The sequence below is a fragment of the Struthio camelus genome, chromosome 2 (genome assembly GCF_040807025.1).
Source record: "Struthio camelus isolate bStrCam1 chromosome 2, bStrCam1.hap1, whole genome shotgun sequence".
Classification (NCBI taxonomy): domain Eukaryota; kingdom Metazoa; phylum Chordata; class Aves; order Struthioniformes; family Struthionidae; genus Struthio; species Struthio camelus.
This window is the reverse complement of record NC_090943.1, coordinates 143050407-143328695: the sequence shown is the minus strand read 5'-3', so window position 1 is coordinate 143328695 and position 278289 is coordinate 143050407. Positions and strand designations below refer to the sequence as shown.

The 278289-nt window shown below is 37.7% G+C and overlaps 1 protein-coding gene and 2 long non-coding RNA genes across 4 annotated transcripts; 2 read left to right on the top strand and 1 right to left on the bottom strand.

The window, feature by feature from the left end:
- Positions 1-34723: 34723 nt before the first annotated feature.
- On the bottom strand, positions 34724-204116 carry ANGPT1 (angiopoietin 1). 2 transcript variants are annotated; one of them, XM_009683048.2, is made up of 9 exons: positions 203209-204116; positions 128197-128352; positions 121890-122011; positions 113504-113736; positions 95666-95793; positions 90292-90393; positions 74628-74794; positions 47757-47887; positions 34724-37124 (listed from the first exon to the last, which is right to left on the bottom strand). In XM_009683048.2, the coding sequence occupies exons 1-9, from the start codon at positions 203503-203505 to the stop codon at positions 36964-36966; spliced, it is 1497 nt and encodes a 498-aa protein (XP_009681343.1). In that variant the 5' UTR covers positions 203506-204116; the 3' UTR covers positions 34724-36963. The 2 variants fall into 2 exon arrangements, with proteins under 2 accessions (XP_009681343.1, XP_068788914.1); XM_068932813.1 differs by lacking the exon at positions 203209-204116 and adding an exon at positions 151969-152018 and having other exon boundaries at positions 34731-37124.
- Positions 190286-193079, top strand: LOC138066057 (uncharacterized). Its single transcript, XR_011139250.1, has 3 exons — positions 190286-190390; positions 191517-191568; positions 192691-193079. It is a non-coding gene; the product is annotated as an uncharacterized lncRNA (long non-coding RNA).
- On the top strand, positions 200516-203332 carry LOC104149442 (uncharacterized). The gene is made up of 3 exons (XR_695332.2): positions 200516-200685; positions 202319-202432; positions 203260-203332. It is a non-coding gene; the product is annotated as an uncharacterized lncRNA (long non-coding RNA).
- Positions 204117-278289: the final 74173 nt, after the last annotated feature.

Here is a 278289-nt window from a genome sequence, read left to right as displayed (position 1 = left end):
ACCCTTTTCTGCATAATTCATTCCTCCTTAATAATAATGATTACTGGAAAAGACACTATTGAAGAGAAAGTGAATTTTTGAAGGTTTGCATACTTGTTATAGTTTGAAAAAGAAAAAAATAGGAATTGATAGAGCAGCTGCAGTTTGTTGTAAAGGAAGAATCAGTTCTCCGTTGAAGAATACGTAAGAAAAAGATGTTTGTTATTTACAATTCATTCAATAGTCTGTTGCTTATTTAATAACTTAATACCTTTAGCATGCAATAAGTAACTTTTTTTTTTGCCTGAGTTGCTTACTATGAGCAGCAGTTTGGAAGAACAAAACTTTGAAAAGATAAACTTAAAAATATGGTGACGGGCTACAAAGACATGCATAACAAAATAATTGTAAAATGTCACCTTCGTGAATGAAGTAAAACTGGCAGCAACATATAGTCATTTTATTTTCTTTCTCCTGCCCACACAAAGTGTGGTCTAGCTGATATTTGCTATTTGGAAGGAAATTTGAATATATCATGTGAGATGACCCTGAAACAAGCTTCTGACTTATAGAATCAGAGATGGACTATAGTTGCCATGCTTCTTCTAATACAAGATTTTTCTTATTCATTTATTTTTAGTCTTTTATCTACATTGATTTTCAGGACTTTATGCAATAGTGCTTCTGTTGCTAAATCTCATGTCATATGTTTTTCTTGATTTTATTTTTTTTTTATTTTTATATCCAGCCCCTCTTTTGTGCAAATCTCAGTATTTTCTCCTCCCTCAAAGTTAACACCTGCAAATAGTTACACACAGCAGTGCATATCTATCCTGCTTAGCATGTGCTCTAGATGACCATAATCTGATGGACTTCTGACATCCTGTAAACCAGTGAAAAAGTTCATATCAACTTCGGAAGGACCAAGCATTAGTTAATGTGTAGCGTTTCTACATGAAACTGTATTCAGCAAGCTAAAGGCCTGCTTCGTGGCTGCCTATCCTATAAAGCTGAAGGGTCTTAAGAAGGATATGTTAGGTGTTCAGAGACCTGGATTGCTCTTATCTAAATCAAAAGACTTAGGAATATGGATCTGGTAATAGAACCCTTGTTAGTGTCACTTAATTTAATATAACACATACCAGTGATAAGATGTTGTGACTTTATATTTTAATCTACTGTAAATTCTGGAAACCACACTTGTTCAGTTAACATCTAGTTAACTGTGGGAACAAGCAGGCACCCATCTGGGATCCAAGTGATCAGGGGTCAGCTACAGGATATGCCACAAACTACCTCTTCGATATTGAGTAGTTTAATATTTATATGGCTCAGTTCTCTGTCTGTCATTAATACGAGCAATAAAGATATTTCCATCTATTTTCTGTGCTGCCTATTTACTCTGGAAGGTTTTTTGGGGGGAAACAAAAATCTGTCCTTCATTTTACTTAGGTACTTTGTCAAGAATAATGTAGCACAGCTGTAGACTCAGGCCTCTGTATACTATCATAGTCCATAATACTAATAAGAGTAAGAATATGTTGTTAGGACTCTTTCGGCATGCTATTACTGGGACTAACTGCAATTTAAAGATCCTCACCCTGAAGTCAATAAACAAACAACTGTGGCCAAAAAGAAAGACAAAGAAATAGGAAAGTCTTGGCATCTGTCTTTTAAAGAAACCAGGAGGGTAACATTTTTGCCAAAAGAGTCACAAGCTGGTTTTATTCTTCATTTAGAAGAACAGACAGGTGAAAATATGCATTCCCATTTCACAAGAATCTCACAAACAGTATTTTTCACATATGAGCAAAGGAATTCTGCTCAGCGGTCTCCCAGGTTTTACGTACATAAAATATCTGAAATGAAATGTATATTAAAGCACATTGGTTGAAGTTTTCTATCCTGTGTATCTGAATTGACTTCTGCAGAAGCAATGAGAAATTCTGCAAATTGAGTCCTGTTGATTTAAATGCTGGACGTCTTTGAAAATTTCAGATGCAGTTCATAGAAGATATGCAGTAAGACATGAAAAATGGGAGAAAGGCATGAAAAGCTTTGTGATGGAAATTCTGGATCCTTAACAAAATATCTCCTAGTGACCATCTTCAGATGAAAACAAGATAGCCCAGAGGATCAGTAATTTTCTTATAGAATTTGCTGTTTGCCAGTGTCTATAATTCCCTAGAGTCTATTTAAACTTGGAAACAGGGATCTAGTAACTGTTCATGCTTTGAATAAAGACGTTACTGGGTAGTAAAATCCTTATAAACATGACTTAATCCTCCATAAAATATACCAATGACATAATGTTATAATTTTATATTTTAAATTACAATATTTGACAAAGCATGATTTTTTAGTTAACATATGTTTAGCCTGGGTGGGCAGGTGATGTCCAAACTTAAGCCAAAAATACTATACCTTTGGGTTTACTCAATAGCAAGTGAAGTATGGCAGAGTATTAAAGGACTGATTAATGAAGGTAGCTGACACTAACTTACGTATATTAACTACTGATACCTTGGGAATATGCAAAGGGATAATATAAAAGTAGCGTTTCTGTTTGTTTTTTCCTGTGAATTGAGAGCAAAAGGGGTGTGCTGGCTCTGTATTGGCTATCTACACATGGGTGAATTTCATGATACATAACAGATACAACTCTGCTAGGACCATTGTCCCTTAGTTCCATATTTCATTTAATGAAAGAATATAAATGGGTAACACTGGGGAGTAGTTTGTTTCTCAATGGCTGAATCACCTCTCTAGAGGTGTTCCTCTTACCTCCCTTCCTCTTTTCACTGTCCATGGGAAAAGGTTCTTGCCTCTAACTTCTGTTCCTCAGCTACCAAAAGTTAAATGAACCAAGTCCAGGCAATAGTGACTAGAATGCCACATACGAATTGAAAAAAGGAAATCACTTGCAACAATATTTCTGTTTTAGTTCAGATTGAACTATTTAACTACATCGTATTAAAGCCAGTTTCTTGTCACTTATAAGCCAAATTCTCGTCTCATTTAAAGTGATACAAGGCTGGAGAGGGAAAGACATGAATGACATGAATAAGTCCTTGTTGGCAACACGGACACCTTTTTTCAGATACAATCTGTCATTGTAATTAGATAGAAAAAGAGGCAGCCACCTCTTTGCAGACAAATAACATATTACCAATGCTTCCCTTCAGCTCTGACGCCTGTCAGATTTCCCTCTTTCCCCACAGAAAGAAGATAAAATTATCTCCTATCTCTTTTCTTTTAAAAAAGTGAGCAATAAGGAAAAGATTTGTTTCCTAAATCTCAGAAGACCACCTGTAATACCGACTGAAGACAGAGGCAAGTTAACGTGCTGTTCATCTTTTCAGAATTCTGACTCTGAAAGAAAGGACACAAACACAATCCTCAGTTAGATGAGGAATTTCCCAAACATCAAATAATGTGTTGAGTATGCAAGATCTGTTTAAGAACTTAAATTTCCCTTGCATATAAAATTTTTCATAACGAAAACAAATGCTTTAGCACGGGATGCCTGGACCTTAAAATTTTGGTTCCAGAAAAATTGAAACTGAATTTTTCAAAAGTATCTCATTTGAGCTTCATAAGCTCTCCAGCTGCCAGCCAGCAAGGCTCCAACAGAATAAGGCAGGTTCGGCAATCTTCATACCTTCACCCTGCTGAAACCCATCTAAAATCCCTCAAAATATTTTTCGAGGGAAGTATTTGAATGTGTGGCAATAGACAGTTCCTGCTGACCAGGTTTTCATGTTCCGGTGGAACTAGCATAATCCTTTCTAATATACTTTTTCTGACAGGAATGTCTTCTACTGGAAATTTTCGTAGAATTTAGAGGAAGTCGAGTACACTTCAGATGGTCGTCTCCTCCACAGTCAGAAAGACATGGCCCCAGTATTTAGAGCTGTTAAAATATGATTTTACAAATAAATTCTCTTACTTCGATATCAATCTTTCTCTGCTGTTTTTTATTCACCAAAAATGTGAATGATGTCATTAATCTATCTCCTATTTGTTTTAAATGAAAATTATCCATTCTCAGTTTAGTTTCAGTCACAAAAACACAGTCTTTTATGACCTATCACACTTACTAGTTACAACAGCTGCATTTTTATGATAGAATTCAGGGTATATAAAAAGCAGAGGTTTATTGTGAAATCTTGGCGCAATCTTGACGCTTTTTTTTTTAATACTTAATACTAAATGCACTTAAGCCTTTGCATGACAGTAGCATCTGGAGAGTTTTTCTGTTTGTTAAGTAGCTAGGATGACTGGTTTTCCACTTCTGGAAAATGTTACATTCAGGGAGGTAAAAGATTTACAATAAGTTAAAAAAAAAAAAGCCAAGAATTACAGTATTATGAGTGTGACATCTCTGAGAGTTCTAACTGCCAGGACATAGAAATGCTGGCTTACACATCAGTTGAAAATGAATTAGACGCTATCATTAAATATATATTGGAACCCTTATCTTTCTCTACAATGCTGTTTTTTTCTACCAATCTGACTGTGCAAAGGTCTCATGGAATGCAAGCAGTAATTGCCAGACTAGGAACAGGTGGCCTTAAATTAATTGGAAGAACAAGAATTCAACCCTCTAACTAAAACTTCATGAATTTAATAAATGCTAAGGGGAAGAAGAAATGATTCAAAGGAAAATGCTGTAAAAAATTTGTCTGCCAACTGTTTAGTGTCTGGCCCCAAGTCCACTGAGACATGCCCTCTGCAGGCTGGGGCACTCAACAGTAAGGTTGTTATCTCTGCTTTCTGGAATGTTTCTGGATTTTATCTAATAATTATTTAATACCAAATTTGTAAAAAATCCAGGAAATCTTAAGCCAGTCATGTCTGAACAATTTATTTTTTCATTACAATATACAGTGTCTAGCTCTAGGCAAACGGAAAGATAAACGTTTGAATGAAAATCAATGCTCTGTACTTCAGCAGTATGAGACACTGTGTACCAGACATTTCAATTCTACTGTACAAAATTCCACGGTAGCTGCTTGGGGATTCAAGAGAAACAAACAAATATTATAGTAAAAGCAAATGCTGGAATTGCTTTGGGGGCCTAGATTTAACAAAATATCGAGTGGTAAGAGGAAGGCAATAGTGTAAATTTCCCCACAGCACTGCAAAACCAAGGTCCACTTGCTGCTGCAGACATCCTCTGTTAGAGCAATGTAGAAGTCTTCAAAGAAATAAAATACTGAAATAAATCCTCTCTCTCTCCTCCTCCAAGATTGAAAGAGTTTCTTTGCTCATTTAGGCCTCATATCAATTGCTTAGGATGTTATTCATACATAACTGACACGTATGAAAGGATCTAAGAGAAACTCTCACCCTTCTGAGATGGAAGCTACCTAAGATACCTAGGACATCTCAAATGTCATTCAGCACCTCTGTTTAGGGAACTGAACTCAGCCTTTATGCAGGGAAACAAATCCAGATTCAGAACCTAAACTTGGGTACCTATTTTTGGGTAGCTATGTATCTGCTGTGTAACTAAGCATTAAAGACCATGGCAGTCAATGGAAGTCTAGTCAATGCAGTCTATGGTGCCTAGAGAGCTACTCCCCTGGTCAGCCAGTGGCTTTCTGGTTTGAAGTGCACTGAATTCCACTGGATCAATGGACTCTGCTCGCTCAGCTGCTGTTGACTATAGTAGTCATCTGATTCTCATACAGATTCTCAAATGTAAACATCTAAAGAGAAAGTCTCTTGATCTTGAACAGCGTCCCCTTATTCTTAGACCCTGTTGGATTTCTCTATTCTTGTCTCTCATACATATTTCAAGGAGGAGTGGGTAGTCCAGTAGCTAGCAAAATCCTTGGCTGTTTGCCGCTGTTACCTTCTACACGTATCAAGAGAATGAGGACACTGGTAACAGTTTTGAAGGCAGAAGGACTTACTTGATTAATGGTATGACTTTTGTACTATATACACTCCAAGGACCCTACTGCCATCATGCTTCAGACAATGGGTTAGATGAGGTTGCCTTTGATAGCAAAGGGCTGGCTCTCATCACCTAGAGCATCCGTTCCTACAAGTTTCCACCGTACCTGCATGTAGCTAGCCACAAGTCACAAATAGAGTCTTGAGTTTAATAGTATACTAGCAAAATCTGATAGATCACTTTCACTCAGTGTCATACACACCTCCTCTTCCTGGACCCTGGATTCCAAAGGCTGAAGCCATCCTTCAAAAATGCTAATTAAAGGTGGAGTATCGGTTCTAAATATGAGACTAAAGTTGATATGGATACTTTGAATCACTTGCTTATGGACCAGTTAATAACTTTCACATACATTTCATTGACAGCAGCCATACTGAGACTGCACAGGTGGGTTCAGTAATTCCACTGTCATGAGTGCAATTATAAAATAAACACAAGGGACTAAATGAGAGAGTGAGAAGATGAATTTGCCAGCTGGAAGCTTTAGAAAAATGATATTCCATGACCTTAGGAACCATTCAGCACAACTGAACCTTGTCTATCCTTGGCAATATATTCATAATAAATATAGTAGACTGCTCCTCTGTGAACTTTGGGACTATATGGAACTGATCTTCTCTATGAAGATAAGCTGTTCAGTAATATCTTTGCTTATGTGAGGTCTTGATTACCCTATGGCTAGTGTGTAGGCTGCAATATGGTTTAGAGATATTTTACATATTTGTTATCAAGATTTGAGCTGGTATGGCTATTGTGGTGACATATGCTCTCTTTTTTGTTGCTGTTTTTTTTTTTTTCCCTCTCGTGTTCACACCCAAGGTTGTTCTCCTTCCAATTCGATTTTTGTGTGCATATACCTATCAATGCACGTGGATCTCTTGTGCTTTTTGTATTTTTGAGCTTTTAAAACAAATTCAGCGTTAAAATTACTACAGTGTTTGAAAGCACTCCAATGTTACATGGATGTTCTTTGTTATCGGTAGCCATTTCAAAGTGCAGTCCACTTGTAAACGCAGAGAAGGGTTCTTTTTTCAGCTTTCTTGGATTTAGGCACTTTCAAATCAGAAACTAGATGAGAGACAGAAGCAACAAGAGAATAAAAGCTTTCAGCATATAACTTTCTTCCAACCATTGCTCCCAGATCACACTGTCGTATATGAACTAGAAAACATTATCAGTAGATTTTCTTCAAGATTGCAGTCATGAGGCAGATGATACATTTGGGGTTTTAAGGTACCTCTAGACACTATAGATTGCAGTTCCCAGGGTTCACAGTGCCATAATCAATGCACTGCAGACAATTAAGCTATAGTACACAATACAGCATAGTATTGAAAACTGAGAGGGTGTGATTTTAAAATAAAGAATATATGAGCTATATGGAATCATTCATGTAGGTAAGGGAGCCAGAAGACACAAACAGTTATCATAGCAGAACTGTCCCAGAAAGATTCACTTCATATGGGCACTTTAACAAAATGTAGTTAATGTAAACACACCGGGAATAAAAATCAAAGGGTGTAAACCCAAAAGTGGAGGCGCTTAAGAAGTTCAAATTTTCAGTAATGTTAATCACTTCCAAATTCATTAATACCATTTGCAATCCTGTGTGTTTGTTATGCTATGTTTTTTGCATAAATATCTAAAAATGTTAACTGCTCCCTGATACACAGCCATGAATACTGAGATAGATATATATTTGTATGTTTATGCACACCTTCATATAGTCTCCCTCCTTTGTATTACAAATAAATATGTGAAAAATTCTGTTTATTACTGAAGGGTTTTGATTAAGTCCCTATCAAGTTTGACATTTAGATGCAATTTCCATGTAAAACATACCTCAAAGGCTTGACAGCAATTCAGAAAACCATCAGAATTAGCAAAGAAGTATGTTATGGTAAGTTTTGTATGATACATTAAAGACAGTTGTTTGTCTATTCAGATAAGTCACCAAATTCAATGTTTGCAATATGGCTCTATACCCAGGGACTCCCTCCCTCCCACAGGAATTGACATAGATTTTACTACAACCCACTTGCATGCAAAAAACATTTCTTTTACCTTGGCTTCCCAAAGAGTAACATGACTTTTAATATGGTAACTTACTATCCAAAGAATAAAGCAAAGGAAGGGGCTAAAGCATGCTTTCTATGCAGGAAAATGAGATAGAAATCCCGGTCACAGTTAGGCGTGAATTCGTCCCACCAAGTTTATGGGCTTAATTCAGTGTCCCAGGCAGGTATCACAAAGACAAAGCAAGGGGTTTTGTGACTGGTAGGTCTGAGCAGGTGAACTGCTCCTGCATCTGCATCATCCCAACTTTCTCAGGGATGATGCTTTCAATCTTAAGTAAATTGCACTGCTGTAACCAAAATGGGACATGCTGAAGGAATGAGTTATCATTGCTGGCTTTGAATCAGAGAAGACAGGATGCAATCTTCAAGTCAGTGGGAGATAGTAGCAAGCACTTCTTGCAAATCCTGAAAAATAAGAACATTATTACTTTCATAAATCGTCTACAATATTTCTCAGTACTTTGTCAGCTAAATATCTACAAAGTAGGTCACATAAAAGCAAAGAAAACTTAGAATCATCAACTATCTAGCTAGCATCCCATTGATTTGTTTCTAAAACTTGTTCCTAAGAGTTTATTGAATTTAAAATGTTTATATCTAACTATTTTGGATTTAATAAAATAATTTCCTAGAACTTTCAACTTCCATCTCTGTCATGTTAAAATTGCTTTCTTTATCCCAAGTTATTTTCAACTTTATCTGAAAATAAAGTATTAGTGCTAGGATGAATTACTGCTTTCATTTCAGAGCTGGAGATATTCACAGAATATGTCAGTTTTGCAGAGCTTTTCTATTCTCCGATGCTCTATTATTAATGGAAATATCTGTATTTGGACCCATTTCAGCTGCCTCATTGTAGGTACTAAGTCCCGTAGGCCATGTGGCTGCCAGCTGCAGATCCAGAACCATCTTCTGTAAGTTCCAGCACCATCTTATCCAGAGCGAGTCTCCTGTACGGCCTGTGTCCTATCTGCCAGTCCCGTGATGTCTCAGATGCCTTAGGACACCTCAAAGCATGGCTGCAGCCTGTGTTTAAGGAACAGAACAGAGTTCTTTCTATTACAGTAACAGTGGACCAGGGAGGGGAAATAAGAAATGTTCTATGTTTAAGAATCTTTTTCGAGGGCTTGATATAAAAGTGTCTCCTGAGAATCAGTCTTTTTTACTTAGTGCTAGTTTTTCCAATGGTGAAGTGTCCTCTTACACTGAAGGTCAAGAAGCCTTTGAGAACTGCAGCCTTTTTAGAAGGTTGGTTTCCTAACAATGTAGCAACAGGTGGACAAATGCTGTTATTATCACTGAATTAATAGTGACCTGATTTGCAAGTCACTGAGTATTTGTTTGATTTTTTAGAAATTTTTTTGTCTTAAACTTACTACCATATCATTTCTTTAAAAATGGCAGATCAAGATACATGTTGCGCACAGTGATCTGCATGCAATTATACATAACATAGCTATTGAAACATATTGGTATTGGGACTAACTCCAGTTGTTGTCATATCCTTTGGGAGAATGTAAACTCTTTAAGCAAATCTATTTTTCACGTTATGCCAGATCCCAAATGTAAGCTGTGCTTCCAAATGAGTGTAACTGTAGTGACATCAGCGGAGCTGCCCCAGCTTAAACATCTGAGCCGGCTTCCACCAGATGAGGTTCTTGGTGATTGCCTCTACACTCCAGGTTCTTTCAGGCTACAGCAATATATCTGATTTCTAAACACATTCCTTTTTATTTTGGGGCTTTTAAAAATTCAAATACTTTTATGAATCTTTTAAAAACCTTCCATCTGGATAGATTTTCAGAATAGTTGAGCATCCTGCTTAATCAGTACCAGTCCTTTGCTTGTTAGATTGAACATGGCAGGTAACGTTCTGGTTCACTGTTTTCTCCAGAACAGCTTTCTGATGGAATGAAATCAGTACATGAAGAATCTGGAGATGATATTATAGCATAATACAATAATTATGTGATAATACAATTTAATTAAAAATATATGTGAACTTTTCCAGCGACGCTTTGAATTGTTCTTGTTATATTCTCTTTACGTTCTTGGTAAAGGTACAAGTTGGTTCTTTTTAATTTATTCATGCTGCTTCGTCAGTCTGTACTTGAGTGTCCAAAAATTATTTGACTTTTATGTCAGCTGAACATCTTAGTCCTAAAGATGAGGGTATTCTCAAGACATTTCAACTCTCCCAGCTGATGTCAGCCAAGATGCATGTAGGTCAGCCAGAAAGCTGTTTAAGGATGTACACAGAAAAAGTAACAACTAGAAAAAGAGATGCAAAGAACGTCATGGGCCATATATTTTCCAGTTAAGGGACAAATCCCCGATTGGGGGTGGGGGGGGGGAAGAAGTTTGTAAACATGAAAATAATGATACTATCCTTTTTTGAGTTGACTTTCTTATCAACAAATAAACAAAGATGTGTTATGACATTGGATTAAAAAATCTGTCACCAAAATAATGGTAGCCTAACCAGTTCAGGCAATTATCCTGGTTTATCCAGTGGGTCTGTGGCAAGAAAAAGATCATTTAAAACACTTCTCTTCCCAAACGGCCTGCAACTCTTGTGGCTTCAATATTGAGAGAGATTTAAAGGAAATGAAAACCAAAAGAGGCCTTCTTCAGTGTGATGGCTATTGTCTTGCCAGATCAGCCGTCTGCGTATAGAGGCAGTTTCTGTATCACTTGTGGCCTTTCCCTGGCTTCCTCTCAGAGAGCTTAGGAACTGTTTGTTGTTTAACAGAGCCCTCAGAGATTATTCTTGGAGAGCGTTATTTCTGTGAACCATAATACGTTGATTGAAAATTCTTTATACTAAACCTTGAAATAAGAGTAATAGAATATGCTCTTTCCCAACTAAATATTCACTGGAAAACAGCAAGACAAATTTGAGCTCTACACCCCCAAACTTTGTTTGTCATTCAGCAATATACTTCACGTAGGGAGGCTGCCTAATGTTTATGCGAAGACGTATCAAGTGGATTGATGCTGTCATCACAACAGGAAGGTTCCTCACGCTCTTGCAGAATTAGGCTAAAGATAAGGAGTAAATTTTCATTTCAAAAATAGTAGCACTGGCAACATAACAGGAATTCATATTTGACTCACTGTATGGACATACATATAAACATGAATGTTTACAATTCTATATATTTGGCTGAGAGTCATGCATTAGAAATTTTGATGAAAAAAAAGGTTAAATCCTGAAGTGTATTGTGGAGAATGCAAAATGTTTTGTTGGAGCTCAAAATAGATGCATTAAGTAAATTATCTTTGAAAAAAGTAAATTTTAAATAACTGTTAGCTATTTTCTAAAAGCAAATGTTTGAAAATGAAAAATTGAAATGTTATCAAAATATCAGTATGAAGATTTCTGCATATTCAGATTTTTCAAGTTCTTTGATTGAAATTATTTTCCAAAATTAACCCAAAATTAAGGAATCCTTTGCCTCTTTCCAACTGCATCTTTATGACAATGAGCTATTCACTGAAGAAAAAAGAAACACCAGCTTAGTAGTTAGTGTCCACTAAATCAATAGTAGAGTCCTTTCAGAGTCCTTATCACGTCCTCAAAAAATAAATGCAGGTAATCTGTTAAGATTACTTTAATATTTATGTCATTAGTTTAATTATTGAATTCTGAGTAGCACTTAGTACTTTAGTGAGCTGACACCTAAAGAACGAGCCATATCTACAGCAGAACATAGCTACAAAACTGGCTTTGAGTGAGCCAGCTTGAGTGTTGGGACCAGTAGAGCGGTATTAAGTACCTAACTATGCTAACCTAGCAGACTCTGGTCTGTGTGGTACTACTCTGTGTATAAAGATACACTGTAAGTCCAAAATAGAGAGTCTTAAAACGCTTCTCACGTTGCTTCGCACGGTGAAGATAACAGCAGGATGGATACGAGTAAAGCTCTGCAGTTCTGAGACTTTTTCCCTTTGCAGGTTCATCACGTTAGGATGTCTTTGAAGGAGATTATGCTTTAAGGTCTATCTACCTTCTAAGCCATGCCGATTGTCAGAATGAGCCCAGGGCAAGCCATGGAGGGGAGGCTGCCAAGAGTAAAATGATCAATATTTGATGTAAGGAGCTGGACCAGAGAACTTTTTGGTGTTCTTGCTATTTTCCTCTTGGAAAATAATGGAATTGCACATGGAATAAAACATAATTTAGCAGAAGTACTGGTAACAGAGTCAAAACCTTTAAATTTAGTTAAAATTATGAATCAAAAAAGATTACAGTAGATCAGATTTATCCTCTGTCTGAACCCACAGACAAGGAAATACAGTATTATTTAGATAGCATTGTGTATTTTTTATAATTCTGATAGAAAGAAAATACTGGTACAATCAATATTACATATGCTTATTGGTGCAGTTCACAAGCTTATATTCAGCTGCATTTGTGGTCCATTGATCTTTAATTGAATATTGTTCCAGGTAACGCATTCAAACAATCAAATTCTACAATTTTGAAAGTAGATCCACTAAATATGTCTTAACGAGGTTGGGTTTTAGCATCTTCTCATTCTCAGACACTCATGTGATCATTGTCCAAAACACACTTTGGTTCAGCCCTGTCTTGTGAATGTAAATCCAAGTGATACTGTCTGGCATTTAAATGACTGTTCAGGAGTGTTACTTGATTCTTGGTTTTATTTAAAATGCTTAAAGAAGTAATAATATTAATATGCTATATAATTCTGCAATTTTTGCAGAATTGTTGCTACATTCTATTTCATTTTCTAAAATATACTGCAGGAAATAGTAACTTTATTATTTTGACCCAGAAAAAATTTGTCCTGAGTCCTGGAAAATGTTAAACTGAAGCTACTAGAATGCTTTAGAACACTTTAGAAAAAGAAAACTTCTTTCTCCATAAATGTCAGTAAAGGGATTTCAGAATAACGAAATAAACATGATTTAAGTATTCTGAGAGCTTATGTGGTCATAAGAGCTCAAAAGAGTCCTCAATTGCTCTGTCTGTTTGTGAACAATAATCGCAAAAAATACAATGAAAACACTGGTGAAAATAGGCGTAAATGCTGCAGAGTGTGTAGAATAGATTGAGAGATCCTGATTAAAAGGAATCTAAATAGTTTCTTTCAATTTCTCACAATCTGAGGCTCTCTGAGTTTCGAGAGGGTGTATATCTTTTGGACAGAGCATTGATTACTCTGATATGCTGCTTGCCCTTAGAGGTGGGGGACCTCCAGAATGGGTTCTGGTCCATTTTCTTTAATAGTTTACACGTAGCCATAAAAGGTAGCATTTGATTTCAAGGTAGTGGGGACTGGATCTGACATGAGCTGGGAAACTGAATAGTGATGAAGCGTGAGGAAGCTAAGCGCCCAAGGACACCGCAGTTACAAGGCCAGTAGATCAGCTCCTGGAGGCACAGAAACATGAAGCTGCTTATGAGAGGAGAACAAACCCTGAGTATTTACAGAGTGAGGGGCTCCTCTCCACTCTCTCTCTCTCTCATTGCATTTGGTGTCCTCTTTGGGGAAGATGGTACTAAAGTAGGACCAGAACCCTTGGGTGAGCTGAGGAAAATATAAATTGAGTTATGGATTATTTGGCCAGCAATCCCATTCCACGTTCAAGCCCGAATCACTGAAAGCTCACGTATGATAACTACAACTTGAAATCTGTCGCGAAAAGCCATCCCTGTGCCCCTCGTCCTGCTCATTGCTACCTATCACAGAGTCTAGCTGGAGAAACGTTGAGAACACAGTAGTCCTACTGGTGGCAAACACTGAATAAACACAATCCTCTGCCAATGTAATTGTTCCCAGCTTTGTTGCTTTGGGGGCCTCACCTCCTTTCACCACCAGCAGTTCCCTCTGCCTCACTGGCTCAACCTGGCTGCCTTGCGCCATCTCGGGCTCATTTTCCTAGGCACCTCTTAGGTGGGACTCCCAGCAGAGATGAAATCAATGCTTTGTTCACATAGATGGCAACATAAACCCTAAATGTTCTCTGTCTCTGGGACTTCAGTGCAGTACAAATATATTCTAATGATTTATCACATATTTGCTTTTCCATTTCACATAAATAAAGCAGAACACTTGCTAAGCACACTCTGTTACTGTTAATATAAAAAACAGATGTCATTTTTGTCAGCCTATTGCCATATGCTGGATGGCTTAATATTCTAATTTGCTGCTGATTGATGAGTTAAAGGAACAAATGCTACATACATGTGCAGGAGATTGTATGCCGCACTACAGCTGCTGTGGTTAGTTCCCCCAGCTCAGGATATATGCAGGTGAATTATTTCAAATCTCAAGAATAAAAAATAACCAGCTGTTTGTGTTGGTATTTCACAGAATGGTGAACATACCAACTTCAGATATGCATATAGGTAGCCGTACATAAGTATGTTAGTGTTATTCCTTAAACAGCCACCTGGGAATTTAATTCTTTGTCTCACTGCTGCCATGAAATAAACAAGTGTAGTCTCCACAACCCTTGCCTTTCCTGCAGCCATCTCCAGGCTTTGCAGCAACTCGTTCTCAAGAATGAAGAACTGCTCTCAAGGGTGCTGCCTGCACAGTATCTACCAAGGCCCACACCAGTAAGTAGCACTTCTCTACTAAACTGATCATGCCAACTATGCTGACTTAAAATGGACTTTACAGGGCAGTTGCGTAAGTTGGCTGCTGTACTAACTTCTGGTCTTACCACAGAAGTATGACTCTGACACAAAGCATGGTAAGTAAAAGCTGGGTAGTGTAGTCAGATATTCCTCCATTCTTAAGCGTAAGTGGTGCTGGAGGAACTTGATTCTGGTCTTGGAGACAAAAATTTTTTAGCAGTATATCATAGGAGGAAAACTATGCAGTACCTTATATCTTAAGATATACTGTTAATGCACGGCCGAGTTCTGATCTTAGATATTTGTGGAAAAAATCATACTGTATCAACTGAATTAGTCAAAACTAATTGCTAGAAATGACAGTAGGCCTTACCATATAGGGTCCAAATAGATTTACATGTATATGTCTGAATCTGCCAAAGTAAAAGGGGCCAAATCGAAAGATTCCCCCCTTTTTGTTCTTGGCTTTATATCACACTATGAAGAAATTTAGGGATGGAAATGCATATTAGAAATGACTGCTTGAGGGAAAATATACTGATTGTTCTGAAAAGATTTTTTAAAGTAATTAGCAATTATTTGCTTTTGTCGTGTAAGAAATGTTGGTAAAAGAATTTTGCCAAAGTACCACATAGCTCCAAAGCTATATAAGGTCCAATAAAGCTAGTACTGTTACTCTGGATTTAAATCAGTATTAATGAGTGCAGATTATGCCCTGAAAGGGTTACTCACTTTGGTAAAAGCAGCAGGATTTGGCTCTTTTCTTTAGAAGCTGAATTGAAACTCTGCTTCTAGAAAGAGAGTAACTTTCTACGAAAATATTCTAGAATTCATCTGAAATAACTTACAAAAGCAAAATATAAGAAGCTTAGAAATGTTTTGCATCAAGACGTTTTTCCAGCTTTAATAACTTGCATTTCAAATTCTGATTAACAGCATTTTAAAAGCTTTCTCTCCAGTTGGACCTACTAGTTTTTTAGTTCATATATATTTGAGTATGGAAGAGAGCTCATTTTTCACATTATAGCAGCTTAGAGCTCACCTTGTAATTTAATCAGCTCTTTATTTAACAGTAGTCAGAAAAGTAAATCAAATGTTGCAAAGCAACAGAAAACAGAAAGAAAAAATTCTACCACCATATAACGCTGTTTTTTTATCTTGAATTTTGTCTGCATTTAAATGGCTGCCTCCTTCTCAAAGAGAATATAGTAGCAGAAGAATTAGGCAGAAGAATTAGAAGAATTCTTAATTAGAAGAATTAGTTTCCATACAAGGAAAAAAGAAGGAACCTCCACTATGAGGCAAGAAATAAATGAAAGAATATATATCATACATTAAACTCATACTTTAGTGATTAAATTAGTAGCACAGAGCAGGTGATGAGGGAATGATTGTTTAGTCTTTTACTCTCTTTCATAAAGTGAAGTTAAAATAAGAACCTCTTTAGCTTGAAGCACTGGAGATTTTACAAGTTCAAACACTTTGAAAACCATGACTGGACGGAATAATGGAAGAAAACTTTATAAGATGTTATTAAGCAAAAGACATTGCCTCTGAATGAAGAAGCTCCTGAGCTGTGAGCTGGTGGAATCTATGAGAATATTCAGGTAAAGCAACCCTACATTCTAAACCTATTTTAACCTTTTTTCTTGGGCTTCAACAGCTGACCATTATAGAAGAACAGAATATAAGGTGAATTTGGTTTGACGTGATACAACCTTTCCTATGTTCTCATTTGGAAATGGCCACGTGATAGAAGTCTTGGCCTGGAAATATTAGCTGTCAAAGGGAGGGAGAAAGGTTGCATTATTCATAGGAAATGACATATACTATTAGGCCACCATTACAAAGTCAGTTTGGATTAAAAGGAAGAGTTAAAATATCATAGGAAAGATTATGATAAAATACTACAGAGGATTTGATAAGATAGACTTAGAATTCTTTATTTTAAAATGATATTTTAAAAGAGTAAAGCTTTATCAATTTACTCCTCATTTATCAGTCTCTGCAATGGGATTGAACCGTGCATGTGGGATTATTAATGTACTTTGGACAGGAGGAGTTGTATGAGGTTTGATTTCACTCATAATTCACCAAGCAAGAGTGCAATATTCCAAGTTTGCAGCCCTTGCCCATCTCAAGAAAGACTACGTATAGTAAAGATTGCCTGTGCAATGTTTTGGCTAGTGTGGTTGGAGGCCTCCTTCTGTGCTGAGGGCACACAAACCACAAGCGTGGTAACATTTGTGATATACAACTACTATTAAACCTCAAGTATAGGATATCTTTGATTCTGCTCTCAGTGTGCTAAGATAACTGCCAACGCTTGAGTGGAAATTCATATGGGATTTAAATGGTTGCGTGTTTCCAGCTCTGAGTTTCCTTTTCCCAGCAGAGGCTGCAACTCTCTGTCCCTTGCTGGCACGATTTTCAGAGGCATGGAGTCTGTCTCAGTTCCTGCAGGAACATACAAAATTGACCTGTGCCTCATCTGGGGCTGCGTGTGTGAAGGAGGCATCAGCTCAAAACAGAACGGCTGCCAGCCTGTAAGATTTGTCCCGTATTTGGTATCTGGTTACCTATGTACCTCATCAAATAACTTTGAGAAGCATTAAGTGAGTTGCAATTGCAAAAGCAATAGTTACGTAGCTATGACCATAGCTGAAAAGTACCACATTCAAAGTACTGCATCAGAGAACACAAATTTATAGTATGATTTTGAGACTCTGAAGAATTGAGCCATTTTTATGCCAGAGAGCTAACATTTTCATTATATATTATTCCTCAAGGTTTCCAAATACAGGTGAAGAAGTTGTGTCAGATTCCAGGGTAACAGTACTAGTTTCAATATGATAACCAACTAACTGAAACTCTTCTCTCAAATTAAATTAAAAATCAGTGTTTAGCAAACTTCTCTCATCCCATCATTGGGATCTCTCATCCCAGCATAAATTCAGCCTTTTGACTCCAATTAGAGGTTTGAGATTTCTTGGAAATAGATGACTTATATATAACTCAATATGCTCATCTCATCCATCTGTTCTCTGTTGGCAGGTTGTAAATTGTTAGGGCCCATGCTGCCTTGTCTGTATCTTTATATATGCCTGACAGAACAGGGTGGGAACGGTTTTCTGCTCTAATTGGTATTTAGGTTCTTCCATTGTGTGAACGCTAAGTAATAATAATCCATGGGTGGCTTTTTGCCCTTCTCTAAACACATTTATTTCTGCCCTCATTGGAGCTCACCTCATCAGAAAAGACTCATAGTAAAAAGACAACAGCACATTTGCAGACTAGAGCAATGTCAGGCATAAAATGTTAGACTCTTTGAAAACTGGTGGATTTCAAAACTAGCCATTGGTAAAAATGAGTGAAAGTACAGAATCTGAAACGTCATGAAATATACATATATATGCCAATGATATTCTCGGGTAAGTGATTTAGGGGAAAAAGACATTGTTAAACTTGTACAGATAATCCCAAACACAGATTCAGTCCTGATAGGAATAGCCCTGAAGCCAAAAAATGTGTCTTTTCCATCAAATTAAAATTTATTTTACAGTGTAAAATATGACACTTTAGACTGCTGTAGTTCATGCAAACCTATTGCTAGAATCAATTTTCTGAGAGAATTCTTTATTTATAAAGTTTCTTTTGCAAACTGTAGTTATGTTGAAAGTGTAGACTGGCTTTGGAGATGCAGACAATCTGAAGTTTAAAAGCTAACCTGAGGGCATAGCAGAGGTGTAGAATGATTGTGCTGTAAATGCTGCTCTAACTGCAAAGACTGAGAAAACTAAAATAGAGATTCAAGTTTTATGGAATCCAAGAAAAAAAAAAAAGGACTGTACTAACAACCCTAGCAAAGTTTATTAAGGAGTCAGGGGATGATATACATGACAAGGCATAAAGCCAAACAATATATGTCCAAAGCTGATAAGGAGAGAGGGGTTAGAAACTGGAGAAGCTTTAGCAGATTTTTTTTATGATTACACTTAGTACAAGCAAGGACTCCAAGGACTGAGCCATAGTTAGTAAAATGCCATTATTAAAAAATGAGTTACTTAGAAATTATATATCAATTCATTTAGCCTCATATGGGACAAAAATTTTGCAAATGTTTTAGGAGATCAAATAGAGATACACTTGAAAGAATCGACAGCCTGAGAACAGCCACATGTTCTCAGGAAGTGGAGATCATGCTTTAGCTGATTGGAATTCCTGGCGGATATTATTACCGCAGAGGTGCAGGGTGATTTGCTGGAGTAGCAGACAAAAAATATAGAATTTACACTGTGGTTATTCAGATATTCTGATCATAATAAACATATAAACATCTTGGAACTTTGATCTGATATGGATGAGCATTCTTTGCTTTAAAGATGAGGAAAGCTGATTTATGAAAGTTAAGGTGTTTGTTAAATTCTTTTGACTTAGAATTTTTAAGTCATTATCAGACTTAGATGAGGCAGGACTTAAACTTTGTGCTTAGGATTCCCAGTATCCTGCGGGATTGGACCCAAAACTAAAAATAAAAGCATTTGCAAATACTCCTATTTCTGCACTATTAAAACCAAGGAAAGCTCAAAAGGAGAAGGAGGCAAAAGGTTCTTTAAAACATCTTAAGACTTTCTCTGAACTATATTCTGGTATCAGCAGAGTATCAGAGGGATAGTATAGTACACACTTTAGCTGGAGGAACCTAAGTATAGTTTGCTTAGTTTGTGAACACAAGAGCAATGCTCTTCTGTAAGTATATTTAAGACTCAGTTACCTCAAGGTTAATCGATTTTGGTTTTCTCTTACCACAGCCGGCCTACTGGGACAAGCTGATTTCTTTGCTAGTTGCTGGTGATGAAATATGTATTTCACACATAACTTTTCTCAGAAAAATAGGACATTGGTCTAGAAAAGCACACAGAAAGTAGCCGGGTTCAATGAATGCTGAAGTTTGGGCTCCAAGACCTTTTTCAGGAACAGTAAACTTTGCGAGTTAGATGACTTATGAGGGTTTTTTTATCATGGAAAAGTTCCCAGATTGCATGGATACGACAGCAAAATGAGCAACTGTCAAGGGAAAGCTTTTCAATAGACCTTAAGGAAAGAGCTTTAACCATCAAATCAGATTAAGAGTAAACCATTTTATGAATGACATGGGATTAAAATACCTCAAGTAATAACTGGATTCTCAAAATAAATGTATTCTGAGTTGTTCTAAAAAGTTCAAGGATTCTCTAGGTGGGGAAAATATTAGAGATTGTCACCCTAGAAGTGACAAATAGACATTTTAGGAAGATTTTAACCTGTAAATCCTAAATGATTTGGGTTATGAAATGAAAAAAAAAGTAAAAAGGTAATTCATAAAAAGTAAAGAAAATGAAAAAGAAAATGTTTTTATTCATTATTTATTCTATGGTCCTGTAATGAGACCTTTACTCTCAAATGGAAACTGAGGTTGCTGCTCTTAGTTAAAGGAAATTGACTAAAAGACTAGGAAATCTCCCTTTCCTTTTAAGTACAAAAAAACTAAATCTGTATTATAACATGCAAGGGAAGGGAAGATTTAAGAGGAGGAATATTTTCTCCTCTTCTCTAACTGCTACCAAGATATTTTCAGCAAATAACCCCACCTCCCTGACTCATAATAATTTTAAGTCTCTTCACACGAAATATCTTCCACATATCTCTTGTTCAGATGACTGCTATTAAACTGGGGAAAATAAGGGACTATGAAAACTTTTCAGAGGCAAGGAGCATGTTCTGCTCTTTTCTTGTTGCATACCGGGTTCATCGTATGCCAGTCATGGCAAATGGGAGCAGCACTATTTCTAAAGGTTTGGAGGAACTTAGCTGTGAAAACGTTTCTACTCATCTGGACTAATTACAGTCATTGTGAAATCTGCGTGAGGTGCACTGTCCCTTGAGAAGCCAGAAAGGCTAAGGATACACTCTTATGTTCAAGTAGCTATTTTGGTAAGTTTTCAGATGAACCACTGAAGAGAGCTGAAATTGTGACTGCTAATGGTTCTCATTTTTGGTTGAGTCACTGAAATGTTCCCCAGATTTTTTATTTAGCACCAGACCTGTTTTTTTGGCCTTGGATATGTTGAAACAGTTAAGCTTGTTAGAAGTAGATGTTAGTCCAGACGGAATTGAAAACACATTTCTGAGGTAAGGAATCTAAAGTAACAAATTATTGACACATTTCAATACTTCCACTGCAGTCTAAAATATTGGACAAACAAGTAATATAAATTCACAGCTCAGATAGTTTTTGGAACAAAGAGAGTCCATGAATTCTTTATGGTCGAACATGATATCTAATCAGTCAAGTAACACTGCTCTGCTTAAGACTGCAGATGTCATTTTTGGATTAGATTTTATATTAGTTCTTTTTTGATGAGCAAAATTTGGATGATTTATTTTGTCATATAAATTATTCTGTGTTACGATCTGAGATCTATTGTTGGGTGGAAATCTGCAGAAAACTTGGCTTCAGTTATACTGCTTTAATGGCTTAATTGTTATTTAGAACAGAAAATGGCAATGTGGACAGATCAAAGTCTTCTCAGAAATAAAATGAATTCCGTAAATCCTCCAGAGATTTGTATCCACATTGAATCATATTATCTACAATTCTTAGAATAATTTTATGCTTGTCTATAAACACAGAGCAGATGCAGGTCCCCCGTTTTGTTAATACCCTTATATATCCAGCATCAGAAATGGGTGGCTTAGCATGCAGTCAGTTTGCATAACCTTCTGTGTCCAGCAGACTTCATACTGCTTTATTAACCCATTCAAGAGCAGGTCTTATTTTTGAAGAAAATTAGTGAGAAATTCAGTGCGTTGCCTAAACAATACAGAACACCACAACTTCGTTTACTGGAATGGATCTCTTGTTTTCATTGAACAAAGGGGCAGTTTCAGGAGGACGAGATGAGATTTTTGCTTTCCCAATTATGACAAATTTCATTTACATCTGGGCTGCTTGACTGAAGGTGTGTCTGGAATCAGGCCAGGGGCAGAAGCAAAAGAGGGGATACAGCAAGAAAGACTTGGTGCAGCCAGACATGGAGGAGGATTCCCACTACTTTCCGTAGCTCTCTGTGTCACTTAACTGAAACCTTCAGGATGCAAAGTAGGAAGTTAATTGCATCTTAATGGCTTGCACAAATTTTAATTTTTCTCAAGTCATGCATTATTTTTGTAGGGACAAGAGGAAAGCAATGTTCTTCTTCTGGGTGTTAATGAAAAGGGCAAAAAATAGCAAAAAATATTCTATTTTTGCATGAAACGCTGCACTAGACACTACAGCATGGAAGACTCCCTCTGCTCAGTTCACCATTACTAATTTTGTGTAATTATAACCCTGGTGGAGCTGGATTAGTTTTAATGCTTAAAAACTACAAAGGAACTAAGTAAGGTATGACTACACTTTCAAAAATACATACAGTCGTGCCCTTACCATAACTAACATACAGGGCCGAGTATTAGGAAATGCATTTTTCCTACTGTTTTTTTCAGAAGGTTAACAAATGCTATCTCTTAATTTTATTTAACTGCTTATGTCCTTAATGGAACTGGGGTGCAAAGGGAGGAGTCAAATAAAATGCAGAATACTTTAAACACAACATCAAAATATGTGATCTTGTGATTGGAAACCCAGACACCTCATTCCAGGGTTTTCAGTGAAAACACAAATATTTCTAAAAAGTAATCCCCTTGCCATGAATATTTCTATTTAGTGACATATGTACCGTGGAAATCCATGTTTAGTAGAAATAGATATTTTTTGGTTGTTGTTGAAAGAACTTTCAGTTCCAATTTTTTAAAGCAGCTCTACTAATGACATAATTCACTGTTTTTTAGACCTGAAAATTTTATGAGAAAAATCTAGAACAAGTGCTCGATACATAAATGATATATAAGTAATATACTTAATGATATCGTAGAAGTTTTATATACATTTGTTCAAGCCCTGTAAAGTTTGAAAATAAAAATCATTCCAAATGAAATAGTTTGGAGAAAGGTAATGAATGTAGACTATTAACATTCTAAGTGCCAAACATCAACCAAACTAAACAATAGTTTAGGTACCATAAAACTGAATAAAGGACAGAAAATTCGAGTCTATCTAAGTGTAGAGTCACTTTAGGACTAACAAATACGTGTGGATGCTGCAGTCATTTCGTACTCTCTTTGCAGAAGTTGATTGCAACAGAGGTAAGTTACTACAAACGGAAAAGATGGCATACAAGCTTCAGTTTCAGGGTATGAATCCGCTTCCATTTTATGTCCTGCTTTATTTATGTATGCTGAGTATTACCAAACCAACAATCAGGTCTGAAAACTTTGATCCCCTTTCTTTAAAGTGCCCAGAAAAATAAGATGAATAACAAAATGTAGTCTGAGAAAATGAGACAGAATTCTGATTATATGAGTTCTGCCATTCAGAAATTAAAGAAAAATAATTTTTATTGTTTCATTTTATTTTATTTGAAAGGAAATGATATTTGAAGATTCAAAACAAAAACTATGTTTATTTGTCTAAGGGATGAAGTAGCTAAACAATTACTGCAGCTAGAATCAATTTGCACTGCCTCCTGAGAGATACTTTGACTATACTGTCACATACATTTTCAATACACAGAGACGTGCCTGGGAAACTTATTTGCATGCAGGATGCCATTCCCCTAATACGGTATTACTTATTGTAGGCCACCCACAATAACGCCACGTCGAAGTAAGTCTTCACCACCGGTAATGATTCAGTTAACCTTTGATTAAACGTAGGAATTTAAACTATGAAAGGTCTGAAATCTGACACAGTCCTTTGACACCACAGTGTCTGCCATTAAAGATAATCCTGCATTAGGTATTGATTTCTGAAAACAGAATTAAACTGCGTTGGTTTTCGATCCTAACCCTTCCATATTACGAACTGAACCCTGCTGTGTTAGGAGACTTCCTGAATTACTGCTTCACCTTTCAAGTCTGTGTTTTGTAAAGGAGGGGCTTTGGAGGGGAGCACAGGGGCTAATGAACACAAGCCAGGCAACCTGGTCACCAGCAAATGAAGTGCCAGTCTAGGTTGTAGTGATCACTGGACGGCAGAAGAAACAGGACTTCAAACTCTGATCATGTCCCATCCTTCCTTCTCCTTTTGTCACCTTGCATAGCATGAGACAGCCAGTCAAGCCATCAGACAGACAGACAGACAACATCTTGCTTGCTTTTTTGTCTTTTCTCTGTCAGGATATCATCAATGCCATGTTGCTGTCTACTTTTAACTCCATCTCTGTGGAGATTGTGCTCAGTATGTTGTTGCAGCTTCTGGTAGGTAGGGCAATCTCAGATATACTTTTACTACATTTAAATTGTGTTCCCATCTTCCTCAACATGTTTCATCCAAGTTATAAAGACAGTAGGAATCTCCTGATATTTCCTGAACCCACTGTCCTCTTCCCTGAGCTTTGAATTAAACACTGGCAAGAAATGACACAGTTTCCTTTTGCAATGGTTATGTCTCACCTGAATATGCAAAAGAAAATGAAGACGTCATAAGACCACAACTCACCAGCAAGTTTCCACTGCAATAAAAATGTGTGAAGATCCATAATTCTCAGCATATGAAAAAGTCTTTGAATTTATACTGTATTTGAGAAATTGCCAGCCAGTTTTTCAGGTAGGTCATGTACTGCAGCTAGGTTGGGATAAGCGGGATCATGGATGATTGTTTGGGAGCATCCCAGGCACTGACTGTCCTGCAAAGGCAGTGCTCACACCCCTAATCACGAGCAACACCACTATGGCATGAGGACATCACTCCAGGAGGGGATTGCTCTTGATAATACAGCAGTACTTCAACCTGAGCAGAGTAAACTCCAGCCCACAGCAGACGTCTCATGAAGCTGAATATGAACACTAACCAGACTCCATAAGTGACAGCATTCTTTCCAGCCCACCCCAAACCATCCAGACGCCCTTGTTCTGTAGATCTTTGAGTGTCCATCAGCCTTTCTAAGCCACTGGCAAATGACTCCATGACTTTTGGAGAGGCAATATACCTTTTTCCCAGCAGAAGCTCATCAGTCTGTCTTGTCATCCTGCACCCTTGTGACAATTCACATCACAGGAGGTTCCTATGCCCTAGCTACTCATAGCTCAGGAAACTGAAAAAGGGAAAAAGAAAATTTATGTGATTTTCTTCTAGCTCCAGGATGTATGATGAACAGATGAGGAGTTTAGTCCCTGACAACTCTTCAAGTGGCACCTGCTTAACTTTGTAACAAGTGGCTGTAGCGGAGCTGCTGTTTCCTTAGATTAAATCCAATTTTGTATGTCTATCTCTAGCTAAAATTCTGGTTTCTCTTTGCAGGTGCCATGTGAAGAAATAGTCAGAAATTTGTGAAACTTATTAGTTGCAAGAGGGTTGTTGAAAGCTCCAGCGTGATTGGACCTGTTTTAGGATTATGCCCACACTAACATTTTTAAGGCATTTCCATTCTTACCTTCTAGGGAAAAAAAAGAAAGAAAGAAAGAAAGAAAGAGAAAAGCCCAAGAAAGCTTCAATTTAAAGTTAATAAATGTAAACAAGAAAAGATGGCACGGATTGAAATGATTCCCTCAGGGATGTGGCCTTTTTGGAAGGAGGAAGGTGAAATTTTACTCCTGTCAGTGAAGATCATTTCACAGTACCAAAAAGGACATTGCATTTGGGCAAGGTCTGGCTAACCGAGTATTAGTGTTGTTTATTATGCAATCATTGTTTCTGATAACAATGTACAGAGCACTTACTGGAGATAAATACTTTGGGATGCTTAGAGTAACATAATATTTCCTGGTGGAATACCAAGTTTATCCCTCTGTGACACTAATCTCATAATTCACTGGCTGAGTACTAAAGATTTCTTTTACAAATTAGATCTGTTTGATAATCCATTCAGTGTTTTGACATACTTTATACATTACCATTTGCATTCTTTCCTGGACAATAGTTTAATTTGGTGGTTTGCAGATTCCAGCCGGAGAGCCAGAAAAATACAGGCAAAAACTGAGATTTTCCATGTGTCCATTCAGGATGCAGGAACTCAGTGGACTTCAGAATCCGCATTTTCCTTGCCTTGCTATTTTGTATAGGAGTCTTGCTGAATGTTGTTGTTGACAAACAGAATCCGTAAGGAAATGACGCAAATTAGCCTTTCCCAGCTACATTTTTGTGAAGAAGGAAGATGATAGATTTTCTTTTTTATTATTATCATTATGTTCCAGATTAAAGGCCACAGACAGAGTCAGGATCCATTCTAATAGACACTGCACTGCCCAAAAGCTCTAAAAGCTAAAGCCATCGAGGCACACAGTGTTAAAATCTGCAAAAGATAATTCAGTCCCTATCGAAGTCAGCTTGACTGTGCAATCACCAGGAAGTGTTTGTCATTTTAAAAAGGTTTATATTAATTTTATTATCAGGTTTCCCTTGTTCTTAGTAGGAGCTTAGACATCCACCTCGCAGTTATAGACCTACACGACTGGTTTAGTGGGTGAAGGGAGATCAGTGCCTGTTGTTCACTTTAACTTTATGTTTTGACACTGTCTTCCATACATCCTTATGGACAAGCTGATGAAGCGCAGGCTAGGTAAGTGGTCAGTAATGTGGACCAAAAACTATCTCAGATTCAGAGAGCTGTGATCAGTGGCACGATGTCCAGCTGGAGGCCGGGCACCAGTGATGTCCCCCAGCGGTCAATGCTAGGGCGAATACTGTTTGGCATCTTCATTAATAACCTGTGTGATGAGATGACGTGCACCCTCAGCAAGTCCGCAGATGACACAAAACTGGGAGAAGTGGCTGATACACCAGATGGTTGTACTGCCATTCAGAAGAACCTCAACAGGCTGGAGAAATGGTCAGAGAGAAGATCATGAAGTTCAACAAAGAGAAATACAAAGTCCTGCATCTGGGGAGGAATAACGCTTTGTACCAGCACATGATGGGGGCCAGTGAGCTGGATAGCAGCTTTATAGAGAAGGGCCTAGGATCCTAGTGGACAAGTTGAACACGAGCCAAAAATGCACCCTCATGGTAAAGAAGTTCAACAGTATCCTGGGCTACATTAAGCAGAGTGTTACCAGCAGGCTGAGGGAGGTGATCCTTCACCTCTATAAAGGTCAGGTCACACCTGGAGTGCAGAATCTAGGTTTGGGCTCTCCAGTACAAGAAAGACATGGATTTACTGGAGTAAGTCCAGCAAACAGCCATGAAGGTGATTAAGGAACTGGAGCACCTCTCATAGAAGGAGAGGCTCAAGAGAGCTGAGACTGTTCAGCCTGGAGAAGAGATGGCTCAGGAGGGATCCCATGAATGTGTTTAAAAGTCTGAAGAGAGAGTGTCAAGAGGATAATGCCAAACTCTTCTCATTGGCACCTGTCAACAGTATGAGAGGCAGTGGGCACAAAATGCAACACACAAAATTCCACTTGAATACAAGCAAACACTGTGAAGGTGGTTGAACGTTGAAAAACAGGTTGCCACAGAGGCTGTGGAGTCTCCATCCTTGGAGATATTCAAAAATCAACTGGACATGGTCCTGGGCAACCTGCTTGGCCAGGAGGGATTGGACCAGTTAATCTCCTGAAGTCCCTTCCAACCTCAACTATTCTCTGATTCTATGATTCTGTGATTTAACCTCTGGCTGGATTGCACCCCAGGTTTCAATATTCCATGTGTGGACCAGACAGCAGGGCTGTTGAGCATGAGGCATTCATTTTTCTCTTATCCACTAGTTGTGACACGCTCTGAAAGTACTGGTTACTCCCTCTAAAGGGAGATAGGTGGAAAATACCTATTTCAAGAGATCTGTAGCATTAGGTGCAGCACTGGGCTCTCCACAACGAGGTGGCACTAGGATTTTTTTATAAGTCAACAGACTGACACGCAGAACCACATCCTAAGTATAGTTAGAGTGAAATTTTCTGAATAGATATAAGCATGTAAAAGCAATGCTGATTTGTGCCCCTGCAGATACATTGGAGATGCTGAAAAGGCTTTTTGAGCTACCATTGGACTTGGTCCCTAAGCTCCTTTATGAAGAGAGTTTCATCTGAGCAGATTAAAAAAGACAAGAATAGGAAGGAAAGACATTAGTCCCTATTTCTACCCAGGGGCCCTGAGCTCCCAGGTGCCAAGCAAAGCTGATGAGAACGGAACTGAAGCCCCAGGGCACAGGTGCCACGAGAAACAGCCTTTTTGTCAAGTCATTGAACCTCAATTCAAAACAATATTTCTTGTGACCTCTGCACAAGCCTACTTTTCTTTATAGGTGAATTGCTCATCCTGAAAACTTAGCTGCATGTGTTAACGTAGCACCAGGTCTTCCCTGCTGTACAAGAAACACTGTCTAAACCTGGATGTGGAGTCAGAGCACCCACAGGGCAGTAACGAGCAAAACGGTGTTAGTCCGTCACATTTATGGCCTGCGAGTAACTGAATCACTTCTGATTTTGTTTCATCTGTGTTCATTTTTGTATGCTCAGAGCTGTTAAGTTCGTGGCTTTTGAAACTATAAGTGGACAAAAGGGCACAAACAACTGAGTTTCTCCAGCTTTCTAAATATTGATTCACTTCTGGTTTCTGTAAGAAAATGACATGGAGTCCTACTAATATCTAAGGTTATCTGTGGCCTTGTGACCTGGGAACCGTAACCTCAGTGCGACTCTGGTTCGAACACTGGGAAGTGAAAGGTCAGAGAAATGAGATAGCCTGCGTATGGCAACAGGATTAGCAGTTCTGGCTGCTCTGAAGTTATTAATTTGAACCAGGGCCTTATCTTACAGAAAATATCATTCAGGTGTACTTAAGAGAAAAAAAGGAATTATTGAGCTTCGGAAAAGGCACAATATTTTTTGTATTGCTAAATATGGTTCCAAAGTAAATAAGGGCACTAAAATGAGCTGATTGGTTGGAGCACTAAAAATATAAAATTGCAATGATATATTTTCATTTCCCAATGAATTATGCCTCATAAGTCAAAAACCTTATTGCACTGTGATTCTTGGACCATGCAATAAAACCACTGTGTGAAAGAGTAATTAAAGACTTACTTTCAGAATAGTGCATTATGCTGGATAAACTGAAGCTAGAAGAGCAAACTGAATGATTATGTTTACAACTGTGGAGTGTTTGTCTTTAAAACTTTTTTTCTTAGATATGATTTAATTCACTCTCCAAGTATGGCTTGCTTTTCTTTTGCAACTTCCTTGGGCTTCCCGGTATGTGGTCCCTCTGGTGTAGGCAAAGTTTACTAAACGCAACATGACCTTTTAAAATGGTTTGTACGATTTATCCTTTTCCATCACCTGTGTTTTATAGAACAATATTATATTCTGTAAATATCGTTATTTCCATTAGGGAAAGTCCACACTGCTGTAAAAAAAAATGTATTTTTAATCCATTGAGCTAAACTGGAATCAGTGGGACTTCAGTCCTTTTAAAATTGAAAGCATATACCTAAATATAGACTCAACTTTGATCATTCGTGCTGGAAGTCCTAGTCATTTTTGTTAGTCTGCTTGGTTTCTTTTTTTCTTTTTTTCTTTTTAGATCTTTCATTGTATGTTTACCTGCTTAGGGCAATGAATTTAACTTTGGAAAACCTTCAATTTGAACCATAGGTGGCAGCAGATAGCAGAAACTTTAGAAATACAGACTCCACTTCATCCCAGGATGAACTGTGATGGCAGGACAGTTTGCTTTGTCACAGCATGGATTCTCTATCTCTTTCTCCCCGCATTCACACATATTTAAAGTATCTTTTATATATGTAGTTTTGTGATTGAAAATAGAAGGAATATTGTTCTTTTTCTCTGAGTAATTACTCAGAGAAAGTAAAATGTTAACCCAAACAGGTTATAACTCTCCTTTGATTTCCTACATCATGCATTACATTCCAGGAGTATCATTCAGTCTCTATTTCGTTATAACAAATTCAGGTAGGTTTGCTGATCTGGTCTTTGGGCTGCCGGGTAGTTCACAATACCTTGAAAGGAAATACAGGAGATGTTAATGTAATCTGAATTTGCACAAGTCTCACAATGGAAAAAGAGACAGGAGCTGCTGGATCCTGACTAAGTCTCTGAAAATAAACTTATAGCCGTAGTTATAGAGGTAATTCTTCTGTCTCTTCATTCTGCATAGTTGGGAACTGAGAAAAGCTCTTACTTATAAATTTATTTTTGCTTAAAGTCAACTATATTAATTATTGTTTTTTCCAAAATCCTTGACAACTTAGAATGAATTCAGGAGTTTTTGTAACACCGTTCAGGCAAGTGAATGCCTTTTCTTTCTGTGAGTGAAAATAGTTTTGCCACCCCCTAAGTGTTCAGGAAACTGTCTTTCCCCTCCTGTGGTAAATTTAGCATTAGTTTCTTAATCCAGCAAACAGAATAATACAGTGGAATATTCTTTGGCTAATGAGGCTGTACCTATTAAAAATAAGTGATATGTATTTGTATCACCTTTGGCTTGTGATCAGGTAGTCTTAAAGCCAACATCTTATTTCCACAGTGGTTGCCTTATTTCGAGCATGACCTCAAAGCGTGCAGAGGCATCACTTTGTGAGAAAGCACCATGACATGAACTCCTTGGCCATGCTTGTCCCCACTCTTGGTACAGGGAGCTTTTCTGGGAGAAGAGGGTAGCAGGCAACAGACGTGGGCCTGAGGCTCTCCCTGTTGCCTGGACCAGGGTGCTTGTAGCTTTTGGCCAGAAAAAGCTGGGCAGCTGCCAGGCATTGGGCAGGGGTGAGCCAGCCTGCAAGGCTGCAAGCTTATGGGACCCTAGATCTGGACCAAAGTTGTGCCAAAGAGTTAATTTTTCCCACTGGAGAGATTCCCTGGAAGGGATTAAAGGAACTCTTCAAAAAGGATGGTAGCAGTGAATGGCAGGGGTGCTCACTCTGCAGTGGGAGGTTTGTGCACGAAGGGAGAGCAGAAGGCTAGAGTCAAGAACCACTGTGCGAGTCCAGGAGAAGAATTCGCCTAAAGGTTTAACAGAACAAATAGCACTGAGTGAAGTTTTCTAAGAGGAATTAAATAGTTATCTGTGGTGGATGAAAGATGAACTCCAAAGCAGAAGCCTTTAAATGAAAAAAAAAAAAATAGAATTCAGTGAAAGGTTTGTCTCAAAAGAACAAAAGTAAAATGGATATCCTGGAGTTCTGCTTCATTACTCAAAAGAAAATAAACCAGTGTTTCAACAATGCAGCTGAATGAGATCAGGTCTGAGATTTGTAGTTTCCTTGAGAGCAGACAATGATTCTAAATATAAGCATGAGAGGGCTGCAAAAGGATGGAGATCCACATCTTTTAGTGGAAGAATAAATATTATCCAAAGCTGATTTATCTACTGATGGATTCTTGTCTCATGCTAAAAGCATGAACAACAGTTCTCAGGGAGCATGTTACCAAAAATTCCTCCAAGAAGGGACAGCTTTTTAAGTTTTGCTTTATATTTTACCAGAGGTCAATATATATCCATTGCATTGTAAAAATTAAATAAAATCAGAAAATAAAATGTCCATACTGTTCCTTTTAGGCTTTGGAGAATTAATTGGATTACTTTTCCTCTAGTATGATTAATTCCTCTAAATTTATTTTCCTCTAATAAATATAGAAAAATGATTACATACATTTGAAAGAAAGATTTAATCCCAGAGGCAGGTAAAGACACCCTACAGCTTTGTAAGGTCTGTCCTCTGTATAGTAATTATTTTTCATGTTTCTCAAACAGAAGTCTCAACCAGTATCTCACACTGCTTCCTAAACATAGTTGACAGCAGTCTTACTTATTTGAACTCTGAGGGAAATTAGTTTGCATATAAATATATGTTTTTCCCATCACACATACTACTGCAATTTTTTTAGTCTTATTGTACTGTTCAATATTATAATCCAAATGACAAAGGGTATCTATTTCTGTGTTTTTCTTTCCGTTTCCTTTTCTTTTTTCTCCATTTCTGTATCCTGTAATATCTTTCCATCCCTCTTCCTTCTTTTTCTGAGCTATCTAGAATTAAATATTCTGCCTCTTTTCTCCTCTGTTTTATTTCAGGTTTATTTGACATTCATTTTCCTATAGACTCCTCTGACTAATTTTTCTTCATTTTTCTTCCTTTTCTGATGCTTTCATCTTTGTCATTTCTCCATATTCTTTTTGTCAGTGACTTCCTCCTTTTGCTGACTTTGCCTGCAGCTCCCTAGTCTTACCCTTTTACATTCTCAGCTGTATTATTTTATAACAGTCGTTTTCTCAGTCTTCCCTAATTCTTTCTTACCCCTAGCAGTGTATCAAGAATCTATCAATCTTCTTTTGCCATGCTTTAGAATTTTTTCCTCCATTTCCTACTGGCCTAAAAATGGTGCCTATAAGTGACTTTCTCTTCACGCTCTTGTTAGTGTCTATACTAGAGGACAATCCTGGAAAAGCATTGGTTTTTTATTTGTACAGAAAGTGTAATGGGATTCTGTGCATGCATATGTATGTTTTTGCCATCACATCCTTGCAGAGGAAATGAGTGTTAAGAAAAGATTCCTTCCCAGAGGTTTGAAAGGGCCTGACCTTGCCCTCCCCCTAAGTGATGTTGCACTGTTGTGAAAGCAAATGTCTGCAGTCCTTTCGTTTTCAGTTGTCTGTGGCGCTTACCTTCCTGCAAATACTTGTAGACAGAAGGAGGCAAGTATTGCAAACAGTTTAAAAGGAGGCACAGGGGACACTGTTAAAGTAAGGGTAAGGTGAGGGGCTTAATAAGAGAAAGAAAATACATGCTAACACTTTGAAGGTCGTGACTTTCTCTACCCAAGCACAGGGATGGTGCCTCTGTCTTCATATACTTTTCTACACAAGCACTCTTTTCCCCCTACCCCCATATTTACGGTATGCATCTATTTCTTCACTGAGCTCACTGGTTCAGAAAACTCTACGGCCTGTCGCTGTGGAGAATAAGGTCTGGTCCCCACAGAACAGAAATTTTAGCCAGTGGAAGAATAAGGGCTTTAATTTCACAGGATTTATATGGACATGACTGTTACTTCATTACTAGTCCTTAAATTTCACAACAGAAAACATCATTTTTCTAAATGAACCTTTCGTTTTCTGAAGGCTTTGTTATGGAACTATCTTGACATAAACATGAGCAGTATGTCTTCTCAGAAATCCTTACTGGACTGCTCCCTGAAGCTTCTGACTTAAAAGTGTGCAAGAATTAAAAATAAAACACAACCGAAAAGCATACCAAATAAACAACACCCATAGATCCCTGCTCATATTGGGATCCAGGAAAAGAGGGGTTCAGACAGTCCTGTGGGAGAAGGTAGCTCCTACACTGCATCATGGACATGGCACAGCGAAATATGGAGCTGCTATGGCTCATCATTAATCCCCTCACCTTGACCTCTATCAATCTGTCTTTCCCCTCTCTTCATCACAGGCTCCATATCACTGTGTTTTCTTCTTTCCTGCTCTTTCGCTACTCTAGCCCTTAATCTTACTCTTCCTGCAGGCACTTGCATGTGTTATTTATTTCATTCTTGGCACCTTCTGGATTTTTATTGTAGTGTGATTACGATTCCTCTAAATAAAATAAATAAAAAAATGGCAGATTGTGGTAAGTGTTCTTCAGGTATAGACACGTGTGCGCGTGTGTTTATGCGTGTGTATGTGAGTGCACACATGTGTATGTGTATGAACACCACGGTCAGATTCAGGCAGCATCAGCTGAATTCAGTGGTTACTGCCTGTCTCCTTGAGCTATCCAGCTCATGTAAAAACTGATAGGTGGGAACGCCTTCTGGCACAACATTTGGTAGCACAACCTGGCTGTAAATTAGGCTTGATCCTAAGCAGAGAGTTGAGCTCTTGTTGCATGTGTTGCTGTTTCATTTTCGTTCTTCCCGCAGGAGAAGCGAGCGCAGTGCCAATCTCAGACAAGATTGAGGCATGGTCAGAGCTGTGGTTTGAGCTCCAGCTCTGCAGATAAAAGGTTGTTATTATAGCTGGAAGGATTTTTTAAGGAACTAAATCTTGGGAGCCTGTTGAACAGATGATTATAAATGTAGATGACTTGCCTACTTAATAGATGAGTACTGGATGCTAAAGTACTTAGAAAAGTGTGTTTTTAAGGCACATCTCCAGAAATGCATGAAGAAAAGCCTTAGAAAATATCAATCTGTGATAGAAAACACATCTCCTGAATTGTCAAATTTCTATGCATTCACATTTAGCAAAAGAAAAAATTTATCTGTGAAGGGTAAACAGTGAAATTACTATTACCATTGACAGATTGAAGGAGGTTTTGGTTTTTTAAAGTGTTTCTTTTTTTACTAACTTTCAAAGAAGACATAACTTTTATGTAAAACAAATCCAGAACAAATTATAACTCTTCAGTTCACATAGTACACACCACATGATCAATTTAAAGAGCAAAACAAGCTTTTATGGCTATATTTCCTCATAGCTTTTGTACTATTCTAAAAAGCCAGGTTGATCTGAATGAATGCCATGAATAAGTCAAATTAAGCAAAAGTTTCTAAGAAAATGAGGATAAAATGACTACAAAGAGAAGTCAAAACCAATCCCCGTAGTGTTAAAAGCCAGACAAATGGAGCAAGAAGCATTTCTGGCTAAAAGAAGGGAGCTCAATGGACATTTGCCGCTGCTGGACAGCATAGTTGAAGGGATCATCAAAGAACAACCAGTCATGATGGCAAGAGAAGCAGGCATCACACTCCAGTTTGTATCTTTGCCAGTGGAATTTGAGAAAGTTTTTTTAAAAGATTGAAAGTGATTTGTATCATTTGGACTTAAAATGAGAAATATAGTTTCATGATTTTAATCAAGAAAATTGAATCAAAAAAAGACTGAAATGTGGATTTGAAAGATTATCATACTGATTTCTAGAAAACTCTAGCTAGATTCCTTTCCTAGGAATTGTCCAAATTTCTTAGAGAGAGAGGTGTTGGCTTTTTTATGATGTTAGCCTGCCACTGAAAGACATGCTCACAGTAAAGTAAACCACGGAGTCTGCATTTTTTAAAAAAGTTTTATTATAAAGGAGAGGAAACCAAGTCCACATTTTTTTCAAACCCAGATAAATAAACAGTAAATATCACGTGTTGATTTTTAATGTGTTTTGCCTTTTGCAATAGGAGCTGCAAAAATGGCATTCCTAATTCAGAGACCTGCAAAAAATATATCTTTTGAGAATACAAACCACAATTTTTACATGTAAATGAAGATCATTTCAAAAAACTGCTGGAAACTGAGACAACACAGCTCTGTGAAGCAACTGCTGAGCATGGAATACTTTTGTAATTTATTCAGCAGAAAACAACAAATTAACCCTTAGGCAGGATTATTTCAAATATATATATAAATATATACAAATATATAAAACCAAGGATCTTCCCACTTAAAAACAAACAAACATCAAGTCATAACAAGAACAGAGAACCCTGTGGTGCTTTGCGATTGTTAAGAAGGGATGTTTAAAAAAGATACAAGCTTTTTTTTTTCTCTTTAATGGAAACAAACTGATAAAGAAAAAAACAGTTATTTTAATACTGTCATTCTTTAAAATAGAATCAGATCTTTACTGTGCCTAATTTCAAGAACAGATTAATGAATGAAACAAATCAACAAACAGACAAGCAAAAAAAGTCACCACATTCAGATTTTGTGTGTGATCTTGGTCCCATTTTAATCAATGAGAATGTTACTTTTGATTTCACTGGGAGTAGGGTCAAGCTTTTCCTTTTTTCCTAAAGCAGAAGCTGAATGAGTGTAAGCTACTTTCCCAGAGGGACTTTGCTCATTTGATTAAATCATGAGAGACTGTAAATGGAGAGAGAACCTCATGGGCCACCCAACTATTTTGCTGCTTGTTATTATAGGCACTTTAACCTTTCTAATAACTGAATTTTGCATCTTATCCCACACATATGCAATATTTTTAATATAACAGTTATATGACAGTAGAAATCTGTAAGTACTCTTCTAGAGCTCGTTTGGTATTTATATCCTTTATATCCTATGAGATTTTGCATTTATTTGTATTCAGTAGGGTCAGGACTGCATGTACAAATTAAATGATCATTATAGGAGATATAAACACGCTATTTACAGTTCATAATTTTTTATTTTCTATACAGTTGTGTTGAGTGCCTTTATAGTTGCAGCCTAAGCACTGTGTAGAACTGGCATGCGTCTGATATTCACAGAAATGAAATAATATAGTGGAGAAATGAAGATTTAGTTAAAAAGTAATATAATTAATGATAAATTGCACACATGCAAAGATATTGTGAAATGAATCCATCAACTTAAAATATGCATTTATGCCATTTCTATATACCCTAGCAGTTTGATTTCCTGAAAAGGAGAATTGATGTACTTTTGATGGAAATATTCCATGCAAAATCCTATATTTTCTTTAGGATAATATTTCACATTCTTTAAACCTTCCATCCATTTTTCTATGTGACATTCAGACTGCCTTTAATGAAAGAAGGGGAAAAAAAATTCCCAAAACACAGCTAATTTTGTTATCACACTATAAATCATAGCTCAGGGATTATGCCAATTATCTAATTTACCTATATAGAGCAACTGAAGAATCTCAGTTTATTGCCCTTATCATTGTTCATACATTTGACTCAATTTTTTATGAGAAACATATTTTTAAAGGCTTTAATGAAAAATAAGATTACCATAGATTATTTGATTCTAGGATTAAAATAAATCCACCCACTCATTCAAATTCAGATCATTTAAAGAATATAATGGTTGGAGGGGTCACATTCAGTATTTTAAGATGAGCTTTAATACAGGGGTCTTTGTAATCCTGCTTTGTGAGTATAATGCCATTTCATTGTTGAAAAACTATTCTCGTCAATAGACTGTGGTTGATGTGTTTCTGTTCTTCAAATTCTCATGTTGTTGCTGAATAATCTGGTATATTTTTGCATCTTTTACAAAAAAAGGAAAGACATCCACTAGATTCAGTCAGAATAACCAGATCACAAAGATCTCCCGTTGTCCTTCTCTGGAAAATCGTTGCAGCCCTCTTCCTTTAGACCAAGCCTCCCATTGTCACCAAGACACGGGGGGACTAGTGGGGAGCTTTTGCAGGCTATGAAGTGATACGAAGCAACTTTACGTCCATCCTACTTATTGCTTTCAAGGAGCACGTCACCTTTTGCCTTCAGAATAATATAGAAGTTCTTCAGAGGGCAGCCGCGTTGTGTTTTGCTCTTATAGCCGCTGCTGAATGCATCTAAAAGTCTAACGGCCGAATCATCATGGTTGTGGACCGCAAGGAATAACTAGGGCCTTTGAAGTAGTGCCACTTGATGCCGTTCAGCTTTCCGTGGTTCTGCCCGGCCGTGTAGAACATCCCATTCAGGTTGGAGGGGCCACAGGCATCAAACCACCAGCCTGAAACAATTAAGAGCAAACAATTAAATTGCAAGCAAACTAGGCATTTTCATTTTGCTTTGCAGGTTTAGCTGATTAGCAGCTTAATGGTATTCACAGGCTCATAAATACTCCTGATGTGGCATGGGTTTGTTTTCATATTTTCCTTTTTTTCTGTTTTGTGCCATTCTGTGGCTAGCTGTGCTGGAGAATATGCAGATGCATTTCCAGATTCGGAAAAGTATTTAAGTCCTAACTCCTACTGTTTGTATACCCCGTATGTGAAGCAAGAAAAGGAACAATAAAGACAAATATGCTACTTTGCATGTTTAGACAGCATTTTACAGTTCACCCAGCTCATGTAAACATATCACAAAAAGATTATCATTCACAGTTCACTTGTATAATTTCACTTATTCATTTTTTTTCAAGCATAAGCATGATTTAAAGTTATCTGCTGGCATTTTTCTGTTGCTTTAACTGGCATTGTTCAATTGCTTAGAGTGTTTCTGCTCTCAAACTAGATATTCTTAGCAAGCATAGGTTATGAATGTGGTTGTGCTGAGCTGCTATAGTAATTACAGTATTAGATTAGTATAGTATTAAGAATGATGTACAAGGAAATAGACAGTCTCTGTCTTTAAGATTTCCAATAAATTTATGAGCAAGATTCAGTAAACGGACTGAAGTGGAGTCCTTCAAGGACAAGGACAGCACTGCAGGACACTGCTGGTTAGTTACAACAGCTACACGTGCAGCTAGATGGTTTAGACAGGTGCCTATCTGTGCAAGTGTTGATACAACAGTGTTGCCAGCTTCATCCAAGGACCAGAGGATATACTTGTTGCATGCACAGTTTGGCCCAGGATATTAGCATTCAGTCCTTAATCTTCTTAGCATCTTCAGTGTGAAAGCCTATGTTCAATCTTGAGTCTCCTAGTCTAGGTTTTGAAACGGGCCAAACACCTCGGAGCCGTGTGAGATTTGTTCACTTCTCTGCAAGGCATATGTGCAAGTTCTCACCTGCCATTTAGAGAATTGGCAAATGCTCACTCAAGGTTTAAAAAGATTAAGTGTTGATATGCAAGTTGTTTACATTTCAAAAGGCAGCAGAAAATTACTAGTAATGCTTTTATCATGGGCTATGAAAATGTAAAAATTAATTTAAAAAAAAGAAAAAAAAATAAAATTTTTACTGACTGATATTGAAGGTAGGGTTAAAAAGTTGGTAACTGTCTTTTCTGCCCCCTCACCTTGCCCACTCTTTCCCGGCAAGAGGCATCTACCTATTCATCAGTCCTTTGGGCTCCGGGGGCAGTCCCACATAACCTTCATTCTATTGGAAAGAAAGAGCAAGAAACTTCTTCCTCAGCTGTTTGTGTTTCTAGTTCACTTCTCTCCCAGCTGCATTATAAGACTGTTCTGAAAAGTGAGGTTACACAGATTAAGGAAAAAAAGTTTCTTTCTGAGGGCAAACCAGCAATCTGGTTTACAGCATGGCTACATGAACAGTTGTGTTGGCATAACTGAAGGATCAGTAACCTGAGAAGTTAGGATAAAGAGAAATGCAACAACACAGGAACTTTTCAATCTGAGTTTTCTGCCAAAGAAAATGCAGGTAGGGTCATACCCTCACCTTTTGTGAGTGTTCTGTTAATATAGCACTGAAAATAAACCGAAACATTTATCAAGTACCTGTGGATATTACCAAAAATGATAGATATTTTGCTACCACTTGTATGATTGAATGAAGACAATTCAGATTTGACATAGGCACAGCCGCAGTGGTGAAAAAACAATGTGGTTTCTCAGAACTATTTTGGACAGCTGCTTTAGGATGAGATTGGTCAATAAACTCTCTTGATTGCATCCCCAAGGTCTCCAACAATAAAAGGACCCTTAAGCAGTTAACTATGCTGTAGGCTTTATGTACGCTCAGCAATTCCCGCTCAAACTACTTGTTATGGTCAGAATGGCAGAGTCCTGGACTCTGTTTGGGTCACCTTTGTAGTATGAATATACTCTCAGGCCTTCTGAAGTCATGAAGCTATTGGGAAAAAAAAAAGAAAGAAAAGGCTTAAAATGTTTTCTTAAGGTGAATTTTACATATTCATGAGAAAAATTCCATATAACATGAAATTTGGCAACACTGAGATTACAGAACGTAAACTGACAAAGATAAACTAGGTGACGTGCTGGCTCCACTAAAGTTAGTGGGAGTTTTGCTGTATATCATGATGGGAATACAATTTTACTCTGCAAGACCTTGCAGGATATCTACGTAATGTAACAGAAACTGCTTTAATGCAGACTGAGGAAGGTGGAGCAAAACCCCAGACTGAAAAATGCTAATATTTCCCAGTGCCAAAAATATATGAACCTTGGTGGCTAGATGTTCAATTTGTCAGAAAGATTTCTGCAGTTTTTTCTTCCTTGTAAGAGGTATAGGTTTTGTGAACTTTTAGTGCAGGTCTTATGAATCTTTCTGCATAATAGAGCTGTACTGAACACTTTCTCAATGCTTTCATAACTAAAGTTATAAAGATCAGATGGTGGCTTTTTCTCTTTGTGGTTAAATCCCACTTTCTTTAAAAGAGTGATTTCAGACTGCATGTCACAGCATCATAACCTGCACAGGATCTCCTGCAAACCTTTTTCAAGCACCACAACAAATAACAATCCTACAGTGAGTGGCTACTGAACAACATAGGCTTCAGTGGATTGAAATGAAGAATTTTAGTTTTCAGTGTATTTCCCAGGCTAACCTATAGAAATGGAATTAAACCGTGAGACGCTTCTCTTAGATAGCGTGCACTGCCCTGATGAACCCTCCAATTTCATCAGATTCAGTGGTCAACTTCATATTTATCTATAATAAATCCATACTGTGAGAGTATTTTAAACTTCTTGATCTGCCTTTGACAGTGATTAGCATATAGATACAGTGCTTACTCTGTCCTTTCTATTCAGACCTATGTAATTTATGATTTTTGTCTTGTAAAGTAATTTCTTAGATTTTGCATAATACTTAGTGGGCTTTTTTCAGAAGTAACACTTCATAATGAAATCTTGAGGGAAGGATTTATGCCAGATAAATTTTGGCAAACTTCTATTTTGATACAATTGACCTCTCTTTGATTGCAGTGTTATACCTAAGGGGGTAATAACCAAAGAAAGAGAAAGCTGTACAGCTGATGTTTTACTGTAACCAGAGTATAATCTTGTAGAAACTTAAGACAAAGTTAAACAGAGAAAATCTAATCCTCATTTTTCAAAGCTGGAACAGAGATGCAGCTGGGTTCTGTTTATGGTGTTGGGATGAAGACATGGCAAGCTGCACTAGTTACCATTTCATCTTAAAGGCGCAGCAATAGACATGTAATGGGGCTTTATGGGGAGAATGTTTTCAGCAGTGCCCTATAAAGTCTATGTTAAAAGTCGAGTAAGTCAAGAAACTACAATTTTTTTTAGTCTCATCAAAGATTCCTTCTTTTAAAATATATTTTATTGAGCATCTTTTAACATACTATATATTTCTTGCTAGCAAGAACATACGATTTTTTAAAGATGCTTTCTAGTATTACATTACTATGTTGGGTTTACTTTCCTTTTTTTTTTTTTCAAATGTGATGGTTTCTCTCCATCTTTTCCTGCAATCCTCTAAAAGCTCTTCACTCACCCAAAGGGCCTCAGAGTGTCACAAGATTACCTGGTACATCCTCAACACCAAAGTCAACATCTTTGAATGGATGCAAAGGAAATGTTTTTCCACAAACAGAATGTTTTGTTTGAGGAAAAGAGGACTAGAAAGAGTGGCTTTCTGGGTAGCTGTGAGGAAACAGGGAAACATAGGGCCAAGGTCTCCCGCAGTGGAGGATACCTGCAATAGATGCCAGCACCTATTACTGCCAGCAGTCAAATTTCTGACAATTCAACACCAGATAAAGAAACTCCAGAGCTATGGGATGGTTTGATCAGAGGAAGGGCTCCCAGTAGCTGGATATGGGCTTATTCCTTGGAGCTCATGTGATTTTCTTCCCTTGAAGAATCTTACTTGTTTTTTACGACAAGATAATGTCTTTCCCACATAAGCTTCAAATTCTCTCTGAATAACAGTAAGCTTTTAGCTGCAGTCATAACTTTTGGCAACAATTTCCATGAGATCTTTGAATCTTGCATGTGAATCATGACGACTAGGTATTAGAAGAAATAACAGTAGAAGCAAGATTTGAACATGGCTGGTGAGGCAATAAAGAGGAGGCTTTCGTGAGAAGGTTAAGAGAGTTTTTACTCAGAAACACAGGTAGCTTCTTTAAATTTCCGTGACCATCAAGTTGTTAGTTGGTTATTTGAACTTCCAATCTTTTGAGGTTAGTGCCACCTCTAATAATTTGTTTGTGTACTACAGGCATTGCTACCATTTCTGTTTGTAATAAAAATCCTTCAGCCATAAAGCTTACTGTCCAAACAAATAATAATTTAGATAATACCCTGTTAAGTTGTTTGAAAATTTCAGCTATACAAATAAACATGAATCCCCACTGTAGACAGCTGGTCTTCTGAAGCCATTAAAGCACACTCATGCTTTGTGGACTCCTATGTTTTGCTCTTCAGTTACTGTTGCTATTACCCCTGAAAAGCTATTAAATTTGATGTTAGCTCTTTTCATAAATAAATATATTTTGAATACCTCAGTTACTTTCAGCCACCTATAACCAGATAGTTTATCTCCATAGAACTGCTTTTTATGTCTTTGGCTGAATATGAATGTGGAGTGAGATCATTTCTACAAATTCTTACAAAAAAAGGAGTAATGCTATTGCAAGAAAAAGAATGGCTATCTTTTATAATATTTTTCTAGAGTCAGAAGTATAATTTTTATATGGTAGATTCTTCATTGTTAAAAGCAACAACATAACCTTTCATTTTTTGTATGTTATATAAATTCAGGGCTAGTGTATATATATAGGCAAATATTTAAATGTCATTTCAAACTATAGGTAAATTTTTCTGTTAGTAACCTGGTGCTCATCAATGCAAATCTAGAGTGCATTGGGGGTTTAACTCACCTGGCTCTGACGAGAGGCCTTTCACATACCAAGGGAAAAGCTGTCTAAACTATGCGCAGTTGGTGACACACCCGTTCTTTACACATCTGTCTCTCTTCTGCCTCCTGAGTTCTCTGATTGTCTCCAGATACAATAAGATCAATATGATCTGCTCAACAGGATCTAAAGTATGTTTGAGCAGTAGATTTGTGCAGTTTTATGGGCTAAATAGATCCTATACAAAGCCAGTATCTATTTCTAGCCCTCTGGTTTTGTTCATAAAGTTTAATGTATTTGGCAGCAAAGCAGTTAAATTTCTGACAATTCAACAATTTCTGACACAAAAATATTGAAATGGTCTTCTCATTATTTGAAAGACAGTTGTAGCAATTTCTTTTATGAAAGATATGAACATTTCTGACACTACGTACTTTAAAGAAGTTAGATGGTAATACTTAGGCTCTACTTGGCTTTGCATTAACAACTTCACAGCTAGAAGGCTGGGTCTGGTTTTGATGGTACCTCAAGCAATATGTGGAGCAACTGGACAGAGTCCAAAAGAGAAAAAGCAGGATGAAAGATTTAGGGTTGCTTAGTCCACAAATCAAAAGATAGACTGGGTCATGCCAGTAGTCTCAAATTCTTATAAAGCTGCTGAAAAGAGCAGATTTTCAAAGGAATTCAGTGAATGGTCTATTCTTGCCAATAACGGAGGATAGGACAAGACAGAACAAATTTAAACCGTGGTAGATTTAGTTTAGATATCAAAGCAAGCTTTCTTATATTAAGTGTAGCTACCCTCAGTAATAGTAGATTATATTAAGCGACCGAACGTCTATCACTAGAAATTTTTAACATTAACAGAAAGATAGGAATGAATAGGTATAGGAGAACCTATACTGGAGAGGGACTAAATTACCTCTGCAGGTCTTTTCCAGGCCTATTTTCTATAACTTATTAGAATATTGGATTGACCAGACTATCACTTAGCAGTTTCTATTCTGAAGATTAAATTGGAATTTAGCTGTCAGGATATAAAATGAGAAGGCATTAGCTTTCCATATCAACTGGAGAACAGTCTTTTTTGTAAAAATAATAAATTATATGGTAAAAATAACATGGAACTTGCACACTAGTGACCATGCTCTGGCTCTTCTAAATGTGTTAATAGACTTTTTGTCGAAGCAGTCATTGCTTCGTGTTATCCTAATATTTTATTACTATTGCCCATACGTAAGCCTTATAAATGTGACTTAATCATACAATCATCACAGTGATGATTTTGTTAAAATGCTTAGTAATCATATATCTAATGAAATATTTCTAATATTTCCATGATAAATCTAATCCTATACCAATTACTTCTTGTCTACATTTTTCTATCTACAAAATGATGGGCAATATAAATGATACTCCATGAATGGTGGTTTATATGTAAGATCTTTATGGAAGCAACAAAATGCATAAAACCTAAAAATTGGTACTTCTATGCACAAGCAGTCACGTATCCAGGGATTCAGGTTAGTTTCTCTTAAGAGTTCTGAGATTGCTACTTTAAAATTTTTTGTTTAAAATAAGATATAAGAGGAATTATCTTTTTTTTTTTTCTGATTGGATAACGTATGGGCAGACTTCTGTACTCAGCCAAGGCAAGAGTACAGCCTTCCCTCCAGCTCTGGGCAAGAATCCTCTAAATTGCTATTCACAGAGATTCATAAAATTCACCACTTCGAGAAAGAAGCGGTGAAACAGCAGGCAACGTGTGCTCCACTGCTTAGTATTGTCATTGAGAAGTCTCTAATGCAATAGAAGAGAAATTCTTTGAGGATTACTAAATATATGGAAACCTTCCCTGGCTCAGGAAGCTTGTGAGATGCAAATGATTGAGCCAGGGGGTATCTTCCGGGAATGTCATAATTTTGCATAGTTCTTACACCTGTCCATAGGCATCTGCTGTTGACCACAGTCAGAGACAGGAAACTGCAGCTGGATGGACCTCTGCTGTGACCCAATATGGCTGCTTGAATCAAATTAAAAAAACTTATTTCAATAACTCTATACTGTTCCAACCCTAGCTAGACATCTAGGAAGTCTCCTTGTCACTGTGTTGAGCTATTTCAGCGGTCACAAATTCAGATTCACAGATTCACAAAGTTCCCACATATCACCTAAGGCAAGGTAACTGCCCACATAAACATCCTAGCCTATGGCAAATACAAGATAAAGCGAATTACCTTCAGACTCTTTCACTATGGCCAAGTTACAAGGAATCACTCTGCAGTGACTGTAGATGATTGCACAAACAACTACTGGGGCTCAGCTGACAGGTGGTATCTTGGCAGTGTGCTCTAACTTGGTGTTGTGCCCAAGGATCTGCTCCAGAGACTTGAAGTGTTCTTCTATTGGAAAGCTGTATGAAGAGCTTTGAATATCTCCTACTTGGTGCTTCTCTCTGATGACAATTTGATACATTTTCTGTACTATCTTGCAAACAATTGTGTTTGTAGTTCACTGGAGGACTCTTCTAGAATAATACTTGAAATGATATGGGGTTACAACCTTTGTTCAGCTGACTTGCCTGAGATATTGCATCAGTCTCTGATAGCTATTTTCACATTATAAAAAATGATTCTATTTTGACAAATGTTAAGTTTAGATGAAGAAATGATTTGGATAAATGTGCTTTGTCTTCCTTTGAAGTAAAGTAAGGTCACTGAAATGAAATTTTCCACGGCACAAAAAGCTGTTAAAACATTCAACTATCATATAAAGTTCATAGGGGCTAAGAACCCAGCTCATGCACGTACTTTTGAAAGCCATTCACTCAAATCAATGTTTAGATAGAATCAAGTAACATTGCGTAGCTTGTGAAAGAACAAGAATCATGAAAAAACTGTTCTATTGATGCTACTATAAATATTCACACACAGAATAAAATATATATCTAGCTATATTTTATATAGAAAGATAGATATATAAGAGGGGAAGAGGGAGGAGAGAAAGGAGGGTTGAGAGAATATTAGTTTTGATACAGAGCAAATAAAACTGACAGCTAATAAGATCATGGAGGGAAATATGTTGTTTTCCTTACATTTTTATTTTCAGCCTTGACTATAACCATATCACAGTCTTAAGATTCAGCTTATCTCAGCCTTTATTCCTGACATAAATATATTCAGTTCACCTCATAGAGATAACAGGATCACCCAAACTGTCAAGATAGCTAGAAACCTGTATGTAGATTTCATATCATTCTTCATTAAAGTGCTGTCTGTGATGTTGCCAAAACTAACACAGAGTCTGATGATAGTCTGTACAGCTATGTATATATCTTTTGGAAAAGAAGAGGGGCTTTCCAAAACCTGTTATCACTGCCACTTTTCTTAATCAGTCTTCTTCTGTGACACAAAACTGAAATTTGCTTACTGAATAAATATTTTGACATTTAATTAAATTTCTGATACTTCTCAAGGAATGAAAAAGTCTGTTTCAAGGTGCAAAGTATAATGGAGCGTTGGAGAAGAACTCTAGCAGGGAGAACTATCTGCATTTTTTAAGGAACTGTGTGATTAAAGTCTTTCTCTTTTTGAAGAACGACAAATTACTCAGGGTTGTATAGCTGCTTCAGTCACCTATCCCCAAAGACTATTTTTATCTCCTTTTACTTTAGTGTGATCTGTTCTATTCATAATATCCTCATCCTTTGGTAATTCACCCTCTTCCTCCTTACTCTCTTTGTCTGTTAACAGTACATTCCAAAATGTGATTTTCCTGTTGATTTACAGGGCTGCTGCAGTAAAATATATGTGAACTTTGTGGAATGGCTGTTCAACAGCAGGCTGACCTTCGCAGGGCAATTGACCTGCCATGCAAGTCAGGACAGGCAAATAAACAAAACTCTCCAGCTCCCAGAATTAGCAGTCTGGGAGCAGAGGTGTTTCCAGGCAGCTCATGAATGGTTCTGCATGTCAACACAGAGGCGATTCACATTTAGAGGTTTCTCTTGCTAGACTCTGACCTGCCCTGAAAGTGACACATATTAATTTAGCATGGCCCCTAATGGGAAAAGTCTCTAGTTTTAGTTCAAATCAGCTCATACTTCTGATCAATTATCTGATCCAGAACTACCTAGTTTGCTTCTTTCGTTACAGAAATAGGAAGATATTTTCTGATCACCTATCTGCTGGAAGAAGTTTCCCATATTGACTTTTAACAAGATATCACTTAGAGGAGGTAAGGACAGTTTGAGAAATTGGCTCCTTAAACACCTTTCCCAATTGGGTAATTTTCAATCAGCAAAAGGAGACTGAGAATATAGGTTGAGCATTTGATATAAATTCTTAGGGATGGGAACCCATCTCCTGTCAGCAGATGATAGCCTTAGAGGCTCGTATATGCCTGAATGTGGCCTGAGCTGGATTCAGCCAGAGTGCCAATAACCACAAGTAATATCAGTTTAACAATCTGATCCAAGATACTGAATAATTTATATGCTGTAGGATTTTTTCCAGGAAAGTTAGAAATCACTGAGGGAGATTCTAAGAAGATCAGATGAGAAGAAAAGGGTCTTTCTTGCTCATTCAGTCTGTGAACCGAAGAGTTACAGTGCAAGTTTTTTTGGTTTAATGGGTCGTGCTGCAGAGATAAAAATGAAGTTGCCCAGTTGGGAACTCAATGTAAGCACTATTTCTAGGAGAAGAGTTAGAGGTTTAGGTGTCTGTGTGGGAAGATGCTCTTGAATATTCCTCCTCCGCAGTGGAGGGAACAAATATCGGTCACATACACTTTACTTGCTTCACATACACTTTACTTGCTGGCAATCAGCTTGGTTTTGTGCTTTAAATTTTCCAAGTATTATTTCTCTGTTCTCCATCTCTCCTGACTCCTCTCTCTTTCCTTCTGCAATTCATCTCTGCTAAGTAAGGACACAGCTTTAAATGTGCCAGAATAGCTATGCCACAATTTGAATAAGGGGTTTGCCACTCTGTTCCTTCACAGGTGAGGGAATTAGCTATTACATTAGCTTATTTTATAAGTTCATGCTTGTAGAAGACAGATAGCTACATCATTGTAATTATTTCAGTTACAGCATAATACTCCTAGGTGAAATAGATAATACAGTACAAAATCAGATTCTTATAGGCCTCGAAATTTTGATATTGCTTTTAATCTTCACCTTCTATTATCTATTCCTCTGCCTTTCCTTCTTCTTCTTCCAGCTGACTTCTCTCTCACTTCCAATAAGGTTCTTTTCCCCTCCTTAATCTCTTAGTTTCTTCTCTCTTCTTTGCCTTTCTTGCTTCAGCAATAACACTGACTTGTTCTTTCCCTCTTCATATTGTCAGTTGGTTTGAAATTGAATTGCAACAGCTTCAGTGCGGAACTATACTGACTGCATCTATGAATAATCCCTTTCCTGCTGATAGGAATCTTGGAGTACTGGCATTACCACAATATACATTAAAAAAAAAAGAGTAGCAGCAATAATAATGAGGGACTTTCACACAGTACTTGCACATCATGAGTGCAACTTCATCCATAGCTGCTTTAGGAAAACAGAATAGATTCCTACCAATGTGCCACGTATTTTCAGAGTCGTACTCACCTCCAGTTAGCATGAGTGCACATTTACACATGCAGTTGTCATTGTCAGCATCTTTAGTACTGAATTCAGCACCATGTAAAATCAGGCTACTCTGTTTTCCAGCAGTTCCACTGTGACCTTTTAAATAAAGCCTGAAACAGCAAGAGAAAACAATCAGTGTCACCAAAAGGAACAATAAAAGATCCAGGTCTCTTTCTACATGAGATTTGCTTTCTGTGGTGTACACGCAGAAACCTCAGAAATGTCTTGGGTTTTGGCTCAACCTCCTTGTTGTTTCAGGTGTAGGATGAGGAAATTCAGGATGTTTCAACATATCTACATTAGGACATTGTCCCTGCCCCATAACAAAACCGAGTACAAGGAGTTTACTCTGGAAAATGCGAGAAAGTGGAGGGAGTCAGAGACGGAAAAGAGAACAAGGAGAGGTGCACAAAGTTCTGGAAAACACTGATAGAACAATTGAGTATTAGAGTAGCTGATCTCTTTATTGTGGCACGAAAACATCAATCCCAGTTAATGGCAGCTGTGTTAATAATCCCTGGCCCCTAAAGAGTATTTCAGTTTCAGAATTTTTAATTCCACCAGTTACAGCCCAAGCCAGCAACCCAGTTCAGTTCCTTCCTCTGCCAAAGCTGTCCCTGAATGATGAATGGAGAATAACTTAGAGCTCAAGCCACAAAAGTCTTCACAATTTGCAATGCTAAATATCCTTTTGCTTAAAGAGCCTTGTCAAATAGCTGGAACCACAACCATGAGCTAAAAAGCTGAGCCCAGATCCAACACATAACACAGGCTATGTGATGCTCAGCGTGGCAATGCCCCAGGCTAAGCACGCAAGATGCAAGGATGCTGCACGAGGCACCTCTGCTCCACCAGGGAACAATGGAGAAGTTCTGACCTGAGTTCACGATAACAGGCACAGGAGAGTGCTGAAGAGAACGTTGCAAATGAAGTCTGAGTCTGCTCTCTGTGTGAGAAACAGACATCACTGGGAGACTAATAGACAGCCAAAAATTACTTCCTGCTCATCGCTACCTAAATTAGATGTCTGAGCATGCTTATTCCTATTTTTTATTAAAGCATTACTGGAAGTGTAAGATATCTATTGCAATAATAGCTCATATACAGGAAGGATGAGACAGGATCCCGGTCTACCTGAGGGAGATGAAATCATAATGATCATGGCCCAGGAGGAAGCCCGAACCACTGGGGCAGGAAAGAGGGGAAGTAGCATCCACCACCTGTCTCACTGAAGCTCTGCAGGAAGGAATACAAGAGCCATAGGACCGACAACCAAGAACATGATTCAGTGTCTAGTAGGATAGCCTACTCCACTGAAAAGAAGAAACATCAGTTCTACTTCTGCTAGGGTTACTGGAGAGGGGCTAATATATCTCTTAAATATCTAAAGCAAAATTCGTAAGGAACAGAAGTAGAGCTTAAGTGTGCAAGACAGGAGAGGTGTCTCTCTGGGGTTAACATCTGGGAGTTCTCTCCTAGAAAAAGTGCTCCCAGGCTTTTCCCACAAACAGCGGACAAGGCGAGAGGTTATGAGTCATTACTTGTGGTTCCTGCCTCTTAGATAGCTGTTGTATTTCATCCAATGACTTAGGACGAATAAAAAAGCAAATTACTTTACCAGAATACCAGTCTTCCATCTGTTTCCTTAGAAACTTTGCTGCAAAGTGGTCACAGTGTCCACTGTGGAGCATCCCTAACTCAGTTTAGTCTACACATTAGCAGTTAGGATGCACACTTTACTTTGAGATGAGGAGGAGAGTCTGTTCCCCAGACTGAGATTTCAATAAAACCCACTTCTCCGACAGAACTCTTGGTCTGAAGTGCTCCTTGAGAGAAGAGAAGCGATATACAGCCACCATATGGCATCTTTCCCTAATCAAGTTCATGGCTACTGATTCTGTAGTCTTGCACACATTTTTTGGTGGATGTAAAGCTCCAAATGAAACCAATCTGATCAAAGTTGTCATGGAACCTAGTTACAGAAAAGCCTATCCTGAGAATTCCAGTGAGGTTTAGTAGGAGAAGGATGTTGAGTTACAGAGCCATATCAAGAAGGAAAGGTGCAGAAAGAGCGCTTGTACCACTAGAGGGTCTGAGAATCACACTTGTAAACTGACTTAAACTTCACCTGACTTTCAATTAATTTCTCTCTCTTTAAAAAGAAGACAATAGCTGATAAGCAAGGAGGTACTAAAAATAAAGGCTTATTAAGAATTTGAAGAGAACTGTCAAGGCTATCTTTCCAAAGTAGTTACACCACATTCCTTCATTTGGTTTTAATGTTGCTTGTCACCTGATCTAAGCCTGATGATTGAATACCTCTTAATTTAATCCTTAGAGCAAATTTGATATGTAAACAAGCAGATACACAAACACACACATACACACATATAAAAATCCTTGGATTAAATATAAATACTGGGAACAGTCAAATACCTTTGGATAGCACAGAAATAGATAAGATAAAATGTAAGCCATGTAATAAAAGTTCATCAAGATTCTTGAATACTTAACAAGGAAAAACCTAGGAACAGAAATTGTGAATGTCCATGTCTTATGTTTTTGTCGAATTACAGGCCAATTAGCCCATAATCATCATGTTACTCTATCAAAGGATGCTTATGTTTTGCACAAGTTTACTCTAAGAACTGGTTTTGCTCATGTACATTTCTTTGTTCCATAAAAAGGAAAGGCTGGAATTAATCCCATCTTCATTCATTGGACTTTTGCCTTGTTTTGCAAGCTGTGCCTAATTTTTTGCAGAACAAAATAAACTTTCCTGAGGTTGTGTTGATAGAAAAATTACTTTGTCACATGATAACTGAAATCTGATTTTACGCTGCCATACATCCTCACCATATCAGCGACACCAAAGCTCACAGAAGTCTCATAAAGTCAGTATAAAAAGCAAGTACTGTTTACTTAAATCAGGAAAGACAATGCTGGCCAGATCATTTTATTAACAATCAACACTATAAAACCCACTTAGTCCAGTAAAAAATATTCAGATACTGTAAGAAAACAATAAAGAAATGAGCAATACTTGGTTTGCAATATTTTCCCCAAAGGAGTAGGGCATTGGGATTATTTACAAGCTTATACGCTTTCACTGATATTTTATGAACATTCCACTCAACACAGATTTAGATCTTGCCAGTTATGTTTGAGTTTCCCTCAACACCAATTGTGTGATAGGTCTCCAGTGACTTCACAAGGATAAAGCTTAGCTTAGTTCTAAATGTGTAGCAAGCAGCTCTGGTAGGCTCATCATCCTGCAGCAGCATACATACGAGCCATTGGATCAAGGCCCCCTTGCTGTGGGCCTTCCTCACTGAACCAACCTTGCCAGCGGAGAGTTAGGGAAAAAATGATACTGCAGAGCTGGCACTACAACATCAAAACTGGGCCTGAAGGTGTTAATTCTGCTCTTTCTGAGCAGTCCTTGAAGTCATGTGGGTCAGAACTAACCTGGCTTGAGGAAGCAAGTCTGCATAGCGCTGTCCGGCCCTCTGTGGACTTAAATTCCTTCTGGCTCCCAGTTAGCAGCAAATAGCTTACCATTTAGGCACTCCTTTAAATAAATTCACACAACCTATTGTCACAAGTCACTTCAGTACCCTGTATTTGTCTTTTCCTTCTCTAAATCTGGAAAAATGGCATACAAACACAGCTCAGTAAATTTCTTTGATATCCTCAAATTCAAATTGGTCGGACTGAACCTTTAAACTAAACTCTGAATAACTAGGAAGACATAACTGCCATATCTTAGAAAAGATAGTGACTCAGGATACAGTTCCTCTTGATTGTTCTGGAAGAAGACAAAGGAAAGGTAATTAAAATATCAAATGTGGCTCATTCCAGTCAAAAGCCAAGAACAGTTTCTGGACTACATCGCCAGCCTTCCCACTTGCTCTCAGAAGGAAAGTTTTGATGATCAAGGACAACAGTGGAAACAATACTTAAATTTCCAGTTTAAGAGGGATGAGTAAATCCACACTTGAATAAAGAAGAACGAGTCTACTTTAGCTACATACAATGAAATTAAAATAGCAACAAATACAGCGTTAGAAAATGAATCAAGAGTAAACAGGAGTAAGAGAATATATTGCTGGTGTAATATACTGATTTCTGAGAATATACGATGAATACATTCTTATGAAATTTATGAAATTCTTATGAAATTCTAAGACCGCTATGAGGAACACAGCAGACTAATAGCATTCATTTAGCAAATAGCAGCTTTCCATGTACCTAAGGAGCAATAGCACATTAAAAAAATTTGCAACCGTTACCTCTTATCTAGCATGAGTGTTAGAAATTCCCTCAGCATTTTTTCCGTATGATATTGTAGCACTGGCAGCTTGGGATCTATATAAACAGATGGTGAGGAAGAACTCTCTTAAGCTTGTTTTGCTTTTCACCATTCCTACCGTGTGACACAACTTGAATATCTGCAGTCCCTTGAAACTAAAACAAAGCACATTGTGTGGGAGGCATAGCTCTAAAAAATGTTACATAAAGATCTGTGGAGCAGCCTAAAAAAAATTTCAAATTTACATCAGAAATTTTTCTTTTTGAAGAGAGTAGAGAGTAGAGAGTTCTTCTTTCAAACATATACTGCTTAGCTGCGTTCACACAATGTTTGATGAATTTTACAGATGATCCTGAGACAATTCCAAATATATTCTAAAACAGTCATATATTACCGGAACATAGAGTTATAAAGATTGCAACATGGAGAATGAGACATTAAAAGAGCTAAGAAATTAAAATAATCGTTAATCTATGTAAAAGAGTTAAATTGCTAAATATTATTAAAAGTTAAGGAAATGGCTTTTGCTTCAGTGTTTGCTTATAGACCACTTGACCTCAGAAATACCAAAAAAAAAGATTTTTTTTTTAATAGCACTAATAACAGGTTAGCAGGACTCCAGAATTTAAGTTTTAGCTATTTCTTCCTCTGAAATTTTTCTATTAGAGTGTTTAGAAATCACTTATTCCTTCACGTAATGCAATGAAATAGCTAAGACATCTACAATACATACCCAGATTTGTAGGTGAAACAGTTTGTGCGTAAATCAAAAGTTTTATTAGCTGAGAGCAAATATTAACAGCCATCATAAGAGATGTAGAGTATCATCTCAAATACCTTGATGTGCATGATCTTAAGTATTTTAATGTGTTAAGATCCCACTTCATCATTGCAATTTCCAGTGTCACTGTACTAAAGATTTGGGCATAAATCTCCAGGACCTGGAATTCATAAACATGAGTAAAGGCCTAAGCTTCTTTACCACTAAATTGAGAGAAAGAGGAGTCTCGGAATAGGATTTAAAAGATTTGACATGATGAATGGAGAGGGACACATCAAAGCTTGCCTTTGGAAAATACTGAAGAGGGATGCCTCTGAATTCCCACCTCACTTTTGTCTCTCTGTAGGCTAAAATGTCTCTCTCTGCAGTCCTGTTTATTCCACTTGGCTGGCAGAAAGGAATCCGGAATTCTGATCCTTCCTCAAGGGAACGATTCTTAATTTTGACTGAAGGGGTCATCGAATAAAATGGATGAACAGGGATCAGAATCCTAAACCCAGGATTTCCTATTCTGAGTCCTTTCTTCAGTGGGTTTCCATTTTTCTGAGCTTCAAACAGGAGTGGAGTGCGCCTACCTCTGAGCCTTGCCTTTAGCCTGCTCCTGCATTGTGGGAATACGTGCACGCAGACAAGGGCAGACGGATATAAACTCATGCTGTCCGTTGTCTATGTTAGCCGTGTGAAAGGCACCTCTGTTTTTACAGTCCATTAGTTTCCCGTTATCCTGTCCTCTCGGCTTGAAACACCTGAGTTTGAGCAGGGAATTTAACTAACATTTCCCACTTACTGGGCCCTGAGACCTTTAATCTGTGGTTCACATCTGCTTAGGTTTCAAAAAAGGTAACTAAGAAGGAAATGCAATGTTAGCTGCCTTAGTTTGCTATGCTAGCCAGATGATTTTGGTGCTGATAACTCATACTGCAAAGTAGAAGTCCCAGATAGGTGTCCAATATAGCACAAAATTATCTTCTAGAGGTGCTTATCTTTCTCCAATGATTACAAAGGTAAGCTAAAATGATCAATGTGAAGTAGACACCTAAATCTGAAATAGCTTCAATGTGGTGAAATGAATCCCACCCCTAAACATGCTGGATTTCCTAAACAGTTGGATAGATGTTTTATGAATTGTGTTAGTCACCTCAGTTCCATTTACAATGATATTTAGTTGACTAAGTCCCTTTGTGAATCAAAGCCAACTGGGCTGGTTATTTAAGAAGACTCAGTAGGAGGTTATGCTCAGGTTATTTTTCTAACTCCAGTCATTAAATGTAGCAATAGAAAGGAAAAAACAAACAAACAAACAAACAAAAACTCCCCCAATACCCATATAGAAGCTTTCTTCTAAGTTCAGATTTTTGTTCAAAAATGTTTGGATTAATTACTAAGGGATCACAAACCCTTTATTTATCAGTGACTAAAACATATGCAGTAATATGCATCTACCAAAGTAATATTAAATGTCATTGACTCCTTGTAAAGTTTCCCAATGTACTTTTTCCTCAGCATGCTACAAAACTGCATGGAGTCTCCCAACAGTAACAGTTGTCTCTAAATAGCAAAAGCATCTCTATAATAAAGACATCTTCCAAATATTTAATGATAGATACTGTGTTGTAAACAGGAGATAAAATCTAAATAACTGCTCCAGAGTAAATCTGCTGTCACTGAAGCTGGAGCTAAAAAGATTGCCAAAATCTGTTAAATGTGCAACTAAATATAATGTGGTAACTATGCAGAAAGCGTAACCCTTGTATTCAACCTTTCTAGCATACGATACTCCTATTAAATCGTGAAGAGAAACACCCTTGTGTGTGCTAATTTTTAAATGCAATGAAAACAGTTTCCTAGCTAGAGATACAGCATCACCCACCTGTGCGTTCCCTGGGAGTTTGAAATCTTCTGGGTTGCAGAGTACATGGCAATGTAGTTGGTACTGTTACCCTTAAGATTATGGTTAGACTGCCTGGGCACCTGTTTGCATCCTTTTCTTCTATATTAGGAGAAAAAGTTTCTGCCTAAACATTACCTACTTTTCTGAGGAAAAGTCTTTAACTTAGGTCTTAGAGTAGTGGGTACTCTCCTATTGAAAATAAAATAAAACCAAAACGCTAATAGTTTTGTCATAAATCAGAACTGGGTAACTACCAGGAATGTAATAGAAGATGAGATAACAAGCAATCATTAGAAGCAAATTAAAAGCTACTCTCAAAGAAAGGGGAAGATTCTGGAGAAATAAAAGAAACTACATAAACATGACAAAAAAATTCTTAAATCTCCTCACAACATCTACAGGTTTACTGACTCCTCTGTTAGCTCTGAGTTGCAAGAACAGTTCACCGCTTTTATTCCTGCCACTTCTAGAATGACTGACCTAAAAGTAGTAACTACATGAAGCAAGGAATGTCACAGCTGGTTTCTGACTTCAGAAAAACAGCAACACTATCCAAAAAACCCTAAAAACCATACTAATATTTTTCCATTCCTAATTTTAGTCCAAACTCAAGCAGCAACGTACATGGTAAATTCATGGACTCCTTATTTAATTTTATTGTGTTCCTAATAGAATTGGAACTCTGCAAACAGTAGGCATGATGGTTCTGTAAACTGTCAGAAACCTGAATAGCGAAATAAGTCATTCTGACAACTCAAACAGATTTTTAATTTGTCTCTGAACTTTCTTGCTTCCGGCACATGAAAATAATTTCCTTCCACAGAAAAGCGTTAGCCTAGATGACCTCCGTATTTCTCCTGTGCTGTGCTGTAGTGATGGCTCGCTGCTACAGTTATTAAATTTGTCGTTACTGCAACTCTTTGCCCATTCTCCTGTTCAGACAAGTGAAATATGCCAGCCACTAATAAAATCACATAGTATTATTTTACTACATCTAGAGGAAGAGTATGCATCTACCTATTTTAATGATAGAATGACAATATAACATATAACAATAAGTCAATATAAACACCTTTCATTTAGAATTACTTCAGTACGGCTTGTCTACTGGACATCAAACACTATGTGGCATTATAGATAGATCCTTCCATGGGACTGTACACTGCTAATGTAAAATTTTGTTTTCTCTCTGAAGAGCTCTGTGTCTGTGCTAATTTTAGAGCTACTCACACCTGCCAGGTCACAGGAAAGAAACTTGACAGAAAAGGAGGTTTTAATTATGCAGGCTGAGGTGTGGCTGTCAGTTCAGGTCAGTTCATACATCATCAATACGTATTGTACATATAAGAAACACTGGCACACGTAACGGCAAGCTGCACAATAGGCTAGTGGGCCTTGCTGTTGTACCACATTAGTGTTTACGGAAATAATGCAACAGATTTGACTTTTCCTATTTTAAATTTCTTCTCCTGCAATTGACTCAGGTGCTGTACTCCTTGAGAAGAGCTTTAATGAGCAAGAATAGTTAAAAGACATCCAGCTCTACTGTCAGACAATTTTTTTCTACTGTGAGGCAAACAGCCTGTCATATTGCTATATGCAGAAAAATGGTACTTTTTCACAATTTACAATAAATGTTTAAAAATATGTTATTTTGGGCAGTGAACAAGCAAACATATGCTTCTACTGGTTGAAATACATGCTACAGAAGCCACAGAAACATTCACTACAGCAGCGTGAACGCTGGTCTTGGAGCTGATGTCAGTAACATAGTGGTGATGGAAAGGAAACATAAGGCTATGCTGGTTTTTTACTGCTAACAGGAACAGGAACTTATTTAAAGTCTACCATGACATTGATGTGTTGAACAGAACTAATTCCCTCTACTCTAATCTCTCAGCAAACAAAGCCCAGAAGAAAGACATTCATCTGATACTACCATTTTCTGTTAAAACTGTTTTTCAACACAGTACCTATTTAAATAAAATCATCAATGTATTTTTTAATAGAAATATGAAAATAAAACTTTTGGTTTTCAGATTCATTACTTTTTTATTAATGAAAATATAAAATCTTCATATGGAAAAAAACCAAAAAACCTCTCACTATCCAACCGGCTCAGCCAATTTACATGAAAGATGTCCTAAGATTTCCTGTTCCTACAGGAACTACTTTCATAGCTAAATAACAAATACTGTCTTCATTTAGGAACTGAAGGAACTGTATTAATTTCAGACTTAAAATAATTAGAGATGATCAATGTTTTAGATAGAGATATAAACTCTGAACATACACTAAGATGATAATGTAATTTGTTTTGATAGTGTTGAAGATGGATGAACTTCTTAAAAAATAAAATAAAAATTCGGAATTTATCTGAACGTTTGCCCAGGACTCAGGCAAAGCCAAGTTTAGAGAAATTTGGTTAATTTAAAATGAAAAAATATTTTTCTCCCTAAACAACTGCACTTCCTGTGTTTGGCTGAAGGCAAAATCAGAAATGCTAAAACTGATTCTCATGGGGTTTTCAGCACAGAAATATAGGGACCCTCCAGAGAAACTCTTGTTTGAAAAGTTTCTAAGGTTTGTATACGCAATCAGACATTCTGATGCTTGTCTTTACTGAACTGCTGAACCTTGTGACGTTTGGGTACTGCTGTTCAAGGGATCTGCTTTCCACCCATTGAAACTAGCAGGAAAACTTCCTTAGAGCTCAGTGGACACTGGTTTGAAATTTTATTTAGTTGTAAAACAACTAATTCTACTGATTAATCCCATAGCAAGACCTGCACAAATTCAGTAAAATTTAATTTTAACAATTCTTCTAAAAAATGCTCGGAGTTCTAAACGTCTCACAAATATAGTTTGTTGAAATATGTGTAGGTAGATCTTTAAAAGTGGATTTCATAAAATCTATGCCTTAGTGGTACTGAGGGTGAAGCTAATTACCTTCTGCCATCCACACAGGTTGTACATTATCCTAATTAACTGTGTTAGATAAAGTAGAAATGGTGCACTTCATATATCAGCATGCTGTTAGCGCTAACTTTTACTCTGATGACTACTGTAGAGACTTTAGCTTCTTGTTACCCTGCAGCATTATTGAAAAACATTTAATTGTAGTTACATATCACTGTAAAATATTTATCAGTTTTCTTAATTGAAAATCATTAATTATAAGTAACTGTAAAAATTTCAAATTTCATAGACATACCTATGCCAAAAATGTATGTAAATCTTTTACCGTGATATGTTAGTGTTTACTAATTAATGTATTTAAACAATGCATACTCAATATATGGTGTTCTACTTTGCAGAGAGGGTCTGTAAAGATATGATTGAAATTACCTAGAGTTTTTTTATAAGAAGGAAATATACCACACGTCTATGCAATAGTCATGCTAATTAAAACTTTGCTGTATTACATGCTTTTGTTTGCAATTAAGAAAGGAAAACTCTGAAGAAACCATATAAATGTGTCATTTATTCCGCACATACGGAGGTGCAAAAGAAAACATAGCTGATTGCAGACTCCTTGTTACTAATCCATATATATCCTCTTAAAATATCAGGAATTTTTACAAAATTAAGAAAGCCTGAAATCTTAACTATTTAAAAAAAAAAAAAGCATTACCTATGCACTAAACAATTATACATTCTCACTATTTTCAGATTCACTGGCATTATAAACTACTGTACTTATTAGTAGAAAATTCAGTAGTTAATTCAGCCCTAAGCTTTTTCTCATTAGAAAGTCACTGTTACTGAACTGCATGAACTTTGTTCAATATTTCTCATTCTTGGTGTTTCACAGAAAAAATATATTTTTTTAGTTAATAAATGGTTAAAAATAAGTCCCTAAATGGAGATAATTTTTAATTTTACCTGGATAGTGAACCATCACTTTTTTTTTTTTTTAATTTGGAAGATTCAATCAAATGTTTGCACAGCATAGCAGAAAAGTGCCGTCCACCTGAAAAAAGCCACTCTCCTAAGACTTTGGAATACCTTTCAGAGAATAAATTGATGTGATATTTTAATTGATGTTGGCCTCTTCCTTAGTATTAGGCTATTTCCCTGAAGCTTCATGGTCATGATAACATCTCAGGTCACAAATCAGAAAGTGAGATAACTAATCCTTCAGTAGGCTTGTTCTGCAGAAATGATGGAGACCAAGAGTTCTGTAGAGCGCCACAAATTATTCAGTTTGCTAAAAGAGCAAGCGGTAAGAATCAGATAAGGGAGAAACAGAAAAATAAGAGCAAAAGAAAGGAGGAAACAGGCACTTAGAAGATATTTTAAGATTCCAAAGACTCAAATAAAATAAAGTGGGAAAATGTCCTCAAAAAAAACTTCCAAAAAGTTGCAGAGGCTGAACCATCTCCCGTGAATGTCCCTTGTGATTCACCTTATGAAACAGTTACACTTCCACACAATGAAAAGAAAATGCTATCATTCTGATCAGGAAAATGTTATGCCCTCTCTCCATGGGTGTATATTGCTTGAAGTGGTATTTAAGGGCAAAGGCTGTTGGCTAAAAAGGCAATGAGAGGCACGCTCGCTCGCAGAATTCATGACCTGAAATACAAGTATTGAACTTGCTTTATTTTTCACAAATCAAATGTTGAATGAGGTGTGATCTGTAATCACCATTAACAAATTATTCAAGTACTAAATCTGACATATCATCTAGATTGAACCACCTCTTCAGCAAGTTTCCACTGGCACATTAGCTAATTGAAACTATATCTAAGGAATATTTAAAACATTTCTGTTTGTTTTTTTCCTATGTATAGCTTGAATGTAAAGAAATGAATCAGTAATGATAGAAGTGGAAATGATCTATAATCAATATTTCATTAATTTTGTTTGGATTGTTTATACTTTGAAATTATTCTGTGCTAGCAGTGCAATCATGTTTAACAATTGTGATCCTCTGGGCATTTGCAGATTCTGTTTTTGAATTTTTTCCAGTGTTAATGACCTAATGACCCTCTCAAATCATACTACAGCATTGCTATAATGTGGCTGGAATGGAATGAGTTTGCAGCTGCCAACAAACTACGATTTAAAGAAATAACTTAATGAATAACACATTAAAATAAATATTTTGGGTTCTGCATGAGATTTTCAAGATTTATGATGGGATTCGTGTCAAGAGATGTGTGCTTCCCGCCGGGTGAATCCCAAAGGAAAATACAGAGTTGTTTTTTGGTATATTATTTTCAAAGTTAAATGTTTATCAGGATTTTCATTCACGTACTAAGTATGAACCTGTTTAATCCGACGAAGAAGCCAGTTCACAGTTTATGAATTTATACTAATTAGACTAGTGAGCTTATTTGGGTGACTGTGCACTCAGATTCATGACATCAACAAGCATTAAGAGACGCTGAAGAATTACTTTTTGGAGATGACAGGAAATTCAATCATTTCCTCACATGGGAAGAGTATAATGTTGTATTAAGGACAAGGTAATTGTCATGATCTCATTCTGAACATAATCTTTGTTTTTTTATTTTGATGTCAGCTTAGAGAGTGTGCAATGGTAATGAAGCAAGAATGACTTGACCTTCAGTGAGAGCTCTGGTGGCCCTGACTCAGCAACGTACTTAGTATCTGCTTTAAATAAAAATTGTTCCTAAGTGCATTGCTGAATCAGGGCCTAAGTACACTCTGATAACATTAAAAAAAAGGGAGAGGAGGAGAAGGAGAAGGGCAAGAATAAATATATGGGGAAGAGAAAGAAAGGCTTTTCTTATTCATGTAAGATCATTCAAAATGGCAGTATGACAATTATTTTTTGATTAAAAGCTTATGATATGGAAAACAGGATGTAGAGTGAAAATGTTTTTATACCCAAACATGTCCCACCCTCAGCGTGGATCATTTTCAACAGCTGTGGCCTGGGGCTACAGACAGCCTTTAGTAGCTCTACCCTGCAACATACTACATTATCCTCTGGTCTTTATCTCCATGAACATATAAAGGACAGGCTTTCATTCCAATGGCAAGTACCTTGGAAAAGGTAACAGAAATTGTAAAAGTGACAGATACACAAAGAGTTTCTGTGAAATGTTTATAGTCATTTGAAAAATAAATATTAGCTTCACTGTTTGCTTGGTTTTCTGAATGCAAAATCTCATTTAAAAAATGCCAAAATGAGTTATGTGGCACGAAGACCTCCGTAGAAAAATATAAACAGACTGTTAAAACATATTTCAACTCCCTTGGCGTCATTTGTGGCTGATAAACAGTCATATATGAGTGAAAGGTTCACTGACTGTCACCCATTTATGATCCAAGTTCTTTGCTGGTGCCACACTGACCAGGCTCACAAGGATCATAATGTCTTATACGCTTTTTTCCCCATAAAACCCAGGTCATGACCTCACAGGAGCTGTGATTGAGAATGATGACTTCTCTGGTTCAAATGGCATTGAGATAGGTACAAAGAGGTTTTATTTCAGTGCAACCAAATTATAATGCTAAATAACAGTAAGTAACACAGAAATGGTGAGCGTGTATTTGGCTCAAGTGTGGTAAGCTGTTCCTGCACTGATTGAAAATTGAAAATACATCAGCCTCTATTATCTGATGAAACAATCTGCTCTTCTACTGAAGATTGGATTCTCGGTGGCACCAGGCACTCATTTGTCTTTTTTTTCTAGTTAGGCTTTCAATGTTATTGAGTACCTCCTTCTTCCATGATAATACAGAAGGTTTGTTTTAACATGGTAGGCCAACCAGATAGAAAAAGTACGTAGCATCAGATAACACAATACTTCTGCACTCTGAAGTCTAAAGGCATTGAACCTATGTGTAGGTTATCTGTAGTAGCTCTTTAGGCATGGTGTGTATGCCTCTGCTTTGTGCTCTAATTCAGCAACTGCGTTGCTTCTGTGGAATAGACAGTGAATAATATCATTTTTTACTACCATTAACTTAGAGAGAGATACAGCAAGCTCAAGTATATTACCATTTCACAGAAACAACAGCAGCCTCTTTGAGACTGATGCTCTTTGAGATTGATGGAAATACCACCAATTCTGGGAACAGCTGGGATGATCCTTTTCCCAGATTCTCTCCAAGCCTCATTGGTACACTTGGCTTGTTGACTTATAAAAGAGTTGAACTCATAGAAAATACCACACTTTGCTTATTGTCCTGAAAATATAGTGAATCAGTGCAGCAAGTGTTCTCAGAATCAGGCTCCAGATACAGTTGCCAGTAGAGCTGTTAATGATAAAAGGAAAAAGGCTGGAGTAGGTTAGCTAGGCAGTGGGTAACAGACTTCAGAGACTTTAACCACTAACATACTAGATTAAATAAGGGTCACTCTAAGAATTCCTACACGGCTTTTTGCAGGCAGATGAAAGCTTGCTCTATTGGGTCTCTAAGCAGACATGAGCTCATTCTGCCCACACTCCATCCTGGCTGGAAGCTGTACTGTCACAATACACATGACACTGAGCCTACTCACAGGCAGGATATATTAGCTTGGGCTCGGTGCCACATCAACAGGTCTACCCAGCCTCTGTTTAGCTCAGAGTGTTGGCAGAGAAAGCCAGCACCTATGTGGGCACAGACAGTGCACATGTCTTTATCAGAAACTGCACAGAGGGGACCTCCAGCCCCTATCTTTCTTTGCCTCTGCATGCTGGAGAATTTAAGTTGGGACATTCAGATAATGATGAAAAATGAAGGCAATTCAAAAAACTTTCCAAACAACATTATTTTTTTATCTGGAGATTCTGTCACTGATGCTAAGTGAATTCTTCATGATCTTGTCAACACTTAGTGATCAAGGTTCCTCTTATGGAAAGCTTGGTCACCCATAGGAAGGATAGCTTACCTAAGAGAAATCACAGATGCGTCTCACTCTTTGTATCCAAATTTCAACCTTCCCTGCCTGACGTTTGGAAGTGTCATTTTCACCAGGTTTGATCTAGGTTATGACAAGAATCATGTCCAGGTTAAACATTTTGAGCTGGACCAGCATTTATTTCCTGAAAATGTGCTCCATATCCAAAAACTCACAGGTAATAGTAAGGAGAATGATACAATCAAGAAATCTGCATTAAAGACACTTCTAGCTATTCAAATACAGAGATGTTTTGAGTTCTTGAATTTGATTGAGATATTTTTCTAAATATGCATTTTACTTCTGAATTAATCTCTCACAGTCATATAACATTTATGGCCTTAGCTCTAAGATTCGTTATGTTCAATGTCTTATAAGATTAAATTTTCAATGCATCAGTGATTAGCAAACAGTAACGGAAGTTTAAATGTTCACACTGTGATACCATACTCATCTGTAACCTTTAACATGTCCTTGCACATACCTATTACACTTTGTATACAATTTTTCACTATGCTAATCTACATTAACTGGGGCGTTCTGATGATCAGTGTAAGCTGCAGGGGGTTTCAATATTTAAGGCATTATATAAGAGCTAGGTGAATTCTAAAGAGTGGAAAAGTAACAATGAGAATTCTCAATGGCTGTTACAGAAAACCATTGTAACATTTAAAATTCGTTATTATGTTATTTAGTTTATAATAGAAATAGGGCCAAATAGCAAACAGCACTTATGTACCTATAATAGCTAGATTGAATTTAAATGCCATCTAATCATGGAATTTTCTAGATATCCTATACACCACAGTTTTGGTATAAAAAATTCCTGCTGGGCTGCAAATATGCAGAAGTGTCTCAGTTTCACAAGTTTCTTTTATTCAGGAACTGTTTCATGTCAAAGACCAGCTGAGACAAAGAAATTAGATGTTCTCTGTTTCTACAGTGCACTAATTTCTACGCTAATATAAACGTCACTAGGTTTAAGCTCTTTGTAAAATGATTTGACAGAAGAAAATTAAAGAAATGCATAGCTCTTGTTGGTGTTATTACTGGGGAAAGTGGGAGCTCTTACCCTGAGGATAGCAGAGTCCATCCACACCGGGATTTTATAAACCTTGCTAAAGTATTTCTTTGACATTGTCTTATTACAAACATGTGGAGGTGGCATAAAGCAACAGAGGTTTAAATGAGCAACATTCTGCAAAAACAGCAATGTAGGTTACTCATTATCAAGATAAAATTAACAAGATGACAGCAGTTGTTTTACATGGGAGAAGAGAAGATAACGGACATTACCTTAGAAAAGCCCTCGCGACTTTCTGCTACATACTCCTGTTTCAGTTCATGCACAGCTGCCATATGCCTGTCTCCAAAAGCCGGGGGAAAGACAGTGAAATTCCCCCTGCTAACAAGTTAGTGCACTCTCAAGTTTGCATAACATGTAACATGCATTACAGGGTTCTCAAGGATTTGTGTGCCTGTGCAGAAGCCTTCAGCAGAGATTTCACTATACTATTCAGTGGTGGTGTCACTATCCTGTTCCCACTTTGCATGAAATTGTTCTCACACACAATTTTACTGAAACAGTTTATGCTGAGGTCCTCACCAGGTAGGTAGAAGTAGAGCTGCCCGTTGTTGTTACTCACTACTTTTCATACAACAGCTTACTGATCTGAGTGGTTACCCATCATGTAGGAGATGTGGTTTTATCTGCTCGGGCAGAGAAGGGTTTAAAACCACAAAGCTTCCCCCACAGCCGTGCCATAACTAACAGCATGTGTCCTACTGAAATTGTGCCACTATGCAAAAAAGTCTTTCCAGACTCATTGAGCCCCAGAGTGCATACAGTAGTGTAAGTCTAGAGACTACAGCACAGTTATTAGCATAGCCTTCAGTGTTCAGGGACAGTCCTCACTGCTTCGCAGTATGTTTGTATCATTTAATCAAAGGCTCTTTAATTCAAAACGCAGATATAATCCATGAAGCAGGGCACAAAATTGGCGAATTCTCTCTCCCTCCTCCTTGACAAGCCATAATCTAACCCTGTGTCTTCTCGTCCACTGAACCAATAATTCTTTCCTGTGTGCTATCAGAGCTTCACCAGGATGAGAAGAAACTGTTCCTTTGCAGCATAGACGGCTGCATCCTCTGGAGAAGTAATAATTGTGGTCTGGATCCCCTCCGGCAAATGAAAGTGTTAATGGGGTCTTTCATTTCTTTCCTAAGAAGAGAGGACATTGTCTCCTATCTTCAGTCTGAGGGCTGTGAACTGTCAATGGATATAAATGGATGTCTCACTATTTTCAGAATTTCCTAGCGGTTAACTCTACGCAGCTCTCTGCTCTGCATGTTGCCTGATCTGGCTTCCAGTCTAAGGAGCTTATCACCCCCTAGGCATGCACAGAGAATGAAGTGTCCCAGTCAGAGTCCTGCACTCTGTTCCTAAGGCCCAGGAGCTTAAATGTTAGCACTGCAACTCTTTATCTCACCTACCTGTAAGAAACCATGTCTGATTTGTGAATATGTACTTAAATTCACTAAATCCAAGATAATGTTTAAGTCTAGTAAATTGTTAAGAAACAGGGTTTTTTCTTGCCTCAAGTAATCAGTAGTTTGAATTGATGTGTTTATTTTATTGTAGATAAGCTTTTGGGGAAAATAAGATACTTTTGTTCTTACTCATATATTTTCCTTTTCTTAAAAATTAATCTAGGAGCCTGGAGGAGGAGATAATGACATGCCCACTGTGTCTCATAGAGATAGCTCTGGTGAAATATATTGGAAAACAAGCTTCTCTCCAGCTCTGTGTTTGAAGTACCCTGAAATACTGACAGAAAGAAAATTTTCTAAAAACATAAAAGAACAATTAAACTTAATTTTTGGAAGATTCTTACCAATAGGCTACCAAAAACCCTGGGAAGGTGAATTCTGCAGGTACACAAAAATGAATATATGGAGAAGAACTTTTCAATTTTGCTTGAAAAAGAAATATGTTAGCCTAGAGAAAGTAATTGAAAATTAACCAGTTGTGGTAAAATTGGGAAAGAGAAAAACAAGACTGAAGAGAGTAACTGTTTAGATGTGGCTTGAAGGATCTAATAAAGAAAACAGATTAAGTCATATCTTCCTTACAGTGATGGATAAGTAAATATGCAGAAATGGTTAGATCACTATTGTATTAAATATATTCTGAGTAACTCATATTGCCTCCAATATGAGGAGTTTTGTTTCAGTAAAGCAAGACTGCTGTACAACCAACAGTATATACCTTGCAAAGCAACTCTGGTACTTTCCTGATGTCTCAAGAAAAGAATTTCCCAGAGTTTATGGGACACCTCTGCTGGTTGTCCCGTATACTACATGTTGCTGCACTAAGAAGTTCTGTTGTGATTTGTGACCAAAGAAAAGCATGAAAAGAAATGTTGGGGAGGAGAGGAGGATAATAATACCTTTTAATAGATTCTGTCTGTTAAATTCTCATATTCCAAGGCTGACATTACATATATGGATTGACATTTTGCTTTCCTGGAAGATGGAGGTTTTCATATAGACTGAAAATATAAAGGCAATATTTTGATTGATTGATATGGAAAGGTGAGGAGACTTGGGCTCTTCAAAGTATAAGACTTTAATTTAGTATATAAGTTCTATACTTTTTATCAACAGGGCATAAGGACTAATAGAAGTATTCATTTGACATGGCATTGTTTAAGGTTAAATAATACTAAAGAGGAAAACTGCATATGTCTAACACTTTAAGAAGAAATAATGTATCTTCTGTGCATAAAAGTATTTTTCACGTGATATCTATAATGCACCACATTACTTAATACAATTCCAAATTAAAATTTTAGATCTTCTCTCTTTTAAAGATAATTAAGCTATAAACTAGAGAAAAGTAATCATCAATGTCTTTTTGTCATCGGAGTGACGCATGGTTTAGTGGACTAGGTTAGTACAAGACCTCATTGGTAGTTCATAACAATTTATATGTCTTGGAAAATCAATTACTCTACTTTATATGGACAGAAATATTTGATATCAAACATCTGTTAATAATATTAGGATCTGAGTCATAGCTTCATGGCTACAGCCTATCCTATTTCTTCACTCAGACATGGCAGACAGTCACTAGGTTTTTTAGAGTTGCCTGTTATGCAAAGATGCACCACCATGAAGGATCTATTTTGCTAAAGTGACTCAGTTTACTTGCTTCTTCAAAGGACTACATTTGACAAATCCTTTGATGCCAGCAGTTGCCCCTGCCCCCTGCCCCACTTCTCACCCGAAAAGTGACACATGGTGGAGGGGGAAGGGCTTCCCTACTCCCTAATCCTGTGTCCTACTGAGCAGTTTCCCCATCCCTTCAGGAGGCGTCATCCCTGTTATCCCTCTTTCATCCTTTCCCAACCTTCTCTCTCACTATTCACTTCCCCTTCATTACTCAGTCAGTCCTTTAGAGTATTCAGTAAATACACATTCTCATTACATTCTTCCTTAATACAGAGAAAGAAAACATGTCTCTATTTATCCTCTTGCTTTCGCATAGTTAGGGCAATTATATAGTGAACTACATATAAGCTTTATAAAGTTAGAGGTGGGAAATGGTCAGCTGTGGATGGATTACGTATACAAGGATTTATGTGGATTAAGTTAAACTTTAGTATTCATACACTCAAGCATATTTGCATCAACTTTCAGTTAGTCAAAGAAAATGCTATATTTCATTTCTGCTTACACTTGGAGATAGTGCATGGACTGACAGTGAGCTTTAGCCACTGATATAATACAGCATGTTGGCTTGGTTAACCATTAACCAGAAAGACCACTAGTTAATGGGCATCAGATTGAATCACTGCACTTCCAAGGTTTAGACTTCATGGAATATTGTTGGACTCACAGTGTTCTTAAATAGAACAAACTTATTTCAGTCAGATACATACACAGAGACATTAAATCTTTGTTCCATATTATCTATTTTATACCACTGTTTGGTGAAAAAATAATAAATATATTTTCAAAGTATGGAATGTATGCATTGAACAGACATCATTCTGTTTGTTAACAGGATTTTGCATGGATATTTCCTCTGAAGTAAACTTGCAAACTGAATTTCAACCTTCCAAAGAAAAGTGTATTACTGTGGGTTCGAATTCGTGCATCATGTATATTTTTTGAGTTATTCCGTAGTTCTCATATTTGTAAAGAAGATTACCAGGGTCTGGACACAGGACTGGGTCTCAGGGGATCTATGTTTACTTCCTTGCCTTGCTACAGATTTCATATGTGTCCTCCAACGCACTTTTTCTTTCCCATCTGAGAATGGGGCCTTTGAAGGCTCTGATACAAATAACAACACAGAAGAAGCTGAACAGACAGCTCAGAAAGACTTTCAAGTCAAATTGGTTCCCTGTTTTACTAAAATTGCTAAGTGACACAAGAAAAACATATGTTGCTTATGGCAAATGCCTCACTGAAAAGCAATAATAGCAAGAAGCATATGAGTATTTAAAATGAAATTTTAGTACATGGAGGAGAGTGACAATGGCCTGTTTTTGTCCTGTTTGTAAGACAGCAACAGTCTGTAGAAAATATTTTTAAATTAAAAATATGTAAAGCCAGAGGTGCCCATAAAAATCGCACTCTCGAATGATAACACTTGCTTTCACCTATTACGGCATTTTCACTGGCTGAATTTAAAATATGGTGCAAAAATATTATTTTCTCCACTTTACAGAAAGAAAAGTGAGAAATTTTTGTAATAAATTCAAGCATTAGTTCAACAATGGTGATTAAATAAATCAGTAGGCTCCACCTTAAACAAAATCAAAGATTAACATTACATCAAGGCCTCTGGCTCCAGCCTACCTATCTAGGTTGCCTAAGAAAACAGACAAATATTATACTATTGCCGGAAATAAATATACAAACTCTTAAGCAAACAAGAGATGCAAAATCCAACACTCTACTCAGTCCACTAAAAACGTCCCACTACCAGCTCCCATGAAGTCTAAGAACTGTTAGTTTATATTAACAATTGATCTATTTTGCCAAAGCAAAGCCTAGGGAGAGACAGTATTTTGGAGAGCGAGGAACTGTGCTACCTAGGTTTTTATAAATCACAAGACCATGTTAGTGTCTAATTCGGATCACTGCAACGGCTCATCATCCTCTTGGCAGCAAATTCAGTTAACTTTTTGCCACTGAGGACCTGTACAATCTGATATTTTATTATCTTCTTGTCACTTGCTCATTCTGCTAATACCGTTAGCAAACATTCTGTTCCATTTTCTCATGAGATTTCCTAATTTCTTTCACATGCAGGTTCCTATATAAATACTGTTCTCCTTACTTTTAAGTATCAAAGGTCAGCCTTCACCCTAAGTCCGTGACTTGCTCGCAGAAGTTAGGGTGCTATCTATTTGTCCATCCTCAGTTTTCAGCTATACCTACAGCAATCCCAAAGTCCTGCCCATCTAAGCACAGCCTAATCATTTCATTGTATTCCTGCACAGATTGCACGAGGCGTAGTGAGTCATCGCATGGAAAGTTTTTCTAAATACAAGAATGGCTAAACACAGGAATAGGTTATCATAGGGAAGTGAGGGTATTTTCAATCTCTGTAAGAGTTCTGAGGCACAAGTAGCTCTGGCAATTTAAAATTTTACTTCTACCATTCTCCACCCTATGCCTTGCTGGGAGTGCTGCTCCTGTATCATGCACAGCAAAAACAGATGTGTGTGCAGGCTGAAGTTGCTGCTGCTTAACATCCAGCATCAGCATAAATCTACTTTCGTTAGACAGGATGCTGGATTACGAATTGCAATGCCTGAAATGCCAACACATGGTTACTTTTTGTAGTTATTTCTGGAGGGTCGAAGGACACAGTTCAGAGTGCTATTGTGTGTCATAACTGCACAGCTCCTGAGAACAGCATAGCAAGCAGTATCAACAGCATATCAAGAATGGGTTAGGAAGAGTTAGGAAAAGAGGATAGCCTATGTGGCTTCTGGAAGTCTCTTCCATTCTAAACTTTTATAACTCTATTATAATACTTCAATTATGAAACACTGCACTAAATGCAGGCTTATTAAGATCTAACTGCTCTTACTCTGTGGACATTCGCCACAGTGCAAGACTTCCAAGGGGACTGGCAGAGGTAGCTTTCATGCTATTTACAGATAGATCTATCTTTAATCATTTTGTGTAGATAAGAAGTGAATTGATGTATGAAAGGAAATTAATCACTTAGGAACTTTAAGGTTATTGAAGCTTTCATGTAAGGTGCAACACTGATTATTCTGTGTCCTTTATCATTTATTATCATATATTTGCTGCTTCATTTTTCACGTTCTCATCTCAACTTTCTTCCTTGGGGTCATCTGGGATAAATAGATTTTATTTTGCATTCCCAGAAACCCTTTTGGAGCTGTCTCATTTTGAAAGAGAGACAAGAATATTTTTAACATACATATGTTTGGCATTACCCTTTTTAATCATGGATTCTTTAGGCTAATAAAAAGTAGTAAAGAGAATACAAACAGCCCAGAGAAAAAACAGAACCCTTCTGAAATCACCAATTGGGAGTTATCCAGAGTGAATCGAACTTTGTATAATGTTGAGACTGGATTTTGGAAAAACAGCATGAAAATGACTTTCCATATTTTCTCAGACACATTTTATCACTTTGCAATATTTGTATTCCTTTTTAAATTTACTATATTCAAATGTTAGACCTGGAACCTTAATTTTTTTTTAGTATCCTCAAAATATACAAGGTACTGTCATAATATAAATGAAAGATGTTCCACTTCTATAGCTTTTCCTTCCATTTCATTGCACTTTCTCTATTTTAGCTCTCCTTGATCTACTGCCTAGACCTGCTTGGAAGCTTGTGTCTTTACTGGTTATTATTTCTACAAGTTCTTAGTGAACTTGTATTATTTGAAACTAACACAGAGTACAGCCAGCCTATGGTCACTTGCTTTTGCAAACAGTGATGAAGAGGCAGCTTTTAACGGGGGTCAGTAGCAGGAATTCCGAACGGCTTCCAAAATAAGAGAGCATCTAATTTGTTTGGCAGAATGTTTTCACATAAAGAGTAACCGAAGTTTTGAAAAGGTATGCTGCTCCGTGCTTGATCTGTTGAGAGAAAACACGGCAAACGCCTGAACACTGCGGAGGAAAGGAACTGTGCGCGAGGTTGAGAACCGTGCTTTTCAGCTTTAGAGGCATCATTTAAATTCAGAACGACACGATCCTCAGATAAAGAGAAAACAGCATTGTGTGAAGAGTGGCCAGCTGTTTAGGGCTCAGTAATCAGGCTTTTATTTGGCCTGCCTTCTGGAGTTGTTTCTATCACAGATAGTGAGGCTGGCAAGCAAAATAAAGAGCTTTTACATGAGAAGATGCATTCTTGTAGTAACTTTTCAAAGAGTTCAGCGTAATTTTTGTTTGTAAAATGTCTGTGGATATATATCTGTAGGGACTAGGCACTAGTGCATTTGTCAAGCATGAGTAACAATTTAGATTTGCATGTGGCTTACACTTCATTATTTCTAGAGCTGTCAGCCTCTTACTCGTTTGTTTTCGTTAAATATGCAGACATGTTTCAGGAAAAATGAATGAGAAATTCATTTGAAACCCTAAGGATCAACAGAGAGGGACAGAGCCTCTTCACCTCTTTATGTTTCCCTCTGTTTATTCCAGAATAATGGCAATAGAGTTAATTCCCTGTTTCCTGGACAGAGAAAATTCAGTTGTACCTGAGGGAGGCCACACGGACCACTTGAGCCGAGCACATTCTGATCTTTAATTGGATTATGGAGTAAGAGAGGAACCAAAATTTCAATCTTTCCTTATTCTCTAAGCAAATCCCTGCTGACATTTGTGGAAATGTGGCTTGAATACGGACAGCAGAATTCAGCCCTGTTACCTATTTTTTTTACTTTTTGAGGCCTGAACGCCATTTCTGTTCAAATTTCTACACTTTTCAAATATATCCCTGCTGTTTTTCTTGTTCAGCAAGAAGAATGTTCATGGATCAGTTTTCACAACTCTTTCCATGTTCAGAAAATATGGTTTATACTGCCAAAAGATCTCCCTTTCTTCTGATGAAAGAAGGTTTACTTTCCTTTCCCAAATATTTCCCTGTTCCTATAGATTTTCTGGAGACCTAAACTCATTTACGATGATTTTCCAGGGCTTCGTCACTGTCCATCAGCATATTAAACCTATCTATTTAAGACACCTTCAAGTGCCTGTTTCATCAGCCAAGGGCAAAAATTTGATGCCAAGTCCCTTAAAGGCCCTTTCTTTGAGATGAAGTTTATTACAGATGACAAAAGACATATCAAAATACGATAGAGAGGTTACATCTTGATCTAGGGCTTGTTCTTTGGCCTTGAAAGTAAGTCCATTACAGTATGCCTAGACCTTCTTTCCCAACAAAATAACATGGACTTGTTCGTAGTCTGTATTGGGAAAAGTCCTGGATCCCTGTGGTACCCCCTAGTCGTGTTCAGGAATATGCTGGCAAAGTACTAGCTAGATCAGGTTAAAACCACGTCATGAAAAAGGCAAGTAATTAAATATATAGGCAACTGCATGTCATTTCTTAAGCCCATGTCCTTGTTCTGGTAACTAGTGAGCATCAGAGGCAGTATCAGGTCATAATCCCCAACACAGGCTCTCAATAGTAGGACACATTAGCCTTAAAAACAACATAGCCTTTCCCCAAAACTGTTTGCATCTTCCTTTACTCCATGCACTTGACACAGACTTATGGTTGACAGAAATCTCTTAGGCATTTCTAGGTTGCTCTGCTATGTTATCAGAAATATAGCAAGCTAAAACAAAATAAGAAATTCTATCACTGTTTTGCCATGAATGAACCCAGATGAGTCCTGAAAAGAAGAAATTCTTCTTTATAAGCTTTAATATAAGTTAAGTTTTCACCTTTCTTTCTAACCCCTCAACGGTACTTGCTGCCTCCATTTAGTCCAGAAAAAACGTGAGCAATAATGACATTACTTTTGTTAGCAAATTTAGCTGCTGTAACTCACTCTCAGAATACTCCTGGCACCTTCTATGCTCCTTGCCTTGTTTCCTCACCTCAAAAGAATTTGTTCTACCCTTTTCTCATGCTTTTGAACATTTTTGTCTTCTTTTTCTAGTGTCGTTTGTAAAGCCCCACATAATGATCCACTTTTACACTTGTTTTTTTATGATTGATATAAAAATTTCAAGCCTCTCCTTGGAGAAATTCTCTTTATTTGCTTGTTTTTACTCCTAGTCTAAGGGCTCCTCAGAATGGGTTCTCCTGAATCACGGGAAATCACATGTCATCGGCAGGACCGTGCATGACAGTGACAACTGACTACAGCGGGCTGTGCACCTTCATTGCTGCCAGAGTTCTTCAGAGGATCTCAGACACTGAGAAGAGCACCCTTGGAGTTCATAGTGGGCCACACTGTACACATTCACCCATAAACGTCCACATCTAGACTTCCTTTACAGTCAATGGAGAGAACAGGAAGTTGATGGAATATGTCTCATTCTGAAGGACCCAAAAATATCTAAAATAAGCCAGACGAATCATATCCTTGCCATTCCTGTTTCTCACCACTGATTATAAGATCCAAGGTGATTAGATCAGCTGTAATTCTGCTTAAATAGTTTTTAAGCAGCTGCCTGTGATGCACCTCTAACTGAACTACTTTTCTTAGATACTTCACTTGAATTGTGCTGAGGCTCAGACCTGCAGTTCACATGCAACACTTCTACTGGACATGATACAAACACTGATCTGAGTATTTTTATTTCTACTCCCTCAGAAAGAAATCTAACATGGCCCAATACAGTTTCTTTTCAGAGCATCAGAGACTACATTACATAGTCTTCATGACAACCCTGAGTCTTGAATTGCAGAACTCTAATTACAGAGCTGACCTTTCTGATGATGTCCTTCGACTACGTAGGAGCTCAATTCATACAGGTAACCTCTAAATGTAGCATCTACTCTTCTATACCACGCAGTAATGTCCTCTGACAAATCCAAGAGGTCAAGGGCAATGTTTTGTATTCCACTTGGATATAGTCCTGTCAGCAGAAAGAGCAAATTGCTCTCACTTCCGTTTCTCTAGGGGGTCTGTGAGGCCAGCATTTCTAGGTGCCAAGTTGCTAGGCTTTAAAAATCTGAACATCAACCTTGTTTCACACGCTACTACTTGAAAGTTTGGTTTTATAGTATATTTGTTTCCATCCTAATCTTTTACCAGCTAGATGTGCTGCAACAAATAATTTAGGATATTTCTTTCATGTCATTTTCTTTCTCCAAGGTTGTACTGTCTGTTCAAAGGAAATAATGATTTAGAAAAGGAAGAAAAAAAATTATACCATTTAGGTCATCCAGATCACCTTTTCCGCCAAGATTTTTTTAAAGTTAGCAGGTTTTAAGGTTTCTATATATTTTTTTCCTTTCTTTACTTTAAAAATATCTAGGAAAAAAGGATAATAAGAAAAATTTTTAACTTCCTATGCCTTTTTCAAGCTATAATAATTGGCATTTTGGTGATGATGAATCAAGGCTGTCCAGTGATGGTCATTTTGTCATGCATTTTGTTTCTTCACAATAAGATCCAGCATTCTGTCCATCAGAATAAATGTTCCAAGTCTTAATGAGAAATACATTTTTGTTTCCTACTCAAGCAGTTTTGAGTTCAGATGTACTGATACGTACTTACATGTACTAACAGTTATTATAAATTTTGAACAGGTCTACGAGGCAGTAAAATCAATAGATCATCCCTTCTTCTCAGATGTGTTAGTTTCATTCTAACCTTTCATCGCGGAGAAATTAGTTTTCTATTTTATTTTAACCCTCTTTATTCACTTTAGATAAAAATCAGTATCATATTATTATCCTTTCTCATATTTAACAAGCAAACAAAGAACAATATTTACTACTCAGTATAACCAAAAGAATTTGAGTAGATTCTTACCTGTAATTCTGCTTTTCATTTCCTATGTGAAATCTGTCATACAGTGAATATGCCCGGTTTCCTTCCCAGTCCATTAATTCAATTCTCAGAGAATATTGTCTCTGACTTGTTATTGCAAAGATAAATTCATTCCCCAGCCAATGTTCACCTGATGGGCTACCAAAACCCTAGAAAAAAGTTGACAAAATAACTAGTTGTAATTACTGTAATTGGTAGAATATTTATACAATAATAAAACAATCATTACATTTTACCTACATATTCCTATAGCTAGTCACTTAGCTTTCTGTGCCTTAGTTTAGCTATCTCTAAAATGAATCTATTAATACCTACCATGTCGAATTGTTGTGCAGTTCAGCTGATATTTGTAAGGGTAGTTGAGGCTGTAAATTGAAAATCACTGTCCAATTGTATTTATAGTATGATGCTGTATTTGTACAACCTTTAATGGCAATACTGGACATAGTCATCTACCATAAAATATTTCATATGAAGCTAAATGTATTTAGCACTGAGACTGAACATAATTCTGCCATAAACTATAAAAGGTTATAAAAGGATTAAATTAATCTAGATTATACACTGAATTCCAGTTAACTGCAGACTATGGTTCTTGCTTTAATATCTAACAGGGAATAGATCATTTCCTCTCCTGTTGAGTATCTGCCACAACTGAAAGAGGTTTTTGGTTTAAAATCCTCTTCTAATAAGACCTGCTGGACAGGACACTGTCTGTGAGTGATCCTCAGTTGTAATACTCATTTACCTTATTCATGGTCCACTAAGGCCCATAGTTTGGCTACTACAAAGCTCATCTTTTTCTCACCCTGCTGAAGTGGGGATAAGGTACCTGTATATATGTCATATTACTTTGGAACGTTTAACTTAAGGAGTAAGGAATACTGCTATAGACTATCCAAAGAAGAGGAGAGACTATTGTAATATTACCTTCTAAGAATGAAAAATAAACAATAGTTTAAAGTTTAAGGTAACTAACTCTCTCACATTTTGTATATTCAGATAATCTTATTTCCAAACTACATCATTTTCAAATACAGAAGAATAATAATAAAAGTAAAATTAGTTTTCCAAAAGCATTCCTAGACCTGTATTTTTCTGTAACTTCTAATTTTTAATGTTGTTCAGGTTTTAGTGAATATTTTACTATATTAAATTTAAAACTTTTTACAACGTAATAAATTTGTTGTACATTTAAACGTCTTTTCATTATAAACTATCAGTTCATATCTGAGAACTTAGTTTCATTATTTTCCAATTAAACAACAAAACTTATTTAGACCTGTAATCTTTACTTCAACTTTTGAAGAGATATTTCAATATGATTCTTTCATGCTTATCCATACTTCTTGAGCTTAGAAAAATGGAAAGTGAAAATCTGTGGATTTGCTTATAGTGATGTGCCAGGAGCGTTTCTAAAAGACCCTTATGAAGATTTCCTGAACAAACTGAATCAAGGATTGTATGATTTTCTTGCCTTTGATAAAAATTCACCCCTAAAAACTAAGTTATGACGGCCAGATATTAGCAAGGAGCAACAGAAAGGAATAATACAGCAGTTCTCTTTTTGGAATAGGCTAGATTGCATCCAACATCAAATATTTTCTTTACTTATTAATCATAGGAAGTTGCTATCCCTTTCGCAGTACTCACTACAGCATTTAACAGATCTAATTTCCTCTTTGTTTCAAGTGGTGAATTAAACTATATGATCTGCTATTGACTGATTCAGCATAATTTTCAGGAATAATGTGAACATCTGTCTCAAAGCAGGAAATATGAAGAGACTTTCTTGGTACTAGAAGTTATTAATATGTGTTTGTGAGAGTTTTTACTACAACATTGGCCAGAGCGCCGTGTCATCTGTACGGTGTTTCAGTCGCTCCTCCTAATGTGAGATGGAAAGACTGAAAAGCCCTTTCAGCCCTTTCTCTCCTTCATTTTCTATTGCACTGCCTTGTCGCAGCCCTGACCAGGCTGGGCAGGCGGGGATGAAATCCTGGCTCCCCAGAGGTGCCCGTGCAGCGTCACTCAGCCGCAGCATGGCTAAGACTTCATTCAGGCAATGCATAGATATCCCACCTACAAACTGCTGAAAAAACTTAATTTGAAGGTTGTAGAAACTTAAAAGTTTACAGGTGGAGCTTAAAATATTTAAAGGAGGCATTGACTGCTGTTCCCAAAGGGGAACACAGGGTAATCACCTGTTAGCAGTAGAAAGCACTTTAACCAAGAGCCATGTGCTTATAACGTTAGCTGATCTGAGCAGGCATTAGGATGTGCCAGGCTCAGCTCTGCTCAGTACACTGGTTTATCTTTCAAGCAAACATGTCTGCCTTTTGGCTCAGAAAGCATCAAATGGTACCTGTGGAGAAAGTGTTTAGTCTGCAAGAAGTGCAATTCGGTAGTCTGTGGTAAGTCTCACAGAAGACTGGAATTGAAATATAGGATACTATTGTTTGGCTTTTCTCTTCCTCCGTGTTATTTCATCACGGCCTGCTTCTCAAGTGGGTAATTTCCCACATAACTCCTTGCAAATATTGGTTGTATCTAATACTGGTGCTATCTTGCCATGCCTACATTAACCTGCCAGCGTGATCTCCTCCTCCCCAAGACTTCCTCTGACAAAGCTTTTATCTCTCTCACCTTCAGTTTTCTCATGCATGTTTGGCCTCATATGTATTTGACTTAAAGGCTTGCTCCTCACCTCAGCAGTTATGTCCCTGCCTACAGCTGACATATCCTCCTGAGGTTTTCACAGTTTTCTGTCTATCTGCCCCTTTGTTGCTTTTTTCCTCCTTCTTTTGGCTCTCACATGCAGATGAGCAGCACAGTCAGTCGCTTCGGCTCAAGGCACTTGGGAAGTGCTGCACCGGAACAGCCAGAGGTTTGCCTTTGACGTCCTCTGTCACCAGTGGCCACGGCCACGTGTCTCAGAGGAAGGTGAAGCATACCCTGCAGTGACCATCCAACAGTCAGTGTCTATCCCTAAAATCAGAAGTCAGAGGTCTATTCATCATTGGAGAATAGGTGTTTATGGGCCAGCCAAAATATGCTGCTTTGCTATCTGTATGGTTTCTTGCTCACAGAAGATCTACTATTATTCTCATCAGGTCTGGCTCTTTAAAAGATTTCCAGGAAATTCCTTCTCCCATTTTCCCAGGGCTGGCAAGCAAAGCGGACTCCCCTTTGAACTGTAGTTCTATTGAATTATATTTGTTTTATCTTATTTAGATTACATCCTATTCAAGATGCAGTACATGTAGCTTTTTTAACATTACGTGTTCCCGTATGTATTCTATATAAACTGCAGACACCATATATAATTATTCTGAAACGATAATCATTTTTCTTCTTCATGTTCACACCTCCTTCTCCTTTTTCACACGTGCTATTATGCTCGGATGGAAATCTGTCACTAAGTGGTTTGCTCTCCTGACCGGAGGAAATGAAGTTTCAATGAAAAGGAAGAGAAGGAATACAAAAAGGAAGAATATAGAAAAAGTTATGAGGAAAACTACCACATTAGTTTTGAAAAACTGAATAATTTTAGAAAGAGCTACAGCATTACTGAAACTCAGATTAAAAATGGCTAGATTAAGAATGATCCACATGTCGTTTGTACTTCTGAATCTCACTGGAGTCATGTTTTTGTTTTATTGAAGAATGAAATTCTTGAAACTAATTTTCATTTTCAGTGCAATCACTTTTTCATTAGTATATGTTATATAATCTTTTGAGGTTGTATGGCTTAGCCTGATTTTAAAAAAATTGTTTTTATGTTTGTATGTTTTTCAGTGGCAACTTATTTTCAATCAAAGTCTTTGCTGTTATGAAACAAAACCAAGGCATTAAATAGAATATAAAAAGTACCTTCTGAAGCAAGGAATGTTTACAAGGGGAACTAGAGTGTTTTGTTAAACAGCTAATAAGGCTGGAAAAACAAACAAGCTTTCAGGCTTTCCGAGCTTTCTTAGATCTAAACCAGACAGGAGCAGTACAGTTCTGTTAAGTATAGGGTTGGGAACAATTGCTCAAAGTATAATTTCATTAAGCCAAACTCATTTGTTTCTAAACTTACTTATTTAGTTTGCAGTTTACTGCCTCTGTTTCAGACCTGAATAAATACTTATACGCTTGTTGTTTTTCCCAGATACTTCGGTTGACTTAATAACTGTACAGCTTTCCTTATGTACATTTTACTTAGAGTGTTCCCATTGTAAGAGCACTACTACTTTGACGACATATGTAAGTTTTCATGTGCGGAGGAGAATGACATATTTTTATCACAAAGGACTGAAAAATGTGAATCAACTTTGCGTCGGGCTCTTTTAATTGGCCTTCCAGATCTTGAGGCTTCAGAGTACATTTCAGATTTTTATCTTCAAACACAAAATCATTATTTTTTTCAGCTAGAAAAATTAAGGAAGCCAGCTTGGTCAGTTTTGTGCCCACTTGTCTGCTATTTTCATGCAATACTTTTTAAACAGTTTTGGCAACGGGATAGGTGTATCCCAAACATTGAGGTCACAAAGGTCTCAGGAGCATTAGTGCCTGGGAAGAGCTGCCCCTGAGAGAGAGGCTGAAGCAGAAGCTCATCATTGGCCTATCAGCACACACCCACCAGCCAGCCAAGTGCAGATGCTCAGCACATACTGCCTCTCACGGCCTTTGGACGTCTGAGACAGATTTGAGGGACATAAAGGGGGAACTGAAATTATCGCCACAGAGGATTTTAGAGAATAATAGGGATTTAGGGAGATTATTAGCAATAATCTGGCAAGAATAGCATATTAGCAAGAATGGGATTTTGTACAGGGGTATGGGACAAAACTCCGCAGAACAGCAGACCTCATTAATTGCACTGTTCATGAAGCAACTCAGTAACTGTTTAAAGAAATGGAAGCGTTTCACTTAACTGCACAGTTATGTCTATACCACTCTAACTATGAGGGGTTGATCCCAGGTGGTTAGATGCCTGCAGCCTCACCTAAGACCATGCTTGTCCTCTTCTACGGACAAGACTTTTGGGCTTGGGAATGCCGAAGGGCATACTGGTGAATCTCAGGAGTTAAAATTAGGAGTCACCTATTCCAAACCCATAGTTGTCCTCAAATATGCTTGTTTTCCATATTGTCTCTGTCAACATACTCATCTTTTTCGGTATTTATATTCCTACAACAAACACATCTAGAATTGTTCATGTTAAAATGTTTTGTACTTAAACTCAAGGAAGTACATAAGGTAATCCAAGTCATCTTCAACTATTCGTCTACTAACAAAAGAAAAATCTGTATTTCATGAATAGATGAATTTATAGTTAGCTATTTTTAAGTCCCTCTGAAGTCCAGCGGGTTGTAAGCAGCATTCCAAATTCAGATTTTAAATGACTAAAGAGACACTATTTTATCACTAGCTTTTTACATTTCATTCATTATACGTGTTCCCAAGTAGAGGGATTAATGCCTTAAACTTCTGCATTTCATTCCAAAAAAATCATTTTGCTTTTCCCTTGAAATTTGCATAATGTTTTAGGATGAGTGGCAAATCAGAGGCTTTCAATTCCTAAGGGAGTGGTTTTCAGAAAGGTCGCATAAGGTCAGAAGTTTCCAAAAATGTGATCTGAAATATATTAGTTCAGAAGACTTAAAAGTGTGGGCCAGTTAGTAAAGCACTTACTAATTATGCTTCATCAAGGAATAATTACATGATACTTTGTACTAGGTTTAGAATTGTTATTAGATTGCTGTACACAGGATAATATGATTGATTTTCAGAGAATAGAAATGACACAATATAAAAACATATTGCTAGTTTTAATCCTATTTACGTACTAGGATAGAGCAAAGGATTTTTCTGATTCTTTATGCCTATTTCTATACAATAAATTCTGTAAATTCTGACATGGTCCCCAATCATGTTAAAAAAAACAATAATACTAATTTTCTGTTGTTCTAAACACATTAAAGCACTTAGAACCAGGAATCATAGATAATTGTATCATATTTTATACGCTTTACATGAATTAACATCCACGCTCTACATCACTTAATTTCCAAATGTAAGGTAATTAACAGTCAAAAATTCTAACATAGTCATGAGTAGAAAGAAACTGAATTCAATACTAGTTTTAAAAATGACCTGAAGAATCTACAAAGTTGATACTTATTCAAAAATAATAAGTATGGTGCAAAAGAGTTTTATTAGCTTTGGCAAAATCTGTGAGGGTATTCTACTTGAATCATGTTACTCCAAGTTCATTAAACAATTATCTCTCTTACTTTATTTATTTTGTCTGATAATGTTCGTAGGAAGCTTTGACTTTTTATAGACAAAACAAAATTGAATCCAGACACAGTCAGTATATCCTATGGGTTCATCTCCTGTCAGACTATTCACTGAAGAAAGTAGATAATAACTCAATGTTTTACAGCAGCAGTGTCTTCTCAGAAGCCATAAAGAATAATCAGCTCCTTTTGCCTTAGCTGAGAATGTGGCATGGACTTTGTTTAAGAAGATAATTTCTAACAAAGGTCAAGTATACGTCTCCATTTCCACCACATCGGATTAATCATTATATTTTTATTTACAACACAGTTGTGGCCTATAGACATGACTTTAATTTTCTTCAAAGAATAAGAGTGTTAGGTAATTTTAAAATAAAGAATGTAGTAAAATACTACTAAATATTTGGATTTATTTCTATGAAATATCAGCAAATACCTGGTGGAAAGTTTTATAAATATGTTTATGTGGAAGCCAGAGGTATCTTCTCCAAAGACAAAAAGAAAATTGAAGTTACTGTTGATCTCATACAGAAGTGCAATACAGGACTGTACTTGTTATTCCAAGTTTGAAAAGTGTGTCTTGAAATCTTCTTGATCTCCTGCAGCAATTCAGATTGCTGTTCTTCTCTCTAATCCAAATATGTTTGTAGACATACAGAAACTGGGTTCACTTATTCTTTTTCCCTTCCCAAATATACGCAGAGTCGACGGCAACATACTTTCTGATAAGGAAGAATCACAGCAATGGACTCCAAGTTTGGGGCACAAATCTTACACAAGTACTACTTCCACCAAGGCAAGAGGTCCCTAACAGCTCAGTGTCTTACAGTCATCCATATGCAACAGGAGGAGCCAATGCCTCTTCCATGGCGCACCTGGATTTAATTCTAACTTCCTCATAATTTAATTAAAAACAACAGAGAACTTCCAATAAAGGTATGTTAGGCTGAGAACTTCTCTCCGAGACTGTCTTCTTCATTCTAATACAAATAGATCCTGGGAACACAGAAATCCTTAGTAAGTGCATCCAAGGCAGAATGAATATGTTTTAAGGAAAAAAAAAATTACATTTTTTCATTCTAAGAAATAAAAATTAGGAGTTTAAGAGAATTGTCTATTTTTTTCTTTAGAAATAAATAAGTTTTACTGCATAGAGCTAAAAATTCTAAATTAAAAAAAAAATCAGAAGTACTTCTGTTTTACTTTAGGCCAAAAAAAAAAAAGAGGTAGGACTTCTCTCTTATCTCTGTCACAAAAGACACAGATTCATCCAAAATAGCAGAGATGTTCATGACTATAAACATATGTGTTATAGAAAAGACCAACATTCAAGTCATCTACATGTGAATTTGAGCAGGGACTTGAATCTGAGTCCCCCCATCTGAACGCCCCAGGAATCCGACTTGCAGGTTGCTCTTCTTTCTCTTCTCAGGGCCCTACTGGAACACGAAATAATCGAATGAGAAGACAAATGCCAGAGTCAATAGTTATAGCACTAATTTGACACATGAGATCCAAACTGGCAAACTGCTCCAATGAGTCCCACATGGAAAAGATTAGACAGGAGACGCTCATCCCTGAGAAGCCAGAGGTGTCGTGATGGATGTGGGAAGACAGCAGAGCCTCTGAGGGCCTCCCCTATAGCTCTACTGAAGGTTCAAATCACTAATTAAAAAAAAAGTCAAAATCTCACCTGGCTCTTGTAAAATAGCATTTCCATCTGCTGATTAGAATGCTTCTACAATACACGTTAGTCTTACCCATGGTGCTCTACTAAAGGTTTTTAGCATAATTAAGCTGAATGTGATGTCATTAAATACAATTTATTAAAAGTCTGCCATCTCAGGAATGTCTTATCTCACATAGCTTTTGGTAGGCCAAAATAGTCTTACTAACACATACATTAATGTGTTGGTTAAATTGAAGCACTAAAGGCAGGATAGACAAATGAACATGTAGTTATATGTCAATACGACTCTTGAAGCTTCTGTTATCCAGTAAGATCTACATAGGGAAGACTATAACACAATAATATAAAACAATTAATACAAAATTGTGTTCCAGCACAAGATTGTTTTTAGTTTTATATCCAGAAATACTCCAAAAAGTAAAGATGATTTCCTGTGCAGTACCATATCCTTTGTGACTACATTAGAGAGATCTAAAGCCTTCTGAAACAAACATTGTTTCTTCCTTACTCCTCTAGATCATGCTATAGAAATGCACACTATGGCCTAAGCCTTGATTAGGACCAGAATAGTATCATGAGCATGTTTTCATAAAACTGAATACAGTCTCTCACTACTTTGATATCATGTCTGTCTCCACTCGACTTTCCGGATTTTGTTCTCGGTAGAAGTAAAGAACATGCTATCTCTTTCTTAATGCTGATGGAAGTGACAATTATGTAAGTAATTGCTTCAGTCAGAAATCAGTTTTTAATAAAGTGGCATGGCATGTGATTCTTTATCAAAGAGGGGTGGGTCTCCATGAAAGGCATTACTCAGAAAGTATCTTAAAACACATTCCAGTCACTGAAAAACATTTCCTTATATCCAAGCTACTTAGGAAATGTTTGAAAGAAGCAAATTACGTCTGTCTTCTATTCGAGTCACCTGAAGTAAACGACTTTTTTAGATGTGACTAGCTGATTAACTCATGAATCTGAAATATACTATCATGAGAAATGTACGCGTGCATACACATTACAAAAACATTCAAGTCTGAAGTGCACTTTTTCAATCCCATTATACTCAAAACTCACTTTCATAAGTTTATCCATTTAACATAATAATTCAAAAAAGAAAAAAAATTGTCTTTTTTGTTTGGAGTACAGAAGCCTTCTCTCTTTTCCAAGGACATGAATTCCCTAATTCCTTCCTTTTTCCCAGTTCTCCACCCTGTCACCAAATCGTTCATTTGCAGGATGGACCATGATGATGTTCCAGCGCACTTTATATAATTCTTCTCTCTGCTGGCAAGAAATGAATGCAAAGCTGGAACTATGGGGTATGCCTGCAGCAAGACAGATGTGGCACAGCGTCCTGAAATCTTTTCTCCTTCCCTTTGTTAATCCCAAACCACCCTCAAAACACTTCCCCATGTACTTCAAAACAACAATCCTCTCCCTTCAGTAACACTCTTCTGCAACCTTTCATCCATCCAGCCTGTTCCACTAAGCCACAGAGGGAAGGAGAAGCTGTACTGAAGAGGGCTCTGAGCAGCTTCTGCTGCTCTGCAAATCTGAAGCACAGATTTGCAGAAAGTAACACAGAAAAATCTATATGCTAACACCTAAACTTTCTCATCTCCCAGAACACAGTAGCCTCATGCAGACTGCCATCTGGGAATGGTCTAATACCTTATCTGCTTGTATATTATTTGGGGAACTCTAGCTGAGTCAGACCAAAGCTGCACTAAAAAAATTAATGATGTCTTTAATCTTACATCACAACACAGTGCTCATGTCTGGGCCATGTCCCTGTTCAGGGTCTTCATATAGATATGGCCTAAGAGTTGAAAAAGAAGGAGCTGGGTACAACATGAGCTCTTACTCATGCCCTAACTTCTGGATCGCTTCTATGCAAAAGAGGGAAACACAGAAGCTCTTGTTAGCAGGAAGACACAGGTTACTATTATAAGAAACCATAAGCTAGTTCTCAGAAGCAGCTATAAAAATTGTCCCTTAGGGTGATCATAGCCATACAATTTTGAGGTAGTAACAGTGGAGATGAAAATGTCTTGTCCATACGACATCAATCAACAACCACAGTTTTAAGGATTATAAATCTGAATATATTTACGTAAGTGTACTGTTCTGGCATTTGGCTCACACTTCCTTGAGTTACTGCTTGCAAAGAACAGCAACAACAACAAAATCATGGCTTAAATGTAGCTCAAGCTAAATTGAATGGAGAAAACCTGTTATTGTCCTAAAACCACAGGCATCTTGGTAGCTAGGGATCTCTAACTCTTATGTGCATCTATGTTTTCCACATGAAGATAAAGGTTTCCTAATTTTAAATTCCTGTCAAAACTACAAATCTTAACTGGAAAGTTGATAAGTGTTTTTAATTCCTATCAACATCAGTAGCATCTATCTTCAGCTCCCTAATAGGAATTAATTGAATTAGGCAAAGTTGGTCTCAATGACCATCTCGGTACTTGACATCTTGATAACCCAGTGAACTACATGCTTTAAAACTTTAGCAGGAATGAAGAGCCAAGAAATGAACTTTTGACAAATCAAGGTAACATGAAATAGTCACAGAGTAGTGTTAACATCTTTAGAAATGTTATTTGATAGCATTTGACTTTTCTTTTAAAGAATACAGATACATGGCAAAAGGATCAGTAATATCAGACTACTGTAAATGCAGAAAGTGTGGTGATTTCATGGCCATATCAATGCTTTACATAGCTTAATTACTTATAATCCATAAGAGGACACAAAACTAATTCAGAATAGCTAGCTTTAACATAACTGAGAGTTATGAAAAATATTGTTTCCATAATATGAGCATTTAAATTGTATGCAATTTTTTTTCAGTCAAGAACATTCTACTCAGGCAAGCCATATGGCTTATGTAATTTTTGTTTTAAAAATAAACCCATTTGAGGTTATTTTCCACTAAAATAGCGGAGCAGGAATCATGAAGCATACACAAACAATTTTGAAATACACCTTGTGCATTGCTTTTTATGCAGTCAGCCTCTCATTTGAAAAAGAAAGTGGTGAACGTAATCTAATGTGATCAGAAGGGACAGGAGCCCTGTTTGTAGCTGTTTGATTCTTCATGCTTGGGGAAAAGAAGAATGCGTGCATTCTTTGTAAATGGACAAAACTGCATCAGAGAAATATCTATCATCAATCACAGCTCCAAAAGGGAATCGTTCAACAGCTTGAATTTTTGCCTCTTTGTTCAGGTCAAGCACAATGTTAATTGTGGTGAGGACCTTTTTCCAAGAAGAAAAAAAAGTATGAGTTAGTTTTGCTACTGAAGCAATGTGGAATAAATAATAGCAGAGCTTAGAGATAGGAAAGGTGGAGAGAAAGAACTCTAAGGAAGTTGAAAATTGGAACTGAAACTTTCACAAAAGGAATTAAAACAAGAGCTAAAGCAGCTGGAGACCACAAAAGGAATCAGGAGATGAATGCCGGACACTTTTGCAAATAAGAATTAAATTTAAGTAACATCTGGAAGCTTTCGGAATGGACTGAGAGATGGCAGTTAGAAATAAGTCTTGGTTGGAGCAGTAGCTTTTGCTATGCCTTGTTCAGGCAGACCAAGAAGCCCAAATACACAGCTTGCACTCCTTAAGACTTGCAAGGACTGTCAAGATGAACACATGAGATGACCAGCAACCTGACTGTCGTGAAGTGGAAGGTGCTGCAGGAAATGGCTGAGACCTTTACTCAAGCTAGAGCTTCCTCATAAGGATAAGCTGCAGCATGAATATAAAAACAGTAAAAAAAAAAATACATGCCTAGAAGGAAATCAAAGGCTTACAGGCCACAGAGGAATTCAGTTGTTTTTTTAGGTAAGCAGAAGACACAGATCACAAGACTTGTTATCCCAGTTATAATTCACTGAGGCTCAGAGAAGGTCACATTATTCCAGTTAATGTAATGAAAATGCCTACTAGAACTGCACGCAAAAATGTTTTCTGAGAAAATTCTAATAACCACTTCTGTGGTTCAGCTCTCAGGGCATTGCAGAATTTAGGCTGTGGAAGAATCTAAATTGTACAGCTCTGGTATCATCTCAACTAGGCATCATGGAGCTAGCCATCACATAGAGCTATCCAACAGCTTTATAGCTGTTAGTTAAAAGAAGAGAAAAGGAAGAAATCCCAACTGAAATGGAAGTGATTTTGCAGACATGCTTCTCAGGCACACACAGTTGCTGGTGATGACTTTAAAATAAGTTGATGGTAGACTTGCTTTAAGCATTAAGCTGGTACTGGACTCTCAGATCATTATCAGTAATGTGAAAGTAAGTGGTGTGTAATTTACCACTGAACTTCAGTCTTGCCTCAAAGAACCAAAAGAAAACCCTGCTGCTGGTTAGGAAGATAGGAGGCGGTTGCCATAAAGCTTAGAAATACAGCTATGGATCTAACATATACAAGAGATCTTAATCTAGCTCATGACATTAGGAAAGATTAAAAAGGTGATAGCTTTCTTTTGTAAGAGAAAGGAAAATAGCAATACTGTGGCAACTGAGGTATGTAGTAAAATTAAATACTGACACGCAGGAAAAAAATTGGCTAGAGAAAGGATTGTGGTAGGCTAGCCAAGGCACATAATTTCAAATACCTATTGAGAGTCTCCCTCCAATGATAGAAAGCAAGAAAAAATGTTAAAGGTCTGAGGAAGCCCTCAGTAGACCTGCCCCCTAGTAAGCACCACCTAGGAAACTGATAGTGAATGTTTGGCTTTTGTGTGTGGAATAACTTCTGTGAAATTCATAGGAATTATTAAACTAGACATGCTAAAAGGCTGGGGAACAGCGAATCCAATACTCAATCACCTAACTGAATAACGGATGTTAGGAGCGTGTGACCCAGCACCTTCAGCAGCGCAAAAAAAGGCTTCTTCTGACTTGACCCATCTGAGTTACAAACCCCTTTTCGCACTGCGTGCCCTTCTGGGAGAATAAAAGTAATGGCACCAGAACAACAACTATTTGAGCAACATATCACAATAGTGTTTAAAGGTATGTCTACATGGTATGATCCACAATCACGTCCTTCTAATCACGGGAAAAGTGAACCCAGAGAGTATTTGTAGGAACAGTTACTGCAGATCGGCTGATAACTTGTGCAGGAAATCAGTGGCGTGTTTCAGTCCTTAGCTGAAGCTAAGCTGAAAAGAACTCTTTCCTGGAGGTAATGCAGCTATAATGTAGAAAAGCCATGGAGAAAATATGCAATGGCTTCCTAAAACTGGAACAGTCAAAAGCTTGTGGGGGCTACAGAAGTATTTTTATATATATGTAAACATATATATATATGTAAATATATGTGTTATAAGTTAACATATGTGTATATATAACATATATGTGTTATCTATATATGCAAACATACATATAACTCAGGTTAGTAGCCTGAGTTCCCACCTAGCTCAGAAACTGGCAAACGGTGCTTACTTTTAACTCTGATCAGCTTAACATTTATGCAGATTCTTGTCCAATAAGTAAATATATTGAAAGTGGTGGAAGGTCTAGTGACTTATGGTTATTAAATTGCTATGATTTTTTATTATTACTATTTTTATTAGATTTGGGGCCCCAGCGAGATATAAACACAACGAGAATGCCTTGGCAAATCTGAAAAGCTGTATCTGAACTACGAGTTGAGAGACCACATTTTAAGTTCAACCACTCTAAGCGAGTCCATGCATCTCTGTGTCCCCCTGCTGCACTACCCTGTTTCCATTGGAAGAAACCCTGGATAGACATGCCAGGAAGGAGTGGTGAAACAATCCAATAGAGCCTGGCTGAACAGTGAGGGATTACAGCAGGGGTGCTCCCGCCTTGAAGCTCAGACACAATTCCATATTCCAGTAAGCTGCAGAGCTTGCACCAGTCCTGATCATCCACTGTTTGATGATATGTGTGATCATAGCCGGGGGCTTCAGCTAGCTACCTTGGTGAAACGGTTCAAACGAGCAGACACAAGCCTATATCCCTTCCTTCTTCATGAAGTGAAAGTACAAAATATATCCTTCTCATTCAGTGGAAGTAACAGATAAGACTATGACTTCCCTAAAGAGAAACAAAATTAATTTGGACTGCTGAAGCTACACAAAATCCCATAAACCAATACTGAAAAGGTTCACACTCTTTCAAAGAAAAATTTGAGGAAAACCTGTAACTACGTGAAGGGATATCTATGACGTTTTCCCACATGGGAAAACCTTAAAAAGAAGGGCTGTTCTTATTAAACTGTCTAAGATAAAGCCTAGGACAACTAAACAGAGCAAACTTCAATAGTTCATGTAGTATTCATAAATTAAAACAGCATATATAGGTAGAAAATGAGTTAGGTTGCATATACAAATTCCAATTTACTCATAAACAGAATTGGCAGAATCTTCAAATTTCTAATTCCCCCAAAATAAACTGATGTTTCATATTTATTTCACTTTATTTCACCAAAATCAAGTTAAACAGTTTTGAAATTTCCTGCCGAATTAGAACTGCAAAAGGAACCTGATTTTTTATCTTTACAAATTCAAAAAAATCCATTCAAAAATATCTATTTGTCCTTCTAATCTTACTTTACTTTACATATTTTGTAAAACAGATTACATTATCTGGCTACGCATAATAGCATGGATCTGATCACAAGGACCCAAATGTTTAGTTTTACTCTTATCATACATTTTATCAAGTAGCGTAGCAAAGTTAGAAGGAAAGCACGTATAAATTCCAAAATGACATTTCACTTTAATAAACTGATCTCCACTTTTTTTCCTGAAATGAAAAGTTCTGTAACAGAACTTTTCCCCATGGAAATTTTTACTGGACTGAACTTTCCTTTTTCTTAACCGTTTTAAATGCTCTTTTATATGGTGCTTTTTAAGAAAATCTTTTTCACAACAGTTTTTATCTCTGACTGATAACACAATTTTAGAAACTGCACTAGGAATGCCACTACAGAATTCACAGAAATGAAAGCTATTCCTCAGGGACTCATAGAAGGAAGCTCCCTTGGGAAGTTTGAAAGGAATCAGGCAGGCAAGAAAAAACTCAAAAGTTGTTTAGATTGGAGTAATTTTTTTTTTTTACTTGGAAAGTGAAAATAGCCTGCTAAAATCACATCATCTGTAATTTTGTAAGTTATTTATTTTCTTTTGATCATATTTGAAGTATCACCATTTCCCGTACATTGAATTGATTGGCAGAGGCATTGTGTGGCTTGGGATAAACCCCAGGAAAACTTCTCATTCCTATCTGAGATGTTCCAAGTTTCAGAGGAGTTCCCTTTAGTTGAAAACATCCATGCATGAGGAACATCATCGCATACCTATTAGCCCTTAACATCGCAGGAAGTCAAAACTTCCGAGGCACAGAGAGCAATAATCTTCACTGCTTATGCCTGGGCACGGTCTGGATGTAATTTCAGTAACCAGTTTGAAAGCAACTCTAAGTCATGCAGAAAAGTACACAACTAAGTACAAAGAGTACAATTATTTAAAATAATACCAATAATGACAAAAGGTAGTTTATTAGAGAGTGTAGGACTACATCATACCATTACAGGCAGAGCTATCTGCTGAAGAATATGGGAAGTACTATATGAAATATAATACTCCTATGAACTATAATGCTATTCCACGTTTTTTACCTTACCATTTTGTATTCTTTCCAGCCTTTTTGGAAATCCAGACTTCCATCTTCTCGGTGTTGTATAACTGTCCATCCTCCTCCTGCAATTTCCATATTGCAAAAGACCTATGTAGCAATAAAAAAAAGTAGATACTGGCATTAGAATTCTGTCACCTTGGGTGGGGGGGAAAGCCATTTGTGAGTAATGGAATTCAAGAACTTTATTTTCTTATGGATTCACCCCTGTGTCCCCCAGTCCCTTCCTCAGAATAACCTGAGCTCTCCCTATGTCCACTGAAATTCTCCCAGTAATGTCTCCCATACTTCCAGTACATTAATCAAACACAATCCTCTATCATCCTCCTCAGCACCCTCAGCTTTCAGTATTATTAATTAATAATTAATATTACTTTCAGTAATATTTTGTAGTGCTTGTAGCAGAGTATCATTCTGTCTAAGAAAGAATCCTTAAGAATTCTTGCAGAAAATAGCAATTCATGGAATCCAAATTGTAGCACAAATGTAATTATTCAATTATTGTTTGGCTCTATATTGTAATATTGCCTACTGTATGTCAGGTAGTACTGAAAACATGGGTACCCTATCTCAGTTTAATCTGCCTTAGGGCTGACAAAGAACATGGATAAGAGCAGGTTTAAGAACAGAGCTTTCCCAAACAAACTCAGAAGTTAAGACCAGTACTGAACCTGTAAGATCATATACTACAGCTATTCCACTAATAAAATTCTAAATTAGATACTGACGTTCTATATATTAAGGACAATTTATGCTCCTAACAATTTTACTGAAGCTCGATGTAAGAATATTATGTCAACTGAAATTTATTACCAATCTTAAATAATCCATATAACAATTAAAATGGATATTTCATTTTCACTTATTTTTCACTGTTCTTCTATGATCCTTTTCCAATTACAAAAGATAAATTATAAAAGCCTGTGAAATACTGTTTATTCATTCTGGTTTTTTGGTACATGGCAAGGGATAGTACTCATTAGTGCTCCTATTTTTGTATGACACTTGATTTTACAACCTAAGTTTCTCAGAGTTACTCCCTGAAGCAAATTTTCTTAATTTTCATTCTCATGTACTCATCTGTCCCATACTGGCACTGCAACTACCCCAAATTTCATTTAAGTGTGCCCTTGAATAGTCACATCCCCCTTCTAAAGTAAGATGCCAACTTATAAGAAGGTTGAAGAGGTGCCACCAATACGCTTAGCCTTTGACATTCACATCAACAAGTGCAGAGTAAGTTCATTCAACAATGGCCAATAATTTAACGCTTCCAGTTGCTTCACCAAATTGAAGATCATCAATTCAGTTAAATAAAGATTCCTCCCACACTTGACTAGAGAACCACTTTTCACCCTCAGGCAAAACAGTTCCAAATCTTTCCTACTCATACACATTGTCAGAGTAATCCTGTGCAAGTATTTTTGTTTTAATTTGCTCCAGATATGCTGAGTAAAGTCCCTGCATAGGTACAAGAAGGAAATAGAATACTGAATAGTGCAAATACGTGAACTTGATTTCGGATAACCACAAGAAAACCCACAATTTGCTAGACAAGCATTTTGGCCCTCTTACTCCTTCAGGGAAGACACTGTGGGTCAAAATATTTATCTACAGGATTTATTTTCTTTATTCTCATTTACAGTGAGAATTTCTAAATGATGAATTCAGTTATAAGTCCTCTCAAGCTTCGAAACTACTGTCAATTTTTAATGCATTAAATCCTCAACTGTATTAAGAGCACTAATATTAAAGATTCAAAAAATGTCTTTTTTGTGCTAAAATATAATAAAATACCTATAAAAATACTTTGATGCTTTCTGAATGATATAGCAGATTACAAGATAAAACCTCACAGTGACAGAAAGATTTACAGTACCACATTCTTCACAGATCATCATTGTGAGGTCTGGCACTCTGTGTAATGGTAGACACAAACACCTGCCGTATTAACAGCATTGCCAAGCTGATTATAGATGTTAGCTGTGCATGATTCTAGCCAACACATGTCCTGGACTGGCTTCTGTCCCAGACAAGGTCAAGGCACTGAGCCATTAAACACCTTTTAACATATTCTGATATTTAATACTCTACCAACAGCTAAAAGTATGAAGAAAAGTGACTTTGAATTTTTATACATCTCTAGATTCTGAGTCCATGATCAGTAAAAGGTCCTCATTTAAAGGAACTCCAAAGCATTGAACATTTACCCTTCCTTGACTGCACAGGAAAAAAAAAGCTACTAAATAACATATATGGGGCCATTTATACATATTTTAACTGTATGGATTAAATTATTACAAGCTTTATAATAGCCATTTAGAATTCAGCACAGTTTTAAAACAAATAGAAAGACAAGGATTACTAGGCATTACATTTTAAGTGCTTGCTCATTAAGAATTAGCACATCTAATTGTTCACCTGGAGAAATAGGCTCAAGATCAGCCATTTAAGATATGAGGATGTGCCTGTGCTGTGCAGACACCAATTCTGGTGCCGACCATGTCGAGAGCACAAGCTCCACTGTATATGCATACATTTAATGAGTTAAACCTCTGGCAGAAACACACATGGTGACGACCACGGGGAGATATGGAGGCATTGCCGGCACTAGGACAAGTCCCCCTCCGGCATCTTTTCGGCTCCCGAAATGGCAATGACCCCTCTACTGCAGCCCATCTCCTGCCCCATGTCTGGGATGCTTTCTTCTGCAGACGACCCCCCTCCACAGTTTAACTCAGAAGACTCTTCCTCTCCCTTTTGCTCCCACTATGGCTTGGGCACCATCATTCGTCAGCATGGGCAGGCAAGGCATACACACACAAAAGCACTCTCAGTAACACCAGAATAAACTGTTCTAATTAGCTCAAGAGCTTTAGCCTGTCTTTTTCTCTCCCATCTCAAAAACACAGAATATTTTTAAGGTCCTTTTAAACAGAAATGAATCACTAACTTTTGGTGGAAGTTTGGAAGACTCTTCAAGCTAACGAACTGTTGAAGCTAGCAGCATGAAGGAAAGATGTCAATCTAACTTTATAAGAGGAGAGTAAATGGGAGGATAGTTTAAAACATGCAAATAAGTAAGCATAGGCAGATGAGGCATATAAATGGCATGGAGTTGTAAGCATGGAGGATAATCCTCTATGAATATATGAAGGCATAAATGCCAAAAAGCTAGGAGAACTGACAGTAACTTTTGTACAGATGATCAAGGGATATTTTCTATTGAATCTGTGGATTCTAGGAAGTATCCCTTAGGAAATACAACATGAAATGAAAATATTTTTGTGACCTAAAGTATAAAATTACTATAAATGAGAAAGTTGCCAGAGGCTGCAAGTATTACAGAAGGTAACACTCTATTAGTCCACTTAAGACTTGTTGGCATGGTGCATTGCATCATGGTATTCCACATAACTAAGCTGGATTTAAACAAGCGGGTATGTCTCCCTGGGATACCCATCAAGGTACAGCACAGGTCCCAGACGCAATCTCACTATGTCAGTGCGGTGCTATCTCTGGGCTAATTAGTTTTGGCACAGCGCTGCGCTGATGTGATTTTGAAGCTAGCTCAGCTGGAGTTAGTTTAGCTATCTCTGCACAGCACTACCTTGAAGGCTGTTAATGCAACCTTAATGTCTGAAAAACCATCTGTTGAAGCGATCAGAATCCTCACTTGACTAGCGTGAGTGTGCACAGGAGCAGCTCTTACAGTATTATCGCTAGGGCAAGGTAGATACAGGTACTAGCAGAAATACCCTCCAGCACACTTATACAAATTCTTTCACTTTCTTACTAGAACAGGAAGCAAAAAAAAATGGATTCTGTTGGAAAAAATAGTGCAATGCTATCAGCTTAGCTGAGCTGCCTTTATTGATTGACAACAGTGTCTGCAAATAAGGATATATCAGAAACATCATGCAGCTTCCATAGTGTCATTGTCGTTATACTCCCGGTGAAGTGGATTGAAGCTAAATGCACCAGGAGCAGCAGTTGTACAGTGCTTTCAGGTAATCATCTTTTTTCATTGCAACAAAGCTTGTAGGGATGGTATATGAACTTTAATAAGTCCGAGATAACTCACTGCCAATTTGCATATGCAATCCAGACTTTAAAGGTGCACCTGTGTTCTGAACTGAGCAACCTCTACAGCACTACTTCTAGTCCTCTTGTCTTGCTCAATAAGCTTAAGGGGTGTCTGTATTTTACTATAGTCATGTCAATTATTTGTCCATTCACTTTCATCAGAGTTGCATTGATCTTTGTCTACAACATTCTCCCACTCCAATTCTACTCCAGGTTTATTGAACTCTAATTTCTTAGTAAACTATAACGTCTTGACATTTATAGGCTTCCAAAGGCCTGTAATAAAACCAAATTCACTTTAGAAACAAATTTTACATATATTAGTATTTCACCATAGAATAGCTACAGAAAATAAAATTTATAGTATTTATTATTGCCTCTTTCTGTTTGCAGGGTCATCATTTACTGCCATAAGAATAAATTCATCAGAAAGATATTGCTCCCTCTCTGCTATTTGGCCGATTTGCTGGGTACCACTGCAGTTTCCTCCCCCAGGCAGCAAGCCATTAGCCTCATTTAGCAGCTACTGCCAATAGTGCTCTGTTGAGAGAGAGCCAGCACTCCTTCATATACTAATTAGGCTGAGATTACTCTTTCACATCCCTAGCTACAACTGGCTCAGCCACCCTGGTCCCAAAAGCCTTCCAAAACCATTCCTCTCTACAGACTAATGCTTCATTTTCATTAAAAAACCTCTCAGGGATGTTTCATCTTTGTAGAGAAGCATAGATAAGTATATGTTTCATCATCTCAAGCTCTGCTAATTTTTAGCGTGTTGTGTTCTCCGTAAACCAAAAAGTCTCCTTCCTGCTCCCCATAAAAAATGCAGGCCTTTCCTAAATCTTCTGTAGCTTTAAAATCTACTCATTCTGCTACTTCCTTCTCTGTGCTAACAGACCATCTCCCCATCAGCCTCCCTTTCAGCATTTTACTAATTCTTTTCTAAACTTTACCCTAAACCTATTTATGGCCATTGCCTGATTCAGCTGAACTTGCAGAGCAGGAGGAATTGAGTCAACTATTGACTGAGCGTCTGCTGGAATTTAAGAAGGATTCCCTGTCAATGAGAAAGAAGGATGGCTGGAGTTATACTCTGCACATAATTTATCATTTACTTCACTCTATTGTATTTTTTTAAATTGAATGTAGCCCAGGTTATTTGTACCAGGACAACAGTTTGCTGAATTAAAACTTCCATAATGATTCCAAGTGCTCCCTTAAGGCCAAGGTAACATCAACTTCAACAAACAAGAGCAAACACCACTTAACGTTTTACCTTTTTAGGATCTGACACGTTGTTAATATAAATAGTGTAGACCCCGCTTTTGTTGAAACCAGATTGGTATACATCTGCACAGTCTCTGAATGGCTTTTCTTCCTCCTTTTTTGCATTCTTTAGTAAAACTGCAAAACAGAAAAATATAATAATGCAAGTTACAACAGCAACCTCAGGTAATACTATACCAAGCAGGTACACTTTTGCACAAGTTTTTCCTTTGAAATATGCATAGTAATAACTGTACTTTGGTCCATACACAGCTAGTGCATTCGGCATAGTTTTAACCATTAAAGAATTAATATGAACCTTTCAGTCAAATAAATAGCAGAGGAGGCACTAGCAGAAGTCATGACGCAAATGGCTAAATAGAGCATCCTGTCTTGTGTTGCAGCCTATGACAAAGCAAACAGAGCAGATTACTTCCCAGTCCTGGACAGTTGCAGGAGTCCTGCCTGTCTAAAAGGGTGTCTAGTAGATAGCCAAGCATCCTTACCCCCCGTGATGGCATCTTGGAGCGGACAAGGTTGTCAATGCTGTGATCTGAGCCAGAGACTCAAGAGACAGGAATACAGAAACCTGCAAGGAGAGAGCTTGTGCCCGTTCTCTAGGAGGTGCTGCCTTTTAAACGGCCTAGGGGCTGTTTTCTTAATTTGGGGAGGAGGGAGGGTAAAGGGGGTAGAGAATTATTTTATGATCTTCCTGTCTACATACAGTTGCTGCACACTACCGGTGGAAAAAAAGAAGCAGCACTGACTTCAGAGCTACTGAAGTCAGTTGTTTAGAGGTATGTTTTAGTCCCTGGATTTATTTTTTTAAGATACAGAATAGGAAAACAGTTAATGTTAGAACACCAGCACAGATCTTGAACCTGTATATCACAGACACACCATGTACGTTGAGCCTGGGCTGAGAAATCAAGAAGGCAAGAAGTCTGAGGATCCCAGTCTTGAACAGTCAGGAGATTCCCTGAAGTAGTAAAATGTGAGAGAGTTTCTTTGCTTTTACAAACAAAAGCAGCCTGATCCCACACGATACCGAAGGATATGACTTCATTCCAACAACACATACTTTAAGCACATCAGTATTCCCATGGAAATCCATCAGTCTACTCTGATTCTTAAAGCTAAACATGTCCTTAAGTGCTGTGCAAAGCCTGGGTCAGCACTTCATTAATCCCTACAATAAGGAAACAACATTTAAGTCCTCCAGACACAGTCATCGTCTGGTGACAGCCACATCTTTTTCATTTTTGGCTTGAAAATGTAGGCTATAGGTACACCTTTTTCACTCTCAAGGAAGTGGCCTACGCTGCAAATCAGGTGCTTAATGATGATGGTGTGCAAAAGAGCAACAGTCTTGCACAGCGTGTGGGACTACTCAGGCCATAAGATGATGTGCAATACCAAGGCTTTGCAGGTTGATATACTATCTCCTATATGAGTACTTCAAAATAATATTTTAGCATGATAAATTCCTGCAAGATGAAGTGGCATTAATACCGCAGGTAGTATTCACAGGTGGGGAAGTTGAGAAAGAGAAATGTTAAATGATTTGTCTCAGTAATTTCATGAAAGGCCAAAAATAGAACCAGTGAGAAATCCAGTCTTGAACTGCAAGACTATCCTGCTCCCTAGATAAGCATTTTACACAGACTGTCATAAAGCTGTTTTTTACCTTTTATGTCTTTTATTTTGTTCTTTTAAAATTGGACTTTAACAAAAAAAGTCTTTTTTTTCCTTTTCCATTTATGTGCTGTATGTTTATTATTTTTGTCCAATAACATCAATAAAAATAAACCCTGCTTCACATACTTGTATGTGAATTCCAGCTGGAAAATCAACTGCTTTGAAACTTGGCCATATTTGGAAAAGAAAGGTAGTGCTGGCAACACAGTAGGTGATACACTTCCCTTTGCAATAGGACTGAATGGGTTCCTCAGCAAGACATGCAGGAACAATGAACTCTCAAAGGTGCCATTTTTTAGATAACACAGAACTCAGGCCTTAGTGATTTGTATTAATTAAAGATTTTGTGGTATTATTTTGTAAGCAGATGGTGTTAGCATCAGTGGCCAAAGTCCAGCCTGAATAATTACTTGGGGCTGAAGCCAAAGCCTAGAGGAATTAAACGAAAGCCTCTCATTGACTTCAGGGGGCTTTAGATTAGATCCATTCTTCCTGGCCTGAACTTCTCTAAGACTGTTGTGTCAACTGCAAACATCAGTCTCTCTTGTCTAAAAATGTATTTAGTCTTGCAGAGGCAGTGTCTTCATTTCCTTGAGTCTTAAAGTACTTATATTCTAATATCTATAATATATGTAGAAAGATCATCTTACCTCTATTTAGACATTATATACACTTTGCAAAATACTTGGAAATAACTACATTAGATTTGCTCAAGGATACTGAGAACTGAATTTCGTTCATTTTTAACAGAAAGTTAGGCAAAAATTTCATGAATAACTCCTTAAATTACTATTCCCTAACTTTTAAGAGATCATGTTATCATAACATAAAGATCTTGATTTATCCACATGCTGTACTTTCCTATTGTTTATTTTAAAAGTATAAATAGGGGAAAAAATGGATTATTTGTTTATACCCTTAAAATCATAACTGTAGACTGCAACATTGTAAATAGGTAGCTCAATAGATAGTTACACAGTACTTTGCAAGTGAAACAATATCAATCCACTCAATAGCACCTGTTCAGAATGCCAAGGAATATTCGGTTTGATATTTAATGGCATTTATATATGTTCCAATTGCATGAGAGGCGAAAATAAAAGAAATATAATTCATTTGCTTAGAAAAATAAAATTCTAATTTAAGTAAGATTTTTTATCTCAGATGAATTAGAGTCAGATTTGAAAGAACTCTCTAAGGAGATGGATCTGTAGGAAGCATACTTAGGTTGGTTAGAAAGAAAAATTCCCTTGGGCTTAGAGACTAGAAAAAGCATAACTGGACGATGGTGATGTCACAGATGAAGATGACAAAGAAAGATAAACGCCATATCTATGCCCAGTTCCTTCTGTCTTTTCAATATCAGCCAGCTGAAATACCTGAAATCACAGACAGCAGAAGCGGCCCTGTGATTTCCACTAGTCCAAGCAACCCAATGCCCTTCTTTTGCAGTGGTGGATTTTATTCAGTGGACTACTGTAGCCAAAAGAAGAAGGCTTTCCTTGCATGCCAGTCATCCCTCACTCAGGAGTCTGTACTCCCACTGAAGGAAAAGCTCAGTTACTTGTGAAGCTCCTGCTGAACTGCTACAGATTATAGCCCAGTTTATTTAGCATGACCAGCCCAAAGTTCAGTTTCCCTTAATGTATAAGACTGTAACTTGCAAGAACAGCTCAAAGTTATCAGAAAATTAATATTCAGGAATGTTACTGGTGATGTTCTTTTTTGGTTAAATATTTTTTTCTAAGGTTTTACTGTTTTTTTTAACTTAGCATTCCATAGAGTTTCTAGACCACTTCTACCTACTACAGCTCCAGATTCATTGTTTTTCCTAGAGCACTACATAAACCTTGAATCCTTTTTATATCAAGTGGCATTCCTGAATGATACATTGGCTGACATAAGGTAGATATGTACATAGTAATAATAAAAAAGTAATAGGGCCCAAAGAAAAGAGTTATAAAATGAAACATGCAGTCATTAAAATTCTTTGTACAGCTTAAAGATTTTAATTGACTTTACACAGTTTCCTTATGTTAGCTTGGCTATTTTCAAATGCAATGCTCATAACAAAATTGTATATACCTAAAGAAAAATATAAAGCCTATGTCAAGCAAAATAAAGTTACCATTTTTAAACCTGAATGGTTAGCCAAAACTCGGAGCCCAGAAGGGCTTTTTTTATTTGCTTTTTCTGGATGAATAAATTGGTGATGAAGTCTGGTTCCCTTTAAGTAATGTTGCATATGTGCAAAGTCTGATTTCCTGAACACAGGAACTGAACAAAAGAAAGCATCTTTCATTGCATTTCTAAATGTCTTTTGGATAAATTTTAGCCCAGTAACTTTACCCCTGGGCTATGCTACCTGTGTTTCCCTATCTGGTGAATCTTTTCTTTTCTGCTCCTCAGCTGCACGGTTCCCTGTCAGGCCAAAGAACAGAAACCCAAATCAGCGAAGTTTCCGCTAACCCGGGGCTGTGAACTGCAGCAGCTGAGCGCTTGTTCACTGCCCTTGCTACCAGGACATTCACCTTCATTAGAAAGCTAGGTCGACAGCTGAGGTTGTAGCCTCTTTAGTTTTCTTAGAAAGAGTTATCAGAGCTTGCAAGTAAGAGAGCTCAGATACACCGTGACTTTTTCAAAACAACAGGCAGTGAAAACCCTTAGCGGATGGTTAGCTGTGTGTGCCTCTCTTTAGGGGAAGGAGATTATTCTTCTGCTATCTTACTCACAGCCATGAAAACAAGCTAAGGGTAAATGAATTCCTAACAGCTATCTCAAATGAAGGATGTCCATTTTTCTCCCCAATTTTTAAGAAATGTGAATTAACTCATAAGAGTAAATGATACCTGAAATATTTAGTAATCTAAAATTCCCTTCTATGAACAGGAAATCTAAAATAAACAATATCTAGATTTTTCCTAATTGTATGAAAATTATCCAGCCTCTATTTGGAAAAAAAAATATTTCAAATTAATATATGTAATATTTTTCTGAGATTTCTGACTATGTTTTGGAGAAAATTAAATGGGTATCACACTGGTTTTCAAGTCTCCATTAGATATTGCTGTTGTATTAATTTGAAATCACTCCCCTTAACTATACCCTGATATTTGTTTTTGCTTACAGGCAAACTGCTGTTCATTACATTGACTGAATCAGTACAATCCCATTCACGTCCACTAAATTTAGATCTGAACTGTCATATTTGTGAAACCAGTGAAGACTGAGTTAATCACTAGAGTCTTAGAAGCTCTAGTGATACTACCGGTAAATGAAAGGCAGCTGTAAGTTTTTTGCATGGGGATAACTTGTTAGACAGAAATTCGGAGATTTGTGTAGTGCCTTAGTGAACTGCTATATTTTCATAGCTTGAATGTTTTATTTGCATGCATCTAATTTTCTTTTTGTGCTCAATAGTCACTATACACTAAAAGACACTTATAAAAGAATCTTCATGCTTTCAAAGCCTAGAAGAAAAAGTCTCTCTCAATATCTTATCAGCAAATATATTTGACCCAAATTTTAGCTGCTCTATCAAAAGCATCTGAGATGGAAATTTCTATCCCCAGGTCCAAAGTCTCCGAGAAATCAGAAAGGGAAAGCTTGTAAACTGATGTCTCTTTACCTGCAGCAGTAGCATTCTAGGACAGGGTTGTCTGAGGACTGCCAAGTGGCAAACTGTGTTTGGATCCAGACTGCAAACAGATTTTGCCCCCATCTTGTCATGGTTCCAGACACATGGGGAATCCTACATCTCAGTAAGAGTTCCCGTGTCTCTCACATCTTTCTCTGCCATCTGGGCACAGCTGCCATGCACCACCACATTTCCGGTCACGATGGCAAGTAGGTCCCAGCTCACTCGAAAGAATCAAATCATAAACATTTTACTAATGCTATCGACAGTATCCAGTCCAGTATCTCCAGTGTGGAGGCCTGGGACATGGCCCACACGTGTATATACGTTCCCAGACTTAGCAGCAGGAATCAGAAACAGACCTGATAAAGAAACAGCGAAGATTATTTTTGTTTTGAGGAGGAAAAATATGCAAAGGGTTATAGCCACTCATTTTCTGCTGACTTACAGACAGAGGTATAGTCTGATATGTCAGTGGCCTCATATTGCATATACCAACCTCTACCGAGAACAAACATCAGCCTGCAGCTAAGAGCTGGCTGTGACGTCCAACTACTCCCTGAAGCAGACAATCCTGCAACAACATAATTGTGCTGTAAGTGGTATGTGCATACCACAGGGCAAGGCACAAAGCTGGAGCCCCCCTTCGACTGAGATGTATTCCCTATATAATTACACTGTTGCTGACAAACTAAAATGATAAAAAAGTAAGAGTATTTTTGTTCCCCACTCTGTTGAACAGGAATTGAAAAGTGTATTTTCTGGGTTCTAATCTGATCAAGTATATTTTGTGTAAATATATATATATATTTATGCATATATGTATGTATATATGCGTGTGTGTGTGTGTATATATATATAAAATTATATATATATAATTTACATATGTACATAAAATTATGTTGTTTTCCTCTCTGAAAAGTATTTTTAGAGCATTAAAGCCACTTTTGCTTAATGTAGACAAAGTGGAAAAGATTTAGGAAACGTACTGCATATCAAGAGTTGTTTCAGCTCTATGAAATTAAAATTATTTCAACTCTTTATTATTGATAAAATATCAGCAGCTTAGGTTTCTCTTTAGGTATCTAGTTATCTAAGTAATGATTTTAAATGTGAACTTACATACATGTAGCACTCAATTCTGCATCAGTACAGAGAAAGATAAATTACCCCAGCCTGATTTAAAACCTTCTGCAAGGTCAACTTTATTTGGTCCTGCGTTAATATACTCTTCTATTTTCTTCTCCACGAAGTCTGAACATCACTTTTCAACAGCAATATGAAAGTTCCTTCTGGATGTCTTGAGTCTGGCAGACTTCTCAGATAAGGCATTGCATGTGCATGTTTATATGCTTAGGTTTGCTTACTGTAGACATGGTAGAAAGTTCAGGACTGGAGCTTGGATATATATTTTTCTTCTAGTAAAGTATTTATTCACCAAAATGCTTTTCAAAGTAATATTTCTTTGTGGGATTGCTCTGAATCTGCCAAAGGGAAACTATAAAAAAAAACCACTTCTTCATCTTGACATATAGGAATAAAGTATTTCTGTTTTGGGAACTAGGCTTTGCAGATTTTTATGAATAAGAGCAGAAGGAATCACAGTTTGCTGCTTGATTTTTGGAGGGGCTTTTACTATAAAGCTATAGCTGCACAATCAAATTTATAGATTAGAAATTTATGGATTATAGTTTACAAAATTTTACTGCTAAGGCTCCCATTCATGCCAAATGAAGTCATGAGAGTCACTGCACCAAGTCACACTGCAGCTCCAGCTAGTCCAATAACCTGTTTCCAAAGTCAGTGACCCTACAAGTGATGGGAATTCCTCCTCAGCCTCTGAGCCAGACGGGTCAGTAACGCTGCCAGGAGAAGATAACTTGATGGGAGTAGGGCTGTAGGGCTTGTATCCATTCTCCCTTGCCTTCAGGCAGGGCACCACCAAGCGACGCCACCTAGCTCTTGTGTATCCTTGGGACCTGTGGATTTGGCTGGGGTAATCTGCTTGGTGCTTCATTCAAGTTTGCTTTCTGTACATTTTTAATCCTTTAACTTTCCCTTTTCTTCTCTGGCCCCCATAATTATTGTTCTCCTTCTTCTCTTATTCTTTTAGCCTTTTCCCTCCCCTGGAGGGCTTTAAGGTTTTATAAAGGCTAGGCTAACACCTGGTCCCAGAAGGAGACTTCGGCTGTCCAAAGCAGACAAAGGAGGAAGAGGATAAGAATAGGCAAGTATTGCCAGTATTTATAGCACAGGCACTTCCTGTGCCAGATATAATATATTTATATTTAATAGGCTTTGAATGAATTTTCTTCCATGAATTTCTCCAGTTACTTTTTGCAAACATGTGAGCTTTAATCAATCAGTGACCCACACCAAGAAATCCCATATACACATTATATGAAGGACAATCTCATGCTGTTAGCTTTTAACTTGTTTGTTTCAGCTGGTGCTCCTTCATTTTTCACTGGAAGAGGGATTCACTAGCTCTGTATCCATGCTCTACAAGCCACTAACAATTTCTACCATGTTCCCGTTCAATTAGCCTTTTCACAGCCTAAAGTGCTCCTAATGCATTCTTCTATGGATGCTATTCTGCACCTTAGATGACTTTCTCTGCTCCTTTCTCAGTTTTTTTTTTGAGATGTGGGATTTAAAAATTTGCACAATATTTGAGTACATCATGAATTATACTGCAGTACATTTTTTGATTTCCTCTCTGTTCCTTTTATAATAATTCATAATATAGTATTTTAATTGTGACCATTAATGGGCAAGCAACACTTCTCCTGTCTTTTGTGTAAGATTTACTTGAGTTTACCTTGAACTGACATGGCTATTTTAGAAGTTGGGAGAGAAAAGAACTCTAGGATGATTTGGTGAGGGGGGGATTCTTCCTCAGGTAAAATTATCAGCTGAATGATTAAAATGGAAAATGCTGGCTTTAATTTAATTATTCAGAGTTTATGGGATTATGAAGTTTTAGGGGTTTTTCAATATCTAAGGGTCCATATAGTCTTAATGTGAGACCTAGTGTAACTGTATGGTGTTGCCTGAAATGGCTGTACTGCTCTTCCCACTGCTGTTGGTTGTAGACCTCCATAGCTACAGAGTGAATCAGCTAACAGAACGTCAGGCAGAGGGTTAGTTTTCGATTGGAAGAGCTCACTGAACTGATTCATCCTGTGACCCTATAGTCACTGGACAGAGAAGTGGTAGGGGTTTGTTTCCCGAGAGCAATGATGAAAACAAAACAGCCCTTTCACCATCAACCCATAGCCCTTCATGGCTGCATGCATCCTGCTTACTGCATGTGGGAGGCCTTGAATGCATGTGTGAACCTTTTAGTACAAACCAGCATAATTACCAAGCCTTCATGAACTGCAGTTAATAGGGCTGTATTGACTCTACCAGCCTAGGGACCAGTCCAGTGTTAGATTCTTTGGGAATATTGAAGTTCACTACATATAAGAGTTTCAGATCTGTGTTTTTAAAGTTAGGAAGAAAGAGGAAAGGTGTAGCTGATTAGATACCTCACATTAACATTTACAGAAAAATTTTAGCAGATAATAGAATATTGCATTTCTCACTTATTTCTCTAAGATTTTGAAGCAAGAAAAGCAAACAATGGCATAACAAGAACACTCGAGCTATCCAACTACTTACTAAATAAATCATTTATAACAGAATTCCCCTCCTTTCGTGATGCAGGAATTAACTAGGTCTTGGAAAATGATGTTAACATGGTGAGCTTTCATCCTCTCAGGGGCACAATTATTTACTACCTAATAAATCAACAACAGTTATCAAGTTTGTTTCTCAATAAATCTAGCCTTAGTGACTGGTAACAACAATAATACTTCAATTCACTGTGCATTTGAAAGACGTCACTGAGGAATACCATAAAGTGGTCCTCATTAGTGAGCTGAAACAGAATGCCTTATGGCCCATTTACAAAGAGATAAAGACACTTAATTATCCAGCTGCAATATAGTTCCTTAATAGTTTCTGCTTGAGACAGCAATTTTGTGAGTAACCAGCCATTCACTGAGAGATGAGAACTAAAGAAGTCTTTCACAAACTGCTTCAAGAGAGAGATTAAGCCACTGGCTTTGTTTAATATCTCTAGTGTCCATATTTCTTTAATTGATTTGTATTTTTCCACATAGACACCCTAATGTGCATTTGCTGTTGCCAGCTGAACCATGGTATGCCCAAAAAGAAATTTTTCGGTAACAAGACATTAGGGTGACACCAGCAGTGTAGTTAGTTAGTTTAAACATCCTGATATCCTCTGTAATATCTTTGTTGTGAGAGAGTAATACCGTTTTTGCAAAGCAGAGTGAAGAAGGATTTTGCACTGACATAGTCCATAAGAAGCAGGGTGGGTGATTGATTTCAGTATTAGCAATCAAGAATTCAAAAGGAAAAAAAAATATATAGTTAAGTTATTCATTCTTCAGCACTAATAACTATTGACCTCTTGCTGTCATGACCAGTAAGTTAACAGGGACAAAAATAGGTGGATCCCAGCTGGTCTTTTGAAGAGTTTAAATATCTTCCCACTGACAGAAGTTTTAAAAAAAGTACATTTCAGCTGACTTATTGCAATACTGTATCTTTATTAGACCACAGACTGATTTGTTTTTAACTAGTATACTTGGATGCATTTTATTATATGTCATAACTTAGAAATTAAGTTATCCTTGCCTGAGAAAGGTATGAAAATGTTTTTATTTTAAGTCATTAGGATTTTGAATTAATAATGTTATTTCTTTAGTCCTAGAAAACAAGAACAAGAACATCTGTCCTAATATAGATGCTGACCGTATAAACTTCAGCACTAACAGTATCACCTTTTATAGATGATAGAGGGGGGAAAAAAAGCACTTTCAGATACAAATCATCTCATCCTAAAATGACTCACTTGACAAAGTGCCTTTGTTGACTCTGTAGGTAGTCTAGGTCGCACCTATACATTTGCACTGTAAGTGGAAGGTGAGTCAGCTGAGACTAAACTCCCCAAATTTCTGAGCACCGCTGAAAAATACATATGAGCACAGTAAGTCTCCAAAGGAAATTGAAATCTATAGCCTCTGAACAGAATAACCAACCAGCACAAAATAAAATCAGCGCTGAGGGAAATAAAACCAGGCTGAGCTACTCAGCCACAGAGAGAGAACCTGCCTCCCGCACTGCCCTTTCCACCCAGAGAGGCCACTGCCTGCACAGGATTCCCCTTCACAAGACAAAGGGGACCCGTCTTCAGTGACACTAAATCCAAAATTAACATTCAGGTTTTTCCCAGCTTTCAGAATACAGATACGGGCAGATCAAAAAGTGGAATGCGTCATTTTTAATATTGACAAATGCTTTGTGAACTGTGGATGGAAAAATCCTTACAGTGTTTTTTTGATAGTAATCTTCTATTTTGTTTTTAAACTAAAGGTATTTCTTTTATTGCTTTAAGATGGCTTTTTTCTATATAACAAAATGTAATTACTTGCCCACAGAATCTTTAAAGCAGAAAGAAGTAGAGAAAAACTGAGCAGATGGATGTTTTCTGTATCCTCAGACATACGTATTGTCAACCTCAGCTGAAGCAATTAGCTTTGACATTTTGGAGGAATTAATGTTGGGCATAATAACAGAATAAGGTAAATGTGGAATGTAATTACACCTTCAGTGCATTAAGTTCTGTTCAAAACGCTGGTGCAGTCACTGCAACTTTGCCAAGTCCATTTAATTCTGTATTTTTAATCTATTCTTAATTAGGATTATGAAAAATAACTTTTATAAGAAGTTTGGAAATTCGTAGAGGAAAAGGGTCATGTTTTCTTACCACACTGCAGCATGTCATAAAATAACAGTAATAAAAATGGAATTAAAGTTATAAGACAGAAAATATCTGTCAGCTTGTTCAGGCATTCTTCTCCTATGACCACGTTTCACCACACTTCTGATTCACCTCAGACCTAGAGTTTGAAGCCAAAGTTGGTCAGAAGCCTCTGTGCATCTAGCAAAACTCTTATTTTGCTTGCTTCTATGTGTCAGCAGAAAAATAATGAAGTGACTGTCATGTTGTACTCTAGGTTCCTATCTCACTCCTGTCTCATCACGCTGAAAAAAACCTTAGCACTGTTAAGGAAGAAGTAGAAAGTAGAGGCAATGACTTAAGGAAAGAATAGAGATTATTAGGGAAATGGTGCCAAACAGAAAAAAAGCTGTCATCTCAAAATATATCTTAGATGAATGCAAATATTCTTCTCTCTGTACAGAATAATGACCCAGAACCATATCATACACACTGACTCTTATTCTACACTGATGTCTGAAATGTATTAAATGTCCTAGTTACTGTACTCAAGTATATGCCAAATCAATATAATATGGAAAATTTGTCTTGCTGAACAAGTTTAAATACTAAGATTTCACCTTTCAGAACACCTGAATGATCTTCTGTCCTGTGACTGTTTTTTTTTTTCCTTCTCTTTTTTTTTTTTTTTAAAAACAGTGCTGACTTGTATTATCTAATCCACCTTTGAAGTCTTTCTAATCAAGCAGGTCAGCATCTCTGCTGCGGTAATTCCACAAACGTCAATGGATTTGCCCCTGTGTCTGCAACCTGCAGGTCACATCTTTGAAGTTGTAGTTCTAAACTGAAGTGAAGAGAGTGACAATAAAGCTTAACATCATAACAACTGTGATCTAAGAAACAGAATGGACCATTTCCTGTTTAGTGTCCTGAATAATGAATTGCAATGCCTTTTAAAAACATGTATTCTATTTGCAAAAAAATATTTTTTTCTGGCCTAATTTGTTAAAATATGAAAACTACACATAACCCAGGGGATCAGTAGCTTTTCAGAAACATCAGGCCCACTAACAGTTATTTACTTCATGAACTCAGTAGGCGCTTCCAGGGAGGTAAATTCCTAGCATATATGTGTATTATTTTCAGAATAAAGCCTAGCTTCTTGTCAGCATTCAAGAGGAAGCTAAAGCCTCATTTCTCTCCTACTAGGAGGTCACAAAACCCGATGTTAATGACAAAACTTTCTCTGCTGTTCCATTAGTCCTCTGAAGTGTACAACTTTAGACCAAACATTTCAACAAGCTATATTATTATGCAGTCTGACGAACAACATAAAAAAAAACCCAAAACAGGAAAAATGAATAACCACATCGATAAAGATATATCCCCATTGAATTTTTACATTCCCCTAGTCTGTGGGTAGGAGAACTTGGGCAGCTAACCTAAATTATGTAATCTAATGTTAAAATAGTAGACACTCTAAATCAATTTTCTTCTACAGGACAAAGAAAAGGACAAAACTTCCATCGAAAAGAGCTGGGACTTTTCACTGGGCACATTCTGTGACTTTTATCTTTAAACATTATTTCCCACTGGATCAAAATGATTTCTGAATTATTTGATTTGGACTTGTGTATATTTCTTTGATGATGACATTATCTTTGCTCAATACTATAATGTATTGCAATTTTTTTTGAAGAATATTCTAGATCTTATTTGTATGACCCTGTCCTTATAGCGCATATGCTTTTCATAAATAATATTTCTAATGTGTAAGCTTAAAAAGTCTGTCAATAATATGATCTACTGTGTTGAAGACGTGTAATTTTTTTCTGGTGGTAGCAATGCAGCTAAGTCAACTTAAATTTTGCATTTTTTCATATTTTGGCATAGCCATAATACTTGTAGATATTCAGAAGAGCAGTTTTATTGGAGTTCCTAAAATTTCAGAACTGGACACACATTCCCAAGCATAATATTTGCATCTTGGGAATTTCAGAGTCTTAGAATAGGAACAAAAAGGCTATGGAGAAGCCAAGACTACCTCTGTTTCCACTCATACTCAAGACAAAAAAGTTATTAATCCTCTGTTAAATAATCCTCAATATAGTATGAGAAGCGAGCAATTTTAATAAAAAGATAATCATAAAATCTTTGACAACTTATGCAAAGAACTGCTAGGATTGCTATCCAGCACTTTCTTATCTTCTACAGGTGAAGGACTTTTACAGTCCTAGAGATACTTGTGCAATATCTCTGTTGTGATTAAGTAAGCCTTCACCTCAAAATTTCTATTTCTTTACTCTCCTGTTGTGGAAAAGAAAAGACTCAGATGTTTATTCATAGTTACATTTAGAAATATTTTTTAAAAAGTTATTTTAATTTTCCACAATATTGAACAAACTGTTCAATTGGGAGGCTAGTGTCTGAAAGCCTTGATTTTTTAGAAATTATTATTTTAGAAATTTATTGGCAGCTCCTGCTAAGATTGTTGCACCTGCCTAAACAAATGCATAAACAATGTTACAAATTTATTTAGCCATAGGCACAGGCCAACATGGAGACATGTGGGTCCCTATGGTGTCCTGTGTATATTTGAACTTTATGTACATTTTGCGATCTTGTGAAGCCTCTGTTTTTAGGGAATACATTTAACCGAAAACCTAAAATAGCTCACATGGGGACAGAGAGGTGGGTGGTATTTTGGAAATCAAACTCACAACTAATTCCAAGTTTTACATGTGGCCCCTATCTCAAAACCAGTCTGTACCAAAACCAGATATATTTAAAAACTCCAGGTATTTGAGATTACTGAAACTAAAAGTGGGATCTGGATATTGTATGCAGGTCCATCGATATTTAAAAAAAAAAAAGTATCCTTTGTGTGGCTTTTCCTTTTTTCTTTTCTCCCCGTTTCCCTTTATGTCCTTCAGAAATTCTCTTAACATTATCTAGCCACAGTGGAAGTACCAAAGCAGATTATATTGTAAGCTTGTCATCCAGTAGTAAGCATTATTGTCAGAGTGCAAAGCTAGACTAAAGCAGTTTCTGTTCAACCCTGCATCTCCACACTGCTCAGGCTAAATTCATCACAGACGCCCAGCAGGCAGACTTCCAAAAGTGTCCCAACTTATTTAAGTTAATCTAAAAATAAATCTTCTGATATGATTTGTCATTACTGGAAGAAGTTTATCTCATGTTTTGTAATCAAAGAACAATAGTTTTCAGCAGCTTGATTTCAGATGAAGTCATTCAGCTGTATCATTATTAAAAAATAAATTAAAAAAGTTTTAAAATTACTTCAGTTTCCCTTGGCAAAGTCTGAATCTTATGACCTACGCAAAGGAGAACATCATTTTGCTATCTGCGACTTGTCTTGGGGAAAATGTTCAGGTTTCTTGATTCTAATAATAATTTTTAAAACCTATACATATAAAATATATACACTCATATTTAATTTATGGTTGAAAATTCAATCAAGGTACTTGCAGACATTCTCAAAATGCCATAGAGTTTAGCCATATTTTGTAATCTCGCAGCTCCTGTTTTCGTCCTTGGGCAGTTGCTCATTTTTGACACTCTGACCTTCTCGACACATTGCCTCGCTTAGGCCATGCTTCTTTTCAAAGACGAGTGCCATCAGTCATCAAACTGAAGTTTTTAAGGGGACCCATCTTCTTCCAGCTCTTGGACTTTCTAGCATTTCAAAAATCCTTTTATTATCCATCTCAATATTATCTAGTAACTCTTGTTTATTTAATCAAGTACTATCTTTTATCAGTGGAAAATACCTCTCAATGTTACTGGCTTGTCCTTTTCTTTCTACCACTAGTTAGTTTGTATGCTTCTGTAACGCCATCGTACATACCTTCTTTTTCATCTGAATAGAGAGATATGTTATATTTTTCTTTCCTCATATGAAAGTCATTCCAGGTGTCTAATTGTTTCCACTGTCGTATTCTATTCTAGACCACTTCGACTTCTGCTATATGCCTTATGAAATTAGATGACCAAGATTTAACATAGCATAAGACAGGTGTCGTTGATTTAAGTATCACATTTAATTATCCTCTCTCTCCTGAAAAATACGAATTCTCACAGTATATTTTATGTTTTGAACATAAGCACACACATAAATTCTTGTGCTAGACTACATAAACCATACATTTTTTGTGTTAATTTAGAACATTTTCAGTTGTACTTTCCAGCATGCACACTTCTCTGTCTTCAACACATTATTTGCACAGACTAAAGCTAGTAATAGATTTTGGTAAAACCAAATGCTTTAGTATTCAGCTTTCACTAAGCGGTCCTTTACTACAGGATAATATTACTATTTTAACTTAATCTGTCTGGCCCCTTTTTCAACTGTGAAACTACTTACCAAAAATGTTGGTCATAGAGTCTTAAGTAAGTGGAAGCATTTCTGCAATTATTTATCTTTAAATTTTATGAACTGAAAAGGGATCCAAGGAGAATTCTGAACATGTTAATATGCAAAAGAACTGGAGCCAAAAATCAAGGGTTTGAGTTAGGCTACTAAATTCATATTTAGATATTCAACTGTGCTGAGCATCTTTTGTTTCCACAATTCATTAGAAGTAAAAATAGTGCTGAAAATTCAGGTTTCCAGGCACCTGAATTTGGATCCAGGAGCTCAATTTTAAACTATTGCTTTTGAAAATCTCACTCAAAGCCTTTATAAGAAGCAGCTGATGAATGAAACTAATTTTAGGAAAAATATATGTGTTTGTTTTTTTCTTTGAATCAAATTAAACACAATTATAAAATCTGTTTTTAACCTTAAAAAGAACTTGCAGTATATCTCTATATGAGAATAATATATCTTTCATATTGATATTAATTTTAAAATGCTCCTGAGCGCTATTAGAATACCCTGAACAAAACTTAGCCAGGTTTCTTTGCCAAAAGGTCATAAAACATATTAGAGGATTTGCATTGCTTCACAATGTTTCTCTATTGGTAATGAGAACAGTCTACTATGAAGGATGTTGTTTAATTCAAAATGCTGGGTAGCAGAAGGGAACACTTAGAATGGACATGAGGGAAAAAAAAAAAAGGTGGGCTATCAATGAGGGCCTGAGTATGCAACGCTTCCAAATGAAGAGAAATAATCGTAGTCACTGGAGAAATTCAGATTTAAGCCACACAAGTTGTATGGGAATATACAACAGAGAACAAGCCCACACTGTCGTGAGATGGTTAGTTTGAATGATCTAATATGTCCTTCTGTCTCTTAAACCTAGTTTTGAATAATGGTATAGATGACGAGTTTTCTTTTTTTAATTAAAAAAATAATAATTTAGAGCACTTACAACTCTTGAATTACAATTAGTAAATGTACTGGGCTGTGCCAGTATTAATTGTGTATGGTGATCTTTCATCAGCACTTCCATGCTCACTGAGTAGGTAGTGCAACCTGCACATCTACAGTTTCTCTCTCCGTTTACTCCGTAGTCTTAATCAGAAACATTTTTCACGACACCTTCCCAGATGGATCACACACCTTCCTCAACTTCATTTCTGATTTTCCCCAACAGTATTTTTAACCCTCTACATGCCATACCAAACACAGCTGTTGATCCTGTTTTTCTTAGCTGCAATTTTTAGCATATGCCTTTTTCTTATATTCTCCCTTTCCCCTGCCTCTATGCTGCATGACTTTGACCTCTTTCGTCCTTTCCACTGTCTCATTTCCATGCCTCATAGTAGTCTCCATACACCATTTGTCTCTCTTAGCCAGTCCTGATGAGTAGGATTTCTTTCCGAGATGTTTTGCAGTGTCTTTAGCATTTGAAAGATAAAATTCCATCTGAATTTCTTTCTCAATATCTTCAAGAAACATGTTTACTAACAAAGGTAAACTTCAGGAGAAGGGCTTTTAAAATTGTTTGTATACATATAGAAAACATATTTTCAAAATCCGTTAATGTGCAGACAGCTATGATTCTCTTGACTTTCCTTACACAGTTTATTAATTGTCCTAGATGTTTTGTCTACCCCTTCTTCAAAGAAATATCATTTCTATATTCTCTCCTTGTAATGTTCTAACATACCCTAAAAATAAATAAACAAACAAAATCTAGCAAGATAGGAGAGAGAAAATTGATCTTGTGTTGTAAACAAAAACCCTTTTAAAAGATGAGTCATCTCACTTAATTTTAGATAGCTACAGCACCGTAAATGTCTGCATCTGGACTCATTACTTTATAGCCCACATATACGTAAAAAATGCCAAGTTACTTTTGGTCATTTAGTTTTCTTCATTGATTGTAAAGAAAGTCTAAAGCAACTCAGAGACAGACATTTTTAAAATAAACGTCCACATTTGGTCAGATTGCTCCCAACAGAAGCAGACAGATGCTTAGAGGAATAAATTAGTATTGCTAGTTTGAAGCCAATGGCATTGTAATGACCTACGTCAGCTAAGGTCACGGTACACCTGAATACTATTAAATTCAAAAACTTCAAATATGACTGTTGGTAAAAGAGTGAATTTTAGCACTGTCTGAACCTTGCTTTGATTCCTCAGATCTCAACAGCTCCTCTGTCCTCCATTATAATGTACTTTTCTTTTTTGGAATAGTTTCATCAAATTCTGCCTCTCCAAACATACAGCACTTACGTCAGAAGGAATTTCCAACTCCTTTTAAGGTTTTATAATGCTGCTTTCTTACCTCCTTCCTTGGAACAGAGGCTGATTAGAGTATGAACTGTATCCATCAGTTCAAGCTGCTGTTTCTGCAGGACACTGTTGTTGCTTGTTGCCTTGTTTAATTGCTTCTCTAGTTCCTGGATTATGTAGCTTTGGCGAGTAACCAAGCTTTGCAGGTTCTCTTTTTCCTCTTTCAAAGTGTCTAGCTCCTCTTTATGCCTTTCTTCCATTTCTAGTATTTTGTGCTCAAGTAAACTAAAACAAAGTAAAACAATTAGTGGATATTATTTCATGTCAACGTATTTACTGACACAGAAAACAGAGCTATTTTATTTTTCACCATAGAATTCAGTTCATAAATCATCCGGTCTGAAAATGTCAAAATGTTTATATGTACTACTTCAGTCAATCGATGTACTCCATCAAGTAGCCAAACGTAACTAATCTCTAAGGCTCTATTTTGTGACAGTTGCATGCTGTACTGCTTAAACTGCATGGCAGTGCATCTCTAATTGTGACACTCACCCAAGTGCATGAGCATATGGCTAGCAATGCACCTGCACAAAACAAGTTTATGCAGACAAGCCTAAGGTAGGTAAAGGAGAAGAGCAGGGCACTGAAGAGAACATCATTGGTAGTATGGATGGGTCCATACGATAAGAGACAAAAATCAGAACGTTAAATGAAAGAAGAGTTTGCGAAGGGCCTTCCAACTGAAGGAAAAAGGTAAGCATTAGGAACCATGTAATATCATCAAGGGACCTAGAACCCACAATAACAGTACCATTTTATTTGTGGGAAAATAACTGCACACCAGGTGAACGGTACCTGCTTTTGTACCAAGGATAGTACCGTTTCCCCAAAAGGTGAACCAGAAGTCTGCATTTTTAAGGTAGCATCTATTGCTTTCCTGGAATCTATATAGGTTTTCTCTCCTCCCTTTTCTAGTTCCACAAAAGCCCCTCAGACAAAAAGTTCTTGAACAGCATAGACCTGCTTTCACCAACTGTTATGAATAACTTTACACATACATGCAAACACTTTTTCCTGATTAATATGCTTTTCCTAGCATCATCTCTGCCCTGTGTCGGAAGCATACAATTTACAAAGATCAAAGGCATGTTAGATTATATCTAGATTAGAGGAGTTGTAGACACAAAGGACAACCAATATCTGTCACCACTGAATAAGAAGTTTTTTCAGGCCAGTGCTTTGATGCTGTGGTGGGAGTTTAGCAAAAAGATTTTGTTGTTATTAGATAAAGAAATGAATTAATCCCCTCTGCTACCTTCTGTTCAGTAATTGCACTGTCTACACCAGAAGAGGTGCTTGTCATGCCCATAAACTAACCGGTGGTTACAGACTTGCCAAGAAACCTCTTCTGTCCAAGTCAGTGTTAGATTTTATTTATTTTGACTCTCCCACCACCTTTGTTTTTACTTCTGGATAATAGATCAGTGGCAAAATGCCTGCATAATTTCAGGTCATTTAACCTAACTGAAGAATGTAATAAAATCCATATGGAGTTGTTTCTACTAGATATCAAGGAGACTTAATATGAGCTGTTACAAATGATAACAATGCAAAGATTAAATTCAGGTCCTGGATTTGCTACACAAGCTATAGTAATATACAACTTTTTTTTTTTTTTAGTAGGTAGACCAAACAGCAAATCACTTTTTCTGAAACATTATAAATATGGGAGTTACAGAGACATAGAAGAAAATATACTCTGCAAGATCAACATATCTAATTCTGTGAAAACCAAGAGAATCTAGATAAGGAGGAAAGAAAAAAAGAGAAATGGTGGGAAGGCAAAGCACTTTCTCTTGGGGTTAGTTTCCCTCCCAAACGAAAGGCGGAACATGATATCTTATTCTAAAAGACTCATTAAGTAGTAACAAAGGTATAACAAGTTTCAGTTGACTCGAAACTGATGATAGAAAATTTGAGTTTGAAACAAAATAGAGATTTCATAACTGAGGATAATAAACTAATTAATGCACCTTATCAGACCTGTAGTTGATTTCTTCATCCCTTGAACTCTTTCAATAAACATGATACATTTATGGCCTAGATCCTTGGACTGATTGATTATTTATTTTATTTATTTATTATTATAATCATTATGTGAATGTCTTTGAGCCGCATTATGCAGGAGGTTAGACCAATTAATGTTGACAGGTTGAAAAACATTCTGATGAAGTTATTTTCAGTCATAAAACATTATTCAATAAAATCCAAATGGCCTACGGGAATTTTATCTGTTCTGTCAATTTTTTCATGGAAATTATAGAAATGCTTACTTTGACTCTAGGTTTTAACTTTTCTGAGTTAACTTTTCAATAAGTTATATTAATGCGCTTTGGAAAGGAACAAGGCAGAAGATGTTGGCTGCTAGATCTGGTCACATCTCAGTTCGGATCAGAAATTTTGCATATTGTCAATGTAAGAGAAGGTGCCATTCTTGAAGCCAGAGTAGTGCTTTACTGTGAAATGGTAAGTAAAAACTAAAGAAGTTTCCTATATCTTCATCTACATCACAGTGCAGTACAGAATGCTGCTCTAATTTTACAGCATCCTCTCTACATGTCCACATCTGGATGATTTTATTTAGAGAAGGGGCCTTGGACAGCCCCAATACATACATTGCATTGTTTGTTTCCCACTATACTCTTAAGACCGCAGTAAAAGAATCCATGGTGATGACAGTCTTATTTGTAGTAACACTGGCCATGTCCAGCAAGAAGGAAGAAGCTGACAATGTTTAGAGCTTCCCTGTTTGGCTTCTACAGAGACAGACAGCAAGCAGATGTTTTATGGCTTTAGCCATAATACATCCTAATATTTATGAGTGTTGTGTTAACAACACATGGGGGAAAGATGGGGGTATAACAACACCTGGTTACTTTACAGTTTTCTATGTAGATTAAAAGTCCTGTTATTATAAGCCGCAAAACTAAGCTGTTTTAAGGAATGGATATGCATTTCTGCAATGATCTTTCTGAAATGATCTTTCTCCAAATATACAACCCACAAATCTACGACAGATAAGAATAAGTCCTGAGGACAGGACCACTCCTTGTATTCCTGAAAGAAATCCGTCACAACTGCATTTCATTTTCTTTCACTAAGAATCAATAAGAAACCTTTGCTCAGAGCTGAAACCAAACAAAAGTGAAAACTTCTTCACATATGGTAGCGACTTCTGCACTGGCTTGTTCCCGAAGGGTGATACCCTTAAAGAGCATTAGAGAAGCCACTCATATGACCTTTGAGTCCAATGTGGCCAGGATTTTCATATGTATTGTGCTTATAGTTCATTAAGACAAAGGAAAAAAACTGTTCTCTTTCTTCTCCTCACATCAAACAATTTCTAAGAACCAAGTACCAAGAAACAATTTTGCAGAATGCTTGGTAAAGGTATTTTATCAAATCTTTACAGAGGCACTATCAAGATAGACTTAAAATGAAAATATTTCTACTAGCTTTCATAAATTACCATTGCCAAAATAAGAAGTTATACAAAATAAAAAATGGCTGTCTCCATATTAATTAATCAAGTAATCTATGACTGTTGAGTGAAATTGTCATACAATACAGCTTTATAACAATTTTCAGCAAAAAGGCGTGGTCATAATGTAATAACTGGCTACTTTTGTATTGTAAGTTTACTGTATGATTTTCCCACACATTTGAAAATATTGCTGATCTAGACAGATGGAACAGTCAAGGGAATAACAATTCTCATAATAAAAATAAATCACCATTCACTATAAGCAGCATACATATAAACACACGCGTGTGTGTGTGTGTGTGTGTATGTATATATATATATATATATATATATATATATATATATATATATAAAACTGCAGCCTTCAGTTTGGAGGATTATCAGGCATTCTGAGAGCAGAATGACGGAATAAATGTTATTGTTAACATGCATAAATATTGGTATTATCCATTTGGTAATAATCCTTTGGAGTTCTTGTTTAGAAGACATTCACATAAAACGAACAAACAATCAAACCTTCTTTTTCCTAAACAGTAACCACATCTGCCTGTCTAGCCTACTGACCTTGGTGTGGCCAGGAACTTATTTTCAACCAGACAAATGATGCGTTAGGTTTGTGAAGATGTAAGCCCGAGGGACACCTCAGTGAGAGGCACAAAAAAGCCCTCTGATAACGCGGGAGAGGGGAGAAGGCCAGTACAGAAGTCACAGAGCAACTTCCAGGGAAAGCTGCTGTCATTTTGAAAGGTGATGAAGTAGAACATGTAGAAAGCGCTTTTGTAGCTCTCTGGGGAGGAAGGAAAGTTTGACTTGGACAGTCTCCCCTAAAAGGTACCTAGTTTATTCCCTAATCCGTTCCAGACAGTGGAAGTTTTAGATTTTTTTTTAAACTTTGCTTCCAGAGGCCTCAGTTTAGACTGTTGAGAACAGGATATAGACCAGATCTTAGAGATGGACTTCTTTCACATTAAGAATAATCTTTAAAAAAATCTAGACTTATTAAAAATACAGATTAAATCGATTACTTTGTTGAGATATTCAATAAATAAAGATAAGTAATGTCACACAAGGAAAAAAGTCTTTGGCCATATAGATGTGGTTTTTTATATTATGTATGTATGGGAAGACAAACAGGTAGAGGATTTAAAGGCTTACTTTTGAGTGCAAAGCTGGTATTTTCTCATTGAGACAGCTGCTTTGTAGTTGCTTCTGCAAGAGTGAAACTTTCTCTGTATTGTTAGGTGCTGACTACTCAAACTTAAGTAGGTGGTCTGAACGGTTTAAGGAGGTGTCCTCATATTTCTTAAGGCCAGTAAAGTTCTTAGTCTTAGTTTTCCCATCACTTAACCTCAGTAAGCCTGTTTTTTATACCAGTGACAAGAGTAGTCATAGAAATCAGAAAGATGAAGTGAAAAATCTGGATTTATCTTTTTGCTATATGCAAAATTTGCATATAAAAACTGCCTTCAGATATGCTGTGTTTGCTCACTTTTCACACAGTCAGCAGAAAGTCAAAAGTTGCCCTGAGTCATCTCCTTCGTATGATATAGCAGTTTTGTAGTGACCATATTAGCCCAGTTTGATTTTTATTTTCTGCAAACTCAGGTTGAACGAGAAGTTTAAATTTCACTTCCAATATTTATTGTTGGGACATCCAGAATTCCATGACATTTATCCTCATTTTTTTGATGGAAAAAAAGTTCCTTTCACACTTGCATATTGAAAGAAATGGCACACAATAAGTTAAATGCGGCTGTTACACTCTGAAAAAGGTTCAGAAAGACACTTAAGCAGGGAAATATTTCAATAATAAATTAAAATAGTTTATAAAAAGCTCTTGTGGGAGAAAAAAAAAGCCAATAGAGAAAGCCACCATTTACAATACAGTGGGTGGGAACCCACAAGCCTAAATTATTTATGGCATGAGAGCACTCAGTAGAAACAAGATTCTGGGGCAAATGTGACTCTACTTACATGTCATGGAATATCTTTCACTTCAGTGGGATAAAAAGAAAAAATTTGGCCACTCTTCCCAGCAGAGGCAGGAAATAAAGAGCTTAAGGCCAAGAATAGATATATTTCTAGTCTAAAGAGCATGCATTAGTCCCCTGTTGATATGCAGTGTTCGTTTTCTTTAAGGATAATATACAAGTTACTGTACTACATCAACAATGAGTTATTATTACTATTATATTTTGCATTTCTTTCATCCAAAAACTAGTTCTCTGAAAATGATTGAGATCATGATCATTGTTTTGCATAGAGGAAATTTAAGCCCAGAAATAGAAGGGATCTGGACACAGCACACACTCAATTTTGATTACTTTTTGGATTATAATGGTAATCTCCATTTACACTGTGGTAGACACCTACTGCAAAAGAAAAGCTCTCTTCAGAAGAAGTTTGCAGTCCATGGAGGCAACATAGATAGAAGGAGTTTTCCTTGTTTATTGAACGGAAAATGATATACAGAGTGATGAAGATCTTTTAGCTGAACGTAGCCTAATCAGTAGTCTATAAGTGCCGTTTAAAGTTAAGTAATCTAAAAACATTTGCTTATTCAGAATCCTAATATCTTCTGAGATCATAAAGACCTGCCCTGTAGTGAACTTAACATATGAATAACTGATTTCAGGATCAGGACCTAAAAGGCCAGGATTACGCACTTATTTGTCAGAAGTGGATCATGCTACAGGAATTGACGGTTCATGTTTTAGTGTTACCATAACACTACCCTCTCTCTAGCTTTCTAACTCCCAAGGACAGTCAGTAATCAAACGTGAAAAGTATATGCTGGGTTTTTGCTTCATTACAAAATGAAAATCCTTGTAGCTTTTTTGTTTATCCACATTTAGCTATGCTTCTGAGAAAAACAATATGGTATGAAATGTTACTTTTTAACATACTCCTCCTTTTTTCCTAAAGACCAACCCAGACCGTTTTGTCATGTCACAGACCATTTCATCACAATGTCAGTTAAGTCAAAGGTCAGTCTAAGTCAGATTTACTGACATGCAGGCTCTACACCCTGACACATTACTAAGATAAATAAATAAATAAAGATTATTAAGTATACAAGGCATCACATAAATGACTCAGTCTCTTGAACAGCGTCAATAAATTTTTGTGGGTAATCAGATTGCAGCAGATAAAAATGCAAGCATTTACTTAATCGAAAGAAAAATTAGTATTTAGGTTAATCCTAAATTGAAATAAGTATGTAAAACATGCCGAATTAACAGCCTCCTGGACATGTGTACTCTATCCAACAACTGCAGGGATAGCCTACACATGCAGTTTAGATGAATTGCTTAACTTCTGCATAGCTGAAGTCAGTGTTAATCCCACATTAATCTATCCATATTTCAAATCGGTCGAGGGAAATCTGTGGCAATCAAGAGTTCTTAGTCTCATCCAGCTTCTCCAGAACAGCATTTAGTGGAACTACTGTTTGTAAACACTTGCTAGATTAAATAAACTGTCAGTTCTCATAACCAGTAGCACTAATGGTAAATTATTTGACCAGCTTTGCAGTTGATTAAAAATTAACAAATACATTTCTTTGGAAAGAAATTTACTGACATATTATCTAGTTTTTTGGCCTAATTTTCCCAGTAGATTCTTGCCTATTGTCTTGTTAATCCACTTATATATAATCCAGGCCAAAAATTTGCTGACTCAATTGCTGTTTCTTGTGCAGCAGCAGGTTCGTAGTACACTTTTCAGCAACCCATTGGATGTCAGTTTAAAGAACATACTAAACTCTAAACAGAACACTTCAGTAACTACCTCGCTTTTTAAATTGCACATCCTATTCCGAAAGTGAAATATAGCAAATACAGGAAGTAGAAACCTTAGTTCTAGTCAGGCTTATCTCAAAAGTACTCTTTCTAGGAGAAAGGAGCCAAAGTGAAGGTAGGGAGGTAAGGTGCTCTTTGTCCTCCCTGCTTAAAATGGGCTTTTAGAGGTATGAGATTTAGCACTCTAGAAGGGCAACCAAGAAGGAAGAAGACTTTATCCCACTCTCTGAGATACTGGGTTCCTAAGTCCAGAAGGTGTTTTCAGGTACTGAGCATCACAGAAGCGCCCCTGTCACGGATAGGCTCTCAAACTCACACACAAGACAGGCTCAGACACTCGGTTCACTGTGGCACTGCTTGTTTGGCTGCCTAAAGTGTCCTGTCACTCAGTGCATCGGCTGCTGCAAACCTTGATTTAGGAGCTAAACTCTGCCCCAGTCCCTGTATGTGATAACCGCATGAATGCTGATCCAGGGCATTCATAGGATCGCTAAGGTGCAGTAGCACAGAATGGGACAATGCTGAAACTTGACTCTCACTTCATTACTTGATAAGTTATTTGCTGTTAAATAAGATTTTTTATTCTTCAAATTCAGCATCAAAACCAAATGTACATTATTCTCTTATTCTTTAGATAAATCCTTCTACATGTTAGATCTTCATATTCATTAACGTTAGAAAGATGAACTTCAAAACATTTTCCAATTCTTATATATTTTAAGTTAGCTGATAATCTCTTAATTTGTTATTAATATTTGTCTACTTGAAAATGCTCATACAAGTTATCTTTATGCTTGTCAGTAGCAGAAGCTGGGGAAATGCGACTAAGCTGTCATGAAGCAGATTGATATGTGAACTTACATTGCAAATGAGAAGCGGTTAAAAGAAAAAATCAACTTGCATTTATCACATCGTAGCTAACATAGTGTAAATTCACACCCTAGCTCTTTTACCGGATAGGCAGATATTACCTAGACTTTCCATGTACTATATTTGATTCCTCCGTTTCACTAGTAGACTAAAATAATTTATGCAGAAACACTGTGAGGTGAACAGAAAAAGAGTTTTAAGAGACCACTACCTACTCTTACCTGTTTTTCTCATGAATCTTGAGGATTTCGTGTGTCTGTTGTAGCAACTGTTTTTCTAGCTTGTATGTGGATAGTGAATTTTCCAATAGCTGAATTTCAAGTCTGGATGTTTGATTTAGAACCTTAAGGATAAATTAAAAAAAAAAAAACAATTTTTACAGTATCCTGGTAGTGCTGTTACAGCAACATAAAAATAATGCATCCATTTCACTATGTTCTGATGATTCATTAAAAAAAAAAAAAAGTCCTAATTTCTAAATACTTTTCTAACCTCAGCTGCTCTCCTGTTGCAAATGAACTCAGTCAAGCTGCATTGATATGTACCAGCTGATATTCTGGCACCCTATTTGCTTCAGAATAATATTAGGCCACTAGAAGAAAGAAAGGTGATTGCTAAATAAGTTTTATTGCAATGGGAAGAACAAAGGGCATGCCTCAAACATACGTTCCTACAGAACATACTTAACTGAGAAGAGTGCTAGAGTACTTGCATGGAAGCCAAAGTGTTGCATCCACTATTTTGTAAATAGAGCTTCTACTATAGCTTTCCCAGAGATTCTTCTTTTGCAGAGTTGGCAGAAGCCTGGGGTCTGCTTATGTTATCACTATTGCACTCTCACACAGATTTTTAAGACGATAAAGGCTGTAATCCTTAACGTTGCTGTATGCCGTTATCTTTGCCGTCAGTTGTGCTCTGTATCAATAGCACAAGTCCCTAAGTACAATGAACCAAAATAAGCCTTCCAACTAGATGAAAAACTACAGATTCTAATAGAAGTAGTTCATAAGTGAAAATAATAGTCAATAATGAAAACAATTATGTTAATTAATGATAATTTATTTTGTTGGTATAGCATCTTTTATTACATAGGATCCTGAGGAGTGTGTATAAATAGTTTTTATAGATACTGCTGCACACAAAAGCTGAGATGCAATCACTTCTGGAACTGAGCATGATGTTTCTTTAACAGAACTTGTGAGCTCCTCTTGACAATTATCACTATCATGATAGGATTATATGGTAATATTTTCTTATACATGGCTAATAGTACAGGAGAAAGCAAAATCTATGGCACTCAATCTATGTAACGTCTTTTTTTTTCTTTTTGAAGTTCTTGACATTCATTCAGTGATCTGAGCTGTTCTTTCTCAAGCATACACGGGTCAGAAAAGTTGGAAGTGAACAGTATGTAGCTGTTCTGTTGTTGGAGATGGATACATTTGGAAGAATTGAGAGGCATCAGTAGAATTTCAGAGAGATCTGGGAGAAACTGATGGAGAAATTGATACATGGTTTGCATGAGGTAAGGAGACAGGAAAGCACCAATAATTTTCCAAAGGATGTAGCTATGAAGCAGCCTACAAAAATATCAATAGAGTTTCAAATGGAGAAGAAAAATCTAAAGTGAATCAGTGGGGTTTTGGATGGATAAGGTCTTAGGAGGAGTCAGTGAGATTTTAAGGAGCTGTAGGTTCTATATACGCTGCACTTTTGTCTCCACCTTGCTCTGGTGTGACTCCTCACTGGTATTCCTACTCCTTACTACAGGTATGAGAGCCTGGCCTACTCTTTTCCTCCTTGCATCCCACAGACCTGCATCTCTGCCGTGCAACTAACTTCCTCCATCATCATCAAAAGCAGCCTCTCTTCAGTTTATCGAGCCACCTGCACCTCTGTTTTCTGATTACTAAAAGAGCCAGGAACTACAGGGACTTTCTGCTGAGAGAGGGAAGTCGGGAAATGCTGCCACTGAGCTGGATGGGCTGTTGCAATGAGCTGGAAATCAGAGCAAGGACGGCAGCAGAGAAGAGCTCCCACTTGAGCATCCTTTAAATTCTTCAACAATAGCTATAGAAGGAGGGAACTATCCATTCCCTTGCACAGTTGCCAGCATTGCCTCTATCTTGAACTCATTTCTCAGTGGAAAAAGTGAGACAGAGGTAATGCACATTTTGCCCCTTACTTAATTATGTTAGGGAACAATGAATGATTACATGATACTTTGACATAGGTAGGTCTTTTGAGGTATAAAGGAAAGTTTCTATACCTTCTTTTTCCTTGCTAAGCAGATGATACTATGCTCCAAAGGTCTTCAACTCTTATGTCTGCATTTAAATATTCTGTGGACACTAGGTTAAAAGATATTTCCCAACATTTTCATAAATCAGTATGTCATCTTTCAGAAGCTATGGTCAATTGAGATCACAACTTTTACCAGTGAATGGTAGTCTATTAATCAAAATGTAGAAAATCAAAGGTGCAGGGTATTTGTGTACGATAGTATAGCAACAGCTTTTGTCTGACCTTTCTAGACAGACTTAATTAGAGCATCTCTCTTTCATAATTGCTCTTGTTCCTTAATGTAATGTAATGCAAGTATATAATAATTTGGTAACAATATTGTAAGGCTGAATGAAGATGTTAGAGCAGACAATACAATCTCTCAAGAAGTACATAGTCTACTAGAATAGATCAAATAAATGAAATACATGATTTTATTTTAAATGAACAATGTAGCATCTGGTATGTATACCACATGCTACAAAGATCAAGAGGAAGTCAGCAGTAATAAGTAAAACAAGTTTACATTGTAAACTGATAAAAGAAGTCGAAAGGCAAAAAGCTATACATATCTCTGTGCAATAAAGAATAAGTCCAGTATGAAATTGTACTTAGTGTTATGAGAGTGATACCCTTATCTTCTGAATGATATCAATGATTTCCATGGTAGGGATTGTATGGAGATGGTTCTTTAATTTCATGCGATGTTATACAATTTTGCAATAATAGCAAAAATGCAGTGTTTTATTAAGAACCTGGTGTCTGTCCTGCTCTTTTCGCAGCATAAAGCTGCAGAGGTACACTACTTTTCAAATAGCTGGAAACTTTCTCCAGAAGATAAATAAGCCTTCTTATAATAATAATGAGGCAAACAATGATGTAGATCAAAGGCTCTATTTTATGCTGAAACTCTTTAGCTTGACATTTGTATCATTCATAGTTGGTAGCTGGGATGTTTGTTTGAAATTAAATTCTGGTTTAGTTTCCCAGTCAGTCCAGCCTGCCTTACACACTCAGAGCTAAATCACAGAATCACAGAATCGTTTAGGTTGGAAGGGACCTCTGGAGATCATCTAGTCCAACCTCCCTGCTCAAGCAGGGTCACCTAGAGCATATTGCCCAGGATCACATCCAGACGGGTTTTGAATATCTCCAGCGAAGGAGACTCCACTACCTCTCTGGGCAACCTGGTCCAATGCTCTGTCACCCTCACAGTGAAGAAGTTTTTTCTCAGGTTCAGATGGAACTTGCTGTGGTTCAGTTTCTGCCCATTGCCTCTTGTCCTGTTGCTGGGCACCACGGAGAAGAGGCTGGCCTCATCCTCTTGACACCCCCCCACTTCAGATACTTGTACACGTTGATGAGATCCCCTCTCAGTCTTCTCTTCTCCAGGCTGAACAGGCCCAGCTCTTGCAGTCTTTCTTCATAGGAGAGGTGCTCCAGCTCCAGCCCTCTAATCATCTTGGTAGCCCTCCGCTGGACTCTCTCCAGGAGTGCCATGTCTCTCTTGTACTGGGGAGCCCAGAACTGGACACAGTACTCCAGGTGAGGCCTCACCAGGGCTGAGTAGAGGGGCAGGATCACTTCCCTCGTCCTGCTGGCAACACTCTGCCTCATGCAGCCCAGGAGACCATTGGCCTTCTTGGCCACAAGGGCACACTGCTGCCTCATGTTTAACTTGTTGTCCACCAGCACTCCCAGGTCCTTCTCGGCAGAGCTGCTTCCCAGCAGGTCAGCCCCCAGCCTGTACTGGTGCATGGGATTATTCCTGCCTAGGTGCAGGACCTTGCACTTGCCTTTGTTGAACTTCAGGAGGTTCCTCTCCACCCACCTCTCCAGCCTGTCCAGGTCCCTCTGAAGGGCAGAACAGTCTTCTGGTGTGTCAGCCTCTCCTCCCAGTTTCGTATCATCAGCAAACTTGCTGAGGGTGCACTCTGTCCCTTCCTCCAGGTCATTCATGAATATATTGAACAAGACTGGACCCAGGACTGACCCCTGGGGGACACCACTAGCCACAGGCCTCCAACTAGACTCTGCGCCATTCACCACAACCCTCTGAGCTCGGCCATCCAGCCAGTTCTCAAGCCACCTCACCGTCCACTCATCTAGCCCACACTTCCTGAGCTTACCTAGGAGGATGTGATGGGAGACAGTGTCCAAAGCCTTGCTGAAGTCCAGGGAGACAACATCCACTGCGCTGCCCTCATCTACCCAGCCAGTCATTCCATCATAGAAGGCTATCAGATGGGTCAAGCATGATTTCCCTCTGGTGAATCCATGCTGACTACTCCTGATCACCTTCTTGTCCTCCACATGCTTAGTGAGGACCTCCTGGAAGAGCTGTTCCATCAGCTTTCCCGGGATGGAGGTGAGGCTGACAGGCCTGTAGTTTCCTGGCTCCTCCTTCTTGCCCTTTTGGAAGACTGGCGTGACATTGGCTTTCTTCCAGTCCTCAGGCACCTCTCCTGATCTCCAGGACCTTTCCAAGAGGATGGAGAGTGGCCTAGCAATAACATCCGCCAGCTCCCTCAGCCCTCGTGGGTGCATCCCATCGGGGCCCATGGATTTGTGGATGTCAAGTTTGGACAAAAGATCTCTAACCTGATCCTCCTCAACCAAGGGAGAGTCTTCCTTTCTCCAGCCTTCCTCTCTTGTCCCCAGGGTCTGGAATTCCTCAGGACTGGCCTTAGCAGTGAAGACTGAAACAAAGGCAGCATTCAATAACTCTGCCTTCTCTGTATCCTTTGTCACCAGGGCACCCGCCCCATTCAGCAGCGGGCCCACGTTTTCCCTAGTCTTCCTTTTGCTATTGATGTATTTGAAGAAGCCCTTCTTGTTGTCCTTGACATCCCTTGCCAGATTTAATTCCAACTGGGCCTTAGCCTTCCTTGTCGCATCCCTGCACGCTCTGACAACGTGCCTGTATTCCTCCCAAGTGGCCTGTCCCCTTTTCCACGTTCTGTACACTTCCTTCTTCTGCTGGAGTTTTGCCAGGAGCTCATCCATCCAGGTCTCCTGCCCACTTTGCTGGACTTCTTCCTCAGAGGGATGCACCCATCTTGATCCTGCAGGAAGTGATGCTTGAATATGAACCAGCTTTCTTGGACCCCTCTTCCTTCTAGGGCCCTACCCCAGGAGATTCCCCTAAGTAGGTCCCTGAAGAGGCCAAAGTCAGCTCTCCTGAAGTCCAGCGTTGCAATCCTACTCGTTGCCCTGCTCCCTCCTTGTAGGATCCTGAACTCCACCATCTCATGGTCACTGCAGCCAAGGCTGCCCCCAACCTTCACCTCTCCAACTAGACCTTCTTTGTTCGTTAGTACAAGGTCTAGCATTGCACCTCTCCTCGTTGGCGTCTCCACCACCTGAGTCAAGAAATTATCATCAGTGCTCTGCAGGAACCTCTTTGACTGTTTGTGCCTAGCTGTGCTGTCTTGCCAACAGATGTCAGGGTGGTTGAAGTCTCCCATGAGAACCAGGGCCTGTGATCATGAGGCTACTTCCAGCTGTCTGTAGAATGCCTCATCGATGACTTCCTCCTGGTCAGGTGGCCTGTAGTAGACCCCCACAACAGTGTCACCCATGTTACCCTGCCCTTTAATCCTTACCCATAGGCTCTCAACTTGCTCTTCACCCACCCCGAGGCAGAGCTCCATACGTTCTAGTTGCTCCCTCACATAAAGAGCAACTCCACCACCTCACCTTCCTGGCCTGTCTTTCCTAAAAAGCATGCCAGTCATGTGAACTATCCCACCATGTCTCTGTCACTGCAATGAGATCGTGGCCCTGTGACCGCACACAGATCTCTAACTCTTCCTGTTTATTCCCCATGCTGCGTGCATTGGTGTACAGGCATTTCAGAGAGCCAGTCAAGCACGCAGGCTTCCCAGGAGAGGTGCAAGAGGATCCTCCATAGCCATGTCCCATGCTGTCTCCCCTGGTTGTATGCACCCGCTGGAGGCATCCTGACTTGAGCGGTGTTTTACTGACTCCCCTGCCACTATACCACTCCCCTTCCCCCATCTTGCCTAATTTAAAGCCCTCCGTACCAGGCTGATACACCAACCAAATGAAATGAAAAGAAAAACACATAGCAAGGGTCAATCATCACTGCTGTTGCTACCTATAAACAGAAAATCTGTATGTTTCTTGGAGCCTGGTGCTGAAATGCCCTGTATTAGAAAAGAAAGAGGATGGGGAAAGTTCTCTGCAATTAAAATATGTGAGCACATCCCTCTGGGAGCTTACCTGGGTTTCAACATCGGTGAGTTTTCTTGTCTGTTCTGCTGTCTGGCTGAGGAGGCTGGTTCCTATCTCGAGCATGGTGGCCGTGTGGTTCTGCACAGCGTTCTGCTGCAGCTGGGCCATCTCTGATTTCATGTTTTCCACAATGTAGTTCTCAAGCTGTAAAAGAAAAAAAGGTTTTAACCTTGGCGTTTTAGGGTAAAGCTTAGGCATTCTCATGACATAAGGATGCACATCTGGGAATCTTGCCAGAAGAGGATATTTCAACTCCTCTGGGGGATCCCATGTCTCAGCAGACCTTGTGAAAGTTGGGGAAAGGACTTGACTATCCAGGTGGCCCCTTTCCATCACCAAGTCTAGATGTTTTCCCAGGTATCACAGCCAGATGGCATGAGCTGGAGTGGGCCCTATCTGACCTGATATATGTCAAGGATTCGGTGAATATCTGAAGGTAAGGATATGTGGGTAGCTCGAAAATGGCCCCCAAAAAGGAACAGAGTTCACCACAGGGAAACTTCAGGTTCTACATAAATGTATGAACTTACATATGAGTCCTTCGTGGAAGAGATTCTACCATTTCCTACCTCAGCTGGGTCTCTCAGTAGAATGACTTTTTATTGGGTTAGATCCTCACAAAGTATTTCACAGAATCAGCAATGATTGCAGCTTAGTCTAGCTGCACCCAAAAATTACAGAGGATTGGGAACACTGTCGTGGGAATAACAGAAGGAAATTACTGGTCAGAAACCAATAGAGAAAGTTGCTTTGCTACCTTACTTTTATTGTCTTGATATTGTTTGGCTTGCATTTACAGTTTGTTGAAAAGAATTTGAGTAAGAACCCTCTAAATAAACTGAGAACACCCGTTTCATCATTCATTTTTGTTTTCATCTGTTTTAATTAACACAGGCTAGGTCGTTCCCTTCCAGCTACCTGGACCCTGGCTCTGCCACAAGAGGCAGTGAAACCAGCACTAGTCTAGAATATGACGATATTGTTTCTCACTTATGTGAGCACTGTCATATGAGCACTGTTTCTTGCTTATATGAGCCTCTTGCTTGATGTGCTTTGTAAAATATTTATACAAAGAAAGGCAGCCCAGAACAGGGACTTCCACTGAAACCAACTGGAGCCAAGCCAATTTACACCCAGTGACGATTTGGTCCTCAGTTTTATTTTGTGGCTCATCATATCTTTTACGGGTAGCTGATTCCAGACTTAAGTAACCCCTATTTTACCTAGTGATTCATTTTTAATCAGGTTGGGCCAGCTTCTGCAGCAGTAGCCATGTTTCGTTGTGAAAGGTGAGTTGAACAACTGAAGAAGAACCAGATGGAGTTGATTTAAAGACTGAAGAAAGAAGTAAAAATCAAATATACTATGTGTGATTAATAAGAAAGGCTGCTTTCATCTTATCTATAAACATTCCTGTGCAGATGGGTAACTACTATAGATCATCTAATGAGCCACATCGGCTGAGCTCAGAAAAGATTTGTTACAAATTTGATCATTTATATGCACCTCTGACTAGTTTTTAAAATATTTTTGCAGAACAAAAAGCATTGCCACAATGTTAGATATTTTCTGAATAAGATGGGATGGGGGCAGGGTGAAGGAAGTTGTTTTGTTTTGTTTTGTTTTCCTACTCTTTGGAAATACACTGAATATCCATCCTGACTGAAAATAAGCGGATATCCTACAATTTCAGACCACAAAAATGTTTATCTGAATTGCCAGGTTACCACTCTGGGCTGAATACCTCTAGAGTGGCAAAGACAGTGGTAAAAGAAAGATTAACGTTGAATACTCTGAAAAGTATTAAAATGAGGGTGGTTAACAACTTAAAAAAAGTTTGTGGATAGCAAGATCATGTCTGCATTGAATGTTTCCATTTCCCATATCTTTGCTTAGTTGAAGTTTATTATTGTGAAGTAAATGTTATAAATATTAAGCTAGTTCAAGAAACATTTTACAGGTCCATCACGTTTCTACATCACGCTTTTAGGTTCGGAAGTATTTTGCCTGTATACCTTTTTTCACATCAAACGGTGTATTTTTAGCCACCCTTTGTTCCTTGCTGGCTTGCTAACCAGTACATTTATACCCACAATATCTCTTGGTGGCACATAATCCCTATGAGACAGCTCCAGGAACTGGATTGTTGCTCTTCTCCATACTCTGGTCCAGAGTTTGGGACATCTAAACAAGGAGTTCAAATTCCTCCCTCAGCATTCACCTGCACGTGAAAGGCAGGGCTTTCTGAAATTGCCTGGCTTACTGTATGTGGGCCACGTGGGGCATGTGTGCTGCCTATCTCTGGGCAAACCCATGCAGAAGTGTGGGGGCTATACTCATTAGAAATGAGAGTAGTCTGAAAAGAGTAATTACAGTAGAGAGTTTTGAGCTCTCTGTAAGAAGCTTCTATAATATTATAAATTATAAAACTTTAAAAATCATAGCTCAGGTTAAAAAAAGATCAACAGATTGGCTAAAATCATGATATCAAGAATAATAATTTAAGAAATTTTATTTAGGCCTTGAACCTTTAGAGTTCACTGGGATTATCTTTTAAGCTCTTCTCCACACTGTAGGGGCTGAAATTTTTGATCTTTATACAAAGAAATACAAATTTTCAGCAAATTAATTGTATAGACAGTGAAAAGAGTTATTCTAACACATCAGTGAATAGAAACATGACTAGAAATATAAATATCTAAAGACAAAAATACGTTTATATTTCTGACTAAATGGTTTACCTTTTTTTGCATTCGGATGGCACTTGAAAGGTCTAACAGCCTCTGTGTGGAGCTACAGCAGGTTTTGGCTCACAGGAGCACAAACAGAGATTAAGGCATATTGGATAATTTGTACTCTTACATATCACAGTCTAGCATGCTCCCCATGATATGCAGTCTTGGGTCATTGCCCTCAGTTACTCACCCCTGAAACAGCCTGTGGTTGAATCCGAGACTGACTCATTGCAACAACAGAGCTGATTTTCCTGTTTAAGAATTACTCATTAAATGCTTTTGTAAATATTTGATGTTCAGTGCACTGCAACAATAGCTTTTGTGAGCGCTTCTCAGGAGTATCAGGAGCTATTCACTCTGGCAAGGGAAGGTAGAACAGGACTGAAACAAAGTACGGGTTTTACTGCGTTAACTCTTCTTTCACGCATGCCTTATAGTTTGTCCAGTAGATTTACTGGTTGCAGTCCTGCCCCTGCTAAAATCAATGGCAAAATTCCCATTGACTTCAATAAGCTATGATTTCACCTATTATTTTTATTACAGGAAGCCAAATTTAGTAGGTTCATTATGGCTAAGCACTGAGTTGTATCCAAAGCCTCCCAGTATTTGGAGGCTTTGTATTGAGTTTACTGAGCCTTAGACTGGGCTTTCTTTATAATTAGATAAGAGGGATAGCATTTATTTAACAGGTTATAATAGGGCTGTTGCCTGGTGGCTTCAAAGAAGATAAATGACCCACAGAAACCCATTCGTAGAAGTAAATTTAAGAACAGTTATGGTATTAAGTCTTTTTAAGAACCACTTCAACCTATAACTAGCTTAAATTCAATTTGTCCAGAGATTCTGCTTTAAGCAGTAATAAACAGATAATGAATAAAGGAATACCATCTTTCCATGTGAATTTACTTTATGCATTTGGACTTTCAAATACTTACATTACTTTTTCTTTTTACTTAAGTTACTTCGTACTGCAAAAATGAAACAGAATTCTCTTGCACAGTCTTCACCCCCCACCCTTCCAACTATATGCCTTTCTACAGTGCATTGGTGTCCCTGCTACAAATTCAGCAGCATCTGCTTTCAGTAAGATTCATTACATTGCACAGGAGTTTTCAGTAATGTAGGATTACCGGTGGGATACATAATAACATTATAAAAATCTCAGAAATAAAACTGTCAGAAGGTTCAGTGTTATTGTTTAATAAACATTCCAGAGAACTATGCATTAAAACTATCCAACTTATTCTGGACAATGTTTATTGAATAATCTTCATAGAAACCACCCAAATACTAATAGAACTATTAAAATGGAAACTGCAACTTAGGGGCTAAGTAAATGATAATAGTTTGTGGCAGATGGTATGCAAATAAAACAAGAGCTTTTTCTTTTACTTTGATCAAGTGCTGTTGGTCCCATGTAATTATATTGTAAGGACTGCTATGATATCCAGATGACGTGAGGCTCTCAAGGAGTGCCTTAGCACAAGAATGCAAGTTTAGGTAACATTAGATTGTTCTTTCCCTCCTACCACGAACCATATATTGCACAGCATTTAGATTAACAGGAGGACAATACACCAATCACGTTTATAAGTGCTGCTTTTTCTTGTTTCACTTGTATACCTGAAGATGTATTAGTAAAACTGTACGACAAAGACAATTATTTTCTTCTTTCTCAATTTTTCTGTCTAAGGGAAAGCCATACTTCCCCACACTGAGAAAGTACCTTGGGAGTCAGATTTAAAGGCAATATCTTAAACATTAAAAGCAATATAATATTACAGATATTGTATTTTAAAAATATACAAACAACCTTAGTGGGAATAAAGTGGAAGAAGTTGAAAATGCATAATAACATAGAATTTATTTGCCTTTTGCAGAAGCAGAAGGGGCTAGGCAGGAGTTTTTCATTGAGAAAAGTAATCTTATTTGTGTATAGAAAAGACCTATGCTATATTTATTTTAAAAAGAGTAGATTCCCCTACAAAACATTTGTCCATAAGAAAAGATTCAGAAAGCAATAGATTTACAAGGATGCAACCTTCTTATACTGTAGATAAAAGTGGTAGGGACCAGCCTAAATATAGAATTCATCCTCCCACTCTTTCTCACTGTATGTGCTCATTCACAAAATCAAGGAAACAAACACGGACGGTGCATAAAGGCAATGATTAATCCCCAGCATCTGGTTTAGAGCAGCCTTACCTGGCTCTAAGCATGGTATTAGAAAGTGCAAATCAGCCTGAAAAATACCTACAGATAGTCCTTCAAAAAGACAGCAAAGATGACTAGTCTTCCATATCTAACTTCACTGAACTTAGTAGAGGGGGATATTTTACCAAATGAAAGAAGTGATATGTCAGAGGGAGAACCTTCCTTTGATCCTAGTACAGCTCTCAGCTAACTGTGCCATCAGTAAAGGTAACAGAGGACGCACACTGATAATTACAGTGAATTTATCAAATCTACCTTTGCTGAACTAAAGTGAAAACTTTAATCAAATGGTATACAAAGTGGACGCATAGGAAGGCCTTTTGTCCTTTAGTATGTAGAATACAGAGGATTTACAAAGAAAAACTGCTTAGGACATTTACGTAAATATTTGTGGTTTTCAATTGTAAAATGAACCAGAAAAGTAAGCTAGCAACTCTAAATGTAGTTAAACAAACTGTTTGAGGATCATTGGTTATAGAAACTCTGTTTTGGGGTTTTTTTGTTGTTTTGGGGGTTTGAGGCTTTTTTTTTTTTTTTTTTGGTAATATAATATACCGAGACTTCAAGCCTTCAGGCAACAAAATAAACCTGCTCATTTCTGAGTTGCCCTTTAATGGCAGTAGATTATTTGCACAATACTTATGCAATTCATTACTCTGTACTTGTGTTTCTGCATTTTCATAGATTTCTGTAATACTGTGACTCGTAAATATGATTTCCTTCTTAGGTAACTTTTAGATCTTAACCCTAAATCATAATAATGCGGTTTTCCAAATTCTCTTCATGACAGAGAAACAAACAATAGCTTACAGATTGTGTATACCCTTCTACGCTACCTCCTGCTGAAATGAATATAGGCATTTCTGAACCGAAACACTCATAACATTACTTTTTCCAAACCAAATGTTTGAAACACTTCAAAGATACTTTGCCTTAGTGAAGACTTAATTCTTGGCATTTCACAGGCTTACTTTTTTGCTATATAAGAGAATTAATAGAGAGTTATATTTAAATTGCCCTCAGGCTAAATTAGGATTAATTTATAGCCTATGTAATATTTATATAAATAATCTGTGACAATATCCTCATATGTACAAAGGATCACACATACAGTCAACCACTATTTGCTTCTTTTAGCAAGTGATCAGTGAAACAAACACAGCTGCATTCTCAGCATGCAACGGTCAAACACTGATTCAGCCTCTGCCTGACTGATATGGAAATTTTTAATCCAGGTAGCTTCCAATATACTATTGACACTTGTCTTTGTGGGTGGTGGGACTTGTTTTTATAGCTAGCTTAAGTTAAGTAAAATTTTGTTATGAATGTAGAAGAACCCTCTAGCTAGTAGAAATTCAGGTTTTCCTCTTCAGATAAACAAAAAGGTGACCAGGCAGAAGAAAGAAAGCCAACTGCAGAGCATACGAATAGATGTAAAAAGCTACTCCAAAATATATTAAGTAAAATTCCTGCAGTATCCAGCATCAGTAAGGTGTCTGCAGGAATATTGTCTCCTGTTCTGGATGTTGCATTTCAAGAAATAAGTACGTTGTTTGGAGGGAATGTACAAAAGACAAAGAATGATCGTAACTCTAGAAAATCAAAATAATTAGGAAAGTTTAGCTTAATAAGAAGGCTAACTGGAAAATAGCTGGCTGCAAGGATATAAAACTGCAAAGCAAAAGACAATAATGCATTCTCCAGATCCATGAAGTTGCCGTAAGGGAAATTTGACATAGATATTAGGGAAAAAGTTTTCTAACAGTACAGTAATAAAATACTAATACCAATTTTGTGGGAAAATTGTGAAAACTGTGAAAACTCCATCACTGGGGGTTTTAAAAGAGGTAATTTTACTTTAGGTAAATATCAGACAGATTAGATGATATTTTATGGCTCTTTCGAGTTCTATTTTTTCATTCTTCTTCATTTTTTATTATTTTACTTCGGACCTAAGCTCACAGATTCAACATTTGGAATCAAAATCTCTGTAATAAAATCTCCAAGGGGTTGAGAAGAGTTTTGGAAAACTCACCTCCCAGTAAAACTTTCAGAAGGAACTCAATAAAAAAGACAAGTCTCATGAATTAAAAACACAGCAAATTTAAAATGAAATAAATAATACAATAACTTATCAAAGATAAATAAGATGGGCTGCGCTGCACTGACCACAACAGCCGTAGGAGGCTGAGAGTTACTGAGAGTGTTTCTGAACGCATTTGTTTTCCTCAATAGTGTTGTGGTCTACAGACCACAGAAGAACACAGAAGTGTTGCATGAACCAGCTCAGTAATCAATCATAAAATGTTAATGCTTCATTGCACTCAAGCTATCACTATTATGTGGCTTAGGAAACCTTTCTGTAAATCAGTACACCAATCTGTGTACACGGATCAATCTGAGGATACACCAGCTTGTGTCGGTGATGCCTCGGCATCTCAGTAGCACGTTGTGTTATGTTCAGTTATGCAGTAAAGTACATAAAACACAATATATAATAATAAATTATAGGTATAATAGATTATGGTTGTGAAAGAATACTTTATACTGCGTTGCATCCTACAGAAATTTTGGGAAATTCGAAACGAAACTACTTTTATTAAGCACTGTATTTTAATATGAATTGAAATAGTCCTTGTTGCATGAATCAAGACCTGTTATAGGGAACACAGAGCTCTTTGTTTCAAGACATGAGAAGACCTCCCCAGATAGGTTCACCTCGTAGTATAATATTCTATACATGGATAATTTATGGGAGTGGGAAGGTTGAGTTTCACCTCCTCACAAAGCATCTGGCATATCAAAGAGAGTGTATCGACTTAGGCCAAGTATTGATTGTACTGGCCTGATAATTCAGCCTGAGCTTTTTTTTCAGTTTGTGTTCAAGGTTTTATATCACTCTAAAAGCCTGCTTTCTTTTAGACTAAAACTCCTAAATTGGTATAAATGAAAGTTTCCATTATGAAAGAATTTGTCATTTCAAAATGTGATTAATTAGAGTTATTACTAAAGCACACACAACATTTTAAGGGTCAGTTTCTCTTACTTTTATTGGAATATTATATCTTTCATTTTTTAACCTTAATGCTTAATAAAGTCAATAAGCAGCATAACTGAAAATCATATCAAATGTGATTAAATGGTCCCATAAGGAAGCTACTTATTAGAAGTAAATCAGAACAATGTGTTCTTATTTTCTACTGATTAGGAATATTTCTGATTCAAAGAATTATCCAGTTTAATATTAACCTTTACAACTTTTATTATAGCGTCAGATACATTTTTCTTTCTTGATCTAACTTTCCAAAACACTTAATTCTATAAACTAAACTCATCTACGATTATACAGTTGACTGCGTACATGAGCCATCCTTAACATACACTGAAGGGGAAAGGCATAACTGTAGAGAAGGCAACATATCTACTATCTTACTCAACTAGATGAACTTTTGGGAAGATTTAAAAATGTATATTTTCTATTAAACTACAGAACTAATTAACTTTCTTTGACAAAGATACTTTTGGCACAGAGTACTTTTCCAAATGACAAGTTTGGAACAACTTCTGTGTAGAAAAATATTTAGACACCTTATGGCTCATTCCTGAAGATGGACATATGGCTTATAATCATAATTAGTTTCACTGGAATGTCTCCTCACTACATAACATAAGGCTCTTAAAAAATGTAGTCTTCAACTGTATAATTAGTTTTAGTTGCTGTATTGCACTGCCAGCTTACATCTAAACTTTCAGTGAACCTAGAAAGCTGTAGCACAGTTTGGAATCTATATGTAACTTCTCATTTGTGTTATAGAAGATAGCATCATGTTTTAATGCTGTATTACTTAATTTATTCTTTAATCTGCTTGATTTTGTGGACTCATCCCTATGAAACTGAGTGCATTGCTGATATTCCACGTATGAAAACACTTTTCCAAGAATGGTCATAAGATTAAGACCCTACTACATTATGTTCTAACGCTTGCACAAGTGTCATCTTTCTTTAATGCCTGATACCAGTTTCACAGAAGTTGAATCTCTGATGTCACTGCTGTGAGCCCTGCCTTCAGCTTTGAGATTCTCTATCTTAGGTCCTCTCTGATAAAGAAATTGTGACTGATTTTACTATCACTTGTCTGTCTTTCCTGTGTAGGTTGTATCTTCTTGGCGCTTACCTTCCTTCTGCGCTCCTTCTGCCTTCCTTCAGTGCCTGACACTGAGTCTTAAACTCCGCTGAAGCCCTGAGACATTATCCTATGAGAATGACTACCAATAATCTACAGTCTTAATTTGGGATCTTTACAGAGTTAGAAATAATAAATGAGAAGTTTAGATGCTCTAAAACCACCCTGAAAGAACTGCAATTTCAGTATACAGGGGGCTACAGAAATGCAAGGGGATTCCTGGGCCATCAGATGCCTTCCTCACTGTCCCAGGCAACTACATCTGTTCACTTTTAACCAGAGACATCCACAAAACAACCACTCCCTGCATCCCACAAGTCTTAAAACACTCAGCAGAACTCATGATCTGTGTACTGTATATTCAAGGTCTGCATGTGTGCGTGCTTCTGTTATAAATAACCTAAAGGTGACTTTAAAATTAGTGGTCACACATCATTTGCTGAAGGACAGGAGAAAATTCAACTTTCCTAAAGTTTCAGCACTTCCAGAAAATCAACCTTACTCATATCATTTAGTCAATGGCTGGGAAGACCATGATGTTTCACAAGCACCTAGTAAGGACTGAATCACAGTAGGGCTTTGCTTTGTCCAAAAGCAGATGAAGACCGGAGGATATGATCTCTGTGATTGTGATCAGTATTTGCGCAGCTCACTTTCTCTTAGAACAAAGAGGAAATCCAGAAGCAGTATGTAACCGCAGTTACAGAGTGACTCCTGATCTGCTCCAGGGCAGAACAAACCGCCACCGGCTTGTGGCTCTCAGCAAAGCCTTAGACAACCTAGGGCAGCTGAGTAGTCAAGTCATGGGTAAGTAAATGAGATCCCTTACCTGAGCATGTATAATTTAGTTAATATTATTTAAAAGACTGCCGTCTACTCTACACAGAATCTTTTAATCAAGAGTCCTGTTCTGTTATCCTCATTTCCTCTGTCTAATGATGACAAATACTAATTTATGTTGCCTTTTCTGTTTTGCTCAAAATTAGGCTTCAATGTCATGACTCCAGTTTACACTGAAGAATCACTTCTTGTCTATTTAATAGCCTAATACAGCAAAGGGCAAAGCCTGTATTGTAAAATCCTTTCCTCCGTAGAACCCCAGGAGACAGAGACCTGAAATCTGCTGAACTACTTCAGTCTATCAGCAGTTAAAATCTAGGCAAATGTTTATGTATTCACACGTAGAGTATTTATGTGCATAGATTTACATGAGCGTATACATAATAACTCCCTTAAATTATGGTTTATAAATGTGGGTAGACTGCAATATTCATTTGTGTCCTATAAAGTTTGACTATATTTATGATTTTTAACTTTTATTATAATGATCTGAGCACAAGCAGTTTAAGGATAGATGTCCTACATACCTGATAATGTTTACCTTAGTTTTACTACAGACATTAAGAATGATATTGATCCACCTCTGCTGGAATCACTTAATAATTTTAAGGCACAAACAAATGAAATTTCCAGAAATATCTGTAGCAGTAAACTAAGAATTTCAGTTTCCCACAGCACTATAAAAAAGTTAACTATTAGTACAAGCTGCAACACCTTTTCTTTCCATTCCTGAAATTCTATATATAACCTTTAATCTCTAAGTGCCTCCAGACATACCTATGGTTTTCAGCATTTTAATGAATGTATAACTCTGCATGGTGAGGAGATAATTCTGTCAAAATATGTGCAGCCCCAGAATGTGTTTCTTGCTGTGCTGATGGAACTGATTGCTTGAATACATGGCAAAGAGCAAGTTAAGAAAATCGAATGAAATTTTTGCCAAATATTCCTTTCCAGTAATTATTAGAATGGGAAAATTCAAAAAATCTTAGATCAAAACTAAGCAATCTTCAGTACACATGCACATATATCTACATATCCACATATATGTATGTATATGTAAAATAAAGAACAGTGAACTCCACTAAATAGATTATAAAATCCCTGTTTTACAAGCCATGAAGAAAAGATCTGTAGTTCACTAAACCATACAATGAAATATCAGATACTCAAATGGCCTTGCAGAAAAGACTATGAAACTTGATAAGGTAAAAGCACCTGGGATTCCTTGAAATGGCACAGTTCAAGAGAGAAATCCTTTTATGGCTTTAATAATTGTATAGGAAGATAAGCACTTTTCTATAGGAAATATGAGAGCAGCCAAAGCATGTAGAGACAATTCTGGTCCCTTGTTTCATTAAACTCCTCTGGGGATTTTGGAGAGGAGCAATCACAGGCTTCCTTTACGTAAGTGTGCAATGACCTTCATCTGTAAACACTGGAGTAAGATCCAGCTTACAATGATGAGGATCAAATCCTTGCGCTGAGTTTGCTTCATGAATGCTGTAGTCCTGAGTGAGAAATATAAAACTACATGTTTCCCTAGACATCTCAAGTACTGGGAATAAGTATTATCATTTCTATTAACTCCTGTAGTTAACTCTAGTATAATCATACTAGAGTTGCAATGATTAGGACCAGAATTAGGTTGTTTTATACTTAATACTGAGCACAAACTCAATAGCAGCTAGAAGAAAATTGGGTTGATAGTCTTCTTTTTTTAAATATAAGTCTGTAGCATAAAAAATATGATATGAACATATTTAAATTTATACAAACTTAAATCATTTGGAGATATTCCTGCACAGAAGTCATTGTAAACAGCAGCCAAGTGAAAGGGGAGGGTGGAAGGGTCTCCTGCCTCTGCCTGGCTTTAGGAGCAGCATTTTTTTCGCTTTCTTCCAGTACTTGACAAGAATATTCCCTCATACTTCAGCTTATCATAACCACAGCTCTTCCTGGAAGGCAATGTTATTCAGTGGCATTCCTTTCTAAGTCGTGAAATCATGAGCTAAAGGGAGAAGCTTTCAGCCTTCGGTTTCACATCTGCTAAGTCATCCTCAGTAGTTTCTCTTTCTCTGGCTAATGTGCCATTCCGATTGCCGTTAAGACAGACTAGACCAACTGCTGTTGTTGAAAAAGACTAGACCAATAAATTCACAGATAACCAACAGATTATGTACGTGTATATGCAGACATACACAGAACAACAGATAGACACAGGAAGAAGAACATGTGTTAGAAATAGATAGCTAGACAAACGCACAATTTTTATGAAGCAATTTGAAAATATATCTGGTTTTACAGGGAAAAATAGAAACCATGGACATTTTTTCCCGCATTTTAAGCTGAATAATCACATTAGAAACAAATAGACCCAAAGGAATTAAGATTGATACATGGTCAAGACAGATTCAAAGAATCATATTAAAAGTGAAATGTAATGTTTTTTTAAATTAATATCTTCCCAGGGATCAGGTAACTAAGTTCCCAGGTGTCCTGGCATCAGGAGTTTCTCCAGCATTCTCAGCCAAGCAAAGGGGCTGGCTGTCAAACAGGCTCACTCACTGATTAAGTTGCTACTTTTATTTGTAAATGCCCACCCTATGTCCATATGCTCAAAGTGATAATGATCACAGTTATTTCCTATTTGTAATCCAGGAGCATGTACTGGTCCTTGCTGTGACTGAACTTCACAGTTCACAAATATAAACTGACAGTCCTTTTGACATGATTAATGCAGTGAAAACTCAGAGGAATGAGTCAAAGATGATACACGCCAATTATTTCAAGTCAGTCATTCACTTAAATCCTGTATGAATTCTTAGCGTTTATCATTGGTTTTGCTTTCTTGATCTTCCTCATACAATATTTTTAATTTTGCAATAAATCCCAAGTAGGCCATGTATAATATAAGACTAATGTTTTGTTGCCAAGTAAAACCTCATTCAGAAGGGTGGTTTTGTAATAACTCAGAAGCATTTACAGTGTAATCAAAAATACTTTGAATAAACCAACATATCAGAATAACAGGATCATTAAATAAAAGGGAAACATCCCAGGCCTTTAAAACATGCTGTAAATCTTCAGAATCAGACATGGCCAGGGATAAAAGTCAAATATGCCTAAACTTTCAAGTATTCAGATTTAAGATTTTAATTCAATCTCATTTTCATAACAATACCCATTCTGTACTGTTCTCTCAGGGGTCAATATCTGTTGCATTGACTTTGCAGTTGCAGTACCCAAATGCATTCAGGTCATTAGTTTAACCACATATGTAGAACATGTAGGAATTATGATTACTCGTCTCATGACTGCAGCGGTTTGATCTAAAGAACTGACATCATGTCTATCACACCTAATAACAGAGAACCGAGTGCTCATGAACCTTTAGGAAAGTTTGGCAGCCATTTCAGTGAGTGGGTCAAAAATCACAGGAAAGTGGGTCACAATCACAGCAACAGTTACACATACTGCCTGTTAGCTGGCAATAACATTCATGCCCTCCAGGCAGACACAATACCATGGCAATTTCTTCAGTACTGAAAACAGATGAAAAATCTGGTCAGGCACCAAAAGAATATTGTGATTGTAGCTGTAGTCATATTCGTATCTGCTCCTCCCAGAGGGACCCCAACAAAATGTATATTGGTTAGTGCAAAGCTTATCAGCACCCCCCCCCCACCTGCACATCTGTGTGCCCAGATCACACAAAACCTGAGTGTAAGCCGTGCGAAGATCAGGAATAGATGTTCCAGGATAGATACTCCCTTTTGCAGAGCACAGGTTTTCTATTGCTGGTATTGACACTGATGGAAAAGCACTGACTCCATGCCATGCCTGAGAGCCTGACAGTGTGGGAGACCAGGACCCTAGAGCCAACAGAGCTGGACGGGAGATCTGTGGGGCCAGAAACCCTCTAATTCCCTGCTGCATCCCTGTCTCATCTGGATTCAATTCCTTCCATTCAGGTAAAGCTGTGGTTTCACTTCCATAAGGTTAAACTCTGTGGGGTTAGTACATATGTGGATTGATCTGCTGGAAAAAGCATATGATCCTCTGCTGGGATGAGACAGGAAGGTTAGATAAAGTCTGGAATCCTGACATATTAAAGTCAACAGACATTTTACTGTTAACCTCAATTTGGCCAAGATTTCACCCTTGAGACTTCACTTTCCTTTTTAACTTTCAGTTCCAGAATAGGTCAAAACATCTTCCCAAAGCCATCAGGAATGCCTTTATTTTAATATTAATTAGCTGCCTGCAATTCCAGTCTGCTCTGAAACCATACAATGGGGTTTGTCATCTTACTGTAAATCTATTAACATGTTAACCAGGATTATTTTCTTCTGAAAAGCATGCTGTTAATGTTAGTGCAAACGTGCACACAGGGATTTTTAACCATTATTACCTTTGGACTAAAGTGCTAGCTTTTAGACCTGAGAAAAAAGCTAAAACACAAGTGCTGCTTTTCCACTTGAAATAAATTACGAAGCTGCCACAGGTTCTCAGCAGTAAAAGGGAAGGGGAGAAGTATTTCTGCAGAAGGTGTAGAATGTTTAACGGATTTTTGTGGGACAATAGTGGAAGTAGTCAGACTTTTCTGCCTGTCAGTGCGATGGCAAAGCAGCAGGAAAGCATAACTTTGCTCATTTCTTAGCAAGCAGACCACTAAGCCTATCACAAAGGTGTTTCCTTTAAAAGGAAGAATACAGGCAGGATTAGGTAAAATGAGTAAAAGCTGCAGAGTTCCAGTTGTGAGCTGAACTTCCTGAAAGTTCGGGGTGTTCGGGGGTCGTTTGAAGCTTATCTTTGTCCTCTTTGCAGTTGTGGCAACCGCTCTCTTCCCCAGCTGGGTAGCAGCAGCAGTAGCCCTGCTTTTACCCCGTGCCAAAGTGAGGGCCGCTTTATCCAGAACCGGAGTCCACCGCTATTGCGTAAGAGAAGGTCATGGGTGTGAATGCGGGTTTTTTTCATTACAATCCACAAGCCTGAGGCATGTGTGAATAGAGGAAGAAGTTCAGCTTAAAACTGCAAGAGCTTGGCTGATCAGAACTGGAACGTCTCCTACTTGCCAAAGAAAACTAGATAACAAATCTCAAAATGCTTCACAAAACTGTGCTCAAATGTAAGGCTCCCTCCCCAAACTGCCTGTCGAGTGTTTACAGAACATAATTGTCCCTCATCCGGTCCACATGGGTCGCACTGCCCTGTCAACATCTGTGCTAGCCTGTGTTACCGCAAGGTTCCCTCTAATCTGGAATAGCCAGCGGAGTTTGGCATATATACGTAAAGGAACCAGTCTGCTTTCACCAGCAAAAGCAGAATTTTTCAAGTAGAAAGAAATCCCTCCAGCTATCCTACCAAAATTCCCTATAGATCTCTGCTTAGGCTTCACAAGAGTGTGAGAGAAAAATAGACTAGCTTTTTTCCTTTGGCTCCAGTTCCAGAAACTGAGTTCAGATTAGGGAGTCACCGAGCCCCACTTAAATGCAACCCATTCATAACCCAGGTTCTGCTCCCACTAGGTGGAAGGGATGTAGACTCTGAATCTCCAGTGGTTAGAGCTGTTTATTCTCCAGACTGCTCAATACAGAGGTTTAGTCAGTTCCCACTTCCCTGGTGGTAACAACGTACTGGTGTACGTGATACTAGATTCTGTAATATTTAAAAGGTAGCTTCTGTTCCCATCCTGCCAGGAAAGACTGAGTTCCCCACCTGAATCAGGGGATTTATCAGGTAAAAAGGAAGCTGACAATGATAACTTGTCAGCTACTAAAATTAAGGATGTGAGTTCTTATTTAATGCTGGGTGTTATAAAACATTGAAATATAAGGAGCTGCTTAAAGAACAAGTGACATCTGAACTTTCAGCTTCCTGGCATCCATGAAGTTTCCCCAAGACTATTAGATTGTCTGACAAGAAAGAAGTCTCCGATACACCTGTGAAATAAGAAACTAAAATGTGGGCTGTCTCAGGAACTTTCCTTCACACGACAGCTCTAGTTTCCTTTTGTAAATATAAGGTAAACACTGGCTTTCTGAAGGTAAGTTCTGTGTGGACTATCCAAATCACAAAGCTGGAATAACATGCCACATAAATGCTGGTAGAAAAAGGTTTCCTATTATTTGTTTCTGATCCATACGCTGTTTGGATTGGTTTGTATTATTCGCAAGAACATGAGTAGAACACTTCCAATTGCTGTTTATCATTCAAACATGATGCCAGCCCCATTTGCTCTCCCAATACCAAGATGTATCAGAAAAACAGTTAGTTCAGTTTAAAAAAATGAAGTGACTAGTAACAAATTCAAAGCATGGCTCAGTGTGAGGATGGACGTGTTTCGTTCACGTGTTTAAGAAAAACGGAGGACTTGACTCAGACTACGCTGCAGCTCAGCTGAACCAGCACAAAGACAAATGTTGAATCCTTTACTGCAATGTATCTCCATAATCCCCATCTTTTAACACATGGTTTTCCAAAGTCAGAGTGGTAAGAAGGATTTTTAATATAAACTGACTTTCCAAGTCCTGAAATGTTAAGCAGATAGACTGATATTTCATTTTATTTCTTTTATACTTAAAGCCTTTTCTACTCTTGCATGAACTGTAAAGCTTTTATTGGGAACAGAGTGAGATGAATGTTAAAAAAGAAACGTACAGTGTACAATTAGCTCTACTGGAGTTAATAGCTGGAGGGATATACTATTGGAAATAATCCTGAATTGGCAGGAGAGGAGCTAGATGATCAAACAGTTTTATTCAACCCCTAATTTCTAGGACACTGTGAATAGCTGCCCTTTACCACATCTGCAAAATGATTACCTAATAATAAAAGGGGTGTTGATTTCAGTTTGACTGCTAATGGATGTAAATATCTTTCCAGAACAATTTTATGTAAAATAAGATATGAATATAAACTGACACAGGTTTACTGTTGTTTACTTAGATGATTTAAATTGATATAAAGCAGCTACAAGTTTATTTTTAAAGAAAATATAATGGCTTCTAATACTATACCAAAACCATATGTGAGGGAAACACGTTGGAATTCAAATAGAAAGTCAGTGTTTCTGATAGCAACAGTGTGCTTCTCACTTTAAAAAAGGACATACTACAGAACATCAGATTCCTGGAAAAAAAATGACAAGTATACTTCAATATATTTCTTTTAACTTCTAAAATCAAATTAAATTAGTTATTTAAATTGTCCCCCTAATTTTGTTCAAAATTGCATTTGCTTCTCAAATGTAGTACAACTTTGATACCATTAAAGGAATGGTATCAAAAAAAAGTTAGTTAGCTCATTAAATTAAATTTAAATTCATACAGTTTTTCCAACATAAATAAATATTCCAAATATTTTCATTCAGACAAATCAAATGTGATGTTCAATTAAGGGAAGAGAACATTCTGTAAGATTTGTATCCACAGAGTAACTTGAAATATTTTTACAAGACAATGCCAACTTAAAGTCAACTTTGCATTTGACCCTTTTCCTCTTAGCTGGCACTCTTTCCAAGTAATACCATCAGCAATATGTAAATGAGTGATGATACAAAGATGATCTTTCTGCTAATTTTGTTCCTTTTTCACAGTCAATAACGTTTTGTGTTTTTTCAATTTCTGCTAACTTAGCTCTGTGCAAGAAGGGCCACACATAAAGCTAGGAGGGCAATGTCAGTCTCCACGCAAGCTCAATGCTCGCCATTTCTAGTTCATTTGCAAACACAGATGCAAACTGACATAATTTTTGATGGATACTCGTTGAGGAAGAAGCCAGACTTCTCAGTACCTACCTCTGCAAGCATGCACGCACCAAGATACAGGGAGTACGAGTACGTTTGAACACGAGTTCAGCACTGTGCCTCTGTAATTATGCAATCTCCTCCCATAGAGATCTCAGAACATGATCAGGGCCTATGAACTGAACTGAAGCCAGCAAATTATTTCATTAAAGCCTCCTGAAATCTAGTAAATGAAAATGCCTTTGACCATTATTGACCTGAGCTGAATTTTAACAAGTGAGCTGATTGATTGGATCTCCAGACCATTAATAATCTTCTGAGTCATGCAGTTAAACCACCAGCATCTTTCTTCTTTTTCCTTCTTCATTAATTGCATAAAAGCTCTAACCATGATCTCATTAAAGACAATAAAAAAGACTCAATCAATTTAATCAAGCAGTTCTTTTTTTTTTTTTCTAGTGCTGATCTTCCTTTTTACAAAGTAGTTAATACTTCTTTTTTGATAGTAGGAATCAATACCAATTAACTTTTCAAAGAGACCCTCAACTTACAAGAAATCAGGGCCTCAAAGATTCATCTTTACTTGAAAAGTCATAGCATCTGTTTAGAATGAAGCCTCGTTTTGACTGAATTTTTACTGCTGGATTTTTACTGGATTTGTTTCTGCCACTGCAACTCCCTACTAACTGCGTTAACTCCAGCCACAAAAATGTCGTATTACTGTAGGTCAAGTCAGAATTAAGCACACTGAATACAGCACCATAAAGGGATGAACACTGCACAACATTTTTTAAAAAGCCTCATTTTAAACACGGAGTGTTTCTGTGATCACTGGGATGATTCACAGGCACACACATACATGTACGTAAGCAAATGGATCAGGAGCAGAGTGTTCAAAAGTTTAAGAATCTAACCTCCAGCCTTCATCTCACATGCCCTCTCCTTTATTTCAAAATTGTCCTTACTCTGTAGCTTTCGTTCCTCACATCTTCAGCTTTTTTTTTTCCAGTTTCATTATTCACTTGGAAAACTGAAAGTTAAAGTTTAACTTTCCTTTGATCTGAGACATCGGAACATAAACAACAGATGCAAATACTTCTTTAGTGACCACAAATCTGTCTGTAAATCTCCTGTTGAATCAGAGCTAAAAATAATTGTATTCTGTGTTATTTGGCATAATTCATCTCCTCACTTGTATATTCTGGGAAAACACAGAAAAATATTGATAAATTTAAGCGATCATGATTTTAAGATATGTCATAGCTAGTTCATTATATACGTTGGTGCAATAGGGGCAAAATTCTAATCTTTGCTTTAATGTATCTATAAAGGGTAGAATTTTGTGCTCTATATTTTCTTTTCTCCATCAGAGAAGAGTGTGAGTCACTATGATAAAGTCTGCCAGCATTAGCCCACTCAATCCACCTCTTTTAAAAGAATATTCTTTTAGGTTTGGGGACGCGGATACAGCTTAACTGTTTTGTTTCAGTATTTAACAGACTCACAGAGTCACAGAATGGTTGAGGTTGGAAGGGACCTCTGGAGATCATCTTGTCCTATCCCCTACTCAGGTAGGGTCATCTAGAGTATGTTGCCCAGGATTGCGTTCAGACGGCTTCTGAACATCTCCAGGGATGGAAACTCCACAACCTCTCTGACCAGCCTGTGCCAGCACTCAGTCACCCTCACAGTAAAAATGTTTCTTCTCCTGTTCAGATGGAGCTGTCTGTGTTTCAGTTTGGGCCTGTTGCCTCTCATCCTATCGCTGGGCACCACTGAGAAGAGTCTGGCTCCATCGTCTCGATACTGTCCCTTCAAATATTCGTGCACATTGATCAGCTGCCCCCTCAGTCTGCTCTTCTCCAGGCTGAACAGGCCCAGCTCTCTCAGCCTTTCCTCACATGAGAGATGCTCCAGTCCTTTCATCATTTTTGCGGCCCTTCTCTGGACTTGCTCCAGGAGCGCCATGTCTCTCTTGTACCGGGGAGCCCAGAACTGGACACCGTACTCCAGGTGAGGCCTCCCCAGGGCTGAGTAGAGGGGCAGGATCACCTCCCTCCACCTGCTGCCAAAGCTCTTCCTCATGCAGCCCAGGAGACCATTGGCCTTCTTGGCCGCAAGGGCACACTGCTGGCTCACGGTCAACCTGTTGTCCACAAGGACTGCCAGGGCCTTCTCTGCAGAGCTGTTCTCCAGCAGGTCAGCCCCCAGCCTGTACTGGTGCATGGGATTATTCCTGCCTAGGTGCAGGACCCTGCACCTGCCTTTGTTGAACTTCATGAGGTTCCTCTCCGCCCAGCTCTCCAGCCTGTCCAGGTCCCTCTGAAGGGCAGCACAGCCCTCTGGTGTCTCAGCCACTCCTCCCAGTTCTGGATTATCAGTAAACTTGCTGAAGAGGCACTCTATCCCTTCATCCAAATCACTGATGAATATATTGAACAAGACTGGACCCAGGACTGACCCCTGGGGGATACCGCTAGCTACAAGCCTCCAACTACCCTTGTACCACTAACAAGTCCCAACGGGCAATGGAAAACAGCAGTTATATGATTACTTACTTTAGAGATGACTGTTGAAATCCTAAACTACTAATGCCAGCCTAAAACCAAAAGAATTATTTCTATACAACAGTATCTTATAGCAGTACTGTACCTTATAAAATATGTTGCTAACTACATATGGATTTAACAGTGGTAAAATAAATGGTATATGTATAATGTCTACAAAACATGCAACTTGCCTTTTATCACTTGTATCAGGTAAGTTACAGAATATTCACTACCTTGTCGGCAAAAGATACTCCTCTGCAGTCAGAAGATATGTCACAAGATTTTATTTCTTATATAAATGGAAAAAGCACAGGAGCATTTTAAAAAGTAATCTATTAGGACAAGAATCTTTAAAAAGCTAAAAATTAGAGTTTCAAGGAGAGCTTTCGGTCCTGATTAGAACTTTTAGGTCCAAGGTAAATATTTGAATTCTTTATATGTTGAAAGTGGCTTATTATGCTCTTAAGAATGGATTTCACCATTGCAAACACCATGAGCAGAAGTTTACTCATGGCAGCCAGTGGGAACAGCTGTACCCTTGAAACATTGGTGACATGCTGGATTTAGGCCCACAATGCACAGTTACATATTTCAGCCTGAACTAGCCATCAAAACCAATTGCTTAGGCATAGCCAACTCATTTACCTGCTTTTGATCTTTTAAAATATAATAAAAGTTAAAAGTGTGGCCTCTATTCCCTCCTCAGTCCTCTTTTCTTCCAGGAGAGAGCTCTGCCCGCAGAAATATAAACTACAATGGGACAAATGTATTCTCCAGCCCCTTTGCTGAAGCTGGACCACAGCACCATGAAGAGCACAAGATTCAGAATACTAAAGAGAAAGTGCCCATGTAGGAGTATGACCCTGCAGCCCAGTGCTACAGAGGTTCCCTTCTCCCAGGTGTCCTAAAGATTCATCTCTTTTCCCAAGACTGTCTATGCATTTTGCAAGAAAGAGTCATTGAATAAATATATGGTTCCGCTTCTTCTCCTAGTAATTAATTATAGTGATGATGCTACTGTACTTCATGCTGAATTCTGTATTTTGAATGTGTATTCGGCAGTTTCTGAATACAGTTTTTGAACATGCTAGTGAAAATCTACTAGCCTGAGGGTTTCTCAGAGGCTTGGTGATCCCATATAGATTTGTAAAGTGCTTGAATTTAAGCACCTCTGTTCCACTGAAATTCCACATCTGAGGACTTTTCTGGATCTGTGGTTAAGAGGCGTACTATGTTTCTGTACCTAATTTCCACAGATTTATTAGTTTGGTACAATTCAAAGTGGAGAGAGATTCAGAAAAGTCCTCCACATATTTTCTGCATAGTGATTTGCAAAAATAAACTTCTGACCTGAAATATTGTTCTCACACCCCACATCTGCAAAAACTACATAGCATTCATCTCTGGTAAGCCTATCTTCCAAAGAAATCAGAGTAACCAACTACACACTCAGGCTACACCAAACACCACGACTGGGACCTTTTTCTTAAAAGACAGAGATAGCTATCCTTAAAGATTTAGCAGGATTAATGAGCCTTGGGTTTCTTTGAAATTATCTACTTTTGTGCATAGATGTCCACACAGAAATACAAAAGGTCACCTGAGATCAGAAACACTCACCAGAATCACTCAATCCTGAGTCATGCACATATTCAACTCTAGAAGAGATCCAGCCCCCACTTTAATGAAAACACTTTATCAATACAAAAGAGGCATTGAAAGGGGTAGCAAGATACAGCCAATACAAACAAATTTCAAATGAACTGCTTTTTATCAGTCATCACTTAAATGAAATAGATCTTCTTGCATTCCTTTTTTTCCAAATAATGTGGTTTCTGATGTGGTGTCCACTTGAAAGCAGTATTATCAGCCTCTGATTACCTACATCAGTTATGACTATGGAAATAAAACTGACATTAGAGTCTAGATTTCACATGTAAAAGATTTCATTATGTTTCAGAGAAGCCATTTAGTTCTTTCAAAACTCTGGTGGTCACTCTCTAAGAGGGCTTCTGTGTCCTGTGATTCAGGTAAAGAATATGGGAAATAAAAATATCAAGCTATCAGATTACAAGAATGCAATTAAACCCCTCACCTTCAGCACTGACAACAGGATCACTGCTTGAATATGTTCATCTAACTATGTCTTTCAGACATAGCTGATGTGACTTGCTGGTATAGGGCCAAATCCTCAAGTGATATATTACTGAGCTTTGTGAATTTCCTGTCAAGGATCAGGGACAGAATTGATAAGATGGGGAGATGTAGATTTCAGAAAAATCCATAAATGTATCCTACATCTCCACCTCTTTCTAACAGATACGTTGTTTTCATAGATGAGTTTTGCTAACCTACATGAGGTTTCTGATTTTTGGCTACTATAACAAATGCAGGTCCAAAATCTATGAAGGATCTATCAGTTTAGTGATTGACCAATAATATTTTTTTAGGAATTCACTGCTTGTTTTGGAGCTGCAGTCAGACATGTCCAGATATATCCTATATGCTATAAATGCTCTGAATTAAGGAAAAACAATTTCTAATTTCCAGACTGTCACTTTCAATGCTTGTAGCATGCTCCAAGCTTCAGCACTGCATTTTGCAGCTTGCTGATGGCAAACAGACAGAAATCTGCAGAAACTTCTCCCATTGGAGCATAGACACTATTTTAAGCAAGCACCTTTCCGACAGCCTTTCTATATAATTCAGTTTTCTTTGACTTCGTTTTTTTCTATTTCTGGGTAATTTATAAGTGTCATATGATCACTTGACATCAAAGCAACTGTGGAAATGTCTATTCCTCTTCTGCTTCCCCTTCTCCCTCTTCTTTCCCTTCCCCCTTTTCCTTTCCTCCCCTTTCCTTTCCTTCCCTTCCCTACATAAAACAGGCCTAGACGTGTCTTCCACTTTTTTTTCCTTCTAAATGAAAACACTTCCAAATCACCAGCTTCTTTCAGCTATCAAAGCAGTACATAAACATATTGGTTGGTCTCTTGTAGTATAAACATGATTTGAAAGCAAAACTACTGGCACAATATGCATTTGATTGCAGGAAAAAAAGTTGAAAAATTAGGGCTGGCATGATCTTAAGATCATGATCCTGATCTTGGTCCACAAATCAGACCCCTCAGTCTTACAGCAACTGGAACGCTCCATGAATAACTAATAAATTGGGAATGTGCTGTTCAGTACCCTAGTCTTCAGTGTCAGCATCTTTTATATAACAGTATTATTGACTGGTTTCTTAATCTGTTTTTCATAGTGGAGTTTATAGGATTCATCTTATTAATTTGTTCATTGTATTTCCCTTTTGAAATGTGATCCTGAACACAGTATTTTCCCTCTTCCCTCCTCAAAATTTCAGATTTCCCAGAAGATTTTAAAGATAAGAGATGCTATAGTATGCTGGCATTAACTTTTAGGGGCTTTAGGAACATTTAGAATCCTGTCTGCAGGCATCAGATTGCTGTTAGTGAAAATGGACTTACTCTGTACTTGGTGGTTTCCATCTGCAGCTGATCCTGGAACAGCTCATGTACTTCAGTTAAAGAGGGATTGGCAGAGTTTGGGCTGATGCAGTCTGGTTTAATAGCAGGCATTCAATATATTTTCAATGAATATTTATTTGAAAGAGGGGAAGGACATTGAGAAGCTGACATAGAGGTTGTTTTTCCTCTGCTGTCGACTGCCAAGGACTTTTGTGTTAAGAAGTTATGCTGGCTGAATTCACAGGATAAATGTAGTTGCTGGGATTTACACAAGATATCTCCAGCCTCACTGATTCTGGTGCTATTTTGCAATCTCTCTGATGAAACTAATCCTACATATTTTGCATTCCATTATCTAAAGCATATAGCTTCCTCTCCTAGCACATTTCCTTTTTCTCTTTTTTCCTTCTCACATTCTATTTAAAGCTTGCCCTTACTTTGTGGCTATCTATCCAATTATCTATCCTAGATCTATGTCTAAGCAAAAACTTCTTCCACGATCTTTCAGCACTCCATTATCTCTTTTTACACAGGGAACTCCTGTCCCCACCTTAGTAAAAACACAATTTACTTCCTTCAAAACCAAGTTACTTTAATACTGCAAAAACAAGAGCAGGATTGTATTTAATGGAAGAATAAACTTAGATTGAGAAGCTTTTACTGAAACGTACAGTCATGGAGTATATTGTCTTTACTGTATCTGTCTTCTGGGGGTCATTTGGATTAGGTATTTTCTATTTGAATTAAATACTTAACAAAAGTATTCTCCCGTCTGTACATGGAACTCTATAGTGCAAATCCCATTAGCAACATTTGAAATTACATAGTTAGCATCCTTAACTCACATACAGAATTAGTATTAGTAGGAACACTATAATTGTATGGCCCTTAAATTCTGGAAAAAAGGCAAGGCAAGGCAAGGCAAGGCAAGGCAAGGCAAGGCAAGGCAAGGCAAGGCAAGGCAAGGCAAGGAAAGGAAAGGAAAGGAAAGGAAAGGAAAGGAAAGGAAAGGAAAGGAAAGGAAAGGAAAGGAAAGGGACAGAGAGAAGAACGAAAAAAGAGAGAGAGAGAGAGAGAGAGACCAAAGATTCACTTGCAACAGAAAAAAAAGAAACTACAGGCCTGATTCCGCTTCCACTAAAATGGTTTGGATTTTTATGAATTCCTCCCAGCTTCCTTCAGTAACAGTTAAGCTATCCAGAAACTGCAAGAATAAGAAGAACATTTTTTTTCATGGGGAAAATTCTGATCCTAAAATGTAAGCAGCTGATGAAGAAGTAATTTATAAAATATGTTAGTTCAGTGCTCAGCCTAAACTTTTCCACATGGCATTTTTGTGTGAATCATTACTTTATTTTTCTAAATAATATTTCTGGTATTGTTATTCAAATTTAGGACCTTATTCTCAGCTGTTTGGTTCAACTGAAGACAACAGAGTTGATCTGTGCCAGGTAAGGATCTGCCCTATGACCAATAGTTTGTATCTTATGTTTACAGCCAGTGGGAAACTAGATGACCATTGCCCTGGATAGTCTGTAAAAACAAATCTTAGAAAAATTCCAGGAGATTCCTCCTGGAATGCTGTTACATAATTATACACTACTTCAGTATTTAGCAATCTGTTAGAGTACTTAATTTCTAAACAGTAAAAAAGTATTTCTTCTGATTAAATTATTGCATTGCAACTTGCTTGCTTGTTACATTGTAACAGATACTGGTTCAGCAAGGTTAGAAACAACAGTTAGAATCAAAAAATCCACCATGGAAATCTGAGGATAATTTCACAAAATGGTTTCAACCGACTTTTTGGTAAAATTTCCTTTTTCCTTTTGCATCACTGGCTTGGGAAAAAAGTAGGCCAAAGTAGAAAGCAAATAAGAAAACACACTGGGGAATCACAGTACTGGCAATAAACAAAGTATTTTCTTAAGAAATTAAAAATGATAAAACATGAAGACATAAGAATGGCTATTTTAATGCATGCCAAAAGTTTATCTTGTTCAGAATCCTATTTCTGATAATGGCCAACAGCAGAAGCTGTATAAGAACAGATAGTGGACAAGCTATCTGTCTTTTGGTATATTTTCCCAGCTACCCACAAGTCAGGAACTTCTTAAGGTAAGTTTACATATAGGGAATTGTACTTGATAGCCACTGTTGGACCCAACCCTCATGCATTTATCTAATACCATTTAAAACCTTTATATTTTGGCCTCCACAACATCCTGTGGTAATTAGTCCCTAATTCAATTATGCATTATGAAAAAAAGTACTTCCTTCTGTTTGTTTGTGCCCCAGGGAAACAGGGACAACTGAAAAGGTGCTATATTTTCCCAGTATATTTTCCCAGTAGTGTCGCTGTGGGAGACACTTGTAGAGGTGCGTAAAGGTGGTACTGATTCTCACCACAGCGATGCAGCTAGGAGAGCAAGGGGGCAATCACATCACAGTCTGAAGACTGACCTGAAATTTTGCAATGAAGGGAAACCAGACAAGCTTATACTCATAACATGTCTTACAGCTTCTCCTTTTGTCAATATTCTCTTTTCATTTCTGGATATCTGTGCAACACAAATCAATGCCAGATGTGTATCCATATGTATCCAGTGAAAAATTTAGGCAGCTAAAAAAAGGGCTTTATCTCATGTACATTCCATAGAGGAGCCCCAGCCTGCTATTGAAATACATGAACAGGAAATTATACGGATCCTAAAGGCAGACCAGAATAGAGCCTGTGGAGCAGCAAGTAGCATGTTTTCATACACTGTGGTTTGTCCTTTTTGAAGTGGTCATGTAATGAGCTGAAAACGTCCACATATTTAGATAGTAAACATACACGTAAGGCTGCCTTTACTGAATTTTCACTTTGAAGAGTGTGACTTGCTGGATGGACAGCTGCAGCCTGACACCCACACACCTTCTCGTTCTAAAAACAAAAAGAAAAAAAAAAAGTGCTTCTTCTCAAACTTTTATGCCAGACATTTATTTACCAAATACAAAACAAATGAACTCCATTTATTTTTTCAATGCCCAAATGATTAAATCTTCACACTATAAAAATGCTAACCACAGAATTTGAAAACTGTGGCTGCTTAAATAGAAAGCATTCAAAGTGTATTCAGACAGAAAAACGTATCTTCATATTCAAAGTCTGAGTAATTGAAGCATGGCAGCACTTTGAAATGAAAACTATATTCCATAGGCACTGATTTTTAACAAAAATAATTGGCATTCACCAGCCTCCTAGTATCTCTGTAGGTTAAATTCTGTGGACTTTTCCCAGGCTTGGAAAGGAAGGATAGGGTACGAGGTAACAGGTAGCAAATGCTGATTTTATTGTTTTTGGCTGGATGTAAAGCTTCTGGTAGGTAAGAGCTAAAATATGAGCACTGCAAGTAATTGAGGGAGATAGGGGGACAGAAATACTACTATGAGTTTCCTACCAATGGCTACTGCTCAGATTCATTCTAGGAACCCAGGTGCTTGGAAAGCAGTAAATAATTGCAGCTGAAGATCTCTAGCGTTTGGGAATGTGCATCAGGCAGTTTCACATTGTCACTCTTTTATTTTTTGTGTTACATCCAGTAGTTGAAATCAAATCTGGGCTCCAGTGTCTTAGCTTCTGAAGAAATAAGTATTACCAAACATGCCCTGTACTGACTGGCAGTGTAAAGACGGAAAAAAGGGAAGGACAGGTAACACTGATAGACATGAGTGATTACACGTTTGGTATCACAACTGCCTCTGTTCTTTTCATAAACGAAGGTATAATAATAACAGCAACAATTCATATAAACTACTTGTCAAATCAGAGAGAATTTTTCCATAGTTTTGACAGCAGAACAGAATCCAGTGAAGCTATAGGGAAGAAAACTAAATATAGTTTCATATACTTATACCCCAAAAAACTCAGACATGACAAAAGCTATGGTACTGAATATTCTTACTCTTTATTCTAGCTATATTATCTCTATACAAACAGTATACATTATGCTATGTGCCTACATACAAATATCCCTTTTTGGGGACAACCCTCCCTTAATTAATTATAATGCATGAAAACGAACAAAAATAAGGAGGAATAGTGAAATCAATTCCTTTAGTTAGAAATGGAAGGAAGAAAATGAGGGTGAGAGATGAAAATCTGGACTCTGAGGAAGACTTCAAGAGGATGACGGCTGCAAAAGTGAACATGCATCACCATGCAGTACATGGTAAGTATTCAACGGGCATGCTCCTGCAAGACCTCTCTAATGGAAAGCTCTCAGAGCGTTCCAATAGAGGCCCCCAAACTGTATTGCTCTAGGATATGCCTCCAGAATAAAGACTTACACCCTGACTACCACCTTTTTGGACACTGAGAGCAAGTCTGCTGAGCAAAGGGAGAAAGCCCTGGCTGATATAGCCTTAAACCAAACAAGTTAAGTGTACTTTCTTTTTCATTTCATTTATGCATTTAACAAACCTGTGGTCTCTATTTTGAATACTGTTTATTTAAATTTTATCTTAAGAGGGCTTAAAGTAAGTATTATTTTAAGTATCTGGATAACAGATACCTTTTTAGGAGGTATGAAAAATTTATAAATGAGGGAATTAAGGCACCTTTTAACTGCCTTAACTCCACAATATTTCCTCTTCTATTTCCTGTACTACATTCAAAGAATAATAGAGCGCATCTCAGCTTCTTGAGCCAGTGGCAAGTTCCCACTACAGTCAAGAGAGGCAGAAATACTCTTCAACAAGCAAGGAGGCTTATTAGCATGTTTCAGGATATTGGGGCATATATTTGAGCCCTAAAGGTCAAAAGAAGCATACGACAGACACTTCACAAAGGAGTACAGATCTGGTTATTATTCAGACCATCTATCCTAGGCATCTTACACTCATTTCTTGGTAGGTAGTCTCACAATATAGCTGATTTTGATTGCCCTTTCTCTCTTTACCAACTGTATAAGGCTTCTGCCTTTCTAATAGATCCATAAAGCTCAAGTGCCTGGAGTTGAGTAGTCTAAATAGTATTCTATTGTTTCTCTAAAGTTTCTCTTGCCTGTTCTGGATGTTCAATCAAATATTATCTGAGTCGCAGTAACTACAGCTTGTTTTGCTAGCCCCTTTATCATTTCAAATAGATACTGTCTTTTACTGTCTTCTAATTTTAGCTGCTAGAAAACATGATCATGTGGCATTCCCTTGGGTGGCCTATGTTAATAGCAATCACTGCATCACAGTGTTTGGCACACTGATCCTTGGAGGGACAGAAGAAAACAACTTGTGATTGTCTGAGGCAAACAGGCATGATGGAAACAGTCATTTTACAGTGCCAATCTGAATAGACACAGAACAAATCAGAAACTCCCGTGGTCTAAACCTCACTGCGCCCCTGTCTCTGTTTGGCATTGCCATGCCTTAGCATCATTTCAGAAAAATGAGGATTAACTTGTGTTTATAGTTGAAGAAAATAAATCCTGGCCACCAAGTGTTCCCAATAGGAGCTTATTATTCAACTCTACTATTTGAAACTTTTGTAACAACCAGGGCCAATGAATTGATGAATTAACTATCACAGGGAATGAACTTTTAAAATTACTTGTTACAGAAGAACAACTCTGACTATAGAGGCTCTCAAAATTCAGAAGATCAAGAAAATAAATCAGATTTTTAATGATTAATCAGCCCTTGTAAAGAGCTGAAACTACATCTTGAGGTATTACGCCATTTATAACAATGTTCTAAAACCAGTTAAAGGGTATGTATATGGTATTCCCTTATGTGTTTCATTCAAAAATTAGATTATCCAAAATTACCACCATAGGAAACATGAGTTTAATCCTTTCAATGACTACCAGAGTATTTAGTAAAACATTTAAATGACTGGATTGACTAAGCTGGCCTTGCACTAATTTTTCACTAGCTGAAAATATTAGATAAATACATAACTACTGCACAGAGATGTTGTTATTTTGCATGTGCATAAATCTGTTTGTTTATCACCTACAGTCAGTGTATCTAATAACAGAAATGGACCTAGTTGCCACCGTTGACACTCAGCCTCATATCGCCCACAGTTTAAGGGCCTGATCCACTGACTGCCTGGGTTCTCTGTCACTTCCTTTTGCCAATTTCTGAACGAATGTAAGTGCCCATAGCTGGTATTCTTTATGCTGAACTCCATGCTGCTGGTATGCTCCCAGCATGCTGCTGCATTGGGTCTACATGTATAAGGGCATACCCAGTTTGAACACCCAGATAAACTTATAAGTAGAAACTGAAATACTCTCCTTCTCCAAGGCCATCTAAGCATATGCAGCAGCAGAATCTTGAGCACCTATGTACATTTGAACCATCAAATATTATTACCTCCACGTACGGAAGTAGTCTGAGAAGAGAGGAGGAGCAAAGGATTCTTCATCATTTGCTTGAACTTAGGTGCTTAAATGCCACCTAGGTTGCACTCAAAGTGTCTAAATTCTCCTTTGGGTCTAACTGAAATATTTGAAAATTTAAGTCTAACTCTCCGTGCAGGCAATAATATTCTTATTGGTACAGAACACGATATATAAAGATCAAATAAAGCTATTGCATTTTACTTACAAAATACTTGAAATATGTGAAGTGCCATTGTTTTTGTTTGCCACTCTCATTGCAAAGCAAATACATTTCCAAATACATCAGGACTTCTAAATATCAATGTATTTCATTATACAATTCAACTGAGAGAAGTAAGTTCTATATCCTCTCGAAGAGTAGCTGAACTTCGAAGTGCTTCTTGAATGGATATACAACTTTAAAGATCATTAGTAATTTCAAAATAAGTCTTAAATCTTTCAAATACTGTACTCAAATTCATTTTATAAATGCCTGTTTATTTGACAGATGATTGTAAAACCTTATGCAAACTAGTTAAAAAAACCCAACTTGCTGATTGTATTAAAAATCCACTTACAATATGGATCAATGTCTAAGCCAAAAGACAGTAATTGAAGTCCGAAAATAACCACATCGAGCTTTACCTTTTTGTAATAGCATCATGATTGCTGTTTACTTCCCCCTGTGTTATACATATCACAGAACATCAGCATTTGGAGGAAAGCAATTTAACATGTTCATGTGATCATAAAACTGAAAAGATATTTGCATACGTATAGATGTATAGTATGCATTATATTAAGCCAATTTTCAGTTTTACATTATACATTATACATTATACATTATCATTCATATACATAAAATATATATACACATACACATACCCAAAACTTTTTATGGCTGCTTTGTCTGCAGTGACTCAATGTTTAGTTGCTTGGTTTTTGAGCTTTAAAAGGAAACGTATTTGCATCCTTTTGCTTGCAAAATTGATAAAAGGTATTAAAATAATTATGATCCATTATAACACGTCAATATTCTCTGTGAACTGTACCTGCTCACTAACAGAGGGGTCCAATAAAGTATTTTCAACCAATAATCTGTTCCTTAAAATAATTCCTATCTTCTCAGTTATGTCATTGATAATGACGTATGTTAATGACATCTAAAATGCAGTCCTCATTGTAACACTAAACAATCAGGCAAAACGTAAGCTACTCAGTCAAACTCATAAGAGGAAAATATTTAAACGTTAAATTTCTATTGATTTAAAATATTTATTGAAAAGTATTCCCTGCAACTTGGGCTAGAAGGGATTCACAGATAAAAGAAATTCAATATGGGTAGTGAATTTATTCTCCACTCCAAATCCTAGTGAAAGAAATTCTGTCACCTATAGCCATAGAAAAGCCAGACCAGAAAAGTAGTATCTCATTGCTGGAAAGTACTAAACCCCAAAGTCACAAAAAAAAAATCTAGTGTGCAGGAGCAATACTGAGACCACAAAGGGCTGGATCCCATTCCCATTTTAGATGGAAATTTTCTATTTTATCATAGGGAAAAACCATTAATTTATCGTGCATCTTAATTTTGTTTCTTTGAAGTAGGTATTGTGACTGCCTACCTGACAAAAATTCTCTAAGGGGTCCAGAGGAACTTAGACATTACAGTGCTGAGAGATGTAGAGATTCCTGAGTTAGATACACCTCTACTTTTTGTATCAGAAAATAAGTTTTCTTTCACCTTCTGGAGAGGAGTAATTTGTATCAAAAGTATGGGTGTTAAGTCTTGCAGTCCAGCATTGCAACTCTAATGCTCCCTTAAACATAGCAAAACTACCCACATTCAGAGAGAGTAAAGAGAGACACAATGTTGTACTGCACTGAGCACAACAGCACAGTTCAGAGGCCGGGGCACACTGAGAGCCTACTAAAAGCACAAACACTTAAGATGTGACTTTAATTAAAGAAGACATCAGATCCGCAGTGATGTATCCTGAGGTTTGTTCCTTTCTCTGACATATACTATAAAAGACTTCAGTCCGGATGTGTTTTCCATTCTCATTGCTATGGTAGAAAATCACCCCCAGAACAATATGACAATATCTCATTTAAGCAGTCACTCCCACAGACGGTAGTGTAGAAAACCGTCTTTTAATTTGCAGAGATTCATTTGTTTAAAATTGACCCATTTAACGTTCTTTTTCACAGTTAGCTAACTGAAATAACTCAGCTTCACTGGGAGAAAGGTAGAGGTTTCAGCCACCGAATAGTCTGGGTGCCGAGCCATACTTCACGGATCTACGTTCGATGGGTGAAGGTAGCGTAAAACCCATCTCTGATGCAGGTAAAGCTGGGATTTTAATATAAATCTTTATTCTTTAGCTACGTGGCATCATCTATAAATTATAGGGAAGGCACAATGACTCAGCATTGGTATTAAGGAGAGTGCTTAGCTGTCTTTGCGGATCCAAGCACCCCAAAATCTATGCAGTTCATTTTTGGAAAACTGAAGCAAAAGGAGCTGTTTTCAAAACCTGCTCTTTCACATTTTATTTACCAAACTGTTTGGGTAAAATAAACTGTATTTTTTAAATAAAAGTGTAATCAAACCTCCTGTGGTGTGTTTAGACCTGGGTAGATCTAGAAGGTCTATTCCAGCACCATCAGCTTAGCGTCCATCTATCCCTGGCCCCATTGTTTTGATATGTCACTTTCTTGAATGTATTTATCTATGCAACGCTTTTTGAAAGCAAGAAAATACCACTATCCACATTTTGCAGATGGGAAACCTGAATCACCAAGTTTCAGGTTCTTGAAGAAAGTCAGTTAAATAAAAGTAAGCTGGAACTTTATCTGCTTCATCTTGTGTGGCTAAGGTGGTGTCTAGTCGTTGAGACGGCAGAGGTGATAGCAGTCGGCTAATGATCCTGTCCTGATGAAAGTGAACCAGCAACGTGGTAATCACAGCATGACTTGTGAATGGAAAGCAGGTAATGGAAACACAGCAGCTAACAGAGAAATCTGACCCATGCACTGGATGGAGGAAATGTATTCTTTCACCATGTGTCAGTCCTTTAAATCAATGCAATTGTACAAAATCTAGAAATTTGGATGCATTGTATTATTATGCAAATATGATAATCTAAGGACCAACAAGCGGACTTCAAAATCCCAGATAGCACAGATTTATCTCACATTTTGCCAGAGGAGTCAAACTACTCTGGCAGCTAGAACAAAATGTTGTTAAAATAAAATTGATACTAAAATGTAAAAAAAAAAGACTCAGACACATGCAAAATATTAGCATTAAGGAGTTTCATAGCTTCAGACTATAAATATGTTGTACAGAGCTGGAAAGACAGAAACAAAAAATAGTTTAGCTAAAACAGAAAAACCTAGATATTTCTTATCCCCACATAAGTCCTCTAAGCTTCAGTGAGTTTTATTCCTTGTCTGCACAGTGCATCGGAATTTCTGGAGTGCTGAAACACCATGAAGCAAACAAAGAGAGTGCTTCAATTTAACAAAAACAGTTTATCAAAGAAATTTTAACAGTACTTCTGTAACATATTAGTTGTTATAGCAAGCAAAATACTATGAAAATGATTCACGAAATATCTTTCATTTGAAATCGATATCAGTTTCATTATGCACACTAGTATTTGATAAATATGTATGAAAATTGCATAAATGAATTTATGGGCATATTTTCTCTATTCCATTGGGCTAAAATGGAATAGAGAGAATATGGAATATTCTGGAATATTGAATGGAATAGAGATTTTAAAATTATAAAGCTCAGTAAGCTTTATAATTTAAAAAAATGCTTAATTTGGCCATTTAAAAATGCAAATACTAACCTCTGAAACTAGAAAAAACTGTGATTAACTGTCAAAACCTGATTTTGTTCTTAAAAAATAATTTTTCTGAAGATCAGTAAATGCAGAGACATATATATAGACACATATACATATAGAGAGAAGAATGATCAGCTATATCTATTTCTTCAGTCCCTTAGAAATTTTAAATAGGCCCCAGCAGTACCCTTTCAGTGTGTGAAGGAGACATAGCACTAGCTGCTAATTAGTCTGACAGGACTGGTATTGGCAAGCGGTGCTGCAGATCAGTGGTTTTGGCACCAGAGCTCACACACAGCTTGCTGAGCCTCTCGGTATCTATTCAGACAAAATTTCCTGCTCTGCTGATGGAGCTGTTTCTGAAGAAAGATTGGTACCTAGAAATCTTTGCAAAACGTAGAACTATTAACTGAAAAAAACCTGGCTGAAGTCTAAGATGTCTGCCGAAACGTCCTGCTTTCAGTTGAAGTGCCCTTTGCAGGGTGATGGCACCTGCAGAGTCCAGCAGGAGCACCAGCGAGGCCCGGGGGCTGCCCAGCGCATCGAGGGGGGCCCTCTGCAGCGCCATCCGTCAGCACGCAGCCTGCCATCCTCTCCACTGACAGCCAATCCCATGAGAAAAAACAACCTGGGCCACACTACTGACTCCTCCGCTCTAAATCCAGTGTCCACAGGAGCTTGGGGAGCATAAATATTGCATTTGTGCTGCTGTGCTAGGGAAATGATGAGAAGGGAGAGCCTTCAGGCCCTCTGAATTGCATGCGTACACAGAACTTGCTGAGGTCAAATCTTTAAAAAATTTAAGTCTCACTGGAATGTAAATAAAGACCATCATACGTTCTCTGTCCCACTTCCTCTCCTAGATAACACATCTATAGACACATACGGCAAGGCTACCGCTGGTTTCAAAATGTATATCCCAGCTACTCCAGCTAAGGATTAAGACACTTCAAGAGCACCCAACAGAGTAGAATCGGTACAGCTGCACTTGCAAAAATGGGGGGAAGTTTGAGGCTGGGGGAAAAGTAAGAAATTTTGCTCTCTGTACCTCCTATGAGAAATTAACCTTTAGGATAAACAGCAAAGACTGAAAATATGGATCTAAGCATAATGAAAATCCTCTCACTCCCTCTCTAAGCAATGGGTGAAATATCATCCTGGTGCAGCCATCCTCTGCTGATGCAGCTGAGATTTTCTGCTAAAATATGTCTAACATCCAAACTTGTTGCTGAGGCCGGGCACTGAGGAAACTATTGGCTCTCAGACTGGCAATCCCTTGTTTTTTACTCAGCCAAAATGCCCTTTTCGTTCCACTAGCCATTCTGCCTAGGTAAATACTGTAAGATCAGCCCTGAAAGCAATAAAAAGCTGGGCACTGGAGGCCCTCTGAAGCACTTTGGCATTCCCTCCAGTGCATCCATACGACGCAGCAACCCTCCACAGAGCGGCCTAAGGGTGACCATTTTTAGCTGAAATGCTAACAGCTACCTTAGGGTGATCTTTCCTTGTTTCCACAGCAATATGCCACAGAAGCAAAGGGGGACTGACTAGTAGAACTATGCTAATTATTTACTCTTTCAGGTCATTGATGCCATTTTGCATATTCTTTCATTCAATCCATTAAAAAAATCTCCTGTTGCCTCCGCGCAATCAGTGGGCTATGTGGAAAGGTAAACACTGAAGTCTTTATTCTTCTGGTAGCTGACAGCTCCTCTCATTGAGGAATGAAAAAAATTGTCTTTTTTTTTTTCCTCTTGTCAAGTAACAATAGAGGTTGCATTAGTCACAGCGAACATGGAAACCTGCCAGGAAAAGAAAGTAAGCAATGCCCCTGTAGAAACCTAATAAAATGTCCATTAGGCTTTTGGAAATGACCCTTAACTACCAGCCAAAGCATAATGAAATTGGCAAAGTGAGAAAAGTGAGGCCTCGCTTTGCTTTCAAAAGACCTACAAACCTTGTTAAAATGGATCAGCAGTGGCAAATATAAACTCTGCCAAAGTTCTTTGGCAGCAGGTCCCAAAAAATCTGAAAGAGAGCAGGTTTACACAGAAACAACGAGCTTGCTGGTAAGGTTAGCTTCTGTCAATATCACTCACAGTACAAAGAGAAAATTCTTTTTGACTTGTTTTCTTAATGAGATATCCTGTTGCATTTAATTCATCTGCAGTCCGTGGGATCAGATCCTGCAGTTCTGTACTCAGATAAAATCCAGAAGAAATTGATGGGGACATTGTCTGAGTCCAGAAGAGGACCAGGCTTTCTGAAGCAACTGTTGCATGTCAGATGTGGGAAAAAAAAAAAAAAGGAGAGAGAGAGAGAAAATACTCCTGTACTCCTGTATGATATTTGCTATTTTATTGTAAGAATAAATAATTCATGAATTAATGAATTAATAAACTAGAATTAAGAGCAGGTTCTACCCAGAATTAAACTAATCAAAGAATACTGAAGCCAAGTTCTTCACTCCCTGTTACCTGTTTATATCTGTGAGAAGGTGGAACCAGGATTTCACCTTAGATTTCCTTCTAGGAAATACACTTTGACTCAAGTACAGGTTGTGGGTTTATACTGGAGTTGATTACTTTAGCAGTGGTGGAGTCCTGGTTAACTGTTTCTCTCAGGTCTTAAAATGTGTTGATTTGTGAAAAATTCAATATTTTGATGTTAGGATATGAGCAAAAATATCCTAACCCATTTATTTATGGAACAAATACAAATCATGCAAAATGATCCTTACATGCCCTTTCATATTTTTAATAAAACAAAACAAATCTTTAGCCATGCTGAGGCAATAAGGTGAAGAAGGCATGAACAGATGTTTTATTTAGACTAGTGTGATTTCTTGATGATTCTGCAGAGCTGATTTTTCCTTAGATAATGCTGAGGACTCCATCATGTGATTGAAGTCAGTAGGAATTCTAGTGAAAGTATGGTTTTCAGTCCTGAGTCATCAAGTTATAACAAAGCACTGTGATTTTCCCTGAAACTCTTGTGTTTGTACAGGCCTTTATTCTTTCTGTCTCCTGCTCTGTTTGTGGACCATGTCTGCAGAATTTTAATGAGCTCCATGCAGAGCTCTTTTCAGGGCTGACTTTGCAAAGAGCCATGTCACACTGAGAAATTCCTTGTGTGCCACTGCTTTATTGTTTTGTGCACAAGTCTGTCTTGATCTCCTTGCATACATTTCCCTGATTCTACTGTACAGAGCTGATAAATTGTCCATTACTGAAGAAGTTCAGCTTGGCAGTTATTCTTTCTCACCCCCTCTCTCTATATTCTCTCCATGTTGAGGGAGGTAAAACTCCCTTAGAAGTTTGCTAAGCTACAGAATTCAAATACAGCACTGTATTTTGAGTGTTTCTGTCCTTGAGTTAAAGACTAAAGAAGATCTAAAACACAGAGAAGATCTAGCTATAAAATTCAATCTGAGATCAGCCAGAAACCAATGGAAACTTCTGAATCTGAGTAAACTACAAAATAGACCTGCTAGTCATTGACTGCTCCAGAGATGCCTGAGGGATACTGTAGAGCTTAATAGTTCAACACTTTTTCCATTTCGATATCGTCTGGTAATATATTGCTAAACATGAGGAAGTAAGGCGCTCAAAAATAATTGTTGTGTACAGAGTGCCTTTCTTGCCTCTGCCCTTCATGACTAGTAAAAGCTCTGCTCTTCACCACAACTCTAAAAGAAAGTGGGACTGAGTACATGAGTTCAATAGGGGTATAGAAGAAGGATAAGATTCAATTCACAGTTGAATTATGTGCTCTTTGCTTGAATGTCTGATCTAGCACATCAGGTTGTTCAGAAAGCGACAGTGCCTCCCAAAGCACAGCTTCTCAGGTGTTCCTCCCAGGGCACATAAATGCGCATGATGTTTCCATGGTGTGAAGACCATAAATGCAGAACATATTAGAAATCATAAGCTCTTCTTTCAGAGAAGGGTTTTCTGGCACCCTTAAAATGTGACCAAAACACCAGGATAAAATCATATGCTGGTAAGCATTACATGCCTAATCAAAAAGCTAAAAAGAAGAAGTAATACACTTGATTTCACCTCAGAATCAGCTTTAACTTTGTACAAATATCCTGGTATTATTATAGCTTTCTTGTTCCCCTGAACTTCCCACTCAGACTGAAAATGGAAGGGCCAGACAGATCTTTTCTCCTCTACAGATTTTCAGAGCAATTCTGAAGAAAAGAGCATTCATGTTTTCAAAGCTGGGGCTGACATTCAACTATAAATCAGTGGCATGATCATCCGTAGTTCTTAATAGCGAACTGTACTGGCCAAAATCCATAAGAAGTATCATCAAAGGCAAAAATTTCTTTGTAAGAGATTTTCTGCTTAAGATTTGTATAAGAAATTCCATAAACTTCAATTATCTTCTTTCCTTCTTAACATTTGTTAATAGGAGTGCTTTATTTTATCATTGGTAAACTGAATCGAACTCTAAATGCAATGAATGAGCAAAGGGCAAAAACAGTGCCTCTTGAAAGGCACTTTTACAAAAATATATTTTGATTCTCTTTTACTGTGATATGTTTTTCTCTTTTATAAGCTTAATTGCTGTTTTACCTATGTCTTAGGGATTGGTGAAAGGTATCAAAAAAAGTAAGTTAGCTTCATTTCAGCATACAAAGATCCACATCCTTTGGAAAATACATTGTGATTTGCAAATCCAAAAAATTTAAAATTCCCAGCTAGGAAATTTAAAATTCCCAGCTAGCAGAGGAAGAGAGAATGGACTTATAAAAGTATGCTTAATTATAAAGTTGCTCAGCTCAGCTCATTACCGGTTAGTTAGCTATTAAACACACATCACGTTTACTCTTTAGCTGAGATATTTGGGAAGCAGATGGCTCCTATCAACAGAGTTAAAAATAAATAAAGACCTTCTTTGGAAACATCTGGTGCTGGCATCTGTCAGAAACAGTGCCAAGCTACAACATTCAAATACAGCACTGGAGTTTGAGTGCTTATGTCCCCAGGTTTAAGACAGGGAAGGACAACAGGAAAGATCTAGCTATAAAATTCAATCTGGAATTCTCCAAGGTATTTGCCTGTTTGAGACGTAAGAATTTTTTTTGTCAGAAGTCTCACTACTTTTGTGGGAGATTAAATACTAAAGAAGAGACATATCTGTCATTCCATATTTTTTCTTGTGCATAAAATCAAAAATTGCAATTTGAGGATTTTATACAGTTGCTTTTCAGCAATTGCACTCCAAAAAGGTGTTTAATGTGTGTCTGGTTACAGACCCTGACCTCACTACCTCTTTTCACTCATTTCTCTTATCCAGCTTCATCAAATTTCCCTGATGAGAACTGGAATATTATCATTTGCCTTGTTGATATTTTGATTAGCTTCAAATCAAGAGGAAGAAAAATATATGCTTCAAAAGGCTATTTAAGTTAGTGTCCACTGTTAACCTTTTATTTCAAATCCCAGAGGGATAGTCTATTTTTGCCATAACAATAGGTCAGTCTAACCACCAACCAGATACCGTCATCTCTTTCCAAAGAATAGGTCCAATACAACTATGGAATTTCCTGCTGAATCAGAATCTCCACTTTGGAACTTTATCTTTGAAGAAAATAGAAAGAAGATAGAGGGGATGCCCATCAGGGTCAATCTGGAAAAATTTAATTTCCCCACCAGGAGAATGCTTCTTTGTAAATGTTCTTTCAATAAAACATCACTTAGACAAATGAGTTCCAGCATGATGCTGTATATATAGGACAGGTCTTCCAGGAAACCTGAGCACTATTGAGGAACTCTAGAGCAGATTTTTCCATGCCTCTTACAATTCTTCCCAAAATCCATAATAAGAGTTTGCAACATTGTTGCACCAGGAGATGTTCTCAAAGAAAACTTTTTAGAGATACATACATTTGAGTTATAACATTTATCACACTGTGGCATCTGAAATATTAGAGTATTTTCCAAATTTGGGAGGAGAAAATTTCATGGCACTTGTGATAACAAAGATATTTCAATGATTCCTTCTCTATTATTTGGTAAACTCAGTTATTTACAGATTTACAAATGTTACTGAAATATTGTGAATTCTTATTTTAAAAGGATTGTGAGAATTTAAGAAGAAAGTCAAATTTCAATGATTGGTTTTTATTTTTGTTTGCCTTCTTATTCTCCAGTAAAAGTAGTTTGCATTTACAAACTTTTTTCCAAAAATATGAGAGTGTAGCCAGTTAAATTAGTTTCTACATGAAAAGAAATATTTCTTTCATAATAATGTAATAGCAAGAAATGAGGCTTTCTGTTGAAAAAAAAAACAGATAGCACTGGCAACTCTGCAGTCCTTCACATTCAAATGCTTACCCCTTAAATGGCATAAAATACTGTGAAATAAAAGAACTAGCCTTTAAATCAGAGTTAATTTTTCCTGTTATATTATGAAGAATGAGTTTCCTGTCCATTCATATCAAGCTTTCTGACAGTGGCATTTAAATCACTTGAATTATTTGCAGCATTTCTTAAAAAACAAAAAAAGCAACAAACCCCCAAAATTGTATGCTTATTTTAACCATATCTGACATTCATCCTAACAAAAACAGGTTAGCTGCTGTAATAATTACGAAAATACAACATTAAATTTCACAGATTATAAAGCAGAACATTAATTCCATAACTGGTTAGCAGTAGAGGCTAAGATGTACTAACTTTGCTCTGTAAAAGAAACTTCAGACACAGTGTTCCTGTTTCTCATTCGTTCTCTGCTAATTTAGTGTGTCTGGACAGTTTGTATCTTCTTGTCTCCCTCTTATCCAGAATTAAATGCATTAATCAAGATAACCAGCAATTTGTCTTCTTGCCCAGCTATGCAGTCACGGTGAGAGGGAGTGAGGTGAAGCAGGCAAGCAGCTGCTCTTGGCAAGTTTTGTACTCAGGTGTCCTGTAATGGCCGCGCACATGATTGTTAGAAACCTCAGAAGAGAACAGCAGGTCTCTTCGGTGCTACTCGTTTCACAACGGCATTTCACAACAGCCCAGCAAAAAAAAGTCTTTAAGACTTGCAGAAGCATTTCTTGGTTTTGTTTCCCCTGGTGTGCTCAGTGAATGTCAAGTCCTACTCTAACCGGAGAGGCTTGCAATTAATTTTTTTTTCCCAAATGTTTTTTTACTGACCAAAAAGGCACAGAAATCATATGGATAGTACACCTGAAAGCAGGCACGACAGGTAGTGTTCTCCAGAAAATCCACTGTTTACACCCAGCTCACATGAAAGACTGTCCCCTGTGGAGTCCCTTACAGTATATTCTTCTGAACTTTTGTTTCTACCTTGTCAACCACCATTTGAGGTCCTCTTCAGTTCCTTTTAGGAATAACTGTGGAAAGCATTGGAAATCCTACCAGTTTCAATTTGAAACATTTATTTTGATTTTTTTTTCTGTCAGTGGAGTATGCCCCAGGCCTAAGCTTTGGTGGTCTTGTGGTTAACACTACTGTCTAGAGTTTCATGATATTTGGATTCCATTTTCTGCTTTACCACAGATTTCCTGTATCCTTGAGAAAGCCACTTAATATATTGTTCCCTCAATAGCACACAAAAACCACTGCTGCTCTTGCTGAAAAAGGGTGCAGTGAGGATAGTTCTACACCCATTTAGAGGAGAATTTACAGTGCTGCGGCCATTCAGATAGGCAGAAAAATGGAAAAAGTTTAATTCATTTAAAATGCAACACAAAGTAGGCTGTAAAAGATAGAGATTACCACCTTGTCTAGTCGTAGAGGAGATTAAATGATTATAAAAATTATTTGTATGTGGATATTCCATCTCATTTTTTATGCGAAATTTTAAAACATCTCTGAATATTTCCTCTACAATAGAAGAATTCCTTAATAAAATGTATACTGCAGTTGCATTTGTATTTTTTCAGTTATCTGTGGGAGGTTAAAATAAGTCTATAAGTGCCTATCAGCCAGTGAAATCATGGACTTCAGTTGTGAAGGGACTGTTTACGTAGGGCAACTTTGCCTTACTCTCCTTCAGCATAATCTCCCATGTTTTGTACTTAAAACCTGTCCTGGTACAAGAGGATCTCAGCTTCTTGGTAACACAGTGGTCATGCAACTTCTAGCTCGATCCTTTTGGATGCCACATTCTTCAGTTTCCCCTGTCCCCCTGACTTCTAGCGATTTGATTTAGAAGAAAAATGTGGCCTAATTGGTAGTCAGTCCCTTGATCCTAAAGCATTAGACCTTTGGACTACTTTACTATGGTGCAGAGAGTTTGGACTTTGTTTCAGGAAGAGATGTTGGATTTTAAAAATTAGCAACCAAGATGGCCTAAGTATTTTTTTGGTCAAAAGCAACATCAAATCGAAAGGGATCATTTGTACAGAGCAAAATGGTATCAGTGGCTATTTAAGGCTGCTACTGTGTATCCAGCTGGTTCCTGAAGCTGAATATTTGTGAAGTGTGTAACTCTCAACATTTGGTCATTTAAAATATTTTGGTATTTTAAAATTGCTAGCAGTATGCTACAGATGTTTACATACTAAGCAAGAAACAGAAAATAAAATATATAGTACACAGTTTATAAACCGCTGTAACAAGGCCTCACTCAGTCACTTTGATGACTCCTAATTATCTCTTTTGATTGCCTTTTGTGACGGCATACCGGGCTCTGGGGATTAGCAGATAGCAGTTGGTATCATTTATACTGATTCAGCAAGACTTTCAACCTGGCCTACCACAGCGTCCTTGTAGCCATGCTGGGGAGGAACAGACTGGTTAGCTGGACTAAAAGGCAAGTGCCAAATCAGCTGTCCTGCTTCAGCTAAAGTTTTGCCGCTGGATGGCTGCAAGTGGTGTTCCTCAGCTGTCAATACAGAGGGGCAATCCCAAATAAGATCTTCATTAACAGCCTATAAAAAGAAACATCCTCAGCAGCTTTGCAGATGACATCAAAATGCTGGGAGCAGCTGAGATGCTGGAGGGCAGGGCTGCTGTTCAGAGGGAGCTCAACAGGTCAGAGAAGTGGACTGATAAGAACTTTATAAAGTTCAACACAGGTGAATGCAAAACAGGTCACCCAGGATGGGACAACCCAATGAGCTAGTGCAGGGTGGGGACCACCTAACCATAGAGGAGCCCTGCAGTAGAGGGCCTGGGGGTCCTGGTGGGCAGCACGCTGAGCTCAGGTGCTCTTGCAGTGAGGAAGACCAGCCACACATACCAGCCTTCATCCCTGAACTGCAAAAGGCCTTAAAGTATTTGGCACTCAAAGCATGGAGTACTGTGGCCAATTTGGGGCTCCCCAGTACAAGAAAGACTGACAGACTAGAGCAGCAGTCTTCAAGTAAATCCATGGCAGCGGAGAAGACTGCATTCCCTGTGATTTTAGAAACAAGCAATTAAATCTCTTACACTTACCACCTCTGAATTCAAAGTTCTCAGCTTTTACCAAGGTGCTTTCAATGTAACAATCTTAAATTTTTCTATTTCCCATTTAAGCCACATCCACTAGCTTGGATAAAAAGACTTTATGGTACTATTTCTAATGCATCCCTGGGTGCCTATTTAATGTGTATATATATATATATATATATATATAAACATACAGCACATGCTCACATTTGCAAATGCATGCTGAGGAGAAAGTGGACAGGAGAAAAAAAAGGAAAACAACATAAAGAAAAGCAAACCTACAGAGAGAAAGAAGGAGAGAATATCCTGAAAGCCAGCATTTGGATCCATCTCAGGTAAACATCTAGACTAACAGATTACTTGCTATTTTAATGTGGATAGGACTATCTTTCTTTCTCAATGTAATTGGCTCTCTTAAAAATAGAATGAAACACTTTCAGCACATCCCCATCACACAAAGGAGAGTATTTCCTTCAAAATCTCTCCTCAGAGATTCGTTATATTCATGCTCTTGTTCTTAAAAAATAAATTGTATGTAATAAATATGTTTTTCATTCCATTGTCAAAGTAAATTGATTAACTGAACTGTGAAGTGATGCAAACCTGTTTATTAGTTTCCTTTCTCTGTAACGCTTCAGTTTCTTCCGTTGGGTAATTACCATGGTTGTGCTACGGATTGTTTTGGATAGCTGAATTACCGCGTTGTCTTCAAGCAAATGCACTGTATCATTGCACAGGAAGGAAATTGCAACATTTATTGTCTTTTTTAATTGAAGTGGTCAATTAAAAGACTCACATTTTTTTGTAAAAATGCAGAACTTCCTTTTACTAAAGTAATATAAATGTTAAAGACTGTTTGGAAGTGTTGTGAGAAGATTTCAATCAAATACATAGAAGCTTATGAAGTATAAAAACTGCTTTTCTGACCCAGTTCTTAGCTTTGTGAATCATTATTACATATTTAAGCAAACTTCAAATTTAGTATTTCATGTATGTTAAAGAACATTACCTAATATAGCAATCTTATTGTTTGGAATTCAAAACAAGACCACGGTGCTTGCCAACAGCTTGGTCAAACATGTCAAAGATGTAGTCAGTAGGAATTCTTACAGTAATTTGTATTTTAAGTAGTAGAATTCTCATTCGTTAACAGGCAGCTATTTTGTATTTTCAATTCGCGTTAAAAGCCTGGGAACTTTTCAAGTTTGAAAAAGTTACACAGGATAGAAAGCCTCTAGTGACCATCTAATAATATAGCTATTAATTTTTACTTTTTATCACTTATTAAGCTTATGAACACATTCAAACTTTCACCAGCCAAAAGGACTGGGGTGGCGGGAAAATATCAGGAATATGGCAGGTGGAACAGGCTGCAGACATAAAAAGAAGAACTAGAATTTAAGCTAAACCTAAATTTGTCACAGAGGCACTTTTCTTCCAAAGTTTCTCTTGCTTTCCTCTATTGACAACATATCTAAGCAACCAGTAGAACAAAGATATCCTCACTCTAAACAGTGTAATTGAAATTTAAGTTTTCAGCAGTAATAGAGAAAACAGTATGTGGGAAAATTTTAGGCAAAAAATGGAAAAATTAGGCGTAGATGACAGTTAAATAAGGGAGTATCCTGGCAGATATTCCAGAGGCATGTAGCCATAGCCATTCTACTCATATGCGTGTATTTCCAAAACCAAATTTCCTCAGAGATTAACGATACTCAAACCTGGAGTTTTGGACCTAATGCAACTTAACTAGATACACCGGATGCATAAAATACAATCAAGGTTGTCAAACACACTCCCTGGAAATGTTACACTATCGAGGATGTGATCTGAAGGTCACATTTCAGAGTTCAGATGTGAGATTCAGCAGATCAGCAGCAAATTTCCCTCTGATACCTATAGAGAGGCTCATGCAACAATAGGTAATATAATATGACTCATACTTAAACTTTTGCGGTCAGTGCAGGTCAGTAAGGCTGAGCATCTCTATTCTAAAAATCTGTTCTCTTTAACATTTCTCAATCAATGCAATCAGCATCTAATACAAAAAAACTTAATGGCTTTTCAAAATCTTGGCCAGTTATTCCTTCTTACAGTCAATAATCTCTCAAAAAGGGATCTTTGATTCTTGACACTCTACAAGCTATGCACTTTTTTCCCTTTTTAACATTATATTATCACTTTTCATCATTATGTCCTATCTCCTCATTATGCTGCAGTACTTAATTTTTAACTTCTCTTATAGACATTAGATTGTCTATATTTTGGGCTTGACACTAATTTATTCTAACTTATATCTAATTTCCTCATTTATATCATTTTAGGAAAGAATCTTCTATTTAAAATAAAATTCATATAACTTTTACAATTTATGTAGTTTTCCAGTCTAAGTGTCTTGTTTTGTAAGTAGAGTTGCCTCTAAAACATGAGTTACTCTGCCTAAAGGCTTTTCTTAAATATTCGCATCCCCAAAATATAATAAAGGGTAAAGCTTTTCAGTTGTATATTTTTTGGAAAACCAGGTTGTTACTGTCACTTTTCTTGGGTGCAGGAGGTATCCGACTCCTAATGATAGTAGATTATATCCATCTTGAAATAAAATCATCAAAAAATAAAATCATCAATAAAATCAATAAAATCTGAAATGCTGCCTTTTCCATAAAGTCAGTAGCACTAGGAGTGACAGATGCATCAGATCCTTTCACATTGTACCCTTGAAAATATATTCTATTGGCAGAGAAAATTTATACTCGCACTTGCACTGCTAGTTTGTTGACAAAGCTTTACCCCTGCCCATCTTCAGTTTCACATTCTTGACTCTTTGAAACAAATTCTAGGTATGACATAAACTGGAAAATCAAGTATTTCAAAAACATAAATATCCTACAATACTTAAATAGCTATAGTTTCATGACAATTACAGTAAGTACACAAAGCTAATTTTTTATGGCTATGCTTAGGATATTGTAAAGTGCTAAATGTGCAAGTAATTATGACTTGGCACAGTAGCAGTATTTATTTTAAGCTCTACTTGTGCTGCTTTGGTGGAGGATGTTTACTTAACCAGACTCTATTAAACATGCTGAAGACTTTGTGCTCTAAAACATTTTTAATTGATGAAACACAGAAACAATCAATCATCACGAATAGTAAAGAAAGGCAGACAGGCCCAGGCAAACAGAATGAGATCTGTAGGTGTCTTTTTATCTTGTAAGGGAAAAAAACCTATTTGTGCTGCTGAATTAAGTGTTTGTGAAAAGAGAAGACTTGATAGTGGTGGAGACTGAAGTCTTCTATTTACAAGCAGGGCATGGTGGTGGGAACTCTTGCATGGTCTCTTGCTTTTCCTATTCAACCTCTGACCTAATGGACGTGATGAGCTTATCCTCTCTCCTGACAGCAACAGTCCATGCTGAGCATACAACCTGTGGGTCTAACTTACCCAAATAACACTGAACGGTGATGCTTTTCATGCACCATTTGTAAACATATGAAAGCCATTGCACTGACTTGCATTCCTGCTCCAGGAAGCAAATTCAATATAACATTGAGCATCAGTAGATGGAAAGCCCAGGCATAGATGTGTTTCTCCAACCACCTTACCCTCAAGCTGCAGCTGCTCTGAGCTTCCAGATGTTCATTTCTAAGTAATGTGGTCATAAATGTGGTTTTTAAGTGTAATTTTAAAAACAATAAATTAACAGACTACCATATTGAAACTAGACATAATCTGCTTCTCTTTGAAAATTTAACAAAGGGAATATCTGACAGCTATTTCTTGACAAAATGCTTAAACTTAAAACACTTGCTCAGCTTAAACTCCTGCTGATTTCAGTGGGAATTTTGCCTGAAGGAGAATGTCAGCACTATATCCAAAGCACAAAAAGAAGGTGAAATACTTAACTTAAATCATATGGCTGATAGGGAGGTATTTCAAAGCAGGGTAGACACTTTTGCATCATATAATTGTCAAGTTTAAAAGAAATATATTTATATTGACTATACACATACATATGAGTATATTTATATTGACTATAACAAGTATATCACCTTTTTTTTCCTGCACAGACCCACAAACTGAAACATGAAAGGCATACATATTTATGCACGAATGCATATATACATACATCTATCCAAAACAGGTCCCATATAAACAGGTATTTGGACCCAAAATGTAGGAAATATTAGTGATTCTTCTTTCAACTTAAAAACATATAATGCAATAGCAAAACTGCTTAAAATACATGTAAATCTTGCTATTTTACTGTGCATTTTAGCCTCATATGAATATTTCTTATTGTTTCTTTAATACATGAGTTTCATACTATCTACATAAATTAAAATATACCTTTAAGGCCCTCCTAGAAAATTATAATGCCCTCTGCTGTTAAACACTCTTAATTTAAATCTGCTGATATTTGTGTAGGCAAAGTGATTTAAATGAATATCTTCTGTTCTAAAGCCTGTGATTGCAAATCTTATCACAGGCATATTTGGTATCAAAACTTTATGTCTTTTTCTTATCTGACGACAGAGGTTACTGAAATCATATTTTTGAGGTCTTGGTCAGTGAAAGTGGAGGATACTAACACATTTTGTCTCTATTTCTGTTCAGAGTTTGAAAATAGATTGGAATTTGATTGCAATAAATCTCTTTGCTATCTATAGTATAACCAATCAACACTGTATTTACATACAACCAATATTTGATGTATATGATGGACTTTTTTTCCAGGAAAAATGTATATTCCCTGTGGCTCACTAGTTGAGAATCATAATCTGAATGGTATTGTTTGTTTGTGTTTGAAACAATAAATCAGCAAAAATACATCAGAAATTTTTGAGACTTTCAAAGCGTGACCTACAGCTATGTTTTCAGAACAGCAGATTTTGACATATTGGCCAAAGTTAAGGATGTAAAATAGTAGTCAGCATAAGCAGAGATCAGTGCAGGGATCTGTAACATATTAACACGGAAACAGTTTGTTTTCTTTAACTGATAAAGTGTTTAGCCCCTTACTAAGTAGGTGTCATATACAGGTACAGAAGAAGCTATTAAATCCATATTTCATTAAAATTATTGGAACATGAATCTATATGTTAGACAGCAAAGAGAGAGTTAACACCATATTTGATATTATTAACAAATTGGTTTTTGAGATTAAATAGTAACAGGTCTTAGGTCTCTAATGGTTAATATAAAAGTTTGTGATATCCTTTAGCAGAGAAAAAAAAAAATTGCCCAGTACATAACTTTTACTATTTCTTAACTGAAACGTAAGCATTACTCTCACAAGCTTTGGAGGTTTTGTTATTTTATAACTATCAATTTCTACTTGTTGTCCTAAAATCATGACTTCTTTTTTCTAAATAAACACACACAGGAAGTGTAATCTGACCCAATTCAATTGATGTGTGCAAGAATATCAGATGAAATAAATTAATACTTCATAATTCCTTTATATTTTCCAAACACTTTATAGGAGTGTATTCATTTAATATCCTCTGGGGACGAGTCATATCAGTGTCTGTGACACTGTTACACACATACCCATGCATCTTGACCTTTTAAATCTTTGCCCTCATGACAAAACTATCCTATTCTTCCAGGTTTTCCCCACACGGAGATTGACCAAACATCTTCCAAACACACCATTTGTCATAAATCTTGACAGTACCAAAATAGTAATTCCAGATTAATGAGTGGTCTTCTGTATTAGCAAGCAACGCTTTAATAGTATGCAAATCTATTATAACATTATTTACATTTATTTCCTATTTTGGGAGAAACAAACAAATCAAATCACTTAAGAGCCACTATAATGAATTATTGACTTTTGACTCATTTAGCCTTGCCAAAAAAATCAATTATTTGAACCATTCTATTTCTTAGACTAATTCAACGTCTGTGATCTATTTCTACCAGTTTGCAACAGTATGAGGAACATATTAAAGATACGTGCTGATTGCATGAGCACTGGCCTTAGTCAGGGTCAGACCAAGTAGTACGCTTACTCTCCTGCCTTTCCTCTTAACACATACGAGCGTCCTTCTTTCCATGCCAAAGCTACTCCCATGTGAGTCATGGTGCACTCCAAATGTTTCCTCAAGGGGACCATCAGCAGGAGAGTGGGGCTGTGGGGCGTGCACCCATCTAACCTATCTCACTGCCTAGGCACAGCCAAGACTTGTCTGGACTGTCAGGTGTTATAGAGAATATGTCTGGAGGAGGCAACACTAAAGAGTAAATCTACTCCTTAAGCAAATACACCATGCGCACATGAACACATGCTTCACTGCAAACCCATTCTAATATTTTGAATGTTTTTTTAAAGAGAACATACAATATTCCTCAAAGAGGTTCTTGGATCTGCATAAGCATCTGCAATACAGGTCGATTAGTTTATGAATGTCAAAAAAAGTAAAGAGCAACTTCAAAGATTTATAAGAGAAAATATTTTGACTCCTTAACTGATGGGTCTTGACTAGCACCTTGCATAACTAATCTTAGTCAATCTGTGTGACTGACAATGTTATACTCTTCCATTATATCATTTTGAATGTTTCCTGTGTTTAAATTCTGTAAGAAAGACCAATAAAAATTAAACTCAAAAAGACAGAGGTTTTGTACAAGAACATGCTGTTTATTGTATAAAAATCAGGCACTTAAGGGAAGGGATAGTAATTTAATAGCTATGTTAATAAAGATTCAGCTAGGGTCCAGTCCTCTGTGACAACACATTTCCTCACTGTAACATAAAAGAAGAAGGATCACATTTTATCTATGTCTTTCTAAAAACCAGATACATTTATTACTGTTATTTATTTATATACCATCCCACATCCAGCTTCCTCTAAATTCCCCAAGTTTATTTTCCTTAGCAATCATGTCTGTTCATGGTAACTCATGTCCTTATCTGACTTAGCTGTTTATGTATCATCTATACTAAATAATCTCAATCCCCATTAATACCAGGATGGTATAAAAATAAAAGCTTACATAATTTTTTTTTTAAATTTGGTCAAGAAAAACATCAGATTTAATTACTAGACAAAAGCTTTGGTGACTGAATGAACAACATTTATAAAAGGATCTCCACAAATTAATGTGCTCCTTTTAATGTTTCTTAACATAATTCAGCTGGCTGTTTATTTCAACCGACAGAAAGCAGCATGCAAACTTTATGAACAATGGAAAGAATTCCTAGCCAGGTCCTCTAAAATTTACTTTTCTGTCTTTGCTCTCCAGGCAGTATTTACTATTTTCTTCTCTTCATTCACAAACACATTCTTAATTTGGATTCTTATTAGATAAGACCTTTAGGTATCTGCATGCTAAGCACTGAAGGTGTAATGACATAGCTTTGAGAATAATATCCAAACTGAGAATCCAAGCCTGCGTTCTAGCACTTGCAGCAAGTGTACTTATTAGCTGATAGGAAATACTATGATACAGAAATGTGTTTCACTGCCCTGTGGTGTTTAGATAACTTGAACTATGAGCTGAAAGCATATATCCTTATATACTCGGCCTCAGGAGGCCGAAGATCTTCGTTTTCACCAAAGACATCCAGAAGCATTCTTAAAAAGATCTGAGCAGACTTCATATACTTTCTTATATGCCAAAGCTGTGTTGATATCTTTCTGATCATTATAAATTTGCCTAATGAATAAATACTTTAATAGGAATCATGAGACCTCAATTATCTTCTCAGCAGGCGAGGATTCAATCCTTCATCTTCCATCTCAACCTTACCAGCATAGAGGTTAGACTGGGTGAGGTTCTTAACTAGGTCTTTTCAAAGCGCTATAAAGACTAAAAAGTCTAAAAAGCACTGTAAAGACTGAAAAGACAATAAAGACTAAAAAGTGAGTGGATGTTTTTGAGGGGTAAATTGCTAGAGATAAGAAGTTATCCAAATTTAATTCTTTTTGGAAACACTTGTTGTTTATTAGAAAAATGTAGTTCCCTGTTAAGGAAAAAAACAACCAGAACAATAAGAACCTGTTGAAAAGGAAGAGGACCTTCATACTATCATAGGTCCTTCCATTGACTCCCGTAAGAAATCCTGGATCCACTACAGTCAGAATAGGTTTAGCTGTTGCTTTCAACAGATATGCCCTATATGTTAATCTATAGTTTAAGGTGTCTTATAATCACGCAAGTGATTTTAAAGCTTACAAGTAACATTTATTGGTACTGTTGTAAACGGTTGTAAACAGACGATTTAAGCACAATATATTGAATGCAGTGAGACTTAAACACATTCTTAATATTAAACTTTTACTTAACTATTGCTGGACAGAGTCTTGGCAACGAAAATAGGTAATTAGCATGATACTTTCTGCTTTACCAGAAACACTCCATTTAGCTACTTATAATATTTTTTCCTTTGCAAAAAATATTATTTCTATGTTTCCTTTTCATATCCATCTTAATGATTGCATTCAGCAATGTGTAATTCTGGAGATCTCTACTGAGCAGCAAATACATCTCTGCTCCTGTGAGTCCAAACATGGACTGCATTGCTTGCTTTGACAGCTGAAATGTTTACTATAGAAACTCAGTCACATCACATCTTTTTTTTTAACCTCCTTTTTTTAAGGTCAGATAAGGTCTCTGAATTGGTTTCTGTAGCTCACAACAATTTAACTGCTTTGTCCCCTCACTGATTTTTAACCATAGGTCTGCAAAAATATATTTTTGTTCTGAAGTTTTGTTCTAAAGGCTGTATTTTTCCATAGTACTGTTCTATCCCAAGAAGCATTATTTCAGTTAATAGAGGTCAGCTGCTTGAGTAAAGAGCTTAGCTGAGCCGCAGCCCCATTGGAGCACATGCGTTTAAAACCCGTGCTCCTCTGGTCATACACAGCTCCTTCCAGGAGCTCTTCCCACTTCATAGAAGATGACTTGAGAGACTGAGGCTGCAGCACTGCTCTCAGTTCTGGATTCAGAGAGAGAGCAGGAAAGCAGAGTGAATAACTGCCTTTCTCCTAAATAATGGGTGGCCATGCTAATTTGTGTTAGGAGACCCGCATGTGCTAGAAGTTGGGAACAACTATAGAAACCCGGAGACAGGGAGCTTTATATAGACTGCCACTCTGCCATTCATAGACTGAATGGAAGTCAAGAGAATCCAAATAGACTGGACCAAGCAGGACAGAATCTCAGCTTCTCATTGTTCATATTACATTAGGCACTGGAAGGTTTGGAAAATTGAAGGCCTGGTGAGGCAGCAAGAGTGTCTGAGGGAAGGACTGTTTTCACAAGTTCCCTGACTGCTCAGGTCAAAAGTATGAGAAATCTTGAGGAGAAACTGCTTTTCCCATAGGATTCTTAGCCCAGATTTTGCATAGTAAAGAAGCTGATGCAGTTCATACCCAGTAAGCATCCAAATATTAAGATACAGTAAGCATCTGAATGTTTGGAGGCTAATCCAAATTGAATTTGAACTCTGATCTTGTCACTAAAGTGACTTTGACCTACATAAAACTGTGGCAATCCAAAATTCTAAGGAAGGATAACATTCTTCATCTATAGCCAGAGGCTAAATGTGTATTTTAGTCTTTCAGGGAAAAAAAATAATAAGTATTCACACTACTAGAACCCTAACAACCTTGTCATTTTTATTCTGGAACTCTCCTGCTCTCTTTCATTTTATTTTATGTCTGTAAATTACACAAACCACATTCCAGCTTTAAAAAGCAACGAACCTCATAACCATTACGGAAAGACACAAGAGCAACATGCCAAGAAACTCAGTTTATTTATGAGTGAACATCTAATTTGTTCTAACTGAAATCAGTTGCCAAACTCCAGCTGATTTTATAGGGAGTAGAATTATGGTCATAGTGGAATTCCAACATAAACACATACTATACATACGTGTGCACATACCCTTATGTGAAAATAACCTCAGTGTCATCAAAACTTAAAGACTTATCTTGTTCTCTAGCACAAATCTTGTGCAAGACTTGAAATCAGATTTCTGGCGCCATTGCCAGATGCCTCAAATGCTCTTCCTCTGCACACCAATGTTTCCAATATCAAAATATCCAGAAACATAGCATTGCTCAGGAACTAAATGTTTCCCCTTAAAAGAATTCCAAATTATTGTTGTAAGAAAGTTTCAGGAAGAGAGGTCAAATATGAACTTGCAGTGGAAACCTGCTTCCCAGTCAGGACACTCCACCTCCACTTCCCAGCTCCTCTGTGGCCCAACAGAGCACCAATTCCCAGCTCCCAGTTCTGCAAAGAGCCTCTGAGTGGATTCGCAAGGCCCTGTGACCCACAAAGTCCTGGAATTGCCAGCTGCAAAGATCCAAACTCCCAGGTCCTTCAAGGTTAGCAAGCTCTTGGCTCAATTTCAGCCTGGAGAGACATGAAGCCAGGAGTTCAGAAGCTCCTGGGAGCCATAGCATCCAAGTGCCAAGGTTTCTGGGTCAGCTTTGAATTCTAGGCGCTCTAGTTCCTCAGCAGCCTGGGATCTCAGAGAATTCAAGATGTGAGGGACAAAGCCAGCTCGGCAGACTTGATGTTTCTGAGCCAGGATAGCATTTCCTTTCACAGATAATTAGAAGTAATAACTCCTGATCAAACTGAAATCTAATTTTAAAATATTGTAATCTTCCTTGAAACTATCTGAACAATAGAGTAAGAATTGGAAAGCAGCCTAGAATGAATGATTAAAGAAAAAACGTATTACTACAGAAATAAAACTATGCCTCAGAGGTGCTTGGATAGGTTATCTAATGTCAAGTTATAAAAAAAAAAAACAGAAAAGGGAAAGAAGAAATAAGGCAACTAGGTGGTGAGGGCAAGGGTTGAAAATTAAAGGTATGGCCCTACAGCTGAATAAACTTTTTGCTTCAGTTTTCCATAAAAATTATGACGTAGAAATTGGGGAGCAGATGTTTATTTACCATGAGCTTGTAGAAACTGAACTTTCTGCCACCAAAGCAAACCAAAATTCCAACACTTTAATGATGTCAGGAGGACACAAAAATCACCAATCCGATTCTGAAGCAATTTTTATATGAAGTGAAATTTTAGAAATGTATTTTTTTATATTCATCAGATTAAGAAAGTACCCAAATATCATATTTGGGTTCAAATGGAGACTGGACAAGTACACAGAAGAGAAATCCAGTGTGTTACTCAGTATTTCGAAACCAAATCTGGCTTAGGGTATCTCTGAGATATTTCTGATATCCTCAAGGTGGGAGGTTCAGAGGCTAGGCAAAAAATCATGATTTTTGTACTAGTCCTTAGGCACTTGCTCTTGGAGACAGCATACTGAGCGAGATGGAGCTTTGATACCACTCCATACAGTTGCTATCATGCTTCTTATTGTTAGAGAACAGAAAAAATAGTTCATAAGAGAGAGAAAAAAATTGTCCAAATAACTATTAGTTTGACCTTAGCAGCAACTTGGTTTTTCAATCATTAAAAGAACAAAAATAAATGGAGAGAAGGTATAATATCAATGATGAACAAAGAAACTGTCCTTTTTCATCTGATATCTTTCATAGCTGCCATTTTTACACATAGAAAATGCAATAAAAGTAATTCAGTCTGACTACACTAACTCTGTAATATTTTAGATTATGAGGATAAAAGTAGTGATGGAAGTACAGCCTTAACAATTTGTTAATGAAATGACCACAGACATGAGGCACTGGGTTGAACTGAAAAGGAAGAATAAAATGCTAATGGGGAGTTCTTAGTGGGTTAATGTTGAAATGAACTTTATTTAATAGTGTCACTAATAAGTTTGACATGAAATGAATGACACATAATTAATCTTATTGATGGCTAAGCATTGGGAGGATAAAGTAGCGTATAGGAAGAAGTAAACTGATGATGCTGAAATTAGAACTAAATTGAAAACAATAGAGAAGGATACAAACCTTGAAGTAAATCACAAAATTGATGGTGTCATGTGGCTGCTAAAAAAGGCATATGTCATCTGTATTAACTGAGGTTTTCTAGTACGGAAAGAAAAATGTAGAGACAGATTTAAATTGCACAGTTCTGGTCACCTACATTAACCACAGATTAATTCAAAAGTGCCACTGTGCTAACCAGGATCATGGAGAACTAAACTTAGCCAAAAAATGTATGATTGTTATCTACAAATACTTTTAAGACTCATCCTGGCTATTTTTTAAATCTTTTTTCCAATTCACTATATATCTTCCACATGTTCAGTACCCAGCAGAGAGCTTGAAGCTCAGTGCATGTTCATCACTTGCTGCTATATAACCTCTTGATAGACGTGATGAATAGGAAATTCAAGATTTAAATGAACCTATTAATTTCCCTAAATCTGTTAGTTCCATAGTATGGCACTTAATCACAAGAGAAAACTATGTTGAACTTAAACTGAAAATGCATTCCTAAGACTCACACCTTGTCCCCAGCATAACAGAAGTCAGTATCAGCATCATGGATCATAACATCTGCATTAAACATAACATTCTTACTGCTTATATCAGAATTATTATACGTCTCTGTTTTCACTACAATAAGATGAAAATATATATTCTCTAAAAGGATAGTTAAACAGAAGAGACATTCATATTATTGCTGATGACTTCAACAGTAGTGCCAAGTTTCAATAAGGTCTGCTGGTGCTGAAGAGAGATTCCTTTTCACATTTGTAACAAATTGTTAGCTAAAATTGTTTCCGAAGTTCGTATATGTGAATTCCATGATAGTAAATAAGACAAAAAGTGATTAAAGGATCCTTTCTGAGTATATAGATTGTAACTCAAAACTGAGATGTTTTGAGTCCCATTCAACATCCTTCTCCTACAGCAGTCATGAATTCCGTGATAGGGTATAATCCCTCCTGCATCTTACTCTACAGAACAGTATGAACAGTTGACACGAATCAGCAGGTATTTCTGGATCCTAACTGGTCTGCCATAAAAAGGTCTTCCAAATTCTCTTTGGCACATGTGTTGAAATAAGCGGAAAAGATCATGTTTGTCACTTTTTTCAACCCCTCCATGAAACGGTGGGTATCTGAAGGAAGAGCTGGCCTCACTAGAAATTAGATTACTTTCATATGAAAGCTGCTCTGCAGGAACTCTCAAAATCTATTATGCTAGTAGTGATTGTTAATTCAGATTACATTCACTACCTCTAGTCTCACCTCTCATTACTCTCCCTTGCACCAGACAACTATACTGATTCTGAATATTTTGGATGCCTGGGGTTTGGGTATGGGGTTTCCTACCTTCGCTTAAGTCCCTCTGGGTGTTGCTGAAAGAGCTTTGCAGCTTTGAATCTCTCAGCCAACAATTGCAAAGCATAAAAGCAGAATAAACAAGCATATGTTGAAGTCAGTGACAATTTAAATCAAGAATATACTTGGAAACGTGTTCAAAATTATCTGTGCATATGCAAAAGCAAACACCTTGTAGTTACATTTTCTTGAACTCAGAGGTACTATACTGACCTAGAGGCAACATAAAAGCTAAGTAGAAGCAAAGCCAGTGAATTTTCCAATAAGCATAACAGGAAAGAAAGAATAAATGAGGTCATTGAGAGAAATAAATCAAAATCAAATTAGAAATAATATTGACAACATAAAAGAAGAATATTAAAATACAGATAATCCTACAGGCTCACATAAAAGCTGCTTTTTCTGTTGCAATGAGTATTTGAGATGTTGATGAAAGACCTGATCATTTATCTTTTGAAGTGTCTTCTACAACTTTTCAGATATAACAGCATTGTTCTTTGGGATGTGCTTATCTTTCTCCTTACTACAGCAAATCTGTAAGCAAATGTGTTTTCTACACAACAGTTGGGTAGTCTTTCCTGCTGATGCCCATTATGTCTTTGCTATACCATTGAGGCTTATTTATTTTTAATAGTTCATTTCTTTACGTGGCACGTGACAGTGACAACAATGGCTTGCCCTAACAAGCTAGTTTTTTCTAACTAGAAGATATTGGAAAAAAAATGTAAATCAAACAGAAATTTACTATTACAAATGTTTAAGTGAACATAATTTCTCTAAGAACTACAACTGAAAATACAAAAACATTTAAAGAGTCAGATGAAGTTGTGTGTAGTGTATGGAAAAATGTGCATAATAACTATATACAAAAAGACACTACTTTCTTTTACATGTCTGAAAATTCACACAATATGATTTTAGGCAAATTTGTGGCAACCTCAGATTTACTGAGCAACCAACATACAAAGGTCAGATTTACAGTTTTCTCCTAACGCACTTCAATATTCTGAATTTACAAGATGCTCTTAAAATAGTTCAAAATTTCAAACAGCATATATTAAAAGGAAAACAAAATTAAAAATTGCTTCAAAACTGCCATTAAACTGTGTGATTTTCCTATTGCTGACTGAACAAGAGCCTTACTGTACTTCCTTTAGATCAAATGATAGTGCCTCTATACTTTTTAAGAATCATTTGAATTAGTTTTAAGTGTGACTCATGTGAGGCAAGCAAAGGGTCTATATTTAACCTGTCATTACACTTAACCCCAGTGGACAGTGATTTTGTTGCTAATAAGTTATATATCATATTGTGAAACACTTTCAACACGTTTCAGATTTTAATTTTCATTTTATCAGTTTAGGCATTTATGCTGTTAGATATGTTTCCATACATACTGTGCAGTAATGGGAAGCAATGGGCTGTTATATAACAAGATTTTTTCAGTTCAGGAAAAGCTTTTGATAAATAAGAAGAGGAAATGGTTAAAACACAGAACTAGGTAACAAATGGTTTCGATTTTTCAGGGATAGTGCTGAGGATACACTGCCCCATAGCAGCACTATTCAGTGCCATCCTTTACACATCAGATTGTGTGACCAGGACTGGTGCCTTAAGTCAGCAAAAACATTGGCCACTTTGGAAATTAATTAAAAATTAATTAGTCTGCACATGCACAGGAGCTCTGGCCAGGTTGGTTTTCATTCCAATACACTGGGCAAGTCCATGTAGGCAGATCCTAAGCTCTGCTGTGGCTCCCCATTAATATTTTAAAATTATTCTTAATGGAGGGGAAGCACAACTATTTTTAACCTCAAAAAAGTACGAGATGTTTACATTTAAACACCCAAAGCTTGATTTGATGTCCCAGTTTTCACCTCTTACAGTTTCACTGCTCAAGCAGCAGCATTTCTGAATGAAAGGCCTATTTTCTATGTTTTCTACAACATGGTTTAAATTTTGTTCCAACATTTTTCCTTCCATTTTAAAAGGAAAAATCTCGAAAATGGCACCTCTCGTTTGGCATCCTGGAATACAGGTTTTGAAGACAAATTTTTTTAAGAGAATGACTTCTTGGTGCAAGTATGCAGATACTTACCTGTTTTAAATTGTCACCATTCCACTAATCTAGGTTGAATAGTGTTGATTTACAGCAACTATGAAATTAGCCCATCGTTTTCTGCCACAAAAAATATAATTCCTGGCCTGCAATGAGATGGGTAACCTCAGAGACAAATGAATATTTATCTATTTGGGTATAGGATCATATATTATCATATCTGATTATATGACAATCATATAATTATGATAATAGTAATATGATTATCATATAAACACTATAGCTGCCTCAGGTCTTGATTTTATTGTTGGCTGTGCTAAGATTTCCCAAGTGTCAAAAGATACACCAGCTAGCCTTTATGTACTTTGGATTTTCTACTGGATAATGAGAACAAAATTAATACCATGACCAATCCTTCTGATTTCTATGAAGCTCAGTTCACTGATGTCTGTAAAACGCGCAGAGATCCTGGATACTGAAGGTTATAGAAGTAACAAACAATGGTGACCATATTTAAAAAATAAATGCGAGAAATTAAAGCAAATACAGAAGCTCTGATAATATTAGAGGGAGCTGTAATAGATATATGAGCTGGAAGTATAGCATGAACATCATTCTTTCTTACGAGCATGAACATTTCTTTCTTAATGGCAGAAATTAATCAGAAGGTTTGATACGAGGTCTTGACTTCACGGAAATCAATGAAGTTCTGCCTTTGACGTCTCTATAGCTAGGATTTCAACCTAGATGCTTACTCTTTATCAGAAAATGCAAGTGAACTGCTCTTCATAATTTGAAATATCTTCATTACAACAATTTCTTCTCAGATTTGTCCGTAGCTCTGTAAACTTTGTTTCAAGCTAAAAATCCTCAAAATATGGCTTGCAATCACACTTCACTTGCATTAACAGATATGTTCCTGCTCCACTACACGTTCTGTTTAATATACATTACTCAGTTGTCATGAATTGTGATGGCCAAGTGGTTTGATACTGACCTTTTATCAGCTGTATGAAATTAAAAGACATATGGAAAACTTCTTTTATTACTTGTTTCCAGATAGTAACACCATAGAATAATTTCTAGATTTAATAACTGGGCAAACTAGTTTACCCATACAAAAAGAAGTCTAAAAGTAAGGCATTAATAGTCAATTTTTGATTGGAAAGTGTATCTTTAATAAAAAATCATTTTGCAAAAAAAAATTATATAAAAGAATCACAGACATATGAATTTCGTCGTTTGTTATCAAAGATAACACAAGATGAAAAACAAGAATAGGTTAAAAATTCGGGCAAACAGAGACCATTAATGGAGAGAGATACTCCACACAAGTGCCTCTTCTCATTTTTTATATTTTATCTGGTTATCTTCACAGTGAGCTTTTCTGTCAGCATTTTGCCACGTGGAAAGAGAAAAGTAAACTGTACCTGGGCTTGGTGACTGGAATACAGCATAAAAAGATATCAGAAGAAGATGCCAGAAGGAATACATACACCCCTATTTGCCCAGAATTTTCTCCACTCACTCTATCCTGGAAATTTGCTTTCTGGTTGTGCCCTAAATTAAGCTGGAATAGGTGGGTGCACAGCGCATCCACCAAGGTTAACAGTTTCCTTGAGCTTGTACAGACAACACCAAGCTCAGAAAAAAGAGCCCCTGCCTTTCTGATCAGCTCTGGAACATCCAGATATGCATTTCTAGTACATCAGTAAACAAAACGTTGGAACATTATCATGTGTTCAGCACTGATCTACTTGTTTGCTTCCCAACATAATTGTTGCAGGAGTTTTTTTCTTATTCAGTAGGTGATTTTCTTTTTCCTTTAGCATGAACTAAATAAGCCAGCTATAAAATACTTTTCTTAATTAAACAAAAAACCATGGCAGTGAAAGAAAAGTTACAAATAGTTTTCTCTGAATTCAGACGTCTAGTTCAATGGGGACAGTTTGCATAATCTTTTCTGTATCAACAACATTCCACATGCATATTCTCTCTATCTTCTTCAGAGGGAAACAAGGAGCTGCAGAAGCAACTGTTCCCAGATAAACAGCACAAGACCCATACAGTGCATCCCTTTTTTTTAACATCTCAGCTGCTGCTATACATGGCAATTACTCTTAGGCTTCTCTTTCATATCCCAAGATAATACTGGGACTACATGTTACTTTCACTCGAGCCAACACTAAAGGAGTCACTTTGCAGAAGTCTGCTGATTTTCACTTTATGAGCAGAAACATACTTTCCAGTAACATTTCTTTCAGTTTATGAAAAGCTCCATTTCTGAAAATAAAAGGATGATTAATTTAAATCTTTTTTTTTTTTTTAAGTAGCTTTCTTTACCCAAGAAACATAAACTTTTAGCTGAAAACCACACAACAATTTCATTGTGAAATGTTGCCCTGTGTCACTTGGCTACTTCAGCTGAGGTCTCAAGTCCCAGTTTCTTCTCTGAAACAAAGTGTCTAAGTTTACATCTGTAACACAGCAATTCTGTCACAGAACTATAGTGTTAGCTGTCTCGCATAAAAGTCCAAATAATCTGCAAAAAACTTCAACAAAAATATTTTTCTATTTTAGAACATTTCAGAAAAAGAAGCCAAAACATTTCCTGACTGGCTTAAGCACAAAAAAGCAAAAAACTGAGGTACAGCTCAAATGATCGCTGAAAATACAAGCCAGATAAAATACCAAACTAGCTGTAAATTAAGATGATCTACTTGATCAATTTGGCTGCTTCTATTTCCACAGGCACCTCTGCTCTCCTTTATTTTTTCGAGGAACTGGAAAGAGAATTACTGAAAAAACTCATAGGCAAAGTGTCATTTATGTTATTTTTGATATGAACAAATAAGGAAATAGTGAAAACGTCTTTAAAGATTGTTCTCATGAGACATATATCCCGCTTTCAAGCCTGGGGAGTGTTGGGAGATGCCTGTGCACGTAATAAAAGTTATGCACATGGGCATATCCTCAAACGAACAAAAATCTTAAGTTTGTCTGCTTCTCACAGACTGGGCTTGAGTCTTTCAGCTACAGCAGATTGACATTGGCATCACTCCACTGATGCCACTGAAGTGATTTCTGACTTACACTGTTGTTCCAGGTCTTTCTAAAAGTGGTCTTTCTTGTTTCATAAAGCTGCACATGGAGTTTGCTGCTGTCTTTCTAGGCATGCTGGGGCAAGAATGGGCTGGGGATAGAGAGCATGCTATCATCTCAGTTCTTGATGTGGTACCCCACAAATTTATGCTGACACAATACGGCAATTGTAGAGCGTACTATGAGGAAGCACACCATCTGTTTTCTGGCTCTGCTGTTCTATAAATAACAGACTTCAGTCTCCGCCGGTGCCAGGCTAGCATTTTGCAACATGCCCCTCTGGCCCTTTAAAATTCCTCCTGACCATCTGGGAATTTCCTGTTCTGCCAAAAAGGTTCGTCTGGACAGAACTGAGATCGATGCCGTACTGCTAAGAAATCCCTTTACGGTAAGGCAGGGAAGTTCTGAAGTACTTGAATCCCCAGGGCCAGTGCTGAAAAGAGTAGACCTGGCGCTTCTGCCCACCCTTGCAAGCACTGTGGAAAGAGGGAGCGAGGGGTGAGCTGTGTGGGCCGGAGGTTTTGAAATGCCCTTTCCTGTGCAGGAACTGAGCTCAGACTTTTGCCACTGATTCCCTGCAAGCAGCATCAGGCCAAACTACACAGGAACTCATTAGTATCACGCTCTGGGTGAGATTTGAGAGACGACTTTTTTTAGTTTCTAATCCTCTCGAGGCTATTTAATGATAACGGTTTGATTTTGTGGAATGTGCTGAAAACCTTTTTTGGGTTCATGTTCCTTAGGTAATTACTGTTTTTTTCTGCTCATGCTCATTGTTAGGGGGCTCAGAACCTCATGGTAGCAGCACCTGGAAACATGTGGTAGCAATACCAGAATTGAGCCTGATAGAGGTCAAAACAAAATATCCTTTCTGTTAGAAAAGTCACTAAGCAATTCTGACTTAGGATGTGAATCTGTCTCACAATAGAAAGCTTGTATTACATGGTGAGTAGTTAAATGCTAAAAATAATCTTTCTGCAGCTTGCTTATAGCCGTTCAGAAGAATTTTATTATGGGAGTGAAAACATGACAGCATTTAAAACACTGACACAACTAACATTGAGGACAATCAGCTTGAAAGACGTAAAATGGAAAAAAAAATCTTAAAACACATTCCCAGTGTTCCATAGTGTTAAGTTATAGCTCAGAGAACAAAGATCAAGGCTAATTGTAGTGACAATGGACCAAAGCTTTTTGATCCTGATTTCAAGAGCTCTTCATGATTTTTGGCAGCGAAATAATGAATGAAAATGTTGAAGTACACTTTAAAAATGCAGCAAAAGAAAGAGGATGTCACACTTTGGTTAATATTTTATAAATCAGGGATTCATGTCATATCTTTACACCCATAACAGTGTGACAAAAATATTTTCTGTCTTGCTCAATTCTGCTTCTAGGAAATACCCCAGGGGGTTCAGTGGCCAAATTACTAGATGTTTCCAAGATGTGTAGGAGTGCTAAATGTTTTTCTTTTGAAATCCTGGTTCAGGGAGCTTTTTTTTTTTCACTTCTAGAGATCATAATGCAGGTTTTTGTGGGGAGCAATGGGAAACATTATGGTGGAAGGTAAGAACTTTTTTTGATTTGCTGGTTTAGTATTAAAGGAAAGTAATGAAGCCTTCTAGTTTTAAGAACCTGAATGCCAGACCAATCTTTTTTTTTCTCTCTGTGTTTTAATGTTGGTAATCCACTGTATTTTAAAAGTCAATGTATAAATACATCATATGAATATATAAATATACTTTATTCACTCACTGTATAAATAACAAATTTACTCTGCTAATGTTTTTAGGACATATTGGGGGCCAGTACAGCATGTACCATTATAGTTATCATGCATTGGTAATAAAGCCATCTAAGGTTCAATGATCTCCTATGTGAACTGTGCAAGGAACTAAAATTACACGTTTTTAGCACACAATTATTGTGACATCCCTCTATATAGGAAGACTTCTATAGGAAGCGTCTGAGCTTCGTATTAAGTGTTCCTACAAAAATAATCAAGGAATCGGATCAACTAATACACTCACCCAAAAGTACAGAATAGGTGTGCGCTTGTTCAGTGTAACAGAGCAATTCCCACTCAGTTCTACCTCCTGTCAAAGCTCAGCGAAGGTTAAAACTTGCTAAATACTTGTGATAACACTCTTCAACAGTGAAATGAGAGCAATTTATTGTGTAGAGGTAAATATTGCAAGGTGCTAGATATTTCCTGCAAAGTACCATGAGTTCAGTATAAAACCCATGGCACTTACAGCATTGAGTCCTTAGATCTTGGAAAAGTCCAAAATCTAGAGTTGACATATTCAGACAAAGGTGCTTCTAGTACTTCTGGCCTCTAGTGTGTCACAGACTCTCAGGCTTCATTCTAGTAAATTATTTATTCAGTTGATGATAAAAGGTATGCAGCAAACACAAACACAGAAATTACTTTTGAGGCTGTCGTTAACAGTCCTGAGAGCACTAACAGTAATCTATTTTTTTTCTTTATTGTGCTTACAGACCAAACCCTTACACTGCCTGTCAGTGTTGATGTATGTTCCATTTCATAACAGGAAGAATTTAAAAAGATTAAACTAATATCACCCAAACTTTTGACTTTGTGCAGATAAATCTCTACAGAAGGCTGTTTGAGTCTCTTTATTAAAAGAGAACAAGATTAATATTTCTTGTACCTGTTCTTTACAGACAGTACTCTGCAGCATCTGAAAGCTGGATCACAAGATGGATCTTACAGAGGAAGCACATCAAATTATGAAAACTTATCCTGGATCAATGAATATTGAATTCATTGAGCTATAATCATCTTTCCACTTTAATAATAACCCTTTGGTATCTGACAGTCCCTTCTTGCCTTGCACAGCTCTACAAACAAGATGACAAAGACGTCATGCTTCCCCACTTAAAAGTCAGTACTGTAATAGGTATAAATCTTAAACAAGTGATGCGAAGCCAGAGGCCAAAATGGTTGAGTTGTCTTGATGTTATTGAGGTGAATAACGTTAAAGGCATTTCCAAAAGAATATTTAGTGTATCAGCTGGAATTCGTGGAAAAGCCAAGAGATCAAACTGGATCATTCAAGAAGAATGTGAAGAGAAACAACCTTGGTCATCACCTCCTTAGTTAACAGCTAAAGTGACAAAGAATTTTGTAGTTCGTATCTCCTTTGCACAAAAATAGTAACACAGAAATTTTTTTAGCAGAGCATTGATGGCTTTTCTCATTAACAGAAAAGAAGCGATGCAGGGAAGATAGGTGGCCCTTGACCATTTATCTGTACTACGGGAAGCCACATAGAGAGTGAAATACAAAATCCTAGCCAAGGAACAAAGGGGAATAGTTCATTCAGGAAGAGATTAGGTCATTTATTTGAGCAATTCTTCCTCTAAGCAGATCCTCAAAATTCCAGGCACAGCACCAAACGCATCATGGTTTGGGGGTTGCCCATTACTGTGTTGACTTGCTCATGTGTCCTAGAAGGCCACAGGAATTTCCTGATGAATTAGGATTGTAGAGGGGAAATATTTGACTACAACACAAATAAATATACTTGACATTTAAAAGGTAACGGTAGAGATCCTAAATCCTCACTTTGGTTACTTTTTATCTATGCATAGATGCCCAATTTTCAGCAGCCCTAGCAATTTTCATCAAATCCTTTGGACTTCAGAGAACCAGGATGTATATAGGTGTCTCTGTGACATTTCAGAAATATTAGGCTATTTCTACATAGATTTTTCACTGAAAGTACCAGTTTTTCAGAAGTGCTGGTGATTTGATAGTGATCAGTGAAATGACAATTACCTGAAGGTCCTTGTCATTTTCAGACATGAATACAGGCCTTGGAAGGGAGAATGGCGTGTGAATGACTATCCTATTCACCCTCATCACTACCCACTTACTGAGCTGATAAGAGAATTAAAAAATATGAGGAAAATATTTGAAATAGTTCTTTCCTGCAAAAGGCCTTTGCATGAGAACTGAAACTCCTAGAAGAGAATTATTGCTAAAGCTATTCAAAGCTGAACTTGAGAAAGTGAAAATCAGCACATTTAAGTAGAGACATAGATGGTTTAATCCAATTTGAAAATTCTTCATCCCAAGAAAATCTATTCAATACATTACTTAGAAAAAAAAATGGAATTATCATTTAGCAACAATTACATTATTTTTCCCTAAATCTCCATTGTGTAAGACAGTATGTACGTATGTACAGACAAGATATTCAGAAACAAAGATAAACTTTTATGCACATTGGCTGACAGCTTTACAGCATTTATAAATCTTACCATCCAAAGGTCAGGCAACTCTACCACTACCCTAAAGACAAATGTAAAAGCTTCTCTGGAGATTATGCTAGGAGTTGTTCCTTTGATTTGGTGGTTATTAAAAATATGTTCTGAGGATCTGGAATATATAAAGTGCAAGAATTAAGCTATATCTCAAAACAGTAAATTTATGCACTCACAGTCAGGAAGCAAGAACCCCCCTTTGAAGGCTGGAGAGCCTTTGAAAATGAGTGAAAGCTTGTTGTAACATTTAAAATAATGGACAGGTGCACAGAAATGAGATCAGTGCTTTGCTCTTTAAACCCCTACAAGTTCCCTGTGCAGGTCTAAGCTGCAGTTGATCCAGGAGGAGGAAACTGTAAAAGACTGGCCTGCTAAACAATGTTCTCCATCACAGATTTATTCAACAGAAGTTTCATAACATAGATAGTATCTTTCAAGAAAATCCTTTTGCACACAGGAATCCTTTAAAGGCGGTTTAGTTGTGAAGGAAAGAGGCAGGGTCAGTCTATACATGGCATGTGTATCAGTCTGCAGCAGAAGTAGTTTTTAGATTCAAAATTGATTAGAACCTATAGCTTAATCTACGCTGCAATGATAAAGAAGCTATGTTATCAAGAAGAGACAAATTACCTCCTCTGGTCTTCTGGTCATTCTCTTTCCCGTTGGCTCTGACAGTCCTCCAGTCTTGTTTTAATTTCCTGATAGGGATACTCAGAGCTTATCCTATGTCTAGAGTAGTCTTTCAAGCCTATTCCCCTGCTCGGTCTGCACAGAGGAGGAGGAAAGTCTCAACCCAAAACCTTGGGCAGAACAGAGTCAGAAAACTGTTCTGCTAACAGAACAAGTGGGGTTTTATTCTCCCCATACATTCCTATTGCAGAAGGAATGCCTGCTATATGATTTGCAACAAGACAGTCAAACAAAACATGACAAATTACAAGGATTTACTCCAACAAATAAAAATTCCCAGAAGACCAGAGGAAAAACTAGAACTATGTAGTTATGCCAAGAGCTATGAAAGAAATGGATGCCATGTATGCATTCTGAAGAGCTTTATTTTGTAAAGAAAGCACAAAGCACAAGGTCTGTAGAAATTCAAGTTTGCCTTGTAAAATATGCACATCTCTATACGGACAGCAGTATACATGGCAGGGGGAGTAAAGGGCTTCAATATTTTTTTTTTCCGAATATATTCAGATTCTTGCTTCATATGTTATTTGGAAAGGACTAAGCCAAAGGCATACTTTTAGTTTATAGGTAACACAGAAAGGGGACTAGTAGACACAGAATGAATCATGTACAACACACAAGATTTCACCTTACTAACAACTCATCTAGTGTTTTGGGGCTAACAAATCAATTCTAGAACAACTGACTGACAGTAGGGAGGTCTGTATAAAATATAGAGATGGATCTAAGCCACAAGACTTAAGAACAGATTTTCTTGTCCCTTAACACCAGATATGCCAAATATACAAACACACACGCACATATGTGCATGCGTGTATGTGCACAGACGCTCATGTATGTGCACTGCAGGAGAGGTGCATGTCCTCCAAAGGAAAAGGAAATTCTGGGTATACTTCTTACAGAATTTTGGATCAGCCTGTTTTTATTCATGGAGCTTCAGCCTAGATTTTACAAGTAAGATTACAAGTAAGATTAGATCTGCACATATAAGGGCTCTCTTATAAGACGAGCATGGTAACAGAGAGAGTATAACTGAGCATATGCTGACCATACAACAGGCCTTTAAAGTGCCTTCCAAAACCACACACGTTCCACCATAAACCTAGCACAGTTTTCTAAGAAGTCCCCTTCCCTTCTCTTACTGGACTTTTTTTTTCTTTTTTTTTATTTCTGCTGGTCAGGGACTATAAGAAGCTTATTTCAAGCAATCACATAGCTGCATGGCCTAGAATAGTGATTTGCTATGCAACTCTTCCTCTGGGGGATTAGAATCGAGTTTTGGGTTTTTTTTGGTTTGTTTTGTTTTACTCATGAAAGCAAGCCCTTTTTAAAAATGCACTACGGTGCAACTTGAGCATCTTTCCATCTGACTCCATATCGATCTGGCTTTGACTATCTATTTCTGCCCATATGTTTGTACAATATTTAGCATAGACAACTCTTAGGTCTTGTTTGCACAACGAAGCGGCGCTAGTTTGACTTGCACTGGTCTTAAATAGAGTTAATAAAACTGGTGCAAGCCCTTGAGTAGACTTCTTTTCCCAGTTTAGGAGTGTTTTATATTGTTCTAGATTAACCTGATTAATAACTAAGGTAATAACAAGCAAAGCTTGATCTTTGTGCAGGAACATTAATGAGAATATAGTGCAACTGTGCAATAATTTATGGCATTTCTAAGTTACTCTTTCAATTAACATTGAATATTCACCACCCTGGTGTTTCACAACACTTTCTAAAATATGCACATGTGGTTACAAAAAAATAACCTTGTGTTAAAGTACAACTTGTTTCATAAGAAAGAAACTCCTTCCTATGAAATATGATACCATTTCAGTTTCCTTTTCCTGATCAACACTTAAACCCTATAACAACTGGGGAAAGCCTATGCTACTGGGAAGACATTTACACCACAGCTGCTTATGCGAGACACAGCTTCCTGGTCCTGAAGGTTCATAGCACTGCTAAGGATTCATAGCACTGCTAAAACCATGATATTGGTTCTTAAAGGCCCTCCTTTCCTAGCTTTTTGTTTGCATCTTATTGCAAAAGCAGAGAAGAAAATTGAATTAAGCTGAACTCTAAACTGAGGTGAAAACAAACAAGCCACTAAATATCTTTACCTTTCCAGATATGGCTACAATGAATCACACAAATGAGTCCAGTTTTGATAACGACTAGTTTATTCAAAATTTCTGGAGGCAATAGCCCTGAAAAACTAGCCATTCCTCATTGGTTTTCCTGAGAATCTGTACAAGACTAAGTTACAGTCCTGTTCGTCTTAGGTAAATACAGGAAGGAGCAAGCAAATGCTCCACGGGGCTTAAGAACACTGGAAGAATGAGATCCATTCCCACAGTTAGCAGGACTTATCCATCTTAACTATAATCCACTTACTCAAACTCAACCTGCAAAATATAGTTAGCATTATAGATTCTTATTCACTGTAACTATCTGCTTATAATTTTAAATTATTTTGGTTACACATTTTTACATTACTTTCGTTCCAAAAGAGTTTCTGATTGTACATATTTTTCAGTAAGCATTAAAAATATTATCATACTTAAACTGCACTTAAATAGCACAAAATACCTTCCCCCAGAAAGATTCCAAAAGCAACACACAAAATAACATATTAAGTCTCCCAACAGCCTTGTGAAATTGAGTAGTAGTACTGTATCTGTGTTAGAAAAGAGAAACCAGAATGTTTAAAGTTTACAACTTGCCTATAGTCACAAGGGAAGTCTATGCTACAGTCATGGGCAGAAAGTAAAACCTAAATTCATCCCACTTAACTGAGACATTTAAATTAGGAAACAAACTGCTCAAATTTCCCTGGAGTCACTGAAGACAAATAGGCACTTCCACAGGACGGTTTAGATGGCTGGCTCTCCCTCCGAACTTGCTACTGTCTCTTGACACAGTACTGAGAGATTCCCTACAGTGAAGGAAAACCTATCTCGGATATCTCTGGGTTCTGGCCAGAAGTTTGGGTGGGATGATCCAGGCCTAAAATACCCAGTTCTGTACTTTTCCCATGTGGACTGTCCTTTTTTCCAAGGCACCCATCACTGTGAAGTAGAAACTGCTTCCAAACCACAGAAAAGAATGGGAACGACGAGTTCTCAGCACCCCCAAAATGACACACCATTTACTTTATATCAGTTTCATTTAGAAAAACTCTCAGTGCTCCAAATGAGATCTCCCACAGGGCATGTTGGTTGGACAGTTCTGATGACTAATAAGTGTAATATTTTATTGTTACCAGAAAGTTCCTAATTACAGCTGTCATCACTGAAAATAAACACATTCAGGTTCTACTGCACATTATGATAAAGCCTTCTGTCAAAGCATGGGAAATATTTTTTTAAGTCATTTGCTACCAAAATGTGGCAACATGTGAAACTGGCTTTGAGTCTATTTCTTTGATTCTTCTCCTTCTTAAAAAAAAATTGCCAGATAGATCATCCCCCAGTAATGACAAGCTTTCAGGCACTTCCATGTTTAAAATCATGCCTCTTTCTTGGAGGTACCTCAGAATATCCCAAGGACCTCAGGAACTTGAATAAAACTCTTAAAATGTAGGCAGATTATTAGTCAAAAGATTCTTTGGAGGAAATGGGCAGCTTTATTTTTAGATTCAAATGTGAATTCTCTTAGAACCCATTTGTTTTCATATACTTATTTTTTCTCCTTTAAAGTCAGCTTTTACATGCTTACTCATTGAGTAGTATATACTATACAGCACAAGCCATGCTATAAGCTAATGCTTATTCGAACAAAGGGACAAGGTATTTGGAGGGAAACTGAGGACACCATGGGCATCACCCAAGAAAGGGAAGTAAGGCCACGAGGAGAAGCTGAAGGTATTTATTATGGGAGAAGATATGGTATAGACATGAGGAGTCAATGAGGACACGGTGACAAGACATCAGACGGTAAGAAACCAGGCTTCATTTGTTTCACTGCTTGTCTGTGGGAACCGACCCTTTGAAACTCCGTAGGACAAGGTTCTTCTTAGGATCTGAGAATTCTTCAGCTCCAGAGCAAAAAAGGAGCACCTAGTATCCTAGGTTAACAGAGGCTAACAGCCTCTGGGACTAGGCAAGAAATCCAGGTTCAAGCTGGACCCCTAGTAAAAGCCTGGTGGCCATTCTTGGATGACGCTTTCTCAATGTTTCCTATTAGCTCTGGTCTATCTTGGAAAAGCCTTAGCACAACAGACCTGGAAAGCCCTGTTAGTAATGCTCATATAATCAGAATGGTAGATTCCAAATCTAATGACCTGTTTTTATTTGTGGAAATTAACAGGAGTTCATCACGGACATCTTTTTGTTGCACTTAACACCTAAATATGTGGGCTTTATATCACGCATTACGTTTAAAAGTGCCTAGTGAAACATAACCATAAATACAATGGAGTTATTACTCTTTCTTGTAATATTTTAAATAGGAGATATTGGTTTTTTAATGTGACAAAATATTACGCTGTTCATTATGGCCACCTCTATCCTTACATTAATATAAATACGCATTAGAGGATATCGTGCCAGTTTTTAGACCTTGCCCTCCTTGCGTTAGACACTGTCTCGTTTCAGCTCACAGCTTCAAAGCAAGAGTGACATATAAGGAATTTTCTCAACTTCTTCAGCAACACACATAGAGCCCAAGGCAAAATCCAGCCGCTCCGGGCACATGAGCATATTAGCATTTGATTGTAGTGCTAGGCATTGCTGGTGAAGAAAGGAGCAGACTGTAGATGGAGCCAGATCAGCGAGCAAATGTATACTTGTCTTTTCAAAAGCCACAGTTTGCAGCATTGTCTACTTCTTCCCTTATAAGCTGGTGACAGCACAAACAATTTGAAGTATAAGCAACGAGAGCTGAAGCTCCCTTATTTGGTTTTAAGTAGTGTAACCAATATTTGCAGGGAAAAGCAAAAAAATCTAAGTTTGGATACTGGCTGACCAGAATGATTGTGGTTCACTTTCCAGTCAAGGCTGTATGTCAATGTTAGCAACTTATAACATTATTATCAAGTATTCGCTTTCAGCTTTCGTGGTATTCTGTTTAGGTAAGGATCAGGAAAAAGAGTGAGTAGATCATGCCAAACTCACTTACTTACAACTATTATTAGTATTATTTTGACTGAAGGATAAATACATGAAATAAACGCATCTCTATTGCCATTCTGAATGTATACTGAGACCACCAATATCTTAAGTTCACGCAGCTGACTAACAGAAAGTTCCCGAGCAAGACATGATGATAACATTTCATGTAACTCCTCTTTGGCAACACTTAGACACTGCAATTAAATACCAAACAGTATCACGTGTGCCAGTCGGTTACAGCAAGAAACAAAATGTGATGAACTGTTTGTTTTGAACTATTAGTATAAACATATTGCAGAAATGAAACCCAAGCTTAAACAATGGAGAAAGTTATCCGGTATTAAAATAAACAGTTCTAGGAAAATCACTGAAAATGTTTACCAAGTCATCTTCTTCCAAGCAGTTTCTGAGCAGAGCATTTTGCCGTGTCTGTGGTTTGCCAGCCAATCCCAGCGACGCTGACTATAGATATGCAAATGCTATTGGACAAGGCTGCCACTTAATTGCCTGTAATCAGCTCCCCAAGCAAGCACACTTTTATCTACAATCAAGCTACTAGGTCATCAAAGAAGCACTTTTGTTGCTGAGGGTAAAAGAATTTCCTTTTCTCTTAAGGAATACCTATTTTGCCTCGAGAAATCTACTAATTTAGAAATCAAGGAAAAGCATCTTCTAACTTAAAATATTACACGATTTCTTAAGTATATAATACCTTATACAAACTTTCTTAATAAATACCCTTCCGATACTGCAGGCTGCATTTGCGCTAAGAAAATAAGAGTCTCTGGTAAACATTGCCAATGTACAATTATAATGAGAGTTATATGTATTACATAGACTAATAAGCATATTTCTTCTACGAAGGTTACAATATATCTTGAATTCTGAAATACAAACTTTATTATAACTATTCACTTCTGATTACAGACCTATAGTCATTAAGAATTCTTTGTTTTGTTCACAGCAGGTGCATTGTAAAATTTTGCCTGGTGAAGCAGTATTTATATCCTGTATTAAAAGTCGAGGGGAAAAACAAATGCAGTGTAAAATGAGATGTGAGATGTCTACACAATGTATTCATTACACTAAAGCATTATGCTTCTTATGAAAGGAAATGAGTTATGGCTGAAACGCTTTGTAATGGCAACAGCGACAAAGCAAATTCAGCATTCAGAGATGCTATAATGGAGCTGCATCGGACTCATTTGTTCCCAGGGAGCTGTACTCCCTCACACAGAGAAACGGGTCCTTTCATTCTGAGGAGGACTGACATATGGGCATACGTGCGCAACCCTGGCTTCGTGTAAACCTAGGGCAGCAGAGGGCTGGGGGCTGGGAAGGGCAGCGGGGGAGTGGGGGGGATGGTCCTGCCCATAGCCGGTTTTACAGTCATTGAAGAAGAGAACAGTCCTCGGATATAAAATCCTTTCCTTGGGCTTCCTACCTGTTTAATCACTTCCCTCTGAAGCGTGAGAGGACTAGCCCTAGCTCAGACATTCACACTCTAGAGACTCATTTTTCTTCTTGTTCAGTTCGCGGTGAAACAGTGATCTTAGTTCAGTCTCTAGTGGACAAACATAGAATAAGTAAAGTCTCATAAGCATGATTCAGCAGGCAATTTGCTCAAGTAAAATCATGTGTGCATAAACACAGATAACAATTTTCCTCTTCTCAGTCCTTGCCTTAAACTCCCAAGGTGCAGTAAAATTATTTCTTAAGAAATCCTCTCCCTTACAAGTAAAGACATCCCCTCAGTTCCAGCCTTGTATTCCCCAAAGCAGACCACAATATTAAAAACTGAGGAAAATAGTCTGAAAAAGAAATGCTCAGCTATATTTTGGTTTATAGTCACATGTTTATTAGATACAGTCATCTCTCTCTTTCTAGGACTATATATGCAAAGAGTACAATTAATTTATCGGGAGATCAGGAAATTCTCTGCAAAGGTTTTAATATGGTTAGAAGGGTAGCGGTGGTTGTTTATGCTTTTTAACATATTTCTGTCACAGGAAATGAAAATTGTAAATGAGATAGGTAGCAATAAATATGCTAATATGAAGTTTTAGTAGTCTTTACTAGCATTTTTATTGATATTCATTCTTCATATAATCTTGCATTACAGTTAAATGATGTTTCTCTTGAATAGGTACATACGATGGTTTTCTTGTGCCATCTTACATGATTAATTGCATCATTAATTGCTCAGTTTTCTGTTTCGCCAGGTCATAATGCCAAGGTGAGAACAGGAATATTACAATCATATAAAAAGACCTAATTTTACTTGTCATCTCTCTCAAACCATTCTCAATATCAAACCATGGACAAGATCCAGCAAGGTAAGTAATTTTACTCAAGTGAGTAATCTTATTAACGTAAATGGAAGTGCTGATATGAGTAAAAGTTATTCACATATTTAAGTCTTTCCATGCCCAAGCTTCAGCTCATACATAAAGAACTGAACAGTTCAGTGAAAGTTTACAGCTATAGCACAAATTCTTGAAAAGAATTACTTCTGCTAAGTTACTATAACACTATTTTCAAGTCCAGTGTAATCCACACATTTAAAAAAATTACTGTGATGATTTAAGAATGTGAATGCTTATATACTTTTATCTGTCTTTCCAGTGATTAGCTGGATGGAATAGGATTACAAGATCTATTTATGGAGATAGTAATAATAGTCTCAATATAGTGCCTTTAAATGTTGATTTTTTTACATATACCTTTTTGCTGTCAGAGCAGCAGGTATGCTGCAAGACATCTGATCTGAAGCTCTGAAGCATAAACCAAGTTTACAAGACTAGCTAATAAAGTGTTCCTTCGTTAGAGTCTCTGATGGATTTTTGTATACTCTGGCTCACAAAACATCCGTGGTCTCTTGAGATAAAGCTTTACAAAATTGCATCTTCCAGTAATGTGAAGAAAATTCTGCTCCCAAGAGTAATCTCACTACGAAGGGTGCACTCTGGCTGTAAGATTTCTCACCCTGCAGAGTTATGAACTAGAGAAATCCTTAGTATCTCATTTCTCACAGAAACTCATGAAAACTACAAACAGCATAAGCACCACCAAAAAATATCCATTTGTGAGAAGTGGAAAAAGAAGCACTTACTTTTTGCAGCCACTGAGTGTAATTTTCCATCACATGTTCCAAATGTTGCAGTTTCTGGGAAGAGAAATCCTGTTCCACGTGAGGAGCATCTCTCTGAAGAGCGTTTGTGTTGTACTGGTCTGTCGTGCTTTCACGACAGTTGCCGTCCTGTTCTGGTAGAATGAAAGTATAGGTGCACTGCCCATGCTGAATCCGGTTATATCTTCTCCCACTGGCTTCTGGACCCCGACGTTGATTACTACAGCCCATATGAGCCAGAAGAGCAGCCAAGAAAGCAAAGGAAAGGAAAATTGTCATGTTATTATTACTTTCCTTTACTAATTTTAGAAAAACTTTTTTCTTCCTCTTTCTTTAAATTTGTTCTTAATTTCCTTTAAAGTCTTTGGGGAAAGGACTGGAGAATTGTACTTTAGTAATCAAGCTTGGATAAATTGTTATATTTTTGATTTCAATATTAGGATAGCTTCCTTAGTTAAAATTGGGAATATTTATTGCATAGTAGCTAAGATTTATTGTTTCCTCTCTGTTACAGTCCAGCATGTAGCCTGCTTTAGTCAGCTGCATATGCATATCCCAGTCTCTTTCCCCTACACTATCTGCTGCAGAACTGCTATTTTCTCTCAGACTTCAGTGAGTTTTATTAAGGTTGCACATTCAAGCCAAGCTGGAAGCAAGCAGCCTTTCACAAGATGACTTGACAGGAATGCGTGTATGAGTGCGCCCCTATGCTAAGGATGGCTGATGGCTCGGTACAGAGGGATCATCTTACAAACTGGCTGGATGCATGACCTCAATCATGCATGGCTTTCCAGCCCCTGTTGCACACAACTGCTAAGGGCTTTTGACGAATTCACGCAAGTTTAATAAGTTGGGCAGTCCACCTTAATACACTTCATATGTTCACACTGACCTATTAAAATGTAGATAAAGTGTAGAAGTTTGTTGTAATCCTTCTGTAAATATACAAAGCACTGAAATTAAAAATACTTTCAGTTCTCCACTGCTCAGTGTCTATTAAAGAATTCTAAATCAGAAGAATGACACTTATGAGAAAAAAGTTACATTTAACCCTCACATACTTTTGCTACTTTTCTCAGACATTTGTGTTACTTTAGCAGAGTTTGCAGACAGCTTTTCACAGGATTTAATGAAATGAAGGTTGCCAAATAATAATGAGAAATAGCAGTTCAGAAGGATAATAATATTCTATGTTTGGCTAGTAAAATAAGGTAACTAGTTACAAAACTGTGAGGTATGCTGGTTGAACTACTCCAGATTGTCCTATGGACTGTATAATTATCACATGTGAAACACTTCTACCAATGTGCAAGTCGGGACAGGCTACACAGTCACCCCTTATTATATATGAAAACTTTCTCAGGGGTAACTTCCTCAGAAAAGGATTGTGGTAAATATTTAGGAAACTATCTTAAACAGAAATAATGCCTTTGGTATTTGCTTGAGATCAAACTAGAATGCATAGATTAGAAACAGGATCAGAATAATCCTAAACTTCAGAGAAATTTGGTGCTGAGTTCCTGCTCTAGGATTTGCTATTGTTACACAAATACCAGCCAACTCCTTTGCAGACCACTTTGCACAATTTTGCTCATGAGTGTAGGTAGTCTGGGCAGTCTACCTGCAAGAATACTGAGTGCAAGCACCTCAGTGCTCATGCAATTGTCATTATTATGTATATATATTTTATTATTATAATTTTAGAACTACAATTTCAATCTAAAAGAACTGCCTGGAATTTTCAGCCAGGAGTCTGCCCTGCTCCTGAATAAGCTATTCCTACTCAAAACTGGGTGCTGAGGCTTTCGTCGGGCACCTGAAAAGAAACCATTCCCTTTGAATCATGAACAAATATCCCCTGCAAAAATGTAGAGAAATGAGAGGGTCTTAGCTTGTTTTAAAATGTCTGTTTGTCCAATATATAGTGAAAAAAGGCAAGCAACAAGAAAGCAAAGCAAACAGCGAAACACCAATGCTACCGTTGATTTTAACAAAATCAGAACATCCTTCTACCTCTGAATTGCTCAGCCCACCTTTGCACTCTGGCTTTTCTTTTTCTCCCTCTGAATATCAACTTCATAGAGCTCACTGTATTGCAAGCATTTTTCACATTGCTCCATCGTCAACAGATCTAGCTCTGCTGTGGTTTATTGCACTGTCTCTGCAATTATTGCGAAATGTATTTGCAAGATATTTGCTCATACCATAAGATCAGAAAGCTTTGATCTTTGAGGGAGAAAACTCAGATCGGACGCTGAGCTGAGGGGTGAGCATAAAAACAGTCATTCTGTATAAGGAGAAGTAAAATTGTCGGAGCACAAAAGTGATAACAATCCATGCCTTTTTAAAAGCAAAAAGAGAACTTTATCAAAGGACCTCAAAGCAGCAAAAGGGGGATGGTAAAGGTGAGTGTACAAAAGGCTTCCTAGAAGATTAAATCATATTTTAAAATGCTGCTGTTTACACAAGTCCTGCATTCACTTTCTGATGAGTATTTAAGCTACAGACTTTTACTCCCATGAAAACTTGGGAATGTGAGAGGGTAAACTTACAGGGTTTTTCAGATGAGAAGAGACTTCATGCAGCAGCAGGCGTGCTTTGTTGCTATTGCATGGCTTAAAGCACACTTCTCTACCTTCCCCTCCTGTCCCCTTCTTGCTAAGGGGTAACAGCCATAAGGCCCTTCAAGTAGATGCACAGAATTGGCAAGCCTCTTTGGCATTTCTCACATATCTCCTGCCTAGCTCACTGCCACACCACCTGCCTCCCATAGCAGACTCCTCCCGATCCCAGCCCCAGGGTGATGGGTGACGGGCAGCACATATCGGTGAGATGCCAGAGTGCAAAGACGCAGCAGAGCCACGCAGCAGCCAGAGCGTCACCTGTTAGGACACTGCACTAAAATCTTCCCTACTAGAGAGAATCAAGTCCCCTCGCTCGTTCAGTGAGCTAACAGTGCCATGTCTGTGTTACAGGACGTAGCATGCCTGCGTCGTCTCGTGTGCCTGAACCTGTGGAGTCTCACACAGAGGGGAGGATGAAGGGAGGTTGGGGGAAACACCCAGAGCCATCATGTCACCTCCAGTTTGCAGTCTTTTTAATCACAGGAGAGGTAGATAAGAGCACTCATGAATTGCACTGGGATGCACTTCAGTTTTGGGATACGATGACTCTCAGTGACCACTGACATGGTGGCAGTCCTGCGGGCTACACTGAAGCACAGTGAGCTCTCAGGGCTGCCCTTGCTTATACCAGGCCCTGAGCGTCCCTTACTAGAAGCACAGACACTTGGCCGCTCTTGATCCTGCAACACAGGGGGACCGTCAAGGTCAGCCACTCAACCTGATGTTCCTCCAAATACTTAGCAAGTTCATTTTTACAGGGACTTTGAACCAGTCACTTCAGGTTCAGTTTATATTCTTCCCTAATATATTCATGGTGCCATGCATACCCAGAGGAGAAAAGTGCAAAAGCAAACACAGAAAAGAGCATGTTTCCAGCTCTGCAGGCATTTAATTCCATAATACAATTTCCTAAGAAATTCTGTTCTACCTAAGGAAGATAGAATGCAGAAATGAGAAGACTTGTCATTTTTCCCATTCCTACTGAGACATATGCTGTATTTATTTCTTAAAAGAAATAGAAAATAAAAAAAACTTGACCCACGAGTTTCAATGGTTTGGTGTTTTCTACCTGAACTGAAAAAAATACAGTGTATTAACACAGTCCCACTTGATCTATGTGACCTGTCCCAACATTTTAAGAAGTGAAATTCTCAGTGAAGGGAGAAAAAAAAGTCCTCAAAATTCAGTCAGAGTCAATGTGGATATTTCTGCAGGATGCTACATTACATGGTATAGATGTAACCTAAATGATTTATCCAGAATTGCAGAGAAAAATCAGTTGCAGAGCCAAAAACCATGTAGGGGCATGGATGTATTTAAAAACCTCTTTATTTTCCTAAGACCACTTCCTCCAACACAATGACTAGCTTCATATTCCCTGAACTTTTCCTTCTATGTAAGAGGGAAGGGATGGATCCGGAGGCTTCCTTCCCCGACCATATGAAGTCTCAGCTACATTGTTTATTTAGTACCCACATAAAATTCTATAGTTGACTATGTAATCAGTGCTACAAGGCAAAAGAAATTGGAATTAAATATCTAGATAAAGCTTACATTCATATAATATCATTTCCTATGTATTTAGCAGAAAAATAATGCCTTTTGTCACAGAATCATAAACATGCTTGGAGTTCAAACAAATTCAAGAAAACAAAAATCTATTTCTGTTTCTTTACATTTCTGCTGCAATATGTGCTATTGCTGCAGACGAGTTACATTAAAGTTGCATAATATCACACACTGTAACTGGAGTTACTCCAATTCAACTTCCTCAATGTATAACGAAATTCACTATAGAATGGCTCCTAACAGAGAAAAGAAATAGGCTTTTTGTAGTAGGGGTTATCTCCAGCTAAATCAAAGCTTACAGGAAGGTGCAGTATTTTTCATTCTTAATCACAGAACAGTTGAGACTGGAAGGATCCTCAGGAGATCATCTTGCCCTACCCCTCTGCTTAAGCAGGGTCACCTAGAGCGTAGTGCCCAGGACCCTATCCAGATGGCTTCTGAACATCTCCAGGGATGGAAACTCCACAACCTCTCTGACCAGCCTGTGCCAGCACTCAGTCACCCTCACAGGAAAGCAGTTTTTCCTCATGCTCAGACAGAACTGCCTGTGTTTCAGTTTGGGCCTGTTGCCTCTCATCCTATCGCTGGGCACCACTGAGAAGAGTCTGGCTCCATCGTCTCGATACTGTCCCTTCAGATACACATTGGTCAGATGCCCCTTCGGTCTGCTCTTCTCCAGGCTGAACAGGCCCAGCTCTCTCAGCCTTTCCTCACATGAGAGATGCTCCAGTCTCTTCATCATCTTAGCAGCCCTTCTCTGGACTTGCTCCAGGAGCTCCATGCCTCTCTTGTACTGGGGAGCCCAGAACTGGACACAGTACTCCAGATGTAGCCTCACCAGGGCTGAGTAGAGGGGGAGGATCACCTCCCTCGACTTGTCGGCAACATTCTTTGTAACGCACCCCAGGATACCCTTGGCCTTCTTGGCCACAAGGGCGCATTGCTGCCTCATGATCAACCTGCTGTCCACCAGGGCTCCCAGGGTCTTCTCTGTACTGGTGCCTGGGGTTATTCCTCCCTAGGTGCAACGCCCTGCACTTGCCTTTGTTGAAGTTCATGAGGTTCCTCTGCCCATCTCTCCAGCCTGTCCAGGTCCCTCTAAATGGCAGCACAGCCTTCTGCTGTCTCAGCCACTCCTCCCAGTTTTGGATCATCAGCAAACTTGCTAAGGGTGCACTCTATCCCTTCATCTAAGTCACTGATGAATACATTGAACAAGACTGGACCCAGTACTGACCCCTGAGGGACACCACTAGCTACAGGCCTCCAACGGGACCTTGCCGCACTTATCACAATGCTCTGAGCCCTGCCATTCAGCCAGTTCTCAATCCACCTCACTGTCCACTCATCTAGCCCCTACTTCATCAGCTTTCATGTGAGGATGTGTTGGGAGACAGTGTCAAAAGCCTTGCTGAAGTCCAGGTAGACAACATCCACTGCTCTGCCCTCATCTACCCAGCCAGTTGTCCCACCACAGAAGGCTATCAGATAGGCTAAACATGATTTCCCTTTTATGAGTCCATGCTGACTACTCCTGATCATCTTCTTATGCTTGATGTGCTTGGAGATGGTGTTAAGGATGTTCCATCCCCTTTCCAGGGATCGAAGAGACGTTGACTGACCTGTAGTTTCCTGGCTCCTCCTTCTTGTCCTTTTTGAAGGCTGGAACATTTATTTTCTTCCAGTCCTCAGGCATCTCTCCTGATCACCATGACCTTTCAAAGATGATTGAGAGTGGCCTAGTGATGACATCCGTCAGCTCCTTCAGCAATTATGGGTGTATCCCATTAGGATCCACGGACTTGTGTGTGTCCAGTTTGCCTAAGTGATCCCTAACCCAATCCTTCTCTACCAAGGGAAAGTCTTCCTTTCTCCAAACTTTCTCTCTTGTTTCCATGGTCTGGGATTCCTGAGGGCTGATCTTAGCAGTAAAGACTGAAGCAAACAAAGCATTCAGTATCTCTGCATTTTCTGCATCTTTTGTCACTAGGGCCCCTGCTCCATTCAGCATTCACATCTCGCCTAGTCTTTCTTTATTTACTGATGTTTTTATAGAAACCCTCCTTGTTGTCCTTGACATCCTTTGCCAAATTAAATTCCAGATGAGTCTCAGACTTCCTAGCCCATCCTTGCATACTCTGACAACATCCCTATATTCCTCCCAGGTTACCTGTCCTTGCTTCTACCTTCTGTACACTTTCTCCTTATGTCTGAGTTTTGCTAGGGACTCCTTGTCTATCCATGCAACAGGTCTCCTGCTCCCTTTGCTCAACTTCTTTCTCATTGGGATGGACCATTTTTGACCTTGAAGGAGGTGATCCTTGAATATCAACCAGCTTTCTTAAATCTCTCTTCCTTCTAGGACCTAATCCCATGGGATTCTTCCAAACAGGCCCCTGAAGAGGCCAAAGTCTGATCTCCTGAAGTCCAGGGTTGTGATCCTGCTCTTTGCCCTGCAGCCTCCTCTCAGGATCCTGAAATCCACCATCTCAAGGTCACTACAGCCAAGGTTGTTTCCAACCTTTATATCCCTAATCTGCACTTCCTCATTTGTAAGTATGAGGCCTTGCAGAGCATCTTTCCTCATTGGCTTCTCTGTCTCCTGTATCAGGAAGTTATTACCGATGCCCTCCAGAAACCTCATGGATTACTTGTGCCTTGCTATGTTGTCCCTCCAGCAGGTATAGGGGTGGATGAAGTCCCCAGTAAGGACCAGAGACTGCGAACATGAGGCTTCCAGCAGTCTGTAGAAGGTCTCATCTACTTCTCCCTGATCAGGTGGCCAGTAGCAAGCAACTATAATAGTGTCGCCCATGTTAGTGTGTCACCTAATCCTTACCCATAAGCTCTTGGACAGGCCATTGTTCACCCCCGGGGCAGAGCTCCCAATATTCCCACCGCTCTCTCACATAAAGGCTGACTCCCTCTCCTCTCCTTCCTGGCCTGTCCTTCCTAAAGAGCATGTACTTCCATTCCAGTCATGTGACCTATCCCACTACGTCTCCACAATTGCAATGAGATCACAGCCCTGCAACTGCATGCACATTTCTAATTCCTCCTGTGTATTCCCCATGCAGCATGCATTTGTGTATAGGCACTTCAGAGAGGCATCTGAATGTGCTGATTTCCAAGAAGGGGCGCAAGAGGTTTCCCCATAGTCTTGTCTTGTAGGTACTTCCTTGCCTGCATGCAAATGCTTGAAGTACCCTCAGTTAAGCTGTGTTTTGTTGATTGTCGTCCCTATAACTTTTCCATTCCCCCACTTTTCCTAGTTTAAAGCCCTCCTTACCAGGTTGGCCAGCCTGTTTGCAAAGACGTTTGTGCCTCACTTAGTGAGGTGGATGCCACCTCTACCAAGCAGATGTCAGTCTTCAAATAGGGTCCAACGGTCATAGAAACCAAAACCCTGTTGCCAACACCAGCTGTGCAGCCAATTTTTGACTTGCTGTATCCATCCACTCCTCCTCAGACTCTTCCCTCTCCCTGGCAGGAGTGAAGGGAAGACCACCAGGACCTCCATATCCCTGACCACTGCCCCCAGAGCTTCGTAGTCACATTTGATACTTTCCAAGTTGCCATGAATGTCATATTTTCCAAAGAAGCCCATTTTAAATATATAAATTCAAGTGAATAAAATGAGATCTTAAGTCTCATGAGTCTGACTGGTTATGTACTAGTGTTTCTCCAGTAACTTCAGTAGAGTTGGTCCTGATTTACCCTAGTGTTGAGACCAGAGCCGGGCATATAAGATGCACTTTCCCCCTGTAATGTCTGACTATACAGAATCAAAACTGTATTCGGACCAGCTGATAGGGAAGACTTTGTAATAACACTTTCTCCTACTACCTGTATGTTTTCATTTCTTACTCCCTTAGGGATAGGCTAGTAGTCATTTCAAATAAATTACTGCTCAGGACTGAAGTTTGTATATTTACATGTGCATACTTAAGGCATGATCCTGCGCAGCACAGCCTGCCAGAGCTCTTCTTCAAAGGAATATAGCGATGAGTGCCGAGTCACACGGCAACCCAGCCCAGCTGCTCCAGCATTTGATTTCACACCTGGGAACAAGTAAACAGCTGGGAAGATTAACAGAGTGGCAAAAAGCAGCAGCACTTAAAAGAACACGGTGGTTTACCACAGAAACATCTGAGCTACTGGTTGCGCCATATGACCTGTCTGAATTTCGTCTCACACAGAGGCTGTGAGGCTTGGCAGGGCGGTATCTTTGTCTGACTCATTCCATATCTGCCAGCAGTTAAGAGAGCTAGGTATTTCTGAACATTTATTTTCATGCTGCTAGAAACACAGGAAAAATTAGTTGCTCTTATGTTCATAACAGATCTCCCAGCTTACACGTGTAGAAAAAAGCATGTAGACTGATTCATCTAACTTTGCTCTCCTTCACTGGGGAAGGGGGATAATGTCCCCGGTGTCCTTTAATTATCGCCCTCAGGTAAGTTTTGTTGTTAGTATTCACTCTTTCAGGATACTCATGGCATTTTCAAAGACCAGTTTCCAGTCCTAACAAACAGCAGGGATGCACATTAACTGCAGAGAGTGGACATGAGAAGTGCTATTTAAAAATAGTAAAAAATAAATCTTAATCTAACAGCCTCAGCTAAAATGGCTGTTTAAAGAGCCAACAGCAGTGACCCTACACTGTGAGCGCTAGATAAAAACAAACAATTGTCAGGTTTAGAAGATATTTCATATGGCTACAAACTTTTTAGCCCTATATCTGTGTTTTCACAAACATGCGTGCACTTGTGCCCATGCAACCTGAGAGCAGATCTAAGTGCTTGTGCCACAGCCAGGGAAGTTAGAGATTCAGGCCTTAGTTCTCATCTACAGTTAAACAGCAGGTAGAACACCCAAACAAAAACACTATTGGTGCAAATTACATTGAAAATGACATTGAAAATAGGATTTTGTGGGAATGGTTTATCAACAATATTGTTCGCTGAACAGTTTGTTTACTGCATCGACTACTCCCCAGTCTTATTCCTCACTAGGGAAAATTATTGGAGAGAAACAAAAACCCATTGGTGCATTACCTCCAGATTCTGCATTAATTTAACATTTATCCCCAAGGAAAATCATAATACATCTTTTGCTTTCAGTCCAAAGAAAGATAAAACCCATTCTTCAAGTGTACAAGCTAACAGCTGATTATGTTGGTGAAATACCTAGCTTTTGATGTAGCTCTAAACTTTAAAACATGGGATTAACATCTTGAATAACTGTTCTTATTTGAGCTCACCTCCAAAAACATGCCTTTATTGCTTAGGTGACTGTTTGAAAGGAAAATGTGAAAAGACATTGGTGTTTTTGAAACGTTTTCCATTCTCATTCCACATAACAAATGAACTATAGCCCTAAGACTGGGTGATCTCAATATTGCAGCTTTTTGAATTCTCATGCTTGCTGCATTTTTCACCAATGGACACACTCAACTACATGAATACCCTCAGCTCCAGCTGAGCTTAACTTTTTGGCCAGAGTTTGACTCTAGCAGGAGAAGGAGCTGCCAGCATAAGTCATATTAAACAGCATAAGCAGTGTAGTCTTCCAGCTCTTGGGTTCACTTGCCTGGTACTTATTCTGGAGAGCGTAAATAGGAAGAAAGGAAGCAGAGATGAAATATCTGCTGCTATATTTGACATTGACCAATACTAAAAGTTGTGGAGCAGGCGCTACAACTTTTGATTGTGTAAGGACAACTGCTCATTTTGTTTAAATCAGGGAACTCCACTCATCCCTATAGTGCTATACCACTCACCAGCTAACCATCTGAACCATCATTTAAAGTTGGCCAGATGCCTGTCTTAGGTTGCTATTCAAACCTTTTGCACAATAATAATGCTTATGCACTTATTTTACACATACTCATGTCTCTGTTTTATTATTTTTTCAACCATGCACAGCCTTCCATCGGGAAAGAGGGACTTTTCCAAGCCATTTCTTTTTCCTATTCTGCAAAAACCTAGTCTAGAAGTTACACAATTCTCAACTGAATGGTCACATTTTAGCAAGATGGATGTAAATGGAGTAAAACCAAAAAAAAAAACTGGCTCATTCTTCTAGAACCTCAGAAAAAACAACATGAAGTTGCATTTGAATTCAAACTACAGGAGATGCAAGTTTACTATGACTAAGTGAATATATGATAGGTCTGACAGAGCTCAGATTTGGCCAGAAACTATCTTAAAACTTTTGCTTGTCCTGTCTGAAAGATTATTTTTGAGATTTAAGTACACTAAACATACTAAGTCAGAATTTCAAGTGCTTTATCTAGCAGTTCAGTACTAAATATACTACAGTACTATATATGCATAACTATATATATTTTCAGGAATTAAGTCAAATGCTAATTAGTACCTTGATAGAGAGACTAGCATATCAGACTTGTGTATACCTAATATCTTGCAGCCTCTGGGACAGTGGCAGCTTCCATACCCTCAGTCTATTAACTCATTCTCAGCAGCTAGTAGTTAGGTTCTGGGTCACAGATACAGCAGAGAAAAAAGCAGGAGTCAGCCACCAGAGATCTGAGGTATTAGAGGTAAATAAACAGCACAGCAGACGCTGAAAGTGAGAGGCACAGACAGACAGTCTATAATTAAGGATTACAACTATTTCTTATTTAAGAAAGTGGTTTATAAATAAAGTATCTCTTACATTTGTGTACTGTACTTGACTCTCCACACCTATTATTTATTTTTGCAAACAGCCTCTGGTTACACATTCCATATATAGACACGAGACAGAGGCTTGATTTGATGTGTTCCAGGCTTGCAGAGTGCCCCCATAATACCAAAACTCTTGGTTATCTAATTAAAAAACACAATCAATTGGCCAAAATTATTTTAAGTGGCCAATCAGATTCTTCCCAACTGTATGCATCACTCTTAATTAGGGAATGAAAAGGTCAGACAACACAAATAACTAACAATGAGGCAAGAGGCTAGCTATGGTTTATGAACAGTATCCCTCAGAATCACAACAGCAAGGCATGTGTGGCACTAAATAGCCTTGCTAGATCCACATGTCACACATCTTGGCTTAAGTGGACGCGCTCATCCTATACTTAGACTAGTATACTAGTTCTCATAATTTTGTATGGGAAAAATATTTTTCACAAGTTTGCCCTGGTTAATTGGCCTGCTAGAACCAAATCATTAATAGAGACAGTATTTTCCAGCGTAGGTGGAAAACAGAGTTAAGAATCACTGTCCTATGGACTACTGTATTGCTGCTATATATACTGCTGTAGTGCACTGCTGTGTGGCCTAAACTCTGAGGAGCAAGCAGGGTCTGTACTAGATAGCTATAACTAGCCTGGCAGCTCAGCTGTTTCCATGTTGCACTGCAGTTGCAGTGAATGTATATTACATTTCCTTCAGAAAATGGCACTCTGGCATATTCATACAACCTGCTCTGCCACCTGAGATAGATGCCAAAGTAGGTATAAGATTTAGATCTAACTTCAGTGGAGTTGTGAACATTGCCAGATTCTGGTTCCCTGTAGAGAGCAGGCCTTAGCCACAGTGTTTGAGACAGGCACCTATAGTGGGCAACCAGAATATAGGTCTTCTGCTTCTAATCACATAAAAGGTTTCAAAATGCACAATCACCAAGCAAAATGCAGGTAATTAAGCAAAATGGAGGTAACTGATGTGATGACAAAGGTCTTTGCTTTCCTCTAACGCCAGTGATCATATAGAAACTGTATGGATCAAATCCAAAAAACATATTTACTAAATGCAATAAGTTTTGCTGCTGATTATTTAGCCACTTTTGTGAACACAGCGCAGTGCAGGACCTATGACACCGTGGCAATACTTCTTACAAGCATGGTGCTGTATCCTGTGGGACACGAGTACTGAAATATGAGCACCAGGGCTTGGAATGTGTCCTCTGGAGCATGTGTGCTCAGGCACTGGGTCACTAGAGCACCAGTAGCCTGAGAGCTTCATTTCCGAATGTAAATATAATAGAACATGGTCTGTAGTACAATATTTAAAAATGAACATTTTCTTCTCTGCCAGTTACTGTACATTTCACTTATGTTAACCCATAGTACTCAAATGACCCAGTGCCTCTAATAGTATGTAACTCAGAGATGGACTCCTAATTCACTTTAATCATCATAAACCCATCATCACGTTACTAGGCTTTTAACTACTGTATGCCAATAAAAATGTTGTTTAAACTGTTAACTGCCAGTTTAAAGCAGCAATTAATCCCCGGGATCAACACCTTCAAAATTACTGCCATAGGTCATAGATAAATATTAACCTTGTTAAAGTTAAGGAGGAAAACAGGGGCTCATAACCTGTGAGGGGATCACAATTGGTAGTTTAGGTTTTTATCTCCTAGTCTGCCATTGTCACATGGTATTATTCTTAGGGAAAAACAGTCAAAACATTTCCTGCGTCTGGCATTTTGCATGTTAAAGGCCTAGCTTAAGAAAGTTTGGGCCTGCATTTGGAAAGTGTTCAGCATCCGATGTCAAAGAACTCCAAATGTCTTTGCATGTACTCAGTGCTCCTGGAAAAAAAGAGTCATAACTGGTGACAACTGTGCATACAAAGAAACTAGGTCATCCACACTTCCTGTAAAAAACTTCATCTGTCCTCCATATCTTGCTCCTCTGTTTTAACGCTTACAACTTGCTGATTCTCAGTGCTGCAGCTCCTCTCTCTGAGGAATTACATGACCAAGCACAGCTGAGGGCTCATCAGTGCTCTGTGTTTAGTATCCTCAATGCAGTTTTCTAATTCAGAAAGTGGAGATACCAGTACTTTCCAACTGCAACTTTGTCAGTATTTTTCCTATGCAATAAGTAAAAATCCATCCTTTAGAACATGTGAGGATAATCTTGGCGTAACAATGAAGCTTAGGACATGTCTTGTGAAATGCTCGTTCTTCCTTCTAAGACACATATCAGAGTCTCTCTCCTGCTTGGAGACTGTGCTCAACAGATGCCCATTGCACAGTTACCAGACGTTATTGCCCTGGTCAGTCCCAGAACAAGACAGTAGCTTGTGGCACTGAGTATGCCTGAGCTGTGAATGCTGAATAGAGGAGATAGACAGAGGAAAAATAGAGTTTTAAACTGAAAGCAGGAGACTACACAAGTCTGCATCTAAGTGTTACTGTTAGTAAAGTACTTTACATTTGTTGTATGAGAGGTTCAATATAAAATTCGCGTGTTTATACAGTGTCATGTATCCAGTCAGTGATTTGCAGTCATTTATAAAACACTATTATTGCAATTTATAAAAAGTACCATCTGGCCAATAACATTTTTTATATAGAAAAACATTATTTTAAAACAAGTGGCACAATGAGCATAACTTTAACTAGCAAAATTCTGAGTACAGCTTTGAAGATGAAATCCAGATCCAAGTAGACCATGCTCTGGAGAGTTTTGCTGCATGATATAATCTTATTCCTTAGACTCTGCAGTGTAAAGAAGAAATATGCTCTACTCATCTTTTTCTTGTCACCTAGCTGCACTCACATCCTTATTCAAAGTGCCATAAACTCAGGTTTCCTTCTTTCCTCTCTCTAGATGACACTAAATGTGTGGGACCATACCATGTGGCTGGAAATATCCAGGTTCTATACAGTGACACAAGTTCTCTTACCTAGGTAGCATGTCAGGATTGGGAACCTGAAAACACCAGCAGTACCATGCTGAGACGGTAGTAAGGGAATGGCAGACAACGCTTCAGGGTAGGGGAGCACAGTGACATCTGATGCGGCTCTACTTTCTTTACCCATAGTCAATCTGCTTCTGCAAGTTCTCTGTTGCTCGTTTGATATCTTTAAATAAATGTTTTGCTAAATAGGGAACCACTACTCCAAATACTGCCATAGGCAACAAGCAGGCATAAACTCACAGTTCCTAAAATATGAAGGTTGTTTGCCAAGCAAAGCAAGGGCCTGCATTTGAAGGTGCTCTCTGTTGCAGAAAGCTGGGAGGTTGGCAGCCTTTGTAGAGTACATTAGAAGCACAGAGGTCTACAGGGACTGAGCAATGCTAGTTAAGTTGTAATGTCATTAAGATGTTGCTATCATATTGTTCGCTGCTCACTGCTTTATGAACCAAATTACACTTATGATTTATGTTTTATCAGGACCTGTCAATGTGCGAGGTATGAGCATTTAGAAATAACCAATGCCACTTGTTCCACTCTACGTTGCCCATGATAGAAAAAAATCAGATAGCGGTTGCAAGATTTCAGCAGTACTAGATTTAAAAAAAAAGTCAGTAAAACAAAATTTCCGTAGCAAGCATTACCAACAATTTATATTTTGCAAACTGCTGTGTACCAGGCTGTTTTCACAGTGCCTATGGCAGATGAGCCTTTTCTAAGGCAAAGGAAAACTCCTGAAGATTTGAATGGGAGCATGACCAAGTGTAACATAAAGCAGAAGCTATATTAAATGCCTCTGAACAAGACAATCATTGTATTAATAAAATGTGAAGGAAATAAACATCAGCATAGTTACTGTTTTCCACTAAATTGTTACTTAAGATTATCCCATCTTCTCTGCCTCCTCTCCACTTCTAATCTTTAAACCTTTTTTCTCAGCCTTTCCCAGTGCATCCTTTTACCATACCACTCACTCTTCACTTTGTCTGTAGTGGAGGTTGTGAGTCTTCAGCTGCTAGCCCCAAGTGCAGCCTTGCCCATCCCTCCAACTTTTCTTTTTAGAATATACAATGAGATTCTTGAGTGCATAAAGTCTCTTCTCAATAACTCATCTAATGTAGCATATTCAGAGAGACAGACAAGCTGTAAGAAGATTAGAAGACATAGCTGCCATTAATATTTCTTCTTCTCTTTCTCCATCAGGCATCACTGTTTATAGTGGAAGAATAAGTGTCCAGATGAGCAGTTGTGTCTAGTAAACCAGAGAGAATACTGAGACACACAAAAGCATTTGGAGAATAAAACACTGATATTTAGTTGAACAAACATCAGAAATCCCGAAACACTCTTTTCTCCAGTGCAAAGTGGGGAAAGATTGTGAGAATTGCAAGTAAATTCCTCATAATAAATAAGAGTTTCATTATTATGCGCACAATTGAGATAAAAACGGATCCTTTAAAGCACTCAATAGCAATTACTCGTTTCTTATGGGAATTTTTCGCAAAATAATCAGAGGAGCTCAATTCAAGACTTTTCTCTCTGTCCTGATGAGAGTTTATGCTTACTCACTGTGCTAATAATATCATCATTTCTATCATAGCACAGAAGGAACCATCCACCAGAATTAGGTCCCACTAAATATATTACTGTTCAAACAGTGGAAGAACTCAGAAAGTACATGGAATTTAAAATCTGAAGAAATATAATAATATATTATCACAGTGTTTGTGTTATGGAGCTGGAGTTTGAGAGGCACTGAGAGAACCCAAGTCTTTAGTTTGAGAGGATCCTTCTCTCAACGCTTTTTGTATGCTCAAGTCTACTAAAGAAGACTTGTGTGGGGAATTTGAAAATGCTGCATATTGGGAGAGAACAAAACAGGAACAAAAATGAGTAGCAGCATTAGAAGAATAGGAGAAAATAGCCTCCTTGCTCTTATTAAAGTGTGACATACTCTTCCAGAAAGCTAGGCAATCCAAGAGCCATACTGCTTATGAAGACTGTCTTAGTGAAAACCATCGAGTGAATGTTGTCATCAGTCCACCAGTATTCCCCAGTGTCAGCACATTTGCTCACGCTCTGAACATCTGAACAATGCTTTGACCCATCCCTGTTAGCCAACTCAGGTTCTTGCCAGTTAATGAGAGAGTGAAAATAGCGGCAGTCATGGTATTACCAAAACAGGTAATGAATCATTCAGAGAGACATCCCTATCCTCCTCCAAGTATTCCATAATTTGACTGACATGGTCAAGATGCACATAGGTACATCACTCTTGGGCATAGGTACATCATTGCCCAATATCATAGTTTTTATCCCTAACTAGGCCGTTAGAGAATCTAGACAAAGGAAACTAACTCACCTTGCAAAGTGGGGTGTCCTGTCAGAATCGACACCAAAGTTAGTTCATAAGACTATACCAATGAAGACAGTTGCCATGAGAGTGTAAGAATGTAAAAGTCTCTTCCTATCCTCGTGGGCTTCTCTTTAGCACTAGACAATTATGACCATGCATTATTGATGTCTTACTCGAGAAGTAGTCCCTAATTTCTGAATAATCAGCTCACACAATGTGAGTTATTTGGGAGACAAGAAAGATGGAAAATTCCATCTCCAGTGCAAGGTCTATTCCCTTATAAACTCTTAAAAAGAAGCAATTCTTCCTTTAATGCTTTTTATAATTTGCTTGCAGTTACTACATGATCCATTCAGCCGGCAATACCACGAAAAGACATCACATGGCATCACTATTGCATCAGGGATTAGACAAAACAAAGAATAGCTGATCCTAATATGAAGATGAACCAATACTGATGGGAAGAGGAAAATATCTGAAGAGTTTAGTTTCAAAGAGAGTTATTCTTTGGTTGATAGGTACTCAATTCAGACTGTAATCCACGTGATTCACAGAAAGACAATCATATAGCATCCAGACAGCTAGTGATCTGGTCTTAGTCATTTCTCAGCCTACGCGTAGCAATGCAAGGTATCTGAGAAGGAGCTTTGAAGCTTAGCCTATACAAAATGCTGCAGTATATCTTGGTAACACAGGTGATTGCAAGCAATCTGATGTTCCTTTGCACACTGACAGAACTTCATGCCAAGGTCTTGATCCATATCACCAATGTATTTCATGAACTTCATCTGAAATATGTAATGATCACCTAAACCTCATGGCTGATAAATGTGTTTCAGTGCAAGGGAGCTCAGCAGGATGAAGGTAATCTCTTCAGGGAAAGATGTTGTTCACTTATTTTTCAGTCCAGTCAAAGACTTTTGAAATAAAAGACCTTCACAGATTTACCATTGCAGGTGGAAAGCACACTTCTTTGTGAAGTATTTAAGCAAGGTAAATGCATGCGTATTCTTTTGTTGTTGCTTTGCTTTTAAACCTACCTTCTTGTCAAAAACCCTGTGGGAATGCTGCTTGTGCTTGCCAAAGAGAGGAGATAAGAATATTCCTCAAGATAGACAGCACCCTGATAGCATGGTGATGAGCATCCCATGAGAACGGAGGAAGAGGTAAATAAGAAAAAGCAAACATAACCATATTCTATTTTTGCAAAAAGGATCAAAGAAGTTAGCAGTTATAATCAACTAATATGTTTTCAAAAAACATAATCTGCAGCTCAAATGACTTGAATCTCTTTAAAAATAGTCATTTAAAAAAATCCTCAGATAAGTTGTGCAGGAAAAAAATAGCATCTGAGAGGTGAAACTGGAGGTCAGGAAGCTGCCTGGAAGATGGAGCAAGATGTGGGGGATTTAGAAGTGGAGAAGAGGTTAATCAGAAGTGTGCTTCCCTTGTAGTAGCACACATACGTGCAGATGATTCACATAATGATGCAATTCCAGTGGATGCTGAAACACTTTCACCCTTCTTTTTCAAAAAGATATCACAGATTATTCATACTTTCACATAGAAATCAGAATCATTGTAGACTTGAATCATGAGAAAGGGAAGAAAAGAGCTGAGGAGAATATGATGCCTGAGAGAATACGTCCCTAATATGATATTAGGGACAGCTCTGATTTAACGAGAATGACTTTGCTGTAGCAGTAACAGGAGAAAGAGACAAGAATCACCTAGAGATTTATGGTTATGTTTTCATCTAATATACAGATCATGTTGCTAAATAAAAAATATAGTTTTGTTGCAAAGTGGGTATAGGTAGATAAAGTACTTTTACGCAGATGTAAAATTGAAGCTATTCATGCAAATGTCTGTTTATTCATACTCATGTGGGATTTAACTGACACAGTGGAGGTACATATGTATTTTACTCTGCACAAACAACTCAAAATGAAGTCCCCACTAGAACATGTATGAGAGGGCACTGTAAAAATCATTGTTTGAGAGAATTTCAATTCTCATGCACTTATCACCAAAGGCCTTTCTGAACATGTCTTAAAATTAAAGATATCAATAAGTCATAATTTACTAGTCCTAATCACAGTAATACACCAAGAGCAGATTTCAAGAAGTAAGCTTGATCTTAACAGTCCTGTCATTGATATTATCATTATTTTTGTTATATCTGAATTAGATTTATTTTAAATGAAGAAAAAGTATTTTTCTGGATGTATTTTGGTCCAAAAAGTTGTTTTTGTTCTTTTTTTTTTTAACAGACATTAGAAATACAGTGACAAAATGTTATAATCTGCTTAAAATAGTTGTTTCCTATTGGATACATAGTTTTTACTACCGATTAGCTGCTGGCATACTTTTAGTGACAGTTCTTCTTTCACTACTGTTACCAAGATATCCCCATACGTTTACTTGGCGATGTTACAGGTACTTTAAAAAGCCTTAGTGAAGTAAGGAGAAGAGTCTGATCACCTTCATTACCTGTAAATGGCACATGAGAGAAGTGCTGGGGAGAGTGGTACAGAAAGTAATGTGTGACCACCCTCTGCTGGCTCTTTACAGAGCTGCTTCCAGAGCCCCTGCATTGTAGGCCACTTCCCCATCATTCTCAGTAATAAACATGAGAAATAAATAAAGAAAAAAATCCGTATTTCTCTTTCCAGTTAATGAACTCACACCTGTCTAGATTAGTTGCAAAAATGTAGAAAAATTGCATCACTGAAATCACAGTGTAATTAGATCACTTACATGGTGCGGAAAAATTAATAAAACTATTTTTAGACAAAACTAATCAATTAAAATTAAGTTTGTAGTGATATTCAATACTGAGGAGCTGTTCTGAGATGCCACATGTGATCCATAGGCAGGGTAACCACTTTTTCTGTCTGTAAATGTCCACAATAGCTGCTTTTGGGGTTCAGTTATCACAGCGAAAGAGAGACTATGCGGAACACAAAGCAGCTTGAGCATGGCGGAAGGATGCAGGGTGCCAGGGATGCTATTTTGTGATTATCTCTCCCTCAAATATACACCATAATATATCTTGGGCTGCGTAAGTCCAACTTCTAAGTATCTTCAGGTATTAATAATCACTGGTAAAAATATACCCTTTTTTATTCTGCAGAGTACTTAGGAAATGAATCCTCCTTTTTTCTACATCTTTTCTCTAATTTTCACTGATTCTTAAAACAAAGTTAAACAAGGAATAGAAATGTATATTCAGGCTGGAACCTGCCCATTGGTTTCCAGTTCATGACCATTTCTGCCAATATGTATGTAATTGCCATATAAGAAATACCAGTGCTTGAACTTTAATTACGGAATTCTATGACTAGAAGGATGGAAGGTTTTCTGTTTTGAGATCAGTATTTTCATGCTAATGCATATTTCATTATCAAATGAATTTCAGTTACTCTTCCCTCCGTAACACTTCTAGCAGAAAATTGTCTAAATGTTCAACGCAGTCATTGTACCAGAATTAGATTTCAACATAGGAGGCCCACTTAACAAGCTTAGTGTTCATAAATGAAAATAAAATTAAGCCTTTCATTGAGGCTGGACAGTGTTATATTTCTTTTGAAATTAGTGTATTTGTTTTAAAATGCCCTGTACAAATGATATATTAGCCTGACACTAGGGGTGAAATGTTGGCATCATTAATGTCAATGACAATTTTGCCACAGAACCAGGTTTTTACCGAAAATACTTATGCTATTTTTCCAACAACTCAGCCCTGGTGAGGCTACATCTGGAGTACTGTGTCCAGTTCTGGGCTCCCCAGTACAAGAGAGGCATGGAGCTCCTGGAGCAAGTCCAGAGAAGGGCTGCTAAGATGATGAAGAGACTGGAGCATCTCTCATGTGAGGAAAGGCTGAGAGAGCTGGGCCTGTTCAGCCTGGAGAAGAGCAGACCGAAGGGGCATCTGACCAATGTGTATCTGAAGGGAGGGTGTCCAGAGGATGAGGCCAGACTCTTCTCAGTGGTGCCCAGCGATAGGATGAGAGGCAACAGGCCCAAACTGAAACACAGGCAGTTCTCTCTGAGCATGAGGAAAAACTGCTTTCCTGTGAGGGTGACTGAGCGCTGGCACAGGCTGGTCAGAGAGGTTGTGGAGTTTCCATCCCTGGATATATTCAAAACCTGACTGGACACGATCCTGTGCAACCTGCTATAGTTGACTCTGTTTGAGCAGGGAGGTTGGACCAGATGATCTCCTGAGGTCCCTTCCAACGTCAGCTGTTCTGGGATTTTGGAATTCCAGAAATGGCATTACTGAAGATACTTTTATTCATATTTTTTCAATCAAATGTTAAGGAACCTAGACTGTCCCTCAGTACCAGACGGTAATATTTACAGTACTACTAAAGAAAACAACTGTAAAACTCTCCCTATCCATTTTACTTCTGAAAACATTTTAGGGGTTCTCTAACCTCTTTTCTCCCACTCACTCATCCTCTCAGTTCACAGCAAAATCTAAGGGGTTTCCCTTACTAACAAGAAAGAAGACTAAAATGACTGTCATCATAGCTACAAAGTGATACAGAAGGACACTAGTAATTTCCAAGTTCTAGTAATTTGGAAGAGCAAGTAGACAACAATTTATTTGGGGAAAGGAGAGTCAGAGCTAAGGGGGCTTAAGTCCCTCCTCATCTCTCTGTAGTATGATGTAGTTTAATGTGTAAGGTTTTTGATTAGGTTTGCATCAACCACTGCAAGGCGCAGACATTGGAAACATAATGTTCTGAAAAATCCCAAACTATACCAAGAAGAGATCAGTTTTCCTAAATAGGAATGGACAGTTTAATGAGATGGGAAATTTGCAATAGCAACAAATGTGGAAAGAGTTCAAAGGGCCACTACAGAAGGGTAAAGTGTTACTGAGAGGACGCACTGTAGGATCGCCTGACGCTTGATTCTGTGCATTTACTCAACATCAGTGATCAAGTAACTCAATACAGAGAATCAAAAAGGCAGATATAACAGAAAATTATCATTTAAGTTTCCCTGGTGTGCTTACTCCTGCAGCCTGAAATAACACAGCCCATCATGCTGAGAAAGAAATATGAACAAACATGTTTTAAAAGCTCTAGAAATAACAAAAGTTATTAAAAACCATAAATCCCAAAAGGAAAAAGTAAAAATGAAAATATAATTATTTATAACTTCTTCTCAGTAACACATAATTTTTCATATAGTATCATCAGCCTACAACATCACCACATTTATTTTATGTCAAATAACTCCATTGTACATGACAATACAAGAATGGATTCACCTGAGTTGCAGCATATTTAGAACACAGCAGTCCCAACAAAAGAAATCATGAAAAGCATTTAGATCATCCCATTTGACCTAAAAAAGTCATGATCATTTTAGTTTAAATGCCACTCTCATGTTAAAACCAGGGGTATTTTGTGTAGTGAATGGTTTCATTACTTGAGAAAGATCTTTGATTCTTTGTCTGTTGGTTAGTTTTTTGGCTTCTGTCTTAGGAAGGTGGAAGTGAACATCTTGATCAGCATAAAAATATCTTTACTTGAAGGGAGGGGAAATAATTACCATTTGTGGTTTCAAAAGTCCATACAAATAAACATCAAAATTGCCTTCTCTAATTATACACTTTTAAAAATATTCAATCTGAGAAGTTAGCACTACGTGATCTGATTACATATTCATATTGCTGCTTTGGCTTTGCACAAAGGCATGGGCTGTTCCTTGTAATTTCGGGATGTGCAACCGCCAACTTCAGCTTGGAGGCAGAAGGACTTCACACGCATTTCGAAAGCAGCCTTTGGTGAAGATCAAATCCAGAAGGGTGCTACAGGTGTTCATACCCCGACCCACGAGTCTTCTACTACAATATAGGCGGTGCACCCCAAATGAACTAGCAACTAGTTGTGAGTATATAACTCCTTCATTTTCAAATTTCTAGCACACACTGTTTTCTCTTAATGTAGTTCCTTTAGAACCAAATAATTCAGCATTTTTCTTGCTTACTTTCTTTACAGTGGCCATAGTAAAAGGAGGACATTCCTGGTTTTGGAATTTCAAAACTAACATTTAATACTCTAAGGATAGAAACAATTTCTCCACGTAAAGAGTCATTTCTTTATTTTATTATACTACATTTTTTTAAATAGTTTAAAATATGATGTGTATTTAGTCAAAGAAGACAGAAATTTCTGACTTTCCATTACTAACAGAGCCAGTAGTAAAGTATGGTTTTAAATACTTGTAGCATGCATTATTTAAAATTATTAAACTAAAAACTGAACCTTTACCACTTTATTATCAATATCTTCTTTTACTGAGCAGGACAGTGTATAATAGTTCTTACAATAGGGTTAAGCTATCATGAATACACATAGAAAGCAAATTAAAAATAACACAGTCACTGATAAATACATTCCAGATTAACCAAATTAATTATTTTACACCAAAATAAACACAGAAATTGATGTGTGAATTATATTTAAGATGTGAAATGTAACAGTTAGAAAGTATCTTTTAAAGAGATACTTTTGTAAGAGCTTTGAGTGACAGATCAGTTAGGGAGTTACAGTCTGCCTACAAATACTCTGGGAGTTAAAGGGAGACTGTAGTTGTTGGCCAAGATAACTGCTGCAAATGAGTTAAGCATCCACTGATTAGAAGCTCTTCAAGGTCTACATATAAGTGCTAAGCAAGAGTATTTCTGCTCTGAGTTACATAGCCTTGCTATATTTGTGATAACCCTTTACTACAGAGATTTTCACTTTACTAAACCTAGAGACAAATCAATTGAAAACTTTCAGGGCTTGACATATAGTTTAGAAATACACCAGACCTCTGCCTAATATCTATCTGAAAACATTTTCTTGTGACACACTATTATGATCTTCTGGCCATTCTATAATTAAGGCAGCAATGACAACCCTATGCCTTTTTTCTACCATGGCCTCAAGAAAATAAATGATCAGGAGGCTTTTGGCTCAGATAAAAATGTTCCTTATTAGAAGAAAACTATAAACTCTCAAATAACCAAGTAGCAATATTTATAATGGATATCATTTATGTTTTAAGAAGCAAACTTTATTGTTACTGTGCAGCTAATGTTAGACACAAGCCGTATCAGCAACTTCAGCAAGAGATAATAGCGACACACAATTTGTCTCTCCACCTCAGTGAGTGAGTGGCTCTACTTTGCTTAAAAGCTTTTAGTCTTGGAACAAAGACAGGTCATGATGTTTCTGAAGTTAAAGAAACATAAGTTAAAAACAAGAAATGATATTTGTCTTTAAAAGCGTGACACACATACTGTGTAAGGTAAAAGTCAGTACAGTTGGTACTACCTTGAAACTCTACATATGAGAACCCAAAAAGCTCATGGCACTGAGTATGGAAATTTGTCTGTGCAGCAATTCCAGATGAGAATGAAATAATTCCAGGGTATGGGGTTTTAAGTACCGTACCACAAGGAATGAAGATTAGCCATGTCACATTCTTAGTGTCACAAAATTTGTTTCTTATTGTGAATCTCTGGATAGAAATCCTGCACAGAGAAAGTTTGCACTCTTTAAGGACTTCAGATACTGGTAAGCTAGGAAAGGTAGTCATAAACAATATCTAATGTATAGTTACTTATCTTAGATTATATGACAATAGAGACATAAGAAAAACTACAGTGCAATAACTATCAAAATACACATTATCCTTTTGCAAACTCTTTATATGACACTTACATTCTCATTCCCTACTCACTCTAACGAAGCAGCTTACATAGAGGACTAAACCATCTTGAATCTGTTCTCTTGTATGTAGAGCAGCTGATATTTGGTACGCTGCTATTTTTATATTCTATTTCCTTCCCACCCCCACCCCCAAACCTCTCTAGCTCTTCCTTTAGCCTCTCTCACAGGGAAAGACCAACTATCTCATAGGAGTAAAAAGCACAGTTCTCCACCTCTGTCCTGTAACTCTTCCCAGCCTCTGAAGGATGTCCTAAGAGATCAGATGGACCCAGGACAGAACAGTGAGAGAAGCAGCTCAGCAACACTGTAGTGTGACCTGGTTTTAACCCAATAATGGATACTTTTTCCTCTGGTCGAATTACAAACTGAATCATTTCCAGTTGGTTGTTTCCCTATATATTTAATTCACAAATTCCCTTAGCAGGGAAAAGTTCAGTATCATAAGGCTAAAGCTTACCAGCTTACCCTCTGCCGCCTGTGGCTCTCCTTTCAGTGCTAATATTACCATTTTTGGCATCACACTGTCTTGCGCAACTCTGTCCAACTTTAAATTTAGTTTTTACTTTGCTTTCAAACTGACAGCCCGTTCATATTATGCTTCAAAAGAATACATTTTTTTCAGATTTAAAGGTATGTGGGGTGCAACATCTTCAGAATTTTTTGTAATGTATTTTTACCGCCAGCTTTCTCTGCCTACAGCAGCCCAAAACTATCTAGACCAAGTGCTTCAGAACGAAGCATTTGTTAGAAATAGAGCAACTCTCTACCTCTCTGTTTGCCTACATGAGTACTTTTGCCCCCAGAACAAAGCAGTGTTTTCTCCACTCACCAGCTGCATTTATACAGCTTTTGGACATTTCATTTGGATGAAGCTTTAGTATGAGCTGAAGAGTTCATTTTTCTTAGATCATTAATTGCAATATCAGTTACAGGCCAGTAGATTCTCGAAAGCAAGGAAGCTAATAAATATTTGCTTTAATCAGTGTCAGGATACACAGAAATCTCGAGTATACAATAGAACAACTTGTTCCAACTGTGTTATATCAGAGATTCTTTGATATTTATTTCTTCAGACCTCCTAGGTTCTTCTACAATTTAATTCTTTACTAGGAGAACCACCCCCATGCATCTTTCTAGGGCCTTTCAGAAGAAATTAAAGAAAACAAAAAAAGCCACTGCAGCCTGCCTTCAGATTATTCCAGAAATCTTGCTTTTCTTCCTTAGGCACTGCATTCTGTTACCAAAAATACCAGCCTTCCAGGACTGCTCTTCTGGAGCTTTGGACCAGTGCCAACCATTCAAAAAATGTAATTCTTCTTCTGCCATTTACGCATAAGTACCTTTCCTAGAGAAAAAAAAATGGAAAAAAAAAGAAATTTTAATTAGCTCTTCTTTTCAGAAGAAAGAACTAAAATATCACTTCTTCTCAGATAAGTGAGGTCTTTTTATGCAAAAATTCAGCAGCTTCCACCTGGATTTCAGAGTGAACCAACTGCTCCATGTGCTTCAGGTGCACACAGGTCGGGGTAAGCTTTTACGCTCTCAAGAGTTCTGCATAGCTTCTGCCTATGGGCAACCCTAGATAAGAACTGACACTCATTGTAAGAATTTTTCCTATTATATGTTCTTGCATTAACAGAGGAGAAATGAGGAATCACTTGTTACCGCACAAGACGTTCTCTGAGCCTGCAGAGCCAGGTGTACTGAGACCACAGCCTGACCACAGATTTTTCTCCTCTGCTCAAATAAAGTTCAGGAAGCACGCAGCTGCACCACAAGATTTAGGGAGGTCTGATTCATGGTACTCCCAATTGTGGTTTTTATCTATAATTCTAAAAGCTTAATTTAGTGTGTTTAGATCTCCAGTAAATTCAGATAAACATGGAGGCATGCTGAGACTAAATTTGAGACTAGAATGTATTATCTTATATCATTCCTATTGTGATAATGCAAGGAGATCTCAGCCCTGTTTCAAATTCTGTTCTGATAATGCTGTGTGGGAAATATATACATAAAATAGACCTTTCCTAATGAAAAACATTATTTAATGCCTTTTTTCTACAACAGATGTATAGCTTTCCTTTCCACACAATCCAGGGAAATCTGTTAAGTATATAACATGAGTATTTTCTTAACTCTGATACTAAGTACCATTTATAACTGTCTGTCTGTCTCTGGAGTATGCTTCACTAATAGCATTCTCCGGTCCTCTACATTACTAGTGCACTGTCAGATGTGATAGGGTCTAGGCAATGGGATCCAAAAGAGGCTAGTTACAACCCTGTCATAGTGCCAAATGTAAATATAAATCTCTCTAATTATAAGTGTTTGAAATATAGATGGATCAAATGGCTTTATGGTAATTTAAAGCTTAGAGATTGAAACTGTTTATGTATCATGGTATAATGTATGGCTTTGTGCCTTCACTGTTAGGAAAGTCAAATGAAAAAACAGCAAATTTCCTGGTGGAAAAGTAGGTATTAAGTTGTTAGAATGAACTAATGTTCCATTATTTTGAATAGTATTAGTAAAATGCTAGCAATATTCCTGGAAAAAAACAATGAAATATTTTTAATATATAAATATACTTTTTGCTGAAGACGTACGTAGGGTCTTTATCATGCTTGAGGATATATTTGTGATTCCAGGCAAATTCAAGTATAGAGGGAAACTAAATACAATGAATCATGATTTCATGTATGCATTGTAATTGTTATGAATGTATAAATGTTCATATACGTGTGCACATAGGCATCGTAATACTACTAGTGATATACTACCTGAATTCTGAAAACAAACGCCTGTGTTTCTCCCATATTAGCTCTGTCTACAGAACTCCACTGAAGTCAGTCTAGACCTAAAATTGATATATTGGCAAGTTAGGGTGGAAAATAAGAAATTCTTAATTACTTTGCAGTCACGTGTTTCAGCACTTTTAGGGAAAAACTTTTCTTTTTATCTCAACAGCGTAGCTCTGATTGTTTGTTTGACCTTGGTAAACACCAAGCAAGGTGGGGAACACCAAACAATAAATTTAGCTAGTGGGTTGTTAGCAGATAGGTTCTTTTCCAGAATCAGTAAAGCGTACTGTATTTAAATAATATTATGGGTGGATTTGCAGTTCACCTTCATACCTTAGTAACAGCCAGGTATAGCGATAGCACAAAGCCTATCCCTCATTTTCTTTATAAGAAATATTTCCCGTGACCTGTCCTGTGCATCTTAAGCAAAAAGGATATGCAACCAGAGATGAGGCCATTTTGTAAGTTACAGTAATGGGTGGTGGCCTTCAATAAGCACTGGGTACTACAAGAGTTTTGTTTTCCACTTTTTCTCCCACCATGAAGTCGACTAGGGTGCCATTGGTTTTACCTGGAGGCATCTCAGAGCCCAGAGTTGTTCTGCAGAGTTTTAATTTCACTGTACATTTATAAATGTCTTAAACCCCAACCATGCAGTAGTTATCATATTATCACGAACTTTTTGTAACTGTTTAAGAGGCTAATTGCAGGGGGCAGGAGGCATACAGAGCGCAGCTTAGCCTCTGGTAAGGTCACGAGCAGTGTTCAGGGGTACTAACACAGCAGAGCCTCAGACAGTTTATCCCTCCCATTCTCCCAGCAAATCCACACTGGCTTTTAAATTGTTTGGCTGCAGCAAGCAGACGCTGGCATCCCAGCAGCTGTTAACACTGAGCATCTTTATGTCAGAGAGACATAAAACTTCCTTATCGGTGAAATTCAGACACTGGAAGCCCAAGTATCTGCGTTTTCGGGTAGGGTTCACTGGTATACCGAGCATGCCCTGTCTCTCCATGGTGGAGGCAGCATGCAGCCTCCTTGGCTGCTATTCTGCTGTGGGCCAACAGCCCAACACTGCCCACCAAGGTGGTTCCTGAGGAGATTTTGATCCTCTGCCCGGCTCAGCATCAGCAATGTGCTCCCCACACCCCAGAAACACAGACCCCCCTGGCCCGGCTGTGCGGTTAAATGACGTGGCAAGGCTCTGTAGGACTGCAGAGTCCTACAGACTCACCCAGTGGCCTTCATGTCAATGGGCTTTGCAGCTGTGAATTTAAAGCAGACTAAAACACTGAAACCACACAGTTGCCATCTGCATAATATTGTAAATGTCATGCTGCCTGTCACTTTTATCTGACACTGCAAAGGTTATACATGAGATAAATCGTGTCTGATTTACACTTAGGGAAACAGATAGGAATGTTTGGACCAGCCAATTAGTGTAGACAAAGTCATTTGATACTTGTATCAATAAACACACCAATAACTCAATTAGATTTTGTACTGTTTGTGGGGCAAATTCATCACGAAAATGACTGTATACTCTTGAGGACTGACATCACAATTTAAAGTAATTTTTAAAAGTTTCATCTATTACCTCATGGAGTCCTGCAACAGCAGGTGATTTTCATAGCTGTTTCTATGACAGGAAAAGTAAATATTATTTTTCAAGTGCCTAGTTTCCCCCCTTTAATGTTTTATTTTCATGTAATGAAATCGGAATCAAATGTCTCTAATGAAGTTAATAACTCTTGATTCTTCTTCCTAACCTGAAATATTTTTGTCTTCAAATAACTATTAAAAATCATGTGATATAACTCACATTACGCAATAAGGCCGCTTAGCCTGATATTTTCACACATAATAACGTGAAACTAAACCATGAAAAATGCATCTTTGTAGGCTTATATTTAGCACATAAACCCTCTTAAAGAAAGTACAGAAAAAATATATGTTTCTACAATTGTTTTTTGCAATTACCTAGATCATTTCTCCTTTCTTTCTATATCATACTCTCATCATAGCATATCTGCTATCATACTCCCCATCCTTTATTTTCAGCTTATTTATCAGTCATTTAAATATCTACTCTTAAACAAACTTACATAGTAGGAAAAAAAAGACAGGTTTTCACACAAGCGTTTCTTATGTTTGAGAAAAAGTAGTCTATCTTAAGACTTACCTGCTTTTTCCAACGCTGCCAGTTTGCCTTAGACATTATGTCTCTCTCTAAACCTTGCCTTACTTATCTCTTTAAACCATGACAGCTATAGTACTAATATTTAATATGTCTACATTAGATTATGCAAAATATTGTCATTTAAGATAACATTATATCTTACAAAAAAACCCTACTACTTTAAATAGTCTAAAAACTTAAATTAGTTACCATCTATCAGCTGGATGGATCATTCTGTTATATCAATACTACATAGTCCTCTGTATGATCACACCTTAACTTATTTACAGCCTGATTTTTCAGGCTAAACCCAGAAATAGTCACCTAATTGCTAAGCTAAATGTTGAAGTTGAAACTTTCAATTTTCAGCATGTTTGTTTGATTGCTATTGATTCTTGCAAATTGTTTTATACACCTTTACTCAACCTTTATCACTCCAGTCCTGGAGGTCATGCTACTCTTCCTGCTCCTTGATCGAGTTATTCTGCTCCATGATCATCAACTCTGTACCATGAGCAAACTTCACATTCTGATTTCTGTGTTTCAATTATAATATGTCATATTATGTCACGCAAATATAAATTCTGAACTAATTCTACCACTGCTTGAGTCACTTTCCTAGGAAGTGTAATTTCTAAACAGGTAAGGTTAATCAAAAGGTATGTAAGTCCCAGACTCCTTTTCCATAGTTGCCTTGAAGCAACTGCAAATAGTAACATAGAATTGTTACAATACTATGCTGAAGGTGGTAACAGCATATGATGGCATCATCTGCAACATGGTTTGAGACTATTGCTTATAAGTCCTTTGAAGTCATAAGAGTGCTTTCCAAAGAAATGTGGTAAGGCCATCTTTCTCAGATGATCTGAACGTCTTACGACAGTAAAGCTACTCATAGTGGCATTGTCTAAGGTATGAAGGGAGGGTAGTCAGCACAAAAACACTACGAAGGTCATGAATTTCTCTTTGTTCTCTTTTTACAGAAAAACTGTAATACGATGTGCTTTGTCATCACCTTTCTGTTTTGTTCATCTTACTTAAGTAACAGTAGCATTCACAGTGATGTCCAATCCCACTGAAGCTAGTAATTAGCCACATACATGTATGCTAATTAGCTGTTTATAGTACATATTCTTTCTAAAACACAAAAATTGATGTAAAGGATGCAGTGAAGAAGCTGCAGACACATATCACATTGAAACATGCCAACATGTCACCAAACAGGGAAGGGAAGAGTTCTGCCCTGACTGAAGCACTGACCTACTTATTGCCAGATCGCCTGTAGTCTAACAGTCTAAGAAGGTGAAACAATCCCCTATTTAACAGAGAAGCATGGTCAAACTATCTCCTAGATAAGAAGAGGAACAGAATGGGATGAAAGGCTAGATTTTGTCCAAGTTGCCTCTAAGAATTCAAAAGGAAGTTCAGCTGCAAGATTTAACATATTCCTCACAGCAAAAATGCAGGTACAATCTGAGATCGAAATCTACCAATCTGAAGATAAATCCTGCAGACTGTGCCTGAAGTTAGGAGCTGAGGGGAGGTCCTTTAGAGAAGCTCTCTTTTACAAGTGAGTTCTGTGATGGGAGCTCTAAGTGATGTCCAAGAGGCATCCAAAGGCTGGAACTGGCACCTTCTCAGAAGAGCGGGTCACCTGGATAAGGCAGAGAGACCTTTCTGATATGCTTAGTGTAAGTTAAGCTGTTTTTTCTTTCACTTCTTTGTCTATATCTTTCATAAACACTAGTAACTGCATTATCTCTCTGGGGTATTAGAATATGGAGAATTTATTTTTCTACTTGCCTTTGCCTTGTTTGATTTAAGTGTGAGCTAAGACATCTTAATAACGATATGATATTCCTTACCTAAAGGACAGAATGGATCTATAAACTGAGGAACTGGGCATTTTTACATGCGCTTTGGCTCTCCAGAACATCCTCTGGAGTATTCAGAGGTTATCTGAATGAGTTCCTCTGTCCATTTTCATGGGTCAGGTAGAGAAGAGGCTACCCTGAAGGCAGGTGGGAGACACTTCAGCAAACATCAGCAACAATGAAGTTTCTCTGGCCTGCAGGAGGCTATTGGAGCAAAACATGACCATTAAGGACCACGAGGAGCGTATCACAAGCTCATTCACTGTGTTTTGTGCTTGCCTTTCCTACTATGAAAGCTATATATTTCAACTTCTATTAGCCCAATTATGCATTTATCACAGCATGCTTTTCACTTGAAAGCCATAGGAATCATATATGCTGTATGTAACATCATGCCTGTGTAATCACTTAGTATTTTGCATACTTTTCATTTCTCTGCTCAGCATTTATATTTGCTAGTTTGCTCCCCCATGCTGTAATGACTTCTTTTTTTCCTTAATTTTCATCTCTGGTGCACTTATCCATTTCCTTGTTCAGTTAAAGCTCTCACTGGCTGTGCCTACAGTTTGACTGTAGATTAAATCCAGACTCTGCTGGGATAAGAACACTCCCACTACATGAGGCAGAGTGCTGATACAATTATACTTGAGCCAGCAAAGTAAGTTTATAGTACTCAAAAAATGTTGATGAGTTAACCTTGTGCCAGCTGACTTTATGCTAAGTCAGGACTTTCTGGCCATGCCAGATCTCCCACAGCTAGTGATTTGCCTACAGATAGGCTGTGAGCCTTTTCACAGCCCCTTCTTGCTCCTTTTCTGCCTGCATACCCACAAAGGCATTGTTATTGAAAGCAGCCTTGCATCCTTTATATGCAGACACAGGACACTATACTTCCTTTTCTCCTTGGTTCTCATTTATAGTCATGGACCTACCCATAGACCTGCTGTGTGTCTGTACACTGGCCAGCTGCCTTAGACTTTGCTACTGCCTCACAATTCAATATTAACTATACCAACACAGGACTATCGCTGAGACAGAGCCAGGCCTTAAGCCAGATCAAGGCTATGTATGCATCATTTGCAGCATCCCAGACCTCATTTTGTTCATTGTAACCCAGAAGGACCATGGGTAGATTTAACACAGCTGCTAAAGCTCTAAGGGGAGGTTCTTGTACAGGTCCCTTATTGCCAGCATATACAAAGAGTCTGTTTGCTGCACTATTTTTGTGCATGACGGCAAATAAGTTAATTCTGTCTTCAGAATTAACCCATTCAACCTTCTGCCTTCAGGGCAAGGGAAGAGGTCCTGATTTTGCTTCATTTATTGGTATAGGCACAGCTAAAAGGACCAGCTGCACTCAACTAAAGTGAAGGCTCTGAAGAAGGGTTAATAAAGACTGAGGGTTTTAATGGCTGAACGGATGCTGGGAAGACATCCTTCAAGTATTATGAAGAGCTTGGCAACAGCCTGACTGAGATGTTGACATCATTTCAGAGTATAGTGTACTCCGCAGCATACAGCACACCGTTTCGGCCTCCCCTTTGTTCTTTGAGGAAAAGCGGGAGCATCTGAGGACAAAGTCTAGACCATTGCTGAAGGCCTTCAGGACCTGTGTCTATTTTCTTATCATTTTCTAAGCACACAGTCTGCTCCTAGGCATTTTGCCAATAAAACAATTTAATGTTGCTGGCTATTCTGTCCCTGCAAATCTGTCTCTCCCCATTTGCAGGGCTCTGACTGGGGCCTGGCCGTTCACTACCTGAACCCTTCCCCTGTCAAATTAGCTTTCCAGTCCAGGATTCAGTGTCTCCTACCTGTGGAGGCTTTGACTTCTTGCTACACTTGCTTCACCATGGGAAGTTGTAAATCAAAGCACCATAGCTGTTTCTCTCTGTCTCCTACCTTCCACTAAAAGCTCTTCCTGGCTTATTTTACTGGAGTTTCACAGCAGACCATTTTAAAGATAAAATGTAGATGCACACATACACAAACAAGAAGAATGATGAATTTTCCTACTTAAAAGTGTATTTGGCGAAGTGAAAAGAGATTGGATTGATGTCCCTCCCACTTGGTTATCCTCACTTACTATTCTCATTTCAGCTAATGTGTCAGAAGTTATACAGCTGTACTTCAGCTGGAGATAGGTAGTGAGTATACCCAGATGTTTCTTGGGATGATAGGCTTTTCCACACAGGACACTTTTTCTGCCTACACATTCAGTATTTTTGGAGCATTTTGTAAAAAGAAGAATGGATGCTGTTGTAAAAATATTTCTATAGTCTGGTGATTACGTGCCTAACTGTCATCATCCAGCATAAAGAGTTGCCTGCCAGGGGCAGCAGTGGAACCATCTGCCTCTGACGGTCCCCATGATTCACCATGATGAGTCCATCCAAGTTCTTGTCCTCCATACACTGGATCCAGTGATGGAAGAGGCTGGAGACAGCTTCCTGAATACAGTAATTATGAGATCTTCCCTCCTCCATCCACAATCTCACTGCCTAGTACCAAACAGGCACAGGATCACACAAACAGAACCTACCATCAGCAGAGTTGCCCCAGACAGATGATAAAAGCTGAGAGTCCATGATAGCATAGAGCAAAGTTAGTTATTTAGCAGTGAGATATGTAATGAACTTTTTTATTTTCTATTTAGGGAGTTTGAATATCTGTAGCCAAAGCCAGCCAACTGGCCAAGTGGATGGGTAATCTATGAAATTAGAAGTATGGGAGCAGGGAAGAAAGGACTCAAAGAGGAAAAAAACGCCCTGGCCCAGAGTAGGTATAATGTTCTGTGGTTGTCTTGGGTCAGAGCCAAATGACAACTACAGCTGCACTCAATTACTTGCATACTAGCACAAACCCACAGCAGGATAAGAGTCAGAAGATAGCAGACATAGGTTATGAGAGGGGTAGGTTATTCCTACAGTGTGTAGGAAGGTCTTTACTGATATCTGGGTCTTACTCAGACACTTCAAACCCCTTCAATATTTAAGTCACTGACTTCATGAGCACAGTTTCCCCCATCCATGTCTCATATACCTTCCTAAGCAAGCAGCTCACTTCATTTCCATTAGCTTCCAGAGATCAAATCCCAGTAGAAGAAAAACAGGCTGCAAGCAGTGCCTTCTGGGATCAAGTCCGGTTTTGTGATCCTGGGCGCTAAATATAATCTAAGTTTTGCACAGTTTCTGTTATGTGCTGTTTACAGCACCTATTTTCCAGATTCCTTTGTTTCAAAGTCTTTATGCTCTGTTCCTTGACAAACTCTAAGCTCTATGTTTATTACTATAGTTAGTATCCCAGAGCCTTCAGGGCTGAGATAGAAAATCTAGAATTTAAAAGATGGTAAGAATTATACTGCTAGAACCTGCAGAACCGAAGGGACTGCAGGGAAAAGAAACTGAGATAAAAAATATATGGGAAAAATAAAGTTGTATGATTGTGTCTCATTATTGCCACATACAGCAGACAGCCATCAACAGTTTTCTAGATCTTCCCCTCTCATTTCGCTCTTCTGGTTCTCACAGTGAGTGAATATAGAAGGCTTCAATTACCCTGCTAAGTGCTTCCTCTCTAAAGCGTGATCTTTGACTCCCAGGGGCCAAATGTTGAGAGCAGTTTGAATCAACACTTCTGAAAACTAGGCTCCTCTAAAACATACGTCCATAGTTGGTGCAGAGTCTCTTTGGGGCCTTGTAGCCTTATGACACAATAATTTTTGTTTGTTTGTTTGCTGAAGTTCCAAGAGTCTGAAATAAAGACCATTGTGTTGCACTGTATTGCTTGGCATGACATTAAGCTGCAATATGTGAAAAAGTATGTAGGTATATGCAAAACAAATGTTGCAAAGACGAGGCTGAAAGGGTGTGTAAGGAAGCAAATCTGATGCTTTCTCTTTCATATTGCCTATTGGCAAGGCTTTCTGAAGCGAATTTTCTCCAGAGCCAAACCACGGAGGGCCTAGTTAGTTCATTCTAAAAGAGCATTCCAGCTTGAACTAACGTTTACACAGTGTGAATGATCATCACACATCCAAGAGGATGTACACTGGGAGGATTATGGACAACAAGGCCAGAGGCATGAGTTCAGGAGCTAAAATATTTGACAATTGTCAATAGATTGTCAAATACCTAAGATTTATGGTTTAAAAGTTTTACTCTCCGTTCTTACTATTTTCCTGCTTTTATCTGCAAACACTGCAGAGCACAGCAAGAAAACTATCTTAGTAAAAAAGTAGGAATCAAGTATGAATCTGAGACTAGAGTCTTTCATCTTCATCCTTCAGATGGCCAGCACATTTAATACTATGCTGAGCAATAATTGTAGAATCACTGAAGAGCAACTGAGAGGGACAATAGAGAAGTGACTTGTGAACAGCTTCCCAAACCAGAGCAATAGGTACAAGCACTGTTACCAAGTAACAGGGCTAGTAAGGTGAACCACCGGTCTTTATGAGCCCAGCACAGATGTATGCTACCCTGAACACATAGCATCAGTGAGGCCAGAACTGCAGAAGATGAAGAACACCCTTCATTTTTCTGAGGGTAGTAAAGTGTCTATGATAGTTTAGACCAGCTTGTGGCACAAAACCGCTGAAAATGAAGAAGAGCATCTGGTCAGATGGGAGGGGCAGAAGCAGTGGAAAATAATAGGAATATATGAAAGCAGTAGAGCAGCTGGGAAAATTCATTTGAGCAGAGCCTTTTGTGATCTCCTGTGTGCAACTTATCTGGGTGTAACCCAAACCAAGACCAACTGCACAGTAACACTCGTATTACAGATCAGGTACTATTATTATTAAGGGGTTATTAACCCAGTCTCGAAGTGACAAGGAAGAGTAAAGCAGATGCCAGGAGTTTTGAACTTCCAGATGACCAGGTTCCATTGGCTGACATATCAGCTGAGATACCAGTTACAGGAAACTCAACCCAAATCTCCATGAGCAATACTTTCTCCATCCCTGAGTCCTCTCTTCACTGTGAAACCTTCCACATTTGCAGAATGACCCTCTGCCATCACCTATCACTCTTTTCAGAGGCACTGAAACAGGAACAGACCAAGGATAAGTCAAGAATTTTCTACCCAACCTGCGTTTGTGGCTTGCTGCTGAACGACAGTCACTGTGATGGCACTCCAAACTTGTTAGAGGTTTGGAATACCTTACTTTTTCCTTAATGGGTCCATGCCAAAAATGTGAAAAGGGCTTTGAAACAGAAAAGCAAGCTTTGATTATAACATGCACTAGAATGAATCACAAGTACAATGAATAACAATTAGTTTTTAAATAAAGAAAATTCAGCCTGAGGTAAAATAGAAATAAGTCTCAAGACTGCATCCTGATGGGTTCTTTCCTCCCTACTTGCTCTGAGTATATGAAGTGAGTGACTTCCTAGACCTCAAAAAATTCAGTGTAGTCCACCTCTTTTCCTTCAGAAACTCCTCCTCTCTATCACTGAGATATAAGTATGCATCCATTCCATATTCTTCTTAGCAATCTTCTTTCCTCTGATATCAGATATCACTGAATATCTCACTTACCCATTTGTCCAACCTTGACTGCCAGTAAGACAAGGTTACACTTGAAGAAGGAGTGCTCTCTCCCTCTTTCCATAGGCTTCTACTTGACCCACAGTGCAATGTCAAGTTTCTTTCTGCTACCCAATCACTGCCTTTCTAAAGGAAGATAACATAGGAATGCTGATACAGAGTGAACACTATCACCCATTACATTTATGATTGTGATACCAGCTGCCAGTCTACAGGGAATAATAAAGGCATATATGTCTCTGTGTATAATTATGGTGAGGTAAGAAGTCTTTCCACTGTTTCTGTTGCTGCTTTTTCAGTTGCTTGGGTAGATGGCTAAGACGTTATGTCAGCCTTGCAAGGAGAGGTGAGAATGGCAGCCTGGTTCAGCAGGACTTCTAGTGAGATCATTCCCACAAGTGGTGGCTGATTTTGTAAACAGAAGCTGAGTTGCTTCCCCCAAAGTTGTCCCCCAAAGAGTTGCCCAAGAACCTACTACAGTGCACTGAGGCTGGCATCCCACAATGCATAAAAGTGCAAGTGCATACAGTGCATGCTGTAATCCACAGGCAGCTAAACCTGAGCTCGTAGTGGTACAGAACCACTGTTGTGTGGTCTTGCTACCTGAAATCTGTATTGCTCTGCCTTCAACTGGATCACATCTGTGTAGGTTCAGCACTAATTCTTGCCCAAATGTCTTCTGAAATATGCTGCTATGCATGCAAATCTCATGCATTCAACAACTACGCAATAACCTCATTGAGTGAAATTCCCTACACCAATGTGACCTCACACCTAGCAGGAGGTTCTTTTTTAACACTGAAATACAAAAATTATTTACTTTGATTTTTTATAACTATCTGCAAGATTTCAGACTTAATTCAAATTCTTGTTTTCTGTCACCGCCTCTTCCAAATTGCCTCCTCTGCCTTTCACCTCATTTTGAAGACAATTAGGACAACTCTCTTCATCTGCAAGTTACCCTTTGTCCCCCGCTCATTCTTAGCTACTTGGCTGCTTAAACTTTTATCTAGGTCAACCCTACCCTGTCACAGAGGTTTGGCAATTACCAAACTGTTAACACTGTTGGCAGTGATCAAAAGCAGAAAGACTTTTTCACCCCTCAGCTGCAAGCCGTTCTTCCTACTCAAAACAGACAACCCCAGGCTCTGCAAACAAGAAACTGCAGCCAAACCACAAATTCGACAAACTGCAATCAAACAAACCATTACTCAACAGATAAGCAAACAAATTAATTTACTCCCAGGGAACAAGGACTTTTTCCACACCAACAGCCACACGAACTCATGGTCTTTCACACACCCTGTACTCTCTGACTTCGGTGAGAAGTAGGAGATGTGGATAAAAACCCCTTTCTCAGACTTGCTGTGAAGCTCTAAAGTCACATGCATTTTTTCTGTCCCTGACCCAGTAAGAACTTAATTATTCCTTGAAAAAGAAATAGCTTCAATAGATACTGTCTCTGCTCAGGAATTTCCTGAGCAACAAAATGTTGATGACTGGTAGGGCATTTAGTGAAATGTTCTTATAATTCTTACCTGGATATGTGCTTTTGACTTCTGTCAGATAGCAGGCTAGATGGACCCAGTGTGACTGTGCTGGTGTTCATAAGTTGCAGCATGGCATAAACAGTCCTTCCCTATCCGGTACAGACACTAGCTCTGGAGTAAAGACTCTCTCCCATAGCGCGCGATACGTGGCTTCAAGTTACTTAGGGAGTGAAGGAAACTGTAGCCACATCTCCTGATCCCAGGTAAATACTCTGACACAGGTTGGTTACAACTTCACTACTTCCTCTGTTGAAAGAAATTGTTTTGACTACTACTCAATTTCCTAAACAAAGAGTTTAAAAACCAGGAATGCCTGTGAATCATATATAGAGTGAAATGTCTCCCTGTGGTGAAGGTAAAATGCCTAATCTTGGCAGTGGGTTATGCTAAACATTTCTTGTCAGCTAGCAGAGATTACTACCTGGTCAGAGTGCTGGCACCTACCTCTTTCCACTGCACCCTGTGTGGCCAGCCTATATATCTAATGTATATGTTGTGATCTCCCAAGAGATGGCAGGAGCCTAAAAGCTGTACACTGCAATGCCAGGGAACATGAGCATTGCATGACACAATGCGGTATGTTACAGATTGTCAGCAACGCGATAGCTGCGTTAGCGGGGTGCTCCGCGCAGGCTGATTTGCCCAACTTCTCAGCAGTTGGAGTGCTTGCGGTAGCCAAGCTGCAATGTGCGGTACAGATGTATCCTGATCACAAGGTCACAGTTTTCTGTAAATTTCGCCTAAATGCCTGCAATTTCCACTCAACTGGTATGCTGGCAGCATCTCTGACAGCCAGGTCACATTTTTTAAATGTTTAAATATGAATGTAGACATATGCAGTGTTTTAGCGTCTCATAACAACAATAACAAAAATAATAATAAATCTTTCCTGTGATAAACAATAGTACTAACTCAAGACTGATGAATTCAGATCACTCAGCAAACCAAGGTTTTTCATATCCTCCTTTGCTTTACCGCTTTTTTTTTTGACTGCAGTTAGCACACAGGTATGGTCAGGGACTAACTTACTTGGTATTAGTTGGACTAAAAGAGTGCACTGACAGATAGCAAAGGAAAAATTCAGACTTTGGCATGACTTTCGTGTCATGACCATCACAGAGGTGTTGGATAAAGTATTAGTTATGGAACAGAAAGAAAGCATAAAAAAAAGATTTATATTTCAAATCTACATTTTGACATCTCATCATACCTTGCTTATATAGAAATCTGCAACTGAAAGGCAAGACTTCATTCCAATATTAAAAAAAAAAAAAGATTAATGAGTTCTGAGTGATGCGACCCAGTGCTTTTTGATTTTGTAATATCTGTTTGGAGAGCTTTTGAGTATCTTTCTTATAGGTTTCAATTCAAATTTCAGTAAATAAACCCCTATTTAGATGTAGCAAGATACATAAAGCCCAAAAGATACCATAAGACATCCTACGTCTTGACAGCGAGATACCTGGCAATAAGACTATATTTGTTTTTACCTTTTTAAAAGTATTCGCCATCATTTTAAGTATTTGATTAAAACTGAGCGATATTTCAGGAGTTTTTGGGCTCAGTAGTGGAGCTGCCAGGAGCTTTATGCTCTCTTCCAGGCCTAAAAATTACCTTTTTGTATCTTTTTTATTTTTTTAATCTGGAAACCATTTTTATTATTCCTTTCTATACAGTTCCTCACTCAAAGTAGGTGTTGGTTGTGTAGCAGAAATAATTTATCAATAAATAACAGTTCAATGATTCAGGGAGTACGCTACTATGCAGCCAGTAGTGGCTATTCATTGCTAAGGCTCCTGAAATTTTTTTCTTATTTATATTCAATCTATCTTCAAAAATAGTGTCCAGTTCCTTAAAAAATAAAAATAAAACTTTTCCTACTCTGTTCTTGCTGCTGCTTCTTGCATTTCTTGTTATTTGAAGTGATATGAAGGTGCATTCTCCGGGTAAAAAGCCTACAATTTGGAAAGAAAGATAAAAAGTACAAGTGTAGAGAAGATATTTAAATTAAAGCAGTTTTAGCATTGACTGCATAAAACCATAGGTTAACTGGGTTTTTTTGGTTTCTTGTTTTTTTAATAAGCCACGACCAAGCACAAAACTTGACTGTCCCTGAGTCTTAATCACGCTTTGGAAATGAACACATGTTGACTGGTATGACAATTTGGTGCTGACAGGTGCAACAAAATGCCCGCAGAAGAAAAACGCTTGAACTAAGTACAGGTTACTGAATGAACAATGTCAACTCAGGAGGTGAACATAGGTATTCAGGAGAAACTTGTGCCAATGTGGAGAAGTTGTACATGCAGTTGAAATGCTAAAATGTTAAAAAGACAGCAATGGAGAACACTAACTAAAGTTACTGTAACTTTCAGAAAATGGCTGCTTTAGCTCCCCAGCGCTGTGTGCAGAACAGGTCACACCACCACAGTGCAGAGGGCTGAGAAAGATTGGGGCTGTGAAAAACTTCGGTGTGAAGAGAAACTGAAGATTTTGGAGCTGTTTAGTTTAGAAAAGAGGCAGATAAGATGAGACATGACCAAAACATGAAATGGAATTAATGCAATATATTCTCTCTCAGTCTTTTAACACAAAAACAAATGTACCCCTGGAATATGTCAGCTTTTTGCCAAAACTTAAAACTCAGAAAGCTACTGAATGAAAACAGAAATATCAGGGGTTGGCAGTAACGATTTTAGTTTGGGGGTTTTGGCAAAAAATCGGGTTTTCCGTAGAGAGCAGACATTTTCAGTAGGAAAATGATTCTTAGAAAATTCAATTTTCTGCTAAAAACAAATTTGATAGAAACCATTTGATCATCCCTAATTTGGCTACAAAAAGTAGCCTAGGAGGATATGATGCTGAGACGCTTGCTAATTAAGGTTAGCAAGCTCATACAAGGTACATTTTCCCCGCTGCTCAGGAAAAATTCTGCTGTCAGCATTTTCTCTGGAAAGACCCCTCCTTTTTTTGACTGACTTTTGTCTGAATCATATCTAACTTGATTCTTTTGACCTGCCGGGAACACTGCAAAATCACATCTTCAAAAATTCAGTGTTCTTTTAACAAAATTCGAGTGAAAAAATTGAATCAATTATAATTTTAAGAATAAGTGCTTTATCCAGACAGATTGCTGTTTGTTCTGGCTTTTGTCAAAAAGAGAGCTGCAGAGTTTTCCTGTTTTGTTTTAAAGAAAAGTTTATGATTACTAGATTTTAGCGTTGAAAATGAAGCTAGGTAGCTATATGCATGATTGCATTTAGTTTAGAAGTAGCCAAAAATGCCTACAGCAAAGCATGGGTGCTCTCTTATTTATGTGCACAAATCAAGTAATAATAAATTTGCCTTTAATGCCATTTGTAATGCTATTTGCAGTCAGCCAAGACAACAATCTATTTCTCTGCAAGACAAAGTGGGTCAGTTCTCACATGCTCTTTTTTTCACATGAAAACGCATACTTAGGTAGCAAAATAAGTCTTTTGCACTACATACTCTCTTTTACCAGGAAATAAATACTCCATCGTCTTTTGCAGAATCTTGGCAGGGGAGGGGTATCTACTGCTGCTGTCTCCTTGCTTTCCTGGGCATTGTGAAAAGGTTCCTACAGAGTAACTTTGAATCCAGATGTTTCCTTTCCCTGGTGTGTTGACGGACTAGGCCAGATTCTCATCTTTCTTCTGCTGAGTGGAAATCTGGAGTATTTCTACAGAAGGAACTGAGTATAGTCCTTGTACAGAAATATGCCAGGAGTCCAGCTGAAATTTTTTACACCTTCTAGGAGTTAAAATATTTGTTTAAATAGTCTGACCATGTATGACTGGGAAAAGCACATCCCATCAAAGTTATTCCACCTCTTAGAGCAGCTTCTAGTTTCTGTGCCAGTAACATTTTAATACAGAAGTGAGCACTCCTGCAGGTGGAACATGGGACCAGGGAAGAAGAAAAAGGAGAAGAGCCTTGGTCAGTGTTATCATTGCCTTGTTAACTCTTCACTATTGCAACATTCAACAACATGCCATTTTGCTGCTCAATGTGAGGCGCAGTTCTACCATCCTAATAATACCTCTAGCAGAATTGGAATGAAAGAGGGTAAAATGCCTGCCTCCCCTTTTTTTTATCCACCTGAATAGCAGGTTTGACAGCAAAAGACAGAGATATAGGTAGCAACACTCATGCGTTTGCAAATATTCACAGATGCTGGGCGAGAATATTTGCTAATCAAGGCTAGCAAACTCATACAAGGTACATTTTCCCTAGTGCTCAAGATAAAGTTCTGCTGTCAGCATTTCCTCTGCAAAGACCCCTCCTTTTTTGACTAACTTTTCTCAGAAGTGTATCTAGCCATACCCATACCCGACTCTATTCATTAGTTAATGAACTAGTTCAGATGAAAATCAACAAATATAAAATTTACTTCATTCATGTCTCCCTGCAGTTTACAGCCAGGTGAGGTCTGCTTCATCACGCTTCTTCATATGCAAACTCATGAGAAACACTTTTTAAAATTTGCTTTTTAAACCTGATATATCCTAGAATTCAGCAAATGCCCTTACTCTAGAACCTTATTTTTAATTTATCATCTTATGAATCTCTAGTAAAAACTACTGTGCTGTGTTTGAGCAAAAGAGCTTGTAAACACTTAAGCCAGCTTTGGCAATATGAACAGAAAAGCATCCATATTTTTAACTGCTCTCTGACCAATCTGAAACAACTAACCACTTCTCTGGGTGGTGTTGCTCTCTTATGTCTCTACTCTCTTAATTCAATTTAGTATTCAGTCTTGATACAGACATTGTACTAATCATAGCCCACCAGGCAAATCCAGCCTGTAGGGGCTAAACGTGTGTCAACGTGGCCGCTCTTCTGCATGGGTGATATTCTGCAACAGGAACTGAGTGAGTGTAGAGTCTGAGCAGCCATTTCTCAGCCAGCCAACTCAGACCTGAGCAACGCAGGTCAAAGAAAGTCAGCGGGGGGAGACTTAAGGCTTCACCCTGCCTTCAGGTCCTCATCCCCTCCAGGTTCTCTCCTACCCTTCCTAAAAGCTCCTCTTTCTCTTACTACTTGCTCCACACCTAAGCTCAGGAGAGGATTCTGGGTTCTAGATCCCAAGTGGATGGAGTCTCTAGGCAGGAGCAGAGGTTAGGAGCTGTTAAGTATGTCCTATTGCCTAGCCTTAAGGTTTCCTGTTCCTTGACAGCTAAGTTCCCTAGACGGATGCTATGGATCTTGTATATAAATTCCCTCTAGACATGCTTTTACTTATTTAGACTCATGCAATCTGCAGTCCACCCTTATCCTTATCGCCTTGGAATGGAACAATATCTAAGCTCACAGAAATCAAATGTAAGGAAATAACAAGAGGGATGTACCAATATAAGAGTTTAAATGATGCAAATTAAGCCATCTAATCTTCTTCTAGTTCTGCAGTGTGTTAATTACTCCCATTTACATTCCTCTGGTATAAACAAAGAAAAGCAGCTTCTTAATATATGGCTTTTCTGTTAACAGACCCACACAGAAACTTCAGTGAGTTCTAAAATTATTGTTTCTCTTTTTTTAAGAGCACAATTCCTAATTGGCCAATGCCTTGTTTACCTGAGTGGTGCGTAAGGTCAGCAACCTTATGTCTGTCTTTTCTGACCTTTTCCAGCTAATGAAAGTATGTTCATCAAATAGGTAAATCAAGTTTGGATTGGGTTGGCTAATGTTCTTTATTCCTGTCTTTAGGAAAGATCCTATTTTTCATCTCCCTTCATTTTTGAAACCAAAAGAAATTAGTAAAATCTCCAAAAATTATATGTGACATTGCTTTCTGTTAGAATATAGGAGGAAAGCTATTCCACCTAATACTTGGAAGAAAGCTCTACACATCCATGCCTAGTAGTTTTTAAACCTGTCCTTTTCCTAATAGTATCAAAATATTGAAGACAGAGAATATAATGAAAAAGGAAAAGAGTTTACCCGAAGTATTCCCCAGTCATATAGAGATGAACTAAATAGACAAACCAAGAAATTCACTGAGTTGAAAGCAGGAAGAAGCCAGAAGAATTTTAGAGTAAAGTATTTATGCTTGCCTGTATCTTCTTTCCTCCTGATGTTCACTTATGGGCATTGCTGCAGGCAAAAAGCTGGGCTAGACAGAGCTTTGATCAGAACTAGTATGGTCATTCTTGTGTTCGTAGGGTGTGGTATTTTTAAGGGCTAGTGAAATGAAAATGCAATTCCACCTCCAGCAGATTTTCTACTGTGCTATTTTTCCAGCAGAGAAGTTCTTTAGAGGCTTATAGACCATCACTGATGGCACGCTTGGCCTTCAAAGCATAAGAAATATTTCCACTTAAGAAAAAAGGGAGAATAGGTTTGAAATAAAGAGGTAATGCTCAGAAACTGCAAAAAAGCCTCAAATATTTATAAAACGAAGTAAAAGTCACACCTCTGATATTAAAATATGACATTTATGAATAATAAAATAAAGCAACTACAATAGTTTTTATAACACTGTGTAATACAACATATTTCATAATTTATAACACTGTTTTCATGTGGGTTTCTATAGTCGTTTCACGTACAGTTCTACAAAACCTATTATAGGCTTTTCTATCTTGTATTTTTATGGCCATAGTTCTACTACTCTATGTTTCTGATTAGGGAAGTCATATGTTTTACATTACTTGGCTTGTAAGAATAGTAGTTACTTCCATATTTCCATTAAGCTCTAAAAGATTATCTAATTAATTTATTGACATGGTTTTTTCATTCTATGTCCCTATAAAGAAGTAGAGCTGTTTATCTATTTCTCTTGTAAGGGAGCTCTTTTTCCCATAGAAGGAAAACAAACAGACATTTCAAGCTGGATATTTAAGACAGTTCTAATTATCCCTGCTTGTCACAGTGAAAAGCATTACTGTTAAAATTTAGCAATGTCCTAAACTATAAATGATCCCTACCAAATATGAAGAAGTAATGTGTTTCTCTTTAAAACAAACATGTTATAGCTCTGGAGATGGTTTTCAAATTATTCTGCATATTCTGCCATTTACTTTCTGCAAGCATAATTTGGCATAGCTTCACTGAATTAAAGGGAGCTAAACACATTCTCTTCAACTGATGACTTGCTCCTCCTTACACATAAAGAGGGAAAGTTGCTTTAAAAAAAATAGTAATCGTGAAAGTTTAAATTGCTCCTTTGGCACCAGGAAATTAACAGCCCACATCTAGAAGACAATGTGCTCTCACCAATGTTTGTGACATGTGCCAGGACATAGCAGGCTATTGCATAATAGCAGCACCTTCCATCAAATTGGCAGTAATGAAAAATGGTTTGTCATAGGAAGTGGCTGGCACTGATCAAGAAAACACAGACTTTTTGATCACTGGCTGGCGAAACTTTCCATGTCTAGAGCTGTCCAGATTTTACCAGGCTATGCGTGAACATTGCAGGTATCAAATTATCACAACATATTGATGAACTCTCCTGGTATGGACAGCAAAGGAGCACAGCTGTTTGGGCTGGGGTGCAGAAAAGATGCATCTAGGAGGGATGCCAAACAGGCCTTGCTGGCTGGACTGCTCTGACGTGAGGTAAGTGGAGTGCCAAGTGTGCTCTGAGCGGAGGTATCTCACATGTTTGGTAGGTGCTGTAATGCGCTCGTGCCCTTCAATGTGGACATCAGTGGTTACTTTGGATAAAGTGATTATGAATGATTATATACTAGTGTCTAACAAGGCACAGATTATATAGAGAGAGAGAGCTAAACTCTCTTACCCTTCAAAACAGGATAATTGCATTCAAATTGTTCGCTAGAATGGTCCCTGACCTGTACTGTCTCCAACAATGTCAAGCTTTCTTTGGGAGGATATTCCTTGTCCCAGGACCAGCCCAAAGGTCTGACGGTTACTAATTGCCAACAATTAAGCAGTATGGACAACCACATGGGCCTATATTTAGGCCCACGTATTGACCATATCTATTTTACTAACAGATAGAATGCTAGTGTAGCCAGCATGGAAGTAATATCTCATTTAAAGGGAAATTTAAAACTTTTATAGTATTTCTATATTACCAGAGTCTTGGCTGCTAGGATAGGAAGCGCTGCCATCACAGAGAGGATGCTGCGCCACGTCCTGGCAAGCCTAGCTGTTCTAAGGGTTGCAGAGTTAGAGTTCATATTGATTAGAACTCAATGCCGTGTGGCCCCACAATCAGGGGAAGTGATTCTATCCACTCTGTCTCCAGAATCATTCCAGGCCCAATATCTGCATCCAACATCTTCAGTAATACTGTCCCTTGGCAACATATCACACATTGCTATATGGATTCCTGCAAAACTGAAAACCTCAGGAAATGATTTGCTAATAGATGCAGATTAATGAGGAATATTGCTTTATAGGCATGTAGATATAAAAGGACATAGACTTTGGAGTCTATAAAAAAATGCATACAGTATACAACAATCAGTTATTTCTTTGTAAACGGAACATTTCACAAGTATTTTGGCTAAAGGGTTTTGCAAAGGCTGATTTAGATTTATTCATGGCATGAGAAAGGAGCAAAATCTCTGATATTCTTGAGTTATCTTGCTGAACAAACTCTTTTTAAATATTCCAGTTTGCCTCATGCAGATATCAGAGGGGGAAAGCTGCAATTGCCTCTTTGCAATACTAGCAGAATAATACTCAGGAAAAACTTTAAAAGACTGTAACTATACCAAAAGGAGAATTTCAATAAAATTATCCAACTTCTCTTTAATTAAGCCCTTTGTAGTGTAAGTAATAAAACAAGTGTTCCTCTTTCACGCAAAGTCAGAGTTTTTAGAATGGACTTTGGCCCATCAAATTTCTAATGAAAACATAAAGTTGATCAACATCCTTAGGAATCTCAAATGTCTTAGAGCGAACCAGCATCTGGGAATCCTAACAATGGGTATTTCATGCTGTGCTTTTCTGATTTCCAAGACCACTACATTTCCATAACAAGCTTCTCTCATAAGACAGGGATCTCTACTGTCCTGCAACATTCTCCACTTCACTAAAGGCAGCTTCAGATGTAGCACTGAAATGATGTGGACAGGCAATAAACAATAAAGAAAATCACACTGGAAATACTGAAACAGTTGTCCCTTAGCAGAACTACTATCAGAGTGGAATTTTAGTGCAAGAGTCAAAAAAGGATTTAGTAGCTTCAATGTCCTCTACATGAATGGCAGTAAAGCCCAAATGTGCCTCCAAACCATGAAGGCAAGTGCCTCCATGCAAAGTGAAAATCTTTGGTGCTCTGACCCGGCTGATACCAAACACTGAGACTTAAGGCTTTGCCTATTAACGCAATGCAGCCCAGATTCAGTTAACCTAAAATGAGTGGGATCCACCCAGGTGCTGAAAGATTTGGCAGATATGATTGTGAGATTGTTGTCTAACATCTATGAAATTCATGATGCTTGGAAAAATCCCCAATAACTTGAAAAAGGCTAATGTTATATCCATTTTTAAGAAAGGCTGGAAAGAAGATTGTGTAACTATAGCTCAGTCAGCTTCATTGCAGTTCCTGGAAAAACTGTGGAGCACGTCCCCTTGGAAGCCGTTCCTGTCGCTGTCCACCCCCCTGGACCTCTCCCACCCTGCCCAGGCCCAGCCCCCATTTCAGCCCAGAAGTCAGTCGCTGCTCCACAACGACGTACAGCGTCGGGCTCCAGCCCGGCCCTGCTCCTGTGCAGCCATGGGCCTCCCAACCCCGACTCACGGGCAACCACCCAGCCCGGCTTCATCCTAGCCCCAGTCCCATGGCTCTCCTGCTGCTCCTGTCTGCCCTGCTCCCTCACCGTGATGTCCCTGCCACCACCGGGACCCCTCCGTATACTGGTCCCAGGGAGCCGCCAGCCTACGCTGTGCAAAGCCCCAGTGGTTTTGCACCTGAGATGGAGTGAGCTCATGCACCCGGAGGTGGAGTGAGCTCACGGACCAGTGCAGGAGTGCAAACAGTATGCTGCCACATGGATACTGAACATACTTTAGCTGCCACTGTATATCCTGCCTCCATACTAAATCCAAATGGGTTTCTCCATTAGCGTTTTATTTCTCACAAAACTTTTAATAACGATCTTCCTGATTTTATATATCAAATGAGAGTGATTTGCCTGCAGTATGAAACTCAGAGCATCTCTTAAAAAAAGACTTCCCCAAAAGCCAGAAACCAATTATGGAAAGTCAAATCCTATTCATCCTAATCACCTTGTCTGTTTATGTTTACCCACTACTACACTCGTTTGTATAAGTCTTTCATCAGTTACTTTTGATCGTAATTCAGTCCTCATGGGCAGGATTTCCCTTCAGCGTTCAGTTAAACCCTCGCACTTTTTTTCAGATTATGTCCCCAAACCTAACAGTATTTTTAAGACAGGACACACAGGCTTACCTCTCTAAACCTGAATGTATTACCTAATATATTAATGATGTCTCTCTGAGGTTACCCGCTGGGTTTGAAATTCACAGCTCTCTTAATGTTTAGTTATATTTATATTTTAAAAATATATAAGGAACTGCTGGAATCGCTGTGATGGTCAGTGAAATGAAGTCATCTTCTATCTCAACACACTTGTGCGCCATAGACAAAGTCATGCACAGACAGAGAGAAGGTGATGGACAGAACTTCCTGTGTGCTACTGTCAAAAAAAGTACGATTTTTTTGACACATTGTGGAATGCACCGGCAATTGAGGGGGATAAATCACACCACAGCACACGAGGCAGCAGAAACAATCCTGGCACCAGCTACTTGTCTGCACACCACTGGCACAGCAACATGATTACAGATTAGGTTCGGTACATTAAGTGCAGTAGACTCAGTGTGGACATGGTGCTGACTGCAGGTCAGCATCACAGCTGTCAGGTTAGGCCAAGTCAGAGTTATTAGTGCCAGGAATGCTGAGGTCAGACAGCATTAGTAAGTGGACAGGAAGAGATTAATATTCTTCTTTTATTCCTTGAACATGAAAGTATTTGCCTACCTGGAAGAGATGAAACACTCATGCTTTCTACCACGTATTGGTATTACTGCCTATTGGAAGCTTCTTTCATGATTTATGAGTAGCAGATGTTACTAAATGCAAACACTACAGGAAAAGCTAAAGAATTCTTAAAATAATCCATTTTCTCATTTCAGTTTCATTTCAGTCACTGATTCTTAAAACCTAACCACAGTATGTGCAGAGGGTATGCTCATTTAAGACCTGATAAGAATAAAGTGAATGTTGAAAGGAAAAATCAAAACATTCTGAAAGTGATTTACTTCCAAAAGAAAATGGGAAGAATTTTATCTTTGGCAAACGATACAAAGAATATCTGCTACTTTTTAAGTATTTCATCTCAGGGTTAACCATTCTGTGATCTTCACCTGCTTCTAAGAGATCATTACATAGCAATAAAGAGGGGGGAAAAGCAGGCCTGCCTTATATTGTGAAGCAAATATTTTACAGCATTTGGAGGAGTGATTGCTAGAGTTAGGACATTTCAAACTTTAATCTTTCTGCATATTAAAGCCTGTAGACTAGCCAGATCCTTAATAGCCAGGTGCTACTCATCTCTAGTCGTAGTTCTACTGTTATCAAATCTAAAAAGCAGGAGATACTTGCAGCTTACAAACTTAAAATAGCTCAAAAGTGTTGGTAAAGATATACTTGCTCCGAAGGTACATAAAGTGCTCTTTGTCAATTTTACTCCAGTGTTAACTGACATACCGCATGCAGTGCTTGACAGTCCTGTTAAAACTTAGTTTAAAAGTATGTAAAAGAGCAAGAATTTGGCTGCTTGCTGTATGGGCCACTTTAGCCTTCATAACACAAAAAAAAAAGGCTTCTAAAGATGCCAGATCACACCTCTTCATGACAGAGGCAAAAGTGACAAATGCATAGTTCCTATTTTAATTTAATATTCATTTACTCTTGACTGGTGACAGGTATGGAATGCTGAGGACTGGAATAACAAATTTTGGACTAGAGTTGTGGAAATAAAGACGTTCACAGGATAATCTCTGACCTTCCAATCCAATAGAAAAGGAAACTGTAAAAAAGCCTCAGTCATTTCATGTTGCACAGATTGAGAAATTGCTTGTTTTCTCTACAGTTCTCAAGTAAAGTATTAGAAGCTGTTTCTTTAAAATCAGTCTGAGTTTTGCCATTATTTTTAACACAAATAAGTTTAGGCCCCACTGATATATCATGACCTTTCACAGTAGTGACTAAATGCAGTTTTTGTATTGAAATTTTGAAATCTTCACCTCTCTGATACTAGAGGAGAAATTTGACTGATCACAGTGGGGTCAGGATTTCACCTAGTTCCTTTGGATTTCTTTTTAAACATCTTCACTATCTCCTCCAGTGACACTTGCTACTGAGAAGTTAGCCTGAGAGGTGCTAGAGGTTTAATTAATATTCTCCTGAAATTTCACTTCAGTGGGACTAAATCTATGTCTTTAGGATTATCAGTATATTATGAATATGAACATAAAATTATACATAGTGAAATAGATCATTCTGTGAGGATTTCACTGAGTTGGTGGAAGAACCATTCATCGTTAGACCAATTTCTGTGAGTTTCTGAGCTTCATCAGCTGTTGACTAAAGCCTCAAGAAAGCAAAGGCAACTTAGCAGAAGAAAATTTTAACTCTACCAAATGTTTGGTGTTCCAGCCTCTCACATAATGACACTTGGAAAGTCCTCTAGGACTACATAAATCTGGATTGTTCAATTTAAGATATTATAATTTTTACCAGTCTGCATTTGCGCTTGGATATACTGCAGAATGTCGTGTAACCTGGGAGATGAGTTGGGACATACATCACAGGGATATGATTTATTAGTAAAGCAACAATGCGCTGTTCTGAGCAACAAGCCTAGTCAAAAACACATGTTTCTTCTAAGCAATTTTATCCTATAATCAGTTGAGCTATCTTGCACCAAAGATGAAAGTCAGCCCAAATTTCTGATGTTTTTGGTTTTTTTTATTTTTTTGAGCTGTATTATTTCAGGTAACTTGTATCAGATACTGCATGATGTAACCTGACATGATATAAAGCAGCATTCCTGAACATGGGGAAAGCTTAATGTTATTTTAGCTGTTAAGAATATTTTTGGATAGTAAATTTTATACTCAGGCTTTATGCAAGAACAAATAGAGAACAGAAAAAAAACAACTGAGACTACAAAATCTTATCAACTTAAGGGGGAGTGGCTGCGCATATTTCTGTTGTACTGTGATTTATAACAAATACATTTTGAAAGTACCCATACTATCTATGTAGTTGCCAAAAATACAATGAATTCAAAATAAAATACCTTCATGCCCAAAATAGAATATAGGCAATAGTATTAAGCAATATGAAATGATCCCTGTATGTATAGCTTGGTAAAGCAATGACAGAAGGAGGTGGCAGGAAACAGATATAACCATCTGCAAGAACTGAAAGAGGGTAAGAGTCAAAGACGACGTGATTGTTCTGTGTGGTCAAAGAGGTTACCCTGAAACTGAGTTGAGGGAGTATCTGGTGGCTCTCTGGATCTGTTTCCTAAAGCCAGTTTGGTTAAACTGTTATATACTCCTGAGGAAAGAGGGGGAAACCCCTTAGTACCCAAGTCATTTAAAACTAGATTGTAAACTGCAGGGAACAATTCTAGGCTGGCAGGGGAGGGTAACGTGTGACCTAATACTGGGTTTTCCATCTCTGGTTACTCCAGCCCTGTGACTGGATGTTTCAGGGGATTCGAAACAGGATACCGCTCTCTCACATCTAGGGCACTGGAGATTTATGTTGGGCTGGTTTATCGTTGCTCTGACACCAAGGTGTTATTTCAGTAGAGGTGTAACCAGAGGTGAGCTCAGGTCAGAACACCACAAAAATCCTGTTAGAAGGTGGCGGAGGGAAAGGACCCACATGCATGCATACGCACCGCAGGATCAGCTTTTAAATATTAGCTGAAGTTTAGAGCATTAGATGGGGCTGGGGACTTCTGAAATTGATTACAAGTTATGGCCTGCTTCCTGTTTCCATTGAAGTCAAAAGCAAGACTCCCATTGATCTCATGGGAACACATCTTATACTTTCCCACTCCATAGCTCTAATATTTTAATGGATTTAAACATTTTTTGTTTTAAAAAAAATCACACTCATGCTGACAGTTTAGACACCAAATTTCTTGCAGCTTGGTGCAATTTGAAATATCCCATATGTGAAACCCTCTTCAAATGAGATTTATAAAGGAAACAAAATCTTAACCTTAATGTTGACAACTTTTACGGTACCACTAATATCAATAAAAGGGAAGAAAAGTTATTTTTTGCAGCTCCATAGGGATAGAAGCATTCAGCTACTCCCATCTGAAAAAATAACTCCCACTAGGACTTCAAAAGATACTGGTCACAACCTCACATATATGAGGATTCATTAGTGCTTCTCAGCAGTTCTCTCAAAGCTATTTTTACACAAAGCTGTGAGTTCAGAGGTCACACTGTACATCACACAACAGTGTCGGGGCGCTTTCATAAGCGTAGGTATTGGCAAAGAGTTATGTCATGTCATGTTCCATGACTCTTTAACCATAAGTAGAGAAAGCTATGTGAACTTCTCATTAAGAAGCTTTACACAAGCCTTGTTCTGGGCCCTTTATATTTTCCAGGCATCCCCCTACCTTAACTTCAGTTTTTCTTTTGAATTTTATTTCATGAAATTTCTAGGTCAAAATAAAACTCTCTCAGGACAAAAAGAGCTGAATACAGCTCTTTCTTGCACTGAAGAAAGCCACTGAATGAAAAAAAAAGCCAAGGTCCATCTTGAACTAGCATTCTTGTGATGACAGTCTAGTCCTGTGCACCTATCTAATGTGCCAAGTTAAAGACATTATCACTGGTTTTCATATTTTATTCTTTACTCTACTGCGACTATTTGAAATCTTCATTTTGAAAAGTACATTTGGTTTCATACGTTTCACTTTTTTTGACAATGAAATACCAACTCAATTCTGAAGTGATATGTCCCTCTGCCCTCACATCTAATCACATAGAGGGACCTACCCTGACAGAAATCCCTCTCCATGTTGTTGATAGTTTGGGGGGGGGGGGGTTTATTCAATAAAAGCTCTGTTAGAACTCAATTAGAAGAGGCTACCAGAAAGACACAGCAAGCCAGTCCTCATAAACCTCTGTCCTGTCCCTCCATAGGCCTGTAAGCTATGGGGAGGAGAGGAGAGGTCCCTTGGCCTTCTGCTCCCACCTCTCAGAACTAGTTTTTCTTCCTACATGCCTTGTGGGATTTGGAAGGTCCCTGGGCCAAGATAAAGAGGAGCATGGGCAAGCATTGATCTTTGGATAAGTTACGCTACACTTACACTATATGTCAACCCTCTTTTCTTTCTGTAATGTCAATAGCCCTGTTGTCTCAGAAAATTCAGCTTTCTCTGATCTTTGCGGTAAAGAAAATCTTATTTTGCAACATTACCCTACATTCACTTAGTGGCTCTGGAAATAATTATCATGCTTAAAGGACAAAGAATCATAATCATTAGGAGCAGGTGAATATTGAAGGTATATTATGAAAATTGGCTTTTATTGATATGTGCAACACTTTGCCTGCAGGAATCAGGCTCTATTAGTTAACCCTTTATGTGCATATTAATAGAACCACCTGGCTTTTGAGATTATAATTATATGATTAGTATGTGTTACATGTGCAAGATAAACATGTAGGCAAATGGTAGGGAATAATCAGATGGAGGCCTCTCTAAAAGTTCAGTCCATAACAAAAAAGAACCTGTGCTTTTTTAAAAAAGTCTGCAGGAGTTAGATAATCCACTCCTACATTACATTACGGAACACACATTGCACTACATTATCAGGACATTTGGACAACTCCTTTAGATTTCTTAGAAAATTACAGACATCCGTAATAATAGAAAAGGAAGAAAAAAAGAATGATTAAAGCTAGTTAAATATTTTGGAAGAAATGAAATTTTGTTGAAGCAGCTGTTTTTCAGAAATATATCTGTTTCAACAGCAGTTTCTCAGATCCAAGGCTTTCTGATTGTCCCAACTAGCAAACAGGAGACAGATCAAGATTAATCCTCGTATTTCATTGCGGTGCTAGGATGTCCAAAATGCTGATTCAAAGTCTTGATTTGACTCAGACAGTAAAATATCCATCTCAGCTTGCAAGGGAGAAAAGCAAATATGTGCATACATAGTGGACTCAAAGAACACTTGCAAATAAAATCATTTCTGATTTTGACCCAAAACCTAACATTTCTTCACCATTTTGTTTTGCAAAAGTGTTCAGTAGATTTTAGATTTGTTCCAAAATAGAATCAAACACAAATTTCAAACCTTGAAACTCACTGCAAAACAGCGCTTGTCCTCCAGACAGCTTTGTATGCAATAGGTATCCTCTATTTTTATGACTATGATGTTACTCATATCACACCCTCTTTACCCTATATAAAATTCTGTTGTTTTGATTTTACTAGATAAGCATACTTCCAGTCTAGAAGATAAACAGAAATGTGAAACAGTCATCATTGCAATTTCTAATTAATTGCCAGAGGGACACAGTAGGCAGGACTCTAAATATTTGAAGGTACACATGGAGTTGCAAGCCCTAAAAAGACATTGCTTCCCATTATCGTCTCTCATGAAAGCATATGTTCCTCACACTGCCTGTCTCTGAAGTGCTGAATTGATCTGAGCTGGCTGTGTTGACATGATTTGCTTATAGGGGTTCATTCATTGTCCCTGCAGTCAGTGTAATATGGTTTGGTGTGGCAGCTCTAAGTGGTAGTAACTAGGTAACTGTCTCAGTCTGCTCCTACCCCACACTTGATTTTGACAAATGTGTTAAAGCAGCAGTTTTTCCAATACTTCTCATTCTCTTTTCCCTCCTACCCTTCACTATTTTGAATTAAAGTATTAGTTGACAGCTCTGAACACTTGCATGAGTGAAGATAATGAGATCTTATGTTTTCAAATGGGTTCTGCCAAGTGTGTCTCCATCTGTTAATAGCTAAAGAGACTCTTTTATATTTCCATTCTTCCGTCAAAACCAGAAGAGGAGAACAATACTTGATTCAGATACTGCAAAAATACCCCTCAACAAATATACTCCCAAATTATACTATACCTTTCAAATGCTCCTCCCCCTTTCCTCACCTTCTTGTTTTCAGGTCTTTCTATCCCTTTGGAAACACCAGTAGTGAAAAACACCAAATTTGGGGCACGCTGACACCAGGGAACAAATCTTGTTAGAGAGACGCTGAAACTAATAGAGACAATGGCTGTTCCAAAAACACAAACAGTATAAATGCCTCAGCCTGTCACTACATCATATCTCAGAAATCATTAGCTTGGGCTAAAGTAAATGTCGCACTGATTTCCAGCCAGAAAGAAGAGCAAATCTAAATGGAGTAAAACAATATAACAAATACTGAGAGGAAAAAGCATACACAAGAGAACATGCTACAAATAGACTTAGAAAAAGAAAAAAAAGAACTTACCTAGTAAGCTTGATTCTAAGCTGATTTTCAGCTATTTAAGGACCAGCGAATGACATGAAGGTACTCTGTTAGAATTAAATTTTAATAAGGTATTTGATATTGTAGGTCAAAAATCTCGCTTAATATATTTATCCAAGCTGATCTGAATTATTAAAGATATAGATGTAAATTTAGAATTGGCTTAAAGATCACATAAAAGATTATAATAAAGAACAAACATCACACTGGAAGAGACAGTTAGTGAGACTGTCAGCTGGCCTTACTGAATGTCTCCATCTGGAAGCCGCAGGATAGAGAACATGGCTCAGATTTTAACTGTAGTATTATAAATCTGGGAGGAAAAAAAAGACCTCAATTATATGTGGTACAGAGGAAGGAAGAAACCTAGGAAAGTTAGTGCAGGATATAGGCGTTTATTGACAGTAAAAGAGACATAATCCTACAATGTACTGTGCAGTGTTACTAAAGCTGAACGAATGAAAGAACAAATAAACTTTCACTTGCACCTGTAAAAAGGTATGAAAGATGAGACAGGTCTTCTGTAGGCACCTGGGCTGCAGTAAGGCTTCTGGAACAATATAGCATGTTGCAAATTAGAGGTTGTTTAAGAAGCAGCAGCTAGGGATGAGACATGATAACCGTCTACATATACATGACAGGTAAAAGCACAAACAGTGAAAAAGGAACTGTTCAGGGAGTCAACAGATGAAACTAAGAATGAAGGATTTAGGATGCGTATCTGAAAGCCGTCTCACAGGGAGGTGTATTACTCTGCAAAGGAACCAAAGATCCATTAACTAAGAGTCTTTAAACACGACTGAATAAAACACTAAGACCAAGACTTCAGAAAATGAATGCTGTAATTCAGGCCTCTGCATACATAATTAGGTGATAAGCCACATTTACACGTTCTGAGGTCTGTCAAAGGTTGCTTTGATTTCAGTTCAAATCAGAGGAACTCACTTGGTGCTCTCGTTTACTGCTGCTCCTTCCCTACTCGCTCCCCCTAATCTCTATTCATGACCAAGAAACATTAGTGTTTCAAGGCCAGAAACCACTGTTATCGTTATAAGATCTAAACTCTTGTGTAAGTCCAACCTCAGACATTTGCACAGCAGAACCTAAGTCTGGACAAAGTCCTTCCTACAGACTGGGCTCCCTATCGTCAAGGGCACCTTGACACAAACAAGCAAGTGTACAGCTGCAGTCTTTGGGATTCTCGTAATTCCTAAATCATTTTAAATGCTGAGCCTTTCACCATTTTAATTTTAGGAAAATTTTTTATGGAGATTTCTGTAGATCATTTTATTCATCTGCATGTTTTTCATATGACAAAGTCAACTGAATCATTCTGTGAACTTTATGGAAGTTCACCATTTTGACAAAGCAAGTCCTAAACGCTTTATTGGATTGACACCAAAAGAAAAATTTAGAAGCTGAATCAAAAATTGTGTTTGTTCTCTCCATTAATTGACTGTAGTGTGACATTTACCATGTGATTTTATACACTTAACTCAATATCGTTGCTGATGTTTGCTCTGACTTAAACAACAAAGAGCAAGTGTCCTGTCATAAAAAGTTCATACTTTGAAAAAAGTTCCTGGATAGCATCTTAATATTTTGAACAAATTATTTTTATTTCAAAATATTCAAATTCTTAATTTTTTTAAACTTATACATATTTTTAAATGATTACATCTGACATGCATACTTTGTACTTAAAAAAACTGTTGATTTCTGACTTACTATAGGCAAGTATAATCAATCACCCAAACCATGCACATTCAAAAATGACTGTGGTTTTGCAATGACATGTTGGAAACCTTTACAATTTCTAAAATAATATTTATTTTTAATATCCTGAATAACATTTAGTTAAAGTGGTAGAAATAAAGTGCCTGGGATATATATAGTAGGAAGAGTTGAATTTCAGGCAAAGGTGCCTGGAACAGATGAATGAAAATAGCACAGTGGAATTAAGTGCTGAGAGCTGCAGTAATGTCAGGTCTTAGACTTTTCCTTCCGTAGATGCATCTTGTAAAGCCTATAGAGCTCCTGCACTGGGGTGCACAGCCTTGTTTCCAGGCCCATGCTCTCAGGCCTTTGTCCTAACCCCAGATAAAGGTGATGTCAGGCATATATCAGCCTGTTCCTTTCTTTTTGGCATACTGGTTTCCACATGCACCCCTCCTGACGATGGAGGCATGAATTCCAGCACAGTCAGGCTTAAGACCAGATCAAAAAACAATTAAAATGACTGATGGACGGGTGGAGAAGAAATTAAAACATATTCAACTTAGTTTGTCTCACCATTGACAAAAAGCCACATCCAAACAGCTCATGACTCTGGCTCATATCATGGGCATCCCTGAAAAAGAAAAATTAATAAATAAAAACAGTAGTTTTCAGCCTGCAAAAGAGTGATGTTCCACTCTTTCATTTTTAGAGGACTACTCATTTGGGGGAGGAGGGAAGGAAGGATGCTGCAGCCATGCTTCATCTGCTGCTTTTTTTATTTCCCACCCTGCTGAGCCTAAACAGGCACAGTCTGACTGATGGAGGGATTGTCCATCCCGTTCGAGTAGCCTCTGCCTTTTTAAAGCACCTTCTGGAGATTCTTTGTATTGCTCACTAGAAAAGCTCCAATCCATCTTGAATATGGCTTGCATCTGGGAAGTGGCTTCTGTTATTTCAACTGTCTTATTCTGAAACAAGACGTTATTTGCTTCTTGATGTCTACACTAAATGAAGGGCAGTTATTTTGCTGCCACCTCTTTCAGCCTCCCGTACAGCAGTATTATAATATAGCCATCCTGCAGTTAGCTTCCCAAAATTCTGGTAAAACATATGCAGCTGCAGAGAGAAACTTAAATACTTTTCATACCTAATGCCAATAAAAATACTACATATTGAAAATCCCTCTAATTTCAAGGCATTCAAAGGGCTCCAATTATCCCCTGTGCAGATAAATCACTCTAAAATGCCTTGTGCCTCAGTGCACCCAACCTTACGATGGGAATAGTGTTTGCTTCATCCTTGAATAAACCCAGAAGTATTTGACAAGTGCTAGTATAACGTGAACCATGGAATAGTCTGGCATAGAGGATTTATCACTGCTACTAAATACCACATAGCCTACTGCTAGCAAAATGTACTCTCACATAGTTAAATCATGCCAGGAATGAACACCTCCAGTAGCGGCATAATTACAAATGGAAATGTTGATATGTGCCAATTTGTGGGTGATGGAAAATGACCAAAGATCTCATGCCATAACATACCATGTATACTGCAAGCTACACAAAACTCTTAAAGCCCTGAATATGTCTGATATCCTCATCAGCAGGGCGTACATGTTAGCCCTATGAAAAGTCTACATTTGCCAGGAACCCAATGAACATTGTTCTCAGTTTGGCAGGCACCTCCACGCTGCTGACAAGGATTGCAGCCAATGCCGCCCACAGCATCTCCCAGCGAGCAGTGGAGTGAGAAGAGGAGCTGAGCTGAGCCCACCTAGCACCGAACCCCGCGAGGCTCAGGGTTTTGTGTATTGTTTCAAGAGTTAAATATATGATAGACGTGGGATCTCTGAGCCACCTCTTAGCTAACTCAGTGCAAGTTTGGCTGCTCACCAGCAACTCTAATTTGAAGCCAGACAGGAGTGCAGAAAAGTACGCAAGAGAATTCACTGACCCGCTGGATACAAAGAACTTATTCCTGGGAACATTCGCCTTCAGCCTGAGTCAGAAATTTAACAGTTGGCACCTCAGTTCACCCTCATAAAGCAATCTTACAGAATTATGCTCTCCTCTGAACCACAGGCCTCAATGAAACAGTCTTTCACAGTTGCATCTTTAGAACAAATGTCTGAAAGGACAGTGTTTTCAATAACAAAAGGACAGTTAGGTCAAGTACAGTAATAAAAGGAGTAAAACATGATCAACTAAGGTGCCAAAAACCCCAGTAGTAGAAAACAACACCTTAACCTTCCAGAAATAAATGTGAATTCTTATATGTGCTTGGTTTGCTGAAAACAATATCTTGGATCCGTAAAAGGCTAGCTAAATCAGTAACAAATCCCACATCAAATTTTCCTGCAAGTAGAGGAAAAAATGATTGTCACCTATGTTATAATAGAATTAGTGCCCAGTTTAACATATACCCATAATACAAAACAGATTTTCACACACTCTTTCCCAGTGTCCGTGGCTTTCACGTAGCTCTACTGGTTTATATTTCTGCTAAAGTGTTAAAAATACACACTCTTTTTCTTACATATAGAAATAAGTCTTAAACCTGTCAATCTCAGGTTATGGCTATGTGCTCCTGCCTTAAAAAAATTGAGCTTCAGCTCAGGGATCAGACGCCATACATTTCTTTCCAAACCTTACTTTTTATTGTACAATAAGCTTGCTAGGATGGCAAGTGATAGCCTAAGGTTAATAATCCATTTCCTCACCATTTGTGTCTCTAACGTAAACGAGATACAAGGCTTCCTGGTTGTTTCTTAAAAGTAGAAGTGAACAAACATACACAAAAGAGCAATTCCTAAGGACAAACATGTTGTGTATGGATTAATGTGGTGTGAAATCGCATTATATGCAGAAACTTTCACTGCCTGCTGGGCCTGAGTGATTTCAGTTTGTGGAGTTGATATAAGGAGGAAAAGTGTTATTTGCAAGCACCTTAGCACACAGGTTTTGAGAAAAGAGAAAACAGCAGCTTTTTGCTTAACTGCTTTTCTTACGAACCCAATCAGCATTTAAGATATGGCTACTTTTTACATTCTTGCAGCAGGTATGGATTGACAGGACTTAGGTCTGAAATGCTGAAGCCTATATTCCTGCAGGGTATGAACTAAAGCATGAGATTCATGTTGAAAGAGAAATAAACTTTTTTTCCATATAGACAGAGGATAGCTTAAAGCACTGTTTTGCCTCAGAGATAGGCTTTGAGTTTTGTGCAAAATGCAGAGCATTTATCTCATGTCACATGGGAAATAAAGTAAGTTTGTTCTGAAGTATCTTCTGCATACTGTTTATACTTAAATATTTTTTAAAGTACTATTTAACATTCTTTTATTATGATCCATGACAATACACTCCGCAACGAACCCGTGCAGTTATTTGCTTGAAATAACTGAGGAGAGAGAACAGGCACCAGTCTTCTGTATTGATAAAGACAAGACTTCAAACCTAAGCCTCAAAGCATGGAGTCCCTTAAGACATCCTTCGGGAAGCCATATGAAGATTTTCTGTGGGCAGTAAAGGAGGAAATAGTTTCCTCATCCTACAGAAGTTTGAGGTTTCAAAAATACTTTTTGCTCCACGTTGGGAAGAACCAGAGAAACTTGCAAGAACATTGGGGAGAAAACTAAGAAGATGCTGATCGCAGTGTTCTTGGCATTCCTGTGTGCCTGCCTCAGAGGCAGGAGCTGAACCGTGACCGCTCGGTCTGGGGGGGCCAGCCTGTCCCGGGGCAGCTTCGCAGGCTGCCGCGCAGGGGAAAATTCCAGCCTCCACTTGAGCACTTTTCGGTCAGCGCTGATGTACTTCTTCCCACAAAGCTCATTGGTATCTGTGAATCAACATTTTGGAGGAAAAAGGGGTTGATTCAAAATTCAGCTGTACTCCTGTCCCCTTTTTGGAAAGTAATCAATATCAAGTTCTGCACTCACAGCGCCGTTCAGAGCACTAGTCTAGGGCCTAAGGGGAAGGGTCAGCAGGACAGTGCCGATGCAGCCCCAACCTCAACAGGACTTGGTGCATGCATGAAAAAGAGGGAGTGCCTGAATCGGCATAAAGCTTTGGGCCTTTCAAAGCCAAAATAAAGCCCAGCTGCCTATTCTGGCTTATGTCCATGGCTGCCAGGGTTTCAAAAATGTTTTGCAAGGTTTTTTCAGTTTTCCCACACTGAGAGAAAAAGAGAAAATTTTCAATCTGGATGACTTATTTCATTAGAAGGGACAACAAACAAACAGACAAATAAAGTACATGTGCGCGCATAAGCCTGCATGTGTGCACAAGAGAAATAAAATGCATATTCAGACTTTTCAGTTTGAATTAACAGGTGAAGTAGCTGCTTCCTCACAGCTCAGCAGCAGGTATAATTGTTAACATTCACAACAACTGCACAGAAAAAGGAAAATGTAGAAAAAACTTTTTTTTTTTTAACTTTTCTCCCTGTAAGAATTATAGTAGGGACAACAATCTCTATAAACAAAAGATCTAGTTTTTAAGTGACTTAAACTTTTGGTAGGAGATACTTTTTGGATGTGTAGTACTTATATTCCCTGCCTTCATCACAGTTTTAACAGGCATTGGTGTTTGAATATTATTGCTATGTTAAATTTGTGACATAGAGATGAACATTCTCAATGTGAATACTTTCTGGTGAAACAACAGTTATTGTTGCTTTTTTGGAAGATTTTAATGCATTTTCAGTTTTAGATACCGGCATAATTCTAGTCCAAAATGTCATATAATTGTTTGCAATCCTACTGTCTCCAGTTCTCTGAAGAACATGGATCAGACTTGGTCACCAAAGAAGAGTCCGAGTTCTCTATTTTTTTCAATACGCATACTTTTGACCTTAGGTAGAAGCTTAAAGAAGTTACTACAGTGTCCCAGACTCACCAGTATGTAAAATGTGAGCATAATGTTAAGCTCTGGTCATCTATTTAAGATATATTCTCGTTCCTTTAAGGCAGATTAAAGGCTATTAATATACTTTTTCAAATTTCCGTTAGGAATAATATACACTAAATAAGATTAGGCAAAGGAATATTTCTTCCTTCCTTCTCCCTTGTTACAGAAATTCTCTCCTATGTCCCTTAATCTTCATAATTTTTTCTTTTGCTGCACATATTAACAATCATATACTTTAAAAACAGTATAATATGACAATGACGTTCCTAGAAATATTTCATGCTTTGTAAACTTCTGACTTCTTATAGCATAGACTCTTCTTTAAAACATTTTTTTAAAAATAGGATAACAGAAGAGGACAGGGCATAACATGTGAAAGTACTCTCTTGGGAAACAGAAAGTGGTTAAAAACCTAAAAGGGTGTTGTTCGTACAATTACATTAACATAATGGCAATGACCACACTTCTAGAGCTTGGATTCAAGTAAGAAAAGCAGCTAAAGGCTTTAGCTAATTATCCATCCTTCATGCAAACAGTTTGAGTCACTTTTAACTTCAAAACTGGGAAAAGTTCTCTTGAGAATAGACTTTTGACACATGGTTGGCCCTTCCAGTTCTGATTCTAGCTGAAAACCAGAAATTCCAATCACTTGTGCAAACAAGCCTTCTAAACGCATTTTAAGCACAAAGCAGAGGGGGAAAAAAGCCAGATGTAATCTAAAAGTTGAGGTATGCTTAGCCAATGCAATGAATAGGTTAGTTCTAGTCGAGCTGTTTCGCACAGCTTTGGACTTCGATTCTGACTACAGCGTTGAGCAAGGCCTGCCTGACACAACTCAGTCCTGGCTGTTGGAAGGGTGTTAGATCTTGAGCTAGTATGTTTATGAACTCAGAGAGGGAATACATATTGCTGCAGATCCACTGGTGTTTCTGATGAGTTTTTCTTTTCTGCAGAGCTCTGTGTCCTCTTCTTAATCATATTTATATGGAATAAATCATGTGATTCCCTGATGTAATCAGGGCAAGTCATCCTTGCTTACAACAGCAGTGCCGCTGCAGCCGAAGCAATTGCCTCTGCTGATCAAAAGTTTGGACCACAGTGAAGAGAGCTCCAATCTGAATATTTTGTACTGATTATGTACAAGGTAACCTGAAAACTGAAAATTCTCTAATATTTGAGAGATTGCACTTTATCAGAGAAGGGCCCCACAATTCCCTGACTCACATAGCACAATTCAACCAGATGACAATTGCTGATACACAGTAGGTCTTATCTGACTGAAAAGCCTGACCTGGTACAGGTGGACTCTGTTCAGTGTTGACCTGGGCTGATTCACCTCAATCAAAGCGCTCAACTCAGACTTAAATCTGAAGAAAAATACTTATTTTCAGTTGACCTAATGGAGTCTTTTCAGTTTCAGCCAAAACCAGTAGCATGGTTTTTGCATTTCTTTTATGTAAAGCCAAATATTCTATGAACGAATATCAATTTCATTAACTGTTAGTAAACAAAACTGAATATTTTCCAATAAGCCCAAGCCCATACATTTGTGTACACATGAACTAGGTAACTTATTCAGGATAGGATTTTTTTGTTCCTACTTAATCAACAGCCACATACTTTTTTCTAGCACTTACCATCTGTTCTTAATTAACAAAAGCAAACAGTGATAGATAGATACTGTGTCTGGTAACAGTCACAAGCTGTCAGCTTACAGGTGTGGTGAAAACTAAGAAAGAAGAAAATAGATTCCCCAACTGGGAGAAAGTTCTTTATAACCTAGTTTATGTGACTTTAGACCTCCCCCGGACTTGTAGGTTTCCTTTCGTTTTTAAAGCTGAAAAGAGGATTCCACTTCTCCCCTTACAAAAGTAAACAAACCACTTGGAAGAAAAAAAAGTAAAAGCCCTAAACTAAGATTAACACTATGTAAAAAGAATGATGATTGAAGACAGAAAGCTATGGAAAAAATATTGATGAAACACAAGTACTGACCTACAATGGAACAAATTAAAGAAATTTACTGAAAAAGTAGCGAGAACAATGAAGCACCAGAAGTCTGAACATCTTCTTGAAGATCTGAAGAGCCATTAACTTGAAAGTACTTGTAAGTACAGAAGAATAAATGTAGTCTGAAAAATCATACTACCGCAATTTACAGAGAAAAAAAGGAAACAGAATTGGCTAACCAGAATACAAAATTTTAAAGGTATATAGAAGAACTTGCATGCTATTCTAAAGAGAGGCACTTATCCTGGAAGCGAGTATAGCACTATAATTACAGAAAACTTCTGCTGGCCATGTAACCTTCTAGAGGAGCAGAAGAGAAAAAAATTATCAATGATATTCTTCAGCCACACACTGTAGAGGCTGTGGATTGTGAGTGACACTCTTGCTCTTCATGTCACTTGTCACCCATCAAATCAATTATTATCCACAGATAGGTGCAACTCCTCAGCTGGTTTCTGCACTGCTAATAAAACCTTCACTGAAAAGTTAAAGAATTCCAGTATCTTTAGAAGAGAGTTTGGAGTTGCGGAGTTGGAAATTTGGAGAAAATCCTCTCTGTAAATATCCATTAGGTAAACTTTCCTTTACACAACAACAGAAAATTAAGTCTGTTTCATGATAAATATCAAGGCTGCGAAATATGTTTTTGTTTTGCATTGGTATGAAAACAGAACCTTTCAACACTTCTGCAAACATTGACTTGGTATGCAAACAACCATTTTAAAAAATTTTATCCTTCTTCAGAAAATCCATTTTTAATCTAAAGAACTACCTCTACTGAAACTCTTCTAAACTGATACGTTCTTCAGTGTGCTTTGGATTCAATAACACAGCATTTTTTTAATGAAAAAACTTTTCTTAAAGAGTTTCTAAGCAACTCATCCTTCCCAAGACCTTCTCATCAACACTTAAGCTAAAATAAAGAGGCCCAGCCTCATGTTTGTCTTTTCCTCATTGGAACCAGACATGTTATCTGACCGTAAAACACTGCTATTTTGCTGAACGCTCTTTGTTGTGAGATGCCAGCAAAAGGAAAAGGGTTATTATGAGAGAGGCATGATAAGGAATCTTATTACGTAAATTATGTAAAAATGTACCTTTAAGTAATTCATCTAACTGCATTATTTTCATCTACAAGGAATAAATTCTGATTGGTTCCATCAGCATAAAGCTAGGCTAAGTACAGTCTAAGTAAATCCAGTGGAAACTGAGAAGTTCTATTTAAAAGGTGTTTTGCTCTGACAGCTTAAAGGTCACAATTTACTTTTTAAATATAATTTTAATTTAAAAATAAATTTCTTAATCCATAGTTATTCAAAAAACTATTTTAGTTGGCCTTAGGTGTTAACGTTTCAAATTGCATTTCTAATTTTTTTTGGAAAATGTTACCCCACACACAACTTCCATGCACGTGTTTACCTTCAGAGACTTAGGGAGATAGTGGACGCGCAAATCTATTTCTCCCACTAGCAACATCCCTCTACCAATTTTTATTTGCTTGTATCTTTAGACCACCACGATTACAACAAAATGACTCCTGCTGTACATTAAGCATGCGGAAAATAGCACTGACGTTGGTGAGACTAGACATGTCAGTAAAATTCAGCATGTGTACAGTTCATAAAACATCAGTGTCCCCGTAAGAATCATAGAAAACTGAAACATAAGTTTTTGAACGTTTGCAATAGAAGTAAGTGGTCAAATACAGTCTTCCTGAATTATGCTAACCTGTCTGGAAAGGTCTGGAGAGTAGCTGCAATAACACAAGGCATCTCTTACCACTGTTCACCTATGATTACTGACACTTCTTTGAAGCCTCTGTCCTAACTCGTATCTCTTTGCTGCTGGCAGGATACCGCCTTTTCCTTGCCATCACTGCAAGTATCACCACGGCTGTGCAGGAAACAGTAGCTCACTTTGTGGCAACTGTGCCATCCATTTTGTGCAAGAATCAAGCTGCCAAAACAGATTATTACCCAAGGGGAATCAAACCTGTGGCTGGAGTTTGATCAGGCCTGGAAAATTATGACTCATTTATAATATACATTACCCACGATGTCCCTCAGCCTGGCATAACTTTTGAGAACACTTTACTTTCTGCATCCAATTAGTCTTCGCAGAATGGAGGGCTGTGAGAGTTTAAGACTGATTTGATCACTGAAGCTACATGAGAAGTAACTTTACCCAAATACTGCTTTTCATAACTGGCTTTTTTCCATCTCTGTCAAAAGCATCAGGAACTGGGCACTGATGGCAGTAGGACTACAGTGTTTGGGAGAAACCATCTCAAGCACCATGACAATTACCATTATAAATACCACGGATGTTTGCATATTTTCTTCTCTCCCTCCCCTCCAGTATCTAGCTCTACAAAAAGGCACTGAGAATAAATGTATACTCTGACTAATCCAATTATTCTATTTCTCACACTTTTGCATCACATAGCAGTAGCAGTAAGACTAGCAAAACTGTTATTATATACATATTCCTAACTATGAATTCCTTGATGCAATGAGACCGATATTATCATAATAAAATGCCATGGTAAATATTCAAACAGGTTAAAATGAGCTGTTCTTCAGTAAGCTGTAAGTTCATTCAAAAACCTATTACATGCACCGCATTGTACATAAATCTCTTCTGTGAACATATATATATTGATGCATTTCAACAGCAAAATATTCCTTAAATTTGTCAATTACAATGGAGAGCAAAGCAGTTTCATTAAAACCCTGAGACACTTTAACACGTTTCATATGATGCCTGTGAAGCATCATTGCAACTTGCCAGCTCAGAGCAAATCCCTCTCTTTGAACACCTTGTTGTGATGAGAGCTGCCTGCCAAGAAAGCTCTCAACAGATGGATTGAAGCTCTGAAGAATGTCTTTCCTGAGTCAGGTCTTAGAGCTGTCTTTGACACCACTTTCCCAGTAAGACTTGTAAATCCTTCTGTAATTTTGGGGAGGGATAAGAGATGTGTCTGCAAATGCACCTGATCAAAATATAAGCCATTCCAGAGGTATTTCCTAATCTTCCCTCCTCCTTTCTCAACAGATAAAGAAAGTGTATTTCACTAATGCCTGCTTTCTGCCTTAAAGGGTCAGCCACATTGCCTTGAAGCATGCAACATAAAAATGAACTATCTGCATAAATAAGAGGTTGTATCAGGCCTCGTACAGATACATGTGAAAGCAAATTAACAGCCAGGCTTTTGTAATGACTGATTTTGTTCATCTGTCATATGGCAGCCAAACTTTATGCCTGGTAGGCTGATAGGTTTTTTTTAAAATGAGCATTTTAACCGTAGGGTAGAGGCTGCACACAGCCTTGGTACAAATTGCATCTTTAGAATTTTTCTGAAGCCTTTGAGCACTTTAACAAAATCTCTGTGCAGAAGATAAGATTGGCAGAGTGCAGCAATAATTGCTTATATAACAGAGGTTTTTTTCTTGAACTCCTAAGTGAGCCAAGACTAGTTCTGGACAAACCTTAAATGGTTTATCTAAACAATAAAATCCCCCTTGGGCCGGCAAAATTGAGCTGGCTATCTTGAGAATCGTCTATCTCACAATATTTCTAGTACTTGCTGCTCTGAGATTGATATACCACAAAAAGGGCCTTCTTTGGAACATAAGCTATTTCTACTTCTCCTTCTAGCTGGGAATAGAAGCGCAATGCACATAAAAGTGAAAAACGTTGGAAGGAGGTGATATTTCAAGACCATTTTTTTCAACTAGTGGTTTTCACTACCGGAGCTGGTGGGAAAACAGGCAAAATGTATTTTCCTTGAAATACGTTACTTTTTCAAAGTTGAAATGTTTTGTTAAAGTGCATCACTTTTGACAGCATTTAATAGAGAGCTTTCTATAAACTTAAGTACATTTTTTTCAACCAGAAATAGAGAGAAAATAAAAACCATACTTTTGATCAAAAATTGCATATTTTGACTAAATTCTTTTTTTGTTCACAAACTATTAAAAGTTTTGTTTAATAGTGTTGATTATAGACAAAATTAAGAATATAAACATTTTGGGGGAAAAAGAATTCTTGTCCTCTAATCCGTTCTATTTACGAAGTCTAATTAGTATTTTGCATTTATGTTACCAAGAAGGAATAAAAAAATGTCTGCAATCTAGTAATGGAGTGGATCTGAACTAAAATAGCTATTGCACAAGCCAATTAAAAAACATTGCTTTCCACTGGGAAGGGTATTAAATAACTAAGTGAATCTAAAACTAACATGCCTCATTGTAAGCATTCCTGGTAATTTAACCCAAAAGGATTTAAAAACTGAAATGATATAATTATAAATACAATGATTCTATTCTTTGTTAACTTGAGATTAATTACATGAAACAATAAGAAATTGCTACAGTGACATTTCTCTTGTTCGCTCCACAACACATAAGAAACTAAAATTTTCTTGTGTTGCCATTATTTTTTAAATAGGATCACTCTGTAACACCCAGGTCTGCCTGAAGAAGAGTTTACTACATTAAACAGTATGCAGGTGAACCAAGATAAAGTTTGTTTCCATAGTTGGAGCATAAGTTATCTAAACTATATCTCATTCAGTGCTATTTTTAACATTCAAGAATGTCTGTCTTTATTAAAGACAGCAGATAAACAGTCAATCAATATTTCTTCCAATGATTTTTTTGCTCAGATGGTAGATTCTAAGAAAACTGTGAGCAGATTTTGAGTTAGGCAATTGAGTGGTTGTGATCTACTACCACCATACAAGTGTGTACTTTTCACTTGTGCAAAAGTAAATAAAAGTCTTGTATCTCAGGACACAATTTGAGTTTATGAGGAAAAACCCTGAACATCACATTATATTTGGCCAGCGTGAGTCTAATTTTATGTAACTGGCTAGTAAACAACAAATTGCGTAGAGAGAAAATTATCTTTTATGGCACTTTTGAGTGAGCTTTTGCTTTTAGTGATTGTTTTTTTCCTGTTTAATTGAAATATGTTAACACATTAGGGCCACAATGCTGCAAAGACTTAGGCCAAGATGAAATTTGGCACCTAACAAGTTATCCCATTGATTCAATGTGACTATGCAAAAATGCATGAACTCAGTCTTATATTTAAAACTTTCCAGACTGGTATCTGGGAGATAGAGCTTTAATACAAAAGAATGAATCTTCCCGCACAAAAGCATATAAACATCCACTTAATGTAAATATCGTATGTCTGGCACAAATACAACAAAAGATTGCCAAGAAATTCTATTTTCTTGTCTTCCAGAATGTAAAGCCCATCTGGATAAGGCAGATTTCTGACAGCCACAAAAACGAGTTCTTCATTCACTTGTGTTCTGTCTACACAAAACCATGATTTTCCATGATGTCTTGTACAGTTTATTCACAAGTGAAACACAAAAGGGTCCCAGAGGTTCATAAAGGTAAAAAGTCTGTCTTTGTAAGGCTCATCTGAATGCCCCTGATCCAGAAATGGGCTTAAAACTGCAGTGACAGCAAGGTGTTTTTTCTTACGGGTTTTCTAATACTTGTTCAGTTTTCAGATAAACTCACGAGTTGTCAAGCTTCCTACCATACCAGTCATATAGATAAGGATGTATGCAAAGAGAAAAAGAGTAAAAGGGAGAGCCATGTAAATTTTCTTGGAGATTGTGCTGTTTGTCCTAACACTGAGAACCTTTTTAATTTTAAGCTAATTTTCAAATCTACAAGCTGGTTCATGCACTCCTATACCAGATGAAAAATAAGAATATTTCTCCCACAAGTGTTAAAAACTGACAGAGAGAATAAGAGAAATTATATTCACTAAAGAACCATCACTACTTTTTTTTCTGAAACTAAAGTACTTCTCTAAAGGGTATTTCTCTTTTTACATACATCATTTATATCTGTAATTCTTAATTAAGATTGCCTACTCTTGTTAGTGAATATAAATTATACACCCACGTTAATTTTTAAAGTTTTATATTTATCATTCATTTGGAATAAAATTACATTTGCTTTCTGTCTTAAATTATGCATTTGACATACGTGATGATGCCACAACTAAAAGTTACTACCGTTTTCAAAAATTCATCTCTTCTTGAATGGTTATGCTTACAAATGAATTAAAAATGTAAAATAAATATCACACTAAAAAGCCTCATTAAAATAAAATGTTTTCAGGGTATTGAACGCTATTTTAAAGAAACCTTTGCCTAGGCATACTTGGCATACTTACGTTGTTGGGGAGGCAGTCAAAACCTAGGTAGTGGTGTACCTGTCAGCAAAAAACTACTATATAGTGCTTATTTATACTGTAGCTTTAAACTTGTTAAGGCAAGTGCCTTAATCATGTCATAAAAATATAGTTTGCAGATAATCAGGAAAATATTCCAACTTGTCTTTTGTAATGTCAAAATTCTACTTCAGTGACATTTCTTGTCTTTCCAGCTTATTTTCCGTTTTGCATACCAGCCCACCTCTTTGAAAAATAGTTGCATGAAACTCCGTGGGGCAGATAAAAACCAGCATCACTCTACTAAATTAATTTACCTTAGCTCAAGGTTTAGCTTATTAGCTCTAAAAGACACTTAACGTACTTGCTGCCAAAAGTGTCTGTACAGCAATATATTCACTCAGGGCCAAAATCTGATGAGAGCTTGTGATTTGAGAGCTTAATACTTTATAAAAGCAATGCACAGCGTGTGAAAGAAATGAGAGAAAAAGGTTAGGCTACTATTATGCTATTTTTAAAGAAGTAGCATTTTCAATAATCTAAAATCTGTAAAGGTCCCAAGAGAAAGACATTCTCTTTTTACTGCAAGTAATCAGAGCACCTAATGGATGATGAATTCCTACTAAGTGTGGTATAAACAAATAAATATAGGTCCGATTAGCTGGACCTGCCTTTGGAATTACAATATTTTATTACAGCATATCCAGAAGCAATAATAAGAGACAATAAGTATCGTTGCTTTTCAGGGAGCCCTAATATTTCAAAGTCAGACTGTTCTTTGAAGCTGGTACTACATTTTCATCCCAAAGGATAAGATATGTTGGAAAAAAAGAGAATCTCCCATTTCTTGCCACCAAATCTATGCTTGCTGTGTGAATGTGGTTCACTCAGAGCACTGACAACAGAAATTTTTAAAGCTGTTTTCACTAGTGTAGCTTATCTTTAAAGGATACCAGTAATTACTTAAAGACAGAATCTCAATATTTTTGAAACTTTTGCCTACCTATGTTTGCCTACCTCCAATCAGGCAACATTACTACAAATAAAAACGTTTCATTTGTGTCTTTGCAGATAGGTCATTCAGATAGCACAGAGAGAAAATTTACCTTCAAAGAATTGGAAGGCGGTAGTTATGCTACCTGAGACTCTGTTTGAATATACTTTAAACTCTCTGTTGCTCAAGTCCTTTAAGCAAATTCATGTTATTAGGCTGCTGAGTACGCCGATTTCAACAGAATCTCAGTTGCAGAATAGGAACCTAAATTTGTAGATAACAGAATTGGCACCTTAAACTTGGCGTGTTCTGCCAGAAGGTCATCCACACAGTATTTTACAAAAAAGATTTGAAAAATTTTTAGTAGTTTATTAGTACTTCCTACTTACTTGGAATCAGCTGTTATTTCTTTTACATATGTCATGATTTATACTATCGAATGGACACCTTTTCTGTTGGCAATTAGGGTTCTCAACATCTGTGTTTTCAATTATTCTTCTTGTTTTTGAAGAGCTGTGTTTATGACCGTATGAATTAAAGATAATATGGCACCTACGATAAGGAGAAATGGGTACATCCTAGCAAGAGATATAAAAGTTATAAGACATAACTGTGGAAAAAAGTAGGAAATGTAAAAGAGAAAAAGAAAAAAAAAATTCATAATGTTGTTCTGCCTGATCCTGTAGAAATGTATAGCCCTGGCTGGCATGTAAGCCTAAGCACAGTCTTCATCCTGCCAGGTTCAATGTGATTTCAGGGATTAATTCAGTTCTGAGAATTAAGTTTAAATATTCTTCTAGATTAGGTCTATTGTACTTTGTATTTTATAGGATTCAAGCTCTAAGAAGTAAAATCAAAACCCACAGGACATTTGAACATTTTTAACAATTGTCAAATAAGAAAAGCAGGGAACCTTTAAGCTGAGACTGATTTTATTCATACTGTATTTATTTATTTTGGGTACAATGACTTATGTTACAGGAAATGGCAGCCACATTTTCTTTCCTTGATATGCCAAACATAAAGGAGGAGTCAACGTGTTTAAATCGTTTGATCGTCCACTTCCATCTGTCCACTATACATGAACTCTAGCCACATTTTTCAAATTTTAAAATATATTTAATATAAATAAATTAATTAATTAAATAAATAAATAAATTTAAAGAAATATAACAAATAAATAATTTAAATAAATTTTAAAATATATTTAAAATATATGTATGTTTTATGAATTCACAGGAATATTTAAACAAAAAGGTTGGAAGCAACTCCTTTTGCTGGGCCACTGACTCCTACTGTCTGCAATCAAAGGCAATTGCAATTTGTAATCCCCTAACATATTCACTCTAACCCCATTTTGAAAGCAGTTACATTTCCCGCCTCCACTGTTGCTGCGGGAGAATTGTTCCAAGACCTCATTCCTCTAGGTTTAAGAGCATTTTTCTATCTTCCGTCCTGAATTTATTCAGATTGTAATCTTTATTTGTGCCAGCATTGTCCTTTAGTTTAAATAGTACAGTGGATTTATGGGTATAAATTATATCCCCTCTCAGCATATCACTTCAGACCACAGGGACGCATATTCTCTCTCAATCATATTTCATTCCTGTTCATACCAGCAATGCCACCTAGTTCTGTGTCGTGGGCAAATTTCAGTAGGAAACTTCTACCCCTCTGTGTTCAAGTCAAACACTAACACGATTAATCCCTGGCTAGTGCTTGAAGAGCTCAGTCCAAGTCCCCTTTCAACCCAAGCCCCCCTCAAGCACTTTACAGGCTTCTCTTTGGCAAGTCAGAACCCACCGTACCAATTTTATGCCATTTCTCATTTTCAGTAATGATGCTTAATTATTTATAAAAGTCCATTTTCTACAACTTTACATGAGAAATTACTGTTTAAATTGGAAAAAATGAATACTGCAGAAAATTTAATCCTTCCAAATGAAATTTTCAGATGCAAATAGGAGCAATATACCAAGAAACAAAGACTATTTATGGGCTATATACAGCTATGACCAGAAGCAGAAGTGCTAGAAGTCTTAAAAGTAATCATCCTCTTGCAAGTCTTCCAGCTCAACTCTATGGGCTCTAGAGGATCAGATAAACATCTGAACTTTTAGACATTTGTCCATACTTTACGCAAATTTCAAGTCTTTTGGGGGTCACCCATCACTATGAATTTCCTTGTTTTTATGTTTGTCAGACCCTTTTAACCCCAAATTTTCAGAGGTTCCTAGAATTGAATTGCTCAACACACCAAAAATCCACAGAGGTTGGGTGATTAAATTCCACTTAACTCTGAAAAGTTAGAGTTCACTATTACTTAATGTATAACCCTGTCTAAAAAATGTCATTAACATACGCAATTCATATCACTCTGGAAACTCTAGTATCCCCTTAAGATGAAGCTGCTCTAATGTTGCTATATACATACATATATGCCCTTTATTTTCTTGTTTATGAGTACATATTTTTAAAAACTATAGTGTGTTAAACGTTATGACAATTAGAAACTACAAGTTCTGTCAATTTTAAAAATTTGTCAGTCTGTCATTTTTCTTAACATTCTTTGACAGCTGAGTGTTCAAAGGATTTGTGTATACTGATGTACTTTTTACATGTCGTATTATTTTATTATCCTTATGGATTAATCTCTGTGGTTTTGGAAAGCTAAGTCATGCTAATGAGTATTTTGCCTTATTTTAAGCAATGCTTCGTTCACTTTTCAAACGTAAAAGCATCTCTGCCTATGTATATTCAAATAATTGGTAAAGGAGGCATCCAAAACAAATATTTTTCCATCTGACTACCTGAAATTAGGAACATAAAATCCTAATTAAACATCTAAATAACCAGTTGCAATACCCATCCAATTTCTGTCACCTTGCTTAACATTAAAGAACAAGCAATTTTCATCCCTATGTACTAAAATCTTCACAGCACAGACTCATGTTTGATATTTAAACATTATATAGGTCTTTCAAACCTAGATATGAGACGGGTTACTCTGCTAGCCTCTTTGACAGACTTCTCAAAAATTAGCAACAGATACTCAGAGCTATTTCTCTTCATAGATGTTTTGAATCCCAGTTTAGAGTAGTATCACTTTTATGGACGCCCCTCTTCCACCACCGCAATACTTCTGTTTCTTTGCCTTAAACTAGAAATAACACTTTGATAGCAGAACACTTGTGCAAATAGGGAGTAACATAATTATAACAGCTTAAATTGTCTCATTCATTGATGTTGGTGTAAAAGTTTCTCATAAATAGTATAAGCTCTTAGACATCTCTGTTAGCAGGCTTAATTTATTCAACTTTAAGGAGAGTTAGCACAAGTGATTCAGCATGTATCTGTCAAAAGGTGAATATCAAATCAGTGCAGAAGACCATGGAGGAGCCAGTCCTGCAAAGACTTGAACCTTTACTTAGCTCTGTGTGCTCGAACGGTCCCTTAAAAATCAGTGTGTTTAATAAACGGGATGCCTCACAATGCATACATTTGAACATGTACAAGCTATTGCAGGCTATTGTCTTAAAATCTGAGATGCTTCCAGCTCTGTTACCTACATAATGTGGCTAGCGTATTATCTCTCACAAAGATGATAGATTCAGCATTATTCAGTGAGACACTTCTATAGAAAAATATGTCAAAATAACATTGCTTAAGTTGCTTTTCAGGCCACAGAAAGCAACAATAAAACTACATACGCTTCATCAATTTTTTTTTCCTTCCTAAAATGCAAATGGCTACTTTGGAACTCA

What these genes read in the sequence shown, in the direction of transcription:
- ANGPT1 (XM_009683048.2), bottom strand. Translation starts at nt 203,505, where the DNA reads ATGACAATTTTCCTTTCCTTTGCTTTCTTGGCTGCTCTTCTGGCTCAT. An exon ending in ACGTGTCAGATCCTAAAAAG is followed by an intron (nt 90,394 to 95,665) that starts GTAAAACGTTAA and finishes ATTGCTACATAG; the next exon opens with GTCTTTTGCAATATGGAAAT. An exon ending in GCTGGAAAGAATACAAAATG is followed by an intron (nt 74,795 to 90,291) that starts GTAAGGTAAAAA and finishes ACTTTTTTCTAG; the next exon opens with GGTTTTGGTAGCCCATCAGG.